Source organism: Pogona vitticeps, chromosome 1 (genome assembly GCF_051106095.1).
Source record: "Pogona vitticeps strain Pit_001003342236 chromosome 1, PviZW2.1, whole genome shotgun sequence".
Taxonomy (NCBI): Eukaryota; Metazoa; Chordata; class Lepidosauria; order Squamata; family Agamidae; genus Pogona; species Pogona vitticeps.
In genome coordinates, this window is record NC_135783.1 from 151,651,705 (window position 1) to 151,940,062 (window position 288,358).

Genomic DNA, 288,358 nt, shown 5'->3' on the forward strand with positions numbered 1-288,358 from the left:
TTGGAGTCTGAGCCCGGTGTTGAGGAAGTGGCAATTGCTAAGATGGATAAGAGGAGAATGGACTTTGTGTTTCAGGCTGGCAACTTTCCCATTCCAAGACCTCCTCCCCCAAAGGAACTAAGATTATTTTTTTATAATTGTTCTTGAGACATGAGGATGCAACTAGATAATTTCAGAATTCTATCTAATCCATTACTTTTTAAAAGTAACACTCCTAGCTCTACCTAATGGTAGGCCCTGCCTTGCATATGTGTTCCATGGGTCATGTTGGGCAGGCCTTCTCAACAAATAATTGAGAGGAAATGGGAGGGCTCCCCTGGTGGCTGGCGGAATCAGAGAAAGAGACCACAAAAAAGCAGCTTCTCCCCACTCCTCTTGGCCCTGAATCTTCCAATTTCTTAGGCACCTCCCACTCTGAATTTGGGTCATCTGTCTCTAGTCAGAAGAAGTGGGTGTACTTAATAGGATGGATCCTGACATCTCCTTGGAAGATGCTGTCTACTGACAGGGCTTTTTTGCATAGAATATTCTTGGCTGATTTCCACTGAAGTCCAATGAAGTTCACCTTCTTCTCCAATGTTTCTGGAGACAGGGCCCTGGTTCTCAACAACATACAATTCAACAGACACACCAGCCCCCTCCTTTTATTGTTATGAAGTTACTGGGAAAGGAAAATTGAACTCCCTTCTCTCTTCCTTTCCCCTTCTTCCATTTGTTCAGACAAATAGGCCCATTTTTAATCAGACATCCACAATGAAACATTCTCTGTTTTCTCCCCATTGTGGCAGACACGTTGCCATGGAGATCTGAGCACTTTCTTCTCCAAATATATAGGTGCAATCTTGTTTTTAAAAAGGAAAAGTAGAGAAAAGCCACTTCTGTTTCTTGTTGTCTATATAAGTGAGAAGAAAATAACCCAGGATTGAAAGGAAAGGTCCATAACGTTCGGGGGGGGGCGGGGGGAAGAGAGACAGTTTATGCTCATGAGCTGCATGGATTTTCCTAGCTGTTGCTGCCCCAGATTTCACATTTCACACTCAGGAAGATTATTTGTGAACTGGGCAAGGGACTCAGTTGAAGGTTGTGGTGTGTGAGCATTTTGTCTACACAGCTGAGGGGTGCAGAAAGAAATTTCGGGCCACACATTGGCAGCATTAAGAATGTTTCTCCCCCTTGGTGGCTTGCATTGGAAAATGTTGATGACTGGAGTCAATGGAGACAGAAATGTGTGACCAAATGAGAGATGTTATGATGTGTGAACATTTCTAACCAGTGTAACTGATGACACAGTTTCTTGATAAGCAGCTGACTAATGTAAAACAGGTGGCCTTGATGGCTGATCAGATCTGGAATAATAGAACCTATGAGAAGCACAAGATACCTGAAGGAGCTCAGAAATTTGGGGGCAGTGGGAGATCACAGTAGCTGGGAAAGATACAGTGAAGGGTGGCAATAAAGCCATCCATCCATCCTGTTTCCACATCCCCATGTCCAGAGTTAAGTGTGAGAGTTACACCTAAGCATCTTGCTGAGTCAAGCCCCCTACAGTGCTTAAAGTGTGGGATGCCAGGACATCTCAGAAGAAAATGTCCAAAGTTGGCAGCAAAAACACCCAAGAGGTTTGGTTGGTTGTTCAGCCAAAGCTTAAAATGATCAGAGAGCTTATTCAGGTTGTGGACCTGTAAGAGGCTGGAGTAGAGCCCCCAGAAATTGCTCCAGAGGACTGGGAAGCAGAGTGTAGTGAGGAGTACGCCTCTAGTTTAGAAATGTATTTTACCTGCCCAACAGTGGAGGAAGCCAGGGAACAAAGAGTTACGTGAGCTGGGGCAAAGAGAAATCACCAGCCACTTACCACCCCTGCAAAGAAAGAAGCTGCAAGAGCAAAAGGTCTTCTCTTTATACCAGCCATCATCAAGGGAACAGGAGTGGTGAGAATAGCAACAGCTTATGGAAATTTTCATGTGGTGGACCTGGATTCCATAATTTCATGGGAAAAGTCAAAGTGGACATGCAGGGGGGGAAATGTACGTTGGTGAAAATTGATGCAAAAGGGGATACTTTGGAAATCAAAGCTCTTTGGGATTTGGGAGCAGATCTTAGTTCAGTTGATTGCTCCCTAATTGATGAGAGCCAGATTGTGCCTCATGCTTTTCCCAGTGCAGCCAGATGACTCAGAGGGGGCCATCAGTCATTATGCCCCATTAGCATTGTTTATTTATTTATTTTATATTTATATTTATGGATATATATATATGGGAACTGGAGGGGCAGAAATAGGTTTGGAGAACCCCCAAGGCTCCTTGGCAATATCCTGCATTTGAGAAAGGAACAGGCATGCAAGGGGCAAGTTTAAAAAATCACTTGTCACAGTCAGGCTGCAGCTACCTCTGTGTCTGAGAGAAGGCAGAGACCCAGCCAAGCAAGAACATCATATGGCCTCCGACCTGCATGTTTACCCACTTTTGACTTAATGGATCTTAAGGTTGTAGCCAGAGGTGGCTCATGCACCAAGCAGAGAGACATCTCACCAGACATTTGGGGGTAAGGCATCCCTTGCTACATCCCAGAACTGCTCCTGACTCCAGTAAACACAACAAAAATAAGTCCCACAAGGCTAAAACCAGCTCATTGCTGTCGCGTTATGGACTTTTCCTGAAGGAACAGGGAGAAGACAAGGATGTTCCAACAGAGCGCTCAACATTTGCTTCACATCTGAAGGGTGTTATTTCCATCACTTTGACAGGTAAACTGGGTCACAGGATGTAGCTTATTTAGAAGAATTTTCTTTCAGTGTATGGGTCCACACAATGACCGGTATTAATCTTTAGCTGGGCGTTTCCTAATTGTAATCTTTAGCCCAAAACTGTTTGTTACTGTTTAAGCCTTTCTTCTGTCCTAAAAATAATAGGCCTATTTGTGTTTTATTTAATTTTATTCTTTTTTATTTTATTTTATTGCTGTAAAGAGATTTTAAAAAAGACAGATTGAGAGGGGGGATCCTTTTCATATGATTATGATAAAACCAAATGCATTTATTTTGTTGACGCAAAAATAATCCTCTTGCCAAGGGCTCAAAACAAATGATGTCTCTGCCTGCCTCAGTTATTTGCAAAAATCTGTTACTCTTACTCCCTAAAATATCTTTTTTTTTTTTTTTTTTTTTTGAGGCCTAGTAATTACCACCTATTTTACTGCTGTCCTTCTCCTGGGAAGTTGCTTGTTTTTGTCAAATGTTCTCTTGACGGAAATGTCCGAGTTATTTATTTTTGCCAGCATAAGATGCCACTGGTGGATGAAAAACGGCCTGTCTTTTACAGGCTTGCTACTTCAGAGGACAAATGAAAATTTGGCTTCTAAGCAAGTTTGAACATCTGTTTTTCAGTTCTGTCACCATTTTAACCACCACCACAGCTTCTGTACAGGAACAGAACTTCCCAAATTGTAATGTACAAAGAGAGGCCTAATCTTGTATTCTTGATATTTCGGAAAGCACCACGTATTTGAATGAATGGCATGAGTGGCAATCTAGAGCAGCAGTTCTTCACCTTTTCTTTACCACCACCACCCCTTTAACTATCTTTTGTTGCCGTAGACCACCAAGACATGACTCAAGATTTAAAATCTAAAGTGCATCAAATATTTATTTAAAGTTTCTCATGAAGGATCTCATCGACAGATATTTGTTGCTATAATGGTGACACTTTTTAAGATGATTGGAAGAAGCTTCATTTTGCTTTGAACAGGATGCACCCTCATCGACAGCATCAGTTCTTCTATCTTTCAAATTCAGCCAGTGTTCTATTCTGAGGCTCAGCCAAAATATATTGTTACAGAATTCACTATGATAATACCAAAAAATCAATTTACCCAACACTAACCAAATGGTTTCATTAAAAGAAATGGAAGGAGAAACACAATCACAAAGTCCATCCGAACACTCAAACTGACACGGACTCTGACTCTCTCTCTTCCCATGGCTTCTGACTGACGGTGCAGTAGCAAGAAATGTCACGTGCTGTCTTCCAGCCACTCAGCGTCATTCCCATTCATGTTCTCACTGTGTGCAGAAATATCAACCACTTATTTGCTATCAAACAGTTATTTTCGATTTTTACTTTTAATGGAGGCGATAGGTTAGAAAAACCAAGTTTTACATAAACAAGCAAAGGAAATCAAGATTTTTTTTCCTATGGTGCCTTTCCTTTCCTTTCCTTTCCTTTCCTTTCCTTTCCTTTCCTTTCCTTTCCTTCTTTCTATTTACATTTCTTCAAGCTTTTGAAGATCCCCTGTGAGGACACTGTGGCCGTCCAGGGGACCACCTAGGATCTAGAGGCTTACAAATATCACATGAAGAGTTTCGTAAGGGTACTCCAGTTTGGGAAGGTGTGATTTGGGCCTATGGTCCCCAAAAGGAGAAAACCTCCTTTTGTTTAATGGAGCTTACTTGCATGTAAAGCTGTTTATGATTGCAACCCCTGGGTATTGAACGACAGCGTTGGAAGGCACCTTATGGATCATCAAGCCCAACTCCTTTCAAGGAGGCCCAGTGGGGAACTGAACTCCCAGCCTCTGGCCCCACAAAGTCACTGAACTATCCAGGTACATTTCCCAACAGTACTACAGGCATTCCTAGTTCATCATTGTGGATTCTGAATTATTTCTGAGTGAAAAGGAAACAACAGAGTCCTGTTTTCAATTGTGCGGAAACCCAAAGGCTGAGAGTTCAGTTCTCCACTGGGTCTCCTGTGAGAAGACAGCCTATCTAGCCATGGGCAAGCTGAATAGTTCAGGCCACCCCCATAAAAGAAAACAATTTCTCTACCTTGAAAACCTTGCCATAAATCACAATTGACTTTATGGTGTGCAACTGTTATTATAAAAGTGAGGGTTAGGATTAGGGTTAGGGTTAGCGTTAGGGGATGGCCATGGGACAGCTGCAAGCAGTTTGCCTTTAGCTAAATGCCAACAGGCAATCTAGAGTGAAATCAAATTTCCTTGGGGGAAAAAAAAAGAATGTGTAGTATATTAATTAACCTGTTGGACTGAGATCGGAGAGACCTGAAGTCAAACCCTTGCTTGGCCATTAAACTTACTGGGTGAGCCCTCTCAGCCTAACATACCTCACAACATTATTCTGAGGATAAAAACAGGAAGGAGGACTATGAACACTTAGAGGAAATTTGGAATATAAATTAAGCTAACAAATTAAATAAGAATGACCCCAGTTCAAAGACCCTCACATGTCCCAGACAGCCAAATAATTCTTGCAGTATAGTTAGACTTTCTGTATGAGTAGATGTTTGGTGGGTTTTCTTGTGCTGAATCAGGGCAGAAACAGAGAAATAGGCTCCTTGCAATGGCATCTATGAAGATGCAGGTCTAGAAGGATTGGTCTGTTACCATGTCCAGTTGCCAAGCTGCCCATTTGTCTGCTTAGGCCTATGGAACTGGAAAACATCTTGTAGGTCATCTAGCCCAGTGGTCCCCAACAGGTTTGACACCATGGACCGGTTGGGGGGGATGGGGTCCATGCCTGGGGGAGGCAGGTCACCCCTGTGCTCGTGCACATGTGCAAAGAGGTGGAGGCACTTGCATGGCACGCGTGCAGACTCATGCACATGCTCAAAGGAGCTGTGTGCTTGCGCGGCATGCACACACACTCGTACACATGCGCAAAGGGGTGGGAGCATGCATGTGCAAAGAGGTGGGGGCACGGCATGCACAGACACTAGCGCGTCTGCATGAAGGGATGGGGAGCATGCGCGGGGGCATGCACACACTTGCACACATGCACAAAGGAGCTGTGCAGGTGGGCATGTGAGGGAGGAGTGCATGCAGGGGGGCAGAAGATCTGTGTCTGTGGCCCTGTCCGGCCAAGGCCCATCACCAGGTCACGGACCAGGGGTTGGGGACCCCGATCTAGTCCTTACCCGTGGCCTTGGCTTTGGCAAGCAATCAGAAGCTGCAGGTTTCCAACATATGGCTGCCCGGCTCAGCTTGAAGTGGAGTGGTCCTATGTCCTCCTTTAAGAAGGATGATCCTCCATTTGAAGCGCTGTCCTCCTTTGTGGTAATGAGTAAGTGGCCACCCCATGAGTTTCCCTGGCCAGGCAGGGATTTGAATCCGAGTCTCCTGATTCTGTATCTGATGCTGTATGCAATGCACCACACTGGCTATCATCAGGTGATACTTTTATTACAACACTGAAATCTCCAAAACAGGTTACCTTCATCAGAACCCTTCATCAGGCTCCACTTTGTAGATCTGGGGTGGTGGGGTGAGGGGAGAAAAAAAAAACTCCCTAAAATCATTTCATCAGAAGATTTAACTGATATTATACTGATATAACTACTGGTGGATGGCAGGAAGGCTATTTATTTTATTTAATTAGTTTATTTTATTTCATACCATCTGACAGCCAAGGCTGCTCTGGGTGGTTTACAACAGCTAAACAGTAACAATAATAGAATCACGAAACATAACAACATCAATAAATTATAAAAGTGCAAAACAAAAATACCATAAATTACAACAGGAGACATAATAAAATACAATAAAATAAATAACATGAAAACATGGCAGTAAATTAGATATTACGTTATCGGAAGCACTATTGCATCAGAATGTTCTTTGATCTGGAAAGACTACCAGGTTTTTAGTAGTTTTTAAAAAGTGCCTCGTGAGGGGGCCAGGCGGACTTTGGGCAGGAGGGTATTCCACAGCTGCAGAGCTATTGCCAAGAAGGCCTGATTTCTGGTGGTCATTTTCCGGGCTTCTCACAGGGTCAGAACTCTCAGCCAACCTGCTTGGGATGATCTTACTGGACAGACAGACCTAAGAGGAAGGAGGCGCTTGGCTAGATATCGAGGTCCCAAACCATTTAAGGCCTTATAGGTTAATACCATCACCTTGAAGCTGGACTGGAAGTCAACAGATAACCAGTGTAAGGCGGCCAATGTGGGAGAGATATGTTGGTATTTTCTAACCCTACTCAGTAGTCTGGCCCTGTTGCAGTCTCCATAGCAATCCGAAGGGCAGCCCCATGCAGAGGGCATTACAGTAGTCTAATCTCGAGACTACCAACACATGGACGAGCGTGGTGAGGGACCCAGTGTCAAGGTAGAGATGCAGTTATGGCATGGCATGTTAATTCTGTATGAAGTTCAGGTGTGAGGTCAGTCCCAGGAGTGGACATTCTGCAATCACTGTCTGGACCATTCCTCGAACATAGCTGATTGTTATCTAACTAGGTATTTCAACAAAAATATTGTGACCTCTGATAATCTTCTATCAGTCCATGCCCATTTTTAGTAAGTTGCTGAAAGTACAAGACATAGAGCATTTCAGAAATTTATTAAAAAATGCCTTATCTATCTATCTATCTATCTATCTATCTATCTATCTATCTATCTATCTATCTATCTATCTATCTATCTATCTATCTATCTATCTATCTATCTATCTATCTATCTATCTATCTATCTATCTATACTGTGTCCCAAGGTGGTCACCTAGTCATCATCTTCTGCAGTGTTGTAAACAGCAGTATATTTACACATAAATTATAGTAACAAATGTGAATTTAATGCAAAACATTTCTCCTTTTTGGTGTTCCTTGTCCTCCTTTTTGCTGATTACTTTTTGTACTGGACCTATGACCACCCAAGCTTGAAGACCTCTATTGGTATCTACATTGCTACTGCATCTTGTTCCTCATCCCTAGGGCAGAACCAGAACTTTATCAACAAGAGTGGGAACAGATGTGTGTTCACATTGTACATTTCTGAGGCCACAAATGAAGAAGCAAGCATGATGCATCAGGTGGAAAACAATGCAGAACTCCTATTGGTGACTCTAAGGTTCAGTTCTCAAACTTTCAGGATCATGGTACAGTTTGGGGAATCTCCCATGCCTCAGTCTCGTTCCTTATGGCTTACGTTCATTCTCAAATGGCTAATGTAGTAATGAATGAGAGACTGTCTTACATCCTTACTCTTGTGTAGAAGTTCTGCAAAGTTTCAAATGAATGGGTAGAAAGAGGATAAGGCTCCTACTTGTTGGCTCAGTTCTTGAACTCAATAAGACAGGAGACTTTTTGTGTATATGATGACATGTACATAGGCTTTCTATATGTCAGGACTAAGTAGAGCTCTGCATGTTCCCACCCCAGCCCTTCTATATGTGACCTACAGTATAAGTCAAAATCCTGTTGCTTTGTGTAGTAAATTACACTAGAGTAAATCCACTAATTCAGTGAGGATTTGGTGAGTCAACTCTTCTGTAAGATCCATTGATTCAAATGACTCTATTCTATGATTTACTTTAGTGTAGTAAGTTAAGGTGCGATTAGTTTAGTGTGATTTACTAAACTAAGCAACAGGATTTGGGCCACCAAGTCTACATCTGCAGGATACAGATTGCACTTAGGGTATAAAGCCAGCTGAGCAAGAGGTTATGATGAGGGGCTGTGGCCCAAGCCCTGCCATCCCTCACCAGGGATAGTAGTTGCAGGCCAAAAACAGTTGGAGCACCATAGTTGCCCACTCCTGACATAGGGAGATGACCACTGTGTGGCTGGATAGCTTATACATAGGGCGTGGTGATGCTGTCATGTGAGCTTAGTCCTGGTACCTCCTCCCTATTGTGCTTTCCATATCTGATGACTGCCTTGGAAGTTTTCTTTCTTGTCCACATGACAAGCAGAAGGGTGTCCAGACAGTTGACTAGAACAGTAAAGGTAAAGGTTCCCCTTGACATTTTTAGTCCAGTCGTGTCCGATTCTAGGGGGTGGTGCTCATCCCATTTTCAAGTTGTAGAGCCAGCGCTTGTCCGAAGACAGTTTCCATTGCCACGTGGCCAGTGTGACTAGGGAACGCTGTTTTACCTTCCCACCGAGGTGGTACCTATTTATCTACTCGCATTTACATGCTTTCAAACTGCTAGGCTGGCGAGGAGCTGGGACAAAGTGACGGGAGCTCACTCCGTGGTCTTCTGACCTTGCAGCACAGGCTTCTGCGGTTCAGCCCACAGCACCACCACGTCCCCTTGACTAGAACAGTACCCAATGTCTAACAAATGCTAAGAATGTACACCTCCTGTTGGTCAGAAAGGCAGTATAGAAACTGAGTAAATAAATAAATAGATCTCTAACATCTAAACTGGATGTTGCAAACCTCACATGCGCCACCATAGCATATCATTCCCTCAAAACAATGAAATCTTTATAGTCAAGGGCTTGGTTTTCTCAAAGGACAAAGAAGCAGACCAGGGTTAAACACAAGCACCAGACAACATTGCTTTGTATATCAGTTTGTTTTTGACCACTTCTGACTCATGTTTGGCGAGTACAATTTCAGACGGTGTGCATATGGGCATCCTCCTGTGATAAAAAAAGCTCAGAGTACTCAAATACAAATATACGAAGAAATATATTCATAAAGAAATTTCAGTGACACCGAATCACCCTGACTACATGGAGTGTTTTGCTTTTTGTTTTATTTTAAAGAAAGAGTTCTGTGGATTATCTGCTATAGTCTGGAGTGGTACAAATGCAGGGAAATCAGCTTAGTCAGAATGAGGCCTCTGTGACCAACAAAAAATGGAGGCTTTCTTTATATAGAAATGGAGGTAACTGAATGTCCCCTTCAGTAGGTAATATGTACCAGTTGGACGAGCCCCAATGCCATTGAAAGGCATTTGCCTTTGGTTACTACTAGGTTTTGGCACTTTCTTACTGAAGGAGAATGTTTACTAAATAGTAACAGGAAGCATGTAATAAGGTGGCCACATGTCTTTCCAGAGAGCGCACCACTCTCTACAGTGGGGTCTTGACTTGAGAACTTGCATGTATACCGGAGGACTGGGGACTTGCTATCATCATTCCAATTTATAAAAAAGGGAAAAGAGCTGAGCCTGCAAATTATAGGCCGATCAGTTTGCTAAGTGTTATTAGTAAACTGTATGCTCACCATCTTCTTGAGAAACTACATACTTGGATGGAAGAGGAAAATCTTCTAGATGATGAGCAAGCAGGATTTAGACCAGGACGCTCTACAGGAGATCATGGTATAGTTTTACAACATCTAGTGGATAAATATTCCTTGAAGACCAAAGGAGCATTATATACAGCATTTATTGATTTCAAATCTGCATTTGATATGATTCCACGACACAGGCTTTGGCAGAAGTTGGAGACAACCAATATTGATAGGCGGCTCCTGCTCCTGATCCGCTGCCTCTATGAAAAAAACAGGTTGAAGGTGAGATGTAACAGAGCAGGTCACCTCACCAAGGCCATCCCCACATATGCTGGCGTCAAACAAGGCTGTGTATTGGCTCCCACTTTGTTCAACATCTATATTAACTCCTTGGTCAAGAATTTATCTGGAACCAACTTTCATCCCCCTAAACTAGCAGATAGACCCCTATCTACTCTTTTATATGCAGATGATGTTGTACTTCTCTCATTAACCTGTGTTGGTTTACGGCGGTTATTAAGAGCCCTGGGCAATTATTGTAAAACTGAGGAATTAGTAATTAATTATGATAAATCAAAAGTCTTAGTGTTTACTAGGAAACGGATCACACACAAATGGCAAATAAATGACCATCCAATTGAGCAAGTTAAATCTTATAAATATCTGGGTGTGATCTTCCAGTCCTCAGGATCTTGGAAGGCTCAAATATCCAACACTATAGCAAATGCTCAGAGAAGTATTAAGTCACTCATACGCTTTTTCTTTACAAAAGGAGGTCAGCATATACCATCAGCCATACAGGTCTTCAATGCGAAGGTGCTAGCACAGATGTTATATGGTGCACAATGGTGTAGTTACAGAAATTATATTGCAATGGAGTCCACTCAAATGAAATTTCTGAGAACTATCCTTGGACTCCCAAGTTGTGTGCCAAATGCACTTTTGCGACTAGAAACAGGCCAGATGTTGATAGAGTCTCGGGCATGGATACTTAAGCTGAATTTTTGGCTAAAAATGTTTTTCTCCCCTGTGGGGTTGGCTCCCCTAGTACTAACTGATAAGTTTCAGTCCAGATGGCAAAGATCTATGAATGAGAAATTAAATAATTTGGGCTTCTCGAGAAGTGCTATTTTGTTAATGGGCTATACAAAAGCAAAACAGGAACTACACCAGCGAATCACAGACAATGAGCTACAACACCATGTCAGTATAGCTACGACCCATCCTGGCTTTAGAGATTATGGTCAGGCATTTTTACCTGCTAGCTATTTGAATATTCTGACCCTTCCAAAATATAGAAAAGCTTTTACATTGGCAAAGTTTAATGTACTTCCTTCAGTCCTGCTGGAAGGCAGATACAAGAACATTCCCTATGAAGAGCGCCTATGTCCTTGTAAGGCTGGAGTGGTGGAGACGGTTGGCCATGTTCTGTTGTATTGCTCCTTCTATACTGGTATCCGTAATACTTTTATTGGTCCAATTTTGCAATGCATCCCCGGTAGAGATGATGAGTACTATACATGCTATCTGCTGGCAGACCAATGTCCATCAGTAACGATTAAAGTGGCCAGCTTCTGTGCAGCGGCACTAGTCTGCAGGCGAGAAATGGTGTCTTAATCCTGTAGATATATACATGTATGTACCCATATATGAATATGTATGAACTGGGGGTAGGGGTATACTCCTAAGATTTATTTACGGATTTTGTTCCCCTAAGAGTCTTCTGCAGATAATGTATATTATAATTATATTGATTCTGTTTATACTTGTGCGGTTATTCTGTGTTACTCACATCTGATCTGTTGATCGTAATAAAGTATTCAAATACTAGGTTTTGGCACTTTCTTACTGAAGGAGAATGTTTACTAAATAGTAACAGGAAGCATGTAATAAGGTGGCCACATGTCTTTCCAGAGAGCGCACCACTCTCTACAGTGGGGTCTTGACTTGAGAACTTCATCCATATTGGAAGGCGGTTCTCAAGTCAAAAAGTCTGTAAGTCAAGTCTCCATTGACCTACAGTGCATTGAAAACCGATTAATCCCGTAACAGGCCGTTTTTGTTCCATTTTGGTTTTTTTCTGGTCTGTAAGTCAATTCTCAGGCTGCAAGTCAAACCTAAATTTTGCGGCCAGAGAAGTCTGTAACTCAAAAAGTCTGTAAGTCAAGCCGTCTGTAAGTCAAGGGTCCACTGTATTTGAAGGTGTCCTCTGTTTAAAACTGCCCTCTGTTTGAAGGAGATCCTGACAGAAAAAGGAGTTCAAGATGGGTGGGAGTTTCTTAATATGAAAATTCTAAAAGCACAACTACAAACACTTCCCAGAAGGGGAACAAAAGGTGGGAGATAGGTAATTTTTTTTTCTTTTTCTCTTTTTCTATGTGCCTTCACAAAAAACTCAAGAGAGGACCTCATAATAAAAAAGGACACATATAAGTCGAAAGAAGACCAGGCACAAGGAACGAGTACAGGCAATTAGCAAAGAGATGAAAGGAAGACAAAAGCTGTGAGTGGGCTGAGGTTAGCAAGAGCGACAAAAATGCATTCATCAGGTATATGCATAGCAAAAAAACAAGGAAACAGTGGCTCAGCTACTCCGTGGGGATGGGAACAAAGGAAAGGCAGAAATGCTCAATTCCGACTTTAGCTCTGTCTTTTCCCAAAAGGCAAATGTGAAGTAGAGAATGGAGGGGACAGGATGACAACTTGAGATTGATAGGCAGATAGTCATGGAATATCTTATGACTCTGAAGGAGTTCAAATCTCCAGGGCTGGATGAAGTGCATCCAGGAACATTGAAGGAACTGGCTGAAGAACATTCAGAACTACTGTCCATTATTTTCTTCAAACCATCGAGCAGTGTTCCCCAAACTGGGGATCGGGACCCCCAAGGGGGTCTCAAAGTGTTTTATGGGAGGCTGTGGATACCCTTATAGGTGTTGTAGCCTTTGTTAAATAATTTCTTCTTTGACCTTTTGGAGCAGGATATGAAAGTTTGAGTGTATGAGAAACAGGCCCTTTGGGAGAGAAAGAAGCCTCTACTTTCTTAGAAGGGATGACCGGGACTATTTTTTACAGAAAAAGAAATGCCAGAAGAAAGATATGCATAACAGCTGCTGCTTCTGCAAAGAAGGGATTTTAACAAAGATGTGTCACTTTGGGAAAGGCTAAAGAAGGGGAGAAAGAGAAAAAACACTCTCCCCAACAAACCTCCAGGATGGGACACCAAAACAAATGGCCGACTTCTTCTGCTGTGGGTACAAGGAACGCTTGGTGGCAGATTCCAAGGAGGATCCTCTCTGTGCCAAGGTTTAGCCCCCTCCCTGGATACCACCATGTCCTTCCAACTCCTGGGCCATCTTTGAATCCTTTGCCTTCTGTTCTCCTTACTTTTAAGCTCTCCCAGCCTGTTCCCTCCCCAGTTTTGAAGTGATGATGATGTCATTGGCAGCAGAAATAGGAGGGTGAGCAACAGCATCATTGATGGTACTGCCATGTTGTCGAACAGCGACTATGGCCTTTTAATGCAAATGTGGCAGAGGGTCAAAGATTAGTTGGCTATAATAAAAGGAGGTTGCAGCTCAAAAAATATTGGGAACCACTGCCATAGAGAATGGGTGAAATTCCAGATGACTTGTCCCTATCTTCAAAGAATGGGGAAAGGAAGAATCTGGGAAATAAAGACCTGTCAGAATAACCTCAATTCCAGGGAAAATTCTGGAGCAGTTTATAATAGTCACTTCACAAGTATCTTGAAAACAATACAATAATAACTAGAAGCCAACACAGATTTGTCCGGAACAAATCCTGCCAGACTAATATTAGATCATTTTTGATCAGGTAACTTCCCTGGTAGATGATGAGAATGTTGTAGACATAATTACGCTAACTAGGTGTGGGCTGGATAGAGCAACTATCAGGTGGATAAACGGTTACAGAATCATACTCAAAGAGAATGTGTCCTTCTCAAACTGGAGGAGGTAACAACTGGGGCACCACAAGACTCAAGACTGAGTCATATGGTACCCCACTTGTCTGGATAAGGGGATCCAGGGAATGCTTATCAAATTTGTAGATGACACAAAATTGAGTGGAATAGCTAATATTCTCAAAGACGGAAACAAAGTTCAAAATGATCTTGATAGGCTACAGCAGTGGGCTGAAAATAACAGAATGAAATTTAAAAGGGATAAAATAGGGATTTAACAAATGCAAAGTTCTACACCAAAAAGGAAAAAAAATTAAATGCAGTTAGAAGATGGGGATACTTAATGTAGTAATACTGGGAGCGAGAAGGCTCTTAAGAGTTATAGTACCTCACATGCTGAATATGAGCCAACAGTGTAATGTAACTGCAAAAAGGGCAAACACTATTTTTGTCTACATTGACAGAAGCATAGTCTCCAAATCCCATGAAGTAGTAGTTCCCTTCTGTTCAGCACTGGTTAGGCTTCATTTTGACTACTGTATCCAGTTCTGGATGCTGCACTTTAAGAAAGATGCAGACAAATTGGAACAAGTTCAGAGGAGGGCAGCAAGGAAGATCAGGGGACAAGAAACCAAGCCCTATCATGGAAGACTGAAAGAACTACGCATGTTTAGCCTTGAGAAAAGAAGACTGAGAGGAGATATAATTACACTCTTCAAATATCTGAAAGGTCGTCATACAGAGGATGGACAGGATCTGTTCTCAATCATCCCATAACGCAGGACACACAATAATGGGTTTAAGCTGCAGGAAGCCTGTTTTAAACTGAGTATCAGGAAAAATGTATTAACTGTTAGAGCAGTATGACAATGGAATCAATTACTCCAAGAAGTGGTGAGTGTTCCAACACTGGAGGCAGGCAAGAGAAAGTTAGACAACCATCTGGCAGATATCCTTTCATTTGGATTCCTGCCTTGAGCCGGGGGTTGGACTCAATGGCCTTATAGACCCCTTCCAACTCCATTATTCTATGATTCTGTGACTTTAGGCAGGCAGAGGGAAAGGAACAGTGGTCATTTACAGTTCAGTGCCATGTTGCATAATAAGATTATAAGCTGCGTCTGTATTTAGCATCTGTGGGGGTGGCAGGCATCTACTACTGGAAGCCATTTCGTGTAGCACATTATTCATGCATCAAGTAGAACTTGGAGGCAGTGAGCCTTGTTGCCCTACATACTGGGTTTTCTGAAGACAAAGGGGACCAGAGAGTGTCTTCCAAGTCACTTGGTGGCTTTATGAGGAGGAGTGATTCCTCCTCCATCCTCCCCCCCACTTTCAGGCAGGAGATGGATGCTTTCTCAGCAATAAAAATGGAGAGGAGAAAGACAGAGAGTATGGGCTTTCCAGAAGACGTTAACCAGAGCCGAAATCATACACTCAGTAGATATTAAGCAATTCCTAACATGTCATAATGGTAGTAGGATATTAATTTTTAAAATAATAATAATAATAATCTCCTTGAGGGCAAGCACAGTTTTCTAAACGCCAAAAGGCAGGAGTGACATCTGCTGTTTACCAAGAGCATCTGAACCATACTTTTGATTTTTTAAAAATCCTCCCTCTGCCGAACCCTACATTTAGTAGCCTTTTAAAAAATTAAACAGATGGCCACAGAACTCCCTTAACCTTCCCTGTGACAGAGTGACTCTTTTGCACGAGTGATGGGAAAGAATTCTGTGCCGGTAGTGGGGTTCGGTCTTGCACATGTAGCCAGACAAATTGTATCTTGATAGAATTATCAGTAACCACCTATATACTACCACCTACTGCTATTTAAAATAAGTCAAAATGTAAGAGCTGTGGGAGATGACTAAATTTCATTTGTTTAATTAGCACCAGAAAAAGAGAAGGTTAGCAAATACAGTTCTTGGTGGAACACAAGCTGGATGTTAAGCTTCCATGTATTAGAAATGGTTGAGAGTTCAGTTCCCCATTGTGTCTCTTTGACAGAGCTGGACTCGATGGTCCATAAAATGCCTTGCAGTTCTGAGACGATGATCATGGCGATCTTTTCACACTCTGTACCATCCCCACCATAAGGGAGACTGAGATGGCTAATTTTCCCTGCAAGAACAGGGAAGAGTTTGTGATTTTCTCTTCCTGTATAAAGCAAAATAACTTTGTTAGCTTTAGGTACAGTGCGCCTTGATTTGGGTAAATGGAGAGGCCATTTGTTGCTCAGCCTCAGGTAGCAGTGATACGGCAAACAAATTCCAGACCAAAATCTTACTGAATCCTAGTCTAATTTCACCTTGTGAAAAATAACATGGCTTCATCTCATGAGATTGAACGGGATGACCCCCTGCTCCCACATTGGCAAGGATGGGACAACCTGGTCACTCATCTACAAGGGATTAGATTAATGCACAGAGGATAGAGCCCTCAGTGATTATGGTTGTTGTGGGTTTTTCGGGCTCTTTGGCCATGTTCTGAAGGTTGTTCTTCCTGACGTTTCGCCAGTCTCTGTGGCCGGCATCTTCAGAGGACAGCACTCTGTGCTCTCTCTGTCCTCTGAAGATGCCGGCCACAGAGACTGGCGAAACTTCAGGAAGAACAACCTTCAGAACACGGACAAAGAGCCCAAAAAACCCACAACAACCATTAGATCCCGGCTGTGAAAGCCTTCGCGAACCCTCAGTTATTATTTGCTAGGGAAGCTGCATCTGTATCAGCCTCAGAACAAGAGGCAAGAGGCCTCCAGATGGAGGGCACAGTTGCAATTTGGGGCTTCTTGTGTTGGTCACTGTGCGACCAGAATGCTGGATTAGATATGCCTTCAGTCCATAAGGCTTCTGCTTATATCTATTTTCTCTTGATTCTATTTCCAAAGCCATCTCATTATCCATACAGTGTAATAGAGTAATATAATTTGTGTAATAGAACTAAAGCAGTATATTTGCTTTTTTGTTGTATCAGCCTCTGTACTGCCATTATTCTTGGCCCACAACAATATTGTTTGGTAGCATGCTTGTTATTGAAGTATTTACATCCTGTGGGTTGGGCCTAGGTCCTATAAGATGGCCAACGCAACTACCGTAAAACATAATAAAAGCACTGAAAGCCAAACTGGTTCATGAGCAAAACAACAAATAATGACATAGCACATCTCAGAGAATCCCCCCCCCCCAAAACTCTCTGCCAGAAGAGCTTTCAGACCAGTGCCACTCTCATCCGTATTTTCCCCCAGTGATTGAATTCTTGCATTCCCTTCACACAAAAGGAAAACAAAATGGAGAAGTTGCTTACTTGCTCACAGCTACTAAAACTGCTGGGTCAAGGGGAGGGGAAGGGAGAGAAGAGGCGGGCTGGGAAGATCAGTATTTAATTATATGTTTCAATCTGAATTACACAGGAAGGCATCTTACAGTTGCATCCTTTGTACAAATTGAAAGATGCATGAGACACAAAGATTGCCGGGATGAGTTATTCAGACCTCGTTTATGATAAAGACTGCTGAATACAACATGTCCCACGTGGGCAGAAAATTGAGCAAACTGGAGAGAGAGAGAAGGGGGCCTTAACAAGCAAGCACTCTTTGATCCTGCTTGGCAGTCGGAAAGAAAAATATTCCTGCCACTCTGTCGACATCCTCATTGTATGATCAAGCCATGCAGCGTAGCTGAGTCCTCTGCTTCATTTCTTAAAGAGACACAGATATTCAAAGGATAAACTCTATAAGTAGGACAGCCATAAGCAGCTGGGCCAGTCCTACCTCTAGACAGAATGACGCAACCACTGTAGGCAGTGACTTGGGGGGGGGGTTCTCACCAAAAAAAAAGGCAGCTTACTACTTAATGTATTATTATTGGATTATCGTGATGTGTTTACTGCAGGAAAAGTTGGTAGGCATCTGTCATATATGCCAAAATAACTTCGGGTGCTGTCAACGGCCAAAGTCCCAAAGGATATGGAAACAAACTTGGAGTGTAGCAACAGTCCTGGACGCTCGGCTGCCATCACTCCCTCGGCCCAATTCAGCCTTGGTTGGAAGACTCTCAGATTTCCAAGGAAGGGGGGCAACTTACCCAGAACCAGGGGTTACATAAACTCACTGCTGGACCTTAGATGGCTGCTTTCATGGCTCCGCCCACTTTCTTTTGCACTCATAAGTTCCCCCCCCCTTGAATGGAAAGAGTCTCCTGGTATCCTTGAGTAACCAGTGTTTTTTTTTTTTTTTTTTAATGGAGTGGGGTAGCCCTGAGAGTATTGGGGATCCTCAAAGCACAGAAAGTTGCCTTCCCTGTCCTACGAAGACCACAAGGGGCATTTTGAAGCCAAACTTTAAAAACAACAACAACAAAAGCTTTGGGGGTGGGGTTGAAGGTGCTAGGGAAGCCGCACGAAAGACTGCCCATGTCCTTCTGTTCCTGCCTGCCACCAGTGCTCTGCGTGTCAGTACAAAGACAGCCACACACAGGTACTCCCTGCACACTCCTGACACACCAAAAAACTGAGAGAGAGAGAGAGAGAGGAAGAGGCCCGAGAGAAAATGGGTGGGTGCCTTGCAGGACATGGAGCAATGCTGGGAGTGAAGCGCCAGTGTCACCACCGCTCATGAGCCTTCTTGTTACACCAGTTCGGACAGCAGTGAACAAAAATACGCTGTGGGTTGGGAGTGGGCACGCCACAATCCTTAGCTAGGAAACACTCTTGTACATAAGGCTCTGCAGGATGGCCTGATAAGAGAAGCTGGGGGCTGACTCACCTCAGGCTCAGACTCCTCCAGCCCCTGTCTTTCTATCAGACATCAAAGTCAGCTCCCACCCACCCCCACCCCACCCTGTGCCCCTTTGCTGCTGAACTCCAAACGTCCTCTTCTATGTGAATGTGTATAGATGTGTTTGCAGGGACAGGAAAGAGAAAATGGTAAGAGCAGCAGCAGCAGATAAGAGTAATTCTCATTTGGGGCCAGGTGTGTTTTTCTCCACCTCATTTGGGAAGTGAATTAATAAGGTAGGGAGAGACAGTGTTCAAGTGAATCCCAGGCTGCCTGTCTCTAACACGTAGGTATGCTTGCTTGCCTGCCCACCCATATGAATGTGAATGCAGTTGGACCCACCGCCCAGCCTGTGGAATCTACCACTTCAGTTTATCTGCTGCCTGAAAATACTGTATATGTATTTCCAGGGTGTCATTATCAGAACTAGCCACCAAAGGGAGCCAGAGGCCATGCAATGTATGGCATTTGACGCTTCCACATTTTTCAGCATCCACGGAGGGGGACTTGGAACCAATTCCCCATGGACACCACAGTCCTACTGTACAGACTTTTGCATTAAGGCCCCAACGTTTATTGTGCCTTCCTGCCTACTAATCACAATGGCTACCCAGCTACCTATTATAGAAAGACTTGAAAAACTCTCCCAAGATTTATTATTAGTAGTAGCCATTACTCTCAGTGGAAACCTGCCGGTTTTGGCACCATTCTTTTGCCTTACTCACCACTGCAATGTGGTCCCCAAGAACACATGTGGAACCAAATTTGGCTCTAAGGTGGCAAGAAATTCCCATTAGTGATTAAATGCCCTTGTGGTGACAAGTTTTAGGAGAATGTTAAACTTGATAGGGAGATGGAAGAGATGATGAATACACTTCTTCCTTGAATTGAAGGAATCTTAGCAGGACAGTTTGGGTTATAAATTCATAAAATGCTATTCGTGTCCAGGAAGTGGCCTGAGAAAGGCAGGTCTCAAGCTTCCCTAGGGCCCTCTTCTTGGCAGTATGGTGGCCTGTGGTCTGATGGTGGAAGCCTGGCCAGCCTCTTCCATTGGAGCTCCATGTGGCAGTCAGGAAAAGTGCTGGGGCATGCAGGAGACTGATGCCGGTCAGGGTGTGTGACGTGTATTAGGATATTGTTTAATGTCAATATTCTCTTTTCAAAAGTTGCAGATCAAAAACAGAGCTGTTTTAAGTTACCTTGTCTTACATACACCAAGACTTAAAAATAAAGATGCGAGTGTTAGGAATGGACACTTTCTATGTCTTGGCTTCAACGGGAATTTATTTTTAAAAAGCAAAAGCATTATCACGCTGCTACCAGATGGTATTGGCTTGCCTTCCAAGGTGACCAAAAGAATATTTATTTCAAAGCTCCGAAATACCATTTTGCAAATAACATCTCGCCCCCTCCTCTCCCTAAAATAGAGATGACACTTCGAAACAAGACTTGTGATAATTTAATATTTTGCTCTAGAAAACAGCAAATTAATTAAATTCTAAAACACAATGATCTAACTGAAAACGGCAGCAAGCTCACTTAAGGACTTGGTCATTTTTTGACTTGGGATTTTTGACTTTCAAAACTGTGATTGTTATGTGGCATAAGGAATCGTTATTTAAGCAACATAATGCCTCATTCCTCTTGGGTTTGCAGTGAGTTGTGCCTGGATCTTAGCTGTGGGAGTACGATTAATTTATGTGTTGTCGTTTCCAACTTTTGATAATCTGAATAAGGCTTTCAGGGGAAGTGAGATGTGCAAGGGAGGGTTTTAGCATTGCCACTTCCCAGTCAGTTTCCATGGCCAAATGGGGATTTCAACTCAGGTTTCCCGAGTACTCGTATGACACTCTATCCACTATATCAGTGGTTCTTAACGTGGGCAATAATGCCCCCCAGGGGGCGATTTCATTTTTCAGGGGGGCGGTAGAACGAAAAGGGGCGGCGTGGGAGCGCTGGAGCAGAAGGGGGGGGCGGTAGGGGGGCGCTGGAGCAAACCAAACCTGTGAAGATGGCTGCAGCCTTTTTACAGTGTGCATGAATATATATTTTCCTCCAATTTTAATTTAGTTTCAGACTTTTTGTCTTGAAATTTTTAGTTCATGCATTTGTTTTTATGCCCTTTTTATATTTCTTTTTGCGTCTTAAAATTCACTTGCAACTAAATCATTAAGTGCTACTTTTTGGGGGGGCATTTCATTTTCTTGGAATTTAATTTTGTTTTAAGGGGTCATTGGATTTAAGTGTCTTAAATAAATAAATAAATAAATAAATAAATAAATAAATAAATAAATAAATAAATAAATAAATAAATAAATAAATAAATAAATAAATAAATAAGATATCATCACCGCGGGGAGGGGGGCGATGATAACTTCCTCAATGGCTCAAGGGGGCGTTTCTTTCAAAAAGGTTAAGTATATATGTGTCCATGTATGTATGTAAAGAATACATTGCAAGGAGGCACTACAGTAGGACCCCTTTATCCATGTGATCAGTATACCCTGATTCACTTATCCATGGTTTGAAAATATTAAAAGAAAAAAAATCCAGAGAAAACTATTTTCACATGCATTATCAGAACTGGCCACTAATGGGTGCCAGAGGACATGCTATAAATACTTATTAGTGAAGTACATGGCATCATCTTTGGTGCCCTCTAGTGGCCAGTTCTGGTAATGCATGTAATTATTTTTCCTTTTACCATGCTATCTATCTATCTATCTATCTATCTATCTATCTATCTATCTATCTATCTATCTATCTATCTATCTATCTATCTATCTATCTATCTATCTATCTATCTATCTATCTATCTATCTATCTATCTAACCTACCTACCTACCTACCTACCTACCTACCGTGGTGCCTTGCTTAATGAGCGCACTGCTTAACGACGAATCCGCATAGCGACACATTTTTTTGCTTACCAGGTGGCGAAAACGGCGGCCGGATGGAGGATTCCCCACACAGCGGTGTTTTTCCCCAATAGGAACGCATTAGACAGCGTTTAATGCGTTCCTATGGGGTCCCCCCCCGCATAGCGACGAATCCGAATAGCGACGTTAATCCTGCAACGGATTAACATTGCTATGCGGGTCACCACTCTATCTATCTATCTATCTATCTATCTATCTATCTATCTATCTATCTATCTATCTATCTATCTATCTATCTATCTATCTATCTATCTATCTATCTATCTATCTATCCTGCATTGACTGAATTCTTCCAGTCACAGAAAATTTGTCCTGTATCCTAGGAGCCTCATTTTATTTGATTATTTTTTGATCTTCCTACATTGCCTCAAAGTCTATCATGTGGCCCAGATGGTCCAGCTGGAGTCTTGTCCTAGTAGGAGACACTCTTTGGCATTAATGTACTCAGCAAAGTGTGTAGTTTTTGTTCTCCATAGGTTTAGCCTACCTTCTCCTGCTGTAATATTTAGAGCTTGAGAGGTGTGAAAAAAAGATGGATATCGTCCATGACAATGTGATTGTATGTAGCCTTCCATGACCGCACTGCAGCATTCTAAATTATCAATTGATAAGCCTTTCCAATCACAATTCTTGGCAAAGTTTTATTAAAGGATTAAACGTACGGAACACAGTTAGAGTAGGCAGACTGTAGAACTAATTGCGGTCTTCAATTACGTACGACAGATCTATCAGTAGATGGGCTGTCTCGACTCCAACTTGCAAAGCATTCTTTTTTGCAGCAAAACAGTCCAGAATGGGATTATCAATAGAAGACACAGAAGACTCGTGGACACTTTTGGGCAGGAAAGGACTCCAGGGACACTGTAACATTTGCCAGCTGAGGCCTGGCATCTCCTTCTGGCAAAGGCCACACCCACACTTTGAAAGGAAGGCAGACCAATCAGACCTGCTGGGAGTGCCAGGCAGGAGAGACCAGGAATGACCCCAATTTGTATCAAGGAGCATGCTGCCTTGATCATGCTCTAGGCAGCAAGCGACAGACGCCAGGGAGCAGCAGAAGGAATCCGCCACTTGCTGGAACTCTGCCTGCGAACAGCCTAGCAATTCCAAAGTGCCCTCGGTCGGAGCAGAACTCTGAAACAAGACAAGAGAAAAAAACCTGTACAACTGTCATTAAGTATGAGAATCAAAATCTAAAACAAATATTCCGCCATGCAGCCCAAACTTAAGGCCCCTGTACTTTTAACAAGTTTTATTCAGTGAGATATATCCCAGTCAAATGTCACTACACAACTTCACACACACACCCAACCTGGACGCCAGGCCTCTTTGCTATCTCTGCCCACAATTACTAATACTAACTCTGTGCTGTCAAGTCAATCCTGATAGGGCAACCCTTTTCAGAGTTTTCTAGGTAGAGTGCACTCAGAAGTGGTTTCGCTTTCAAGTCTTCTAAGGCATCCTGGGGCTGTGCAGTTCCCAGGCTCACTCCCTGCCCTCAATGCTTGGTCCCCAGAGGTAACCTGGGGATATGAAGAGGGCAGCTGGGACTTGGCCCTGCAGTGCCTTTCTGGCCCAGGCACAACACACACACACACACACACACACACACACACACACACACACACACACACACACACACACACTTCAAAGCCAAAACGGAAGGGGTGGTTTCACAGACACCAAGGGTCGCTTGCAACCCTAGGGCTACTCCGTGGGGAGGACCTAATATGGGGAAGGCAACTGGAAGATGTGCAAAACGTAAAACTCCACACAAAAATTAAACTCTGCACACTCTTCCTTTGCTATCTCAGCCCTCTGCATAACAAACACAGCACCTTCCGGTAAAGTATCTCACCTCTGTTCATAATCCCCTCTAAACTGTGGGAACTTAAGTGCATTAAGCAGCTTTAAATACCCACACAAAGCTCTGCATACCGTGTGCCTTATGTATGAGGACAAGTGGGTTTCCGTACAGCCACCGCCTAGCAATACCCAGGGATCACGGATGGTTAATTGCAAAGCATGTTCTGCAGTTTGACAAGCAAGCTGAGAAAGAAACACATCGTTACATAAACTGGAGAAACAGAGCACCAGGAAAATACAAGACTATTCGGGAGCCTATTATTAAAGTTTAGTTCTCCTCCCGTTTCACCTCTCCCACCCCAAATCCAATAATTCCTTCAAGGAGCTCTGGGGATTGTATACAGGGCTTATCCTCTTTATTTGCCCAACAACCATTTGAGCAGATTTAGCCTGCCAAACCTTGGTTGGCCCAAGGCCACCCAAGTCCATTAACATCCTGGCCAAATGGGGCCTTGAGCCCAGGTTCAAAGTGTAGACACACTATCACATATGCAAAAACTAACGTGAGAAGTTTAAAAGGCATATTCAGCCCAGTATCACATTAATAACACCACCTTACTATAACCACTACACGGCACTGTTTATTTGATGCAGCCTTCCCCACTCATTCATCAGGATTCACTCAGCTTGAGTTAGTAACAGGAAGCAGCTCGTGTGATATCTGGACATGGGAAACCCCAATTCAAATCTCCATTCAGTGATTAAGGAGACTGTGAGCCCATGCAATCCTGAGGGGCTTTGCTAACTTTTTCCTGCTCCCTCCTGGTTAGCCCTCAGCTGGGAGGCAGGGGAGGGCCAGGGAATGGTTTGATGCTTCTTTCCTGCTAACTGCAGCAGGCAGGCAGAGATTTCTGCGCTGGGGTTATTGACAAGGGAGAAAAGGGAAACCTTCTCACCACCACCTTGATCTCCAGTCACAGCTAGGCATAGTTGTGCATCAATCCTGCTGTGGAGGGGGGGTGATCCCAAAGGCAGTGAGGGAATTGCCTTTCAGGGGTTAATCTTAGAATAATCTTAGAACTGGAGAGCTGGAAGGGACCTTATGGATCCTTGAGCACAGCCCTGGACTCAAACTCCCAGCCCCTGGCTGTGCAGCCAGATCCCTTAACCACTGAGGGACAAGGACATTATAGATATAAATAATATTGTTCATAAGAGCATGATACTGAGCAGTCAAGTAGATCACAAATTGGGAAGGGAGCTTTAAACTCCCACCCTCATGATTCCATCTCATGAGGTAGGGAAAGATGCATTGAAATGTGTCTGTCTACACACAAGTAAGTAGGAATGTGTGTATGCGCACACGCCCATGCAGCCCTCAGGGCTAATAATCTTAGTCTAAGTTACTTGACTGCCTCCCTTCTGTTACTGAAAGCAAGGGTGGGTTAGCAGAGAGTTGACCAAAATGACTACCCTTTTCATCATATTCTCCCTTCAGTGCTGCTTCTGTGAGAGTAGGCATTACAGGAGATATTTATAGAGATTCCTCCTACCTTCAGCTCATCCCATGCTGTTTCGTTCCTGTTACATAGCACCAAACTGCAGACAATTGGGTCACTGGGAATTAGATGAAAAAAGCACTTCGTAGCAAAACACCGAGTTTGCAAGTCCTTTAAATGACCATAACAAGCAGGGGACAGAAGCTGTAGAGAAGAGATCGGCTGAGAACCTGTTCAGTGGTGAGGAAGAATAATAACGTACATTATCTTATAAACAGAAAGGCCACACACTCTATAATTAAGTACAGAACTCTAATCTGTTTGTCTGATTTCAAATGGGAACAGTTCATTTCTTAAAGACTGGATGCTAAACAGGGGAGATGCAGGGAACTGTACCCTAAGAGGTAATCTATTCCAGGCTCTGCCAAAGTCTCATTTCAGAATCCAAAGCACTGCTTTGCAAAAGGCATACTCAACCCATGGAACTCACTGCCACAAACATCAGGGGCTCAAAAATTCATGGACATTGAGTTCTTCATTAAATGTTTCTGTTTTAACAACATGGAAAGAAAACAAGGCATGTAGATGTATATATTTGCTGCTAAGTCTTGATAACACTGGAATAATTGAAAGCATGAGAAGACAGCTATAGTAGGAAGAGAAGAAAAGGAAATGGAATTGGAACACAGATACAAAGGCTAGTACAGAATCTTAAACGGAAGGCAATGGATTCTTCTTCAAGGGTTCAATCCAATGTTGGGTACTCGGAAGGGAGTTCACAGAATTGGATCTCTGCATTCCCTCCAGCAGATCCCAGAACATCTCCCCACTTCTACAGAGGGGTAATGGGAGCCCCATAAATAGGGATGGGTATACTATTTATTTATTTATCTATCAGATTTATATACCACCCATTTCAAAATGTCTCCTCTGGGCGGTTCATGACTATGGCACAGGGATTGGAAACAGGAGAGGTCCCTGAATGCCGGGATGGAGGTTTCTGTGAATGGGAGCTCCACCTCCTACTGCAATGATGCTTGCTGGCTACACAAGAATGGCTGACGAACATGTTTGTAAAGCTTTCAAAATGTGCTCTGTGGTCAGGGGTAGTGTTGTACAGGGTCACAACCTGTGTCTGCGTACAGGTCAACCTCTTTGCAGCCTTGGTCTTTTGGCCTCAAATCCAGATGAATCTCATTAGAAGGATGGTCAGAGCCAGGACTTACGTTTATGATTTCCAACCCTGCTCTTCCGTGAGAGTCCTTATCATGAAACGGTCAGTCAAAAGTGCATCCTTTACCTGTCATTTGCTGCAGGGGCTCCATCAATGCTATCCCAACTCGCTCGACTGCCACAACACAGTTCTCCTTCAGGTACTGTTGTAAAGCTGGGTGGATAACCTTCTGGCAGACGACAAGGCCTACACCGTCTCTTACCATCTGCTTGCCTAAATTAAGCAACTGATGTAAGACCATTGCTTCTAAAGAAATTCCTTGATGGACAGTAAGGACTCCTTCTCCACTGTTAGCAAGATCTCCAGATAGAGAGGCACAGAAAAGTGCCATCTTGATTGCACCCAAAGGGCCTCTTTTGATGGGAGGCACATTTGTCACATGCAATTCTGAGATTTCAATAAGAAGTCCAGAATAGACAGCAGAATCCATAACCCTCTTATTTTTCACAGGGACGTAGAGACATTTTCCTAGCACCGCACCAGTGCGGACTTCTTGTGGGATTGTAAACAGAAAGGCTTCTAGTAGCAAAATACTGATATGATCTGCTTCCTTTCTGCTAAGCATGCAGGTAGGTTTGCTGGTTAATATACTCCGCACCAGACCAAGAAGAATCTTAGAACTGCTAAAATCTACTGGTATTCTACAACCACATGCTTCAGAAGTAAGATAGTCAATGCACTGACTCAAAAGGTGTTGGCTGATTTTAATGAAAGTACATGGAGCAACCTGCGTGTCTTGAAATTTTTCAAGCAGGTTGCAGCAAACAATGGTTGTAAACAAGCCACAGTCACTGAAGCGTGCCAGATGATTCTGCACAGAAGCCGTCAGGAGCTTTAACACCGGATGACTGCCTGAAAGGCCACTAAGCAAAACAGAAGACTGAGATGATGTGCGGACACATCCACCCAACCCATTGTGAAGCTGCTTGAGCCTACCTGTGGGGCCATAGCAGGATCTTACTATTTTACTGAATACAGACAGAGCATGACTAAGGCTCTCCTTAGCTAAAGGTTCACTTGTACATAAGGAAGGTTTTTTAATGTCAACAGAAGCCATTGTTCCAGATGAAATACCAGTCAACATTTAGACTGAGCCTATTTGTGCAAAAGACCTTTTTAATGAATGATACACACATCCGGGCGAAGGGCCGTTGTTTCCTTTTGTGGTACTGATACAGCACAGTTTACAGTACATTTAAGTTAGATGCTGCATTAATAATCAAAGTGATGAGGGCAGACATGGCTTCACTTAGCGAGTCCCTTTGATTTAGCTGCCAAGCTTGTTTCAGCAGAGTGTATCCCAAGACAGATAGCAACAAACCACAGTCTGGCCATCAGTCAACCAGTTCTTCCTAATCCAGCTGTTCTTCTACATTGTTTGTTCAAGTGAAACATGCCTGTAATTGAACAAGAAAACACTCTGTAAAGCTACAATTCCAGACAGAGCTTATTCTTTCATTAACACTGATTAATTCAGTGAAAACTGTGGCAAATGACTGTCTGCTCCTGCAAAATACACAATTAGTGCATTGATGCACACCTAGCAAGATGAATAAAGATCTACTTTTTTAAAAAATCAAACTGATTTAAAACATGATTTAACTTTTTAAAAAATCATTTTTAAAATTTAAATAATCAAAAATGCAATTTTAATTTTTTTAAATTGTGACTGAAATTGATTTGATTTAAAACAAATCCATCCTGATACCACGTAAGGGTTCAAAATATTCAGGCAATTCATCCAATCAACACTATTCCATAAACATACTGCTGAGCGAATATAATACAGAAGTCCACATTTTTAGTGTTTTCAAAATGTAGAAAAAAGAACGTCAACCAAGGCAGGCACTTTGGGATTTCTAATATGAAAATATTATAATTTTGAATCACAGGGTTACATTTCACTTGGATTCTGATGTCTGTAGCAATAATGTAATTGAACATTTTACCCCTTTTCTTACTAATGTAATTTACCAATAATAGATTACAGAATTGTTATTCCAATAATTATGAAAATCATATCTCTTTGACAGAAGACATGCACTGTGATTTTGTACCCAGTAATTCGGTCTATATGTGAAGAGATGCACGAAAATGCAACAAACTTTAAATTTTTAATTATTATGGAATGTCTATGACACATTTGTGCATCTTTATACATAGGCTAAAGGGGATATGTACTTATTTTAGTATTATTGTTATTATTAGTTTTATTTATATGCCACATTTCTCCCAACAAGGGACCCAAAGCAGTTCACAATATTAAAATCCACACAGTTAAAAACACAGTAAGTTAAATATTAAAAGACAAATTAAAATTAAATTAAAATATTAAAATACTAAAACATGGAAAAGATTAAAATTATCTGCTAAAATGGGGTTCATTTTAGTTGCAGCAAATGCAGATGAACCTTACTGAATTTCAAGGCATTGACATTTTCTTTTATTTTAGGTAAAACAAAACCGCTAGAAGTCATGATGTTGAAGAAAAAAACCATATGATTTCTGAAAAATCCACAGAAATCCAAGGGGAAATCTGGAAAGGTGGGATTTTTTTGTGCTGAATGTTTTGGTCTTGATGAATTTCTGTATCCCTGGCCAGGTCCCAGATAAACTGTTCTCTACCACGTGGCCATGGGGTTGTAGCACCGAATTGTGAATTATTTGCAGGGGCAGAGAAATAATGTAAAAATTTGCTAATGAAATAAAGGAAACAGATAGCATAAAGCCACAGAACCAACATACAGCTGAAGCAATGTGCTACGTAGTAAGGAAAGGGTACATGTGCCATGTATAGATATTGCTGTTCACATCATCCTTATCACTTGAAAGTACCGGCTGGAGCTGGTGGGATGGCAGCAGCCGTTCTACAACAATGAGAAGGTCACACATTACCCACCAGTTTTTTTTTTTTTTACAGGCAATGCTACTAGACATCAGCCTAGTCATCAAGAGCACTAATCTGTTCTCAAAAGCTAGAGACATGATGCAGCTGTATCCCATTCCAGCCACAGGTTATCCAAATACTGAGTTACACAGCTATTCAGGAAGGGTCACATCTACGGATGTCAGATGATGAGCTTCACATTACTTACATGGTGATGGACACTAAGACCACAGTTACTGCAGCTGGATCACCATGTATATACGAAAGGTATCTGGGCTACTTGACAGCTATAAATTACCATGAGTGCCAGGTGTGTGTGTGGAGGGGGGGTGAGCAGGGAAGAGAGTGACAATAAGACAATAGGCTGTATGGTTGTCATACAAACATTATATTTTTTGGCATGTTGACACATGTGACCATTGTGTTTGGCCAGCTTCAAGTGGTCTAATTGGACATTTATACAGCTGTGGATTTGCCTTGACTACCTAGGATACATACCATACAAGTTAATGCTGCCTATGTGAGGATGGGGGCCGAGTTGTTTTCTAGGTTTGTTGTAGAGACGGTCATGGATCCTTTCCTTTGGGATTCTATCCCAGTAGACTATTTTGCACTTTGGCTTGGGGATTTGTGTGGGTTTGGGAGACTACATTTACTCAGATACTGGCTGCACGATTTATATGTCAGCAACTGAAAGAGCTGCAAAGAAATGGCCCCTTGGATTTGAAATGCATGAATAAAAACGCATTTTACACTCACAGAAATAGATGAAGAGAAAATCCCTATCTTCACTGAAGCCTACGGACAGTTGAGTTAAAAAAGAAACTATTTTGAGAAAGGAGTAGATACGAGTCCTTCTTTAATAGCTTCAGTATGTGCTGCTATGAATTATGCAGGAAGACTGTGTTTACAGCCATTTTGTGAAGGCAGGTGACAAATCACAGCTGCCCTACATCTTTTATAGATGTGCAGTTGTGTCTCAATCCCATTTGCTCACCACTATGGAAACAAAAACTGATGGAAAGTGTTAAGGTCTATGAATTGAAGCAGCCAGGAAAATACACTGCAATCCTATTAGTAGGTGATGAAAATTGGTACTACTTTAAAACAGACTTCAATGTTTCGGCAAGAAGAAAGTTCATTTTTCTCATGAAAAGTATTAGCATTCTCTGCATAACAATTCCTAATCCCAACATACTATCGTGCACCATGGAGTCATCCAGTTTTCATAATTAAGAAAATTTAAATTGGCATTGCTATTCTAGTCTGAAATTATGCTATTATTTTGGACACAATGCTGCAAATAAAAACAATGCCACAACATTCATGGACTGTGTTTGAGCTTCTAAAGCACTTTAAATTTTATTCAATACAACCATTCTGCAATAGATACATTTAATGTACTACTGATTAGGGACCAAATAAGACTTAACAGAATGGCTTGAGTAAAGGTTCTCTAATGCAGTGGTTACCAACCTTGGGCTTGGACTAAAATTCCCAGAAGCTTTCACCACTATCTGTGCTGGTCAGGATTTCTCTAAGCTATAGTCCAAGAACATCTGGAGATCTACAATTGGGAACAACTGCTTTAATGAGTTAATGACAGAGGTGAGATCTGAACCACAGACTTCCTGATTTGTATCTAATCAATTAGCTGCACCATCTCTCTCCACTTGCTAATTCAACTCCGTAATATCCCCTCTTGTTATTGATTTATTCTACAAGGAGATAATGGATAGAAAAGCACACCAGATCCCTGGAACTCACTACGGGCCAGCCAGATAGCTGGGGGCGTATTCAGCCATCCATGTTGCCCACCCTGATTTACTCTCAAAAACTGTAAGGGTAAATCTGTCTATGTAAGAGAGGCAGACCACTGTTATGATCTGATGCAAAAGGCTGGCTACTACTGTGCTATGGATGGAGGGCAGCTTCCCTAATGCTGGTAGGGAACCAACTTAATTATAAGGAACAGGGAGATTAAAAGAAAGATCAACTTTGTGTCGAGCTATATAACAGGATTCTTTTTTCATTTACATTGTGCCTCTTACAATGGGGACTTACCTTTTAATTATTCTGCAGAACTATTTGGCTGGTTCTCATTATTTTGTTTTTCCTGTTTCAACATGTGACACAACATCAGGCTCTGGATCAAAGGGGCTTGCAATACTTGGATTGAAAATAGGATTGTCCTTGATTTTATACCAGGTGAAATGCATCATCAGAACAATTGGTATCGTAACAACTACAACCTGGTAGTTCTTCCATATGGTTTTAAAGTTCATACTGTGCACTGGTTGCTACCTAGATAAAAAAAGCAGACAATTTAAACACACACAACTTAGTGTAATTTAAGTGCACTAATTTCTGAAGGAAATCAACCCTGTGTGCTCACTGGAAGGACAGATCCTAAAGCTAAGGCTTCAGTACTTTGGCCATCTCATGAGAAGAGAAGACTCCCTGGAAAAGACCCTGATGTTGGGAAAGTGTGAAGACAGGAGGAGAAGGGGACGACACAGGACGAGATGGTTGAGCAGTGTCACCGAAGCTACCAACATGAATTTGACCCAACTCTGGGAGGGAGTGGAAAACAGGAGGTCTGGCATGCTCTGGTCGATGGGGTCACGAAGAGTCAGACACGACTTAACAACTAAACAACAACAACAACAAATTTCTAATACTAACTATAGCAGCTTCATTACCACAGATAAGCAAAATGTAAGGTTCCTATTTCAGTAAGTTGATCCTAGCATAACTGCCGTTGTTGTTTAGAATTGACTTACAGTGATGCTAAGAGGGCTTTCAAGGTAACAGAGTTATTTAAGGAATGGTGTTATTAGTTGCATACCGCCAATGAGCTTCCATGGCTGAGGAAGTCTGCACCACTACTGTGTAGCACCTATCTGGAAACTGGGACGTAATGTGCTACCAGCCTGTGGTATAATCAGAGAATTATATCATGGCCACTTTCTGTAAAATCTCACCGAGTATGTCAAGGAGAAATCTCATTCCAAATTCTGCTTAGGATGCATTTCTTAACTTGCAGATCCTCTTCTGCAGTACTCTGTGAGGTTGCCAGGTAGGCAGCTTCCCCTTTCCTAAGATTTCAAGGCAAAAATCTGAGACTGGAGGTTGGGCCTTTATTAAGTCACTGGAAATAACCCCTGTATACTCGTAATCACCACAAAATAATGTGTGTGCATTGAGATTAACCACAGATTTCCTGCATCACCTCCTACAGTTGTATTAGGTTTGCAACACACAAAGATCTATATGCTAAGGCAGTGAGTTTTGCCACATTTCAAGCAGGAAGAAGATGGGTGTCCAGGCTTTAAAGCCACCATATACTATGCACAACAAAATCTGTCTTTCTCCATTTTCAGAAGCTACTTACCCCGAGATTTGTCTCTCTACAAAGAAACTCAAGGAAGCACAGCAATCCTTGAGGCTTCAGCAGACACACTGAGACCTAGCAACAGCACCTACATGGATTAAGTCTTGACTGAACTACATTTTGGGCTTTCTGAAGATTGAACAAGATCCAATAAATTAGGAAAAAAATGACTTTCAGGTTTTTGTTTTTATACTCAGGTATATTAAGACTGCAATCCTATACTCATACATGTGAGAATAAGTGTTATCAACAGACATGCATATATGTATTAGTGGCTTTTCTAAAACTGACCTGTTTTTAAGACAAACCCCTTTGTGAAAACTGCAATAAGTCAGTCCATGGGCTTATCAAATACACTGAGTTGTTCTACTTTTTATGCAGAAGAAATAGAGTGAAGACAAACTTCACCTTCCAGGGCAAACATTATTATGACAAATGTGTCATTCCTGAAGCATGGACACTGAGGACTTCAAAGGAAGAAATTTAGGCTCATGCGCCCTGCCCTTGGCTATCCAAAAGCGCCATGACTTGTCAACCAATGTGTTACTTGTGCTTCAGCAAGCAATTAATATACGACCTCTTGTTCAAGAAATATATGAATCACAAAATAGGAAAACAGATTTGATTTGGTCAATCATTTTTGTTGCCTGTTTTAATAAATACATCCTGGTTGCATATGAAAATTGGGCTATTTACAGATTTTACCAGAGTAAAGCTAAAGCTCACTGATTCCCATCCTCCTGCAGATGCCTAAATACCTGCTTGGGAGGTAGGAATATCCTTCAGAACAGGGATGGGGACTCCAGGCATGGGACTCGCTGTTGGCCTTATGTTGCACCGGCAACTTAACTCAGGTTTTTTTCCCCATGACTTGGGCTCGACTTACAACTTGGAAGCCACTGAACCACCCCCTCCCTTTTTTCCTGGAGAAAAAGCTTGTTTTAAACTTGGGGCTTGGGACTCAATACCAAAGACCCAGACTCCGACTCGGTACCAAAGACTCGGACCTAAAGACTTGCCAACATCTCTGCCTTCAAAACAGTCATTGGCAGGATCTCATGTGGCCCTTGGCCTATTGGCAAGAGCTCGCCGTGGAGCATCTGTTTAGAGCACTGTCGTTCTGTCCTAGAGCCCACCAGGCAGTGGGGGGGGGAAGAGGAGAAAAAGATGTGGCAACAGTACATCAAGCGTGGTGTTTTTTTGTTTTTGTTTTTGCAGGAGGATGGGGATGTTGTAATGAGGTATCCTGCAAGAAAGCATGTCTGTCTAGGCAATGTTACATAACAATGTTGCAGGTCCTACTCTACAACTGTGTAATACCTGAAGTCAAATAAAACAAACATAAAACACCAGTTTTTGTAATACATGGAAGGGCAGTATAGTCATGCAGTTCTGTTAAAAGAGATATAGCACAGAACAAATGTAAACAGGTTGGGAACAAGTTACATATAAGGCTGAAGAATCTACAATTAGCATCTGAATGCTTGCTCCCTGATTCACTGGCAAGAGTTCTGAAACTAGCACGGAACAGGGACGGGCCTTTTCTGTGGTGGCCCCACCCAGACTTTGGCAATCCTGAAGGGGGGATTCTAAGAGCCTAGAAACAATTTTATTTTGAATGCTCTCTTTTGGGTTAGTTTCTAGATGGACTAAAAAGACCTACCATGTTCCAATGTGTGTTGGTTACTTTAGATTTTATATGATGTGGTCATATTAATGTTATTTAAATGATTTATGAAATGAACATTGTTCATTGCTCTTATGGATTTATATTGATTTTGTATCTGAAAACATGCTGTACTGCAGTTAAAGATTGCAAATCTACAAAACAAAGAGATATGCTCCCAGTTAAATATAAGCCTTACAAGGTAGGTAAAGGGGAGAGGACTGTCAATCTTTCAATGCATAGTTATGAGTCATGTCCGACATTAAGACGTTATCTGTTTCTGTAATGTAGTACAGCCAATGTAGTATGATAGTTAATGTGGTGGGCTAGGAGCATTAAAACCTGAGATCAAATCTTGGCTCAGCTAGGAAGCTCACTGGGTAAATTTTGGCCACTCTCTCACATATACGTATATCATTCTTGTTAGTATAACATGCATGGTGGAGGTGTGACTTATCCTAAGCTCCTCTGAGGAACAGTGGTATAAAAACACCACACATTATAAAATTAACAAGATGCCTTCATGCCTATGAATACAGAGCCAGGTGAAGGGAGATTTAAAATAAAAGAAGTCTAACATGCAATATACAAATACCCTGTTTCCCCGAAAATAAGCGAAAACCCCACCCTCCAACATTGTGCAACAGCAGAAGATGACATGACTGTATTTGAATGAATGTAGATTGTTGTACATGAAAAATAAAATTAAAAAATCCCCTGAAAATCAGCCCTAATGCGTTTTTGGAGCAAAAAAATTAATATAAGACCCTGTCTTATTTTGGGGGAAACACAATAATTTTTGCACAGGCCTGTAGTTTACATTACAGGTAACATACACTACATAATTTTTGCAGAGATGTTCCACACAGCATAGTCACTATCCTCAAATACAGGTTCTACTGGCTGAATATTTGTTATATTTCCCTTCTCCCTTTTCCCATGAGCTCCAGGCAGAATTTTCTCTTCCTTCGAAGTCTGCAAAGTAGGCCAGGCTGAAGCAGAATAACCTTGCCCAAGGTCACCCAGTCTGCCTATGGGCGAAAGGCAACCAGCATGGCAGCCCTGCTGAGCTGCCAAGCACTAGAACCAGTGTGGTGTAGTGGTTATGAGTCCTCCTGGACTGGAACGGGGGTAATCTGAACTGTGGCCCTCACTGGGTGACCTTGGGGCAATCTCTCTCAACCTGGTCTACCTCACAGGATAGGAGGTTAACGTGGGGAGGAACAAAAGCCACGTGTGCCAACCTACAAGTCCCCGAAAAATAATAAAAAAAACAGACACCCAGCAATTTCGATTTGCCATCCAGGTTTCTGTCACGTTTTGAAGATACCTTGTGTTTTCAATGTTTCTTGGTTCTCTCTTTATGTCTTTGTGGGTGGTCTGTTTTTTATTTTTCAGGGACTTGTAAGTTGGCACACGTGGCTTTTGTTCCTCCCCACGTTAACCTCCTATCCTGTGAGGTAGACCAGGTTGAGAGAGATTGCCCCGAGGTCACCCAGTGAGGGTACTGGGTGGTGGTATTTTAATTGTTGTTGGCCGCCCAGAATAGCGTCCCAGCACTAGATGGGCAGGATACCAACCAACCTCCCAGTTAAGTACCACCCTATTATGCAAGGGAAGGATGCCACGACGATTATCCAGATCCCGTTTCAGAAATCTCTGATGCAAAATGTCAATAGGTGATCACAAAGAGGCGGTAAAAAAGCAATTATCTGTTACTCTATTTTTAAATGCCGTGTGTCCTCCCCCCCTTGCTCTTCTCCAGCGCTTATGGTTCAATTCCTGGTGATCCGGGGAAAGAGCAAGCGGGGGGGGGGCTCCTGTTTGCCTCCCTCCCTCCCTTATACAAAAAAACAAAACTTCTCCCCTCTCGACCCCTGGTGATAATCTGCTTTATTGCAATCTAAGTACCTGTCGAAAAAACACCAGCAGCTTCTGCTTCGCGGACGCAGCGGCCCACTCTCTCTCTCCAAGCCTTCCCACCGGAAACGAAATCAAGACGCGTAGACCACAAATCCCATAAGGCAGTGCGGAAAGAAGCCCTACGATTCCCTCAGCCGAGCGCTTCCCGATGCATGCCGGGAAGTGTATGCTACAGCTGAAGCCAGAGGAGGGACGGCCACAAAATAGGGGAACGTCATTTTATACTGAAGCTGCCAAAACGTTCTCCTCTCTGATTGGCTATTCCGTCCAGCCAAGGCGGCTGCAGGGGGAAGGTCGCCACATATAAGTTCTGGCACGCATGTTTTGCCATTACATAAAGCAAGAGCAGCTGTGTCCTGCTGTAGGGAGGGGGGGGGGAAGAGCAAAATTAGTATTAATATAATAACGGGACTTGTTACCAAAGTCCATTACCAAATAAGCATTGGGACATGTTGAACACACCTTCATAGGTGTGTCTGATGGAGACACAAGAGAGGGCCTTCTCTGTTAGTGCTCTCAGCCTTTGGAACTCCCTCCCACAGGAGACCAGGCTGGCCCCATCTTTGCTGTCCTTCCACAGGCAGGCAAAGACCTTTCTCTAAAGGCAGGCTTAGTGATTGGTGGTCTGAGAGGCGTTTTTTAATGGATTGTTGCTCTCTTGTTTTAAAGGTGCTTTAGTACTGATTTTATTTATCATTTTAATATAATACTAGTTTAATTATTTTTAAATATTTGTATTCTCCTTTAGCTTTAAAATACTGTCATTTTAATTGTGTAAACTGCTCTGGGCCTTTTTAAGGATAAAGATGGGATAAAAATATTTTTAAATAAATAAAAATAAAATGATGGAACAAACTAGCAAACTTTCACAGAATTCACAAACCAATATCTGTCCTGGGGGAAAGTAAGCATTCTGGCAAACAGTCTGGAACAGCAACTTCCAAGTAGGCCAGATCAACCAAATTCTTCAATGACAGATGACTGGAAATTGGTGTGTGTGTGATGAAACAAGCCATAAAATTTCCACTGTGTTCCTATCCTTCATCTGTTCTGCATAAAATGTCCATATTCAGGAAGCAAGCCCAGAATAGCAACTTCTCAGTAGGCCATGTCAAACAGATTTGTTGGTCACATATAACTAGGTGGAAGTGATATAACAAGTCTCAAAATGTCCAAAAACCCCAGATTGTTATAACCATGCTAAGCAAAAACATACAAAAGTTGTATTCTGGAAAGTTTGAAACAACAGCTTGTGAATAGTACAGTAAAGAAATTCACCAGTCTCATGTATTTAGATGGAAGCAATGGAATAGTCACAAAACTCTACCTTCCAGATACAAAGATGTGATAGTTACTTTTTGCTGAGTAAATAGGAAAGATGGATTATGTGGAAATTATGAATCTTTTCCCATCATTCCTATCTAGCCTCAGGTGAACAATCTGATCTACTTGGAAGTTGTTGGTCCAGGGTGCTTTCCAGAATATTAAATTTCTGCATGTACAGTACCTATGTAACAGGTATCAATGTAGTTTTCGTACAAGTTTTTCATCACTCCTTTCCTGAAGCAACTGGTGAATTTGATCCATTTTCCTTAAGTGGAAGTTGCCATTCAAGGTTATTTTCTGCATATGGACTGGAATGTGAATCCTGGAGAAGTTTTGTACAGTATCTTGTTTCATTGCTCCAAGTCTAGTCATATGTGATCATTGAATTTGATTGATTTGGCCTATTCAAAATTGCTACTCTAGTCCATTCTGGTGTGGTCCAAACGGTTTTGCGACATTAAGAAGTTAATGAAATAATTCAATTTGAATTGAACCTCAGATGCATTCAACCACTCACAATGCTTTGGGCACACATTTTTTCTTACAGGTGGCCCATTTGGTCTTCCAGACAGCCCCTCTAAAGACTTTAACAGGCCAAAACTCTCGAAAACACATAAGGACGTTTGAGATCATCAGAACTCAGGCAAAATGGCATACAAATTAAGAGAGAGCAAGGAAACTGGACTTGACATGAAAGTGACATCGTCTGCATGGTCTCTTAGGATGAAATGGAGGAGAAAGGGTTTGAAAGAATTTTTAATTGCAGTATTGTTGTTATTTAAATAGCTTCCAAAGAAATAGCAGTTACTCTATTCTCATGAGATGGCAAAAGTATTGGAGCCTCAGCTTCAGGATCTGTCCTTCCAGTGAGCACTCAGGGTTGATTTCCTTCAGAATGTTACAGGATGGTAATATCCTGGAGAGTGAAGTCAAGTGAGCCTTAGAAAGTATGGCTAACAACAAGGCCAGTAGAGGTGATGGCATTCCAGTTGAACTATTTAAAATCTTAAAAGATGATGCTGTTAAGGTGCTACACTCAACATGCCAGCAAGTTTGGAAAACCCAACAGTGGCCAGAGGACTGGAAAAGATCAGTTTACATCCCAATCCCTAAGAAGGGCAGTGCCAAAGAATGCTCCAGCTACCATACAATTGCACTCATTTCACACGCTAGCAAGGTTATGCTCAAAATCCTCCAAAGCAGGCTTCAGAGTACAGTACGTGGACCGAGAATTCCCAGAAGTATCACTTGACCTAGTCAGGAGGTGCGGCTGAGGAGCCTACCACTGAGGGAGGTCCGGAAGAAAAAAACAAGAAACCGGGCCTTCTCGGCAGTGGCTGCTCGTCTTTGGAATAACCTCCCCTTAGAGATCTGCATGGCCCCTTCGCTGGGTATTTTTTAAAAGCCAACTGAAAACCTGGCTATTTAGGCAGGCCTTCCCTCCAAGCACCACTTGATCTAGCTTTTCTTTTTTCCTTCCATCTTGAATGATTGTTTATTTGCTGTAAACTGTTGTTAAATTGTAACTGTTTTATTTTACAGTACTACTTGTTGTAAGCTCAACATAAAAACAAAACAAAAAAAACCTAAGATCATGGCCACTGGTCCCATCACCTCCTGGCAAATAGAAGGGGAAAATATGGAGGCAGTGACAGATTTTACTTTCCTGGGCTCCATGATCACTGCAGATGGTGACAGCAGCCACGAAATTAAAATATGCCTGCTTCTTGGGAGGAAAGCAATGACAAACCTAGACAGCACCTTAAAGAGCAGAGACATCACCTTGCTGACAAAAGTCCGAATAGTCAAAGCTATGGTTTTTCCTGTCGTGATGTATGGAAGCGAGAGCTGGACTGTAAAGAAGGCTGTCAGCCGAAGAATTGATGCCTTTGAATTGTGGTGCTGGACTGCAAGGAGAACAAACCTATCCATTCTAAAGGAAATCAACCCTGAGTGTTCACTGGAAGGGCAGATCCTGAAGCTGAGGCTCCAGTACTTTGGCTATCTCATGAGAAGAGAAGACTCCTTGGAAAAGACCTTGATGTTGGGAAAGTGTGAAGGCAAGAGGAGAAGGGGACGACCGAGGATGAGATGGTTGGACAGTGTCATTGAAGCAATCAACATAAATTTGACCAAACTCCGGGAGGCAGTGGAAGACAGGAGGGTCTGGCATGCTCTGGTCCATGGGGGTCACAAAGAGTAGGACAGGACTAAACAACAACAACCTCCACCTTATGGTGACCTTATCTCCAAAATGTCCTGTCTTCAACAGCCCTGCCCAGCTCTTGCAAACTCAAGCCTGTGTCTTCCTTTAGAGCAGTGGTGCCCAACCTTGGGCCTCCAGATGTTCTTGGACTACAACTCCCAGAAGCCTTCACCACCAGCTCTGCTGGCCGGGATTTCTGGGAGTTGAAGTCCAAGAACACCTGGAGGCCCAAGGTTGGAGACCACTGCTTTAGAGAGTCCATCCATCTCCTATTTGGTCTTCCTCTTTTCCCGCTGCCTTCCACCTTCCCAAGTCTTATTGTCTGTTCTAGAGAATCCTGCCTTCTCATGAAGTGCTCAAAGGAGGCCCACCTCAGTTTCATCATTTCTCCCCTCTACGTATATGGCATTGTATCTGACTGCTCTATTAATTGCATAGGACTGTACTTTCCCACACGTATTATATTTCCGCCCCTCAATATAGCCCTTCGTGACACATGAATGCCTGTCGGTTTACAATACCCGGATGTCCTTTATGTAAACGGGGCGCCACGGGCCGACATCTTTGAATTGGGTCGCAAAGAACCCCCGTTTCCCCATTTATACTCCCCGCCACCTTGAAGTGGGCAAACGATGTGACAAAGGGCGAGTTTCGTCCGTGGAGAGATTTCCTAGTTGTTTTTGAAACCTCCGCGCTCTTCCGTAAAGTGATAAAAGAAGCAGAAGCTCCTAGGAAACAAGGGTTTTTCATCTGGCTTCCTTCCCTCCCGGCAGCAAAGATAGCCGTTTGTGCTTTGTGAAATATCGGACCCTTTTAATACAGGAAAATAGGATTTTATTCGAGACCCGCTCGGATCACTGATGCCTGCGTCAGATAAGCGTAACAAAGCGACATTTTGCCACCTCTGTATCCCATCTGGCAGGATGTATGTGGCGTGTGTAACTTAAGATGCCCGTAGGGTAGAGCTTGGCTTTTTGGGGGGAGAGAAAATTAAAAAAGGCGCCCGAAGCCTTTTCGGAGAGAGTAGCCCAACTTTGCTTGTGAAGGGCAGGCAGCCGACAAGCAAGACGTACAACAACCCCGCCATGCAGGTCGACCCGTGGTCGCAACTTCCGTGTCGGAAGCGTGACTTTGAAAGGCGGCTGATTTATACCAACCCTATAACGTCCTAGAGAGGTTGGCTCGTTCAGACGTTCCCTCCCCTCCGGCTCTTTGTACGCAAAGAGCAACCGAAGGGGAGCCTCAACAGCGCCGGAAAGGAGTTTCCCCGGAAGACGCGCTGCTATCGCCTTCCTTTCGCTTTCAGACGATCATGTTCTTGGGGTGAGTTAATGGAGGGAATAGGGGCTGCCAGTGGATATCCTGCTCCCGCCGCTGGTTTGGGTCTCCCCAGTGGAGTCCTCCCTCGCCGGTGCACTAACGGACGGCCCCGGGTGCTGGTTCCTCTCGGCCTCCTTTGCTTTCACGTGTACCTGGTCGGGCACAAGCCAGGATCGTGAGGACGGGGCAGCTTCGACTCAGCCCCCACCGTTGCGGGGATCTGCTGGCCCCGCTCCTGAAAATCCACCCGGCCTGGAGGAAGGGAAGCCTCCCGGCCTCGACTCCTACAGAAGGCGGGAAAATCCTATTTTGAAAAGACTAGCCTGGGAGCGTGCATAGCCGCCTCCGCCTCTGTTGCAGCCAATTAAGTGACAGTAAATATGGTTGCTCCTTTAAAAAAAATCACTTCGCTTCCTGGTTGCAAAACTTACTGTAGTCTGCAGATGTCCGACTTCAACTTCCAGAAACCCCAGCCATTACAGTTCGTCGCGAGGCATCCTGGGAGCTGAAGTCTCTCTCTCTCTCTCTCTCTCTCTCTCTCTCTCTCTCTCTCTCTCTCTCACCTGCTCCTGCATTTGTGAATGTTGCCATTCACTCAAGCCCAGTATTTTGCTTGTTCGGTTTGGGTGGTGCTCTTGGGTGTCTAAGGGATTCTCAGTTGCAATTGTGTAAGAATGAGTTCAGTATTCCTACATACAGGAATACATTTGGATCCTACTTTTGCTCTAATACAGTGTTTCCCTTTCTTGGCTCATTTGTTGGACTGCAGCTCCCAGAAACCCCAGTGAGTACGTGTGGTGGCGAAGGCTTCTAGGAATTACAGTAAAAAAAAAACTGTTTTGCCCAAGGTTGGGAACACCTGCTCTAAGAGCCCAGGTTATAGTGCAGTGGTCAGAGAACAGGGGTAAATTACCCCAAATGGGGTAAAAATGAAAATCCTGGGTGTAATGAGGATGAGCAGAGCCCCAATATTGATGCTCTCATATCCAAGATGAAGCAACATCATTTCTCCAAAACCTGAAGTTTTCAAGCAAGTTGAAGCTTTCAAAGTAATTCTGAATAGATTCAATAAGATTTTGAATTCAAATAATGTATGATTTCCTTCCTTTCAAATCAAGGGGGTAATGTTGAGGTATATAAATTTTTTGGGGGGTTAAAAGGTAAAAAAGTTCCTTAACCCCTGTTATGGTGTCTCTCATTCCCAGTCTTGGGTACCAAACAGTCTGTCTTATGAAGCCCATTGGTTCTTATTTTACCCATTAGCCTCCCATTGTTTTAAACTTCAAAAATTAAACTTTCAAGAAAATCTTACGGTCTGTCTCCTAGTATGGCCTCCTTTACAAACTTGAACAGGACAAACTATTGAAGAGTAAATGAGTACAGTATCTTAACAGAAACGAAAAGAAGTAAATCAGGATCTAATGGTAGGTGCATAGATGATTTACACTTAATCCACTAAAGGTTCCTGAGTCAAAGGCTCAACTGAATAGAAAACACTTCTTCCTCTTAAATTAGGCTACTGAAATCAAGAGTGCCTCCAGTTCTGGTCTTGAACTACAAAGTACTGTAATCCTTGGCTGAGATACTTGGAGGCATCTTGCTTTGTGTGTCTGCCTTCTTAAGTCATTCTTTTGCACCTGGCTCTGGTTGGGAACTTCAGGGTTCTTCTGAAAAACAGAGGAGGTCCTTTAAGCTTAGGCATCCTTTAAGCAATATGCATTGTGCAGGGAACTTTCAGCTGAGTGTAAAAGACAAGATAGGCCTAGAGAGTAGTTGTTGATGATGATGAGAGCATAGGTGTGTTAAATTTGAGGGAGAGAAGGGCTGCTCCTTGGAGGATAAGGCAGCTTGATGCTGTACAGCAGTGGTTCCCAACCTTGGGTAACTTGGGTGGCTTTGTATTACAGTTCTCAGAAGCCTTTGCCTCCAGCTGTGCTGCCCGGAGTTTCTGGGATCTGCAGTCCGAGAGCATCTGAGTTACCCAAGATTTGGGACCCCTGCTATAGAGGGCAAGAATTGCAAGAATTGAACAGGAGAAATTTCCTAAGAGTAAGGGCTAGAGATGGTCATGAACCTCAGTTTGGAGGTTTGTGCTGGTTCATACATGTGACACCACAAGTGCTATGCATTCCCTTCCTCTGCCTCTGGGGCTGGATCCCCCATTCATCAGTCACCACGTGTTTCTCTTGTCCTCCTCCTCCTCTTCAGCTGTTCAGCCAGTCTCTGGCAGGAGCACTGGCTGCCCTGCTTGGCCGCCTTTGCGGATCGCCCACTCAGGCAAGGGGGCAGGACAGGCAACCCCGTGCTCCTGCCAGGGATTAGTCAAACGGTCAAAAAGGAGGAGGAGGAGGAGAGGAGGGTGCTCTGACTGGTGAGTGGGTCATTGGCCGGGGAGGCGAGGGAAAGTTGGTGCCCATCTCTAGTAAGGGCTATTGACAGTGAAATAGACTGCCTTGGTCAGTGTTGGGCTCTCCTTTCTTGGAAGTATTTAAGTATCTTTAATGGCAGCCGAGGATGCTGTCATTGGACCCTACTTAGAGCAGAGGGCAGCCAGAGCAGATGCTGACCTCCATCCCTCCTCCTAGCTCTGGAATATGCAGGTTTCCTGTTTTTCACCTGTAAAATATGTCATTGGTATTACATTTCTATAGTTGGCTTGCAAGCAGCTAATTAATAATGAAGTCGCTAAGGTTTGTCCTGCCGTACAGTGGTGACGGCTGCTTCCTTTGCATAATTTTTCCGTATTCAGAAAGGCGTTAAAGGCCCTGCTGGGAAGAGAAGAAACCAGTTAAACGTGTTAATTGACTTGATGATTTGATTCAAACTTAAATGAGACTTTACCTCTTTTAAAAGTTTAAAAATATGGTTTAGGTATCTGGTTGTGGAGCCAGAGGTTGGGAGTTCGGTTCCCCCACTGGGCCTCCCACGAGTAGAGCCAGCCTGTGTGGCCTTGGGCAGGCTGCACAGTCCCAGCTGGGCTGCTCCAGAAGAAGGGAATGGCAAACCACCTCCGAGTATTCTCTACCTGGAAAACCCTGCAGAGGGTTGCCATAAGTCAGAACTGAACTGATGGTGTATAATTACTGTTAAATAATAGCAGATGTATTGGTGTTGCATAAAAACAAATGCAGAGGCTTTAGTGCTAAGATGGTTTGGGCAGGGAAAGGGACTTTCTTCCTCAGTCCTCTTTCATTGCTCAAGTAAAGAAGTAGCAAAAGATGGAACGGGCTTTAATTTTGAATTGGAGGAGCCTTTCAGACTGAAAGTGAGCCTTTACTCCCTTAAAGCTGAGTAATGTGGCGAAGTGACCAGGGTGGACATATGCTTCCGTGCTTACCCACAATCCCATCAACTCTGCGGTAAATTCACTAGGAAGACCTAAGCAAGATGGTGTCTAATCCTGCATCTGGAGGGTGTTATTTAATGCCAACTCTTTTTATGGCGAGTAACTGTAAGGCGATAACTGCAAAACTCAATGTATGCAAAAGGGGTGTGGATGCTTCAAATCACTCTGTAAATCATGTAAGGCTCAGTCAGTGTAGCCAATTATTAGGACTGACATATTCCAGCTGCCTCGGAAAAAGCTGTGAAAAGTTCTGTAATGCATTTGAAGACTAATGTATTTTTCGTAATTGGAAATTGGGTTTCTGTTTATTCATTCGATGAGCTGATTGCACTTGCAGCCTCTTTTTGACTGAGCTTGTCTTTTGATTTATGCATAGTTAAAATTGAGCCACTGCAGTGTATGTACACGTTTTTGACTGACAACTCAGATACGTTCCCCCAAACTCTGCCGTTTGGCACATGAAATTTTCACATGGCTGATGGGCTGGCAAATGGAGCCAAATAGCTGGGACATCTGCCTGCATTTTATTTGGCCTGAGCTTTCATGGATTTGCATCCCATTTCGTCAGAGTATGGGATGCTTTACTTGGTTGATTATTGTAGGCAGGCTTGGATAGGAAAAGTCTGTCATTGATGGGACAGAGGGAACTGAAAGGGAAACCATTCCAACAGTGATCACCTCTGCTAGAAATGCCAAGCATTGTAGTTTAGGGAAACTGAGAACTGATGAGAGGGGAGAATGTGAAAGCAAATACTTTCACCAGAATGGAGGGAAGGACTCCTGTCGAAATCTCCAGACACAGGTCAGCAAAGAGCAAGTAGAGCAGAAACTTTAAGCTTCCAATTGCAGGATCCTGGTAACTCTCCCTGCTGTGATAATTCTGTTGAACACTAGATGTCACTGTTGCATTATAAACTCAGGCACATTTTATACTGTTAATTAAGAGCTAAATTGAATTCTCAATAGAAAAGTAGAAGGGAAAAGTATTTATGCTGCTTCCAGATGTGAGTTTTCTTTCACAGTATGTCATTATCCTCTCCCCTCCCCCTTTTTGGTTGTTAACGGTGGAATGGCAATATAGATTCATTCCTGCAGCATGTTTCATTACAAAGAAACCTGCGGTATGCTTTCTATGACAGTGGGTCTCTGATGGAAGGATATACAGTACCTGAATGTCAACATGCTCACCCCATCCACCTCAGCCTGCCTTCGTTCCCACTTCTCTCTGTTTATTTCCTTCAGCATACTGCTAGCTTGCATGGAGAGGTTTTGTGCTATTCTTGCTATGTTTTAATCACACTGGGATTTTGAAGTTTCAAAATGCCCTTTGGTGTCCATCAGAGTGTTCTGTTACGCACATGATGTCCATCTTCACTGTGTAAATACTGAATGAATTTGATCAGTTGCCCTTATTGAGGCCTGGATCAGAGAACAACCCTCCTGAACACAAGGAGTCTAATGAGAAAAATGCTTCTTGTGTTCTTGAAGGCTTTCACGGCCAGGATCCGATGGTTGTTGTGGGTCAAGCAGAATGTTAGGCAGAACGTTAGGAAGAAAAACCTCCAGAACATGACCAAACAGCCCGAAAAACCCACAACAACCAAAAGATGCTTTTTCTTATGCATTTCCCATTGTACTTTGCTATGGGTAAGATCAGAGTGAATAAAAACCAACAATAAAAATAATATAAATAATTAAGTTAAAATAATTTTTATTATAAATCATCAAAAAAATCTGCTTTCAAAAATTTAAGTCATGATTTAAATTGATTTGATTTAAATCAAATCCACCCTTGGTACGATGCAGTATTCTCTTTTCCTCTGTTTCCCAGTAAATTCCCCTATAATCTTCTTTTAATATCCATCCTTCTGAACAAAAAAGAAGCTGGGAGAAATGATGGTAATTCAAAGGTTTAAGGCAACTTATGGCTGTTCTGATATTGTTGGTACCCATTACCATTGATCATGCTGGCTAGGGCTGATGAGTGCGGCAGTCCATCAGCATTGGGAGAGCTGGTTGTGTGTCCACTCTGAGCAGAGACATCAGACTCTAAAGTTCAGCATCGCCTGCTGAGTTATCATGTCATACTATCTATTCTTGTGTTTGGCAAGAAGGAATGAACTTCTTAGCTGGAGCAAAACTTTAATAACAGGACTCATGAGATTAAGTAATGAAGATTAATGTCTAAAGAAGTTTCCCTATTTTTAAGGTGAAATTCAAAGAAGTTAAAGTGGCTCCACAATGTAAGGCATTAAAAACATGGAGAGGATGTTCAGCAGCCCTTGTTGTGCATTTCTATATATATTTGCAGGTTTTGCGGGAATAAACAAAAGCACTCTACACAGTAACATTTTATTTCAGCTTCTGCATATTACTCCCTTAAATTGCTCTGTCCTTTCTCCCCAGTCTTCAATATACAGCAATGCCTTGTGTTTTTCAGAATGCAAGCCTGAAATAAAGGCGGGCTTATCATTTATCTAGCTGTATCTCTGTGAAATGCTTAATGGGTTATAATTGCTCAACAAAAATGAAAGATACTGATTATGATGGTATGGTGAAAGCTGTTCCACCCTGCTCCTAAAAAGGTGATATTCTGGTAGAGCCAACATTGACTGCAGTTAAGCAATTCAAAGCTCAGTTTAGTAAACTAAATCAACTAGCTATATCACTTCTCTACAAAAACGATGACACATATACCCTGTTTCCCGGAAAATAAGACCTAACCTGAAAATAAGCCCTAGTATGATTTTTCAGGATGCTCGTAATGTAAGCCCTACCCCAAAAATAAGCCCTAGTTAAATGAAACCCCGCCTTCCACCATTGTGCAGCAACCAGAAGAAGATGGCATGACTATACAGTATTTGAATAAATTTAGATTGTTGTACATGGAAAAAAAATAAAACATTCCTCGAAAATAAGCCCTACAGCGTTTTTTTGGAGCAAAAATTAATATAAGACACTGTCTTATTTCCAGGGAAACATGGTAGGAAGTTGAAATTACCTATAGATACTCATTTGCATCTGGCCTGGGAGACTTTCACCATCTTACTGCAGAGCTGGAAGGGACCCTATGGATCATCAGGTCCATGCCCGCCAGGAGAATCGAACTTGCAGCCTCTGGCTCCGCAGCCAGAGACCTAAACCACTGAACTATGGGCTAATGTCTTCCAAATAAGCCAAAATATGAGTGTTTAATGAGTGTTTAATGTTGGTACCTGAATCCTGCTTCATTTAGAAGCCATAGGCTGTTACTTGGGAATGAGTTCCTCTAGAATCCATCGATTTAAACTCCCAAATTGGATTCAGCAGAAAGCTATGGAGTCTTCCTCGCTTATTATTCATCCACAGAAGGTGAGAAGCAAAAGAAAGTGCCTGGAGGTATCTGATTTTACTGAATTCAATTTAATCATCAACACACAGCTGTTAAAAGTTTTTTAATGTGCAGTGGCCAAATGTCACAATTTCACGTGCATCAAAAACCATCGTAATTTCACAAGGTATCTATCTGATAACCCATATCACATCACCAATTCTAAGGAACAGAAACAGGTGTGTGATGTGGCTGCCAACCCTCTAGCAGATAATGTTGAAGCAGTGCTCTCTAGGGACAGTTTAATTAATCTGCCTCATGGATTGTTTTAATCAACGGTTGTCTTGCAAGAAAAAACTTTGTTCATTCCCTTTAACAGTCAGTCAGTGTCCCATGGTCACTGAGCATCCTTATACTTTATCGGATGCTTACAGGGTTTGTTCACTTGTTTTCTGGTACAGTGGTACCTCAAGTTACGAACTTAGTCCGTTTTGGAACGACGTTCGTACGTCGAAAAGTTCATAATGCGAAGTACCATTTTCCATTGAAATGCATGGGAACGGAATTAATCTGTTCCAGCATTTCAAAAGGCAAAAAGGCAGGGGGAAAGGGCTGGAAATTTTGCCTTTGGAGCTCTCAAAGGGCTTTCCGCCCGACATTGGAGGAAGCCCTTTGAGAGCTCCAAAGGCACCGATTGTAGCGGCAGGGACCCCCAGGGAGGTCCCCCACGGTGGCGGGCAAGCCCTGGGAGACCTCCCTGGGGGTCCCCACAGCCGCGATCAGCACCTTCGGAGGTCTCTAAAGGCTTTCCCCCCGACATCGGAGGAAGCCGTTTGAGACCTCCAAAGGCAAAAAGGCAGGGAGAAAGGGCTGGAAATTTGAATTTCCCGCCCTTTCTCCCTGCCTTTTTGGCTTCAGAGGTCTCAAAGTGCTTTCCCCCCGACATCAGAGAAATCCCTTTGAGACCTGCCTTTTTGCAGGGAGCCATTTACGAATGGCTCTGTTGGCAAAAAATTGCATTGACTTGCGAACGGAGCCTCGATACATTGGGTGATGTCATTTTGATTACGCAAGTCCTCATGTTCAGAAGGAGGTCATAGGTAGAACATGGGTATGAATCTGCATGCTAAGTTATGGGTACTGTGCACTTCTGTCATTAATTGGAGATATTGGGCCAGACCATAGCTAGTCCAGAGCCCTATTCAGGTGTTTTTCAGCTAGGTGCTGGCGACACACTCAGGGGATGAGTCCTTCCTCCTCCCTCATCTCATTTTTCATGGTTACAAGGGTGGGTTAGAAGGGGAGAGCTGCCTGCTTTATGTAAATTCTACACCGAAGCAAGAACCCAAGTTTTCCTGAGTTCTTGCTCATGGCTAGTGCCTATGTGACAGCAAAACTGTTCTTTCTCATCTGACCCAGTACTGTAACCATGAAGAATATGATAACAGAGGGGATGTGCCTGGGCACTCCTTTCTGAGTATGTCTACAGCACTGGGTAGTAATACATTTGAGTAGGGCTCTAGTGTCTGCAAAATGTTCAACTTATATTTAAGTTGTATTGCATGAACTGCATATGTAGGGCTTCATGTAAATTATTTCTCCTTTCAGACATAGAAAATAAGCATCCCAGGAGAAAGAATTTACTTTCTTTAGTTGTTAACATGAAGAGATTTCCCATGATTTATTTACCGTATTTTTTGCTCCATAAGACACACTTTCCCCCCCAAAAAAGTGGTGGGGGGAAGTCTGTGTGTCTTATGGAGTGAAGGTGGCGATTTCGCCCCCACTGGCCCCATGGGGGGAAGCGTCGCAAGGGTCCAAGTGAGCCTTCCAGGACCCTTGCGATGCTCCCCCCACGGGGCCAGCGCAGGCAAAATCGCCACCTTCTGGGACTCTTTTGAGACTTGGGAAGCTTCAGAAGAGTCCCAGAAGGTGGTGATTTCGCCCCCTCTGGCCTCATGGGGGTCAGGGTGAGCCTCCAAAGGGTCCTGGAACACACCCTAGGACCCTTTGGAGGCTCCCCCACCCGCCCACGGGGCCAGAGGGGGCTAGGGTGTGTTCCATAAGACGGACTTCTCCATAAGGCTCACCAAATTTTTTGGAGAAGAAAACAGATTAATTTTTCCCTGTTTTCTTCTCCTAAAAATTTGGTGCGTCTTATGGAGAGGTGTGTCTTATGGAGTGAAAAATACGGTACTTTGATATAGAGAAATATTTTGCAATGTGAGACCTATCTTGTTTTAGCCTTAGCCATTTGGACTGTTTATGTATTCTCTCGGTGTGGTTCATAAAGCTGTGCTGACTAGCTGTGGATATGCAACGAGATGGCCAGAAACCACTTTTACACCAGCATAAGTGTAATGGCATGAATTATCTTAGCAAATTATGACTAATTAATGAATTGCTGCTTGCATTTCTAGTCAGTTGTCAGTCACACAGTTTGGCACACAACTGGAAATGCTAGTGGCATTACACTTACATTGGCATAAATCCAGAAGACAACTCTGGGCAATCTGTGCTTTGTCTCTGTATTCTGTACACTTAGTTGCTTCTTGATCACAAAGCAGTTTTATGATATTCCTCTTTCCCCTGTGTCTTTGTAAGTGACTTTTAAACATTTTACATGGGATAAATAACACGGTTTTGTACAGGTGTTTTCAAAAGCTACTTGCTACCACATTTGATATCTATCTGTCAGCTCTCCTGGCATTTGTACCACTTCCCCTTCAAGATAGAACATTATAGAACTTCTGAATACGTAACTCAATGGCTTAGGCATCTGGCTATGGTGGCAGAGGTTGCGAGTTGATTTCTACCACTGTACCTCCTTGACAGGCTGGACTCAATGATCCATAGGTTCCTTTCCAGCTCTCCTGTTCTAAGGTTATTATCATTACTGTATATATCTGTGTGTCACTATTATTGGGAGTGTCCCATTCTTGGAAGTGACGTGTCCTGGGTTTCAAGGATATGCTATGATTTGCTATTCCATCTTGGGAAGAAGAAAGTGCCACATGTTCCAAGGAGGTAGGCTTCGGGCTAACATTAAGAATAAAACTTGTTTTTGAAACTCTTTCTAATGTGGTGAATTATGATGATATTATTCTCAGAATAGGGCTTTAATTTAAAGTTTCATTCTGTTTTTAATATTAACTTGCAGTTCTACTTGATTCTTTGAAGCCCTCAGATCTGTTTGTTTTCAAATCTAGTCTTAAGTAATCTAAGTGCAGTTACTTAAAAGTATCTTGTAATCTGTGAATATAATTACTCTAGATCTTTGATGGCATAGCATACAGAAATATATCTTTGTCTTTCCATATCTTTCCTTAGGTAGCCCAAAATTTTAGGCACGCAGTCTTTTTCTAACACTGGCACAAATGTTCTGATTAAATGGGTTCATGAATTACAGCTGTATTCTTACATGGGAGCAGTTTGTATCATTTATAAATTAAAGAGATTCGGAAATGTCTATGGCAGGCATATAGTGCCTGTGAGTTTTTTTCGGCTCTACCTGGAAAAAAAGGCTGTAGTAATACTACAGAAGTTGGAAATTAGTGTTACAACCAGAACTTGGAAACTGTTCAACATTCTCAAATATAAGATGGAATATTGATCAGACCGTTCTTACAATTTTAAATTGGGAGGGGGAAAGGGGAATAAGCAGGATCACGATGTTTTAATTTTTCATTTTTTGCAGCCTGATGATGTGGACAGGACCTGTGGAGAGTTGAAGGCTACCACATGTCTGTTGAGCCCTTGCCTTTCCTGGCTTATAGAAGATGCCAGAGAGGGATAGTTGAGTGGATAGGAGGAGTTGTGAATGCCTTCTTCCAGCAGGGCGGGATCCCAGCATGATTAAAGGAGGCAGTAGTAAGTCCATTGTGGAAAAAGCCTCTCTCTCTTTTTTTTAAACTTTTTTTTTATTATATAAATCCATCCATATTGGTTTAACATCGTGTCACCAGGGTACGGCTTATAATCATTTGTAATATAACTACTACACACATTACACTCCTAATCTATACAACATCCTTCTAACCATTGATAGAATAAGTCCCATGTTTGATAATATTTTGCATCTTCTTTTCCTTTGATTTTCAGTGTTAGTCTGTCCATTTCGGCGCAGTCCAATATCTTTTTAATTATTTCTTGATCCGTAGGTGTTCCTTCATTTTTCCAGTACTGTGCATAAATAATCCTCGCCGCTGTTAGAATATGCAGTATTAAATATACATTTTGTCTATCAACACTTTCTGGTATTATACCTAACAGAAAGAGCTCTGGCCTAAAATCTACATGTTTTTTGATTATTTTAACAAGCCATGTATGTATTTTGTACCAAATTTATTTTGCTTTATCACAAGTCCACCAGAGGTGATAATAGGTTCCAGTTTTTTTATGACATTTCCAACATTTACTTGACCTGTTAGAGTACATCTTAGCTAATCTATCAGAAGGTAAATGCCATCTATAAAACATTTTATATAGATTCTCTTTATAAGATGTTGCCATTGTCATCTTATAGTTTCTAGACCACAGCCCTTGCCATTTTTCTAAGTCAATATTGTACCCAAAATTTTTTGCCCATTGAACCATCGTTTCTTTGACCTGTTCATCCTCCATTTTCCAATTTAAAAGGTATTTATATTCCTAATTAATTTGTCATCTGATGTTAACATTATTTGGTCAAAAGTTGTCTGTTCTTTATAAAAATCGTACATTTTTAGGTCCCGTTCATATCTTGATTGTATTTGCATTATAGACCACCACGATGCATCTAACCCCTGGTCTATAAGGTCTTGTTTTGGCTTTAATCGCCTATCTTTGTCTAAAATATCTGTATAAGTCAAAATTTTTCTAACATTCAAAAGGTTGGGATGAACAAATGAAAAAGCCTCTCTGGAATTCTATGGTATCGGATAATTATCGGCCAGTCTCTAATGTCCCATTCTCGGTTAAGGTGTTGGAGCAGGTTGTGGGTTTGCAGCTACAGAGGGTATAAAAGTAGAAAGAGAGAGAGAGAGAGAATCTCAAAGATTGCATCTCCCTTTATGAGCCTGTCCATCAGGGAGGCATTGATCTAGATCAGCAGTCCCTAACTTTTTTGGGGCCGTGGACTGGCTGGGGGGAGCGAGCTCCACGCATGGGGGGGCATCCCTGTGCTCGCGCGGTGGGTGTGTCGCGCTCATAGTGGGCATGTTGCAGGTACCGATCTCCACCCCTGTATGCCCCCCGTGGGCACGACATGCCCCCTGCGAGCATGACATGCCCACCGTGCATGTGTGCGGGGGGGGGGTTTGAAGATCCATATCCACGGCCCAATTCTGGCAAGCCCACAGACTTGCACCGGGCCGCGGATGGGGGGGTAGATGAACCCTGCTCTAGATCATCAGGAGAGGTCTTTCTCTGTGTTTGGGACACGGGAGAGGAGGGCCTTCTCTGTTGCTGCTCCCAGACTCTGGAACTCCCTCTCTCAGGAAGCCAGGCTGGCTCCATCTTTGATGTCTTTCCACAAGACAGCAAAGACCTTCCTCTTCAGGCAAGCTTTCCCTGAGTGAGTGGCTGGCTAAGCGAGTTCTAGTTTTAAATAAGATTGTTTGTACTTTTGTTGCTTTTAAATGTGTTTTTAATTATAGTTATTATTTACTATTTTTAATATATTTATTTAATTCTTTTTAAATAATTGTAATAATTGTTTTTAGCTTTTAATGTTATTTTTTTATTGATGTAAGCTGCCATGGGTCTGTTTTAGGAAAGAGGTGGGGTAAAAAAAATACATAAATAAACAAATATATAAATTAGCAGCCAGTTTCCAGGAACATTTGAGAAAGGAAAGCAGAATAAAAAAATACAGCTGTAAATACTCAAGAAGTTATTTAGCCAAACATTTGGGACAGAAATCTTACCAAGCCAGATTATACATTCTAGTGAGCATGGCTTCTTTAAGGGTCCCTGGCCTTTTTGAACCAGTGAGCACATCAGGAATTTTGAAAGAGTGTCATGGATGCTGTCACAAAATGACTGTCATGGGTGCAATGAGTCATAAAACACTGACTTCACACAAGGCAAGGTAGCTGAAAAAAAGAGTATAGTTTCCCCAACAATCTTGAGTACAAGGAAGAAGACAAAGCTGAGCTCTGAAACACAGAAGTGGTGTTTTGAACCGACAGTTTTCTTTTCCAATAGCTATCACAAAGAAGACAAACTGATGAGACTCTGACACTTAGCCAGGAAACTGTACAAAGAGAATGGATGATTGTCTGATAAACTGACAGAGGTAACACATCTAATGATATTGCTCACATGTCCCTCCACCACACACCCTACTCAGAAATGGGCAAAACAAGGTACAACTTATTGTGTTGAGATGCTACATCAAAATGTTGACAGCACTGAAACCCAGATACTGTATGAATAAGGCTGAACTTCAAGGAAAGCTTTCTTGACACCTGTTTTTTTTAAATATATATATTTTAAAAATAATGACTTATACACTCTTATTTTACAAGCTGGAAGGATGTCATCTTCTAAAACAGCATTCCCTAACTTCCTGATTTCTGTACAGTCATTCCACTCTGTCTTTGTTTATCAAGTTTAAGAAAGAGATGACTTGTTTTTTTACAGCACAATTCAAAGCATGTGTTCTCAGAAGTGAACTCCACTGAGTTCAATGAGACTGCCATGTAAATGTACATAGGACTGCGGCCTTACTTAGTTAATTGCCTCATCAGAAAGGAAAGAAACAGAAATCAGTGTAGGTAAAAGCATAATAGAAATAAAAAGTAAAAAGATAAAAATGTGGCACCTTAAATACTAACTTCTATTTTTTTTAGTGTAAGCTTTCATGGATAAGTCCACTTCATCAGATGTAAGACCTCTTATGTAGTTAGTCTTTAAGATGCCACTGAGTTTTTGTCTTTTTTTAAACTTTTTATTTCTATGTTACTTTTACTTATAATACTTGTACAGACTAACATGGCTGCCCCTTAGAACTACAGAAATCAATGTGGGTACAAGTGAAGCTTAGATATACAAATGCAGGTTTGTTTGTTTTTTTGCAGTTTGATGTGGCAGATAGTGGTGAAATGCTGGTATGAGCATCGATTCACACAAATTAATAGCTAGCCATATCTCAGAAATGAAGGCAGAACAGTCACAAAACAACTATCTTGAGGTTTAAAGTAAGCCATGCTCTGTAGCATTTCTGGTCTTTTGGAGAAGAATGTGTTTCAGTTGTGAAAAAATTATTTTGGCAATAATTTGGACTTTGATCAAAACCTGAACTTTTCACCATATTCTGATTTGGTGAGCAGTTCTCTCCACATCAGATTAAATTGTGATGCTGTAGTTTAGAGGTGGGGAGACCTTTCCTTTTGGCACAGTGGGTGGCTTGGCTCACTTGCATGAGTGATGTAAGATTTATGCCACTGAAGCATCTTAGATTACAGTATAGCATGGACAAACCTGCCATGCTAACAGGATATAACAGCCCTTTAAAAAAACCCTTTACTATGATACTATCTTAGGATGGTGTGGTGTGTTATGGGAACATGGAAGAGGTCCATGGTAAGCAATTTTAAATATTGGCCAAGGGCCCAAATGTAGATTGGCTGAAATCCTGTTTTGTAACTTACAGTGCATAAGGCTAATGATATCATCAGCCACAGTGATTCTATGAAAATAAAAAAAAAACTCTGATCCCCTCTCCAAAGGTCCCAAGGTTCCTTTGGGATGTCTTTCATCATGAGGAAGCTCCTTGGGGCTGCAGGACAGAGGAGAAGGTTCCCAGTGGCTTCCCCATGATGAAGGGGATTCCGAGGGGCTTTGGGACAATAACGTTCACCCTGCTCATGAATTCTCCTGGAGAAAGAAGGTTGTTTAGCTGAGAGTTAACAATATTGACTGGACTTTTATCACTTGTAACAATAAACAATTTCTACTTGGTTCCTAAATGATATGTTGCCTGGACCGCTGTCATTAATAGTGAACAGAATTTATTGTAATCAACTGGTGGCAGCTGAACAACATGTAGCATGCGCTTTTGCTTGGTGAAATGACCAAAGACAAATTAGCGGCTTAGCAGTCAGATCCAAAACAATCCAGTGTGAAACTGAATTTTCTTGAGTCTGGAGGAAAATGGGGTAAGGATCTGTGGCATAAGAAATGGTTACCCATTAGAGTCTGGTGGAAGACTTGGTTCCGGGGCTTCTGAGCCAGGTCTGGGGAATCCCAAGAAGAGGTCCTTTTGGCTCTTGTGAGGGAAAAGAACCAGTCAAATTCATTAAGAAATTGTATTGTTTATGCCACCCAAACAAAGTAAAAAATTGGTTATGGAGGCACAAGTTGAGCTCCAGGGTGCTGAGGAAAATGGGAACCCTCAAATTCAAAGTGAAGAAGAAACTGAGGGACCAGTAATAATTGCCTCAGAAGGAGGAAGATATCCAAAGCTCCCAAGATTTTGAAAAATGGAAGCTGGAACAGGAATTTAAACTGAAGGAGTTAGCTATGAAAAATCAATTAAAATTGGAAAAAGAAAAAAAATCGGGGAACTTGAAAGACAAAGAGAAATGCAGTTCCAGATTGAGATGAAGAAATTGGAAATAGCTGCCCATCATCATCAACATCATCATCATCATCATCATCATCATCATCATCATCATCATCATCATCATCATCATCCCGGTGTGGGAAATCCTCAAATATTGATCTAAATAAATTTCCACAATATTAGAAAGGAGATTATCCTGAATCTTTCCTGATTTCCTTTGAGAGAGCTTGTTGGGACTTTGGGGTTAAAGATCATGAGAGGATGATAATTTTAAGGTCACGTATAGGGGAAGTTTTATCTGAGATCTATCCACAGATGCCTCTTGAACAAGCTAGAGATTTTGAGGTTTACAGAAAGATGGTGTATTCCCAATTTGGGATTAATTCAGAGCATTACAGGAGAAAATTTCGATCTATTTCAAAGAAACCTGAGGAGTCTTTTCCTCAACTTGGAGCAAGGTTAACTCAGTATCTTAATAAATAGCTAGAACAAGAACATGTCACCTCCTTAGACCAAAAGAGAAATGTGTTTTGATTAGAACAATTTTATTGAATTTTACCCGGGGAGTTGCGTTACCTTGTCAAGGGCAAGGATCCTAAAAATGTGCAACAGGCATCTGAACATGCTGTTTTTATTAGTGGGATCAGAGATCCTCGATTCTCTGAGATATAACTTGGCAGAAAAGTTTGGGACAACAGGAGGAAAGTGTTCCCTTCCAATAGAAATTACGTCAATCATACTCAAGCGAAGAAAAACCATTTTAAAGCCAGACCTTCATTCTCATAGCAAAGCCTACTGAGATCCAATAACTCTGAGGGAAAAGCTAATAAATCCCTTTACTCTGAATATAGGACAAATAAGCAATGTTATGCTTGTGATAAAGAAGGACATTTTTGGTCCCAGTGTGAAACTCATAAAAATAGAAATTTCAGTCAGCCTAGACAGGTATTTTGCCTTCAGCCATCGGCAGTTGAAGCCTCTAATGGCTGCATTGTTGCTAGGGGAATGGAATTGGCAGAGAGCCCAGAGCTTCCCGAGGGCAGAGTGATACATTATTTTATTTTTTTAAAATAAATTTTATTGAATTTTTTAATATACCACAAGATACCAAAAAAGAAAAAGAAAACCAAAACGAAGAGACGAAAAGAAAAGAAAAAAAGAAGACCACATAGCAAAAATAAAAAAAAAAACTAAACTAACCCCTCTATCTGAAGTACCCCATCCTGGAGTCAAAGATTCCAGCCTCGTTAGTCCTCTATTCTCCCTATATCTGTTTACAGCATATACTAATACATTTCTACATGTATCCTAAATTTCACCCTAAACTTCAGTCTTCTTCTGGGCCCAGAGATATATTAGTCCCCAGCTTTGTTTTACATAATCTCTTGGCTGTTCCCGCAATGTTTCTGATAGAGTGTCCAACTTTGCCATGTCCCATAGTTTCTTTAACAGCTCTTCCATCGTCGGAACCTCTTCTGTTTTCCATTTCTGGGCCCAGAGTAATCTAGCTGCTGTGAGTATATACATAAGACAATGCTTCAATTTATTGTCATTTACACCTGAAATGACATTCAGTAATGCCATTTCAGGTTTCAGCTCTAATCTCTGCTGTATAATTTCTTTTACTAAGTCCCATACCTGTGTCCAATAGATTTTGACCTTTTCACATGTCCACCACATATGGTAGTAAGTTCCAACCTTTTTCCTGCATTTCCAACATATGTTACTGTTATCCTCTGACATTTTTGCTAATCTTATGGGTGTATAGTGCCATCAGTAAAACATTTTGAGTACATTGTCTCTTAAATTTGTTGGTTTCAAAATCTTATTGCTTTCTTTCCACATCATTGTCCAGTTATCAAGATCTACATTATACCCAAAATTTTTTGCCCATTTTATCATTGTTTCTTTCACCCTTTCATATTCTAGTTCATATTCTAATAGATAGGTATACATTTTCTTAATTATTGCTTCATCCGCATATAACCACAGTCTGTCTACCTGAACTTTGCCCTTAAAAAAACCCACAGCCCTGTCAGAGTGATACATTATTTAATCAAGTGTTATAAAGGCTTACTGGAAAGCTCTGGAGAAATAATTTTTATCAATAGTAAAAAGTATCTAGATATTAGGGACTCATGTTCCCAAGTGACTATTTGTCACTGGGACATAATTCCTAAAGAAAACATGTTGGAGCAAGAAAAGGTCACCCTCAAAGGGATAAGTTCTGATTCTGTAGTATTGCAATGGCTAGAGTAGCACTGAATTACCATGGGTGATCTGGTATATTGGTCTGATATATGGAAAGTAGCTCTGTTGGATCAAATCCCAGCTCCTTGTCTGATTGGTTTGGATCTCTCAAAGCATGTGCAGAGTGTTTGCATGGTAACCTGCTCTCAGAGGAAGCAGACTGTAGCTGCTGAGGAAAGCATGGGAATCCCAACCACTGAAACTCTAATTGAAAGACCTGGTTTAGGGGAACATCCTGAAATAAAGGAGGCTGCTGATTTGATCCTGATGAAAAATCCTAATAGTTCCTCCTTTATTAAGGAAGAAAAGGAAGATAGCACCTTAAATAATTGCTTTGAAAAAGTTAAAGAGAATCCCATTCCACTGTCCCCTGAACATTCAGAGAGGTATTGTGTGGACCAAGACCTATGTATAGGGAGGTTTTAATGGCACCTGGTAGGGGTGGAGAAGAGCCCCACAAACAGCTAATTGTTCCTGTTAAATACCAAGAAAAGATTCTGGAAAAAACAAAGATGTATTTGGAGCACATATAGGCATCTCTTGCACTAAGCAAAGAGTTACACAGAATTTTTATTGGCCAGGAATGGGGCAGTAAATTAAGCAATATTGCCGAACCTGTGATATTTGCCAGAAGCAAGGTACTGGAATTGACAAAACTAGAGCTAAACTATGCCCATTGCCTGTTATCTTGACCCCTTCCCAATGTTCAGGTCTGGACCTGGTGGGACGCCTATCCAGGGCTACTAGATGAGGAAATAAGTATATTTTATTCATTATTGATTTTGCCACCAGATACCCAGAAGCAGTCCCCCTAAGAAACAGAGAAGAAAACTGTGGCGAATGCGTTAATTAGTTATATGTGCCGAATGGGTTTTGCATCAGAAATAATAACAGATTTAGGAACTTCCTTTACTTCCAAACTAACAATGAGGCTATGGCAGTTCTGTGGAATTTCCCATGTGACGTTGTCTCCTTACCACCCCCAAATGAATGAGTTAGTGGAAAAATTTAACGGAACATTAATGAGAATAATATGTGTTTATGTGGCAGAGAACCCAAATGATTAGGATAATAAATTACAACCACTGCTATATGCTTATCGAGATATTCCCAAAGAAAACACAGATTTTAGTCCTTTTGAACTTTTGTTTGGTCGTGAAGTAAGAGGGCCTTTAGATTTGTTATGACAGAACTGGGAAGTTTATAAAGAAAGGGACCGTAGTCGATTGTAGAATACATGGATTATTTAAGGAACACCTTACAAAGATCTCTAGAGATAGATGGGGAAAACTTAAAGGGGGCCCAATGTAGATAGAAAAGTTGGTACGACAAAAAAAGCCAGAGAAAGAACATTTGATCCCGGAGAAGAAGTATTAATGTTGAGACCCTTAAAAGGAAATAAGTTGCAGTTAGCGTGGATTAGACCGTACACAGTGGTCTCCAAAAGGAATGATGTAAATTATATTCTACAAAGGGAAGACGAAGGCTGTAAAGTAGTTCATGTCAACATATCAAAACCCTATTATAGAAAAGAAAACTATATACTGTCAAGGAAGACCCAGAAGAGAAGCAAAAATTGCTATGTAAAGGCCACACGGGAACATGACAGGGACATAGCTAATGATGTCATCTGTCTTACATGGTGTAACTTCTGGCAACAGGATTCTAGCTGCTGTCTTTCACATTAAAAATGGGAGTAGTTGGCTGAATAAAAAATGGTATATAGTTGTAACATGTGGCAGGTACATGGCCCTACTTAAAACTAGGGATTCACTAGACTAAATGTGAGCTCACATTCAATAACATTAGCACAAATAGAAAACAGAACTCGTGTGTGTGTTTGTGTGTGTGTGTGTGTGTGTTCGTGCACGTGTATGTGTGCCTACAGGGCAATTCTTGCCTTCGTATGCTGGCTTTCCCTATGTAGGAGTTTATTTCTTTTTCTTCTGGAGAGACAATCTAATCTTAGGACCCTGACTTTGAAGTCTGAGATGGTACAGTCCAGACCTAAGTTGAGAAAATGAGGCCTGGAACGCACAGCAGATGAGCTACAGTCCACCCAGTCTCCTCAAGCTGGATTGTCTCAAACTTGTAATCACCATTTGACCCTCTAGCTCCCATTTTTACTACATTCTAATAGGATGCTGTGTTCGGTTCACTCTTTGTTTTTCTAAAACCCTAAATTCTGTCTGCATAGTTTGTTACAGTTGAGCCTCATTCTGACACTGAACTGCTCTTCCTCCTCCTCCTTATTTTTGTGCTCTGTTCAACAAGCTTTTATCTGCCCTGTTTTATTTTGTATTCGGAAAACATTTGCTTTTAATTACCCACCATTCACCCTTCTGTCAGACTGTTAAGTGTTGAAGTGCAAAGATAAGTAATAAAAGAATCTCCTGTATTTTTCCCATGGCTTGAGGAATGTAGAAAGCATTTTGGACTGTCTGATGAATGGCCTGTGTTTTTCCTCCCCCCCCCCCCGCCCCCATCCGAAAGCATGGACCCAGGGCAGTGTCTGGAGAGCCTAAAGGGAAACTTAATTCATGAGTGTGTGTTCCATGACAGTGTATTTGCCAGCCGTTCAATCTGCAATTTTCGTTGCTAGTTAGAGTAAAAATAATATGCTACTTATTCCATTACAGCGCAAACAAAGGTCCTGTTCAGGCATTTTTCTCTCCACATAACTAACTTCTTGTCAGAACCCTTGTGCTATTGTGATTACAGCACTGGACTACAACGGGGGAGACTCACATTCAGACACTGACCTAATCATGATGTTCATTGTGCGACTTTGTACCAGTTGCTAATCTCACTGTGTTGATGTTGGATAAAAATGGGGAAGAAGACCTTATGCGTACAGTGGGACCTCGACTTATGAACTTAATTGGTTCAGGAAGATGGGCATAAGTAGAAATGGCCGTAATTGGAAGCAACATTTCCCATTGAAATGCATTGAAATGCAATTAATCCATTTCGACCAAAGAAAAAAAATCACACACACACCCAAAAAATCACTGCAAGACTCATTGGAAATGTGATTAATCCCTTCCAGCTGAAGGGGGGGGGAGAGAAAAGAAAAGCAATCAAGCGTGCAAGATCCATTGGAAATGCACAGAAAACAAAGGGACCAGGTCGGAAATTCACAGAGAACAAAGGATACAGTTTGGAAATGCACAGAAAACAAAAGGACCACGTCCGAAATGCAAGGAGAACAAATGAAAAAGCAAGGGAAGCATGCAAGACCCATTAGAAATGGGGGAAAAAACCCAAAAGCAACCAAACCCCCCAAGACCCATCGGAAATGGGGGGAAACCAAAAAACAAACCCCCCAAGGCCCATCAGAAATGGGGAAAAACTCTCCAAAAAGCAACCAAAGCCCCCAAGACAGATCGGAAATGGGAAAAAACACTCCAGAAAGCAACCAACCCCCCCAAGACCCATCACAGCACAGAAACATAACCCCCAGCCCAAAACCACGGTGCAAAAACACCCAGAACAGGTTTTTAAATGCAGAAAACAGCACCTTACCTTACCAGCCAGCCTTCTCTGATCGCACCTTCTCTAATTGCTGGGGTGAAAGAGTTAGAAAGAAGCAGCCTCATCACCACCTACAGTTAGAACTTTGAATTTCCCGCCTTTCCCCCCTGCCTTTTTCTGTTTGTAAGTGGAAGCTCCGATTGCAAGTTGAAGCAAAATTTTGTGGCTGGAGCTGGTTTTAACTTGAAATGGTTGTAAGAAGGGACATTTGTAAGTCGAGGCACCACTGTAATCTTGATTTCCTTAAAAGAAAGGCAGGATATAAACATAACACATTAATGTTTGCATGGAGTGTTGGACGGAGAGTGGAGTCATGTCCCATGTTCGGCTTTCTTTTGCATGGTGGAACAACACTGTACCCATAGACTGCTCATGAGAAATGCAGCCATAATTGTGGAGAGAAAATCACATAAACAGGACTAGACAGGTGTACAAGTCTCAAAGCACTGGATTTTTCTTTCTCTTGGAACTTGAAGTTAGGACTTCAGTTTTACTAATATATTTACAGGGATTTTGTCAAGCATACTAAGCACTGTGTCTCCCTATATTCAGCAGGCAAGCTGTCCCCCTCTTTTTAAATAACATCATATGCCCATTCTGATTTTGTCTCACTGCTGCTCATTTATTTGACTGGTTCAGAACCATGAAACTACATCGTCATCACTGGGAGATGAGGAAGCTGATTAGAGGTTTGTAGTAAGGTTCTGTATTTTGAATGCTAAGGAAGAACTGAATACATTTAACATTTAACAATAGGTAAGGTCCCATGGCAGGAGATCCTAACAAGAAAAGGAATCCAAGGTGAGTGGTAGTTTCTTAAAAAGGAAATTCTAAAGGCACAACTACAGGCAATTCCAATAACAACAAAAAGGTGAAAGACAGCAAAGAAGACCTGTGTGGTATTGTCATTTTAAAATGTAAAATTTAGTTTAAAAGCTGTTTGTTTGGGGTTAGTGCTTGGGTGAAAAGGTGCTCTGTTTGAGTTGAAACCTGCTTGTGTGGAAACGTGCATGCTTGCTTTAAAAGCTGCTTGTTTTGGGTTAAACCGTGCTTGGGTGAAAAGGTGCTCCCTTTGAGTTGAAACCTGCTTGTGTAGAAACGTGCATACCGGTACTTGCTAGTTTAAAAGCTGCCTGGGAAGCCTTTCAGACCAACGTCAATCAGCTGTTAGGTGGGGAGAGGGGAGGGGGCAGGAGCAGAGAAGAGCACAAAATGGCTGCCGGCTGCCTACCGGCTTTTAGCTGTTTGGTGCTCTTTTTCGGTTGTTTGGGGGGCTACCAAGGCACTGTAAAGAGCCAGGCTCAGTCTACAGTAAGTGACTTTCTTTTAATTTTTTTTTTAAGTTTCTGACCCCCCCCCCCGTAAAAATGTGTTAATTAATTTTCAATGCATTTCTATGGGAAATTTGGATTTGACTTGCAAACTTTTCAACTAGTTCTGGGCATCTAATAGAGAATGTATTTCCAAAGGGTGTTGCAGCAAGGAAACTAACTGTGTTAACAGCTGTTAAATAGTTTAATTCCACTATTTATCCTCCACACAACTAAAAGGGACCTCTCAATGCAGTGCCAAATCAGACAAACAATTTCTAACTTAAAATAGGCTTGAGCTGTAGCTGGGCAGAGTTGCACAACAATCTCATCTGTTGTTGAGACATTTCTATAAGCATGGGGAGGAGGTGGATGAAAGGAAATGTAAAATATAGGTAGAGTGGTATAGGTCTTATCACTGGCTGATAATGGTCTATATGTACTTGACTAAAATTTATGGTACACAAATTTATGGTACATAAACTAGAGTACACAAACCTTTAAGTCTCTCCATTTGTTAATGACAGTGGTAATGGTTCTTAATGCCACTGTTGACTGCTGTTCACTTTACATGGTTCAAATGTTATTCTGTTATAGTTTATTAAATATTTTATTACACTATTTGGTTCAGAATATATTTTCCCTGCTTTCCTCCTCTAAAAATTAGGTGCATCTTAAGGTCAGGTGTGTCTTATGGAGCAAAAAATACGGTAATTCCAGTCACATAATACATAGTGGCTAAAATCCTGCTGCTTAGTGTAGCAAAGAGCACTGGAGCAGGCCCACTGAATCAATTTGGAGTTAGTGAGTCAACTTCTCAGTTTCATTGATTCAAGTAAGCCAACTTTAACTGCAGCTTATCATGCAAAACTAAATTGCAATTAGAGTAGGCCTGTTTCAATCAATGGAACTTATTGAGGATTTCTTGCCTGATTTTAGGAATGTTGAAAATTTTGGGGGGCCAAGGTCCAGGTCTCAAGTCATTTGGCACCGCCACTGCCCCCCCGGCTTGGGACTTGAACCAGACTTTGATTGTGCATGTGCTGCTCAGCTGATAGGCTGGCACATGCGCAGAGATAGAAGGCCTGGAAGGGAAGCCAAGTGGGCACATGTGCGTGCATAGAGACAGTGAGCCAGCACCTGCATCTGTGCATGCAGTGGCAGCAGGTATGAGAACAGAGGCAGCAGCCAGCTCCTGGAAGGGAAGCTAGGCTTGATGCTTCTGAGGATGATGGCAGTAGTAGCGGTGGCAGGAGCGGGTAGGAGGGACCATCCCTAATAGGGATTCGACAATGGGACTTGGGCAAATGGATCCAAATCACAAGTCAAGTCCGAATCTTAAAAAAAACAACAACACTTGAGTCAAGTCCGAGTTGCCGGTGTGAGTCAGAGTCAACAGTGAGTCACAAGTCTCCATCCAGGCCAGATTCTCATTGATTCAGTGGGCCTGCTCTAGTGCAATTTATTAAACTGAACAACAGGATTTTGGCCATTGCCGTTTCCAATACTTTTTACTTGTACAGTGGTGCCTCGCTTAACGAGTGCACCGTTTAACGAAAAATCCGTATAGCGATCCCTTTTTGGGGATCGCTATACGGATCAGCCCCAATCACCGCGCTCGCTTTGCGACGATTGGGGCTCCAGCGGCCATTTTGGAGCCGCCGAACAGGTGATCGGCGGCTCCAAAATGGCCGCCGCATGACCCGAAATGGCCCCTATCAGCGTTTTCGCGCCCTCCCCTTGCTTAGGGAGGTCGCGAAAACGCTGTGGGGGGGGCATTTCGGGCAATCTGCGGCCATTTTGGAGCCGCCGATCAGCTGATTGGCGGCTCCAAAATGGCCACCAGAGCGAAAACATCGCTGGAGGGGGTAAGTTTACACACTTATTGGAACGCATTAAACTAAGTTTAATGCGTTCCAATAGGTTTTCCTGCCCCGCACAGCGATGTTTTCGTATAGTGAAGGTTAATCCGGAACGGATTAACCTCGCTATACGGGGCACCACTGTATTTTTAATCTGTTTTCATATATTTGGCTAAATTGTTTTCATTCTTAATAGATTTTGCTACTTTTAGCCATCCTGAGTACCGTTTGTTGACAGAAAGGTGGGATACACATTAAATGAATGAGCACTTTTGTGTGTTTCTAAGGTGGGTCAGCTGATGGTTTCAGTCTGCCTGACATTTCCATTTTGGAGAACAATGCAAGAAAAACGGGAACAAGCAGTGCTTGGAAACATTAGCACTAGCAACAACTTGTTGATGTTAAATTGTCCAGGCAAGCCACTTCCTTCATCTCAAAACCTTCATGTCAAAAATTCAAATAAATTGAATTTATGGCTTATTTCTTTGTTAAATCATTACACCGTTAAATCTGAATATTATTTAGAATGACTGAAAATTATTATTATTATTATTATTATTATTATTATTATTATTATTATTATTATTATTATTATTATTATTATTATTATTATTATTATTATTATTATTATTATTAATAATAATAATAATAATAATAATAATAATAATAATAATAATAATAATAATAATAATAATAATAATAATAATAATAATAATAATAATAATAATAATAATAATAATAATAATAATAATTTGATTTATACCCTGCCTATCTGGAATACCAGACCACTCTAGGCGGCTATGACACAATGCCTTAAGAAAATGATAAGTGTTAGTGTTGTGTCAGTTGTTGTTTTGACAACTAAAATTGCAGTCTTTTTTCTTTTCTTTTCCTGTGAGTTTCTCTCTTTGGGATCCTAGTCTGTAAATTAACTTTTGCAACCTGTTTCCTTTTGTGGGAATGGTTCAGTTCGTCACAGCAGCAAACAGATCAACATCATTGATGAAATTCCAACATTCTTTTATTTAAATAGTTTGAAAAAATGTCTCAATGGATGGATAGATGATTTTCCTTTAAAGACATGATGGACCCTACCGGAGTAGAAAACGATGGGGTTTGTTTAATACTCGCCAGATATGCAAATAAAATCAGAAATGCTAGTATGAAAAAAAATTCATGTCCTAAGTTTTGGTCACACATACTTGCATATGGTATTTGCTTCATATGTTGTGATGTGTCTGAGTGACTACAAATAATGTTTTCATATTGCCTTCAAGACAGTGCTTTTCATTAAAATGCTTTTTCTCATTACTTCTGTTTGTATTCTGCTTTTCTGCTTAAATGTGTCCAAAGCAGACTTGGGAAGATCACAGTTTTGCACTGCAGCTCAGTCATGCCGATTGTGCGAATTGTAGTTTTAAGAAAGCAACTTTCTCCCTCTCTGCCAGAATGTTTCACAATACAAGGATGATAATGTACATTAACACAGCGTTATTCAAACACTGGGAACCAAGCCAGCTGCAAAACAGGAAACACATGAAATATCTACTGATGCTTTATTTTTTATTTTATTGTAGCAGCAGGGAGACTGCAAATTTGATCATCACATGTGGTAGTAGAGGGACATATATTATTTAAACTTTGCCTTCCTTTAATCTAGTTTTCTATCCAGCAAATAGGAAAGTCGTACTTTGGGGTGGGGAGAGATTTTCATCAGAAACTCAGTCCGTAGAGAAAAAGTTTAAAAGCACCCTTCTGTTTATTTAAAATATTCCTAGATTGCCTTTCAAAACAAAACCTTCCAAAGGCTGCATACATAAAACATACAATTATAATACACTGTTACAAATAAAATATAGTAATCTACTACACCTGTTTAAAACACATCATAGTTCAGTCCAATATTCATATAAAACTAATGCAGACATAGGAGTACAATTAAAACAGCAGCAAACAATTAAATGCTCTATTTAAGCCATGAAACAGTGTTTTCTGCAGCACTGATGGACTCAACTGTGTGTCCGTTGGGGAGGAGTTCGTCTTAGTTGGTTAGTCGTGTCCGACTCTTCGTGACCCCATGGACCAGAGCACGCCAGGCCCTCCTATCTTCCACTGCCTCCCAGAGTTGGGTCAAATTCATGTTGGTTGCTTCGATGACACTGTCCAACCATCTCATCCTCTGTTGTCCCCTTCTCTTGCCTTCACATTTTCCCAACATCAAGGTCTTTTCCAAGGAGTCTTCTCTTCTCATGAGATGGCCAAAGTATTGCAGCCTCAGCTTTAGGATCTGTCCTTCCAGTGAGCACTCAGGGTTGATTTCCTTTAGAATGGATCGGTTTGTTTTCCTTGCAGTCCAGGGGACTCTCAAGAGCCTCCTCCAGCACCACAATTCAAAGGCATCAATTCTTTGGCGGTCAGCTTTCTTTATGGTCCAGCTCTCACTTCCATACATCACTACAGGAAAAACCATAGCTTTGACTATTCGGACTTTTGTTGGCAATGTGATGTCTGCTTTTTAAGATGCTGTCAAGGGGAAGAGTTACACAGATATAGGACTGTTAGGAAGAAGGGCCCATCCTAGTTTCTGTTACTCTTCCAATCAAATTAATAGCCACCTGTAGTTGTAGCAGAATAAAAAGTATGCATGTGCACACACACATGTACACAGAGAGCAGTGGGGAGACACTTTACGGATCTCCCTTGCCATGTCTAGTTGGACTCTCAACAGTTATCAAGGAAAGAGAAAGTAAACATGGCTCTCAACTGAATCATTCAACGAAAACATATGAAATGGTTTGTGATACACACATGTTCACAGGATGTTTCTCTGCCAGTTCTCTAACATACTACATTTTAGTTTCAGTTTCTCTTTCATAGTAGCAGTATTGCTTATGATAGCTTTCCAGGTTGACTGGTTAAGATTTCTCCTCTTGGTTTGGTCTCTGCCGAGACCCTCTTTTTCAAGTAGAGACTGAGAGGAAGATTACTCTTATGAAGCATCATTTTACATTCAGTTTGTGCCCAAACAAGAGTAGTAATTGCTTCAGTTCAAGGATTATTCTAATGTACAGTGGTGCCTCGCAAGACGATTGCCTCGCCAGACAAAAAACTCGCTAGATGAATGGGTCCAGCAAGGTTTTTGGTGCCTCGCAAGACGATTCTTCCTATGGCTGTATTTCGCACGAAGAATGTGCTTGCAGAGGCTTGTCCAGCACCATTTTTGAAGATCTCACCCTTTCCCCCTGCCTTCGGTAAGACTCCGAATGGAAAAAGAAAAAAGAAAGCCTTTTTTCCATTTGGAACCTTACCAAAGGCAGGGAGAAAGGGCACGATCTTCAAAAATGGTGCTGGACAAGCCTCTGTAAGCAGCACTCGCCCCTCAGAGGGACCCCCACCAGTCTTCCAATGGTGCAAGGGAAGTGTCGGGGGACCACCTAAGGCGGCGATCCAGGCAAGGGCCCCCCCCGCCAGTCCTCTGATGGTGCTTCCCCAGCTCCCTAACTGGGAAGTGACTTTTTTTAAAAAAAAAATTCCCATAGGAACGCATTAATTAAATTTCAGTGCATTCCTATGGGAAACCGTAGCTCGCAAGATGAAAATATCGCAAGGCGACATTAACCCCGGAACGGATTAATTTCGTCTTGCGAGGCACCACTGTATAGTACAGTGTACAGTACTATATTGTACAGTGCCAACAATAGTGCAATGTGAAATGAGCTTTTGTGCAGATAGAAGTATGATATTTAATGAAGAACCATGTTGTTTCTTAAAAGAAAATTAGCGAGAAAAATATACAAGATGGAGCATGGTGTACATCGTCTAGCAAAGCCTCTGCTGGTGGTTTAGGAGCCAAGCACTTCTCTCCCTCTGGTAACTGGTAGTTGGATGTTTTTCTGCCCCTTCTCTGCCTCTCATCCCTTCTCCTGGTATTCTTGTAGTCCCAAGGAGAGTTGCTCCGGTCTAAGCCTATAGGTTTCAGTGGACTTACACTGGAGTAAATCTCTTTAGGATTGAGCTGTGAGGTGCTAATATCTTGAGGGTGAATCAAGGAAGTTGGTAGGTACTAACCAGCGTTGCAGAAATTGCTCCTCTGTGGAGTGGCCATCACAGAAAGTGTAAGACCTTTATCCCAGGGGGGAAAAATTGTAAGTTATTATTTGTTTTTGTCCGAATCTTTGAAACTTCCAGATTTTGTTCAAAAACGATCTCTTTTATGGTAGATTTTATTTTATATCATGGGCAGGCAGACATTAATAAAGAATTCAGATGAATTCAGACATGCCTTGCTTTCAACAGCGATGTCAGATTCTGGGTGAAATGTGTGGAATACAAATTTAGGGGCACAGTTTTAACTTGGACTAGAATCTTATAATCTTGTCTTTTACTGAACAGCTGAAAGATGCTTAACTTTCTGGTGCTTTACCTTCTTATTGTTATGTAGAAAAATAAAAGCACTTTGGTACTTAATTCTGAAATGTCTACTCTCATGCAGTTCCTCTCATTGCATCTCCTCGGCATCATGTTATAGTGGGTGGTGGATGGGTTGTGTTGCCCCTAGTAAGCAATCTACAACCAGGTTAACAATACATAATAATAAATCCTGTGCTATCAAGTCAGTTTTGACTTATGGCGACTCTTTCCAGGGTTCTCTAGGTAGAAATACACAGAAGTGGCTTACCATTCCCTTCTTCTGGGGGGTGTCTCAGGACTATGCAGCCTGCCCAAGGCCACACAGGCTGGCTCTACCCACAGTGAGGAATCTAACTCCCAAGCATACCTAAACCACTGAGCTATCCATAGGTAACGTCAATAGACTTTGTCCCCAAACCCTCAAATTATGCCCTCATGAGCTTTTCAAAATTTGGATTCCAGTGTCAGCACTTGTTGTCTCTTCCTTGAAATGTCTCTTATTTATTTTCCAGGCACCATCTGAAATTGAAAAGACTGTCATGACATCATACAAATTGGTTATTAAGGTAAGCTGCTCTTCAGAACATGAATAGTAACTGATTACTTCTTTCGTTGAAACACACAGCCGTAAGATGATAGCATAGTCCAGTTTGCTGGAAGAGTAGCATGGCAAAATGTCATATCAGTCCAGTCATCTGTTCTTGAGGACAATACGAGCAAAAGGTGCGCCTTCTTGGAGATGGTACATTTGAGTAAAAGGTATTAATGGGTTGAATCCTGAGAAATGTGAACAGAAGAAAAATAACCACTCCATCCATCCTCAGATTATGCATAGAAATTGTTATGTCATTTATAGTCAGCTTCGTAATGATTTTATTTGTTTAGGTGGAAAAATTAGGATTTAATTTTACTGCATAAGGTACAGAACAGCCTCCATGAGTTGAAGACTCTTTCAAGATACAGTTAGGCACTTTTGAGTCCAATCCAATGATTTACTATAGTCATGTACCTACCTACCTACCTACCTACCTACCTACCTACCTACCTACCTACCTACCTACCTACATACATACATACATACATACATACATACATACATACATACATACATATTTATGGCTGGTAATCATAAGTTTGCTTCTGAATTCCAAGTCTGTTTTCCAGTTTGCTTTTCTCAGTCAGCTGTGTAAATCATGTATCAGATCACACATGATGCTGCTGTCTTGGGAGTCATTGCGGTCTTGGGCGGTCAGTTTGTCTTATTTTACTATTGGCTATTACATTGCTTTATACTTCTTTTTGCAGTTTGTACAGCAATAGCAGACATTTCCTTAACTCACGCTGAACTACCAGAACTTATGCACTTCACAGACAGTATGGTTCTGTTGTCTCAAGAAGCATGCTGCTTTGTGTATATGAACAGCTCTCTCTGCTGTGTAACTTCACACCATGCTAGGGGTTCACAGAACCTTCCACCCTCAACTCAAAATGATATGCAGATTGGGTCTGATGCACCTGTACCCATAGGAGACATTCAGACCCGTTTTATCTCTGAGCCCAGGGTATTTTTCTATTTATTTATATTCTATTTTATTTTTCTTTATTTTATTTTATTTCTTTATTTTATTTATTTTCTGTATATTTCTGGGTTTACAGATTAAAAAGAAAAGAAAAGAAACTATGAATAGCAGGGATGCACAAACTGCTATGACCTGGCAGGGGTACACAGCACCCTCATGATGTTATCTGTCCCATACAATAGTCACTCTTCAACAATCACACATTCACAGGGAATCCTACTAGGGAAGCGGTTCCCAACCTTGGGTCCCCAGATGTTCTTGGACTAAAACTCCCCCACTAACTGTGTTGGCCAGGCTTTCTGGGAGTTGTAGTCCAAGAACATCTAGGAACCCAAACTTTGTCTGGGAGAAAGCTCTGAAAAAATGCCTTGATGGGGTGAGAGGTCTCTTCTTACCCCTCACGCTGTTGGCAGCTTTATAACAAACACCTGCCACCACAACCGCAGACACCCACATGTGGGTATTTGTGTGTATCTGCATATTAATAGATTTAAACATCTTTCAAGTGCAGAATCTTGAAAGTATGTTTCATTTTAATGTGTAAAAGGGATTTACAGCAGCCCTGGTTGATGAGAGGTGTTCGCGTCACTGCTTAGAGCGAGCAGTGCCTGTCCGCAGTGCCTGCTTCTGGCAGTGGTCCCAAGGAAAGGCATGGCAGCCTGTGATTTTGTCAATATTGAGGGTGGTTCATGGTCTGTTGCATCTGATTTCCACCAAGGAAGGCATCATGTGAGCATAGGCAGTGTTTGCGGTTTTAGACCCCCTTTTAGAGCACAGCAAAGTTTACTATGGACATCCAAGTCCCCAGTGTGGTCTGTAGACCCCTAACATGTAAGCAGTAAATGAACTCCGTTGAGGAGAGGAACAGTGCGGAGGGGCTGTGAGCTTGATGAAGTGACTCTTCTCCTGGTCTCCTAGGGATATAGTCAGTTGCCAAAATAAATAAGTCGGTCAAGTTTCCACATTTATTGGGAGTCCAGAAATTGTTATGATTGCTGATCAGCAATCATGTGGGGACTCTTGGTACAATGTAGAAATTCAGACAAGTCATAGTCTATCTCCATTTATTTTGGCAGCCAGCTTTGCCAGTTGACATCAGGATAGGTTAACAAAATACTAGCTTCCTCTAGAGGACTGATTATAACCGCACAAGTGAAGTACACTCTCAGCGTGGCTTTTTAAGAACGACAGATAGTCATTTTAAAATTTGTACTTCTGTATCTTATCAAAACAAATGCATAGAGTATTGCTGAGTGGGGTGAAGCGGGGTTTTTTTAGATGAAGAAGGAACTGGTTTGACCAGTATGTTACTCATTTATTATATTTCTTTACTGTATGGTATCCAAAGCTATCTGTGAAATCTTTGAATACCTTGGGCTAATTGATATAGTCCTTTTACTGTGCCTGCAAATCTATGCTCCCTTATACAAGAATAAACCCAAATGACTGTAATGGGACTTATTCCTTCGTTTAAGATCTTAAGATACACTTTGTATCAAAAATATTTCACTTCAGTCATAAAAACTGAATGGTTAGCTGCTAATTTTGCATGTATACAGTTCTGAATTTTTAAAATGTGGCTTTTCAGCTGATGAAATCCTACTTTTTTTGTTGTTCTGTTCTCCTTCTGAAAAGGATATATTTCTCTTTCAAAAATGTTTACCAAGAACTCCCAAGTACTTTATGGTTGCCAAAACAGTGGATGGAATGTGGGTATATAAAACTATTCATTGCAATACATTTGAGATTATAAACTGGTGCAAATGTGCATGGTGATGTATTTGGTATCAGACTTAATATAGGTTTTTGTCCTCTGAGCAAAATGCATCACAGTCTCTTGCTCTGATGATATCCCAAGTGTTTCCACTAAGAACGATTTGTGAGACTGGGAGATTCGTCTGCTCATCCGTTTATGTCTCAGTGGTTTCAATTTAGGGAGAAAAGAACACCTACAGTCTTAACAGTTTTATTTTGATGGGGCACATGGATCTCATTAGGTATATCTCCTTGAGGATTTCAGAATATTTCGTAGATGTAGTCATGCACTTTTTTCTGTAGAGGGCACCGTTTATCTATATTTAAGCTACGAATCTTTGGTTCAAAGTTAGCACCACATTTAGTCAAGATTGTCCTGCTGATATTACGATGTGTTATGGAAAACTGTTCCATTGTAAAATCACACATTTGTGTTGCTCTTTGGATAGAATGCTGTAATATAATGTGATCATGTACACTAAAATGTGAAACAAGTACTTTGTGCTGTAAAGCAGCCCTCAGCTTTCCGAGTTGGGTGTGAATCGCATTGATTGGGGGGGAAACCCACTTAATTTAAAAGATGGCTTTGGAGCAATGTTGTTTTCAGCACACTGCCCATGGCAGTCCTTTTACAAATGTCTACTATTAAAATGTTATAGCAAATCAATATAAATTAGTTACGATTGGTTGTTGTGTGTGTTTAGAAGAAGTTGATACACCATCAATTTGTGCCATGCAACATCTGGCATTTGTGTTAAAATGGAAAAAAGAAAGAAATATTGGAGATTGAGGATGTTATCACTTAGAGGATACTCTTTGGAACCCAGTGTGTCTTACTTCTGAGTACATATCCATTGGCTTAATCTTAAAAACAGTATTTTATTAGGAGCAATAAGATTGCCAAGTCCACTAAATCTTCCAGAGTCTCACAAATAGTTCGTAGTAATAATATTTTGGAATAATATACCACAGAGCAAGAGACTGTGATCCATTCTGCTCAGAAGACCAAAACAAACTACAGTAGTACCTTGGTTTATTAAATTAATACGTTCTCCGGAATGTTACATAATGCGAAAATTTCATAAACCGAAACACGGATTGCCATAGCAACAGCAGCGGTGCTACAGACCTCCAGGAAACCGAAGGAAACTGGGGGGGAAAAACCCATAAACCGAGGCATTATTTCAAATGGATTTCCATTTGTAAACTGGAAATTATGTAAACCGAAGCATACGTAAACCGAGGTAACTACTGTATGTTATCTTTGATACCAAATACATTGCCATGCAAATTGGCACCAGTTTATAATCTCAAATGTATTGTAATAAATGGTTTTATATACCCACCTTCTATCCACTGCTTTGGCAAGCATAAAATAACATTTCCAACAATAACTGCATCTTGATTTCCTTCTTATCGTATTAGCTGCAACTTTGCATACTGTGTTGCCTTGTATGGTTTATTAGGCTAATAATGTATTCTCTTCAGGACCGAGATTTTGAAAGGACTCAGTGCACAGCCATCATGCTGAATGATCAAAATAATTTAGTTTCTCCTTCCTCTGTTTAAACTTCTTAGCTTGTAGGTATTACCAGCTTATTTTGTTCTCAGTGCTATTTTTCAAAATAGCACTGTGCAGCTGATAAGGTATTTTGCTGCTGGGCCCCTTGAGGGAATGTTCCCCCATAAACAAAGACACTGTTGCTTAACAGATGAATGTGCTCTTGCGCTCTCTGATGAAAATGATAGCTGTGATTAAAATATGAAATATTAAATGCTCTCCCACATAAACAAGTTTTGATTTCTTCGCACTTCCTGAGGGCACTCTCTCGAAGGCTTTAAAGTAGACTCCTAATAAAACTGGAATTATCTGCTTATTCTCTCACTTCCCTCCTCATTCCCCTGAGAAACTGTTTGCTTGCCAGACGGCATGCCCTTCTACCTTTTGGATTCATATCAGTGAACTGTATGTCCTTGGCCAAAGAGCAGGCCTGGATGCAGGCAACGTTCTGTGTGAGAAGAGCTTTGAGGTTTGAAGTTTGGCTCCTTCGAGTACAAGGCTAAGCACATCCTTTGGCTGCAAGCCTGTTAGAATTTCCCCTTCTTTTAAGTTTGGTTGCATTAGTTGTTCTTTTCTATGTGTTCTAGTTGCTGAAATTCCTTTTTTTTTTTTACTCACCATTGGAAATGTGGGTTGACTTACTGCATGACACTTGTTACAGCAGAGGACTAATATAATATTGGGGTTAAAATCCCAATCCTGTGGCAACAGGGAGCCGCCTTAACACTGGTCTTGATCTGATTTGCCTGCAACAAACTCATGGTTATGTTTTCCAAAGCATGAAGTAAGCCCCTTTTTTCTGTCATAGGATCTTCAGTTGATCTGAGTTTCCTTTAAAACCTGAGAGAAGGTACAGTTGGCATCATGTTACTCAAAGGCATCTTTGATTGTTTCCATCTCTGTCTGGTTTTCAATTAGCATGATTTTTGAGGGGACAGGTAGAAAGACTGGCACAGCACAGTAGCAAGAGGAAAGCCAATGCCTCCTCAGAAAATCTCTGGCATCTAGTGTGTGCATGTTAACCTTGGGGTGTGGGCGAGTGATAGTGCCTGTAACCTTGACACAGGAGAAATGGGTTTGAGTGTTTCCTTGGAGAACATTTTAAAGACTCTTTGGAAGTTCTCCCCACTTTCTGTAATGGGGAAAGAAAAAAAGGAACTATCCCTGGAAGGTCTTGTAGCAGCCAAAATGGCTCCTGGAACCTGTAGAGAAGATAAAGAGGAGACAGTCATCCACCTCTGCTGCTCAACTCAGCAGTGCCTTGTGGTTTGACCAAGGGAGTCTGAGTATTACACTAGCTATGTGAAGCTGTTATTTCCCTCCCCCTTCATTTTTCTAAATGGCTCTGACAAGGCTTGAGAAATGTTTTTAAAAATATAGCCATGTGAATGGTTGGGAACCAGTTGCTCAGACTGTTGAATCTTCAGGAGGTGGGGTCTGAGTCCATGGGAAAGACTTATGCCTTCATCTCCTGCCATGTGATTGGGTTATGCCAATGTTATTCAAACTGGGATTTCAAGAAGGGTATGAAATTGAGGTTTTCGTCATTCTTCAGGTTAAATTCATTTTGGATCTACTATTTCTTGAAGCAAACACCAATTTTAGTAATTTTGGGTGACACAAAAGGCTGTTTAGTGGTAGGAAATAAGCATTACGTCTCTTTTCACCAAAAAAGTTCCATTTTTAATTTAAATTATTTTCCTCTTGTGTTCGTTTTAATGGACGGCATTTGCCACGGCTGATGACGTAATTCCAGCTGCTCAGGCAGAGCTGCACAACAGGATTTCGGCTGTTAAGTGGCTAATTCTTACACTTCTCCTTCCCTGTCCCAAAGGAAAATGAGAAAGGAGAGGTATGACGATAAGCAGTCCAGATGTGACTAGTGGATGCTGGTTTCCTAATGGGTATCAGTCCCCTGAAATTTCACTGCTTGTGTTTGAGGACATTCTTAGCTGTTTTGAGAACTAGTCATTTTAATTCTTCATAGTCCAAGATTGCCTAGTCTGTCTTACCTTTAGCGTCTTGGATCATACTGATAATGATATGTCGCTGGACTCTGACTGTATGCTCAGGTAGCGATGCTGCTTTAGAACACAATTGAAGTAGTGTGGTTAAACTTTGTAGTCCTCATGTACAGCAAGGGCATAAAATATGAGCAAGCAAGAAAAGCTTTAAATATTACATATTTCTGGAATCTCTGATGGCTGGGATTGTCTAGAAGGATTCCAGTTGAGCTCCAAATGTTGCTGCACCGACAGTAAGAAGGTGAGAAAATAAATTGAACTTTGCATGCTTTAAAAATAATGAGCCGTGGAAATGACAATGCATGGAGTTCATATAGATTTTATGGCAAACCAGTTTCATGTCTTTCAGTAAGTGGCATCTTTAAAATGGTTTATAGAAGTGAAACAGGCATTGATTACTAGAATGGATTAATATTGGTCCAGCTTTCATATAACACCAAGCCATAGTCTAGTGTTACATGCTTGAATCTCAGCCTCATGAATTTCTCCCCTCTCATTTCACTAGTGTGGGTGTAAGAAAAATAAAAGCATTCACGCCCATTTTCAACTAACTGGCTTGCCATGATATCTGAACCCATATAAACTTTAGTTAGTTTTATTGAAGCAAGTTAATGGGAAACCAGTTAACTTCATGATATGTTTAATGTTACCAGTTTGTTATGATAAAACAGATTTAACAGTTTTATCCTTCATAAACGATGACTGAAGTCATGCCCTTCTGCTATACCTGCAAAATAATGTCAACAGCAGAGGGAGATTTTTAGTAATGAAAACCTTCTCTCCTGTGGCTTTTCTGACCTGCAAATAATCCATTATATTACATGAGAGATGTGGGAGCTGGGGCACAGGAGGATGAAGTCTTTCATGACTCAGAAGCTCTCTCTGTCAGTAAAATAATCTGCTGGGGGTGATTTTTAGTCATGAAAGACTTCCTCATGCCATCCCCCAGCTCCCATGGTTCCCATGAGATGAAAGAGATTGTCTGCAAGTCAGAAAACTAAATGAAAGAAGAAGGAAGTCCTTCATTACCAATAATCTTCCCCTGCTATTATTATCACCACCCTTCAGCACATGCAGCAGCATCAAGAGTATTTTAGACATTGTTTAATAGTGCATAATAACAAGCTTTGTTTAGTTGAAAGAAGAAGGGGATATTTTCAGTCTTTTTGTGATCATGCTGGAGAAGAACGGGGAAGGGAGGATTTATAAACTTAAAGCTTGTGCAGTCATCACCAGATGGTGTCTTGATATTGTGTCTGAACTAGGGATATTGTGATGATAGTGTTCTGTCCCATTGTCGAATTCTCAGCAGTAAGTGGTCCAGAGGTGACAGGATAAAAGATGGTAATAATGGACAGAAGGTGAAATCAATGGGGGAAATTCAAATTTCCAACTTTTTCAGATTAACTTCCTTTTTGCTGTTTTCCTCTTTTTGCTGACTGATCTTCCACTTCCTACGAACAAAGTACATTCATTCATTGTGTGGTGAGGGTGTGGACTTAGTTTCACTTCTCTAATGATCATGATGTTCCCGAGATCACACACAAGCTATAATTTTAGCACAGTACAATGACACTGCAAAACATTTCAGACCTTGCTTCAGCAACCTGTTTTAGATTTATTTTCCTTTGGTCAGTTGAGTGAATAAGCATTCTGAATCATGACTACAGAAGAAGCCCCTTCCAGTGCTGACTAATGGTCATTTGATGCCAATGATGCGTGTTCACACAGTGTGTTCACTCAGTGAACATTTACTTAGTTTCAGCTGGCCTACTCAAAAGGTTTGTGCATTTAATCTTTACTATGGAATAATAAGTGTGCAAGTTGCTTCATTGCTGTAAATTAGAGTGATAAGAGTGGACAACCGCTATAAATTTCCTTTGCTGAAAAGGAAACTGGGAAATCGAAGCTCTCTCTAGAAAGGGAAGAATTTGCACTTATGCTATGAAAATACAGTGGAACTGTGTTCCGCTTAAAGCTTCCGCCATGAATGATATGAATAATATAGGGCTGACTGGTGCTGCTTATCGTGGTAATCTCACAGTAAACAAAATTTCTGAGAATTTTAGTTTACTGTGAACAAGCAAATAGTTAGTTAGGCATCCTTCAGTCTCGAAAGACTACGGTAACGTGCTCTGTATGGAGGACTTGGAACAGCGTCTAGTGTGGCTAAGGAGGCCGATTTGAAAGTGACATTCCCTTCCACACTGAAAACAAATCCAATCTGTCCCCTGTCCAGCTCCCTTATGTTGCTGCTTTTGTGACTTCTTCTTTGCCTCGGCCTGCTGGACAAGGGTCTCTTCAAATTGGGAGAGCCCCTGATGCAACGCCTGCCTCCAGGCTGAACGGTCAGATGTCAAGGTTTCCCATCGGTTGAGGCCCCTTCCTAAGGCCTTCAGATCCTGCTTGAAGATATGCCAGTGTGATCACTTCTCCTTGCTGTCTCCTGCTGGCTTTAGCTCTATCCACAGTTTGTTTAGCACTTTGAGGATCCCTGGCTTTTGCTGTCCCAACCAGTGAGAGTGCTAAGTGAAAAACATGCTGATATGATTCTGACTTCTTACGGGACAGCAAGGCAAGAATTCTGGTTTAGACAATATGCTATACAACTTGCAGACTGAGGTTGCTTGGTTTGTTTTTAGATCACCCAGACTGTTGAATAGTATATACCAACAGTGTGCATGAAGAAGAAAAGGATAAAATAACTATATAGTGTGTTTGATTAATGGTAGAGATGGGCAAAAATTAAAAAATGAATCAGCAAATTTGTTCAAAAATCACTAATTTATCAATTTGTATCTGCACAAATCAGTGCCCCTGATCAATACGAATAAATGAATGTTAATGATTTTTTGATTTGTTCATTCATTTGGCTATAAAACGCCCCCCCCCCCCGGCAACTAGAGACATCAAGATTGTAGAGAAGCTTCCTCTGACTCTCCGCTACAATCCCTCCAAGTTTGGTGAAAGCCAACTGCTAAAGGGTACTTTCCTGGGGGGGAATCTTCCTTGTGGGTGTATAACTCAGAGGTCTGAAACCCAAACTTGTGTAGGACAGCCAGGGGAAGTGTCCCTGAAAAATTGGTATCTCTAGCTCCTTGTGGGAGTGTTCTATAGGGTTTTAAATTCAAAAACGAATTGACAGATCGATTCATCAGAAAAAAATGTAAATTCATGATTTCGTAGAATAATAGAATAGTGAAGTTGGAAGGGGCCTAGAAGGCCATCAAGTCCAACCCCGTGCTCAAATGCACGAATGCAAATCCAAGGATATCTGCCAGATGGTTGTCTAAGTTTCTCTTGAATGTCTCCAGTGTTGGAGCACTCACCAACTCCCGAGGTAATTGGTTCCACTGTCTTACTGCTCCTACAGTTAAGAAGTTTTTCCTGATATTTAGTTGAAATGTGGCTTCCTGTAACTTGAGCCCATTGTTGCACGTCCTGCACTCTGGGATAATCGAGAACACATCCTGCCCCTCCTCTGTATGACAGCCTTTCAAGTATTCAAAAAGCGTTATCATATCACCGTTTTCCTTCTTTTCTCAAGGCTAAGCATGCCTAATTCTTTCAGACCTTCCTCATAGGGCTTTCCAGCCCTCTGATCATCCTTGTCTCCTTCCTCTGAATTTATCCCAATTCGTCAGTATCCTTCTTGAAGCTTTGCTGTCCAGAACTGGACACAGTACTCAAGGTGAGGCCTAACCAGTGCCGAACAGAGAACTAGCACCTTGTGGGATTTGGAGACTATACTTCTGATAATGCAGCCTAAAACAGCATTTGTTGACCTTAATGAATCACAAATCAAAATGAACCACGGTTTTTCTGATTTGTGCCTATCTCTGATATCTTTAGCAGCCATCTGACTGGAAGCAGTCTAAATTTTCCAAGCTGAAGTGAACCAGCCAATTAATATTGTGCCTTTGTAGGAGAATCACGCGTAGTTCTCTCCCCCTGGCCTCATGTTGTATTTCTCATTGCTGTTATGAGGAAGAATTCATTTCAAGCTAGACACATAAAATGTTGTGTTCATGGCTGTCTGTAGTAATGGATGTATAATGTTGCATCCCCTGTTCATTGATCAATTGGGTACTGTTAGTTGACTACCTATTGTGCCTCTGATCAGATATTCAGTGCAACTGAGAAGACCCACTTTTCAAAATTCATCATGGCACCACCTTATAGCAAAGGTAGTACAAGTGGGATTCTGAGGATTAGAAGTGGCTGGTGGTCAGGTGCGGCTACAAACAGAGGAAGCATTGCTTATGGGGCAGGAGGTTATGTTGGGCAGCACACTTTCTTCCTTAGGTCTTAATATATCGGGAGGAGTAGCAAAGGCGGGGAATGGCTAAATGGGATGCGAACAAAGCAAGCTTTCTGCTCAGCCAACCCCCAAGATTGATAGTCTGTATGAGTCAGCCTGTCATTTGATAATGCAAGCTCAACAGTTTGGAACGGTGTTGAAAAACAGGTAGCAAATAATGCAGATCCTTGCGGCCTCTCTGCTAGATATTTGTTTGAAAGCTATTTTAATCAGTTATTTATAACGAATGACGTTTTGCACATGAAAACTGAAATTTAGCGGTATAGGTGCAGGAAATGCAGTTAAAATATTTGTTTTCTGCTTTTTAAATGAAATATAATTTTATTTTATATTTTAACGGTGGGCTGGACCTAGCCTCCTTGTTTGTTTGTTTGTTTGTTTTGTGGTGGTGATGGGAATATCCTTCCTGTAGAACATTCTTCCTCTCTCAGTATCACTAGCTGGCAGTCCTCCCCCCCCCCACAACCTTCCAGAGCAAATTTGGATGACAGAGGGGACTGTGGGGAGAGGAGAATCAATCAAGACGGGTCCTCTCCTCCATTTCGCCTGGAAGCTTCTTCCACTTGATTAGAAGCCTCCAGCAGATAGAAGGATCTTTTAAATCTATAAGGTGAGAAATCCAACCCGTGCTTTTTCCACCCATCCCATTGCTTTTCCCTTGTATGCATATTGATGGCCAACCAAAATATATTTTAATAAAGTAAAGCATTTGCTCTTGTTCAGCCTGTATTGATTGCATGCGCAATACAGTTGCTCTTTTTCCCCCCCTTCAGAATGGAATTATCCCTATGCTACAGACATTTGAATGTGCTATTTCTTTAGCGTAGCCCAGAGGACACCCTTTTGTGACATTGTGAAATTTACCTTATTAGTTAAATCAGGATGTCATGAGCTGAAGTTTCTCTACATTTGAGAAATTGTTCCTCTGAAAAGTACTGTTTTCATTGGGCAAGTGAGGGTTGCAATTACAGTGGTGCCTCGCATAACGTTTTTAATTGGTTCCAAAAAAAAAAACCTTATGCGAAAAAAACTTTATGCGAAACACCATTTCCCATAGAGATGCATTGGAAACTGGTTAATCCGTTCCAATAGGCACGGATTGCCGTCCTTAAGCGAAAAAACCCATAGGAAACATCGTTAAACGATACAATGTATCCTCCATTGGAATGTATTGTAGCTGACTCAATAGGTTTCAATGGCTTTGCGAAGTCAATTTTTGCAAAATTAAGTGTGTCATAAAAGGGTCAAAAATGGTTTTAAATGCTTGGATTAGCTTCTGCACCCTCTAAAACGGATGCAAAAGTTAATTTGGCTTTGATCTGACTTTTCGTTAATTAATGGTGAATTTTTTTCCCCCAACTTTTGACAGCTGTCAAAATCTGACAGCTCCATTATTTCCTATGGGGGAAGAAAAAATTCACAAAAAATTAATGAAGACTCAGCAACTGTTCTAAATTCTTAGGTTCGTTAGAGGACCCCCTAAGTTGTGTGCAAACCTGATTTGGCTTTGATCTGAACTTTCGTTAATTTTTTGTAAATTGTTTTCTCCCCCATAGGAAAGCATGGAGCTGTCAGATTTTGACAGGTCCATTGGTTCCTATGGGCCAAAAAACAAAAATTCACAAAAAATTAACGAAACGTCAGATCAAAGCCAAATCAGGTTTGCACATGACTTAAGGGGTCCTCTAACGAATCCAAGCATTTAGAACCGTTTTGGACCCTTCTAAGACACTTTTTAAATTGAAAACAAAAAAAACGTTAAGCGAAGCAGGGGACCTAAAACCAAAAACGTTAAGCGAAGCATGGTCCCAAAAACGCTATGCGAAAATCGCCCATAGGGAAAAACGTTATACGAAGCACAATCTGCCTCTGAAAAAATAAACGTTAAGCGAAAAAAACGTTAAACGAAGCAAACGTTAAGCGAGGCACCACTGTACTTTTTTTTTCCAATTACATGGTCTGGGAGACGAGTCTTTGTAGCCCACAAGAACAGCTCTTTAAGAAGCTTGGGAAACTCCGGCTTCTATCGCTATAGCAACTGGAACATGATCCTGGTTCACATGGATGGTTCTTTACAGCAGAGCTGTACAGGGTTGTGTGCAGCCAAAAAAATGCCATCCTTCATTCTTCCATATATTGAATCATTTGAAGATTGTATTACCTTTGTCTTGGTTGTGACACAGGAAATATTATCTCATGCCGCAACATGAAACTTTTACTATGAAATGGTTTTCAACTGAAATCTCTTGTGACAACCGGCTACTCACAACTAGATCAGGAGAAGTTTGCTAAGTGGGCTAATATAAATTATTCCTTTAGAAAGCCGCCAAGTCCCTATGCAAAAGTAAACCGGTGATCAAAAATCTCTTTTGTTTGTTTGCTTGCAGAATGAATGAAAAATAGTAGAGATGGACCTCAGTTTGCCTGTGGGATGATTTCTGAAGTGATTCCATGAAGCCATATATAACCAAAGATGGGAAGGGCAAATTGTGGCCATCTGTAATTTGTGGGACTGGTATTCCCATTAATGAAGAGACGGGTTGGGGTGTTGCTCTTTTGGCTACAACTCCCAGCCAATGGTGGCTGTAGAATACTGGGAAATGCGAAAAAGAAAAAGAAAAGAAAATCAAGTTGTTTCTCATTTCTGTTTCGTCCCCTAACCCAGAATAGCCAGTCGTGAAGAATCATAGCAGCTGGCATCCGATATCATGTTGTTATGTGTGATCAAGTCACCTCCAACCATATGAATGAGAGATTTCCAACATGTCTTATTCTCAACAGTCGTGCTCAGCCCTTCTAGACTCAAGCCTGTGGCTTTCCTTCAGGGAGTCAGTCCACCTCATAGTTGGTCTTCCTCTTTTCCTGCTGCTGTCCACCTTTCCCAGCATTGCTGTATTTTCCAGAGAAAGATGCCTTTTCATGATGTGCCTAAAGTATGAAAGCCTTTGTCTCATCTTGTTTGCTTCCAGAAGATAGTTCAGGTTTGATTTATTCTAGAACCCAGTTGTTTGTCATTCTGGCAGTCCATGGTATCTGCAAAGCTCTCCCCCAGCAGTGTATTTCAAACAAATCTTTTTTTCCCTGTCAGCTTTTTTTACTGTCCAGCTTTCACATCTGTACATGGTGACTGGGAATACAACAGTATGGATGATCTTGGCCTTGGTCTCCAGAGAGACATCCTTCATTGCTGCCCTTCCAAGCCTCAGTCTTCTGATTTCTTGACTTGATTTCTCCCTTTGGATGGATGCTTGAACCAAAGTATACAAAGTCTCTGGCCATTTCAATTGTCCATCCTAAAGTCTGTTTGTTTGTTTGTTTGTTTGTTTGATTTTTACCCCGCCCCTCTAGACTATGTCTAGTTCTTCTCTAGTAATGATCTTGGACTTCTTAATGTTCAACTGTAGTCTTTCTTTGGCTCTTTTTTTCCTTTTACTTCCACTAAAAGTCGTTTCAAGTCATTGCTGCTTTCTGCCAGTAAGATTGCCAGGTCAGAGAGTTTGAGTCCTGAACAATTCCACAAGAACCCTACAGAACTTTATAGACCTCTAGCGAAAAATCAGAAGCCTGTGTTACTCACTGCTGGCATTAATCCCATTTAGGTTTCATTCCAGAATGAAATCAGACAGTTATTTCCAATCATTAAAAAATTCATCTGGGTGTCAAGGTGTGCGTTTTTTCATTGCTGAAATGATTCCAGGAAATTATTTATCTATACTGTTTCTATCTTCCGTATACACAAAAATATTTAAAAATTGAAGTTATAGGCACATATACAGTAGTACCTTGGTTTGCGAATTTAATGTGTTCTGTGGGACGTTACGTAATGTGAAAAATTCGTGAACCAAAACACGGTTTGCCATAGGTTTGGGGATGGTGCTATGAACCTCCAGGCACAATGCATCCTGGGGAAACTTCCTTCATACTGAGGGAAAAAACCCGTAAACTGAGGCATAATTTTCTATGGATTTTTGTTCGTAAACCGAAAGTTACATTAAACTAGGCATTCATAAACCAAGGTACTACTGTGCTTGAAAATATATGAAAACGAGGCTTAGATTGCAGGCACATACTTCAGTGAGAATTCAGTCCAAAATATAGAAACATAAAAGGTGCAATAAAATACCAAAAATTACATTGTAAAAATGCATGAGCATATATCTTAAAAGGATACATTGAAAAAGCAGATAATCCATCTCTAAAATCCTTTATTAAACAACAAAAACAATTATACTTTAAGTAATCTTTAACCTTTAAGCATATTATAACACCCAAAATTTATTCTAAACGCTCACCATTGTCCCTCATTCTTTCTCCCTCCTTTCTCCTCCCCTCACCCAAAGTATCCTACAGTAGGATGAAGCACTTACTTCCAGTTTCTCTGGTGTCCGCGCATGATGGAGAGAAGGAACTCTAGCCCAGTCTTGCCAAAGTACAAATGGGAGACTGAGTCTCAAGATATATAAAAAATGGCAATGGAGATTTTAGTATCTAAAAAGCTCAAGCTTGACATATTTCGGCTGTGGCCTTCTTCAGGAACAAGCTTTTAGATCGCTTGCTTCTTGTTTGATCGATATCAGCTCCAACATTGATTTAGTCTTGCACAAGGACTGGTTTTCCTGCCCTCCTGTTCATAAGGGAGCCTTCCCCCTGCCCTGCCCCATGTACAGTAACTTCCTCATTTCATGACATCAGGCCACGGCATGCCTTTCCATTAAGCCACCTGTATATAGCATAGTCTCTGGTTCCATCTGGTGGTCAGTACTGGTAATACACATTGGGAATGTGGATTTCTGGGTTTTTGTTTTTATTTTTCAGGCAGTGGGCTAGTGAAACCGCAGCTACTGATCCCGTGGATGCAGTGGTCCTACTATATTGGGGACCCACGGTCAATTGGCAGTAAATCAAGGAAGCCGTGAGTCGAAAAAGTTTGGGAACCACTGGTACAGAGTGTTGACTCATTTTCCTTTTTGATTGAATTTGCTTCTGGTTTGTCTTCAGAATTTCAACTTGAATTTGCTTCTGCTTAAAAAAAAAAGAATGGAAGGAAATAAAAAGGGGAAGACACAATGGCACGACAACCGTGACCTATGATATGGCAGCTCTTTTTCTAATCCAGTGTGGAAGTCCCCAAGAATTTGTGATCTTGGGTGCATTTTGGAGTTTTGAGGAAGTATCATGGGCACCGTCTCAAAGTGAATGTCATGGTAGCCCAAAAACAAGAAGCAAAACAAACAAACAAAAAAATGTTTCCAGAAGGCAAGCAGGTGAAGCTAAGGAAAAGTAACATGGCTGGGGACATGGATATAATTCAGAAAGGGGAGTCTGAGCCTCAACAACAAACATATTGCCCCTTTGAACTTTTAGTTTTGAGCTCTTATATCGATTGCACAGAAGAACAACGGATGAGACTTACTGGCAGATCACCTCGTCAACTGAATCCCGAATGTCGGAACACTTGTTTGGCCTCCATAGCACACAACAAAACTGTATTTTTCTCTGAAAGCAAAATGAGTGATGCTCATATGCAGACATACACCCTACAGGTACCATATCTGAACAACAACAAAAAGCAAAGGCGAAATAACTCTCCAGGATCCTGCTCTTACTTTTTTCTCTTTTTTCCCTCTCACATTTCGTAAGTTCTCAGCTACAGCAGCTTTCCATTTTGGTTCTCCCATATGGTATTAAGATGGAAACAGGAGGGGCTGGAGTATTGCCGTTCTAACCCCAACCGTTGGCCATTTATGTCAGCTCTGACTGGCAGCATTCTTTCTTTAGCCCTATGTGGAGATGGTGAAGATTGAACCTGAGACGTTCTGTATGTGAAGCCTCCAGTGTCCCACAGAGCTGCCGCCTGGTTCCAGTATGACCGTCAGCATCCCCTCCTGCTCTCCCCAGCCAAGTGCTAGCCAAGTTTGGCCCTGCTTAGCTTTGTGAAGTCAGATATGACAAGGCATCGAGGTATCAATGGTGTCATTCCCGTGGCAGGGTGGAGCATGTTTGGGGTTTAGCAGTAGAATTGGAAACCAGTCTACCTGATAATTTGGGGGGTTTAGACCAATGTATTTTATCACAGCTTGATGGCAACGTAACTCTACAGCTCTTTAACAAGGTAATTCACATCGCCTAGCTTTGAGTTAGGAATAGCATGCTTCATTTGCCACCTGATATATATGCACATCACTTATAAAAGTGGTATAAAATGCTCAACCATTTTTATACCACCCACAGTTTACACCCAGCTGAGTGATCCAGTCAGACAAAACTTTTCTGTAAGATTTATTATCTTAGCAACTGATGCTATAATGGCGATAACTGTTTCAAGTAAGTGAAGTTAAAATGGAAAACTCTGCCTCTTATCCGTTGTTCTGTGCAGAGTTAAGAGCATCTTAGTTTAACTTCTGTCTTCAGTAAACCCTAAAATCACTTGTTAGATTTCCTGTCTGTAGTCTATCTTCTGTTGAATCATTTTTATTCTCTCTCTGTGTGTGTTTGGAACATGCTTTAAGTTGTGTCTTGAGAATTTGAGTAACCAAGCTGTGGCCTCTCTTGCAAGTAAAATTATTTCCATGCTGCTCTTCTTTATACTTGAGGTTGTAATACTTAACAACAGACCACACACAGACAGCCAAGTCTCTAGCCACTTAAGCATGTAAACAGTCTGGCTTCTTACGAAGTGGAAAAATTTCTTGTGCAGTGTTCTTAATATGATCAGCATGTCAAAGTCCTGTGTGCAGCTATGTCAACCTTGCTTGGCACAGCCCTCCATTCACTAGCTTCCTGATAATGTAGAACTGCATTGTTTATTTGTGAAGGTTTTATGTAAAAACAAAACAAAACACAAAAGTGCTTGTAGAAAGTTCAAGTATTTTCAAAAGATTCATAATTTTGTGCCTGCTATCTTTAAATCAAAGGGAAACTTCTTAATCTTCGTGGATGTCATACAACCCAAACCATGTGTGACCTGAACCCAATTATGAGTAGTTGTAACTCTTCATTTGGTCACCAAAAATATACTTGACAAGCCTTGGTAGTCTCTGAACTAAATCTAACTCTCTTCCACTTCTAGTGGTTTTGACATACATGCCTGTCTTGTGTTGCAAATTGCCCCGCGTTATGTTGGAAAGAGCGAGTCGGGGCTCAAAGGTGAGACTCTGCTCTTTCCCACTCTGGATACACAATTCCTCATTCCTGTTCGGATCTCAGAACTTCAGGACTTATTGGGAGCTTGCTGTGAACTAGTGATGATAACATTTTTATTCTCCTCTTGACTTCAGTCCAAGCTCTGAAGATACTTTATTAGTTTTAATATACTTAGTGCAATATAAAGAAAGACTTTCAAAGATTGTTTTTATGAGGTTCATATGGGACTAATTTAAATGAGGGTCTAATGGTTTTTTGAATGGTAAAGGCTGTGTCACTGGGGAAATAAAGATGACAATTCATTAGGTTCAGAGCAGAGCTTGGAAAAAAACTAGTTTTTTTGTACCACACCTCCCAGAATGCAGGAAGATTCAGGAGATACAGTCTGCAAAGTTCACTTTCCCAGACTCCGGTTCAGTGGCAATATTTCCCAGAATACCAATGGCAGGGGTTACAGGAGAGGGAGTCACAGGAGATAACCATTGTCCTCCTGATTTGTCGTAATTTTCTGCAGCAGCGTCTAGTGGTTTTTGTTTCTGGATGTTATTGACGCGTGTTCAGTACGACTCTTCCTTTGTATGCTGTCATAAATCAGGAGTCCACTTCTGCAAGAAGGGCACCCCTGATACAGGCTCACGATAGCATGCAAATTGGTGCTCATACTTCCCCAACCCAGGCGGCTCCAGGTATTTTGGCCTACAGCTCTCTCCAGCCCCAGTTACCTGTACTATGCTGAGCCAGATGTTATGAGAATTGCAACCAAAACATCTGCAGGAATCTAGGTTGGGGAAGACTGTCTTAAATGATAGCTTTGTGGCTTCCTACAGGTCTGGAAATGGGGCAAATATCTACCTAGTTTTCCTAATGAAGGGCACCTTTAAGCAGGATTTCAACGTTTTGAATTGGTGAAAATCAAAGTGAGGCCAAACAAAATTGTCTGTTTTTGGTAACAACATTTTCAACCTAATTTTCTGCAGAACAGAACTGCAGGAGGTGTTTTGTACAAGATCTGTTGAACTCTGTCACCAGAATTCAGTGCCAGCTGCTGCCTGTTGCTGCTGCTGTGCATGGAGACTCATGTAAAATGTGTGCAGTAGAAGGTCATCTAATAAATCACATAATACCATTGATGGGGTGGGGAAGGGATTCCAATTCATGTATCTTAGTCTTTCAGGTCCCTGTCTTATTGCCATGAACAGTTCGTGACTGATGGGTGCTCTGTTCTTCTTGGTTGTACCTCTTTCTGACATCAGTTGGGTCCAGAGGCTACAAAGCAGTGGTGCACTTTTTGGCACTGCTATTGTAAAAACAAATGTTGCAACCCATGGGATCCCTTTGTTTGGCAGAAGGTGGTGGCAATTATTCCTGCAGCTCCTTTTTTGGGAAGGAAGAAAGCCTCTGCATCCTATCCTCCTGCAATCCTTTCCAGATACACCAAAGGATTTATTTGAACTGTGCCCATAAAGTAGGGCAGGGACACCCGTAACCCTCCAGATATCATTGGACTGCAGTACCTAAGCAGTCACTGAAGCTACCAGCATGAATTTGACCAAACTCCGGGAGGCAGTGGAAGACAGGAGGGCCTGGCATGCTGTGGTCCATGGGGTCGCGAAGAGTCAGACACGACTTAGCGACTAAACAACAAGACCTAATCAGTGGTGATAAATGAGGGGAATCATCGTCCAGCAACATCTGGAAGACCTCATGTTCCCCATTTCCCCTCTTTGCCATCAAGGTTAACTGATTAGTATAGCTATGTTTTTATTCACTTCTAAATTACATTGCTGGCCCATCTTTCCACTACTACATAGTGCTCAAGGTGGCTTCACAAGATTCACCTGGATCAAGTTATATAGAATGATCATACATTGCTGAACACAGTTTAAAATTAATTTGAGTATCAATTATGATGGTATATTTTTCAGGACAACCATTTGGATTTTTACAATCACTTTTAATTTTATTGAATTCTACTAAATTTGAGTATAGTACAATGAAAAGTGAAATACTGTTTGGGACTTTTGTATCAAAATGCATTTTTAAGGGTAAATAAGTATAATAATAGAATAAGAAATATTCCCAAATATTAATAATACCTATCAGGAGCAGACTGTTTGCTGTTTCTACTTCTGAAAAATACTATCTGGAAAAACTATAATTTTATAACTCTGTGTGACTGAGAATTTTTATAAGCATTTATATTTAATTAGAACTCTTTGCTTTATGTGTTAAGATTTTGAAAAAATGTTCTCCCAATTTCAGAGCTGGATGAACAGCATTAATATGGAAAACAGAAGTGTTCAAAAGTGTTCATGATTCATTAAACAGAAGATTAAATGTTTAATAAAATGTAAATTTCAAGATGTTAGATTTCTTACAGTGTGTACTGGGATGATGGCTCTGTTTTTTTTTTCTGCGATCTCGGGGTATCTGATGAAAATGCTGAAAGGAGATTAAATTATGAGCAATAGCCATGAATTTTACTATAGCTTGCTTTGCTTCAAAAAAGGGGGGGGGCTTTTGACAATAGAAATCTCAAAAGAGATTAGTAAAAGTTTAGGGGCACTTGGGACCTAGGCTGATGTAGACCAGAGCTATATTTCGGCAAGTATGAGGGAGAAAAATGATCATCAATTTTTAATGTGCCAGCAATTATTCATGGATTACGGTATGTAAACCACAATCTATTTCTTTTTCTTTTTAAAATTTCTAATCTTGCTGTGATGATAGATAAAAATGAACAGAGAGCTAAACATTATTGCTTTTGTTGGCACATAAAGCTCATGGGGGTGGTGGAATTTGCTTCCCTACTGAAACCTCTTTTTAAAATATATTTGTTCGTTCGTTTAGTCGTTTAGTTGTGTCCGACTCTTCGTGACCCCATGGACCAGAGCACGCCAGGCCCTCCTGTCTTCCACTGCCTCCCGGAGTTGGGTCAGATTCATGTTGGTTGTTTCAGTGACACTGTCCAACCATCTCGTCCTCTGTCATCCCCTTCTCCTCTTGCCTTCACACTTTCCTAACACCTCCTGAGGTGGCCAAAGTATTGGAGCCTCAGCTTCACGATCTGTCCTTCCAGAGAGCACTCAGGGTTGATTTCCTTTAGAATTGATAGGTTTGTTCTCCTTGCAGTCCAGGGGACTCTCCAGAGCCTCCTCCAGCACCACGATTCAAAGGCATCAATTCTTCGGCGGTCTGCTTTCTTTATGGTCCAGCTCTCATATCCATACATCACTACAGGAAAAACCATAGCTTTGACTATTCGGACTTTTGTTAAAATATATATTGTCAAAATATATATTTTGTTAAAATATATACTGTATAACAAATGAGGTTTCATATATATGATCAGTGTAAAAGGCCTTACTTTCTCTGAAGAGCATTTATTAATCCTGAGAATATTTCTCACCCACAAAGGTTCTGCCCGCTGGAGTCCCTCCATTAAGAGAAAGTACGTATTTTGATCTTGCCCGAGTGAGCAAGGTGATTTCTAGGGATCTCCCACTCCCTCCCATCATGCCACCTCCTGCACAGTTCTCCACCACCAGGAGCCGATTTGATAAGCGGACTGCAGGACAGAACATAGCTGAAAATCAACTCTGTCCTCATTTTACGGATGGCCTGGAAGACTTCTTGGATCAAACACTTTTCTCAGAAGAGGGACACAGGTTGCTGGACTCTGTGCTCCCACACTGTTTGGAAGTCTCTTCTGAGGTTTTTGTGATGCCCCACATGGCAGATCTACAGAAGGTGCTATTGTGCATAATATAACAGTAGCCAAGTCTTGTGGGCACCTTTAGAACGTTGACAAGAAATATAAAGAAAAACTGGCACCGATGAATAAAATTGATCAGCCTGTTTTGGGGAAGGTGTTAATTCTTTTTAATGGAAGACTGCAATATAGCCTTACTTATTTCATAAGTTATGGCAGAGATATAATGATAGTACTTGGCTTTATACAGGATAATGCTGAAAAAAGTGTCTGTGGAGTATAAATATTATCCTATGTGTTGCTGTTCCCAAACATTGCAGCTAAAGCCCATTTTCTCATAACCAGGTTTTCCGTTTGTCTTCCTTCCTCATTGCTTTGTTTTGTATTGCAGACATGTTTTGTCAGTTTGATTATGGAGATTCTGTCACATAGTATAGGCAATCAGTCAGTGAGGACAAATGTGCTGTTTTCTACTGTTGTGCAACTACTATCTGTGTTGCTATCAGTAAATGAGCAGTCGCTTGGAAGCCTTCCAACATCACGAAAGCCAAAATTCCTCTCTAACTGTTGGCTTTGGTCCAAAGATGTCTTGCGCAAGTGGGAAGAAACTTCCTCTTGTGTAAGGCAGGCCTGTTGAATTTTCCTAATTTCTTCATCCTACTGCGTTGTTGCAGAGTCTGGAATTTCTGGTAAAATACCCTTTTGCTATACAGCAGTACAGAGATATACAGAGGATAATAACTTCAAGTTCCCCAAAGTCCACTCCTTTCTCATTAACTTAAAAGTTTCAGTAACTCCTTCTGAGATGTTTGTAGGAGAAAGAATACCTTATTGCACACATACTAGCAACCAACTGAACAGATCAACAGCAACAAACTGCCACCAACTAATGGAAGGGAAAGATAGGTCAGTTAAAAGGAATGGTTAGTTAGTGCTGGATAGATAGACAATCACTCCACCCCAGAAGAAAGTCCCTTCTAGAACCTCAAACTACAGACAGCATGCAAGTTTGGAAATAAAACTCCAACATGCACCCTCATATGCTATTCCACAGTGTCTCTTGACTATCAGAAATGTTTTTGAGGAGCACAGGTGACATTAATGGTGGGAGAAACTAGGAAATCTGCAGCCGTAATCCTGTTGGTGATTTACACATACAATTTTACTCATGCACTTGTAGATCACCAACAGGATTCTGGCCTCCATTGTATGAGTAGGTTTCCACTAGTCTGTCTCTGGTTTCAACCCGTTCTTTTTATTAAACAGAATTAAATGGAATGTCATGAGAATAGAGATCGAAAATCTGTTGGAAAAAGCATGTATCAGGGCAATCATGCAGCATTGTTTTCCCCCCCCCATACTTGACATCCATTCACTTGCTTGAAAGCATGCATGGAGGCCTGCAACTACTGGATAGCTCAGTGTTTTAGGTATCTGCTTGGGAGTTCGATTCCCCACTGGGCTTTCTTGACAAGGGGCTGGACCTGATGATCCATAGGGTCCCCTCCAGCTCTCCAGTTCTAAGTTAAGATATCTTCCCTGACCCAAGAAAGAAGAAAAATAGTTCAGTGCAGGTGAGCTTGCTTGCACGATTGCCTACTTACACTGCACCGATTCAGTGGGATTCTGATCAAACAGAGTTTCTGTTCGGCTGTTAATCCAGGAAATGGATCCAGAAAGTATTACATTTAAATTGTAGGATTTGAACTGGAGGTAGGAAATGTTGGCCTCCAGGTCCTGTAGGGCTGCAATTTCCATAATCCTTAACCAACATAGCGTGAGGATGATGAGAGTTGCACTCAGGGGGCTGCATGTTTTCCAACCTGATTTGAACAGAAATCACAGTGAGGATACTTTAATTTATGTACATAATTGAACTGGATGATGCTCTCTGGTTTTGGAATATAGCGGGGATGATCCATTTTTCATAGCTGTAATTTTGGTTAGGCATGTTTACGATAACTAGAGTAAACACTGTATTTTTTTTTCTGATGAAAATGCAAAAAAGCAAGCTCAATGTGATTTTTTTCCTTCATGGTTCTGTTACATTTCCAAGAAACCATTGAAACTAAAAAGTTAAGAAGAAGCTCAATGCAGCTTTGACAAAAGAGCAACAACAACACTGTGAAGGCTGGTACTGTATTTTAATCAATGCAGGGTTACCCAAACATATGTGTGCTTGTCTGTGTCTTAGGTCTGCCCATTACCGCATCCACTTGACTTTATAATCACTAACTGTGGGAAATATTTTCCACTTAGGAACACAATCAAGTGGAAATTAAGAATACGGCTTTGAAGTATTAAACTTGTAAGGGCAAGTCTGAAAATTTGCTTCTCAAAGACTGCTCGTATGTTGCTTTGACAAGTATATTTGGAAGTAGTAGCCTTTGGTCAGTATTATTTCTATAAATGGAACATGTGGATGTTTGAGAACACCTCAGAAGGCTGTAGAAATTTTGGCAAATGATATTGTTTTCTCCATAAGTTCACAAGTTAGCCCTGAGTTCACTTGTCCATACTTCTGCCCCTCTGACTATCCTGATGTGATTGCTGAAGGCATCCCTGGTGAAACATGTTCATTCTGATGTGAAATGCTTGTGTTTTGCCTTGTTATTGAGGACCAACACATATGTATTTGCACCATTTTCTCTTTTAACAGCAGGAGAGCCATTAAATTTTGGTTCGTCTACCTCAGCAAGCGGTGTGTTACACTGGTAATGGCTGGCAATCACTCATCAGAATCTTAGATTACAGTATTTCACAGTCTTGCTTGGAGGTGTGAGGGGTTAGACCTTTTGGGGCAGTACCTTTTTTCATTGCTCTTTCTAAATATTTGAATCCAAATAAGTGAAACATCTGTATAGGAAGTGATCTTAATGGATTTGCTGAAGGTCTGTTATCTCCAAATAAAGTTTATTAAAATTTGGTATTCCATCCTTCACCAAATGCACCAAGGCAGCTGACAGCCCATTAATTAAGCAGGAGGATAATGTGTTCATAATGTAACTACTTGAAACTATTCAGTATAATATGGTTTTCCTTTTTCACTTCTTATTATTATTTTGTTATTAAAAAAAATTCCTCGGCTGCCTTACAGCTTCCTTCAGACAAATGCGTACTGTAACTGGGTATAGAAGCTGGTTAATGCATCCTTGCTAGGAGGACTAATCCCACTGTCATTTCAGGCTGACATGTCCCGGCTTTGGAATTGAAATTGCTGGAATTTAGATAGGGAGGAATGTGACCTGGCTAATTTCCTTAGGTCTCTCGGCGGGGGAGGGGGGATTTGGCACTATTGACCATACTGTCTTTCTGGACTAGTTGACAAGAATGGTCGTCCAGAAACATTATGCTCCAAATAGTATCAGCTCTGTTTGTCTGGCCATTTCTAGAGTTGGTGCTAGGAGACTGATGCTCATACTCACTGGTACTTGCCCGGTGATGTTCTGGTGACTCTATTTGGCCTGCAGTGGTATTTGGCGCTGCCATGGAATGTCTGGTAGTTTGAAATCAGACTTGGGTGAGCTAGTATGAATTATGGGGTGGAAAGTGAAGTTTAGTCCAGAAAAACTGGAATCCTGGTAATAGGTGAATCCCCCCCCCAAAAAAAATAGGTTGTCCATGTTGATCATAGAAACAAAGTACAAAATTCAGAGATGGGCAATTCAACTACAGTATTAGAATCAACTGTAAGCTCACACAACATGCAGACTTTCAAGTTCCTCAGAATTCAGATGTGATGGTAATTCCGGGGAAGGAAATTACCATCACACACATGGAGTTCCAGAAATTTGACTAGGTAGAGATAATGGAACGAAACCTAGCTCTGAAGTGGGAAATGGGACTTGAGATACCTCATGACATTCTGCAAAGTCAATATATGGATTCCCCTCTTCAAAATGGTGGGTGGTTCATCCCAACATCGGAAATGGTGATCAACCTGTTCTGGAACAGGGTTACATTTTAGAGGTTGAATCTGTGGTTTCCTATTAGGCACTGCTGTTAAAGCCAGCTTTCTCAGCTTTTATGTGCTGTTGGTATTGCTGCTGATTCAGTCCTTCACTTTGTTGTCATTTTTAGATTGGCATCATGTTTAGCTCTCTGTTGAAAGCTTTTTGTTTTTGTTTCTTTTGGCACAATGGTTTCTCATTTTATTTCACAGTTCTAAGCATTCTTTAAACCGTTCAGACAGCTCTTAATTGAAATGAAGGGCAGGTACTATTTTATAAGTAAAAACAACAACCTTTTAATGCCATATCCTTTGTATCTCAAATATGAATATAAAATTATGTATAGAGCCCTGAATGCCTTGGTGGAAGGGTGGGACAAAAGTGTGATAAACAGAAAAAACATGGACTACCCTGCAAGGAATAATATTAATAAAATACGTAAGTTGAAACTCTGTAATATTACAAGTTCATGCCTGTATAATCAACACATCTTTTAATGCACTGCAGTATTGGCATAGAAATTTAACATCTGCAAGTGTTTTATGCTAGAATATGGTGTTCATATGATGATTTAATGAGTTGATTGCTGCGGTAGGTAACTTTTTAAAATAATGGGAAAATGAAGGGAGCAAAAACACATGGGATGCTCCCTTCCCTTTTGTCAGTCCAGCTGGGAAACTGACTTTTTGTGGGAATAAATGAGTACAGGGTCCAAAGAAGCTGTTCCAAGATAATCCTTTAATGGCAAGCGTGAAAAGGGAACTTCACTTGCTGCCCCATTTTTTTATGAATTTCTCAAAGAATATAAATAAGGCTACCTTATGGGATTTGAATCTTTCCGACTTTACCTGAGGCATATAAATCCCTTGCTTTACTCTTCTATTTCATGTTAACCTTACCTGAAATTAGCCTTCCTCGGGCTGTGTCTGACAGACACCAGTTTCTTATTAATTATGCAGATCAAAAGCTGCAAAGATGATAATCTCAAAAATCATGTGTTTTATTGATAGTTGAATATGTTGTTGTGCCCCATTGAAAAAGTTGGTAGCAGACTCTGTGCTCCTGTTGTTTTATATTTTATATTGCTGCTTGCTTGTTTTAGTCCTGTACGTTGCAGTCGGGAGCACCAGAGCGTTGATGATCTTGGCCTTGGTTTCCAGCAACAAGTCCTTCCCCTTAATGATCTTTTCTGGTTCCTTCATAGATTTCCTTCCAAGTCTCTTGATGTTGTGGCTGAGGTCTCAATGTTGACTGATGATTGAGCCAGAATACAGAAAATAATCTTTGAACTGCAGAGCAGGAAGGGACCCTAAGGATCCTCGGGTCCTGCTTCTGCCAAGGAGGCACAGTAAGGTATCAAACTCACAACTTTTGGCTCTGCAGCCAGATACCTTAAACAAGTGGTCCCCAACCTTTTCCCAACCGCAAGCCATTTGGGGGGGGTGTGGCATGCTCGTGCGGGGGCAGGGACCGTGCGTGCAGGGGTGTGGCACATTCGCACAGGGGTGTGGCGTGCTCACACACATGCGCGGGGTGCACGCTCGTGGGGGGGAGGAGAGCTGTGTCCGCGGCCCGCTCCTGCCTAGTCCACAGACCAGTGGCAGGTCACGGACCAGAGGTTGGGGACCCCTGCCTTAAACTACTCAGCTATCCAGCAGTTCAGCCTACAACATAGTTTTTCATTGTCAACAAGAAGTTCTATAAATGTTCTGTAATCATTTTTAGTGGCCGTAATCCTGTTGGGGAGTTTTGTTGGTATAATTGTGATTGCATAAATTGCAGTGATGATCAAACAGTTTAACAAGTTGCTACTCTGATTCCTGGTCAGGTGCCAATTATGCAATTTGGCATGCAGCCAGGAGAACAAGAGCAATTTGTTAATCAGCAGCAATTTGCTGGCACGAATTACGCAATACACATAGAGTATGCTACCATAAATCCTCAGTGGGATTCTGTCTTTGTTTTCTTAATGTGCAATTGTAATTAATTTGGACTTTTTCTGTTTAATCTTCTGCAGTAGTTGTTTCTAATTATTGCTGTTTTCTGCTAGTCTGCTACCTTTTTCAATGGGAAACCATTCCGTTTTCCTATACTGTATTCTGTCCAGAGAACAGCTTGTGCATCAGGACAATCAAATGTCGTGGTACACTCATTTCCTTTGAAATGATCCATATCTTTTCACGATCTGCATAGTCAAAGGCATTACTGTGGTCCGTAAAGCAGAAACTGATGTTCTTCTGAAATTCTTTGGTATCTTCCTGGATGGTGTAGATGCATATTTCCAAAATTTTGTGATTTTGGCTAAAGGAGTTTGCTGAGCAGCATGCTTTTACTTACAATCTAAAGTTGACCCTCAGGCTGCAATGAGATTCAAAGCATTGAGTCATTGTTTATTATTTCGTTATCTATCACATTATTCTCAAACCACTGATCACAGAACAATGTATGAACAACTTCCTGTAGTAGAACAACAATAAATTGAAACCAATGGACAGTGTACAACATCTAAACCTAATAAAATTCACATCAAGAGCTAGGATGAGTCTGAGCAAACAAGTGTGTTTTCAGGAGATGTCTAGGAAACATAGCAGAGGATACTTCTGTGTTATGGCGGAGAGTGTGTTCCAAAATATAGACAGCTCACTTCGGGATCATTGCCAGATGATGATCAACTGGTCATGATATCATGGACACAGTCTTCCCAAGATGATCATCATGCACTTGTGGTTGTATAGAACAGTAAATGCTCCAGATATGGAAGGGCTTTTTCTATGGCCATATTCAATTATTTGCCATGTACCATCATAGAAGCCAGAATAAAAGGCTTACTCTGACCTTGTGAGAGCCCGCCTGCATGAAAATAACAGAAACCCTCCTCCATTATCCATCAACATCACTATTTCCTTTTTAAAATATAAATTTATTAAATAAACATCCGACCTAAACAATATAAACCTAACACCACAATAAAATACAATTACATAATAAACCAGTGCCGCCATCATCCTCAGGGCTAGCATTTATAATATTTAAAATTTCATTCGATCCATTTTCTCTCCAAAACTTCATTGTTTCTTCCCTCGGTGTATACCCCTTCCTTCTCCGAAATACATATTCCAAGAATACACTCAATATTTTTGATAGGCCTCTTCTTATTTTCATATCACATGTCAGTTTATCATTAATTGCCATATCCCATAGTTCTCTATACCATTCCTCTAAATTGAGTTTGTTATCATTTTTCCAGTTTCTTGCAAAAATTAACCGTGCTGCCGTAATCATTATTACTATTAAGTCCTTATTTTCTTTCAACAATTGATCCTTCTTAACCAAATTCAATAAAGCCATTGATGGGGACATTTGAATATTTAATCCAGTTATTTTCCCTATTTGCTTCTATTCGTGCTTTCTTAGTTCACATGACGACCACATATGTATATACGTCCCCTTCTCTTTTTTACACCTCCAGCATAGTGATAATACAGTGGGGTCTTGACTTAAGAACGACTTGAGTTAAGAACATTTTGACTTAAGAACCGCTCTCATAGGAAAATATTGACTTGACTTAAGTACTTAGATTTGAGTTATGAACTGAAAAAAAAACCACATGGGAGGCAGGGAAAGTGCAAAATGTGAACTTTCAGTTAACTGTTGGCCAGTGAAAAGGGTGCCTGTCTGCTTCCTCACTCCTCCCAGTGTTTAGAGAGTGGATTGGGAGACAGTCTTTGGACTGCCTGGTACTGTACTGCCTGGACTGTATTTTCCCTGCCTTCCCTGAACCTTTCTTGACCTAAGAAAAAAAAAAGAAACAAAATATCCCCCTCTAGTGGTCGAAGGCGGAATAGCAGCTTCCCATTAGTTTCTATGGATGGAAAAGAGCAGATACGGATTAAATGGTTTTCAATGCATTCCTATGGGAAATGCAGATTTGACTTGAGAACTTTTTGACTTGAGAACCGCCTTCCAATACGGATTAAGTTCTCAAGTCAAGACCCCACTGTACATTTTTATTTATTATATTTGGTTTTACCAGCGTTAAATACCACCTCCATATTACCTTATAACAATTTTCTTTTATCCCTACAGACATGTTCTTCATAATTCTTTGATCCCACATTTTATCCCATTCTTCTCCTATTACTTCTTTATCCAAAACATATTGCCACTGTGTTTTTAATCCTTGTGTATCCTGTTTGGTCTGAATTAATAATTTATATATTTGACTTACAATTCCCTTTTATTCTGTCTTTTCCTCTAATTTCATTTTTTTCCCAATAATCTCTTCAAATTTTGTCATTTTTCTACTTTTCCCTTCCTTACTATTCCAGGCGCGGGACCCTGAGGAAGGGAAGGGAAGGGAAGGGGTGCCATCAGTCAGGGCATTCATTACCTCAGGTCCCGGTGGTGGCCCACAGGTCCCGGCGGTGGCGGCGGCCTTGGCAGGAGGAGAAGGGGAGGTACCGGAGAGCATCCGCCCTCGCACGGGGAAGCCGAGCCTCTCCCGCTCCCGTGGCCCTCGCCAGCCCCGAAGGAAAGCGGGCAGGGGGCGGGTTGGCGGGCAGCCTGGACCTCGGCGCAAGGGCAGGTTGTGCATGGCGTGGAGCCTGCCGGTGCTCTCCCGGGCCCGGGCCCTGCGCCCCGGACGCTCCTCGGCCGCCCCAGCCAGGACTCCCGCCTCCTTGCTCCCCCGCCAGAACAGAGCTCGGCCAGCGGAGGCACCGGAAGCCAGAAGCCCCTGGGGGCTGGGCGGATGCTGCACGGATCCTTCCTCGCCGCTCCTGGGAGGGCAAGGGCCGGCTCCTCCAGGCACCCTTTTGCCAGGCAGGATCGCCGCCCTTCCTCGCATGGGCTGAGCGGCGACCTGCCTCACTCCTGGCTGCTCCCCAGCGACCGTCCGTCCGTCCAGCAGGGTGGCCCTCGGAAGAAGGCGGCGGCGGGGAGCAGGAGCGGCGGTGGTAAGCGCAGCCCCCGGGGGCTTCGGGCGCCTCCGCCAGCTGAGCTCTGTTCCGGCGTGGGAGCAAGGAGGCGGGAGCCCCGGCTGGGGCTGCCGAGGAGCTTCTGGGCTGCCCACCAACCAGTGGGGTCTTGACTTGAGAATTTCCCGGGTTTTTTTTTTTTCTAAACTTTTTGGTATGTACCTCAAGTCTCCGTCCGCAAGTCAAAATGGATTTTTGCGGACGGAGAGGTACGCAACTCAAAAAGTTCGCAAGTCAAGCCGTTCGCAAGTCAAGACCCCACTGTAAATTAAATAAAATAAATAAATAAATAAATTTAAGTTGAGCATTTTTAAATGGGTGAATATATCTGACAAATATCCCAATTTGACTAACCTCAAAAAGTCTTATCAAATAATTGCTGAGGTGAAATTGCTTCTCCATGTGGAATAATCTTATCTCATTTCTCAAATACCAAAAACAAAACAAAGTTTTATCTTATGATAGCCAACACACTTCAAAGTGTAGCAAAAGTTGGTGGCGTTCTCTGTCCATATGTTTGCAAAGCTGTTCAAAAATTCTTGAATTCAGTTATTTGCTTTTTATAAAATTGACCATTTTGACTCATTCATTTAAAGTCTGCTTTAGTTTTTCTGGTATATTCTTAGCAACTAAAACTTCCCTATGTGTGCAGCAATGGTACCAAGTCACTGAGGATGTGATTTCCTTCATCCATGCTACAAATTCAGTAAGCCTTCAAGACATTGCTTGTGCCCCATCTGTGCTAATTCCAACACATTTCAACCAATCCATGTTATGAGATGTTATAAACTAATTTAAGCTGTTAAATACTTTTTTAGCTCTAGTGTGTACCAATGAGGAGATGGACAGTAGGTTTTCAAAAACATTTATCTCTTGTTCATATCTAACGTAGCACAGTAAGGCCACTTTGTTATGTCTGTGCTTTCATCCAACTGCAGTGCAAAGTAGGGGGATAAGCAGATTCCTTCTAATAATTGTTCTTTGATAATCTTCTAATAATTCTTCTTTGATATTGGCTGACAAACTATCAGTTCGCTTCTTAGCTGTGTCATTTCACAGAGGTATTAAGGAAAGGTCTTTGGCAGCTTTTTCATTGATCAAGTACAGAAACCATGATTTTTGCAGGAGGTAATATAAATTTTTCAGCTACTGTGTGCAGTTTTCTGTTTTTTTTTTCCCTATTAGCTGAGAAACTTCAAATGAGACCCTGTGAGGGTCCTGCTTCTGGCTCCTGTTTTTGCTCAAATAAATCAGCACATTTGTGTGGTTTTGAAACAAGTGTAAGGTTTATTAGTGTCTTTAACAAATAACCAGTGTCTGCAACATTAGTCCAACGTTTATCTCCTTCCTCCCTTCCCTCCCTCCCTCCCTCCCTCCCTCCCTTCCTTCCTTAGTCCAACGTTTATCTCCTTCCTCCCTTCCCTCCCTCCCTCCCTCCCTTCCTTCCTTCCTTAGTCCAACGTTTATCTCCTTCCTCCCTCCCTCCCTCCCTCCCTCCCTTCCTCCCTCCCTCCCTCCCTCCTTCCTTCCTTCCTTCCTTCCTTCCTTCCTTCCTTCCTTCCTTCCTTCCTTCCTTCCTTCCTTCCTTCCTTCCTTCCCTCCCTCCCTCCCTCCCTCCCTTCCTTCCTTCCTTCCTTCCTTCCTTCCTTCCTTCCTTCCTTCCTTCCTTCCTTCCTTCCTTCCTTCCTTCCTTCCTTCCTTCCTTCCTTCCTTCCTTCCTTCCTTCCTTCCTTCCTTCCTTCCTTCCTTCCTTCCTTCCTTCCATTTTAACTGCAAAAGGTCATAACATTTCCTTAAGTTTCACAGACACCCCGTGAGGCCATTACAGCCCCCCCCACACACCCGGGTGTCCACAGACCACAAGCTAAGAACCTAGGATCTAAGGTGTCCAAGCAGTCCTTTGCTCAGTGTGGACTGCCTCTTTTCACAGGAGAAAAGTGTGTCTAGCATAATTTTACTGTGATTTCAGATGAAATTGCTATAAATTGTGAGGAGTTAGAAGGGAAGACCGGGAGAGCAGTTTGCATATGCTCTCTTCAGAGAAGTACTAAATGTTCTTTCTTCAGTACAGTAGTTGGTCTCTCTCTCTGTTTCTCTGTGTGAAAACGCCATGTTGGCAAGCACAAGCTAGATAAGTGAATCAGCATTGTTAGCACTGGTTTTGGTATATACAGTATCTACTTGGGAGTTAAGTTTCACTGTGTTTATTGGGGCTTACTCCCAAGGAATCATTTTTAGGCTTGCAGCTCAAGTGTTGCGTTTGCAGCTTCTCAAGAAGATTGTTTTAAAAGCTGATGTGGTTTCTGTGATTCTCACATTCTGTAATTCTCACACGGAAAGATTTTTCTTTTAATGTATGACAAGATTTTGTAAATATTTATATTTATTTATTTAAAATATTTTACCCCGCCTTTCGCCTTGAAAGTCTTATGGGACCCAGGACGGCTTATAACAATGAACAACAATATTTAAAGTTGAAAACAATGAGTATATAATGGTGATTAACATCTTTAAAAAGTGATGCCACGTTTCCCCGAAAATAAGACAGGGTCTTATATTAATTTTTGCTCCAAAAAACCCATTGGGGCTTATTTTCAGGGGATGTGTCAATTTTTTTCATGTACAACAATCTACATTTATTCAAATACAGTCATGTCATCTTCTTCTGGTTGCTGCGCAATGGTGGAGGGCAGGGTTTCACTTAACTAGGGCTTATTCTTGGGGTAGGGCTTAAAAGCATCCTGAAGAATCATACTAGGGCTTATTTTCAGGGAAACAGGGTATTTAAAAATTATGAACAATGAATGAGGCATCTTATATCAATTAACAGGCAATATTAAGGCAAAGATCAATAAGTGTACAAAAATTTCCTAACTGTTAGAGCAGTATGACAGTGGGACCTGTTAACTTGCTGGGGTGAGCACTCCGTTGCTGGAGGCAGTCAAGAGAAAATTGGACAACCATCTGTCAGATCTGCTTTCATTTGGATTCCTGCGTTGATCAGGGGGCTGGATTCGAGGACCTTATAGGCCTTTCCTAACTCCATTATTCTATGATCCTATGAACCTTTTAGGTATCCATGAACTTCAACAGCTAGGAAACAATCAGACATGTAATGAGCTTCCAGTGTGAGATGATATGGCCAGTTATACCTTGCTCCTGCTGGAGTAAGCTTGCATTTCATCATCCCTGGGCATTATGAAGAAGAAAAAGTGCTCTGACAGGATCAAAGTGGCTAACATTTTCCAACAATTAAAAATAATGACATGACTCCAGTTGTGAAACATAGCAGCACAAATTTTGGGGATTTTCTGCCTTAGTTGCAAATAGCAGTGAGCTGAAGCAGGGCAAGAGAGGAGGGCAGTGACATAGTGAAATGGGAACAAGGGTGGAAGTGTAGTTTTAGTAGCAGTTTCCCAGCAGAAGTGGTAACATGAACTGGATTGGTAGATGTCTTGGAGAGCAGGAATGCCCTGATCACTTGATGAATGGCATGGCTGAACAGGGATGTGAACTCAGGTCTCCCATCTATGTATGCATGTGTGCATGAACATCAGTTTAAGCTCAATTGTTAGCTTCCAAGTACAGTGGACCCTCTACTTAAGGAATTAATCCGTATTGGAACGGTGGCTGCAAGTCGAAAAGTCTGTAGGTCGAATCTCCATTGACCTACAATGCATTGAAAACCGATTAATCCCATAACCAGCGGTTTTTATTCTATTTTTGTTCCATTTTGGTTTTTTTCTGGTCTGTAAGTCAATTCTCTGGCTGCAAGTCGAATCTAAATTTTGCAGCAAGAGAAGTCTGTAACTCGAAAAGTCTGTAAGTCGAGCCGTCTGTAAGTCGAGGGTCCACTGTAGGTCACTGAGGGTGCAATGATATTGGGTTTTGTCCCACGGTTTTGTCCCACGGTCCATCAAGTCCAGCTTCCTGTATCTCACTGTGGCCCCACCAGATGCCTCTGGGAGACCACTCGATCCCTGTCTCCTGATCCCCCTCCCCTGCATCTGGCATTTGAAGGCACCTTCCTTAAAAGCCTGGAGATTATACATCCCCATCATGGCTTGTAACCTGTGATGGACTTGGTTCACTTTGAGAATTTTATGGTTCATTCCTTTGTCCATCAGCCACATTATATATGGTCAGTTGCTAATCTACTTATCCCTTGTCCATGCTTCCCTGCACATTTTGGGTCTCTAGTAGGGGCTCCTTTTTTAGTGCAGGTAAAATCTCTCCATTTTGGTTCAGTACCCGCATGTGTGATTGCTGGAATCAAACCAAAGTGGACGGCTTAGCTATCATAGTGCTTAAGTGACTTTAGGATCTATTATGTTCTTAGAAAATTGAAAGCTTCCTCGTGGCCCTTTTCAATTTAAAATGCACTGATTTTTTAAATGTTTCTCAAACTGGAGATCTGGGTTCAGGTCCATGCTGAACCATGGAAATTCACTGAAGGGGCAATGCTAAAACATGCCTTGAACATCTTACATACCTAAAAACACACACCCTTTTAGAATCACCAGGTATCTAACAATTGTGTGCAAGAACTAGCATTGCTATGATCAATCATTGCCCTTTCCCCAGTTTTATTTCCAGTATGCTTTGGAAACTGATTGACAGAACTTGATTCCTATACACACCCCTTCTTGCCTTTTCCCCTCTGTTAATAACTAACCAGATTGAGAAGCGGGAAACAGTTGGTTGCTAAGGAAACAACGGTTTCACTTATGCTCTAATTTGTGGCCCGTTGTCAATGATTTCACAGTTCATCAGAGCAGAACTTTAGAAGGAAAAGGTGAATGTAGCTTATTGATTTCTTATTGGAAACTCTCCAGAACTGACTAAAAAGGGAGGGAGGGAGAATGAACCATATTGGATATATTTAGAAAATATCCAAATGGTAATATCAATGTAATGCTTCTCTTAGGGGCGGCTGAAAGTCAAAAAGAAGCTAGCTAGTTTTCAGATTTCACAGGACTCTCCATGTCAGACAGCAAACAAATCTTGTAGCATGCTACCTGCCAGTCTAAAGATTAAAGAAATTCAATATGTTATATTGGTTAAAACAATGTGCAGGTGTAAACCCTACTGTGTCCAGTGATACAGTAAACACTATGTGTGTTTAGAATTCATCCCTTAAACAATCCATATTTTTACTCAGTCTTAAGTGATGGTATGCAAATTAATGGTTTGTTTTATTGTTACTACAGTCAACTGGTGTGTAAGTAATTATCCATAAGGGAGGAAGTCAGGAAATTAATTTTACTAGTAGGAAGCCCATTTCTCCAAGACGATAGGATGGACACAACAAAGGCTAGGATTGCCTATTTGAATACGCAGATATTTCAGACCAAAGAGAGAGGTGGAGTTCATCAACATGTTGTATGTGCATGTGCTGCTTATTTCCTAAAATCAGGAATATTTAGACACTCCAAGAGATGGAAAAAGTGAAAACTCCATGGTAAGTGAGAGAACGCCTACATCCTTGAATAGAACTATTGTGCATAATCCATTATAGAAGAAGTAAATTTCAGGAATGCTTGATTGGGATTGGTCTCACATTCAGTGGAGAGAGAGAGACAAGCATAGAAACCCACTTTGGTGCAAAGCTTTATCTGTCTCTTTATCTGTCAGTTTATCAGGAAAACTGCCAATATCAGTTACCTCATTTTGTATTCCTGACTTGAGTTACAATGCGCCATTTTATTGTAGCATCTAACAAGAGTCTAATACTGTATGGATTAGAAGGCATATATTATTGTTCATGGAAAGGTGCTAAAGGGCTTTGTTGCAAATCCAAGTAGCAGCATCATTTAGTATCCATTTTAGCAATTGCACGTACTGGTGCTTGGGGATAAAAACACTCTACAAGCAGAACCCTGCAACAGTAGGTTGTAGAGTGCGGTGCGTGTCTGTGCCCTGTGCTTACATAACTGTAAGGACTGAAGAAGCAAAAGTTCAAATCCATGCTCTAATTTGGATTTTATTCATGTGCAGTTTGTCCTGGTTGCTGGACACTTAAAAGTATGCTGGCAATAGAGCATGAGATTTCGGCATGAAACCCAGGGTTTGATTTGGCCTAAGAAGACACCTGAGTGGTCAGTTTAAGTAGCTTGACTTTTTCTTGCTACCTGAGATTTTTTAGGGGGTGGTGGTGGTTTTCCTTTTTTGTTTTTATGTTTGGAATCTAAACCAGGCTCATCCACATCTCTGTGATGAAATATTAAGATAGATTACATTGCAGGGCTTATGTATACTGTAGTAAGCCTTCTCAGCACAGCCATTTAACCTGCAATGGGTATCTAACTGGGAATTAGACGGCATTCAGCTCTCTCAGCCTGATCTTCACTGTGAGCATCAAAGCAATCAACAGCAACACAGAGACATTATACTCCCTTAGCTGACCAGTTTCCCCAACCTGCAGTAGATTATGCAGCCAAGAAACATTACAAACTATCATAAAACATCTGTCTCCAGTCATAATCCCTGCTCACCTGCAATATGGAGAATTTACTCCAGTTGTGCTGGAATTTGCACTGACAGAATTTTTTGGTTTGGTAAAAGCTCACTGATCTGCAGAACCAGAGCTTAAGAGAGCTCCACAGTACCTCCCAGAAGAACCAGCCTGTGTGGCTTTGGGCAAACTGCACAGCCCAGGGCATCTCCAGAAGAATGGAATGGTAAACCACTTCTAAGTAATGCTCTACTTGGAAAACTCTGGAAAACGGTTGCTATAACTCTGAACTGACTTGATGGCACACAATTATTATTAATATAAATAATGTTTCCTACTAAGTAAGTACTGAATTAGAAAGATCAAGGTTTGTCTTTGCTGTTACTTCTGATGGTGTAGTGATAGTGGCAGCAATAGTCATGAGGCTCTGGTATACAATTCTAGCTGCCTTAAAATCTTGGATTCCTGCATTGGTTTCTATTGATTTTCACTTGAGATTGCCGAGATCAAGACAATTGGGAGTAGTAATGGGTCAGGATGTTAAAAGTACAGTGGTGCCTCGCATAGCGAGGTTAATCCGTTCCGGATTAACCTTCGCTATAGCGAAACATCGCTGAACGGGACAGGGAAAGCCATTGGAACGCATTAAACATCGTTTAATGCGTTCCAAAAGGCTCCTTTACTCACCGTTCAGCGAAGTTTCCTATGGCTGGCAGCCATTTTCGCGCCCTCGTTAAGCGAGGGGAGGGCGCGAAAACGCTGCGCGTGGCCATTTTGGGGCTTCCAGCGGCCATTTTGTCCGCCGAACAGCTGATCGTCGGAGCTTCGTTTTGCGAAGATCGGTAAGCGAAACGCTTACCGATCTTCGCAAAGCGAATTTCGCCCTATCTAAAGCTCATTGAGCGATCGCATTAGCGATCCCAAAAAAGGGATCGCTATGCGATTTCGTCGTTGTACGGTGCGCTCGTTAAGCGAGCCACCACTGTACACCCCTGGGCTGATCCTGTACTTGGAGCCACCTTGAGTACTATTTTACGCTAGGCTGGTGTATATCAACATTCTAGTGAAAAATGAAAGTGGTTCTGATCTGAACATTTCCCGTTTCTGTCCTAGGAAAAAGGACCCTTCAAACTTCCACACACACAGTTGTTGCTTGTAGGGCCACTTCAAGATATCCTTAGGTACGGTCAGCAGTACTGAAAATAGTGGTGGTAGTGGTGGCAAACCTGTGGGGAGCAGCTTGGGGTGAAAAAGATTGAAGCTTTGAGCATTAGAGGTGAATAGTGGTCATTCCTTCCTCAACTGGCATTTGGGAGATCCTGTTTACAGCAGCTGTTGCATTTTCTGTACTAAGCTGGACATTCAGTGTCCCAGGTCGTCGTTGTCATTTAGTCGTTTAGTCGTGTCCGACTCTTCGTGACCCCATGGACCAGAGCACACCAGGCCCTCCTATCTTCCACTGCCTCCCAGACTTGTGTCAAATTCATGTTGGTTGCTTCGATGACACTGTCCAACCATCTCATCCTCTGTCGTCCCCTTCTCCTCTTGCCTTCACACTTTCCCAACATCAAGGTCTTTTCCAAGGAGTCTTCTCTTCTCATGAGATGGCCAAAGTACTGGAGCCTCAGCTTCAGGATCTGTCCTTCCAGAGAGCCCTCAGGGTTGATTTCCTTCAAAATGGATAGGATTGTTCTCCTTGCAGTCCAGGGGATTCTCAAGAGTCTCCTCCAGCACCACAATTCAAAGGCATCAATTCTTCGGTGGTCTGCTTTCTTTATGGTCCAACTCTCACTTCCATACATCACGACAGGAAAACCATAGCTTTGACTATTCGGACTTTTGTTGGCAAGGTGATGTCTCTGCTTTTTAAGATGCTGTCTAGGTTTAGTACTCTTCAAATGACTTTGTTTAGTTCAACTTAGGCTGAGCAGTTCATCCCTGCTGAATGAACAGTGCAGAATTATTTAGGACAATTTAAAGTTGTTTTGAGTTCTAGAAATATTGTCTCAGTAGTTGGAATGCAACTCTACAACTGAGTCATTGTGAAATTAGTTTGGAAAGCCTCCGTGTTACAGGTATCACTCACTGAAAGAACAGAATGCTTTGATCTGTTTATCAAAAGCTTTCCTTCTGGTTTCTTCCGGAGAATAAAGAATTAACAGATGGCTGCTGAATCACAACATTTCTCTCTCTTTTTTTTTTATTTGAAGAGATAAAGACTTCAAGAAAAATCTATAGTGAATCATGACCACTGAATTGATCTGACCATCACCGAATATTCAGTGATAGTTTCAAGATACAGTATACTACCATTCATACCTGTGCTTCTCTAGAAAGCTTGGCTTATTGTGTTTGAAGAGTGTGACCTCCAACAAAGTGTTGCAGTGCCGCGTGCTCTCGTTCAGGATGCTCCCTGTATTTCACTATCCCTTCTTTTCCATTTTCAGTCCCACTACAGCCAGACAGTACTGTGCCTGTTGTACAAACTCAGTCTTCACTGGGTCTCATAGGTTTGTTTTCTTCCCATTAGTATTTTTATAAAGATACATTGTTCTACTGCAAACCTTGAGATTCACTCAAGGCTGTTGATAATCTCCCTCTTGTGTATGGATGAGACCATTCTCTTAACATTTGAGACCTGCACTTTACTGCTACTTTGTATGATGTAGGTCCTATACATATGACTCCTAGTGTATATGATACAGGGAAGAGGTTAAGAATAATTTTTAGATAAGTAGATATTTTCTTTGCTATTGCATGAATAAACGGGCATTAACATGGATGGTTAGTTATTAAGAGTTACCAAAATATTATTTGTTTACGGTTGCATCCTGAACCTACTTGTTAGGGAGGGAGTAATTACACAAGGTTGTACATAGCTGGATGTGCAGCAGGGGTTTTTCTCTGATGGGGCAGCATGTTTGAGCTATACTATTATATAGTTCTTCCAGCCGGTAATGCTCAGGTGTGCTGTACCTGTGTATATATGCATACTGCTTGTCAGAAAGGAAGACAATCCTTCAGTTCTGCATTGGTTTGTAACTCCTGTGCAAAAGTTCAAAACCAACCTGCAAAATGTTACAACTTGACTTCTGATTTTTAGGTTTGATGCTGAAATGTTGAAAAATAAGAAGGTAAAAAATAATAACAGGGTTGGTGGTGTTGATGATTGTACAAAGGACTCCCAAACTAAATACAGGATCTTTGTTGTCATCTCATCTTAGACAGCTTGGACAGTGATTAAATAGAGGTCAGAACAAAGTGTGTGTGTGTGTGTGTGTGTATAGTCTTCCATGGATTATTTCTTTTAATTAAAGATTTAAAGAAGATTTAAAGCAGAAGGCAGGTAAACTGAGTGGTACCTGTATGTGTTTCAGCTGGAGACAAGCTATAAAGGAGAAGCTTGTCTGTCTCAGAGCTTGCTGAATACTGTATTTCTATCTTAAAGGAATGGAGTATGGAGCGGGGGAGGGAAGCAGTTTTATAAAGAGAGAGAGAGAATGAGAGAGAGGATTTATATGACAGGTTGTATATAAATAGTACTTACAAAAAGGCTTGTCACACAAACTTTCTCCTCTCTTTTGGCAAATGAATTTACAGGGCATACATAAATCTCCATTGTCCTGCATTGCAAAGGAAAACAGCAATCTGTGCCATTGTGAAATCAGCTGAATGTGTTTTGACACCTGTCTTTAGGAGATTTCCCACTTGTGTCATCACTGGCTGCCATAGCTCTCCCTGCAAATGAACAACTCCTGTGAACTTTTGAACCAGTGTAGTTTCATTCACTCATGGGCACAAAATTTAAATTCTCCCTGTAGGTACCTCTGCGAATTACTGAAGTGAGGTTTTTTTGTGGTGAAGCTGTGGGAATGAACGAGTGGCTTATAGTTTAAAATCAAATATTTTTATGTACCCTTTCCTCCCCAAGCCACTGCAGACCTACTGAAATGCAGATTTATAGTACGATGAAGGGGGGGGGTAAGAGTCTTTGCCTGGGCAGTTGCACCAGACTATTCCCTTACTATGTTGAAAGCTTCATTTAAACCAAATCGTGTATGGGCACTTTCCTGCTACTGACTCCCAAGTGTCTGAATGTGATTCAACATGGTTGACCCAAAAACTGAAATAACTGTCATTCTTCTTTTCTGATGCTGATGGAAACACAATTTAGGCGGTGGTATCTGGTAAAGGATTAATCAAGATGTATGGAGCCACTGCTTTTGAGTGGATGGGACTTTATTGGTGAACTTCCTGAGGCAGCTGAAGCTTAAAAGCTGCAAAGTCACCTCTTCATGGATGTATGATTTATGTCACGTCAGTCATGCTCAGGATGGATCAAGGATGACAAAAGTTTACCCCAAGCTTAAACAAGTGACTTCTTTGGACTCTTAACGCCCAGGATTACATAGCTAGCATTGACGTTGGCCACACCTGTGCTAAAACGTTGTTAATTGTACAACTGAACTGGACTGAACAATGGTTTCCTTTGTTCCCACAATCGAACGGCCTCCAGCAAGGATGTTAACATCCACCTGTCTCTTGGTTAATGTTCAGTGATAGCTATCTTCAACTAGCAAACCGTCCCATGAGCCTTTGCTGAAAGGGGATAATATCCAAAGGGGAAGTAATCAGTTTACTTCATCTATAGAAGGGTTACTTACAGACTTTCACCACAGAAAGGCCACTGAGTGCCCAGGGTTATATCTGGCACATATTTATATTGACACAGGTGATATCTACATATCTTCACCTTGCCAATTGCATTAAATACAAGGACTCAAAAAAGTGTATTGCCCATGCTGCTGCCTTGTTAATCTCTCTCTTTAGACCAGAGTATTTCCTAGGCTGGGAAAAAGGCAAGCCATATCTCTTAACTAATATAAATGCTTCAGTCAGTAATGAGAAATATTAGACAGTTGAAGTCTATCCAAGCAAGAATTCAACTAACTTAAAATTGCAAAGGGACAAAATATTTTATTGCTAACCCATGCACATTTCAGTTCATACACTGATGTTATATTGATTCAGTTCTTTAAAAAACCTCCAGTTGATGAATGTGGGATATTGTGCTTCTGTACCCCGATTCAAAAAACCAGGAAATATCCCACATTCATAAACCAGAGGCTTTTTGCAGAATTGACTTTCCTGGCTTTTTAAAACAGGAGTTAAACTATACACATGCTACACATAAGTTTAGTCAGAAATGTCCATCATATAGAATTACCCAGTGGTAGACGATTCCAGAAGATGAGCATCTGATCTGTTCTGTGGCTAGTGGGAGAAGATAGAAGAGAGAACTGCTTGGATGTGGCTGTAGTCCCTCTCTGCCAAAATGAGTAACCTGAGCCTATCCTACCATGAACATATAATGGAAATACAGAAGTGACCAAAATAGACTACATTTCGGGGGGGAAATGGAGTAGAACAGTAGACAAAGAGGAAGGTCTAACATGAGGTGGGTTTACTCAATAAAGGAAGCCACAGCTGTTAGTTTGCAAGATCTGAACAGAACTTCATGGAAAAGACAATATTGCTAGCAAGGAGGAGATACTGTTGGTTTTCAAGATCTGAGCAGAGCTCTTAATGACAGGTGATTTTGGAAGTCAGTAACTCTCTTAAAATGAGAAGGGCAGGAGGAAAGGATGGTTTTACCTCCCTTCTGTCTTCCTAACCTTCATTCCAGCATTCTTCCCTCATGCTGCAGTTGTCCTTGTTGCTGCTGTCTCCTTACGCATGAGTAAACTGGATAACACTTGCTTTGAGATTATCCCCAGCCACAAAGCAAAATAAATAGATAGATAGATAGATAGATAGATAGATAGATAGATAGATAGATAGATAGATAGATAGATAGATAGATAGATAGATAGATAGATAGATAGATAGATAGATAGATAGATAGATAGATAGATAGATAGATAGATAGATAGATAGATAGATAGATAGATAAAAATAAACCAGTAATTTCATAGTTTAAACGAGTGACCTACTGAATATTATTCTTCAGTTTTTAAAATATCTTCTTAAATATTTTCACAGAATGGAGTTAAAAATGTTTGGCCAGAAAGGAGTTAACTGCTTTCTTTCACAGTATGCCTCACAGCGGCAGAGTCAAAAGTTCAGTCTCACTTTGAATGTTGGGAACTTGTGTGACAATGCCAGTAAACTCAGTGTTCGTCTTCATGGTGTCCATGTATGCACAGAAAAGAGGTCTACACCTGCACAAACACAGTTTTGGAAAGTTTCAGAGCCTCAAAAACAAAAGTGCCACTCTGCCTATACCGTGCAAGTGTGGTCCAACTTTCCTCAGTCGGTTTTTGTCTCCCTCTGTGATAACACAGGAAGAACTGCTATGATGCTCCTGCTTACTCATCTGCTTTGTTTGTAAACAAGTCCTCTTCCTTTCCTTTTTACTTCTTTTCCCCTTATCCTTTCTTCTCAACAACAACTATAAGGGGAAAGATACAGTTTCTATAACCCTTCCTTCCTGGCCCCTTTTTTATCCCAACCCTGGCTTCTAGTAGTTCCCTTTTTCAATGATTAATGGCCTTGGCTTTGATGAAGAAATGTGCCATTAGTGGCTTAATGATGCTCCAGTGTGATGGTCATGATACCTGTCTTTTTTTTCTTTTTCTTTTTCTTTTTCTTCTTAGTAGAAGTCCACTTAGTGCAATTCTGTAAGATCTGTAAGAGCTTTAACCACCTTTACTTTCAATAATTGCCAGTCTCAACTCTGGATTGGGAACAATCCTTCCAGGCCACTAATCCCACTCCTAAGTCACATCAAAGCCCTCAAACTACTGTTTCCAAGTGGATGGATCAAATGGCTTTGTTGGGGACCACCCCAAACTTGGAACCAGACACCTTGAAACTGACCAAGAAACCAGAGCAGGGAATCAAAAAGGATCCAGTAACCTCCAATATTGAGGCGCCTAAGTGGAGGAAAAAGCAGCAGCCTTACGATGCTGACTGACATCACGAACGCCCAATATGCAGTCTCAGTTTCAGAGGATGATGCCTAAGCCTCTCTATGCAGAGTGTTGCAGCTTCCCCAAGAGTGACCTCTCCTCCAGTCTCTATCTGGGAGCAGTCCCAACCTCCTCCCATGTCAGAGGTCAGAAGGCAATCAAAATCTAGATCTCTCTCCCTGATACAGGGATCATCTCAGGTGAGACACCATAACAAGAGTAATCTTGGTTGATTAGATAGGCGGGATATAAATAAAATAAATAAAATAAATATAAAAATAAATAAATAACACAAATGACAGGCAACCAAGATCATGCTCAGCTTCATGGCCCCCAATGCACCAATATCACCCACGCTATTTGAGGTCTCCCTCCCTGGACTCTAAATATTGTGAGGATGTGCATTACACTCCCACCAATTCGTGTATGGCAATATGGGATGGCCATCCCCATTGTGCAGGAGCTGCTACTGTTCTCGGGACCGAACCAAATGGATGACAAACACACCTTTGCCATCAATCTCGAGAACACCACACTGCTTGGGACAATACCATGAGTTACACTGTGACCCTTTCTCTCATTGTGGGTCTTAAAACCACTCTCAATCTCAGACTTTGCTGAGACAAGAACACAAGCCCCAGCAGTCCATTGCACTATGTCTCCAACAGGAGCAGTGCCAGCCATCCACTCACATATTGGCTCTTTGCCCTGCCTCACTTGCAGAGCTTTTACCTCCACCCACCCACCCCAAATCTGGATATTCTACTTGCCTTGCAGACTTCTCAGGATCCTCATCACCTGCTGGGAACATCTGCAGATCTTGCAGGAAAAAGACAGCCTGAGGACACCTTGTCTGACTCCAAGCTGGAAGAGGAGAGGGATTCGGTTGCTGCCCTAGAGTCCTCACCTGGTTCTGATGTATACCTTTCTTTCTCCTTTGGAGGACCTCTCATGTTACCACAACCGGATGGAAAGTCATTACACCTTCCTTCCAATCTTCAAACTGCTACCACCAGCAAAAGACAGGATCCAAAAGAAAACCAATATCCCCACAGAAATAGCAATGCTTGAAACCCTCACTGACTCATTAGCCAATCGTGGCAGAGATCTTCCTCAGTCCTACCAACCTCTGGCAGTATTGAGAATTTTTACAGGGTCCAACAGGACAAAGCTAAATTCCTGTTCAAGCATCATACACCTAACTCTGTGGTTGTCCAGACAGCAAGGATGAGATCCAGGGGCTCCTCCCATGGTACTCCAAACAACAGAGAAAGCTGTAAGCTGGACCTCTTAGCCTGCAAGGTCTAATCCTCTGCAGCACTCCACATGAGCTTAGCTAAGTACCAGACTATGATGGGTGCATTACATCACTATCTGGGAAAAATTCCAGCCTATAATTGCGGCTCTACCAGCAGACAAGAAGTCACAAGCTATCCTCCTTTCAACAGGAGGCTTACACCCTGGCAGGACAGCAGATCCACTCTACCCAACATGTGACTGACTGTGTGGCAAAGAGCATAGCAGCGAGCATCACCCTGTGCCGGCATGTCTAGTAACGGTCAACAGGCCTCCTGGAAGTCCAACATCGAGGACCTCCCCTCTGATAGAGAGGGCCTTTTCAACACTAAAACAAATGCCAAGAAAATGGGCATACACACATACTGCTCAACACCTCACACTTCTACCCACACTAGAAGCGATCCCTCCCATACACTAATTACAAGTCCCCATTAGAGATGGGGGTGTTTGTATTCGTATACGAATATGAATACCCCTGCACAGGTGGACATAACGAGGGTCCAGCCCCCTGGGGCTGGACTGTCCATTCACCTTCCGTTGTTGCCACAGGCTCTGCGCTCCCTTCCTATCCCTCTGGAGCTCGTGGTCTGTGAGCCACTGTTCAACTTGACAGCGAGGCTTGTCCTCCCACCTCCTGCCAGGAGTGGCTCGCAGACCCCAAACTCCAGAGCGATAGGAAGGGAGCGTAGAGCCTGTGGCAACAGCAGAAGGTGAGCAGACAGTCTGGCCCCAGGGGGCTGGACCCTCGTTATGCCCACCTCTGCGGGGCTATTCATATTCATATACGAATACACCCATCCCTAGTCACCATCTCAAAGACCCAAAGAATCAGATCAGTCTGCACATCAGCATTTCAGCCCTACCTCCTCCTCCTCTCATAAGTGCAAACAGGTGACCTTCATGAAAAAAGCAGATAGGAAACCAAGTCAACAGTTTTGACATGCACCAGCCCGAGCTCTACATACACATCTCTCTACCTCCACCACCTCTTGGCCCTGCAGCTGCAGACATACACTTGACACTGTTTATCCATACTTGGGGCGCTGTCATGTCAAACACAAGGGTTCTCAACATCATCACCCATGGATACTCTATAGAGTTCTCCACTCTTCCACTCACAGGGTGTAGGCTAAAGGAGGTACTTGAGGAAATGATACACAAAGATCAAACAAGTTTCATCCCAAAAAGGAAACTATCATATAAGATCAATAATAAACATTTTGGAATATTATGAAATGCATCCGGAAAAGCAAATGATGTTAATCTTTTTAGATGCAGAAAAGGCAATGTCGATTGGGAGTTTCTGTTGCTGCAATTAAAGAGGATGGAAGCAAAAGGAATTTTTCTACCAACAATTAAAGCAATATACAGTGGTGCCTCGCTAGATGATGTTAATCCGTTCCATTGAAATCACTGTCTTGTGAAAACATCGTCTAGCGAAACCTGTTTAATGCATTCCAATGGGGAAAATAGTCATAGTCCAGCGAAAAACGCCCATAGGGAAGCCATTTTGCGAAGCCACCAATCAGCTGTAAAAATCGTCATCTTGCAAAAAAATAGTCTGCAAAGCACAGACCAAATCATCGTCCAGCGAAATCCCCCATTGGAAAAACCGATTTGCAAATCACTATAGCGATCGCAAAAAGTCAATGTCTAGCGAAAAAAACGTTTTGCGGGGTAATCGTCTTGCGAGGTACCACTGTACACTAAACAGAAGGCCAATATTAAAATCAGTGGTCAAGTAACTGAAAATATTCAAATTGAATAAGGCACAAGGCAGGGTTGCCCACTTTCTCCGTTATTATTTATTCTAACATTAGAGATTCTAAACAGATAAGTAAGAGGGAATGCTGGAATTAAGGATCTCATAATCAGGGGGGAATAATTTAAGCTGCAAGCATATGCTGATGGTTTAGCAATAATACTAGAAAACCCTCTGGACAGTTTGGAAGAATTAGTGAGAACTAGAGAAGAATTCGGAGCTGTTGCAGGTCTTAAAATAAACGATAAAAAACAAAATTCATTAATAAAAACATAAAGAAAGAAGATGTGGAAAGACTGGCAATGAAAACTGATTTCGAGGAGGTACAGAAAGTGAAATATCTAGGAGTTATCATTACAAAAAAAACCCAAGTAAGTTGATGAAATAAAATTATCTTACAACACAGAAGGAAATTCAGAAAGACCTGGAAGAATGGAATAAGCTACAAACCCCTGTGATGAGGAGAATCTCGACAATAAAAATGATGATATACCAAAATTATATATATACCAGTTTTATTAAATTATAAATACTTCAAGGACCTGGACAGCCTGACTTCGAAATTTGTATGGAAGGCCAAGAAACCAAGAATAAAACTTAGAATACTGCAAGACTTAAAAAAAATAAAGATGTGGTTCAGGACTACCAAATTGGCTATTATAATAAGGCATGTGCCATGGTCTGGATAAAAGAATGGATAACATTAAAAAATCAAAGATTATTGAAATTGGAGGGTCACGATCTAAAAATGGGTTGGCATGTATATGTGTGGTATGGGAAATACAAGGAACAATCACATTTTGCAGAGCATATTCTGAGGAAGGTGCTCTGCTTAGTATGGTAAAAATTTCAAACACAAACCTACAAGAAAATTCCAATATGGGTAGCACCAATACAGTGGGGTCTCTACTTAAGAACGTCCCTACTTAAGAACAATCCAACTTAAGAACAGCTCCATTTGCTAAATTGTGTTTCTACTTGAGAACAGAAATCCGAGATAAGAACAGGAAAAAAAAACTTTTCCTGCTCTTTTTTTAACCTTAGGTCATCTTAGGTTAAAAAAAATTCTCCCCCTAGTGGTAGAGTACGTATTAACCAGCTTTGCATTAGTTCCTATGGGAACTAATGCTTCAATGTACGAACGCACCTCTACATAACAAAAAAACAGCCAGAACGGATTAATTGGTTTTCAGTCCATTCCTATGGGAAATTTTGCTTCAACTTAAGAACGTTTCAACTTAAGAACACCATTCCAAAACGGATTAAGTTCTTAAATAGAAGTTCCACTGTAGTTTCTATGGACGGAAAAGAGCAGATATGGATTAAATGATTTTCAATGCATTCCTATGGGAAATGCAGATTCAACATAAGAACTTTTCAACTTGAGAACCACCTTCCAATACGGATTAAGTTCTTAAGTAGAGACCCCACTGTAGAAGCATTCACTTTGAAAGTCTGAATCAGAAGGGAGCGTTACTCACGTATAAAGACTTATTAACTAAAGATCAGAATATAAAAGATAAACAAGATCTAAAGAAACCGGGTCTAGCTGCAGATTGGTGGTCAATGTGGAAATTAGAATCGAGATATAAAAAGGACAAAACTATGGGCTATTTTGAGGGGAAAGTCCAGGTGGATGAATTATGGATTTACACTAATGAGAAAATATTTTTTTAAAAATGTATACATACCTATTGGAATACGACTTAGAGGATGAGAGGGTGAATGAGGTGATGGTAAAATGGGCACAAAATTTTGAGTACAATATTGATATTGACGAATGGACAAAGATGTGGAAAGAGAATCATAAAATGATTAGGCCAGTGAATCTTAGAGAAAATATCCTTAAAATGTTTCATAGATGGCATTTTACCCTGTAAGATTGGCAAAAATGTTAGAAGGTAACAGTAATGTTTGTTGGAAGTGTAAAAAAAAAATCCAGGAACTTAAAAAATTTTTTGGATATACAGGTTTGGGAAATGGTAAAAGGGATTGTTCAACAAAAATTAAGTTTTAAACCTTAAATGTTATTATTGAATATAATGCCAGAAATTATTGACAAGAAAATAAAATATAGTCTACTCTATATATTCACAGCAGCTAGGTTACTCTGGGCCCAAAAGTAGAAGAATGTAAAGACACTAACAATTGATGAGTTATTAAAGAAGCTATTGGGCACTGCAGAACTAGACATGCTTTCAGAGGCACTATGGGATCAACCAAGAGACTTTGTAAAGCAAAGCTGGAAGCTGATGTATAACTGGGCCTAGAAAAAGACAGAAACTTAGGGGGGAAATTAGTCTATAGCGAATCAGTGCTCACTGGAATCCCCTTGAAGATATTCCGATGACCAGAAATCTCTGATCCATAGGGGAAGGATGGATGCTTATCTGTGAGGTTTTTTTTGTCTGTCTATTTGTTTTGTTATCTGTTAGATTGTTAATGTTTTAAATTTTGTATGTTTAGATATGAATAAAATGGTTAAAAATAATAATTAGGTTTCAGTTTTAAAATGTTAGGTTCTTGTGGCATGTGATATCTTTAAGCTGAATATTATAAGTCTGCATAATATATCCTTGCCAAAATTAAAGGGAAAAAGTGTGTGTGTGTGGGGGGAAATGACAAAATATTGTGGCACATTAAAGACTGACAGATGTTGTGGATGGTTGTATTAATAAAATACAACATGAAAACTTTCCTATTTTCTCTTCTTCCTGTTTCCCTCCTTTCCCCCAAATATCCCCAAGTGTGGAAACTATGCAGTCCTGGTAGATCTCCACCTTATGGCACCAGACTCCAGTGAGGACAATGTGTGGCTTTCTGATCAAAAGAGAGAGGTAAGTATCTATCTATCTATCTATCTATCTATCTATCTATCTATCTATCTATCTATCTATCTATCTATCTATCTATCTATCTATCTATCTATCTATCTATCTATCTATCTATCTATCTATCTATCTATCTATCTTTTTTTTTTTTTTTTAATTTTTTAATTAACATATCCGTACATAACCATTTCTCTTATCTTTACATAGTCATCATTTTCCTATTTATTTCTACCCCCTTATCCCACCCCCCCAAAAAAAAAAGACCATTTAATTTTAAATCTGCAACCATGAGCACACCTTTTGGAGTTTAACCAATATATCATTATTGGCCCCCCCTTCTCTTACCCATCTTACATATCCCGACCATTTCTTTCTTATCTCTAATGTTTTTTCTTCCCATACCTTATCCTGTGTCAAAATCGCCAGTATGTCTGATTGAATCCATTCATATAAATACCAATTCCATCTTTCCAAAGTCCATTTTGATGCATCCTTCCACCCATAAGCTATTACTGCATGTGCTGCTATAATCATAGCTTTAAATAAATTCTGTTTAGGTTTTTTTACTTTATTATTCCCCAGAACTCCCATAAACAAGATTTTCCCAGTCAGCTGCAATTTAATATTACACACGGCGTTCACCTTTTCTAAAATCAGCTGCCAAAATTCAATAACCTTAGGGCATTCGCACCAAAGATGTGCATAATATCCCTTACTCCTCTTACAATGCCAGCAACTTGAATTCAAACCTTTTATCATATAAGACAACTGAGGGGGTGTCCTATACCATTTCAATATTAATTTCATCTCCAATTCTCTAAATTTATCCATTTTGATTTCCAATATGCCTTCCATTAACCCATCTATTTCGTATGCTGACAATGTCATTTCTCTTTCCCACTTCGTTTGTATTGTCCCAATCATATAATCTTTATCTGTATTTATCAAGTTGTACAACTTCCTTGCAATACCCTTCTTATTATCCTCTTTATTATTATATAGTTTTTCTAGCGGGGTATCCTCTTTATTTAGTATTCCAGAATACCTTCTCTGTTTCAAAATATTATATAAAGCCATAGTCTGTAACCAGTATTGTCTTCCAACTTGTCCTACTACATTTTGTGCCGGAATCTGTGTCCCCTGAGGGTTATATAAATCCTTCACTCTATAATAGCCAGTTTCTTTTAGTTTCTTCCAAAAAGTTTTCTCAATTTTCAAATCCTCACCTAGAGATTCTAGTGGGGTCCATTTGGAAAGACTTGGCATCCAATTAAGTTGCCTTTCCCCCCATATTGTTAGTGCTGTCTGTCTTGGGCCTATTGTATTTTTAATGTCGTTTTTAACCTTCTGTGTAAATATTCCAAATTTACCTACTCCTTTATTTAGGAGGATATAATGGAGGATATATCTATCTATCTATCTATCTATCTATCTATCTATCTATCTATCTATCTATCGGGAGAGAGAGAGCGCGCAAAGAACTCGATTGGTTTGCTCCATTTCTGAAAATATTGCACCCTTATATCTAACCGCCATTGATTTTTGGGTGCAGGGCTTTTCTGATTTCTTATCTCTCTTGATGCAATTAAGTTCTCATTCACCTGTCAGTTGAGGTGATAGGCAATCTAGAATTGATTAGCATTCAATTAACAATTTTAAATTAGTACTTGTAGGTGTACTGAAGTTCATGATCTTATCAGTAACTTGCAGCTGTGTGCATGCAGAAGTGGTGGGTGCTAGAGCAGCCAATGTGTATTGGATCACCTCCCTGCTGCTTGCGTCACTTCAGTTAAGTCCCATTAATTCTTCTGCATTGCAGAGACCCATAGAATGACACAAGGATGGAATAAGAAGGGAAACATTTCATTTTTGAATTGATTTATGGGAAGATAGGGGTATTTATTTATAAAAGCATTTGTATTCTTTTCCTTCAAAATGACTGCTAAATATTGCGCAATATCCTGTTCGTACCAGCATAATGAAAAATTACACTGCGGTCAATGTGGCAAGTGCTACAGCTGGCAACAAGGAAGCACACTAGTGAACTGCACAATCAGTCACAGATCCCCAATGCAAATTATTGCACTGTACACCGGCAGAAGTGTTTCGGGGATAGCACTTCCACTTCAGCTGTAGCGCAACTGCTGTGTATGCAATCTTGAGCTGCACAGTAAGATTTTGGCCAGTATTATCACTTTGTTCGCCTTCTACATTTCCATGTCTACTTTCTGTCTATTGTGTGTATAGTCACTTGACGTCTGCTATCTTTATTTTGTTCTACGGATCTAAAATACTGTATAGTATAAAATAAATGAGTAAATAGTTGATGGTCACTGCTGGCCTGAGATACAAGATTATTTTGGGATAGGTCTCCAAACAATTTTCTATTTTTCATTCTTTCCTCCACCCCTGTTCTTCCAAATATCCCGACTGTGGGAACTTTGCCATACCTACAGAAAATAGGTGATCTAGGAGTAATAATAGTGTTGTTAAAAACAAGTTCCACCTATATCAAGTGTGGGTTTCAAATCAAATATAGCATTGTAACCTATATCTTTTCCTTCTTTCCCAAAAGCTTGCAAAGAACACATTGTTCTGTAGAATAACTTTTGAGAATTCATAATTACTCAGATGTAGGACATATTTTAACTTGTTTGTTTATGTGCCATCAAGCACATACCTACTAGCACATACCTACACCAACTTATTGCAGCCCTAGTAGGTATTAGAGATCCTTAACGAGTGGTTTTACCAGCACTACCTCCTTAGCCAAGCAACGATTTGAGGCCAGGTCTCCTGAGTCCAAATCTGCCGCTTTATCCACTACACTGCACTGACACTATTTTGCCTTATTTGGAAACAATGTGTCTTGCAGGAGATCTGTATGCTTCTGAAGGACACTGTTGATTCAAGAGTGAAGCAGTACCTGAGAGCTCATAAACGACATGGTCAGGGGAAGCAAACGGAATCCGCCAAAGCAAATCCTTTGTTTATGCAAGGTAGGAACTCTTTATAAAATGAATACATCACTTTCATCACTAGTGGCTTTTACTTGAACTTTTGAGTGTTAACTTGTCTCACTACATATTTTGCTATCAAACAGGCAGAATACACATCTTGGAAACACACATAAGTGTATGGTATCTGTAGTTTGTTGTTGTTAATATATGTTGTCAGGGATGGAATCCTATTGAGGTAACTATATGGGCATAAACAGCAATGATAACATGCTGCAGTTTTCCTCTTTATTTTAATTTAATTTAAAGCTTCCTATTCACCCCTTTTCAGGTTCTGAGGATCCCTTTGGACCTGGGGAATACCTTATGAAACATAAGGCAAGGGTGGGGAGTCTTTAATATCAAAAAATAGCCACTGGATCATCATCATTAGTCTTGTTTCCTGCAGTGGCAATTTGACAATGATTCTTGCTATTAAAGGCTTCCATCCCGTCCTTAGGTTCTCAATGGTTTCCCAAGTCAAAATGGATCCCTAGGGAACCTCAGAACAGAAACAGGGTGAGGAGGAGGAAGAATTTAATTTAATTTAATTTAAAATTCACGGGTTGAGGCCATTATTGCCATTTACACCTGCATAAGTTATACAAGAGGATTTCAGCCAGTGAGTCAGTGCAACACTGCACTTGTCAACTTAGAGAGCAAGATTTGATTTCAGTCAAATCAATTTAAATTTTAAAAATCAGATCTTTTTGAAGATTTAAATTTTAAAATAATTTTTTAATTTAAATCAACTTGATTTTTTTAAAAAAATTGAAAACTGTTGTTGTCACTGAAGAATAGCTGGTGGTTGATGCAGCTCAGATAATCAGAATACAAAGGACCAATCTGATTTCTTTTTTCCTTGGATGTCCTGTTAGGGGGTGTAGCGTTCATCCTTTGTTAGGTATAAGTCATGTATTATTCATGTTCTATGCAAATGTGGTAGAAAGGCGGAGCCAAGAGAGAGGTTAAAAGGAAGAGTCAGTCAGGAGTGAGTCAGTGAGTTAGTTAGAGTTAGAGGTAGAAGAGATAGAGATTGAGTTAGAGACTGGTTAAGATAAATAGATAGTGAAGGTGGAAATTATATGGCAAGAGAATAGTATGTACATCTGAAGAATTTCTGTGATTATTAAATTGACTTCACTTTAATAAATAAGTTTTGTTTGCATTCACAATACAAGTGTCTGATCAAACGACATTATTTTGTGGATTGAGGTAATCCACTGGTGGCAGTGAAAGGAAAACATGACTGGAGCCTTTGTGAGGGCACAAAACGTAGATGCTTCAAGGAGGTGAACATCACAATGGGTGTCCAGCAGCAGAGTATGAAAAAATCCAGTCAAACCAGAGTTAAAAGTGAATTTTCTTTGAGTCAGAGGTACCTTTTAGTCAGAGGTCTGTGGTAAAGAAGTGGGTTACCTGCTAGAGCTTTAGTGGTAAAGCTTAGTGGCAGGGCTTCTGATCCCAGATCTGAGGGGAGACTAAAGACGGAATGACTCTGAAGGAAAAAATTATTTTCAGGTTACCTCAGGGTTTGAACAGACCCAGTGGGCTAGCTTAAAATCCAAGGCTCTGCGAGTTAAGGGCATGCTTGTGGATAAAAAACAGAAGCCAGAGTCAGAACAGGTATGGGGTGAGAGGAACATAAAAAGCAGAGGCTTGAAAACAGAAATTGTTTTGTGTCTGGAGGCAAGAAGGTTGTCTCAGACCAAGAAACATTGTGGCTGGCATGGTGCCAGAAAAAAGTGTAGCCATCTTTAGCTGCTAAGTGAGAGCTACATAGTACACCAGAAAAACATTGGGAAAAGAAAACAACAGTAAAAAGTGTTCTAAAAAGAGGCCTGACTAACTCTGCAATATAAACCAGCTCTTATCAAAGAAGTATACATACTTATGCCACCCAAAAGAATTAGAAAGCTAGTAATGGAGGTAATTGATCCTCAAGAGGCACAAAGTTTACCTCAGGAAGTGGAAGGAAATGGAGACCCTCTAGCTAGGGAACAGGAGGAAACTCACGAGGGTGCCTCAGGGAGAGAAGGTGTTCTAAGCTCCCCAGATTTTGAAAAACAGAAGCTGGAACTGAAATTTAAATTGAAGGAGCTAGCTGTGCAAAACCAATTAGAATTGGAAAAAGCCAGAGCTGAGCAAGAGGCCAGACAAATGGCATTCGAGCAGGAAATAAAGACTACTAGAGATGAGAGGAAAAGCTGAGCAAAAAAACATGGAGTTGGAGTTAAAACAAATGGAATTTCAAATGGAAATGAAAAGATTAGAATTGGCTGCTCAAAACAATAATAGTAATAATAAATACTCTAGTGAGGGAAATCTCTCAAAATTCGACTTAAAGAAATTCCCCCAATATAGAAAAAGAGACTGTCCTGAATCTTTCCTCATATAATTTGAACGGGCTTGCTGGGACTTTAATGTTAAGGATGATGGTTTTGAGATCCCAGATAAGTGGAGATTTAGCTGAGCTGTATTCTCAGATACCTCTGGAGCAGGCTAGAGATTTTTAAGCATATAGAAAAATGGTATTTTCTAGATTTGGTATTAATGCAGAACAGCTGAGGCAAAAATTTCGTTCCCTGACTAAAAAGCCTGAGGAATCTTATTCTCAGCTAGGGGATAAACTGCTGCAATGTTTGGAGAAATGGATGGAACATGAAAATGTCACTTCTCTTGAGCAGATGGAAAATGATTGGGTTGGAACAATTTTATTCTATTTTGCCTGGGGAATTACGTTATTTAGTTAAGGACAAAAATCATAAAAATCTATTAGAAACAGGTGAAACAGCTGATTACATTGGGGAGATTCGAAACCACAGGTTCTCTGAGGTAAATTTTAACAGGCAAAACTGGGACAACCATAAGAAACCCTTTAATACAAATTTCCTCGGCAAAACAGCAGGAAAAGAAGGCCAGAGTGGTACCTCATCTAAATTAGGCATGGCCTAGTTCTCAGACCCAAATGAACTCTGAGGAAAAGTTTAACAGATCTCCACAGAATGAGAGAAGGTCTTACAAATGTTGTAACTATGGAGGGTTTGGGCACTTACAATTCAATTGTATGAAGAACAAAAATAAGAGTAAAAATTGAAATGATGGTCAGACCAAGAAAGTATACTGCTTGAAAATTGCAGAAGCTACTGAATGTTGTAACAATGGTAGTTCTTGTGACAAACCCAGACCTACTGGGATCTATCACACAGTTACTAAGCTGCCACCAACCATTCCCTATAATAAGTCACACAGACCAGGGATGGATTTTTAAACAATAAAAGAATAAGGTTTATTTTAAATACAAACAGGGTAAATAAAACAATCAGGTGAATAAAATAAAGTAACGTGGCTTATTCTCACACACACAAGCATACAGTTTGGTTCACCTAGAACCTTTAACTTAAAGCACAGACCCTGAACCCATCAGTTCTGGCTAACCCACAGACACCTGAACTTATCAGGTTGGTACTCTGACACACAGTAGTACCCTGTCAGACACCCAGACTCCCACAACAGCTTCTTCTTCCCCAGCTGCTGCTTCGTCCCAACCCAGTGTCTCACAGTCTGTCTCAGCATCTCCTCTTCACCACACAGGCATCACATATTTATACAGTACAGCCCCTCCTCCTGATGTCCCGCCTTCCACTCCCCATAGGATGGAACTTTCCCTCCAAACCCATGACAGACAGGTAACATCAGTGCTGTTATGTAACACCTCCCCTCTTTATAAGTTGTTTTGTAGGGGGAAAGCTAAGGTGCTTTTCACCAAAAAAACAACCTGTATAAAACACACAACAACAGTTATACATACCCTATAATACTTACATATACTTACACTCCAAGTTAAACATAGCAAATAGGCATTTCAAACATTTACCATATGCATTACATCAATTTTACCTTTATTAATACAAACCAATTTAAAACCAGGTACATTTTAACTTTTTGTTTTCATTATATACATATAGTCCATGTTCTTTCGCCGTCTTCAGTCTTCAGGTCTTCTTGATAAGGCGTCAGCAACACAGTTCACTGACCCTCTGACCACCTTCACTTCAAAGTCATAGTCCTGTAAGTTCAAAGCCCACCTCATAAGTTTGCTATTGTGGGTTTTCATTGTCTTTAACCATTGCAATGGTGAATGGTCAGTACACAGAATAAAATGTCTTCCCCAGATGTAAGGCTTGGCCTTCTGGATCGCGTAGACTATGGCCAAACACTCCTTCTCCACGGTTGCCAAATGTCTCTCACCTTTTTGAAGTTTCCTACTCAGGTAGGACACCGGATGTTGGTCACCATTCTCATCCTCCTGGCACAGAACTGCTCCTACCCCGCTGTTAGACGCATCGGTGTAGATGATGAACTCCCGGTCGAAGTCTGGAGCACGCAGGACAGGATAGTTGATTAACGCCTCCTTCAACCTCTGGAACGCCGCCTCACAGTCGCTGGTCCACGGGATGCGGTCATCAGCCTTCTTCCTCGTCAGATCGGTCAGCGGAGCCGCAATCTCGCTAAACCTCGGGATGAACTTCCTGTAGTAGCCCACCAACCCAAGAAATGATTTGACCTTTTTCTTGGTGTTGGGTCTAGGCCAATCACGAACAGCTTCTATTTTGGCCTCCAGGGGTTTTATCATTCCTCCCCCTACCATGTGACCCAAGTATTTTATTTCTGGGCTACCCAGCTGACACTTGCTGGCCTTTACTGTTAGCCCTGCTGCACTTAACCTCTGCAGCACTAACTCCAGGTGTATCAGGTGATCTTCCCAGGTATTACTGAAGATCCCTATGTCATCAATGTAGGCCACTGTAAAGTCACTGAGCCCTGCCAAGGTCTGGTCCATCAGCCTTTGGAATGTGGCTGGTGCATTTCTGAGACCAAAGCTCAGGACTCGAAACTCATAGAGACCAAAAGGGCTGCAAAAGGCAGTTTTTTCTTGATCCCTGGGATCAATTCTTAATTGCCAATATCCCTTTACCAGGTTCAATGATGAGATGAACCGACAACCCCCTATGGTTTCAATCAGGTTGTCTAGCCTGGGCATTGGGTAGGCATCAGGAGTGGTTACACGGTTTAATTTCCTGTAATCAACACAAAACCTAATGCTCCCATCAGGCTTGTCCACAAGGACTATCGGAGAGGACCAAGGACTAGAAGAGGGGACGATTATGTTCTCCCTCAGCATTTCGTCCAGCTCCTTCCGCACCTTGTCCCTATAGGGTCCCGTTACTCGGTATGGGGATACTGCCTGCGGGGGTGCATCCCCTGTGTGGATCCGATGCATCACTCCCTTCACTATCCCCGGCTTGTTGGAAAACACCTGTTGATATTTACTAAGCAGCATTTTCAGTTCTTGCTGCTGGTCTTGGGTGAGTGCAGGACTGATCTTGACCTCCTCTGGGTTGTATTTTACTTCCCCTCTACCCTCCCAGAAGGGTAATTCAGCTTCCTCACTCTCAGCTGCTTTTATAGCAAATAGAACCCTCTGTTCCCCTCTGTAGTAGGGTTTTAGGGCATTCACATGAACCACCCTCCTCGCTTGGTTCTCCTCCTGCTCTATTAGGTAGTTCAGATCTGACATCTTGGAAATGACCCTATATGGTCCTGCCCATTTGAGCTGCAGCTTATTCTCTCTGCAGGGCCTAAGCCAAAGCACTTCCTCCCCTGGGTCAAAGTGCCTCTCTCTAGCTTTGCGGTCATACCATGTTTTCTGTCTGACCTTCTGCGCTTGCAGGTTTTCTGCTGCCAGCTCTAGATTTCGCCTTAGGTCATTCATCAAGGTGTCTATGTAAGTCACAACGTCTTGTGGGTCATCCTGGGTGATCTGCTCCCAATTTTGTTTTATCAAATCAAGGGGCCCTTTCACCCTTCTCCCAAATAGAAGTTCAAATGGACTAAACCCGGTACTGGCTTGTGGCACTGATCGATAAGCAAACAAAAGGGATTGCAGCTTCTGGTCCCAACTGTTTGGATTCTCTGCCAAGTAAGCCCTAATCATGCGCATTAGAGTCCCATTGAACTTCTCAGTTAACCCATTGCTTTCAGGATGATAAGCAGTGGTTTCCCTGTGCTCAATTCCACAGATCTGCCATAAGCGTTTCATGAGCTTTGATGTGAACGATGCGCCCAAATCTGTGATTATCTCTGAGGCAAATCCCATCCTGGACATATACCCCACCAAAGCATCGGCCACTGTGTTAGTTTCAATGTTAGTCAGGGGTATGGCTTCAGGATACCTTGTGGCATGGTCCACAATTGTTAGGATGAACCTGTTCCCCCTCTTTGTGGCCTTGGGCAAAGGTCCCACAATATCCACCCCTATGCATTTAAACGGAGTGTCAATCACAGGCAAAGGGCACAACTTTGCTTTGGTCCTATCGCGGCCATTCCCCTGCCTTCGACACACATCACATCGTTCACAGAACTCCCCGATCTGCTTCCCTATGTCAGGCCAGCAGAAATTCTGTGTGATTCTCTGCCGTGTCTTGTTGACCCCTAAGTGTGCAGCAAACATGTCAGAGTGACCCCTTTGTAAGATCATAGGGCGATACTTTTCAGGTACCACCAGCTGACTTCTGATCCCATCTCCCCCTTTTGAGATATTCCTCAGGGTTTCTCTATATAAAATCCCCTTTTTCTCCAGAAATCTCACTGGGGTTTCAGGTGTTAGCTGGGCGTCAGTCACCTGTTCAAAACACTTTTGGAGAGTGGCGTCTGCCTTTTGCTCCTGTCCAAATCTGCTGTCTGTGGTTAAGGTTTCCACCACAGCTTCTGAACTTCCCCCACCTGCTTCCGTCTCTGGCTCACCATTACCCCCCTGAACTGTCCCTGTGGTGGCCTGTGAGCGTGTAATCACTAGCACCCGTTTCACATGTTCAGCCAGGTCATTTCCCACGAGCACGGCTGCTGGCAGAGTCGATGAAATCGCTATCCGCCAATCTCCCCTCCAGCCTTGAAAGTTGACAGGTACCTCTGCTACTGGCAGAGAGATTATCTGCCCCTCAATCCCTGCTACCTTTATGCTCTCATTTGGGATTATAAACTCCCTAGGGATGATATCTGGATGGCATAGGGTTACTTGGGAACAAGTGTCCCGCAGCCCCCTATACTGACGGTCAAGTATTCCTACGTCCACCCCGGCTGTCTCAAACAACTGAGAATCTGTTTTTACCAGCAAGCAGCGCTTTACCTCCCCAAGAGGACCATTTTCCTCAGCCTGATCAGCAGAGGTAGCTGTTCCAGACTGAGTAGTCATGGCAACAGGCTCCCTCTGTGACAATGAGCTTTGCTCTTTCTGGACACAGAACACAGCTTTTGGCTTGGTCCCACTAGAATTCTGAGTCACCATTCCTTTTAGCTGCTTTAATTTCTCACACTCTGAGATTAGATGACCCTTTCCCTGACAGAAATAGCATTTTCTGGTATATTTTGATTCTCTCTCATCTTGTTTTGGTTTTCCCTCCAAAATCTGAGGTCTTGGTTTCATGTCTGAGGGCTTCCCTTCACCATGGGCCCCTCCCCCTTGCTGGCTTTTCCCTGGTCCCTGAGAGTACTTGCTGTAGGTTTCTTTGGGTTTACCTACAGATTTCCCCTCACCCAAGGGCTTTCTTATTTGGGAGATAAAATCTGCGATCTCTGCGGCTGCTGCCACAGATTTCGGTTTCCTTTCCCTCACCTGGAATTTCAATTCCCCCTGCAGGACTGAATAGAACTGTTCCAGGGCTATCAAGTCTTTAAGCTGCTCATAGGTCTCTATTCCCTCCTGCGATAGCCATTTCTCAAGCAGCCTCACCAATTGGGCCCCCACTTGGGTAAAAGTCTGTTCTGGTTTTTTTGTGAGGGACCTGAATCTTTGTCTCAGCTGCTCTGCATTTATCCCATGTCTTGCAAACACCAGTTTTTTAAACTCTGCAAAATCTTTCATCAATTCCTCAGGCATCTCGGCATAAACCTCAGCCAGGCTACCACTGATTAAAGACCGCATGATGGTCATCTTCTCAGTTTCCCTCACTGAGAAGTCCACAAACGCTCTTTCCACTAAGGAAAAGAACACCTCAGGACAATCTCCCTTGTGGTACACAGGGAATTTCTTCAGGTCAGCCTTAGACAGTTGGCCTCCCTCAGAATCCCTATTATTATTATTGTTCTGGTTCATCATTTCCAGTTTTCTTAACTCATACGCCATCCTTTCTTTTTCCAGAGCAATTTTCTCTCTCTCCATTCTTTCTTCCCTCTCCATTCTCTCTCTCTCTCGCTCTAATTCAAATGCCATTTTCTCTCTCTCTAATCTTTCCTCCATTTCCCTCACCCTCAGTTCATGCTGTTGGGCTAGGATCAATTTTCTAAGTTCTGGGTTCTGCTCTCCTGTGCTGTCACCTTGCACTGAGCCAAATTCATCCTCAGAACCTTGGTCAATCTGGGGGTCTTTCACTTCACTCATGTCTGCTACTTGGCTTCGAGTCAAGGGCATACCCCCCCTCAGAACAGGCTGCTTTAAAAAGTCAAGCCTCAAAATAAAACGACCACTTTTTTTCCTTCTTGCCTCAGAACTGCTGTTCTTCAGCACTACTTGCAACAGTATCGAGTCAGAGCCTACCCCCCTCTGCTGGGCCTCTCAGCTGGCAAGCTAGCTCGCTGTTGCTACGCAGTTTTGCCTCAGCGTTTCCCGCCAAAATCAGGCTGCCTCAGAGCACCTTAATCTAAGTCTCCCCAGTTGGCACGTTCTTCTACTAGCGCACCTCCCCGTGAGGTACACCTAGAAGATTACCTACGCGCCTCAGACTGTCCCTGACTAGACCCCCCTTGCTCTGGGCACACTTGCCAAGGCTTTGCTGGACCGCTGGACAACTGGACCAGTCGTATCCCACACGCTGGACACCAATCAATGTGACAAACCCAGACCTACTGGGATCTATCACACAGTTACTAAGCTGCCACCAACCATTCCCTATAATAAGTCACACAGACCAGGGATGGATTTTTAAACAATAAAAGAATAAGGTTTATTTTAAATACAAACAGGGTAAATAAAACAATCAGGTGAATAAAATAAAGTAACGTGGCTTATTCTCACACACACAAGCATACAGTTTGGTTCACCTAGAACCTTTAACTTAAAGCACAGACCCTGAACCCATCAGTTCTGGCTAACCCACAGACACCTGAACTTATCAGGTTGGTACTCTGACACACAGTAGTACCCTGTCAGACACCCAGACTCCCACAACAGCTTCTTCTTCCCCAGCTGCTGCTTCGTCCCAACCCAGTGTCTCACAGTCTGTCTCAGCATCTCCTCTTCACCACACAGGCATCACATATTTATACAGTACAGCCCCTCCTCCTGATGTCCCGCCTTCCACTCCCCATAGGATGGAACTTTCCCTCCAAACCCATGACAGACAGGTAACATCAGTGCTGTTATGTAACAGTTCTGTCTCCATGGAAACCAGTATGACAGAAAATTCTGATCTGCCACTAGCCCAGGTCGTTCATTGTTTTCTAGTAAAGGCAGAAGATATTTTAATACATAACTCTGGGGAAAGGATTCTTATTAATGAAAAGTCTTATGTTGGAGTGGTTGATACTTGTTCTAACATAACCCTGTGTCATCCTGATGTGATTCCGAAAGAACAAATTCTCCCAAACCAGACTGTTACCATCAAGGGAATAAATTCTACTCCAGTGATTTTACCCATGGCTAAAGTGAAAATAAACTATAGAGACTGGATAAGAAATTGGGACATGGCAATTTCTGATCAAATTCCTGCACCTTGCTCAATTGGGCTAGATCTCACTAAGCATGTACACAGTGCTTGTGAAGTAGCAGGTTCCCTGACAGAGCAGTTAACAATCCCTGAAGGAAAAATGGATTCCCTAACCTCTGAATCTATCCAGTGATGCCCCAAGTTAGAAAAAGAACCATTAGGTAACCAAAATGACTGATGAGGTTATTTTGAAAACCCGTAATGATACTTCCTATATTGAGGAACAGATGGAAGATAGTACTTTGAATGATTGTAGTGCAAAAGTTAGAGAATCCCATTCCACTGACCCCTGAACACCCAGAGAGGGCTATGACATTATTTAGTTAAGGACAAAAATCGTAAAAATCTATTAGAAGCAGGTGAAACAACTGATTACATCGGGGCGATTCGAAACCATAGGTTCTCAGGCAAATTTTAACAGGCAAAACTGGGACAACCGTAAGAAACCCTTTAATAAAGACCTGACATATAGAGAGGGCTTACATTTGATAGAGCATATTAAGAGTGCTTTTGTACTTACATGCTCACAAGGGGGCCAGGAACAACCCACTGCAGCAGAAATGGATACAGTAGCAGAGGGAAGCCTGGAGGGAAAAAGTCTCTTGGGAAATCAGCCTAATTATCGTCCAAAAGCTGATCTTATTCTTCTAAAGAATCCAAAGAAAAATAGTTTGGCTCAGGAGCAGAAGGAGGAAATTAGTTTGGTAGGTAGCTTTGAAGCAGCCACTAGTACACCCACTTTATTATCTCCTGAATGCCCTGAAGGTCTTGCCTGGATAAGGAGCTTTTATATAGGAAAAAGTCCTTAGAAGTGGCAGAGCCAAGCTTGGGAAGTACCCCTGAAAAGGGGAAAGGCTTGTATGAGGCCCAGGAAAGAGTATTCTGTCCTGAGGACCAAGTAGCAGAACTGAGAACTATAGAGGGGAGAAAATTGCTTTTGGCAAGGGCGGAACAAGTAGACCTTAAATTCTTGCAAGGCAACCCCCTATCTAGCGTATCACTGAATAAAGAAATAGAATCAACTAACATACTCAGTGCATCTAAAACAAACCAATCATTGATTGCACTTAATAGAAACTTGCATGAGAATATTAAAGTGACCCATGATAGTCGTCCCCCACATAGGGAAAACATTGCAAAGAAAAAGTACCTGTGAGTTAATGTGTGAGTGAGGAGGAAGTCATAAGCCCTGACTTCCTAAAGAGGGACATATCCAGAGATGTTTGGGAGGAGGAGAGGGAACGGTCTACCCTTTCCCCAGCTGAGAAAGTGAAGCCCTGAGCCAGACTTAAAGCAGACGTCACTAACAAACGACAAGCAGAGGACGTCCAGTGGACAACCCAGTGGCCGATGACCTCCAGTTGATGGAAGAGAATGTGGAAGAAGGAGCCAGTGATCATCAGAGGGACCCCTGAATGCCAGCAGTTGTGTGTCCAGCTGAAGGAGGCAGTAACAACCAGACCAGTCCACGGCGCATCTTACTACAGGAAGGTGAAAGACTTGGACTTTGTAAACCACGGAGTAAAAGAGACTCAGATCATGCCTCAAAAGCCAAATGACCGCTTGTGGGGGTGGGATAAGCCAAGCTGATAATGTTATAAGAAATGTTCTGTTTGTGTATAGTGTGGAAAAACTGAATATTGATGAACTGGAATGTTGAGAATGATTCAAGGACTTCTAAAATGAACTGGAATGGACTATTGATTTACTGGTTAATTATCTATGTAAAAGTTTTCTGATTGTGTTATATTTCTGGAAGATTGAAAATTTAATGTCGTAAGTGTCCGTCAAAAGGTAAAGTATATTATTGAATTATATTGGCATGTGTAAAGTGAGAAGATGTGTTATATATGATGTTGCATTGTTTGGAAAATTGTGCCAGAGGTTAAGTAATTTTTATGCAATGATACATGTTTCTTTGGGATGAAAAACGTGTTTCCCCTCCCAAACAAACATATTTAAGGGGGGAGGTCTATAGTGTTCATCCTTTGTTAGGTATAAGTCATGTATTATTCATGTTCTTTGCAAATGTGGTTGAGAGGCAGAGCCGAGAGAGAGGTTAAAAGGAAGAGTCAGTTAGAAGTGAGTCAGTGAGTTAGAGGCAGAGGCAGAAGAGATAGAGATTGAGTTAGAGACTGGTTAAGATAAATAGACAGCGAACGTGGAAATTATATGGCAAGAGAATAGTATGTACATCTGAAGAATTTCTATGATTATTAAATTGACTTCACTTTAATAAATACGTTTTGTTTGCATTCACAATACGAGTGTCTGATCAAACAACATTATTTTGTGGATTGAGGTAATCCACTGGTGGCAGTGAAAGGAAAACACGACTGGAGCCTTTGTGAGGGCACAAAACGTAGATGCTTCAAGGAGGTGAACGTCACAGGGGGTTACCCTAGCCTTATAACCTCCTGTGGAAGCAGAGTACAATTCTTCCTAAAATAGGAAAAATTAATTGTGTTTTGCTGTACTTCTAGTGATACCTTCTCCTGTAGATTTCCCACGCCCAAATGCATATCATCATATCTTCATTTTTCAAAGCGGCTATCCCTTTCGCCTTCCCACAAGACTATGATTTTGCAGAGGACTAGCTTCACCCAACACCTCTGCCCTGCACTGGGTTCTTCCATCTAGGAGGACGGTATTGCCTACTACATCCTCTGTGGGCCTGTCTAAGCATTAAGATGGGTTTCATAATCTTGTATGCTTGCCAGGAAAGAAGAGAATTTAAGCTGACAGGAAGAAGAGACTTTCTTGTCTATGGTTGGCCTCTGTGTACAGAACTCGCTTGTCTTGGGAAATATGATTAGCTCTCCTCCTGTTATTTTTTAGATTAGGCCTAAAAATGTTGCTGTTTTGTTTCAGACTACATTTAACCAAGAGAGGGTCTGATTTATTCTTCTGGGCTTAGAATTGAATGGCTGACTGAATTAAAATGGAATTCAGTTTTAAAAACACCTCCAGTTTTTGAATGTGGAAGATTGTGCTTCTGTATCCATGATTCAAAATTCTAGGAAATGGCCTGATATTGCTGCACAATATTATACCCACATTGCCAGCAGGAAAAAGGATGCCAAGCTTTACATAGCAAATGGCATTCTGAATCTGAATGTTGACAGCACCAAGCCGCAGTCAAGATGGTCTACAGGATGCCCTCTTGTGCTCACTACCATTCACAAAGTGACACTGTGGAGGTGAAAATTCCAGAAGCGGACTCCTTTTTTCACCCAATAACTACGTCTCACCCAAACATAAAGCAATTGTCAGGGCTGTTTTTCAACAAGTGTGAATGGTAGTGCTGTTTTGGAAGAATACTGTAATACATATAAATACTTTAATAAATATTACATCTAACAAACTTGTAAGTGTATGCTGCAAAGGGTAACATAAGAACTGGGGGATGTTTTGGTTTCATTGTGTGAAAAAGCACTTAGGAGCTGTGACAGAAAAGCTCTTTTGGATTTCTGTAGCATGAACAGACATGAGAGATGTACCAAGCTTGGGAGAACTGCAGGGAACAGGCATGCTGCCACTTCCTGCTCCTTTCATCATGGGTGAAAGAAAGAGACATGTACTTCTTGCAAGGACATTGGTATGGGTAGAGAAGCAGTAGCCCATTTAACATCTGGGAGGACTAAAATACATTTCCAACTTTTAACAGATGCACGTAACTTTAAAAGCTAGTTTTCAGCTGGGTTGAATGATGTAACAATAAATGCAAGCATCTGGAAGAACACACACTCACAAAATCTTGTATACATTTGGGAAGTTAGGGGAGCACATAAACCCTGCCTTCAGCTCTTTCCCCTCCCAAAGTCTGACTGAGTAACACTGAAGGTGGGGACTGTAGGTTCACTCAGAAAGTATTAGACTGGCAGTGTTTATACCCAGAGCTTATACGCAATTACACAGTTCACTGGGGTTTTGCTCTCAAGTAAATACAGTACACGCAGGATTGTGGCCTGGAATTTGTTCATATGTGAATCCTTGCTTTTGGCAACATGCACTCTTCCAGATACTTACTATTACATTTAGCCCAGATGAAAGCTAGCTTTTAAGATTGTGTGCAGCTGTTAGAAATCAGGAATGTATTCTAGTCATTGTGTAATGGTCTTCTCTTACATTGCAATCACGTACAGTTTGTGAAATAAAGAGATTTTTGCTTCTTTCACAAAGATGTTAAAACTTTACAGCCTTTTAAAATGATGTATATGTGTTTTCCAGCATTAGAATTGAAATAGCAAAAAAATGGCCTGACATACTTCTAAGAGAGAGGAAGTCTTTTTCTCTCTCTCCCCTCTGTGAAAAAGGAAAAGAACTATAAAACCACTAGAATTGGAAAAGAGGATTGAAAAGGAAGTGTAACGTGCTTTCCTCTAAACTTTTGATTTGGAGTATTGTAGCAAGAAACTCTTATATTTCCACAAATAACTTCTAAAAAGGGGGCACAGGTGGAATTAATAAGATTTCTTCTCAAAATCATATATGATACAGTGGTGCCTCGCTTGACAATGTTAATTCATTCCAGCGAAATTGCTGTAGAGTGAAAACATCGTCAAACAAAACAAAAAAATCCCATTGAAACACATTGAAAACCCATTCAATGCGTTCCAGTGGGCTGAATATCTGCTCGTCCAGCGAAGATCCTCCATATGGCAGCCATTTTCAGTGCCTGTATAGCGAGGAATCCGTCTTAGAAAACAGCGGGGGGCCATTTTGAAAGCCAGCGGCCATTTTGAAAGCCGACGATCAGCTGTAAAGCAAAAAATTGGTTCCCGAAACAGGGGACCGATCAACGTGAAGCGAAATTCCCCCATTTAAAACACGTTGACATAATGCGGATTCGTCATAGAGCGGGGTAATCATCCAGCGGAGCACGACTGTAATATATTGACAATTGGGTAATCCCACACTGCTAGATTTTGGAGAATCAGGTTGGATGAAGAGTGACATTTTGTGGGAGGAAGGCTACTTTGTGGCTCAGTGGTTCAACTGCAGTACTTCAGTGAAGACTCTGCTCACAGCCTGAGTTTGGTCCCAGACTCAGCCAGCCAGCTCGAGGTTGATTCAGACTTCCATCCTTCAGAGGTCATTAAATTGAGTACCCAGCTCATTGGGTGAGGGAGGGCAATGTGTAGCCTGCATGCCTGAAAATTGTAAATTGCCCAGAGGGTACTTTAAGGACTATGAGGCACTTGTATGAGCAACACACTAAGCAGTGCACTTTACCCGCTCTTCCTTCTTGCTGGCCTGCTGGTCCTTGCCTCCAGTATGTTTGCTCCACTCCACTCGATATAGGGGAAGCCAACTACTACCCACAAGCTTAAGGCCAGGAAAGTAGCTATCAGGAATTTGAAATATTTTAAAATTTTAAATCTTCTCCTGGTCCTGATGATATGTGAGAAATGCATTATTTCTCTTTTTTTTAAGTACAATTTTATTTAAAATAGAACACTACAAACAGACAAAATAAGAGACAACAGCCGACAAATCATTACAAAACAACAACAGATAAAAAGAACAGGCAAAAGAGAAAAAGTACCCCACTACTAACTAAGATAACCCCCCCCCCTTGGAGTCAGAGACTCCAACATGGTTTGGCTCTCGGGCCTTTCCAGTTGGTTCCCAGTGAGAACTGAGTACAAATGATCAAGTTCGCCCTAAACTCTTGTCTTTTCCTGGGCCCAAAAATATATTAATTTCCAGCTTTGTTTTACATAGTCTCTTGGTTGCATTATTTCTGAGTACATTTCAGTCATATTAACAGTGAAAGAATTTGAAACAGTCCCATAGTTCTCATTCCAAACTGAAGTTAGTCTTAAGGTCTTATAAATGCATTTGTATATGTAGTCATCTCTTTTTATCTTTCTGCTTTCTGCCCTGCTCTTGAAATTAACAACATTCAATTTCTCTGGTCTTCCTTTTTTGCTTTTACATTACTCAGTAAAAAATTGTGCACATCGATGAACCTATAGGAATAAGTAATAAGAAATGTCTGTGCTGGAGAGAGTGGACATGGTACAGTGGTGCCTCGCTTAACGAGCACACCGTTTAACGACAAATCCGCATAGCGACACGTTTTTTGCGATCACTAATGCGATCGCATTGCAATGTTTTAGATAGGGAAAACATCACATTGCGATGATTGGTAAGCGTTTCGCTTACCGATCTTCACATTGCGATGTTTTACAAACAGCTGATCGGTGGTTCCAAAATGGCCACCGGGTCAAGAAAATGGCTGCCCGCAGCATTTTCGCGTCCTGCCCTTGCTTACTGGGCGGCAAAAATGGCGGCCGGATGGAGGATTCCCCGCATAGCGGTGAGTTTTTCCCCAATAGGAACGCATTAAACAGAGTTTAATGCATTCCTATGGGTTCCCCCCCCCCCCCGCATAGTGACGAATCCAGATAGCGACGTTAATCCTGGAACGGATTAACGTCGCTATGCGGGGCACCACTGTATCAGTTTTAGCTATATAATATTTAAACAGCACTTCTTCAAAATAAAAGCAATTGACTTTCTTGCCTTATCTGCAAACAAAGAGCAGTGGAGATAGTCAATTGATCTAGACTTTACCACTTCAGACTGTAGGCAAGCACTCATATGAATGGATGCAAATCGTTATCGTCATGGATGTTATGAGGAATTATCACATTGTTGACATTGTATTTTCCAGAGAAATTGATACTGATTAATTCATCCATTCATTCGATTTTTATACCGCCCACCTAGCAAATTGCTACTCTGGGCTGTGTACAACAGAAATAAAAGCACAGTTTATATAAGACAGCTATAAGAAGTTAAACACACTCTCCAAATAAGAAACAAGACAGGTGGGAAAAACCTATTGATTGACATACCAAAAGCATCCTTTAAAAGCTCTTTTTTTAACTGCTTTTTAAAAGCATGGAAAGAGAATGCCTGACATACCGTATTTTTTGCACCATAAGACGCACTTTCCCCCCTCCAAAATGTGGGTGGGGAAGTCAGTGCGTCTAATGGTGTGAATGCAGCAATTTCGTCGCTGCTGGCCCCGTGGGGGGGAGCGTCGCAAGGGTCCGGGTGAGCCTTCCAGGACCCTTGCGAGGCTCCTCCACCCCCCCAGGGGGCCAGCACCGGCGAAATCGCCAGCTTTCAGGTGGGGGGAACGTCGCAAGGGTCCTGGAAGCTCACTCAGATCCTTGCGACGCTCCTCCCACCCACACACCGGCCAGCACTGGCAAAATCGCCAGGTTCTGGGAGTGTTTTGAGGCTTCCCAAGCCTCAAAACACTCCCAGAACCTGGCGATTTTACCCCCCCTGGTCCCATGGGGGGGTGGAGGGTGGCAAGGGTCCAAGGGAGCCTCCCAGGACCCTTGCCACCCTCCCCCCACCCTCCACGGGGCCAGCCCTGGCGAAATCGCCAGGTTCTGGGAGTGTTTGGAAGCTTGATAAGCCTCCAAACACACTCAGAAGCTGGCGATTTTAAACACCCCCCCGCTCCGTGGGGGGTGGGTGGACGGTGGCAAGGGTCCAAGGGACCCTCCCTTGGACCCATGCCACCCTCCCCCCACCCACCCCCACGTGGCTAGGGGGGGTAAAATCGCCAGCTTCTGGGAGTGTTTGGAGGCTTGGGGAGCCTCCAAACACTCCCAGAACCTGGCGATTTTACCCCCCCTGGTCCCATGGGGGGGTGGGTGGAGGGTGGCAAGGGTCCAAGGGAGCCTCCCAGGACCCTTGCCACCCTCCCCCCACCCCCCACGGGGCCAGCCCTGGCGAAATCACCAGGTTCTGGGAGTGTTTGGAAGCTTGATAAGCCTCCAAACACACTCAGAAGCTGGCGATTTTAAACACCCCCCCCGCTCCGTGGGGGGTGAGTGGACGGTGGCAAGGGTCCAAGGGACCCTCCCTTGGACCCATGCCACCCTCCACCCACCCACCCCCACGTGGCTAGGGGGGGTAAAATCGCCAGCTTCTGGGAGTGTTTGGAGGCTTGGGGAGCCTCCAAACACTCCCAGAAGCTGGCGATTTTACCCCCCCTGGTCCCATGGGGGGGGTGGAGGGTGGCAAGGGTCCAAGAGAGCCTCCCAGGACCCTTGCCAGGCTCCCACCCACCCACCCCCATGGGGCCAGGGAGGTTAAAATCGCCAGCTTCTGGGAGTGTTTGGAGGCTTGGGGAGCCTCCAAACACTCCCAGAACCTGGCAATTTTACCCCCCCGGGTCCCATGGGGGGGTGGGTGGAGGGTGGCAAGGGTCCAAGGGACCCTCCCTTGGACCCATGCCACCCTCCCCCCACCCACCCCCACGTGGCCAGGGGGGGTAAAATCGGGAGCTGGCGATTTTACCCCCCCTGGTCCCATGGGGGGGTGGGAGGCTCCCTTGGACCCTTGCCAGGCTCCCACCCACCCCCACGGGGACAGCGGGGGCAAAATCGGGAGCTTCCAGGACCTTTTCTGAGCCTGGAAAGGCTCAGAAAAGATCCTGGAAGCTGCCTATTTTGCCCCCTCTGTCGCCCGGGGGAGGCAGGGTGAGTCTCCAAAGGGTCCTAGGGTGTGTTCTAGGACTCTTTGGAGACTGACCCTGCCTCCCCTGGGGGCCAGAGGGGATGAAATCACCACCTTTGGGGGCTCTTCTGAGGCTTGGGAAACTTCAGAAGAGCCCCAGAAGGTGGCGATTTCACCCCCTCTCGCCCCCGAGGGAGGCAGGGGGAGGCTCCAAAGGGTCCTGGAACACACCCTAGGACCCTAGGGTGTGTTCCATAAGATGGACCTCTCCATAAGGCTCACCAAATTTTAGGAGAAGAAAGCAGATAATTTTTTCCTGTTTTCTTCTCCTAAAAATTTGGTGCGTCTTATGGAAAGGTGCGTCTTATGGAGCGAAAAATACGGTAACTCCTTTGGCAGTGCATTTCATAGAGAAGGCGCTGTAGCTGAGAGGGCCCAGCTTCTGGTTGATGTTTTCTGGGCCTCTGGACTTGTCAGTGTCTGCAGGCATGAGGTCTTTGAGGACTTGGCCAGACTGGCAGTCAACCTTTGAAGAAGATGTTCAGACAAATAATGAGGTCCCAAACCATTTAGGGCTTTACTTGTTAAAACCCAAACCTTGAACCTGGCACAGAAGCGAATGTATGGCCAAATTTCTTCAGCCCAATAATCAGTTTGGCTGCTGCATTTTGGACTTCGTGAAACTTTCCTACCATCCTCAAGGGAAACCCCACATTACAGTAGTCAATTTTTGGGTGATCTGTAATATTAGATTAAAAGAGATCAAATGTTTTTCAGATGTTTAAAATTGTTCTAATTGTTGTAGATTCTTTAAATGTGAGTATAATTAAATGCACCCCACTCTTAATAAAGTCACATTCAAAGAATCTACAGTTAAAATAATTTTAATTAAATGTACCCTGCCTTTAGATACCCAGAGTGGTGTCATTGATAGAATGTCAGAGTAGAACTCAGAGGGCCTGAGTTCGAATTTCCACTGAACTGTGGAAACTCACTGCGGTGTGTGGAACTGGTAAAATCACTCCTTAATCTCACTTACCTTGAAAGCCCTATTAGGGTTGTTACAAATTGGTTCTGACTTGATGACACATAACAACCCAGCCCTTAGATCTATTGACTCAGGGCAAGCTAGAAACACTTTAATAAGTAAGTGAAATAAAGGATAATTCAGAATTATGAATGCACCTGTCTTAGTTGACCGAAATAATGCCTTTCCTAGACAGTTATTGTTGGATCTTGTGGATCCTCTTTAAATCCTTTATAGTAGAGAAATTCTGGATCCCTCTGGTCCATCCAACTGTATTTGCAGCAAAAAGTAGTAATAGACACATGGAGGAAACATGGAGGAGAAATTGTCTGGTGAAGTTGGTATAGTAATTAGTTTACCCAGTTCTGCAACCACCTCTAATGTATAAGGTGTAAAGTTATTCGTAATTGTTTTAAATTGCTCCAATCACATTGCATCTCTTATCTGTACATAGCATAATTCTGAATGGGATGTTGTGATCTGGTATTTTTACAAATACCAGTGTGTAGAGGTAAAATTGGACATCATTGGACATCAACCTGTGACGTCCAGTGAGGTAGACAGGGTGCATGCGCGCTGTCATGCCACCACCTCCTCTTTAGACCCTTGCCCGGTCTGGCTTATTAAAGCAGCCAAGTCGGTAACAACAGAATGGGCCACAGCAATAATTAATGAGTCTCTCCAGGAGGGCATGGTTCCCCCTGCCCTCAAGGAGACACTCATTAGGCCTAATTTGGTGGCGGACAAAATTAGGCCTAATGAGTGTTTCTTTCATGAGTAAAGTGCTTGAGAGAGTGGTGGCCGATCAGCTCTAGCCCCTCCTGGAGGAGACTGATGCCCTTGATCCATTCCAGTTGGGCTTCAGGCTGCGGCATGTTACAGAAACAGCACTGGTCGCCCTGCAGGATGACCTCCTGAGGGAGGCCGATAGGGGCAGTATGTTCTTCTTGGTCCTTCTTGATATCTCAGCAGCCTTTGATACCGTCAACCATGGTATCCTCCTGGAGCGGTTCTCCATGTTGGGAATTGGTGGTCTTCTTTGGCATGGCTCCGTTCCTTCTTGGAGGACTGTCCCCAGAGAGTTCAGCTTGGTGAGATGACTTCCACCCTGTGGATCTCCAATTGTGGGGTTCCACAGGGGTCGATCATCTTCCAATGCTATTAAATATCTATATGAAGCCGTTGGGTGAGGTCATCCGGAGTTGCTGAGCTCGGTGTCATCAGTACGCTGATGAAACCCAGCTCTACATCTCCTTTTCTCCAACTACAGTGGATGCTGTTCCATCCCTTGAACACTGCTTGGGGACCATCCTGGGGTGGATGAGGGCAAATGGACTGAGGTTGAATCTGGACAAGACAGAAATCTTGCGCGTGGGCAGCCACAGCGTCAATGGGTTGGGAAACTCCCTCTCCTTTTGGGGAGGTGATTCTTCCCACGAAGAGTGAGGTTTGCAGCGTAGGCATCTGCCTGGACCCAGATCTTACCATGGAAACCCAGATGACATCTGTGGTCCTCGCAGCCCATTTCCATCTTCGGAGGATTGCCCAGCTGCATCCCTGTCTAGATGTGGGGGCACTCACAATGCTGATTCATGCCCTCATAATCTCAAGAATAGTCTACTGCAGTGCTCTCTATGTGGGGCTACCCTTGAGGCTGATGTGGAGACTTCAACTGGTCCTGAATTCGGCGGCCAGATTAATAACTGGGGTGAAGAAATTCCAGCACATGTCCCCCACTTTGGCCGCCCCTCATTGGTTAGCAATTCATTTCCACATCGACTTCAAGGTTATGATGATAACATCCAAAGCCCTAAACAGTTTAGGACCTAGGTACCTATCAGAATGCATTCTCCCAGCCGGATCTGTCTGTAATATACCCGTTCTTCACAGGTTGAGGTCCTTGACCCCAAGGAGGCCCAGAGGGAAAGAACAAGAAACCAACCTTCTCAGTGGTTGCCCCCCCCCCCCCGCTTATGGAGCAACCTCCCAACTGAGATCCTCCTGGCACCATCACTGGATGGGTTCAAAAGAGCACCGAAGACCTGGCTCTTCCGCCCTCCCTTTTTACCATTCTTTTTGCCATTCTCTCCATCACCCTTTTTACCACCTTTACTGCCATCTCTTAATTTCCCTATTTGTTATTTATTAATTTATTTTTATCATGTTTTTAATTTTTTCCCCCTTATATTGTTGTTAGCCACTCAGAGCGGCCTGGTTGCCAGATGATGCGGGATATAAATTCAAATAATAAATAAATAAATAATAAAATTAAAGCTCTTATCTGTAGCTTCAAGCTTAATGTTGAAATATAGAGCAAAGAAAGATAATTAAGGGATTAAATATAATTAAAAGCTCTGAAAATGTTGAGTACTACATACAAGTAATCCTCAATACTCGCATACCTAAGTGGGTGAATAAATTTTATCTACAGAAAGAGCCAGACTACACAGTCAATTATACCATTTAAACTCTTGCCAATATTTCCCATGAAAAAAACAAAATCAGTCTTATCTATTTTTCCAAATATGAGAGGTTTTCAAACTCCTGCAAAATAGGGGAAAAAACCACTATTACTTCATAACAAAGAACAGGGTATTTGAAATCTAATATTGTTGGGGGGTTAAACGAATAAATACAGAATTTGGAAATAAGCATTAAAAAAAATTCAGGATCTTAAACTTGGGAGTGTCGGGTAGAAAAATTATTTTTGTGAAGAACAGTGTGGGCCTCCTTAGGCCTGTCTTGTGGTTTTGGAGGAGACTGCTGAATTCAGTCACACAGTTATTCAGGTGCCAGATTTTGCTGAGAAACGAACACCTGCCAGGCTACTCCAGATAATTCAGCTGGCTCAAAGGCATTTTCCCAGGCTCCCAGGTGAATGGTCTTTAATAGCCGTGGGAGACAGCTTTCCACTGTTACACACTTATACCACAGAGTTTTACTGGCAGCCTTATAGATGGTCAAGTCAACTTGAGAGTTGTTTCTTTGGTAAACATGTGTTTCTAGGTGCCTTAACAGAAGTGGCTGACATGATGATACCTCCTCTGAGACCCAGGACTTTGAAGGCCCATTGCACAGGTTAAATCACTGTTCCCTTCACTATACTTACTCTGCCACTTAAAATATTGAGCTTAATCTTTCTCAGATTATTCTGTAACATTGTGTGTATGTGTGGTTCATTTTGGGGGGCTATGGAGTATTTTAGTTAATTTTAACATTTTGAAGAGGTTGCTCCTTTGACCTCAGTTTATTTATTGTGAGCAGGACAATATTTTAAGTGGCACAGAAAGAGAGATTCCTTTCTAGTATGTGTTTGCACCAATTATTGACGTTCCACAGGAGCTTTGTGTCTTGAGGGTCTCAATGCAGCCTTGGATAGAGAGTGCGCTCTGGGTTGCCGGCTCTTTTGAGATGCCTGGCATATCAATCAGTTTAGGGTGGCCTATGTTTTGGGGTGGGCTTAGTCATTAAGGTGCTCAAGTCTCTTTGTGTTCGTTGCTATAGACGAATATGTCTAACCCCCCTCCCTCTGAACCCGGTTTCTCCAGCTAAAATGTCTTCTGTTGTTGGTCTGCAGAGGCAGGGTGAGATTATTGATCAGCCACTGTCTTATTCTGCTCATCTCTAACCCTAAGGGTGTGTACGATCCAGAGTGAGGAGGCCCTTTGTCTTTGGTTGTCATTTTTGAGGCACTTTTCCAAGTCGAATTTGTATCATTTGAATCAGCTCCAATTCTCTAGGAAACCTTTCTTTTTCCATCATGCAGATCATATGCTTCCCTCTCAAACTTACATGCAATGAAGTATGAGGAAGTATTTCTGTGGCTATTTTTAAACCTAAAGACAAAAAAAAATAAAATAATTTTTTTGTGCTAGCAGTTCCATAAAAATGGATGGTAGTGATAGAATTTAACACCGTCTGTTAAATTGTGCCAGTTCAGTGCAATGATTCCTAAGAGCCAGACAGAACTAATTGACAAATTTGTGTAGAAAAGTATTTCTGATTAAAGTATGAGTCTTTTGAATGAACTGCTTGATACTCCACAAACAGACTTGAAAGCGAAGGCTAAGAGACTGTTTACTATGCATACTCAGGACACGTTTCTCGACACGCATGTCAACAAGCTTCCTATGTTCAGGGAATAAGCTTCTCTAAAGCACAGATGGCTGGACGAGATCAATTTAAATCAAATGTGTTAGGACAAACTATGTTCCTTCTGGGAAGCTGACTCTATTCTTCTAGGCAGCCATTCTCAGTCTTTGGCCACGGCTTTTTGAGGAACTCCACTCAGGTTCCAAGGCTCTCTTGTCAAACAAGGATATTTATTTATTTATTGCTATCCTGCCTTTCTGCCCAAAACAGTTTACATAATTAAAAAGACAATATTCAGAAGCTTAAAAAAATTACAAATATTTAAAAATAATTAAACACATTTTATATTTAAAAACAATAAATAAAATCAATATCAAAACACATTTTAAACAAAAAAGAACAGCAATCCATTTAAAAAAAACCTCTCCAGCTGCCAGTCACTAAGGAGAAGCCTGCTTGAAGAGAAACGTCTTTGCTGCCTTGTGGAAGGACAGCAAAGATGGGGCCAGTCTGGCTTCCTGTGAGAGGGAGTTCCAGAGTCTGGGAGCAGCGACAGAGAAGGCTCTCTCCCATACCTTTGAGGATAGTGGGACCGAGAAATGATCCCTTGATGATCTTAACACTTGGTCAGGCTCATAGCAGGAGATGTGATCTTTTTACAACACGGACAGATATATTTGAGAAACCTCCGATATTTTTCAGTCGGTGGTCCACTTCAAAGGTGCTAGGCGCCCACCTCCTATTGAGAATAGCTATGCTAGAATCTGATCAATAAAGCTGAACTAGGATTGTGTAGTCAAGGTGGCAGAATGCTTTTGTACGTGAAGACAGAGAATCTGACGTTTTTTGAAGGTGGAGCTTTATTGAGAAAGCAAATAAAATGGCAGTATAGCAGTTAACTCTGACTAATGATACTAACTTTGTGAAGGCTGTTATGGCTAAAGAAAAGGAGTCATGAATGGGTTACCAGCTGTGGAAATGCCACAGTGGCTGAAATCCTGTTACTTACTAAAGCAAGTTGCAGCTAGAGTAGGCCTACTGTTTAAATCAGCGGAACCTTTAGAGGATCTGACTCACCAAATCCTGACTGGTTCTACAGGCCTAGTTTTATTATGCTAAAAAAACCAGACAGTGTGTTTTTGTTTTGATAAAGAGAATTTTAATTAAAGTTGAAAAGGAGGTGAGAATGAGTGACAGTATACAGTGCTTTTCCTTCTTTATCCTTTGTCTGAACACAGGTGTCAGGATCCTTAGCAACAGGTGTAAACCAGTATATAGTATATCTGAAAAGAGACATTCCTCGATGAATCAAGTGGGATACTAGAAAGCAATATTCAAAGCCTATTTCCAGGATAACACCTACATCAGTCTATGTTTTCTAGGCACAACAGGGATTCACTGTTGCAAGAACAAGAATTCAAAAAAAAAAAAAAAAAAAAAAAGTAGGCAGAATGTTAGCCAGCCGCCAAATTAACGAAATTCGCATTTGAAGGCCTATAGGAAGATTCCTGGAGGATTTAGGAGATTCGCTGAGCCAAAGAAATTTGAGGTAGTTGTAGCTGTTAATTACAAAGACCCACAAAAGAGCTGAACGGCCGCAAAAGGGTGACTTCCAAATGTTCCAGATAAATAATATCGTTTTCATGCTTAACAAAGAAGGGTGTTGAATAGTTGTTATGTTGATAATGTGCATTCAAGTCAGAACTGGCTTATAGCAACCCTTATGGGGGGTTTCAAAGGAAGTGAGATGTTTAAGGAGTGATTTTACCAGTTCCACACTCCCAGTGAGTTTTCATGACTGAGCAGGGCTTCGAATCCAGACCTCCTGAATGCTCGTCTCTCTATCCACTATATCACACTGGGTATCATATTGAACATTTAGTGAGTATTAATGGTGTAGGGAGATTTCATATTAATTGTAGAACTAGGATAACCAACTGTGGTGTTCCAATATTTTTGGTCTTAATTTCCTTCAGTTCTAACCAGAATGTTCAATAGTAAGGAATTCTGAGGGCTGTAGGCCCAGAGTCTCTGGAGGTCCACAGTGCCTACTCCTCGTGTAGAGATGCTTTCTTTTGATCATTTCAATAGGAGGCTTTGGCAGGAAATTTTCAAGTGTATTTTGTCTGAGTTTATTAGACTCTGCCTGAAATCCAGTAGTAAGTTACAACTAGAGTGGGCACACAGTATCAGTAGGGTTTGGTGAGTCAATTCCTCTGCAAATTTCATTGATTCAATGGGTTCACTGTCATTGCGGCTTACTCATACAGCCACTGCGACCTTCCGGTTAAAACTGACTTTCAGAGCCAAGGTGTTCATGAAGGGGTACACAAAATGGCAATGAAATGGTGACTTCTTGTCCTGATTCCCAGTGTGGTGTAGTGGATAGAGTGGCGGACTAGGATGCTGGAGAACAAAGTTCAAATTCCCACTTGGCCATGGAAACTCACAGAGCGAGTGGAACTGGTGAAACCATTCTTTAAAGATCTCACTTACCTTGAAAGCCTTATTGTTGTCATTATGTGCCATCAAGTTGCCTGCAACTCATGGCAACCCTATGAATGAGCACTCTCCGAAATGTCCTGTCCTCAGTCGCCCTGCAGATGTGCAGATTCAAGCCTGTAATCTCTTTTAGGAAGTCAGCCCATCTCATATTTGGTCTTCCTCTTTTCCTGCTGCCTTCCACTTTTCCCAGCATTATTGTCTTTTCCGGGGAATCCTGTTTTCTCATTATGTACTCAAAGTACAGGAAACATTTTGCCTACATTTGCCATTTATTTGTCACAGATACAGGGTATCTGTGACTCTCTCCTCAAGCATCACATTTCAATCAATTTTTTTTCTGTCAGTTTTCTTTACTGTCTAGCTGTCACAGCCATAGATGGTTATTGGAAATACAGTGGTGCGTCGCTAGACGATTGCCTTGCGGGACGAAAAACCCACAGGATGATTGGTTTTTGCGATCACTTTGGTGCCTTGCAAGACGTTTTTTTCTATGACCGTGCTTCGCAAGACTTTTTTTTTTTGAGACCGATGCTTCGCAAGACTTTTTTTAGACCAATGCTTTGCAATACTTTTTTTTGAAACCGATGCATAGGGAACCTCGCAAGACTATTTTTTCACAAGACGATGATTTTCGCAGAATGAATTTAAATCGTCTTGCGAGGCACCACTGTACAAGAGTGTGGGTGATCTTGGCCTTAGTCTCCAGTGACATAGCCTTACACTTGGTTATCTTTTCTAGTTCCTTCATTGCTGCCCCTCCTAGTCCCAGTCTTCTGATTTCTTGGCTGCAATCTCTATTTGGATTGACGATTGAACCAAGGTATATAAAATCTGACTATTTCAATTTCTTCGTTGTCAGAGTTAAAATTGTGTAGCTCTCCTGTAGTAATGATGTTTGTCTTCTCGACATTCAGTTGCAGTCCTGCTTTGGCACTTTCTTCTTTCACATTCCTTGACCGTCATTTTAAGTCATTGCTGCTTTCTGCCAGTAAGATGGTGTCATAGGGCTATCTTAAATTGTTGATGGTTTTTCCACCAACTTTCACCCTTCCTTCATCTGAAGGAGCTCTATTAGGGTTGTTATAAGTCGGTTTCATCTTGACACCACAGAACACGCACATATACACACACTGTCCTGGAAACTTACCTTTTCAAGCAGGTTATTGGCTTCTGAGTAAAGGTTTTCATAAGACCACATGCACACACAGTTGTGCTGTGGATAGTGCTATCTTACAAAAAGACAACTGGCGAAATCGTTTCATGGAAGAAATTGCTAGAGATCTCCTGCATATCTTTAATTACTACTTGAATGTGATGGAAGATAAATCATGAATTAAAAATGCTCCATCTGAGGGACCACAACAACAGGAAAACTTTGTGTAATTGGATTCTGTTCTTTGAAAGTTGTGCAGACTGAAGCTCTGTGCAGTTTCACATCCATGTGATTGGAGACAGTATTTCAAGAAACACCAGGGTTTTTTATTTACAAGGGCTGATAGGAGATGAGCTACGACCTTTTGAATGATGTTTAATTAAGGCGATGCTGAACTATTAAATGCAAATTACCTACTTTAAATACATATGAAAAATATAAATAACATAGTTCAAAGGCCCATTCAGGACACATGAACTCTATGTCATTCAGTTTGCTCACAAAGAAAAAGAATATGGAAGTGGCCAGTGGAGTGAGTGAGTGATAGAACACTTATTTTGGTTTGTAATAACCGTCTGAAATAAATTCTTGACATGAGTTATTCATCTAATGACAACAGATGGGGCATTGTAGAAAATGTCAGCCATGATTTTCTATATTTGCATAGTTATAGAAATGATGTTTCTTTTTTCATTAAGATGCTCTCATATTTTCACTTACTATTCATAGGGTGTTACAGAATAATCTTCAGTAGAGAAGGTTTTTGTAAATTGCTTAGAAATTGTTTACACCAACAGCTCTACTGGAAAACGGCAGAATGTCATAGAGGTGGTGGTAGTGTAAGATATGGATGAAAGAATGTAGCATTATTTCCACGTTCTCACAACTATAGTTTCTTTGAAACTCAAAGTTTAAGTCCCCCCAAGTCAAGAGAGAAAATGTCCAAGCTAAATGAGGAGAGAAAAGAGTGCAGAGAAGTAGCCATCCATTTAACTCACAGCATTATCAGGTGCCACCAGGGTAGTTCTCTAGCCTCCTGAGACACCGATGGTTGCATAAAGGGGAGGAAAATGTACACTGCTTTCTAGCCCCAAATGAGTGACTGATAGAACACCTAACAACTAGAGAAAAGGACTACAGTGGGACCTCCCTATCTGTGAGATCAGTATCCGCTGATTCATTTATCCACTGGCTGAAAATACAGTGGTGCCTCGCTTAACGATTTTAATTGGTGCAAAAAAACATCGCTATGGGAAAACATCACTAAGCGAAACGCATTTTCCCATAGAAATGCATTGAAAACTGGATAATCCATTCCAATGGGAATGGATTGCCGTCCTTAAGCGAAAATCGCCATAGGAAACATCACTAAGTGAAACGCAGTTCCTCAACTGAAATGCATTGAAACCTATTCAATGCATTTCAATGGGGGGGGGGAATTACAACAAATTTAAAAAGAGTCAGAACAAAGTCAGATTAGTTTAACAAAGGGTGCACTTATGATTTCAAGCATTCTAAACATTTTTTAAACATTCTTAAACATTTAAAAACAGCTAACACAAGGCTGTCAAAATCATCGTTAAGCAAAACAGGGGGACCCAAACTGTCATCGTTATGCGAAGCAAGGTCCCAAACATCGCTATGCGAAAATCACTCATAGGAAACATAGTTAAATGGAGCGCAAGATCACTCTGAAAAAAATCGCTAAGCAATTACATCATTAAACAAAGCAATCGCTAAGCGAGGCACCACTGTACTAAATAAAAATGCCCAGAAATGCCTATTTATATTTATTTCCAGGGTGTATTTATTAGAAGAGGCAACTAGAGGGAGCCAAAGGCTGTGCAGTGTATAGTATTTAATGATTCCTCATTTTTCAGCATACATGGGGGAGGGGCTTGGAACCAATTCCCCACAGATACCATGATCCTACTGTATTTCCTTCTCCTGGTAGTTAACCCTGTATTTCCACAATATGGATTTTGGAATTCCCTTCATTTTTTGTGTGTTGTTTCTTTAAATTTTTGCTTTCATTCAAGATAACTTTGGTGGTAAGCTTTGGGCACAAATGTTTTATGTGCGTGTGCATGTGCGTATGCGTCTCTCTCTCTCTCTCTCTCTCTCTCTCTCTCTGTGTGTGTGTGTGTGTGTGTGTCAGAGAGAGAGAGAAAGAGAGAGAGAGAGACCTACCAAGTGTATTTGAATTATCTAGGCTCTTGTATATGTCTTTTAACATCCTGTTTAACCTTTGTTGCTTGTGTGAAAATAGGTGGACTAAGTAACCCTGTCTTTTATGTTGTAGGGAATGACTTTCACATTTCAGCTTATTTTGTCAAAAGATGGGTGAACTTGCGATGTATTGGGAGACAGCAGGACAGTGGTAAGAAACCTTTTAGCTTTTGTTTAGCATTGTAAAGAAATCAGAAGAAGGCAAGACAAGTTGTTTCTATTATAGCTCTGGTCCCTTGGTCTCATTGGACAGAAAATATGTGACACAGAAAGACCTCCCTGTCCTATTACAACTTTTCCCCTAGTGGTGATGCCTTCTCTAGTGTCCCTAACATTTATTTATGTATCTAATAATCTTGTGGATGTATATCACACATTTCAACTATAGTGCCCTGGCATGTCCAGATACCTGAGTGGGGAAAAAAGTCAACTGCTGTGGGATTTTTGTTTGTTTCTACACAAGAGCAAAAAGACCATTTTGAAAAACGTTTTTAAAAACAGCAGTGGTGTTAGCAAGAGGTATTTAGTTTCTGTGTTTTAAAAAAAACTTGGTATTTCATGCAAAACCATTTTATTTTGCATTTTAAAAACTTTTGTGTGAAATACAAGAGTTTTAAGGAAATACTAAAATTTTGTCACAAAATACAAGACATTGGTGTAAACAAAATTCTATGAAAAAATGCTGGAATACAGGATCATAGATCACACAGAGAAAAACTGAAAATTTTCGTTTTCACCTGCAAGAATAGTATAAGCAATGATTGATATCCCTGCTTGGGCCCTACCTTCAATCAGGGGATTAAGGGCTGTTGATCGTGTGGGCTTGGAATTTGTCTCTCTCTGTGTTTGTTAAAACTTATTGTAAGCTACCTTGAGAATCATCCAACAGAAGGATAGGATATAAATCTTCTAAATAGATAGATATCCTTATTATGTATAGGAAGGAATGAAAATCTCATGAAGAGCAATTGGTGTATAGTCCTTCCTTCCTTCCTTCCTTCCTTCCTTCCTTCCTTCCACGAAAATCCCAAGATTGAAGAACATAGCTTAATACTTATAACTAGAGATGGTATATCCATATCTGTTAATGAATATGAATATCCCTGGCTCAGGTGTCCTGGATCCTCAGGTCTGCCTCCCAGAACAGACCCATCCTACTCAGCGTGCCAATCTGCAATGAAGCCCAGCTGCCACTGCTCCGCCTTACTGCCCTTCTGGCCACTCCAGCCAGGGGAGGGAGCTGCGACCCATAAGTGGACAGCTCTGTTCTAGGAGGTGGGCCTGGGGACCCAGGACACCTGGGTCAGGGATATTTGTATTCGTTAACCAGTGTGAATATCCCATCTCTACTCAAAACAATTTATTCCACCTCCTCAGCGCTTTCTTCTGTGTTGAGGATCCAGCTAGACACTAGAGGCCAAACTAGATATGATGTTTATCCTCTGCCTGCTGTTCACCATTAAAATCAGCAGCAGAGTGCACAATAAACATTAGAATCCTACTGAAGCCTGCTCAAATCAAACTGGCACTAGAGGGGCCAGCCATACTTACCTTTGGGGATGGTTTCAAATCCTGGAAGCCACAGTGAACACCCAGAAATGTACAAGGGAAGTCTGCATTCTGGACCGGACCAAATATTGTTGTTATGATCTTGTCATGGTTGTTTTATTGCTCAGTAGTTGCTAAGGTGTTGATTATTAAGGTTTTTAAAAAAATCTGTGGTTAGAATAACTGGCTGTTGTGCTCCATGCCACATTCCTACAGTAATGAGACTCAGCATTTTATCAAGCCTCTGGAGTTTGAAATGGCAATGTTGCTCTGTGAGTCAGCCCACTTGTCAAAGGGTGGGAAACCTGTATGCAAAAAAACCCACAAAAAACAAAAAAACTGCTTCTCTTTAGTTTTCTGCCATAAAGCAGCTTCTAGATGATGTCATTGGATCCGATCTTGTTTCGTGTTTCCCCAAGCGGAGCTGCTCTAGGAAGATGTGACATCAAATCTCAGGTTGCCAGAAATAACAAACCACTTTTTTAAGTCTTAGGTTGAAAATCTGCCAGAATCATGCTCATCTGTAGTTCAGTGGCATATTCTTTTTAGACCATTTGATAAATTAACCTGCTTTGCATTTGATAGCAGTTCTTGGTAGTTATATGGTTAGACTGTATTGCCTTTTCACTCTACCTTTTTAAATGCACATTTTACATTTTTGTCCCTCTGTCTGGCTATGGATAGTCATGGTATCGTCACGTCCAGATTAGGTTACATTAGTCACCCTTGAAGACAGTCAGGAGACTACAAGTGGTCCAGAATGTGGCTGCAGGGGATCTGAAAAAAAAAGTTGTGCATTCAAATCATATAAATTCTGTATCAACTTCGTCAGTTACCAGATTGTTTTCAGGTATGATTCAAGATCTTGGTGCTGATCTTCTATGTGCTGGTTTTGGACTTAAGAAAGTTTCCTAGTGCTGCTGGAGAATAGGCACACCAGGTGCTGAGAGAGGATGCTTTCACTGTGGCTTCCAGGATTTGAAACCATCCCCAGAGATAAGTATGGCTGGCCCCTTTAGTGCCAGTTTGATTTGAGCAGGATTCAGTAGGATTCTAATATTTATTGTCCACTCTCCTGCTGGTTTTAATGGTGAATAGCAGGCACAGGGTAAACATCACATGTAGTTTGGCCTCTTGTGTCTAGTATTAATGTTACATGTTATCAAACAAAACACAATGCTGCAGGATTTTCTTCTTGCACTCTAGGAAACGTAGGCCGGTCTGCTTCATGCCTGTGTGTGGCAAAACCCTAGTGTTGTGCCAGTTCCAGACCTTGACTTCAGGAATTTTTTTGTTGGGCCAGAATGATCCTGTCTGTCAAGGGAGGAGTGAATGAAGAAGAAAGACTGGATGTAGCTTAGGGGAAAACCAAAATGTGTTGTATGATAAAATATAATTGATGGTTCAAGTTGGTTGGTTTACAACATAACTCTGAACTTGTCACAACACAAGGGGGAAAGGGTGCAACAATAAGTCGAAAGATGATAACTTTGTGCTTTCTTTTCTTGCAGATTTGCGTGTATTTCCAGAGCGCTTTGTGATTTGTGTCACAAAACTTGAATCCAGTCCACCTCCTTGGGTCAGTGAAAGTGTGGCACCAGTATGTATGAAAGACTATTAACAACTGTCATATTTTTCTGTGCAGTGGTTAAAAACGTGGGTGGCTTTATTGAGGCATTTGCCATTCATAGATTCTTGGCATGTGCTCTGGGTGGAAAATGTTACATAAATACTTGGACCAAAATGTTTAAAACTTGGAGTTAAAAATTCTTTTCTTGAGTTCACAAGCTCCACACCCGAGCAGGGAAGATTATGAGACCCTTCAGAAAGCTGGCCATTTCTGAAAATCAGATTGTTCCTGAAGATGCACAACAAGACAATTTTGTCCTTTTATTCTTGAATTTCAGTTATGCAAACTGACTTTAGGTAGAGGTACCAACTATATTTTGACTAAATTAAATATTGGTCAGTTGTTCAAAATTCAGAAATATAAGCAGGCATTGATTCAGAATGTCTACTTTTTCCTGTAGTGTTTAACCTTTTAATGCAATTCTTCATAGATTTGTTAGGAGTGAGCATATTACAGGTGAGGCTTAATAGGGTTTAACTAGCCTATCTCATGACCATAAACTCTTTTAACGGGCCAAGCAGTTTACATTATAACGTGGGTTGTCCCTTGCGCTGCTGTTTGTGCTCCTCGCAGTGCAGTCAGACATAGATCTTGAAAACATTTTTGTTGGGTTTTTAAAAACAATCCTGGCCATGCTATCTTGAGGATTCTGGAAGCTATAGTTTAGGAAAAGCACTTCTCAAAGATCTGGTCAGGTGCCAGAGAAAATAAATATGCAAATAAATACATTTAGTCTAACGATGTTCATTGGAATCCATTAAAATCTGGTTTAGAACCATGGAAGGAGAATATTCTCCCCCCCCCGTCCCCATTCCCACCCAGAGGAGTTCTTAAAAAAACTCATGTGGTGACCCACTTCCAAATCAAACCAAAGTGACTTCAGTAATCACTACTTTTATTAAATGAATTGTTTAAAGTGAGAGTCTGTAGGTTCTGTCACTTTTTCCCACTGGAGAAGATGTTGCCTTCAGAGAGCACAAATACGTTCCCAGCATTCCTACCCGCTTCTTTTAAATGGGAGCAGTGGAGTATCCTCTGCACCCCTATCAGCCTAGTTACAGGAAGGGTAACTAACAGGAACCAAGCAACATGCAAACTTTGGCACTGCAGATTGTAACTGCTGAAAGAAGAATTGCAAGTTCCATGTTAGTGCAGTGTCTGGCTTCGTATTGAACAAGCCAACATCAGATCAAGTAAAAGTCTCCCACCTACTAGTATTTTCTAAGCACATTTCTGAATACTGCTTAGGCCAAGTGATTATTTTCATTCATCAATGAAACAAATGGAAATCAAAGCCCCGGATTGTAGGGGAGCATAAAGATGTTCTCTCATGTTCAGCTGGAAAGCCTCAGGAGGCTGTGGCTGAGGAAAGGGCACGCAACATGTTCCCACTTTCTGTGCTTACTTAGTCAGTGTGCTGATGCTGTTCAGTATTTACATGTATGGAACACCAACGGTGGAAGCTGCCTTGACAGTATAATGAAGTGTCGGTTGTGTGCCTAGTGCATTTATTTATGAGTTTATTTCTACCCTTGCTGGAACCTCTTGGTTGTACATGAGCAGCACCTCATCAGATTTCTGCAGCAGTTTATGCAGTTTGTGCTCCAAATGTATGTAATATTGAACAGGATGCTGGCCCTTGCCTCCAGTTATCTGGGCTTCGCGAGCCTTAGAGCGCGATCCCTACCCTACAATTCACAGATTGCATTTTTCTCCTCTTAATATTTTCAACATATGCCTGGTGACCCAGTTCTTCCAATACAACAGTCTGCATTTCTGCTTTTATCCTGAAGATTTAGGAACTTGCTTTGTACAGAGCAAATCAACGTTCTTGTGCGCCCGTCCGGGAATTTAGGTACCGAAGTGTGAAGATCATTTAGCCAAATTTTTAAATACATACAGTATTTGAGCACTTTTCCTGTAATGCTGTTAAGGGAAGGGGCCATAGCCTGTTGGCTGAGTGTATGCTCTGCGTGCACGAAGACTACCAGGCTGAATTCCTGCTGTATGTAATGAAAAAAAAAGTAATGGAAGGGCTGAAAGAGATACCAGAGAGAGGTTTTGCCAGCTAAATGCGGTATTAAACTAGATAGTCCAAAGTTCTGACTCGCTATTAGTTAGCTTCATACTTCATATACAAGATTGACTTCTGCTTTGCATGTATTGGATACAAGCATATAGTATATTATCTTACTAATGTTTGAGTCTAGAATAACTGCTTTCATATGCCTCATAAAAAATAGTCTTCCAACAAGGGAAAGACCCAGCATTCTGTGCCTGGGCTCTTTAACTGACACTGAAGAGGATAGATCTAGAGGGAAATTCCTTAGACCTGGGCTGAAATTTGTCTGTCTTTTCTTGTGAATTTGCAAAAGACACATCATGTGGGTTTCAAACCCTCCGCCTCCCATTTTTCTGTTGAAAGATGCACGTGTGTGCTGCCAGATTGTGGAGTAACAAAATTTCCCCAAGGTATTTTCTAAGGAGGTATGTAGGTGATGTCATAATCCTGTGGTTGAGGCTTGAATCCCCTGGGTTGGTTTTTCGGATAAGGTTCTGCCAGATTTGGTGGCTGCAACAGAATGGAATCGCAGGTCCCTTATGGTTTTTAAGAGCAGCAGTATTCTCTGCTCATTGCACTGGGAGGAAACTTATATTTAGATTCTCACAATCATGCACACCCCTGGAACATCTTTTGGCATTCATTTTATCTACTCATATTTGAAATGCTGTTCTACAAACACACATACGCATAAATACAAAACACCGATCTAGGCTTTATGGGCTGTAGAGATCTCCTGAATAATGAGATGGAAGGATAATACTAATACATCCCCTGCCACTGCTCCCAAATTCCCATCACTTAGCTTTCACAGGGGTGGGAGGATACATCTCTCCCAGTATTGTTGGACTGCACCTGCTATCAGCCCAAGTCAGTGGTGCCAGGCTTCCAACCGACATCTGGGCACAGGGCTGTGCTTTATCCACCTATGTCTGAAGTAGTCCCTCGTACATTATCTAGGCCAGAAATTATATATTTGATGTATTTGAAATGATATTTAATTCTTATAGAGCTAATTCTTAAACAGCTAAGAGCCTATTTTCTGCTAGTAACACACAATTCAGCCAAAATTGGCATAACAGATTTTGGATAAATCTTCATGTCCAGTCTTTTGAAACAGACTCCTCTCTTTTTTAAATGTCCCTGATTATTTTCTTAGCTTTATTTCAAAATCAAGGAAATGGAAATCAGCTTGCTCTCATGGAAAGCAGGTCTTACAGTGTACAGACAGAGTATATGAGGGGATTTTTCCCCCTAGTAGAAAACAAAATTAAACCCTAGAATTTTTGTGTAGATCTTCCCATCATTCAATCATAGTTCTGGGCCCTCGTCGTTTAGTCGTTTAGTTGTATCCGACTCTTCATGACCCCATGGACCAGAGCACGCCAGGCCCTCCTATCTTCTACTGCCTCCCGGAGTTGTGTCAAAAGTTTGGGGCCCTAGAGCCTCTTATTATTTTGTCTCTGGTTAGCAAACACCATGTAGAGGGGAAAAATGGAGTGGTCCAGTCCAATAATTATTCTTTCTCTTCTGTAAAAATAAGAATGATAGATGAGCAACAGTATCAAGATCATTATCTGTTCACAGATAAAGTCCACATTATCTGAAATAAACAGTATTTATTCTATTATTTTGTATATTAAGGATGCTTACTCCCTTATGGAGCTTTTACTTTGTTCTTGTGTGCAGGGGTATTTGATTATGATGGTTGCTCTTTGTTGAACAGCAGTATATAACAATGTACTGAACCCATACCCAATATGAGTGGGCTGGAATCCCCACTCAGCCGTGGAAACTCACTGGGGAAGAGGAATTGGTAAAACCACTCCTTAAATATCTCACTTACCTTGAAAGCCCTATTAAGGTCGCTATAACTCATTTCCAGCTTGATGGCACAGAACACACACATGAAAGGGAGAGGGGTTCTAATTGGCAATTTCCTTGTATGATAGTTGTCACAGTTCAGAACATTTTATCATACATAACAAGATGGAGCTCATATTAATATATTCTTCTTATGTGGTGGTAAAATGTAGGAAGACCTTACAACTAAATGATTAAATTAACTGTTAAAATATCAGTAAATAGGTGAAATGGAAACTGAGCATGCATACAATCAATTAATATAAAATTAAGATGAGTAAAGAAAAATCACAAGTATGTAAGAATTGGACACAAAATAGAGCTCAGATGTCCTTTCCTTCTGATGTATAAAAATTACTCAATAAATGCTTTCAGTGTTTCCGAGAAGTCTCTTTTGTACACTGTTAAAATAACAGCAGTAAAGTTGACGAACAAGGAAGCTTGGATGGTTTCTGAATAAAACAATGTTATTTGTACTGATTGGAAACATATAGATTTAGGTTAGGGCAGAACGTCTGAGAAAGTAATGATAATTTCACTATCTATAACAATGGTTGATGTTTGTCAGTACATGAGGATGGGACTGAGAGACCTCTTGAAGGCTGGGACACCAGAAAGAAAAATATTTCTTTTTGTCACATGAATTAGCGGTAGTGTACATCTCACATGAAGTGGAGTTCATTTAAATTAACACCCCTTCTGTTTTTAATAAATGCCAAGACTGTGAGGAGTACAGAACAGTGACCCATGGAATGAGCTGGTATTGCTTATTTGTACTTCTGCTTCAGTATTAACTCCTCTTGATAGTGCGAACATTATGTTGTAATATTTCCCCTGCCTCAGTTCTTTTACTGGCCCACTTTACAGGCTCTTTCTGTAAAATTTGGTTTCTCTTACTTTTCATTAATATACATCACAGTTTTGTGAAAACACTGGTGTGTAAGTAGAATATTTAACACATTTATTCCTCCTTTCTAAACCGTAAAAATAAACTTGGTTTAAATAGTCTTATGCCAAGCACAATCTGATAAAAAGATGAAGGAAGATGAGGTCTGTTCTGTGTTAGAATCAAATCAACTTTATCAAGTTTCACTATGTGTCTGCAGTCTGCTCTTACTTTTTGGAAGTCAGTAACACAATTTCTAATACACACCAGAATAAAATAGAATAGAAGAAGAGTCCTCTTGGATTAGAATGCTAGCATTCTGTTTTCCTAGTGGCCAGATTGAAATCACAAGAAGACCAATGTAGATATCAAACCAATGATCTAATCAGAATGTGGAAAGGCTCTGTTCTGTACAAAAAAACAAGACCTAGAGCTAGCTGTGGTACAGACCATGAACTGCTAATGTTGAATACTTAGAATAAACCCGAAGAAGAACACTAGAACGGTCATCATGGCAAAGATAATATTCTTTAGGAATTTGAAAACCATTTTCATTACTGAACTCAATTAACCATGAACCAGAAGAACTGTGGAATTAAATAAAAGTTATTACCAAGGGAGAATATAAAACTATTATTCCTGTAGTCACAAGGAAAGAAAAGCATTGATGAATGAGTGAGGAAACTCTTAGTTGTTTTAATGATAAACAAGAAGCAGAAGTAAAAGATGAGAGAAATAGAGTCAGAATCCTAATTGGAGCTTTTGACTGACATGGTTGGACAAAGAGAACTGCTACAATATCATTGTAAGAGAAGAACACAATGGAACAAAACCAAGAGATGTGTTCCATGAGATTAAAAAAAAACACAGAAATTTAAACTAAGGTTAATAATAATAATTTTGTGCTATCTGATCAATTCAGACTTACGGCAGCCTTAGAAGGCTCAATGTTTTCTAAATAGTGAGTTCTTACAAGTGGTTTACAACTCCTTCTTCCGGGGGTATCCTGGGATGTGAGCTTGCCCAAAATTAGACAGATTATCTGTACTCCCAGGGAGCACAGTGGGTGATTGAACTATCAACCACTGGCTACTCAGCCAGATACCTAAACTCCTGAGCCATCCTGTCAGCTAAAGTAAGGGATAAAATATTGAGAAGATTAAATAAAAGCTGAAGAACTATACAGAATAGTTGCACAATTTTTGATTCCTTCAAAAAAAAAATTATTTATTTATTTATTTTTAAAAAGAAGAAGAAAGAGAAGTGAAGACGTCTCTTAAAGTGCTTGGGAAAAAATAAATCACAAGAGCAGTGGGATAATAATGGAGTTATCTCAAGGTGCAGAGACTGAATTTGTCAAACTCTGAACAAGAATTAGATCTAAAAATATGGAAAACAAAGCAATGGCTCACATGCTAATTCTAAGAGAGATGTAAAATATTGTAGTTACTGTAGGACTATGGCATTAATTTTTCATGCGAGCAAAATAAAGCTGAAGGGTTTAGAACAAAGAATTTTACCATGTGCATAACAAGAAAAGCTACTCCAGAGAGGAAGAGGAAGAAGAAAACTTCCAGGGGAACAGAATATTTTTAATTTTTTTTAAAAAAAGTGTTTCAAACAATCATTTTTCTTAGGGACAAACATATACAAATATAGTAAAACTGTAGAGCAAACATAGCACCATAAAACATAAAAATCCATAGAACCTCATGTTAGAAGGCTGTTATTAAAATAAATATAAAGGTCAGACAAGTCTTCCTTTCCTTTCCAGTTATCATGAAACATCTTTGAAACCAACATTTTAATTATTTTTGTCAACAGAGCAGTAGAGGATGTCCAAATTAGGCGTCATTTTCCAATACCAATATATTTCAAGTACCAATGGGATCTTTGAATAACGTATATACTACAAATATTAAGGTCAAAAAAACCCACACCTTGTCTTAGCCAAGTAAATGGATTCTGAAACTGGGGCAAAGAACCACCCACAAGAGTGCTTAGTATTGGAACTAAAGTGCAGTATATTGCTATATACAAGCACTTCTTGTAAATGGCACATCTTCAAGTATACATCAGAATGTAAAGCCTTCAGCATTTACTTAGAATTTATAGAACTATAAAGACAGAACTAACCTCATGAACAACAGTTTTCCATCGGCTGTCTACTGCAGTTGTGCTTCTGCGGTAAGCAGTAAGGATGATTGTTTGTGTCATGTCACCTGGGATAAAAATCTAAAAGATGGGATTTAGCTTCAGAAATTGTTCCCTACTTTAACCTCACTGCTTATCTAAAGCTATTTGATACTATAATCTGGCACAAGCAATCTAACTATAAATGGCAAGATCAAGGAGAAGTACTATTGACCTTTGAAGTCATCAACAGTTATTGTTCATGCTACCATAATTAGATCCTCAAACGGTTCTTTTTAATGCTGTTTGAGAAGTTGGCCTTGTGAAATAATGGTGTGTATTTTCCCCCTCTTCAATACATGAAATTCTTCCCCCACCCCCAAGAGAAGATGGAAGAGAGTGGCCATTCTATTTAGCATGAAATAGTGTGTGGCCGTACAAGATGGTTTATGGTTTCCATGTAAAGCGGTACAGTGAAACAGAGGGCATACAGAAGTCAAAGACATGAAAGACATGACTACTGTATTTGCAATGAATTTCAAGTTTTGAACCCAATATCATTTTAGCTCATGGATGTTTGCTGATTAGTGGCAACATAGGAGGCATTTGCAAGGGACAGCAGGAATAAAGCCTAATGCCTCTCTAAACCACCACCCTGAAATCTAGTTTTCTTACAGTCTCTTACTTAAGAGAAATGGAGGGTGGATCGGAGCAGGAAGACATGCAGTACAGTGGTGCCTCGACTTACGAACATCCCGACTTACAACCATTTCGAGTTGTGACCAAGTCCGGCCGCAAATTTTTGCTTCGACTTGCAGCCAGAGCTTAGAGTTGCAACTGGAAAAAGGCAGGGAAAAAAGGCGGGGAATTCAAATTTGCTAACTGTTGGTAGGCGAAGAGGCTGCTTCTTTGTAGCTCTTTCGCCCCGATGGTTAGAGAGTGTGCCTCAGAGGAGGCTTCGGACTGCCTGGTGCTGCTTTCTGCTCCTGAATAAGTACATTTACTTTGTTTTGCAGGGTGGGTTTGGGGGTGTATTTCCCCCCCCCCAGCCCCATCACACATTCGGATGGGGCTGGCTGTGTGTGGGGGTGTGTGATAATTTTTTTGGCGGGAGCAGATTAATGGGTTTCAATGCATTCCTATGGGAAATGGTGCTTCGACTTACGACCATTTTGAGTTACGCCCATCTTCTGGAACGGATTATGGTCTTAAGTCAAGGCACCACTGTACTGCAGGAAGTGGCAAGGAGAAGCAAAATTAAACACCCTTCTCCTGACCGCTTGTTCTCCACTGCAAATGCTTTGGTCTATTAACATGACAGAGGTCTGGGTGACCCTCTTTCTGTCTTACGTGTAGTTCTGCAGTGGTAATGGTGTTCATATTGGCACTTTAACCAAACAGTAGGAGATGCTTTAAAAATTAATAAACCAGAAATAGCAAAATTTGATCTTCATCACTTCCTAACCATCATCTCTCCATATCTGGTTCAATAAAACGTTTCTATTAAGGGGATATTCTGACAAATAAAAGAGCATAACAGCCCACCAGAAAGAAAGAATACACCTACCATGGCAGTGGTTTCTTCTTTTATGCAGAAAAGACTGCTGTGCTGGCTTTTTAAAAAAATTCTGACCTTTGCCCTCTTTTGTATTGTTAATGAACAGTAGATCTATTATCTGGAAATATTCCCTCTGAATCCCAACCTATATTCATGTGACATCATCTTGCAATCAGAAGTAATCACAATTAACATCTTAACCTTGGAATCATAATCTAAAGTGTGTATTGTAAATGCCTCTGAGCATACACAAATGCAGCATTTGTTTACATGTAGTCATAGCTCCTTTTCTAGGGTTGCCACCAATTCCTTTTCTGTGGTGAAACTGAGGTGTATAATACGGTTTATTGGAGCATTAAAATATTTTGAAGAGGCTAGCTTTTAAGGTCTGCAGGATTCTTCATCAAGTGGCCATTGCAGAATGTGGGCAGGAGGAGATGTAAAGAACTGCTGGAATAATGTAAGTGACAGAGCGCTAGAGACACTTTGTGTTGTTATGTGCCAACAAGTCACATCTAACTTGTAACAAATCTAATAGGGCTTTCAGGTGTTTTGATCTAACTGCTGAATGCGTTTTTATATAACTTGTCTTAGTTATTGTTTTATCCCTGTTGTAAGCCGCCTAGAGTGGTCTATTGATTAGATAGGTGGGATATAAATATAAATAAATAAATAAATAAATAAATAAATAAATAAATAAATAAATAAATAAATAAATAAATAAATAAATAAATAAATAAATAAATAAATAAATAATAAGGTTTATGAGATATTTAAGGAGCCTCTCATAGATACGCCCTTCTGAGTTTCTATGGCTAAGTGGGGATTTCAGCCCAGTCTCCTGTGTCCTTGTCTTATGCTCTGTCTGTTACATACACCACATCGGGTCTCAGAGATACTTTGGATGGAATCCTGGTGGCACCACTCCCCATGTGAAAAGCTGGAGACAATATCAGCCATGGCCTTTTATTTTTAATTAAATGTTTCCCTCTCCCCCTGCCCCCCAGCCAGGGATCTGAGGCTCCCGAAAGATCCCTTTCAACCTGGGGAAGCCTTTGGGGACCTAAGGATGGGAGGGAAGACTTTAAATGTCTGAAAATTGTCAGGTCTGGAACCAACAGCAGGTGTTTTGTTTTTGTTTCTACATTAGAAGCTCCCCTACCACCATTCTCCTCAGGATCCCAAATCCTCCCCTGGGTTGAAAGGGAATCTTAGGAAACCTTAGAATTGAGGAGTGGAGGGAATTTTTAATTAAAAACAAAAGGCCACAGCTGATGACATCAATCTTGCTGTGCCAACAGGATTCTGGCTACTGTAGTCTTTAGCAGTCAAAGCAAATAAATTAATATGGAACTGTTAAAAGTAACTTATGGCTACTTTGAATTAGTAACTTTCAGAAGAACTTTTCATTAACAGCCCTGATCTGATCTTGCAAACTCAAGGCTTCTAATGAGAATTCAGGCTTGATTTGATCCAGTACCTGCTTATTTGCCTTTCTGGCTATCCATGGTATCTATAAAACATTCCTCCAACACCACATTCTGAATGAATTGATCTAGTATGGAGGGTCTTGTTCTCCAGTGGCTCATCCTTGTTTATTCTTGGCCACCTTGGAAGATTTATTCTCTGCCCAGCAATTGCTGGCAAAATGTATAAAGTATGTACTAGGTTTCGTAATACAGTGGTGCCTCACTTGACAAGGATAATCCATTCCAGCAAAATCGCTGTAGAACGAAATCCTCATCAAGCGAAAATAAAAAACCCATTGAAATGCATTTAAAACCGGTTCAATGCGTTCCAGTGGGCTAAATACCTAATAGTCCAGCGAAGATCTTCCATAGGGCAGCCATTTTCCAGTGCCTTTAAAGTGAAAAATGCCTCCTGAAAACAGCGGGGAGCCATTTTGCACAGTGGGCAGACATTTTGAAACCCAACAATCAACTGTTTTCAGATCAGCGTAATGCGAAGAATTGGTTCCTGAAGCAGGGAACCGATTGTCGTAAAGCAATTTTGGGCCATTGAAACATCGTTTTGCGATCGCAAAAGCAATTGCAAAAACCTCACCGTCAAGCGGATTCGTCGTTTAACGAGGTAATCGTTAAGCAAGGCACCACTGTATTGTGCAGTAATCTGTGTTTTGCATGATATAAATAGAACAATTAGCTGTTCCCATTCTATAATCCATTGTCCATATATTCAATACCATGAAGGGTCCAAGTTATGACAATTTAAGTAATAGTTCTATATATTGCAGCAAGCTCTATCTCTTGCTTGTTATGCCATAGACCTACATGTTCAACAAGGTTCCTTTTTTGTAACAAATTCTCCTGCACCTTAAAGTGCTGCTGCTGCTTCATCTTCATCACACCCAGTTCTTTTTTTGCTGCTTTTCCCCATCTGCATGTTAGCCTCACAAACTTGGTCATGGAGTACATCTCCCGTACCTCTGTAGCACTTTAGCTGTTAGCACTAAAACTAAAACTCCCATTCAACTCTCTCTATCTCTCTCTCTCTCTTCAAAAGCAACAATCATTTGGACATACTTTCCCTGAAACGTTTCTGGCCTAATGTATGCTAACTTGGCTACCCATGAAAAATGTTCTGTACAATTATGGTAGGAATTTAAGCTTCAGTTTAAAATAGCCTACCTCTATCCAGTGTTCTCTAGATATGTTGGACTATATTTTCCCATGAGTCTTTGGGCTATGATAGGGGAATTGTGGGAATTATAGCCCAATATATCTGGAAGGTACCAGGTTTAAGGAAATAACTAGGAAACATGTGAGAGGAGCATAAGTCATGCTGTTCTTTTCCTCATCGCCACCACTGCCCCCTCTTTCTGAATTCAAGCTGTAGGTGAATTTGGCAGGCTTATAATGTCAAGAGGATTCTCCAGGTCTTGAAACTCATAATTTTCAACTCTTTTCTTTGAAGACCAAGTTGCTTGTATTAGAAACAAAGCATTAGAAACAAAGTAATCATAAATAGTCATTGGTGTGCTGTGGATACTTTTTGGCAGGTGCGCATGACATTTTTGTAGTTGCGTTCTGGAGACCACTTCTAGTCAAGGAATATATCCTACAAGCTGTGAGGGAAAATGCATCTTTCCAGCAGAAATGTGGTTGCTGCAGTTTGAAGGCTGACAAATGAAATGCATTTGAAACAGAAATATTTCCTTGAAGAAAGATCTAGGGATTCAGCAGAGCATTTCTTGCTTGTTACCTTGATAATCTGGGAGTGCTTCTCCACCCTTGATGTCTCATTTCAGCTGTGATCATAGCCGGGCTGGAAAGGAAGAGGCATAAGCACCTAAATGTTGGAACATACATTTCCATACTTGACATTTGAGGGGCAAGGAAGTGACTGTCTACTTGACCCAATCTCAAGCACATGTGAATACTGTATGTCCTTTATAACAATTTGCCAAGCGATTGTTACATACAGCACTGATGTTACCTGTCTGTCATGGGTTTGGAGGGAAAGTTCCATCCTATGGGGAGTGGAAGGCGGGACATCAGGAGGAGGGGCTGTACTGTATATATATGTGGAGCGTGTGTGAAGAAGCTGGAGAAGCTGGAGGAAAAGCTGAGAGAAGAAGCTTGAGTGGGAGTCTGTGTGTCAGACAGGGTACTACTGTGTGTCAGTCAGTACCAACCTGATAGGTTCAGGTGTCTGTATGGGTAGCCAGAACTGATAGGTTCAGGGTCTGTGCTTCAAGTTAAGTGTTCTGTGTGAACCAAACTGTGTGTATGTATGATTGAGACTAAGCCACGTTACTGTATCTTATTCACTTGATCCTTTTATTTTTCCTGTGTGTTATTTAATAAACCTTGTTCTTTTATTTGTTAAAAATCCATCCCTGGTCTGTGTGACTTCTTATAGGGAATGGTTGGTGGCAGCTTAGTTAACGTGTGGCATATCCCAGTAGGTCTGGGTTTGTCACATTGATTGGTGTCCAGCGTGTGGGATACGACTGGTCCAGTTGTCCAGTGGTCCAGCAAAGCCTTGGCAAGTGTGCCCAGAGCAAGGGGGGTCTAGTCAGGGACAATCTGAGAGCGCGTAGGTAATCTTCTAGGTGTGCCTCACGGGGAGGTGCGCTAGTAGAAGAACGTGTAACCTCAGATTGGGGACTAGATTAGGGAGCTCTGAGGCATCCTGTTTTGGCGGAAAAAAAGCTGAGGCAAAACTGTGTAGTAGCAGTGATCTAGCCTGCCTGCTGCGAGGCCTAGCAGAGGGGGGTAGACTCTGGCTCGCAACTGTTGCAAGTTAGTGCTGAAGAACAGCAGTAATCTATAGAAAGCTGGTTCTGAGGCAAAAGAAAAAAAAAAGTGGTCGCTTTATTTTGAGGCTTGACTTTTGAAAGCAGCCTGTTCTGGGGGGGGGGGATTATGCCCTTGACTCGAAGCCAAATGGCAGAAATGGGTGAAGTGAAAGACCCCCAGGTAGACCAAGGTTCTGAGGATGAATTTGGCTCAGTACAGGGTGACAGCACGGGAGAACAGAACCCAGAACTCAGGAAAATGCTCATAGCCCAACAGCATGAACTGAGGATGAGGCAATTTGAAATGGAGGAAAGATTAGAGAGAGGAAAAATGGAGGAAAGGGAAAGAGAGAAACAAAGGCAATTTGAAATAGAGAAAATGGAAAGAGAAGAAAGAATGGAGAGGGAGAGAGAGAAAATTGCTCTGGAAAAAGAAAGAATGGCGTTTGAGTTAAGAAAATTGGAAATGATGAATCAGAACAATAATAACAATAGGGATTCTGAGGGAGGCCAATTGTCTAAAGCTGACCTGAAGAAATTCCCTGTGTACCACAAGGGAGATTGTCCTGAGGTGTTCTTTTCCCTAGTGGAAAGAGCGTTTGTGGACTTCTCAGTAAGGGACACTGAGAAGATGACCATCATGCGATCTTTAATCAGTGGCAGCCTTGCAGAAGTCTATGCAGAGATGCCAGAGGAACTGATGAAAGATTTTGCAGAGTTTAAAAAACTGGTGTTTGCCAGACATGGGATAAATGCGGAACAGCTGAGGCAAAGATTCAGGTCAATCAGCAAGAAACCAGAGCAGACTTTTACCCAAGTGGGGGCCCAATTGGTGAGGCTGCTAGAGAAATGGCTATCTCAGGAGGGGACAGAGACCTTTCAGCAGCTCAAAGACTTGATAGCGCTGGAACAGTTCTATTCAGTCCTGCATGGGGAACTGAAATTCCAGGTGAGGGAAAGGAAACCGAAATCTGTGGCAGAAGCAGCCGAGATCGCAGATTTTATTTCCCAAATAAGAAAGCCCTTGGGTGAGGGGAAATCTGTAGGTAAACCCAAAGAAACCTACAGCAAGTACTCTCAGGGACCAGGGAAAAGCCAGCAAGGGGGAGGGGCCCATGGTGAAGGGAAGCCCTCAGACATGAAACCAAGACCTCAGATTTTGGAGGGAAAACCAAAACAAGATGAGAAAGACTCAAAATACACCAGAAAATGTTATTTCTGTCAGGGAAAGGGCCATCTAATCTCAGAGTGTGAGAAATTAAAGCAGCTAAAAGGAATTGTGCCTCAGGATTCGAGTGGAACCAAGCCAAAAGCTGTGTTCCGTGTCCAGAAAGAGCAAAGCTCCTTGTCACTGAGGGAGCCTGTTGCCATGGCTACTCAATCTGGAACAGTTACATCTGCTGATCAGGCTGAGGAAAATGGTCCTCTTGTGGAGGTCAAGCGCTGCTTGCTCGTGAGAACAGATTCTCAGTTGTTTGAAACCGCAGGGGTGGACGTAGGAATACTTGACCATCAGTATAGGGGGCTGAGGGACACTTGTTCCCAGGTGACCCTGTGCCATCCAGATATTATTCCTAGGGAATATATAATCCCAAATGAGAGCATGAAGGTGGCAGGGATTGAGGGGCAGGTGATCTCACTGCCAGTAGCGGAGGTACCTGTGAACTTTCAAGGCTGGAGGGGAGTTTGGCGGCTAGCGATTTCATCGACTCTGCCAGCAGCCGTGCTCGTGGGAAATGACCTGGCTGAACATGTGAAACGGGTGCTAGTGATTACACGTTCACAAGCCACCACGGGGACAGTTCAGGGGGGTACTGATGAGCCAGAGACGGAAGCAGAGGGGAGTTCAGAAGCTGTGGTGGAAACCTTAACCACAGACAGCCGATTTGGCCAAGAGCAAAAGGCAGACGCCACTCTCCAAAAGTGTTTTGAACAGGTGACTGACGCCCAGCTAACACCTGAAACCCCAGTGAGATTTCTAGAGAAAAAGGGGATTTTGTATAGAGAGACCCTGAGGAATATCTCAAAAGGGGGAGATGGGATCCGAAGTCAGCTAGTGGTACCTGAAAAGTATCGCCCCATGATCTTACAAAGGGGGCACTCTGACATGTTTGCTGCGCACTTAGGGGTGAACAAAACACAGCAGAGAATCACACAGAATTTTTACTGGCCTGACATAGGGAAGCAGATCAGGGAGTTCTGTAAACAATGTGATGTGTGTCAAAGGCAGGGGAATAGCCGCGACAGGACCAAAGCAAAGTTGTGCCCTTTGCCTGTGATTGACACTCCGTTCAAATGTAGAGGGGTGGATATTGTGGGACCTTTGCCCAAGGCCACAAAGAGGGGGAACAGGTTCATTCTCACCATTGTGGACCATGCCACGAGGTACCCTGAAGCCATACCCTTGACTAACATTGAAACCAACACAGTGGCAGATGCCTTGGTGGGGTACATGTCCAGGATGGGATTTGCCTCAGAAATAATCACAGATTTGGGCGCATCGTTCACATCGAAGCTCATGAAACGCTTATGGCAAATCTGTGGAATTAAGCACAAGGAAACCACTGCCTATCACCCTGAAAGTAATGGGTTAACTGAGAAGTTCAATGGGACTCTAATGCGCATGATTAGGGCTTACTTGGCAGAGAATCCAAACAATTGGGACCAGAAGCTGCAATCCCTTTTGTTTGCTTATCGATCAGTGCCACAAGCCAGTACCGGGTTCAGTCCGTTTGAACTTTTATTTGGGAGAAGGGTGAAAGGGCCCCTTGATTTGATCAAACAAAATTGGGAGCAGATCACCCAGGATGACCCACAAGACGTTGTGACATACATAGACTCTTTGAGGAATGACCTAAAGAGAAACCTAGAGCTAGCAGCAGAGACCCTGCAAGCTCAAAAGGTCAGAAAGAAAACATGGTATAACCACAAAGCCAGAGAGAGGCACTTTGACCCAGGGGAGGAAGTGCTTTGGCCTAGGCTCTGTAAAGAGAGCAAGTGTCAGCTGGGTAGCCCAGAAATAAAATACTTGGGTCACATGGTAGGGGGAGGAGTGATAAAACCCCTAGAGGCCAAAATAGAAGCCGTTCGTGATTGGCCTAGACCCAACACCAAGAAAAAAGTCAAATCATTTCTTGGGTTGGTGGGCTACTACAGAAAGTTCATTCCGAGGTTTAGCGAGATTGCGGCTCCGCTGACCGATCTGACGAGGAAGAAGACTGATGACCGCATCCCGTGGACCAGCGACTGTGGGGAGGCGTTCCGGAGGTTGAAGGAGGCCCTCATCAACTATCCAGTGCTGCGTGCTCCAGACTTCGACCGGGAGTTCATCATCTACACCGATGCATCTAACAGCGGGGTAGGAGCAGTTCTTTGCCAGGAGGATGAGAATGGTGACCAGCATCCAGTGTCCTACCTGAGTAGGAAACTCCAGAAAGGTGAGAGACATTTGGCAACCGTGGAAAAGGAGTGCCTGGCCATAGTCTACGCGATCCAGAAGGCCAAGCCTTACATCTGGGGAAGACATTTTATTCTGTGCACTGACCATTCACCACTGCAATGGTTAAAGACAATGAAAACCCACAATAGTAAACTTATGAGGTGGGCTTTAAATCTGCAAGACTATGACTTTGAAGTGAAGGTGGTCAGAGGGTCAGTGAACTGTGTTGCTGACGCCTTGTCAAGAAGACCTGAAGAATGAAGACGGCGAAAGAAACATGGACTATGTATATATTTTGATGACAAAAAGTCAAATGTGTCTGTTTATCAAACATGTTGGTTTGTATGAATAAAGGTAACTTGATGTATTGTTAATGATAAATGTTTAAATGCCTAATAGAGTGTAAGTATAAGTAAGTATGGTATTGTATGTTATTATATGACTGTTTTTGTTTGTTTTGGGTCCAGGTTGTTTTTTGGTGAAAAGCACCTTAGCTTTCCCCCTACAAAACAACTTATAAAGAGGGGAGGTGTTACATACAGCACTGATGTTACCTGTCTGTCATGGGTTTGGAGGGAAAGTTCCATCCTATGGGGAGTGGAAGGCGGGACATCAGGAGGAGGGGCTGTACTGTATATATATGTGGAGCGTGTGTGAAGAAGCTGGAGAAGCTGGAGGAAAAGCTGAGAGAAGAAGCTTGAGTGGGAGTCTGTGTGTCAGACAGGGTACTACTGTGTGTCAGTCAGTACCAACCTGATAGGTTCAGGTGTCTGTATGGGTAGCCAGAACTGATAGGTTCAGGGTCTGTGCTTCAAGTTAAGTGTTCTGTGTGAACCAAACTGTGTGTATGTATGATTGAGACTAAGCCACGTTACTGTATCTTATTCACTTGATCCTTTTATTTTTCCTGTGTGTTATTTAATAAACCTTGTTCTTTTATTTGTTAAAAATCCATCCCTGGTCTGTGTGACTTCTTATAGGGAATGGTTGGTGGCAGCTTAGTTAACGTGTGGCATATCCCAGTAGGTCTGGGTTCGTCACAGCGATGTCTTCTCAATTAATTGCTCTTAAATCTCCATGCTTTCCTTGTCACTCTTTTTAAAGAGGAATACCTGTTGGGTGATAGATTCTGACATTTTATTTGTACCAATAGACCTGTTAGAACAGGCCTGACATCAGTAATACAGCATCTTGCTTACAACAGGGCTCGGCCAAATATTTATGGAACACCCTCAAGACTGGCAGTGTGACAATAGCCTTCCTCTGTTGCTGCCCCCCCCCCCGCAGCTCTTCTCGACAGAGAAAGAATGTAAGACGGAGATAGAGACACTGCCTCTGAACAGGGAAGTTCCATTTAATCAATATAGCTTACTACTGTTGATAAATTTCTTGTGTATTTTTCCAACCCAGAGGTGGCCAAAGTGATGTCCTCTGGGTGACCACATTTCGACCCATATTTTTAGCATTCCACACTATTGGCTATGCTGCCAATGGCTGATAGAATTGGCCATGCAATACGACCCACCCCAGGCCTATCTCAAGCCAGGAAAAGTTACCTTTATGGATTATGACTCCCAGATGCTCCGGCTGCGTTGGCTGGGAGAATGTGGGAATGGTATGCCAAAAGGATAACTTTTCCCAGGCTGTTTAAGTCGCCTCTTAAAAATAACTAAACTAGGGGGCATTACTGCCCCAAGTTAGGGGATTAGTGATGTGGTGTGGGATGAAGCATTTTTATTTGTTTGTTTGTTTATGCATGCCCTGCCTTTCTCTTTAAAAGGACCCAAGACGGCTGACAACAATTGAAAGACAATATTTAAAAACTAAACACTGAGTATACAAATATTTAAAAAGAATTAAACAAGTATCATATTAAAATGGTCATTAAAAACACATTCAAAACAACAGAGCACAAAAAGCCATTTTAAAAAACCCTCTCAGGCTGCCAGTCACTAAGGAAAAGCCTGCTTGAAGAGAAAGGTCTCTGCCTGCTTGTGGAGGGACAGCAAAGTTGGGGCCAGTCTGGCCTCCAGTGGGAGGGAGTTCCGAAGTCTGGGAGCAGCAACAGAGGAGGCTCTCTCCCGTGTCCCCAACAAACACACCAGTGAGGGTGGTAAAACCAAGAAAAAAGCTTGGTGATTTTAATGCCCAATCAGGCTCATAATGGGAGACAGCATACTTGAGGTAGCTTTCTAGGTTATAACCAGCACTTTGAATTGTGCCCAGAAACGGATTGGGAGCCAGTGGAGCTGCTGTAACGTGGGGGTTATATGCTCCCTTTTGTCTGTCGTGGATATCTTGCCAGTCACCCAGTGGCCCAAAGTTCTAGCATTTTGCGGAAGGGAGAGGAAAAATAACACATACTGCCTTCTTTCATGCTGTGCATATTTTTTTAAAAAGAAACTTTCCCTCCTATCCTTCCTCCATCTATGATCCCAGTCATCATTTTTACTAGAAAGAAAGTCCACCCCCTGACTCCCTGGCTTTTCCTTGTGCAGAATATATTTCACCCTCTGGCTCATCCGAGCCATGCTTTTCTCTTTCTTTTCCTGCCATGGCTCATACAATGTCTATCTCTGCAGTCGGTTTTTTATGCCTGTAGTCGGTTCCTTTATTTTACTGACTAAAAGGAATTTGGGATTACTGCACAGGATGAGAACAGATTTAATCTTTTCTTTTTCTTCCACAAGACTTGGCATTCCCACAGGAAATCAACAAGAGTATTCTCAAAACAAGCTTCCCCCTTTCCCTCCCCTCTCACTGTCTCCTAATTAACAAATTGTTAAAGCAAGAGCAAGTATCATTGTAGATTCTGCAGCGACCTTATGGTATATGAAGTGTCCATTTCCCTCCCTCCTCTTCTGTTGTGGAGTTATTCTAGCCTCAAGCCAGTTACATCCCTTCTAAAAGCAGAGGCTCTCTGGTTCCCACAGAGTGGTTCAAAGAATGACTCATATTCCTTATGTTAATTGTTCAGTTCTCAAAATATAGCACTTACGGGGTGTGGCTGCAAGGGGAGAATCTACTGTACTTATTGGGCATGTTGAGATGTGTTTCGCATATACCTCATTCTCTCCTTTTGTCTTTTTCAAAGCTTTAACCCTTTTCAGTCCCTTCTTGAAGGGACAGACATTTTAAAGGAGAAGAAACACCCAGATGTGCATTAACTTTAACACACTAACACTTGGAGTGTTAAGGGCTGGCTTCAAAACAGGTTGGTTACCAGCTCAGCAAAGTGTGTCTTTCACAAATTGGTGTCTTCTAGTTCTGATGGACTACAACTCTCACCATCCATTCATGTCACCTAGTGGTTATGGGAATTGTAGTCCAACACGTCTAAAAGGCTGATGCAGTCCTTCAAGATTTTTATACATGGGAACACCAGATATGATGTTAAGTGTTTTCCACTCTTAACACAGGTGTGAGGGAGATCACCTCCATATTGTTATTGGAACAAAGGTAGAGGGGTGGTGCTTAATCTCTTTCCTGCAAGTTTTGTTTCCAAACTCTTTTTTCCTTTACAGAGGGGAAAGGATAAGTTGGTGGAACATCTTGTCCTTCCTTGGGCAGAAAGGTAGTTTGGGCACAAAAGGGATTTACTTAAAAACAAACCAACCTGAAAGGGTCTAGCATTTCCACCTCCCCACTGTTGCAATCAAATCCAAAGCCCTCTGTGCCCCCGTATTAAAATATGTTTAAAAATAATAACTGGCCGATAATTGGGTGTTTCTGCTCTATCGTGTCTAAATTTAGTCTGTATCAGAAGTAGCCCTTGGATTGAATAGGAGACTCCCTTGCTGTATCAAGCTGCTTTTGAACAGCCTGTTTCTAGATGGAGAGGGCATGGATGTGCCTTACTAGTCTGTGGGGTGTGTGTGTGACTGGTCTTACTGAACGCTCCTCCATATAGAAAACTATACAGCAGTCAGAAAATGAGACAGAGTCCTTCTCCCTGACATCCTGATTTTCTGTTCCCAAGTGAGTGGTTTTCCTGTATAAAGTGCCATTCAGACATGTGAGCTGCCTTTCCCCAGCAACCCCGAAGTAGGGTGATCTTGAAGCAGGTTGGCCACCTGAAGGAAAACCAGGCCAACATCCCATCAGTTTCAAGAGCAGTTTGCCATGTGGCACAGCTGCTGTTTCATAAATGTGCCCACCCTCCTCTTCCTGACAGGTATGCGGACCTAATTGCGTAGTTACTTGCATTCCAGGAACTGATTTTCATGTATTGGCAAACTTCAGGAGCAGACCCTTGACGTGAAACCTTTACTCTTTCTAAATCTGTTGATGTGTGTGTTGCCTTGGGCTTTTGTATTTGTTAATGCCTTGAGATAGCAAAATATGTCTTACAGCATTGGTCTACTCAGTCCTGCTCAGCAGTGGTGGAGGCATGAATGAAACAGTTACCTGGTATTTCAGATTGTTCTGTGTCAAGCTGGAGTGTTCAGAGGTGGGAAAAGAGATTGGAAAGTTATTTTAAAGAAGATGGATACAATGACATGCAGGGACTCCGTAACTGTACAGTGGTAGGTTAATGCACAAGTCTCTAGAGCATCATACTACAGCTGTTGTTCAATTATGGATGGCCTCAACGCATCATCTTAGATTCAGTCTTCTTAAAAATAACACTGCAGACTCTGGATACAGGAGAACAGCACAGAGCCAAGAATATATAATTAGTGGGGACGAGGGCAATATTTACAGCTGCATTTAGATAGGATATGGATGTGCCTTAACAGTCTTACCAGCATTATATTCTGCAACCATTGTAGTGTGGGTGTATTTCACATAAAGGTGTCTTATTGCGTCTCTAACAGTAAATATGGACAATCGTGAGCATTCTTCAGAGAAATGGGATGGGGACCACGGTGTCATTAAATCTTTTTAACAGTAACTGACAAAGCACACTGCTGTCCGCTGCACAGATTCTTGCCATTTGTCACAGTTTGAGCCACAGAGACATGGCGTATTTGCCAACAGTTTCTTCATATGGCTTGGGATCCAGTCTATTGTCTTTGTTTGCTTGTGGTTCTGTTTAATGACTGAAAAATGTACAGCAGAAGATGATTCCAGGAGAGGCCCCCTCTAGGTTTTACACAAATGAATACTTTTCTGATGTGTTCCCCTTTATCTGAGAAAGCAGAAGTCGTATTAAAGAACACCTATATTTTGCAAAACTGGGAAAACTGCATTATTGATGGATCATGCTTTTAAAATGTATGTTATCTTTTGGGATAGAAAGAGAACCTACCTGCTGGGACATCAACATACTTTGGAGAATCAGCTGAGGATGAAAAGTGCAAAACTTCTCTCACCCAACAGAAAAAGCAAGACATCCTGAAAAAGATGTAAGCATTCCCACCATGCATGCACCCATACAAATATACACAGAATTGTATTTTTATAACTGGGAATACAAATCTTCATAACATCATGGTTCCAGCAGAGCACTAAAAGGCAGTGTTGCCTCTTAGTTCCCACCATGAGATGTGTACATGAGTGCTTGGGGTGAAGTTAACATTTCATAACATCAACTGTCTTGAAATAAGAAAAGATCAGTTGGAGTCTGCTGGAGGGAGGAATAAGAGGAGCGTTCTAAAAATCTTATAGTTAAATGACTGGAGAGAGAGAGAGAGAGAACTGTTTTCCAAGGAGAAAAGCCTATCCTTAAGCATTTTCTATTCGTCTAGTTCTCTTGGCTAGAAGAAGGTGGGGTAGCAAGAGCTGAGCAGAACAATTGCTGGGAGAAGTGGAGAACTGCCAGAGCAATCATGGGGACAGAGAGACTCCATTTCGGATGGCCAAACCTGCTTCAGATACTGTATAGCAGATGGCCAGTTCATCTCCATACCTGAAATAATTATCTCAGGTGGTGGCGGCGGTGAGTTTGCCTTTCTAAAACTGGTGAAAGGCAGTATCCCACTTCCCTTTCCTTCCTTCTCATGATTCCTTACGTCTCCGTGGCAACCTGTGATACACCAGTTCTTAAAAATTCCATTATTTTTCGCCAGTATTCACTAGTGGTGAGGGATGATGGGATATCCAGTTCAATAACATCTGTGGGAGAATATGTTGTCCACCCACCCCTGAACTAATGGCAAGATGAGCTAGAGAGGAAGGAATCATTTAAAATGTGAGTTTTCTTTCTTCTTTCTGAACACTAAGAGGTCTTCATTTAATTGTAAGTAATCAGTTTCATTAAATGTTGACCTTGCCCAGACCTTCATGTACTTGTCAAAGGAGGGGTGGAGTGGGATGAGCAGAGATAGTTCATCAATATGGAAGGAGAGTATCAAGAATCAAGAAGGAAATCTAGCAGCATTTTTCTATAGCTGGAGGTTTACTTTTTTTCAGCTGTACCTAAATGGAAGGTCACAAAGACAGCATTTGCAGTTCATGCCACCGAACCAGTGGCTTATGCTGGTTCGTTTCTCAGTCAGATAGCTGTTCGGGGGGTTCCTATTCCAGCTTCCTTTGCCAGGTGCCCACACAGAGGCAGTGCCCAGAGGAGGTGGGGCAGGGAAGCCGGGGTGCTACCGCTGAGTGGTCATCCACCAGAGGAGGTGGCTCAAACTACTGGCTCAGTGATTCATTCCCATCTCTGTGTGATCCATCTTAGTTCTTGTTCCAAAGGCTTGTGCCCAAACCAAATCAAACAGTCCATTGCCACTGAAAATGCAGAGTATAGCCACCTGAGAGCAAACACATAGGGGTGTGTATGCTGTCCTGGGTCCACTTCAGGTTTTGAGCTATAGTGAAAATTAATCTGACTCCTTGCTGGGTTTTGTTCTGGGAATCTACCATTGGCCCTTCCAGCCCTTCAAGGGTCTCAGTTTGTGCCCTGTGGGGTGCCTACGATTTGCTTAATATCCGTAGCTGCTTTTAAACCTGTTGATACAGTTCTGATAAGATTTGGATCACCCTCCTCTTGATTAAAACTGTGCTTAGCTATCTTAGATTCTTTAAAGTTCAGCTGTATGATTGAGTGAGTGATTGAGTGAGTGAGTGAGTGAGTGAGTGAGTGAGTGAGTGAGTGAGTGAGTGAGTGAGTGAGTGAGTGAGTGAGTGAGTGAGTGAGTGAGTGAACATTTCACCTTTTACACAATTAGGGATGCTCAAGGCAACTTATAATATTGTAGAGGAATTAATAGAGATGCCAAATATTAAAGATTATGTGAGACACATCACTCTGTTAAAGATACTATTAAAACAATTGAAAAGCAAAACCAGCAAAAAGTACATGCACAAATAAAAAAGAGATTTAAAGGAGAAAAGAGCAGCATCCCCTGTTAAAACTCTGTCTACAGCATGAGCCAAAAGCTTGACTGCAAAGAAAGGTCTTCGTCTGCTGGTGGTGGAAGGAGCAGGACAAGGGACTTATCCTGGCCTCATGTAGGTCACCAGGGAGCAGCCACTGAAAAGATCCTGTCTCTAGTATAGACCAAACATGCCCGTGAACACAGTGGGATTGTGTTCACGGGACTCCTTCAAAGGGACTCCTTCAAAGATTCTAAAATGGAGGAAGGCTTATACTCAGAGATGCAGTCCTTCAAATAGCCCGAACCCAGGTTCTATAGGTCATAAGCAGCGTTTTGAATTGGGCCCAACAGCAGATTGGCAGCTAGTGGAACTGATGTAACAGGGGAGGTATATGTTTTCTGTAACCAGCTCCAATAAACAGACTGAATGGTATTGCTGAAAGAGAGCTGAGGCTACATTACCTTTCCTTTTCTACTAGTGCCGACTGCAAGATAATTCGACTCATTCGACTATGTGCCTCCTTACCTATATAAGTGAATAACTCTGATATCAGTCTTGGCTTAAAATGATAAACAAAATATCCTTGCGGCTAATTTGAGCATACTATAGTCTACAGCACTGGTTCTTAACCTTGGGTTACTCAGGAGTTTTGGACTGCAACTCCCAGAAGCCTTCACCACCAACTGTGCTGGCTGGGGTTTCTGGGAGTTGCAGTTCAAAAACATCCGAGTAACAAAGGTTAAGAACCACTTGCCTACAGCAGCCTTCCCCATCCTACTGCCCTCCAGATGTGATCAACTCTTCTATCACCCAATTCTTGAGCCATGCTGATTAGGAATAATGGAAGCCCTGGTAGGTGACATCCCAAGGTGGGCTACTTTATTGAACAAAACGGGGTCACAGTAAGTCACATACCCAGTAGTTCACTTTGGGCCACCTTCTGGAACCTTGCTTAGCATTGCATAAACATCACATTTGTACCCTTCACTACATGAAGGATACATATAAAGTAAGACCTGAATATACGGAATAGAAATAAAGTAGAAGGAAATGCACATTGTTTCCTAGTCCTCCCTGGTTTTCAAGCTTGCTTGTTTCTCAGAGGTCAGGCAGAGTATCCTTATGTGAGAATGCAATGTGCATCCAGCATGCACTTGGACTGCCTCTGCCCATTCAGTAGGAGGGCAGCTGATCGGTTGACCAGTCTGTGCACATGGATGCTTGTATAGATCCATCCCCATTATTGTACAGGAAAAGAAACCGTAGTATGTATATCAAAGCAATTGAATTTCTGTACCCTGATAATAAATAAATGGGGACTGAGCTGTACGGGGATTCACGTACACAGATCAATCAGTCATCTCACTCCCATTGAATAGACAGAGGTAGCTCCAGCTCATGCAGAGCACACACCACATTTTCAAGTGTATGTATCAAAGGAACTGAGTGCCAGTGTGGTGTAATGGATAGAATGATGCACGGGGACCCAGAGGCCTGGTTTCAAATCCCTGCTCAGCCATAGAAACTCACTCAGGGAGGGGTGGCAGTGGTAAAATCACAGGTTAAGTATCTCACATACTTAAAACACCAATTAAAGCCACCATAAGCAGGAAGAGATTTGATGGCATGTAACGACAAAGTCCAAACAACTATATATTTAATACAAATATGTTTTTGCCAAAAGGTTTGCACTGTGCTTTTCAGTCCAGAAATCAACAAATTCACTAAAGATCAAGTAATATGTAGGTCAAACTGAAAGAAAAAACAATGAGTAAATTGTGAAAACGACCATCACAGACCCATATACATGGAGGAAAATATAACCAAAATTGCAGATTATATCCCATGGTGACAGAAAATAAAATTTTAAGAAAATAAGCAGCCAGGTAATTAGTGAAAAATCTTTCTGAAAGAGAAACATTCTGTTCTAATGACAATAGCAGTGGGGAGAAATTAATAATGCTTGATAGAAACTAATAAGCTGACTGTGAAAAATTTGGATCCTGGAACCAGTATTATAGATAATCTTGAGATGAGCCAAATGTCTCATTTAGTGCCTTAATTTTATAGATCCTTAAAGTATATTGTAAGCCAGGTGAAGCTTCCTGTAGTTAACTCCTTCATAATTAAGTTTAGGTATCTGGAGGCAGAGAATGGGAGTTCCAATTCCCCATTGTGCCTCCTGAAGAGAAAAACCAGCCTGTGTGGCCTTGGGCAAGCTGCACAGTCCCAGGACACCCCCAGAGGAAGGGAAGGATACACCACTTCTGAGTACTCTCTACCCAGAAAACTATGGAAAGGGTTGCCATTAAGTCAGAATCAACTGAATGACAAGCAAAAAAGAAAGAAAGAAAGCCTTTCGACCTAGAGATCAAGTTTGTAGTTGTAGTGTGACATGTCTTCACCAAACTGGTGTCCTTCATCTGCATTGGACTTCTGTGTGCCCAAATGTAGGTACAAATTTATTTTGGTTAGGAATGATAGAGCTTGTAGTCAAACACATTGGCAGAGAACTGGAATGGGGAAGCTGGTTGTGTTCATGACCAGGCATGCAATACAAACAAGCTAAGTATAATCAAGTGTCTCAGTTCTGAGTAAAAATTGCCCACCCCACTAGACTGGAAAGAGTCTAACTCTCTGTGCACATCTGTATTTATCTTCAGTATACAGAAGCATTTAAAAAACAATATATATATTGTGGATTATAGCATATTTTATGGACATAATCTCATTCTGCCATGTTTGTTCAAATTTGAATCCTGGGACGACCCAGTCAATAAGTAATCACACACAGAAAACGATGATGGTTAATGTTCTGTAGAGTAAAAGTATTGTCTCTTGCTGAGATAATAAGCAGGTTTATCTCTTGCAGAAGTTGAGACTTCTGGTGCCTTCTCAGAGTTCATAGAAAGGAAGAAATGGAGCTGTCCTGAGATCTACACTATGAAAGGAAACCTTTCAAAATAATGTCTCTGTCTGTCTGTCTGTCTGTCTGTCTGTCTATCAGAGTGAAGAGGACAACAATCAAAAAGTCTAATGAGATCAAAGCCCAGCCCAGCAAGGACACCATTGATGTATATCTTGGCTTACTGGGCTCAGACAGCGAGTAGGAAGAATGCGTTCCAGGCTCCTTCTGATGCTTCGTCTGAAGCAAATCGTAGGCATCTGGCACAGCCAACAGACTGCGTAAATACAGCTGAGAGCAGCTTGAGGCTTCCTGTTTCAGAACAGGGACTGCAATACGAACTGGAGACAGACAAACCCTACTAGCAGCCAGCACAAACTTCATTTTGCGGCATGGTTAGACATGACTTCGACGCAGGAACCCTGGTGGTGCTGTGAGTCAGCACGACCACATCCAAACCAGAGTCAAAGGGTGACTGCAAATGCATGGAGTGCTGTTCTACGCATGCAAGAACAGGAGGAGTTAGAGAGCCTCTGAGGCAGGATCGCTCATTTCCCAGACAAGCAGCCGGGCTCATTGTTTGGAGCCATCTTTTGGAGATGTCCCCCCCACACACACACCAAATCCCACATTGTTTTTAAGTGAGGCTTGGCAGGATCCATGTCTGATGGAAGAGTTGCGTACATGAAGAAAAACCTCCTCCTGGGACATGTATTTATGAGAAACATGGCAGCTGTTGTGCAGACAAACCCAAAACAGCCGCAGCCACCAAAGAGTAACCCTTAATGTTTCTTTCCCCCTTTAAGCTAAGCAGAGAGAGAGAGAGAGAGAGAGAGAGAGAGAGAGAGAGAGAGCAATTCAAAATGTGGGGGAAAGGAAGGAAAGAAAATAGGGGAAGAGGCAGCAAAAAAAAAAAAAAAAAAAAAACAGCCACAAGAAATGGTTGCCAAGATTTAAAGCTATCAGAAGAAATGTATCCTTTATATACAGGCAGGTCCTGAAATTGCTTGCTCTAGAGTTGTACCTGTGATGTCTGATACCTCTGTTCAGCAGGTGACTGGGGAATGGCAGATGCAAAAGTGTTTCTTCATCGTACTGAAAATCTATTCCATGCTTTTATTTGTTTACCTCACTACAGCCCAGTATATCGTAATGCGGAAGGAAGCGGTGGGGGGGGGGTGTTTAATATTATTTTTTTAATTGTACACTTTTTCTTGGGAGAAATAAATTTAGAAGAAATAAGAGTGGGTACAATAGGATATATAGCTATAAACAGCAGACTGAGAAGCAAAACAGTGAAACAAAGAGAATGAATTCAAACTGCATTTGTGCCTCAGATCTACTCAAATTGACTTGCAGATGTATGTACATTATGGGATTATTATAACCATTGTCATTTACTTGACTCATTTTTCTCTTCCTACTCTGCTGCAATAAATGTTTATGAGGAAATAAAACTTCATCAAAATTGCTTTAACGAGGCTTAGCATCAAAATGGTCACAACAACTAGTCAGTGCAATTGATTGTGGAAATACTATACCTCTTTTTTTCCTTTTTACATACACATTTAACTCCTACCCTTCTCCGAAGCAGATCAGTGCAGTGACTTTTTTTCCATTTTATCCTCACAACAAATCTATGTCCTCTAAAAGTATGTTGGGCCATAGGTAGGGCTGCCAGATACATGGGTACCAAAAGTAAGACATAGAAAGACAAAAAAGAGGGCAGAGGAGGACGTATTGAATGTTTCATTTGATTTGTTCCGGATTAAACCCGCAATCAATACAATGTTATTACAGTAGCTGCCAATAAATGTCTCTTAGTGAACTGACCAAGAAACAGTCATGTTAAAAAATAAAAATAAATTCAATGGAGGCTTTTTTTCAAAATACCAAAAAGCATTATTTAAACAGCCAATTGTGCCTAAACCCACCCCGGCTCGGCTGTGGGATCCCCTGGCCGCTCACACTCTGAACAGGCTCAGAGGCAACCTTGCTAATCTGGACACCCAAACAAGGCTCCGGCACAGGCAGGGGGGAAAGTGGCGCCGGGCAAAACCTTCCCTCCCCCGAGGGTCATAAGTTCAAGGCTGGGGAGTGTGGGAGTTGGAGTTCCCGAAAGGGACTTTGAACCCACACAGTCCGGGCGCTCGCCTTCCCATCGGTGCGCTTGGGTGCTGCTTGCTCCTGCCTGGCTCGGCAGGCAGAACTCTGCTCACGCTTCCTTTCTGGGCTCCACACGGGCTGGGCGGGTATGGTGGATCCCCTAGCAGCCGCGGCGGTGGCGGGAGGGGACAAGGGCTGCGCTCCAGTGCCGGCGGCAGGTAATAAGGGGCGGGGGGCAGGGAAAGATGGGAAGGGGGGGGTCCTTCCACCTCTCCCCTTCCCATACAAAATTATAACACAAAATGTACAAAAGCCTGACATTTTAAAGGTTTTTATCTTTGCCTGATGGAGGACATTAGGCTAAAAAGGAGGGCACGTCCTCCTTTTGCCTGATGTCTGGCAACCCTAGCCATAGGTCACCCAGTGAGTTTTGTGGCAAGTAGAAATTCAAATCCACATCTTCAAAGTCCAATATTCTTACAGTACCATTCTACCATCCTAGGTATGTCACCTGATCTACCCAAGGGTTCTAATCTTTTAATTACTATTATTAAGGGATTGTTTTAATTGGTTTTAACATGGTGTTTCAACATAATTTTGTGGTCTTGGTTTTGAGATTGTCTTCAATGTTTTCTGCAAAAGGCAACATAATAATAAAAAAGTGGGTAAGAGTGAGATTTGTGGGATGACAGATACCATAATTCTCCATTCTGGGAGTTCTGCCTAACTTACAGACACCTGACAAAATCTAAATGTGATGCATTTGGGGAGAAAGGCTTAAACTGAAGGCTTAGCTAGGCCAAGCTCTGTCCATACTTCCTACTCAGAAAAAAAAATCTCCCAGCTTAGCATTGGGGCAGGAACTGGAAGCTATTCATGTCTTGAAGAAGCGGTTTGTAATCCACAAAAGTTCAGACTGACTAAAATCCTTTATTTTGTCGTCAAAATAAGTTTGATGACATTATTAGCAGCAGTCATTTTCTGGAAATTAAAGACTTCAGAGTTCTGTCACAAAGGTCCTGAAGTTCCCATGCAAAGGTCCAGGACTTCCCAAAGGTCCTGAAGCACTTTTCACAATTGAGAAGCCATGGGGATGAAGGGTGGAATCGAAGGGAGATGTCTTTATCCAAAATTACAACCACCAGGGGCAACTTTACAGTAGCCTTGGGACGTTTAGGACAAAAGTCGGAAGTGTTTAATTTCTAGAACACTGCTGCTACTGATGCCGACAGCCTTGCCCAGCGTAAGTTACACCAACAGGATTTCAGTCAGTGAAATACATGTGTTAGTCTTGAAGGTGCCACAGCACTGTTTCTGTTTTGTTTTGTTGCTGGAACAAAAATCAGCATGGCAACTTCTAAAAAGTAGCTATTGTTAAATGTGGTTGTTCCTTCAGTAAAGGAATTCAATGGTGCAGCTACTATTTGTTGAATTGATGGTTCCCAGCCTTGGCGCCCCGAGTGTTATACAACCACAGCTCCCATCACCTTTGATTGTGGACCACAAAAGCTAAGAATGATAAGGAGTGGAGAGTCAACATCTGGGGAACCAAGACCGGAAACATTTGTCCTCCATGGCAATTTCTGATCTACTTTTAAAAGGAGTCGTTTTGTTTTTATTTTATTTACAATTGGTGGTTAATTTATAATTGTTAATACATCCTACCAGGTTTCAGCTGTATAGATTAACAAAGGCTGAAGCAACTCAAATAAGCTTGAATGTAGAAGCTGTGTTGACAGTTGTTTCATTGTAATTAACTTTAAATCTGCACCAACCTCTTCTTTTCCATGTGCATATCTGCATGCTTCCCCCCATGTGGCAAACAGCTCCTTTGGAAACTGATTTCAACGTGAGAAGAGACGATGCTCCCCCCCATCACAGTCCTGGTCAAAACCAAGAATTGGTAGGGTGTCCATACTCCATTTTTAAAATTCAAGAAAGAACCAGTCATGGTTTGGCCAGCTTCTTGTCTGGATTGACTCTATATTCCAACAAAGAATTTCCTTTATTGCAAAGTTAAATCAGCATGTGTTGACTTGAGGATGAGAAATTCCCCTACTCCTTCTTTTAAATTCCTTTTTGTCTGGCAAAAGATTCTCTGGGAATCAATTTGCCCAGTTTGTCAAGACTCAATGACAAGATTGTTTTATGACCTCCAGCATGTTTGAGCAAGCAGGGCTCAAACAACCCAGCATTTGACTGTTATATACTTCAAGTCCTTTTCTGGCGTAGGATGAGAGGGAACCTGCTCAGCTGATACAGAAGGGAAATATATGCCCATATATGTCACAGGTTCATAGAACTCTTGAGCTGAAGGACCCTAAGAGTATTTTAGTCCAGTCACCTATCATTGTAGGAATACACAGTTAAAGTATCATTCTAGATAGATTTCTAGCCTGGATCTACGATTCAGAGGTATAATTAAATATTTTTCCTGAGGGCAAAACATCCCTTCAATCATGCTTCACCTTAATTGAACAGGATGAACTGCATGCAGCAAATCTTTTTCATCATAACTTATCTATAAATAAGCAGTGTGGGCCTGTATCCTTCTTCGACTTCTCACTGTGTTCAGTGTTTTCAGCTTATATCCAGGTAAGTGTGGATAGGATCCCAACATTCATCATTAGCATTGTCTCTAAAAGCATTTTGTATTGCACCATACCTGTTTTTCTATATATCTTAATAATTCTAACAATAATGTATTATTCAGCCAGGGCAAAACACCGGCATCCTAGAATTTAAACACTGGCCCTTCTAGAAGGCAGTAACTGGCCTACAATTGCCCCTTTGAACATAGGGAATGGGACTCTGAGTGTCTCGGGTCAGTTATTCTACATGACACTGGAAGAAATGAAAAAGTCAGTTCCTCTTTGGGGGTATGTTTGGAAAATCCAGTTATAATTTGGGGAAAATAATCTGATTTTTGGTTAGCAAAACGTTAGGTAACAAAGGATTTCATTTTCACCTCCCACACCTTGTTTTAGAGATGTGTGATGCAATGCTGAGATTCATGGAGATAACTCCTTCTTTCTCCCTACAGGAACAGACTGAAAGTTACAGGATTTCAGCAGGATTTCAGCCATTATGTAAAACATGTGGAATCCTCCTTACATTGTGTTTTACAAAGTAAGGATAGCAGATCTAGCTTTACTATTCAATGAAAAGTTTCAGCAATCCTGAATATTCCATGTAGGTACCTCCTTGGTTCCTCCAGTCAAAATTCATTTTCAGATTCTGAGGTCTGATCTCTACATTTTCCAAAATCTAATTGGTCCTAGGAATTTCTGTCACTAATAGAGGTTTCTCTCCTCCTGCTCTCATTTCCAGTTATATTCACAATTTAGACCAAGGGTCTCCAAATTTTTTACATGGAGGTCCACACAATATATTTTTGATATATTCAAGAGCTGAAGAAATGTATGCAGTCCCTCCCACTCACTCCCACCTGCACCCACTCCCACCTGTACGTGTGCAACTTCCAAATGCACAGACGGGCCAGATAAAAAGGCCAGGTGGGCTGGATGTGACCCGTGGACCGTACCTTAGAGTCCCATGATTGAGACAAATGATTTTACATAACATTATTCAAGAAGTTAAACTAAGGGTGGGAACCTCCAGTTGTGTATCTCCCATCATCTTTCACCAACAGCCATGCTGGTTATCTATGTTGGGAATATCAGCTGGAAGGCCACATTGCCCAGTCCCATTATAAATCATCACTCATGCTTCACCATGTCAGTTCTTATTATTTTCTGAAGCTGTTACCTTGCTATGAACCCTGAGGTGGCAAAATAAAAACAAGCATACACGTTACTTTAGATCAGCAGCCAATCTAGTACATTTAAAATAAATAGCAAACATTTATTTTCAACATAATAAAGGGACAAACAGGCACAAGTATTAATTAAGGATTGGAAATGAAGTGGAGATTCTTGGGATTGAGACAGGAATGAAATGCCCTCTCTGCCCTTTGCAGAATGATTTAGAAATGGCCTCCAGACCACAAAATATGCTTTGAATTTGTCCCATTTTTCATGAATAACCTTCCCCTCATTGCCACATTGCAGCTGCACACGCTGTGTCTGGACTGAGTCTGTTCTTTTGTTTTTCTTCTCACAGTAGGTTCTAGCTATTGCTCGAGGCCTTAGGATTCATGCTGCTGGAATTGGAGTGTGGGTGTGTGCAGGGGGTTTCTTGAATAGATGTACCTGACCACAGGAATGTCAAAGCCTATTGCTATGACCAAATACAGGGAAGCTCTCTGAGCTGAGGCTCAGCTATGAGCTTGGGGGTGAGGATGCTGATTCTTGGAAGTCCTGAAATTCTCTCACTCAGATTAAAAATATGGTCTGCAAAAATATTCCCAGTTCCCTCACACCACTGGGGAGGATAAAAAGGAAAAGAGCAGAAGTGGATTATATAGTGGGACAGGGTGACGGTGAGGAAAGAAAAAGAAAGCATTAGAAGAATGGAGGGGCAAAGTTTTTTTTTTTTGTCAACTTTGTTTTGTGCTTTGATTGTTTCAGTCTGTTTGTTTTATCAACCGTAAGGCCTATACTTGGAGGCAGTATAAAAAAATTGCCATGCAGATATTTTAAGTGAATAAAATGAAAGAGAAAGATCCCGTCCACACTGGGAAATTTGGTGTGGTTCAGTCCATGCTGAAAAGGTTCTTACCTTAAGTACAATTTATTTTAACTTGATTGAGCGATCCTTCTGCTCACACTGGAGATTGTGCTACGGCTGCTCTTCTCCCATACTTCAGGTCCATAAGATAGCAGGTTTCTCAGCCTTCACTTTTAGTGTCACGACCCACTTAATACGTCACAGGGTTGCCACCCCAGTTAATGCCACTCACAGTTCCAGTTTGGTGCTAATCATCTGCACAGGCTGAACAAATAGCTATTTAGGATTGTATTGAATTGTACCAAAAAAGAATATATGCCTAAGTGACGTGCCAGAAAGGTGTGTGATAGCTCTTAAAGGAGAAGGATGGATTGATTCAAGCAGAGTTAGTGTGGACCCCATCATTTGGCTTGATCCAAATCATCAGTGATCCATACACTGATCTATACACCACTCTAGACAGGCTGAGGGAGGGGAGAAAGAGATGCATTATTTCCCACTGCTATTCCTGCAGGCTTCAGCAATGGTAATCTCCTCTGCCTCACAAAACCATCCTGGCACTAAGCAATGGCATCAGGCATTTGAGATCCTGTGTCTCTGTGCTTATGCAGTGGGAGCAAAGAAGCAGGGGGAGCTAGAACTAAGTGTTGGCTGGGAGAGAAGGCAGTGAGAAGTAGAAAATAAGTGAGGGTCTCTCTTCTCTGATGGGAAACGGCAGTGGGTGGGCCTGCTTTGAAGGAAATCAGGAAAAGACATGAAATGTTGGCCAGAATCCTATTGGTGATGTATGTGTTTGTAAGTCAAATTGCTTAACACATGGCAACAAACTGCTGTTAAGTAACAAGGCATTGCATTACTAGACCCATGTCTGCTATGTAGTTGAATGTGTGCCTCATAACGTGATCAGTCAAAGCTGTTGCCAGAGCCAGTAACATAAGCATGCACAGAGACACTGACAGGATTCTGACTGTTATTTTCACAGTAGCACAGGTAAAAACTGAGAACAGAGAAAACAGTAAGAGGGGATTCTTACAGTAGGAAGTGAATGCAAAAGCAAGGAGTGGGATGTGTGGGGGGGGACCCTGTTAGTTTGGGATAGGTTACAAGGTTAGTGTGAAGAGAGAAAGGGACCAGCACAAAAGTATGATGTTGGGGCCGGGGATAGCTGCAAGATCCTTATTCTGAACTCCTTTTCCCAACTGAGAGCATACCACACAATTCCAGTTCATTTCATTGGTGGTGTCTTGCAGGGACCTTTCTAGATTCATTATCCCTTACCCTTTATAACGTCAAAACTATGAAACAGCATTGGTTTAGCTTGTGATAACACTGTACAGTATATCTGAACTGCTAAGGAAGATTCTGGCTGTGATTACATGGTCAAATACTGTAGGATTTGCTCCACTTATAAAAAACAGATACATTCAAAGTATTTTTTTTACTGACCACATGCTGCAAAGGCTGATTCAAATCAGTCCAGCCCTTTTTGCTCCCAAAGTGGCTCCCCCCCCCCACTGCTGGGTTTTTTCTACTTTTCCAAGTCAGAATGATTCAAGGTGTCTTTTCTCCATGCATTTAGTTGTGATATGTTCTTTTAAAGACAGGGTGAGGAGCATATATGTAGGTAGTGTTTCAGTTATATAGGCAGTTGGGATGTGATTTCAGGAGTGGGGGGGGATATGCCCCTACATTCTTTCCTCTCACCTGATTGTCCTCCAAATATTTTATTTAAAAAAAAATCTTGGATATATGTGATTAGCACTAAATCAGCCTATCACCTTATGGCTCGATCACTGTTAGTATTGTTTCCCATATTTACACACACACACACACACACACACACACAGAGAGAGAGAGAGAGAGAGAGAGTAAGTTCCCTGTCAAATTGGCAGAGGCGTGAACAGGAAGAGAGGGAGGGAGTGTTACATACAGCACTGATGTTACCTGTCTGTCATGGGTTTGGAGGGAAAGTTCCATCCTATGGGGAGTGGAAGGCGGGACATCAGGAGGAGGGGCTGTACTGTATAAATATGTGAAGCGTGTGTGGAGAGTTTGGGAGATGCTGAGACACTGTGTGAGACACTGGGTGGTGACGAAGCAGCAGCTGGGAAGAAGAAGCTGTTGTGGGAGTCTGTGTGTCAGACAGGGTACTTCTGTGTGTCAGAGTACCAACCTGATAGGTTCAGGTGTCTGTTGGTTAGCCAGAACTGATAGGTTCAGGGTCTGTGCTTCAAGTTAAGGGTTCTGGGTGAACCAAACTGTATGCTTGTATGAGTGAGAGTAAGCCACGTTACTTTATCTTATTTACCTGATTGTTTATTTTTCCCTGTGTGTATTTAAAATAAACCTTATTCTTTTTATTGGTTAAAAATCCATCCCTGGTCTGTGTGACTTCTTAAAGGGAATGGTTGGTGGCAGCTTAATGAAAGTGTGGCAGATCCCAGTAGGTCTGGGTTTGTCACATTGATTGGTGTCCAGCGTGTGGGATACGACTGGTCCAGTTGTCCAGCGGTCCAGCAAAGCCTTGGCAAGTGTGCCCAGAGCAAGGGGGGTCTAGTCAGGGACAGTCTGAGGCGCGTAGGTAATCTTCTAGGTGTACCTCACGGGGAGGTGCGCTAGTAGAAGAACGTGCCAACTGGGGAGACTTAGATTAAGGTGCTCTGAGGCAGCCTAGTTTTGGCGGGAAAAAGCTGAGGCAAAACTGCGTAGTAACAGTGAGCTAGCTTGCCAGCTGAGAGGCCCAGCAGAGGGGGGTAGGCTCTGACTCGATACTGTTGCAAGTTAGTGCTGAAGAACAGCAGCAATCTCTAGGGAGAGCTGGTTCTGAGGCAAGAAGAAAAAAAAAAAAAGTGGTCGTTTTATTTTGAGGCTTGACTTTTTAAAGCAGCCTGTTCTGGGGGGGGGGGATTATGCCCTTGACTCGAAGCCAAGTAGCAGACATGAGTGAAGTGAAAGACCCCCAGATTGACCAAGGTTCTGAGGATGAATTTGGCTCAGTGCAAGGTGACAGCACAGGAGAGCAGAACCCAGAACTTAGAAAAATACTCCTAGCCCAACAGCATGAACTGAGGGTGAGGGAAATGGAGGAAAGATTAGAGAGAGAGAAAATGGCGTTTGAATTAGAGAGAGAGAGAGAGAGAATGGAGAGGGAAGAAAGAATGGAGAGAGAGAAAATTGCTCTGGAAAAAGAAAGGATGGCGTATGAGTTAAGAAAATTGGAACTGATGAACCAGAACAATAATAACAATAGGGATTCTGAGGGAGGCCAACTGTCTAAAGCTGACCTGAAGAAATTCCCTGTGTACCACAAGGGAGATTCTCCTGAGGTGTTCTTTTCCTTAGTGGAAAGAGCGTTTGTGGACTTCTCAGTGAGGGAAACTGAGAAGATGACCATCATGCGATCTTTAATCAGTGGTAGCCTGGCTGAGGTCTATGCCGAGATGCCTGAGGAACTGATGAAAGATTTTGCAGAGTTTAAAAAACTGGTGTTTGCCAGACATGGGATAAATGCAGAGCAGCTGAGACAAAGATTCAGGTCCCTCACCAAGAAACCAGAACAAACTTTTACCCAAGTGGGGGCCCAATTGGTGAGGCTGCTTGAGAAATGGCTATCGCAGGAGGGGACAGAGACCTATGAGCAGCTTAAAGATTTGATAGCACTGGAACAGTTCTATTCAGTCCTGCAGGGGGAATTGAAATTCCAGGTGAGGGAAAGGAAACCGAAATCTGTGGCAGCAGCCGCAGAGATCGCAGATTTTATTTCCCAAATAAGAAAGCCCTTGGGTGAGGGGAAATCTGTAGGTAAACCCAAAGAAACCTACAGCAAGTACTCTCAGGGACCAGGGAAAAGCCAGCAAGGGGGAGGGGCCCATGGTGAAGGGAAGCCCTCAGACATGAAACAAAGACCTCAGATTTTGGAGGGAAAACCAAAACAAGATGAGAGAGAATCAAAATACACCAGAAAATGTTATTTCTGTCAGGGAAAGGGTCATCTAATCTCAGAATGTGAGAAATTAAAGCAGCTAAAAGGAATGGTGCCTCAGGAGTCTAGTAGGACCAAGCCAAAAGCTGTGTTCTGTGTCCAGAAAGAGCAAGGCTCAGTGTCACAGAGGGAGCCTGTTGCCATGGCTACTCAGTCTGGAACAGCTACCTCTGCTGATCAGGCTGAGGAAAATGGTCCTCTTATAGAGGTAAAGCGCTGCTTGCTGGTGAAAACAGATTCTCAGTTGTTTGAGACAGCAGGGGTGGACGTAGGAATACTTGACCGTCAGTATAGGGGGCTGCGGGACACTTGTTCCCAGGTAACCCTGTGCCATCCAGATATCATTCCTAGGGAGTTTATAATCCCAAATGAGAGCATGAAGGTGGCAGGGATTGAGGGGCAGGTAATCTCTCTGCCAGTAGCAGAGGTACCTGTCAACTTTCAAGGCTGGAGGGGGGTTTGGCGGCTAGCGATTTCATCGACTCTGCCAGCAGCCGTGCTCGTGGGAAATGACCTGGCTGAACATGTGAAACGGGTGCTAGTGATTACACGCTCACAAGCCACCACAGGGACAGTTCAGGGGGGTAATGATGAGCCAGAGACGGAAGCAGAGGGGAGTTCAGAAGCTGTGGTGGAAACCTTAACCACAGACAGCAGATTTGGACAGGAGCAAAAGGCAGACGCCACTCTCCAAAAGTGTTTTGAACAGGTGACTGGCGCCCAGCTAACACCTGAAACCCCAGTGAGATTTCTGGAGAAAAAGGGGATTTTATATAGAGAGACCCTGAGGAATATCTCAAAAGGGGGAGATGGGATCAGACGTCAGCTAGTGGTGCCTGAAAAGTATCGCCCCATGATCTTAAAAAGGGGGCACTCTGACATGTTTGCTGCACACTTAGGGGTGAAAGGGCCCCTTGATTTGATCAAACAAAATTGGGAGCAGATCACCCAGGATGACCCACAAGACGTTGTGACATACATAGACACCTTGATGAATGACCTAAGGAGAAATCTAGAGCTGGCAGCAGAAAACCTGCAAGCTCAGAAGGTCAGACAGAAAGCATGGTATGACCACAAAGCTAGAGAGAGGCACTTTGACCCAGGGGAGGAAGTGCTTTGGCTTAGGCCCTGCAGAGAGAATAAACTGCAGCTCAAATGGGCAGGACCATATAGGGTCATTTCCAAGATGTCAGACCTGAACTACCTAATAGAGCAGGAGGAGAACCAAGCAAGGAGGGTGGTTCATGTGAATGCCCTAAAACCCTACTACAGAGGGGAACAGAGGGTTTTATTCGCGATAAAAGCAGCTGAGAGTGAGGAAGCTGAATTACCCTTCTGGGAGGGTAGAGGGGAAGTAAAATACAACCCAGAGGAGGTAAAGATCAGTCCTGCACTCACCCAAGACCAGCAGCAAGAACTAAAAATGCTGCTTAGTAAATATCAACAGGTGTTTTCCAACAAGCCGGGGATAGTGAAGGGAGTGATGCATCGGATCCACACAGGGGATGCACCCCCGCAGGCAGTATCCCCATACCGAGTAACGGGACCCTATAGGGACAAGGTGCGGAAGGAGCTGGACGAGATGCTGAGGGAGAACATAATCGTCCCCTCTTCTAGTCCTTGGTCCTCTCCGATAGTCCTTGTGGACAAGCCTGATGGGAGCATTAGGTTTTGTGTTGATTACAGGAAATTAAACCGTGTAACCACTCCTGATGCCTACCCAATGCCCAGGCTAGACAACCTGATTGAAACCATAGGGGGTTGTCGGTTCATCTCATCATTGGACCTGGTAAAGGGATATTGGCAATTAAGAATTGATCCCAGGGATCAAGAAAAGACTGCCTTTTGCAGCCCTTTTGGTCTCTATGAGTTTCGAGTCCTGAGCTTTGGTCTCAGAAATGCACCAGCCACATTCCAAAGGCTGATGGACCAGACCTTAGCAGGGCTCAGTGACTTTACAGTGGCCTACATTGACGACATAGGGATCTTCAGTAATACCTGGGAAGATCACCTGATACACCTGGAGTTAGTGCTGCAGAGGTTAAGTGCAGCAGGGCTAACAGTAAAGGCCAGCAAGTGTCAGCTGGGTAGCCCAGAAATAAAATACTTGGGTCACATGGTAGGGGGAGGAATGATAAAACCCCTGGAGGCCAAAATAGAAGCTGTTCGTGATTGGCCCAGACCCAACACCAAGAAAAAAGTCAAATCATTTCTTGGGTTGGTGGGCTACTACAGAAAGTTCATCCCGAGGTTTAGCGAGATTGCGGCTCCGCTGACCGATCTGACGAGGAAGAAGGCTGATGACCGCATCCCGTGGACCAGCGACTGTGAGGCGGCGTTCCAGAGGTTGAAGGAGGCGTTAATCAACTATCCAGTCCTGCGTGCTCCAGACTTCGACCGGGAGTTCATCATCTACACCGATGCGTCTAACAGCGGGGTAGGAGCAGTTCTGTGCCAGGAGGATGAGAATGGTGACCAGCATCCAGTGTCCTACCTGAGTAGGAAACTTCAAAAAGGTGAGAGACATTTGGCAACCGTGGAGAAGGAGTGTTTGGCCATAGTCTACGCGATCCAGAAGGCCAAGCCTTACATCTGGGGAAGACATTTTATTCTGTGTACTGACCATTCACCATTGCAATGGTTAAAGACAATGAAAACCCACAATAGTAAACTTATGAGGTGGGCTTTAAACCTACAGGACTATGACTTTGAAGTGAAGGTGGTCAGAGGGTCAGTGAACTGTGTTGCTGACGCCTTATCAAGAAGACCTGAAGAATGAAGACGGCGAAAGAACATGGACTATGTGTATATAATGATGACAAAAAGTTAAATGTACCTGTTTTTTTTGAATTTGGTTTGTATGAATAAAGGTAAATTGATGTAATGTATATGGTAAATGTTTAAATGCCTATTTGCTATGGTTAACTTAGAATGGAAGTATGAGTAAGTATAATATGGTATGTATAACTGTTGTTGTGTATTTTACCCAGGTTGTTTTTTGGTGAAAAGCACCTTAGCTTTCTCCCTACAAAACAACTTATAAAGAGGGGAGGTGTTACATACAGCACTGATGTTACCTGTCTGTCATGGGTTTGGAGGGAAAGTTCCATCCTATGGGGAGTGGAAGGCGGGACATCAGGAGGAGGGGCTGTACTGTATAAATATGTGAAGCGTGTGTGGAGAGTTTGGGAGATGCTGAGACACTGTGTGAGACACTGGGTGGTGACGAAGCAGCAGCTGGGAAGAAGAAGCTGTTGTGGGAGTCTGTGTGTCAGACAGGGTACTTCTGTGTGTCAGAGTACCAACCTGATAGGTTCAGGTGTCTGTTGGTTAGCCAGAACTGATAGGTTCAGGGTCTGTGCTTCAAGTTAAGGGTTCTGGGTGAACCAAACTGTATGCTTGTATGAGTGAGAGTAAGCCACGTTACTTTATCTTATTTACCTGATTGTTTATTTTTCCCTGTGTGTATTTAAAATAAACCTTATTCTTTTTATTGGTTAAAAATCCATCCCTGGTCTGTGTGACTTCTTAAAGGGAATGGTTGGTGGCAGCTTAATGAAAGTGTGGCAGATCCCAGTAGGTCTGGGTTTGTCACAGGGAGGAACAGGGGGGGACGCGCTGTGGGCTGCAATGCGACTCACATCACAACAAGTTTGAATGGTGAACTCTCAAATCAATCCACAGTCCCTGTGTGAGCACTGGCTGCAAATCTTGATTGCTCCGATTCGGCTTTCCACTATAGTCACACCCTGAGTTTGGGAGAAGAAGATTCCTGGATTCCATAACATGGGGACACTTTAAATAGCAATTGGAGAAGTTTAGTGTGAAGCTTGCCTTCTATACATACTAGAGATAAAATGACTAAGCTCCATTTCCATTCATTCCATCAGTGAAGTGGATTACAGTCTCTTCTCCATTATTTAAATATCATTTGAAAAGACTTTCACCATCCTGGCTGAAGCCAATTTGAATTTCTTCATGTATAATCTGCTGTGTTGAACTCACTCTTTCTTTGCTCGGGATCCAGATAGGAATTTGCTTTTGGTTACACTGCTATACCAGTCTTCCGAAGCATTCATCTCAAGCCCTCAGAAATCTTCCTTCAACAGTCAGAAATCTTCAGAATTAAAGAAAAACACTTCAGAATGTGCATGTAAAATTCAGAAATCTTCAGAATTAAGGAAAAACACTTTGGAATGTATATATGTATAGTAGTGGTGAAGAAGTGGATTTTTAGTAAGATTTAGTGGGCTACTCTTGGCTATAATCTCGAATAAATGAAAAAATAGCTACAATGGAAGTATTATATTTTGCAACTGCTTGCTAATCAACACAGCTTATTGCATGCACATACAAACATGTACACACCCCTTTTTGTTGTTGCTCAAATGTTTATCTTCAGTGTGTTGACTTTATTTTGTATACAAAACCTATTTAAATTACATGTTACCTCTGTTGTTGTTAAGTGCCATTAAGTTGCTTCCAACCCATGAGCCAAAGACCTCCAGAAAATTGTTTCATTAAAAGTGTTGCTTGGGTCTTCCAAACTCAAGGCTGTGGTTTCCTTTAATGAATTAATCCATGTCATTTCATTTCATTCTGTGTTATTAATGTAAGCCACGGGTTCTTTTCTCCAAAAAAAGAACCTATGGCTTATAATATTAAAATAGAAAATATAAAAGCTAAAAATACAATAAATAAAGACAGGAAATAAAGACAGAAAAATAGAATATGATATATCCTTGCATGTCGTCTTTGTCTTTTGGAAACCATCCTGTTTCTTTATATTTTGTCCTAATAACCACCTCTTGTCCAGGATATAGGCACAAAATATTACGGTGTGCATCCAAAAGGGGGATGGGCAACAAAAATGATGTAAAGGCAAACGATCTACACGCCTTGGAATATTTATGACTTTTATAATTGACTTCATGTAAATATTACAGTATTGGAATTCTGACTGTATCTATGTGTAATAACAATGTAGAAGGTTGCATAACCTTTAATAGGTGCTGAAATGTGGCTAAGAATTTGAGTTCTGGTGTTTATTTTAGGCTGTGTCATGTCACATAGTTTGAAACTATTCACACAATACATTCTTAATGTCCACATTCTTAATGCCATCTTCACTCTTGTGTTTTTATCTCATACCTTCCCCAAATGGCTTTCCTTTCCTTTTTTCTTTTTAAAGAAGACACATGAGGAGCAGCAAACAGATGAGTTTTAAGGCATTCAGACAATTTAACATGTTGCAAAATTTGGGGAACTTCCGAGGTTGTTTTGAGACAATTACTCACATGGTCTCAGAGGGGAACCCGGTGTAGGGCAGAAGAGCGATGTGGATTCTCTTTCAGGGAGGGAGCACATCCTTCCTGCAGGTTGGTGGTCTGAAGAGGAAAAAAGACTCATCGTGAGCTTTCCTTTGGAAGTGAGTAGGAGAAAGGGTAATCCGAACCACCCGTGTTTTGTTTTCTCCTGCTTTGTTTATGTCTTTGGCAAATGCACAGAAGTTGAGATTGGGCAGGGGAAGGGAGTGAAGTGGGTGGGAGGCAGCTGTAGACTTTTGACCTAACAAATGTACACGTCTGGGTGGTGGTGATGTGATGTGAAACCTCTGTTCTTGAGGGTGGAGGCGGAAGGAGGGCCAGCCAGTGGGTAAAGCCGCAACTAATTAAAGTCGCCACAATCTCTCGGGAGGGAAGCTGCCAATCGTCTTTTCAGGATCACACAAACTACAGTCAACTAGAGGAGGTTATATCCGGTGTGAGAGTACTTAGCCATTTTTATTTTCTTCCCCCCAAAGCCACACTTCCCCATCTCCTAAAGCAGGGGCTCGCCTTCAGCGAGGGTGACTCCCTCAAGGCCAGGAAGTGTGCAGTGGCGGCATCAAAGCAGGGGCAGGAAAGGAAGGGGAAAGTGGGGCTGGCAGAATGGAAGGTAAAAAGAGAAGGAGGGGCAAGTACGGGAAGCACAATCCTTTCTTTACTTCGACCGGCTGCGTCAGATTTCAGAGCCTATTAGAAATTGCTGAAAGAATCTGGTAACAAAAGTAGAACCTCTTTTGTGGGTCCCCCTCCATGAGTGTTAACCTGAGAATCCCATCCCTACTAATTAGACTTGTGGCTTAGCATGTCCCAGAATGCTGGTCCCACTCTGATACCCCCACCGCTGCACAACCCAATGTGCCTTGTGCAGCACAATTAAATTGCTCTCTGCCTTGAAGTCCAAAGGTGAATGAACTTGGCTCAAGGAAGGACAACATCGGAAAGGTCTGAATAGAATGCATGCTTCTCCTTCGATCCTTTTTCTGCTCCCCACCCAATGGTTTCTGACTTGGCAAGCAGCTCTGGTGGGAATCTAGCGGTCTTCTTTCAGTCTAGGCTAGAGACTGAAAGCATTAGCCTGTGTAAGGTATGGAATGAGCAACTTATACCTTCGGCTTCAGAAATAAATTGGTATCGAATCTGTTACCATCACAGCTCACACTTGCTCGCATCATGGGTGGAACTGATGGCCTGCTGAAAGAAAGAGGCTACCTCCTGCCCAAGCCCTCCCCAAAGTGCTGAGAGCATCTTGGACTGAAGGCAACGTCTTCATATTAATTTGGATTGTATTTGTTGAAAAAGCTTCAACCAAACGGAAAGGAAAGGAAAACAGAAACCCACAAAGAATGACATGCGTCTGGCTCCAATTTACTCAAGCTTGGTGGGACAGAGAGAACGTCTCAGAAAGAGAAATGCCTGGATTTGAACAAGCTTGTTGGAAAGTATACATACTGGGCATGTACATGGTGAAATGTATTTGTTCTCTTGGGGGGGGTGCTTCTTTTGTTGTTGAGTTTTCTATACACCAGTCTTTCTGTTTTTCACAAAAAGGGCCTTCAATTGCAGGCCATTTCATTTTAGGTTTCCCCATTTGGATTCACCAGCCCATCACTCTGGGTTTACTGGCTCCATAGCTCTACTGATTGGAAAGAGTCAGAACTCTAGTTCAGCATTTCTAGACTTCATCAAGTTTAGGAAAACCTGGTCCACCAGCACATCAGTTTAGCAGTTATGTTGTTACTGTTGATGGTGATGCTTACAACTATTGCAACAGTTGTTATGACTACGGCAAGCCACTACACTTGTGGCAGTTGTTCTTGTTCTTTCTGTCTTTTTTTTTCTGTTCATTCTCCCATTATTAGTGCAAATGTTCTTAGGCTAACTGGGAGCCCTGGTAAAGCTTGAGAATGAGATGTGTGATATTTGGCTTTAGTACAAATGATGTCTGTTTCACTAGGTAAGAGTGGATGGACTGGATTTCTCAAGAGCAAAGCTGACAGAAAACAAAAATGTTGATGAAGTAACTCTAGAAGCAAATGTTTTCCAGCTTTGGATGAATCATTATCCAAAGCACAAACATTCATTACTTTGTATGAGGCTGCCTCTGACATAAATATATATTTTTTAAAAAAGAAAAGAGGAAAGAAAAAGGCAACTTGGATGTCTTCCAGATTAGTATACTGTGAAATGGCAATATGCAATTTCCATTCAAATAAACACATCTCTGTGTCTTGTTTCTTAATCTGAACCATTCTTTTCCTCCCCTGTTGTTTCTCCAGCAGTGGAAACTACTAACCACAATAGCAGTGTTGTATTTCAGAATCCTGTTTGTTTTGAATCCATTCCTTTGGCAGTGGTGGAGCAGCTGAGTATCCTGTCAGTCCTTCTGACATGACGGCATGCTGCGGTAGCCTTGTAAGAGTGCAACCCCCTATATCTCGTTTGAATTCGGAGGGATGCTGCATGAAGCAGCAAGGCCCCAGCCATTGTGCAGATGAGGGGCTAGTGGCTGAATTCCTTGACCTGTTGCACCGCAATGAAACGGCAGTGAAACGTCCTGTGTGACTCACAAAAGCCTGCCTCAAAGGAGAGGCAAGCTTTACAAGCCTCAATGTTCTTCCATGGCTCACATTTTAATCAAAGCAGGAGAATCTCCAGGTTCCTCCTCTGCATCTTCGTTTGGTGTTTGTTAGCACACTCACCTGTCCTCCCAAACACACTTTCCACTGAGGCAGGGGAAAGACATTTCTGCCAGCCTTGACTTCTCTGTTTCTGTTGCCCCAACAAGCTGATGAAGAGTGCGGTGGGAACAAAAACCCAGGACATGCCAGGAGAAATAATTATGTCCAGGTAGTTGTTGAGAGAGTTGACTTCCCACTGGCCCTAGGCTTTGATTATTCAAGATGCTCCTCTTGCATGGAGGATATGTTTGAAGGATAAGCTCTTGAGTGGCATGGTTCTCCCCCCCCCCCTCCAGATGGCTAGGGGGTGGGATCCCAGCTCTTTCCATTCCGGGGGAAGATTTTAAAGGAAATCTTGGATATTTCATGTATTTCTACTGTGTCTCAATCCCCAGTCACCTTTGTTCCGGAAGGGTGCTTGCCATCCAAGATCAGGCATAGGTCATTGGTCCCTGTCCTTCTCTGTAGAGCAGTCGTCCCCAACTTTTTCTGAACTGCAGACTGGTTGGGTGGGGTCCATGTGTGGGGGCGGGGCAACCCCACGCTCACGGGGACCCCTGCTGTAGAGGATGCCTTACTAAGAATGGCTTCTGATCTTCCATGCCTGATGAAGAGAACTTACAGCCCTGCCAATGTTGGGCTATAGTATTGATTGATTGATTGATTGATTGATTGATTGATTGATTGATTGATTGATTGATTGATTGATTTTATTTCTATTCTGCCCATCTGGCTACAAGGCCACTCTGGGTGGTTTACACTAAAAAAAAAAAAGGCACAAAAATATAAGACATCATCAATTTACAACTATCAGTAGTGGATATAAAACTCAATTATGCAAAATCAGACACAAACTCAACAATACTGTATAACATGCACCATAAATAAAATCAACATAGATATAAACAGCTTAAGAGGCAAGATGGCAAAACAGAAAAAAGGGGGGAAAAACTGAAGAGTGCAACATGTTATTCAGATGTAAATTCTGGGAAAGCCTGCCTAAAAAGCTGTGTCTTCAAAAATTGTTTAAAAATTCCCAGTGAAGAGGCCTGGGCAGATTTCAGGTGGGAGATCATTCCAGAGATTAGGGGTGACCACCAAGTAGGCCCGGTTTCCAGTCTTCTCTTTCTGGGCTTTTCTTGAAGTAAATGGCCTCAACCTCCCCCACCTGGGAAGATTGAATAGTTCAGGGAAATCTTCAGGAGGAGGCATTCTGTCAGATATCAAGGCCCCAAACCACTTAGGGTCTTATATGTCAAAGTGATCACTTTGAAGCTGGCATGGAAACAGACAGGTAACCAGTGCAAGGCGGCCAGTGTAGGGGAGATACTGTACATTGGTATTTCTTCGTCCCACCCAGCAATCTGGCCCCCACGTTCTAGACCTGCTGAATTTCTGTAGCAGCCTCAGGGGCCGCCCCATGTAAAGAGCATTAGGGTAGTCTAATCTCAAGACTACCAGTGCATGAACCGGTGTAGTGAGGGCCTCAGTGTCAAGGCAGGGGCACAGTTGGGCAATCCGCCTCAGATGGAAAAAGGCCATCTAGACCACCAATGCTCCCTGTGAGTCTATTGATAGCGCAGAGTCCAGGAGTACACTCATCCTTCACAGAAAGACTAGTCCCGCCAAATGAAAGGGAGGCCCTCAACCCGCAGACAGTAGGGGTGCCCACTTGCAGGATCTCTGTCTAGTCTGGGCTCAGCCTCAGTCTGTTCTCCCTCATCTCTCAGTACCCATAATCTCTGACCAATAGCCGTGATTATTAGGGGCTGATGGGAGCTAGAGCCCAGCAACCTCTGAAAGTAGGCCACACCTTTGCGAACAGAGAGAAAACCTGAGTCAAAGATGCCTCTCTTGTACAGGCTTAGCTTCACACACTTCGAAGGAGCCATCCTTACCTCCTCCTCCTCCTCCTCCTCCTCCACTCCCCAAAGAAATGCAGAGAATTTCAAGTTGGTGTCAGGACATACCTCGTTCCCCTAGGAGAAAATGAACAGCAGGTCCAAGCTTTTGATGGTCCAAGCTGAGGGTGGGAGACAGAGCACTGGACAATCGAGTTTTCTCCTCCCCCCCCCCCGCTTGTGTGAAAGCACTAATCAATCCAATGCCCCAGAGCAGTGGGGTCTTGTTTTAAAGGTCCACTTTGGCCTGCAGTTGCTTCTGTGCAAACCCAGTTTTTATGGGGAAATGGGATGGTGTAAAACTGAGCCTGCAGTTTACCGTGAACCTTGGAGGAACTCCACACAGCACATGTCTAGCCTTAATCAGGGCTGCATCCTGAATTAAGTGCCAAGATGCCTTCCCCTCCCCTCCCACCTGGCTGCCCTTTATTTTCATGTACAGGCATTGACTAGACTGCAACAAAACATTACCTCAACTTCAGCAGATGGGGAGGTGTGCCCATGAAAGCTGAGGGTAGCAGGGTTGTTTGGTGTGCATCTGTGCAAGATAGGCTGCAGGGCATACAGAGGCCCCATCTGTTGGTAAGATTAGGGGGTGGGAAGAAAAGAAAAACAGAGAAAAAGGGAAAAAAATTTGTAATTTAAAGAATAACAGATTTATTTTAGAGGAATATGCTCAGGAGGCTCAGGAATATTGATAGGAGGAGCTACTACTCCCACCTTCCCACGTCCTGAGTCTTGGTGGAGAAAAGAACTGATTAATGCAGGGGTGGGCAACTGACCCTCTGGGCATTTTGCCCTACCAGTCCCATCAGCGCTACCCAGCTTGACCGAGGGTGAGGAATTAAGAGAACTGCACTCTCCAAACATCTGGAGAGCTTTGCAAGGAGATTGGCTAATGTGGCCATCCAGATGTTAAGCTGCAACTCCCGGTTTTTCTTACTATTGGCTGGAAGTGTTTTCTCATTGTTGGGAGCTGCAGCCCTGCACACATCTGGCGGAGTGTTCTGGGTCGAAGGAACTGGTGGAAACAGCTCAGAACACCTTGCACTGGACTGGGTGATGGCAGGCATCTTTCGAAACAAGCAAAAGGCAATGTTTACCTTCTGCTCAGCCTAAATCTCCACCTAGTTCACACTGTGTAAGCTGTACTTGTCCTCCTGTGAGAGCTCATTATCTCTAATTGTTTGTTTGAACCTGTAGCGGGAGGAAGCCCAGCCATCAAATGAGCAAGCCTTGTGACTCCTGACAGATACAATCTGATGGGAAAAATCAAGCTGAGGCTGCTGGAACAGGGGAAGTGAAGCCAAAGCAATGGTGCTGAATGTCAAAAACATTTCCTTAGGTAAAGTGGGAGGGCTTTTCTGAGGAAGGTTTGGGTGAGAAGGAAATGCCACCCTCATTAAAAGGCTAGGATTTTATTTTTTTAGCAAGAAAATGCTAGGTCTCTAATTGGAAGCTAGCAGGACTCTGTCCAGAGCCCTCCGATGGACGAAAGCTCCAGCTTAGCCTGAAGGTTTAGTTCAATCCCTTGCATCCTCTAAATCTTGACCCCTGCTTTCATTGTACAGCTTGTGCCAGCACAGACCATTCTTTGTTCATTAGCTAGGTAAAACAGCTGCCCCAGTATCCAACTGGGCACTGAATTCACGACATATCCAATATAGCCCACTTCTAAGATCCATTAGAAAGTTCCCAAAAGGGAAAGATAATTTGAATGAAGGTGCCCAATGGAGTTTTTGTTATAAATAATTTGAATTATTTTCCGGGCATTTCAGATTAAATCCTCCCCCAGCAACATACATTATGGCAATCCAGTAGCACTGCATAGGGCCACAGTAAGAACTGATGGCTAAGACAGACAGAGTGGGTATTGCTATTCCTTATCCTGGGCGACCACCCATGGCTGTTCCACCATCTTTGACTCCCTGTTTGTGAATGTTAGTTGTGCATGCACATTCACACATGCATGCACGCACACCCTTCGGCTGATGTTCCTCTTCGGATAGCTTTGTTGGGGTAGTTTCATCTGCCATCCATACAACCCACTTCACTTTGATGTGAGATCTACTTCAATAATGTGAAACCAACTAGGCTGACACTCTTTGCCCACATTATGCTGGACGGTGTGAAATGAACTTGGCTGTACCATGATTCTGGCTGATTCAACAAGGCACTGGCACAGTGAAGTGTTTGCATCTTGAGAGCTTCATGGGCCTGTAACAAATCTGTTTGCTAGTTTGCCATCATTATGCTCTTAAGGTCAGGCAACTTGCAGGCCCAGCAGATAGGGCTGGACTCATCAACCTTAAGCAGAAGTGATGGATAATAGGAACTGGAGCCCACCATCTCTTGGCGGGCCATGGATGGATGACCCATCCTTGCACTACGATGGGCATTTCACAATTTCCTGGCTGCTGAAGAACTGGGGTGGGGACTGTGCCTTTTTTGTTACTCAGTTTTAATGTGTTGTTTTAATACTATTTGTGTGTTTTTTTTACCTGCATCTGAGCCTGTTGTGAGTCAACTCCAGTCCCAGTTTTAAAAGAAAAGTGGGATGTAAATCATATAAATGTTGCTCTGTGCCATCAATTCAGAACTGACTTGTAGCAACCCTAATAGGGCTTTCAAGGTAAGTGAGATAGTTAAGGAAGGGATTTACCGCTTCTGCAAACCTAGTTAGCTTCCATGGCTAAGCAGAGGATTCAAACCCAGGCCTCCTGAGTCCTAATCCACCACGCTATCCACTTACACCACACTGGGTATCCTAAATCAAATGATAAAAATCGACTTCCTCTCCCACTCAGCTAATTAACTATCATTTAGGGATTGAAAATGAAGTCCCACTGAGAATTTAAAAAAAGGATGGTACAGAAACAGTTCAACAGGTGTAGCTCTTCCTCTACCCCAACAAGGATGGGTCATCCATCCATGCAAAGGACTTGCAGGAGCCATCTGAATAGCCAAAAGAGGACATTTAACTACTACCAACATTAAAAAAAAACAAACGCTCAGTGAGTTTCAGTTGTAACTCACCCTGCAAGGCGTATCCAGAGCTGTAAGAAGGTCGAGGCAAGTGAGACCTCAGGTATACAAAGCTGAGGAGTGCATCGAGAATGATGCTTCTACTGCCTCAGGCCCTCCATATCATTAAGAAGATAATGATGAAAGATGATGGGGTCCATTCCATAATCCCTGTTCAGTCACTTCCCTCTGGGTTAAGCTCCCTAGAGAGTAGCTGATTTTCTAAGATGCAGAAAGCTCCAAATCTGTAGCGCAGCTGTCCCTACACAGGTGTAGGATGCACATGGAAGCATGCGTCCTGGGTTCCTTCTGCTCCTTTTTCATTGCTCACCTTTGAGACGAGGTGGTTGTTTGGGGATCACCATGAGAAGCTTGAAACAGACACTGTCTAAGATCGTTCAAGTCGTGTTTGGCAGGGGGCATTAGTATCCCTGGCTGTTTGACAGGCAGCAGACTTTCAAAATAAAAAAGGGGATTAATTTAGTTTGAAAAATATAAGTTTTGTTTAATGAATCACCCAATTAGAAAAGGGGGACTAGAAACAGCTGTTGAGAGGATATCCTTTCGAAGAAATGGAAAAGGAAGCCATGCACTAGTTATTTGAAAAGTGATGGCAAAACATACAAGCTTTCAATACACTGCAAGTTTTTTTAAGTACCCTAAATGCTCACTTATTTAAGCCTTAGTTGATTGTGCATGCAGATCTCATGGCTAAAACAAATGTGTCATTATTGTTTCATCTTAAAGTGTTTTCCTTTTTCAGCCAAATAACTTCTATGATAGTAAGAGAGAGTATAATTTTATACTCTTGCCTCGGGCACAAAATTAGGTATGGTTCTAAGTGTATCCAGTAGTTTCCATGGAGTCAGAACCAAACTGTGTTAACAAAAGGGGTAATTGGTTCCATTATCATACTGCTCCAACAGTACAGAATTTTTTTCCTTGATATTCAGTCAAAATCCAGCTCCCAGTTAACCTGATCCCATTATTACATGTTTTGCACTCTGGGATGGATCAAGAACTGTTTGCTTATTTCAGAAACTCTTGCAGGGATTTTAGTCCATTTTGGGCCATTTATAGAGGTTTCTCGATTTAAAAAAAATATTTAGAGAGTTGAATGGGTTGCACGCTTGGTTCTTCATTTACAGGTTAAGTCTTTAAAAATAAAAAAAACTAAGAAACAAAGACCCCTCCAACTGTTTGAGAGCAATTTGTTGCTTTCAGTAGTGATGCCAAGCTCCGGACTGTTAGAGGAGCAGCGCTGGAAGGGTAGATCATTTTCCATTCACTGTGTTTTGCTCAGAAATCCCAGATACAAATGCAGATATCCCATGAAGGTACAGATTCAGACAATTTTTAGAAGGGCAAGCTCAGGCACACTTGTAATGCCAGGGTACAGTGTTTCCCAGCATGATAATAAGCACTGGCTGCAGAAAAGGATTCTTGTTCAAAGGCAGGGTACATAACCTTAAGGCACATGATGCAGCAACCTTGTTAGGAGCTAAGCCAGCTGGCCAGCGCCTGGATATATCTTATGAACTTAAGAAAGGCAACATGTAAATTGACTCGAAGGAAAAAAGGAAATCAGGCCAAGATCCAAGACAAGAGAATTGGACTCTTCAGTCTGCTTCTCCCTTTGGTGTAAACTCACTGGGTAGAAAAACAACGAAGATCCCACAACACAAGTGGAATTGAGCCGCAACCCACCAGTTGTGCTTCTCTTCAGTATGTCTACAATGGAGTCTCCCAATGAACCTTAGACGAACACACTGACAGTCAATGACATTTGTAATTCTTAAGGCGTTCCCTTCTCAGAGCAGGGAAAGCAGCATGGATCCCACCATCGATAAATGGAGCCCCATCAAGGCTCATGGAAGTGGAAATACTGGCCTGCAGGCAAGTTACCTCATGAGAGGAGCTGCAGGTGGAGAAAAATAATAATTGGCTGGATGTGGCCCACAGACCTTCCTGCTTTATCACACTTCCACATTATAGTTATTTGTTGCCAAAAATGCCTTTGGGAGACAATCATGTTGGCAGTATCTCAATGAAGCTCAATCTTCACGCTGTTTTATACAAAAAAAATTTAATAAATATTTTTCAAGATTTATTGCCAGGAATAACACATCCGAGATGTATTTTCATGTTCATGTAACACTAATATTACCGTACAAGGTATCCTCATGATCTCAGTGACTGACCCACTGAGTACAATTTTTGAAGCCTTTTTTTTGTAAAAAAAAATTTGTTTTGATCTTCCAACTTTTGTAATAGCACTTTGATTTCCTCACTTTTTTTTAAGGCGGGCAGTGGAATCTATGGCAAATCTACATAGCGATCTTACTGGACATTCTACTGTTCAAGTATTCAGCAACTAGCTTATTAGAATACTTTCTACATACAGTAGATCACAAAGAAAAATCAAATCTACAAGAGGTTCAGTATTACCTATTCGTGGTGGGGTGGAAAAAAAATAAATCAAGAGTTTACAAAACAAGATTTCGGTGCTTCCAACTTCACACGCTAATTCGGTATTTTTAATTACATGCAACCACTCACATCTCTCACATTTTCAACTACAGAAGGTTATAGCTCCTTGGCATTCCTTTAACCTGCTCTGAAGCAGATCCCCTGCCTGCCATCCTTTCCTTCCCCACAACCTCATGTCTAAAGCAGCCAGGAAAAAAAAAAATCTAATCTAGTTCTAAACTGCCTCGGCTGGTACTTAAATAGTCTTAAAGTGATACTATGGAAGGTGTTTTCAAAGGAAAAAAAGACACCATACTTGACATTGTACAAAACAAAACAAAAAACCAGCATCAAAGGCCTGAAAGCCATTCCTACTGTTTAAAAAAAACCAAAAAAACAAAGCTGATTCTTTTTTCAGAACACCTTAAATTTTGGCATGTAGGCAACATGTAACAATGAAAAAAAAAAACCACACACACACACACAAGGAAAAAGAGAGTAAAGAAGCCATAAGCTTACAAAGCTATGAAAAAAAAACCTTCAACTCTAAACACATACATATAAATAAAAAAAAGAGGAATGATATTTAAGGCTCTTGATTATTAAGTTAATAAATCAAATATACATAGTGATTAATAAAAAAGAATTATTTACATAACTATACAAACTTCTACTTTTGACACATTTTGCTCTCAGTTCTTCATTTTTTACCAGCAACTGCTGACAAGAAACCCACTGTCCCCACCCCAGTCCCTCCCCAAACAAACAAACAAAAAATTACAATAAAAAAAATAAATAATAAACTTTTTTTTTTGATAGTTGCTGTGGTTCTGAGCTGCAAAGGCACTTTCAAATACAGAACTAGTTGTACGTCGCCATAAAACCAATATACAAAAGAACTCTAATTCAATAAATAAATAAAATGTATTTTCCTAAGACTACAAATCATGACATTGAGAGAGAGACAGGAGGAGGAGGAGGAGGAGGGGAAAGGAAGGGGGGGGAAGCTGTTGGTTCTGCTGCTACGGCGGCGGGGGGGGGAGAGGCGGCAGGGAAGCTAAATAAAAGGCTACACGACCCCTCATGAAACTTTCCCAGGATGCATCAGCTGCTGCTGAATTGACACAGGGTCACTTTTGACTAGTTTTGCATAGATGTGAAATGCAGCACTTGGTAATCCAGCCAAACCACAGCAACTATCACTGCCAGTGTAAGCCAGCTTGTCAAAACTTAAATTAACACAGGGATTCTAAGCAAATAATAGCCTTAGACTCAAAATATTACACAACCGTTTTTTAAGAACTACAAGCTCTGAGTTGCCTTGAACTGATAGGGGAAAGGCCCTGCCCAGCAGCAGCTGCCGTCTGCTATACAATGTACTCCATTCGGTTTAAGCTTTGTGCGCTTTCCAAGTCCCGGTTGTCTTGTTTGTTTGTCCAGTTTGGGTGTTTTGTGGGAGTGCCGTTGGGTGGCTTTTCGTCTCTGTCTACTAGCGTGTAGGTTGCCTGTTTGGCAAACCGGGTCTTTTGCTGGTGCTTGTCCATGTCGTCTTCCTCCACTTCAGAGTTGTGTGTCCTTATTTTGGCAATTTTTGAGTTCTTGTTTTCATAGTCTTTGATCGGGACGGCATTGGCGCCATGTTTCTCTATAGGGTTCTTGATCTGATTCAGCTGCTCCCGGACGTTGTTGGTGGTGTTGTCATCTGACGCCGTGTGGGTGTGGCTGCTCTGCTTTCGGCGTTTCCGGATGCACCAATAGAAGGCAGTCACGAGGCAACAGATCCAAGCCACGGTCAAAACGGAGCTGAGCAACGGAACCAGGAAGTCTGGAAGGCAAATGGGAATCTCATGAATATCTTAAAAGTCATCCAATGCAAGGAAAGAGCTGTGGTTCGATGGTAGACCCTGCGTTTTGCACAGAGAAGGTGCCAGGTTCCATCCCCGCCATGTCCCAGTAGGGCAAGAATTTTGGCTGAAAACCTGGAAAGTTGCCATTGCTAGTCAATGCCCATCTTGGGTTAGGTGAATCAAGGATCTGACTCAAGATAGGGAAATGTTTAATGTTTCTCTGTGTGCTTCCTTTTGAGAAAGAGACCCATTCAGAACAATCCACTTAAACCTTTTCAAGTAAGCAATTTAACAGAATGCCGTTAGGGGGTATTTACAGTGGTGCCTCACTAGACGAAGATAATCTGTTCCACTGAAATCGATGTTTAGCGAAATCATTGTCTAGCGAAAAGCATTTCCCCATTGGAATGCATTGAAAACTGTTTAATGCGTTCCAATGGGGAAGAATCATCGTTGTCTAGTGAAGATCGGCCATAGGAAGGCCACTTTGCGAACTGCCGATCAGCTGTTTAAATCGCTGTCTTGCGAAGCTTAGGTCCCGAAAACACCTGTTTTGCGAGCGTGGAGGGAGCTGTCAAAATCATCGTCTAGCGGAAATTGGTTTGCGAAGCAGGGACCAAACATTGTCCAGTGAAATTCCCCCATAGGAATTACTGTTTTGTGAATCACTATAGCAATTGCAAAAAGTCAATGTCTAGCTAAAAAACTGTCATGCGGGGTAACTGTCTAGTGAGGCACCACTGTATTTATCACACTTTTAGACTGCACAACCAATCATTCAGAAGTGTCTACATAGCTGAAACGGACGTTACCATTATCCCTACTGTTATTCCAGTTTTTGTCTTAAAATGGAAAGCAGCTAGGCCCAGAAATCAAAGAAAGCTTCCTTTCTCCCACTACTACACGCTCAGGGTCAGCAATCTGAACTCAAGGACTTGAAGGATCTTTCCTGGCTTAAGGGCAGTTGGTTCCACATCCCCAGTTTCTAATGTTGAGCTTTTTACTCGAGGGTTATTGACATAGCTTAAATGGCACTCAGAGAAAGATACAGGTCTTCTCAGAATATCCACTGACTAAGAAAACCAAAAACATCCAACGCCTTAATACCTTAGCCCTCATTCAACTAATATATAACTTGGAGAAGTTGAAGAATGAACCAGAATTTTAGCTTTTGGCCTCACAGATGGAACAAACTGGATCACTGCTCCACACAGTACCGTCTCTGCTTTAAGCTTCCTGCAAGAACCCTTTTTTATTACGCCAAAAACCAATAAAACCTTCAGCCTTCACAGCAAGCTGAGCAGGTTGGAAGCATAATAGAGTCATCTCAAGCTATTAATTAAAGCTGAAACAGACACCTTCCTACCGGCACCTTCCTACATTTGGCAGTACTTACATCAAGCAATGAATCAAATCACATTTTAAGGGCAAACTTAAGAGATGCATAGATCTCTCTTTTTAAACTGGAAGAAGAATACAGTCATTTAATACCCCTTTTGTAAAGATTTACCTGTTTTGCTTTTAACCGGTCGCCTTTGCACTCGGACCTCGGCAACTGCCGAAATAAGTGTACTATTCCCATCACGCTTGCTGACCAGATCAATAATTTTATCAGTTATTTCTTTTATTGGGTTTTCCTCCTCCTGGATATCTTCAGCAGACTAGGAGAAGAGGATGGCCAAGGTATTAGACAACTGCTTTGACAACATCTCATCAGCCATTGCTTGCAACAGGAGTAAAAATTGCCACAAGAATGGTAAACATCTTCCACAAAAGCACATAACAAAATGTAGCATTTCACTTAAAACTACAAACATGGGAGGCACTAGTTATAATATAACAAGATAATATCCAGTACCAACAGAAAGCTTGCTATTACTTAGTTTGACATTACAGCAGCGGTTCTCAACCCTGGGTCCCCAGATGTTCTTGGACTGCTACTCCCAGAAACCTTCACCACTAGCTGTGCTGGTCAGGATTTCTGGGAGTTCTAGTCCTAGAACATCTGGGGACCCATGGGAAGCATGGTATTACAGGATTTAAGGAATAATCTGTGGCAAGTTATTGCCTTCACCCAAACATTTCCCCCAATCACCTTAAAACACACATAAGATGTGAACAAGCAAGGAAAAATTGAAGTTGTGTAAAGAAAATGCAAGAAATCACAATTCCAGGAAGAAAAGTTTGGAAAAAATGAGAAATTGGGAGGGTCTGCTCATGTGCAGTTGCTCAAAGTGATAGCACAAAGCCATTCCAGCACAGAGGACCATGGGGAAGCCTTGGGTCCTACTGAGAGGCCACGAATTTTGACCTTTCGAGGCATATGTGGCATGAGTAAATAAATAGGAAGACAGACTTACAATTGCAACATGAATTTCATTGTTTGCTAAGTGTGATGGCTCGCAGGTGATGTAGATGGAGTACTGAACAGAAACATTCTTCAAAATACTCAGATTCCTCAGCTCATTACAAATATGCTCAGTAGTAAGACCCTACAGGAAATACAAAAACACACAAAGCCGTATGCTTAGACGGGAAGATTTAGCAAGAATATGAATCATCCGTATTTTTCCCATTACCAATTGTATCTGGCTGCAATTACCCAAGACACTGTGTCTGTACCATTATAACAGAAGCGGCAATATCCGTATTTGCCCTTCAGCAGGGAGGCTTGTTCCTCTGTAGCCAACCACCAAGTAAAACAGGTGCATACTCAACAGGGAGCTGAAACTCATCGCAGCTCCCTAATGATATGTGTTCGCAATTATATTAATAGTACAATGGTGCCTTGCATAGAGATGATAATCGGTGCAGCAAAAATCGCTGCAAAGCGATTTCGTCGCTATGTGATATTAAAAAGCCCATAGGAATGCACTGAAACCCCTTCAATGCGTTCCTATGGGCTTCAGACTCACCTTTAAGCGAAAATCCTCCATACGGCGGCCATTTTCGCTGCCCGGTAAGTGAGGAATCCATCCCAGAAAACAGTGAGCGGCCATTTTTTTTACCCGGTGGCCATTTTGGAACCGTCGATCAGCTGTTAAAAAATCATCGCTTTGCGATGATCGGTAAGCGAAACAGGGTACTGATCATCGCAAAGCTATTTTTCCCCATAGGGAACATCGCAAAGCGATCACAAAAAGTTAATCGCTATGCGATTTCATCGTTAAACGGGGCGCCCATTAAGCGAGGCACCACTGTATTCAGTCTTCTGTTTTTAGGTGGCTATTACAAAAATGTGTGAAGTGGCCCAGAGGCAGTCAGATGAAACTTTGGTCAAGGGAAAGCTGAAAGGTATACACCTTAGCTTGGTCAAGAAGTTTCTTGGAGAAGTCTTGCCTCTTTGCCTAACCCTCCTACATGAAAGAACTGGTGGAAAGAAATAGTGAGGCAGTCATTCATGTGTGCCACCCCAGGTGAGGTACACATCAAGAGATCCATGGTTTAGAGCAAACTCTTCTGGACCACTGACACACGGCTATGTTGGTAAGGGGAGTCTAGAAGTTCCTAATAAAGATTAATTTGCAGCCATCTGGAGTTCTTTAGTTCCTTCTCATAAACGGCGGAGAAGACTTACTTACCGGAGTCATCATTTCTTTGTTAAAGGTGAAAGTGATGTTAGCACAATTGTCCTGATAATAAGATTCAGAATTGCATGTTGTTTTCACTGGCTGTTGATTTGAAGGCCAACATTCACCTATGTTGTCACAGGGCCGGACAAAGCAATGGTCATCTCTAATAGGATGGCAGGTGTTTCCTGCAGGACATTCGCCGTGACCTTTTGCGTTGATCTGGCAAGGCTTCGGACCACACCAGACCTAGAAGATATTGAACACTTAGTTGACAACTAATACTTGAACAGAAAAGGAGGAAGAATGAGTTGAAAGAAAGCTGTGGGACAATTACCTTAGAACAAGTCACTTTTCCATTCATACATTGACAGCTATTACATTCATCATCCCACTTTGATCCATCTGGAATAATATGTCCACTGGCGACACAGGGCCTTCCTGAAACTAAGAGACGAACGAGTTAAGAGGGGATCTATGCAGATTTGCACAACTCAAGAAGATTTGATCGGAGCTTATGGTGTGTCTGGGTTGAGCAATATATGAGCCTGTGGACGTTGCTGGACTGTAGCTCCCTGGGTTCCATGATGCTGACTATGCCAGCCTAGGATGATGGGAGGTGCAGGCTAACAACATGAAGAGGATCGCATATTACTCACCATCGCTCTATGCCAAATATGGGGAGAGGGGCAAAGGACGCCTAAGACACATGTCCAATATGCCTTTAATCCCCTCCTTGTTGCAGAGAGGCCCATACAAGGCAGAGACATGAGGGGGGTGATGTTCTGGGGGGGCTTCTACCAGCACTGCTGACTCATCAGCTCCATGTAGGGCTTCTTCAAGGGCAACTCCCATAATATGACATCCAGAATTCCCCAGCCAGCATGGCTATTGACAAGGGGTTCTGGGAGATTTAGGGCCACCCCCCCCCCAATTTCACTTTTCAGAGCTCTGGCCTCCATACTTATTAGAAAGGCAGGAGAGCAGGCATTTTTATCCTGAGGCACCAGTACAAGGTTAGCAGATACACATTTTTGCAACTCGTGATGCAATACAATTTTGATTTCTGAAGAGTACCTTCTTGACATCTGGGACCACTGCGACCACTTGGACAGATACAACGGTATCCATTGATCTCATCTATACAGGTAGCTCCAAATGCACACGGTGAAGACTGACATTCATTGATATCTGGAGAGAGGGTGGGAAGAGAACAGGAAGATGGGGGACACACACACACACAGATATACCATTATTAACGGTAATAGAAATTTATCCCAAGCAGAGGTGTAAAGCTGAAAATCTTCCTCAAACTATAAAAGGTAAAGAAAAGCAGGTTCTGAGACCGCATCCCTTAAATTCAAGGCTATTAGGAACACAGGACGTTTCCTTATGTGTCAGACCTAGAGCTTAGGAGTCAATTATTTGGTGGGGGAACTACAACTCCCATAATCCCCTAGTTGGCAAAGCAAATGGCTATGTTGATAAGGAGACTCTAGGCATCTTATGCCAAAAAATTAAGGTTCTCAAACTCTGCTCAGGCCCTCTCTGCAGCTTCTTATATGGGATATTGGACCGAGAGTCTGGAGAGTGACTCTGATACCTTCTTTATATTGAACATTTTCTCTGTCACTCAAGAGTCTCAGACCTTCCTTTTAACACAGACTTCTTATACAGCACTCATCTCCAGCCATTATGTGTAGGGACACATTCTCTCTCTCCCTCTCTCTAGAAGTAGCGTAAATGTCCTCTGGTCTGTAATTTAATAGTAATAACAAGGAAGAAGGTACAGCCACCTCAAGATCTCAAGCCGAAAATAATGCTCATCCAAAAATGTTTCTTTCTCTGTCACAAGGACAACTCATCCTCCAGTGAAAGAGGCACTGAAATGGAATATCTCAAAACCCCTTGAAATGGCTACTCCTGAGAAAGCTAAAGCTCTTGAAATCAATGGGATGCGAAAGGCTAACATGCAACAAAGCAGAGAGTGGTCAAAAGAGCTTCTTTACAGTGCCTGGTTAGATATGGATTTCACAACAACATGAGATAAAAACTGATGGAACTGACACAAACAGCTTCAAAGGCAGACTAGACAAATTGATGGAGAAGAATGCCAGGGCTAGTCAGAATAGCCAGACTCCTAAGGATGATGTAAGTCATTCTGCTGCTATGACTGCATGATTTCCTACAAACAAGAACAAATTACCTGCAGGATTCTGGCCGCAGACTATGCATTACTTCCAGAATCAGAGGGAGGACACATCTCAATAACTTTGGCTGGAGAACACACACATAACCAAACTCATGTCCTGCTGGAGGACCTTGGATGGGCAGCTGGTTGGCCACTGAGTGAACAGAACACTGGACCAGTCTAGCTTTCCATCTGACTCAGCAGAACTCTTTGTACACACATGTAACTAACCTAACCCTTCTGATTCCAGAGAAACTTAAGAGTGACTAATTTTCTCTGTGCCTGAGGCAGAGATTTCCAAGTGAAACAACTTTGATTTAAGCCAGCCTCGCTAATGAGGTGACACAAGAGTTATACAAATATTTTTAAACATATATTGCATTCATTTCCCATCCAACGTAACATGAAGCCAGAAGTGAAGAATTAATTAGAAACACGTACTTATCCTGCAGTCCGGACCTGCAAAACCTGGTGCACACTCACAACGGTACCAATTGTCCCCATCTACACACAGTCCACTATTGTAGCTGTTTGGGGTAGAAAGGTGGAGAAAAGAAAGGGGAAGAAATAAAGCAAAAGTTAATCATCATCATCTCTTACTGCCACAGAATGCACAAATCTGAAGCACAGAAATGCAATTCTAAAACAACAACATGAGCCAGTTCCTGCTTTAGTTACTTTAACAGGAAGACATACCCATATATTATAGATTCCATGACAGGCATTAAACAGCAAAACTATTTTGAGATACTGCCTAGCAAAGTTAAATCGAAGACTGAGCAGCTGTCAATTAAGTAATTTCTTAGGACTTAAAGGTGAACTGAAAGGTAAATTGGAGGGAAGTTTGAGGCAGCTGGAGAAGAGACACTCAGTTTTACAGTCAAAGAATCAGAGAGCAAGAAGAATCTGATGCCTTGCCCTTTTATCTAACCAACCCACCCCTCCCCACCCTGAGTGAGAAAAGTAAAACAAATGCCCCTTAAAGATTCCACCAGACAAAAAGTACCCTTCCAAGAAACAATGTCCGAGGCGCAAGCAAAATAAAAGCCTAATCTGCTCCCAGATGCTGGTGCTTACCAAGGGTGGGGGCTGCAATCATTTGTATCTGCAAAAAAAATATATCAAAGAAATGCAAAATTAGGAAAGCTTCTTGACCATAAAATAGCAGAGCCTGTTATTGGGAAGGGTGGCAGGCTCTCATGTTGAGTTTCCTGCACTGAGCTAGACAACCTACAAGTTTGACTAGATGACCTACAAACCCTCTCTATGCCCCTATTAACGATTACGCTGAGTACCAAAAATGAATAGCAAACAGCCTTTCACACAGATGAAAGCTATACTGATCAGCACAAGCTGGACACAGAGGATACCTGAACCTGCTGGCATATCTATCTCTGGGTAGATCCACAATGATTTCTGAATCTGCTCTTCAGAAATAACAAAAACAAACAGGATTCCATCAGCACTATCTTAAACTACACTGCTGAAATAGAGCAGGTTTGCGGCAACCAGATACGTTTGTATACAGACAGACTTTGGCTCAGTTTTAGACTTCCCAATTAATTCCTGGGCTCAGACTTCTTTAAGTGTACACACTAGGCTCTGAGTGGTGGATCTCTATAGTTGAAAAACCCCAAAGTGGATCTTGCAAGCTTGAAGTCTGCCCGCTGCAAGCTTCACGTGCAGGGGTCAGAAGAATGAGGAGGATTTCTCTAGAGAATCCTCAACAGAAGGAAAAGTGGACGAGATTCCAAACTGGGTGACAGCTGTCAGCAAAAGAAGGGAGGAAACCCAAGGGTGGGAGGGAGGTTGGAGTGTGAACAAAATGACATCTGTCTCCACTTATCCCATTTGGAACTTTCTCATGCACAGGTCAGAGCTCCATCCTACAATGTCATTAAAGCCCAATGATTCAGGTGATGCTCATGCCCCACATCAAACAGCTTTCCCCTTCTGGTTTCAATCTCAAATCCCGGAGGGCAACTAGATGAGCCAGTTTTCTCACCAACCACCCCTCCACAAGTGTTTGGGTAGGAGAGAGAGAGAGAGAACTTACTCTGAGTGCATATTGGTCCTTCCCAGCCCTCTTTGCAGACACACGTAAAAGAATCACCGCTCACTACACACGTCCCTCCGTTATGACAGGGGTTTGGTAGGCAGCTGCTGTTTCTCGCTGTAACAGGAAGGGGGGGAAAAGACTTGCTGCTAAGTTTTCAAAAATGCTTTGCTGGAAATCTGATGGTCTGAGACGGCACACACATGGCAACTTACCTATATTGCAAGTGGCACCTTCCCACCCGGCAGGACACATGCACTTGAAGGCATCTCCCTCATCGTAACAGGTCCCTCCGTTGTTGCATGTGGCTTCATCACACTGGCTGTCCCCTGGAGGTGCAAATGAGACGAATCAGAAGTGGGATGGGTGGCAGGTGAGCCCGGCCCCATTTTGTTTGCCTCCACATAGGTTTAGGACCTGCAAAGTCTCCTAGTGGGTTATCCAGGAAAAGCTCCATCACTTTTCCCACGAGATACTACATTTTTGGTCCAACCTCCCGGCTTCTAATACAGTGGTGCCTCGCAAGACGATTGCCTCGCAAGACGATTAATCCGCAAGATGACTGTTTTTTGCGATCGCTGTTGTGCTTCTATGGACGATTTTCACAAGATAACGATTTTTCCCCATTGGAACGTATTAAACAGATTTCAATGCATTCCAATAGGGAACTGTGTTCCGCAAGTCGATGTTTTCTATGGACGATTTCCACAAGATGACGATTTTTCCCCATTGGAATACATTAAATAGATTTCAATGCATTCCAATGGGGAACCGTGTTCCGCAAGATGTTTTCGCAAGATAGTGTTTTTCGCTGAACAAATCAACATCGTCTTGCGAGGCACCACTGTACTAACAAACAGATACCTGCTATACCATGTGCATAGGAGCACTGTCCACCCCCAGGAGTTGCAGCTGTTGCAGATATGATTCAAGGTGCTGAGGTGAGCACTGCAGTGTTGTGGTCTGGATGTTCCCTCCACCCCCAAGTGTCTCTACCTCTGAACCCCTGGTCTGCAAAATGACAGGCCCACTTGAAGAGATTCATGTCAATCAGAGAAAGAAAGAGAGCCAAATAAAGAAGAATTTCTACCCTTTTGCCTGTAAATCAGCTAGATCTGGGATCTCATCTGATGAACATTCCAAGGGGAAGAGAGAGCAAATGTCTTTCTTCAGAAAACTGCTGAGCGTTCTGAGCTCGTCCAAGGCTGTACACTGAATGTGTTACTTCTAAATGCTGGGCGGGTACCAACTTGGGGACACGGGCTCATCTCAACTACTCACGCGAGTGGCAGGTTTTCCCTTTCCATCCATTTTTGCATTCACAGAAGAAATCGTTGACCAGGTCACGACACGTCCCTCCGTTGTGGCAAAGGTTTTTACTGCAGTCATTTATATCTGGAAGAAACAGGAGTGCTCAAAATGAGAGGAGCTGTTTGCAGAAACAATGACTTTCTGAGATTTGCTTTCTCCCCAGGCACATTCTCTTCCTCTTCCTGGCCTCTAGTCCCAGACCTGGATTAAGTCCCTGAAGACCTTAATGCCACCACTGACGTGATCGTGTTTATTCTGCGCGATACCCCACGGTTCTCTTTCAGCTCTTTTTGCCAAGGAACACCACTCCAGCTTCCTTGGAACAAATATACCAGTTAGGCTGAAGGCAAAGGAAGCCTTATTACATAATTACAGCATTTCCAGGCCAAAGGCAAGCTCTTCAAACCCTCCTCCGCTTTTTGTTAACGGCACAAACGTTCCGACCCTTCAGGAACTGCAAACTCGGCATCCCAATCGGAGCAATATTCAGAACTAACCTGAGGACAATACCGTATTCACCTTCCCCGAGTTCAATCTGTCTACTGAGTCAACTCCCTACACTGTATATCATATCAAAATGCACTTCTTTCATTTGATGCTCCTGAGAAAGGAATAAACCTTGAATTTTAATAGTTAAACATTTGTTCTTTGGCTATTGTTACTTCCTATCCTACAGCAGATCTGGCACAAAGATTCAAGCAGCCAGATCAAAGAGGAAGAAAATGGGCCAAATCGCCTTAAGATCATGGCAACCCAAGATGTTCTGCTTCCTGTGTGGCAAGCGCTGACTGGCAACTGATAAAACTCAGGGTCGCATCTAGCAGATGGTCTCCTTCCACCTACAGAAGAATCTTTCCTGCTCTCAGAGGGCCTGATTCACGTCTCTCACTAATGTACTTTTATTAGAAAAGTTACTGAGCATGTGCAGTTTTCTGGAGGCCTCCGAAAGCCACACAAAGGAATCTGGAACCTGGAGAAATGCCGTGTCCCGAGATTCCTGCTGCCTGGATTCCAAGATGACTTTTTTCACTTAGCCTAGTAACAAATAGGAAGGAGGCGTCTTCTAAAACCTGAGCTTAGACTAAATAGGTATTTTGATTTCAGTCAAATATTTTATTTATTTATTTATTTATTGGACTTATATACCGCCCCATAGCGCTACAAGCACTCTCCAGGCGGTTTACAATTTTAATTATACAGGCTACACATTGCATGTGAAATTTCAAGTCAGAGTGAAGGAGGAGGAGCCCTCCCACCCCCCTTTTTAGTTCACACAGCATACGAGTGTGACACTCAACTAGCTTCTTATGTTCCACAGTGAGTAAAGGTCAGCCAGCTGTTCTTCTGCCTCCTGGACCACGCCGAGGTTCAAAATGCTAGCTAAATGTGAAAGAGGCAGCCTCTTCTTTATGGAGAATGTCCATCAAAGGACTAGGTCCAGCCTCAGCCTCCCCGTCCCCGGTGACGAAGAGCAAGAGCTCTTTAGAACAATAGGACCCAATCCCTCCTTGTCAGAAGGGAGTCCCACAGCTTTCTCCTTTAGGTGGAGAGAAGGAGGACGTGCTTACTCGCTTCACAGAAGGTGCCCTCCCATCCGTCACTACAAATGCATTTGTAGGAGTTGATGCCATCAATGCATGTGCCACCGTTCTTGCATGGGTTGCTCTCACAGTCGTTGATGTCTGCAATGAATTTTTAAAAAAACACGACACTGGTAAATGAAAGGTGCGATTAAGACATGCCACTTCATGGACTGATGTTATTTTACTTATGACTTGGAGCAGGGGAACTTGCACCCAGGAACCTAGCCGCCTAGAGCGGTCTATCGACTAAATAAAATAAATAATAAATATTGCCCTTTCTAGCCTCCTATGGCTACTTCTGATTGGCAACGGTTTCCCATGGGGCTAAGCATAGGCTGCTTCCAGAGCTTGGAGAAAGTAAGTTTTTTGGGCTAACTAGCAGGCTAACCGGGGGGGGGGGGGGGGAGAAAGAGATTCTTGGAGTTGTCATCCCAAAATGTAACGTTTGTCGTGCTTTGTTTCTCCCCAGCCCTACAACACACAACCTTTAAACTAACAACATTAAGGACTGGACCTGGTTTATTCTGTATCCATTACCTGCAAGCTTTCTGCCACAATGCTTAGCCTTTTCCTAAATGATGTAAAGGGGCGGAGTGGGTGGGGGGGGGACCTAAGGTAATAAAAACCAGCTTCCTCTTTAATATCTGCATATATTTTAAACATTTTTAAAGGCAGATCGTAAACCTACAGTACGCTGTTGCTATAGATTACCCCAAGGCCTTTTGTACATAACACCATGTAAAAGTTACCATTTATAAAAGGTCAATATATCCAGGGCCAGGAGCCTCTGAACATGAACTCCCCTCAAGGCCAAGGGGAGGCTAGTCCCAGTTCACCAAAGGAGGAAGGAAAGGGCTCAGAGCAGATTGCAAAAGGCTCTCAGAGAGCCATGACTCTCGGCTCCCAAGGACAAGCAGGCCATTCTTTCCAAAATATTTACACAGAGTGCTATAAACTCAGGCTTAAATGAAATGGAGAAGAGGGTGGGATGGAGAAAAACCTCAAACCTTACTTTCATGACAGTAGGTGCCGGTAAAGCCTTTGTTGCATTCACAAGTAAACTTGCCCCCGGCTTGACTCTTGCACTTTCCGTGGGGGCCGCAAACATTGGAAGAGATGTAGCGGACCCCTTCCGGGGTGCTGTTGGAAGCCACTGCGACCGTACAGCTGTCAATGACTGCAAGAAGAAGGAGACGTGCATGCAGGGTGAGCCCTTGCTGCTCTCTTTGAGATACCAAGCCTCTTAAGATAGGGTCTTCCCATCCCTCTGTGAGTGGGTGCTCTCCTTTTCTGCTGTGGGGCAGCCTAAGCACCCACAGCCTTCAGCAGAAGAAGGGGCTTGTGCTCAGGTAACACAATACGCCCCGACTACAACTGTGCTGAAGATCAGGGGTGAGCAAAGTGCAGCCCACCAGATTTGGGGCATGCAGCTCCCAGCGGTTCCCACTGCTGACTACGCTGGCCAAGGCTGATGGGAATCGCAGTCCCATGATAGCTGGAGAGTTGCCCTGTGCTCAACCACATGGCAGTGCCACGCTGAACCCCACCTGTAGCTTTCGATCCCTTTGCATGCCTTGATGCCCTTGCCCTTAACCCAAAGCTGAAAACCAAGAGTGTCAACAAAGAGTTTTACTTTCTGTCTTACAGAGACAGGATATACTAAGCCTGACTCACTCCCTATTCAGCTCTATAGTTGTTGCATGGACTGGTGGCAGCCAGCCCTCACCAGAGATGATAGGTACTGAACCCAGAACCATCTGCCTGCAAAGCACAGGCATTCCCCACCTCACAGAATCATGGAGTAGGAAGGGGGCTTATAAAACCATCGAGCCCAATCTCCTGCTCAGTGCAAAAATCTAAATCAAAGTAGATCTGACAGATGGTTGTCCAATTTTCTCTTGAATGTCTCCAGCGTTGGAGCACTCACCACCTCCTGAGGTAATTACTTCCATTGTCATATTGCTCTAATAGGAAAATGTTCTTGATATTCAATTGAAATCTGGCTTCCTGCAATTTAAGTCCATTATTACATGTCCTGCACTCAGGGCAGACTGAGAACAGATCCTGCCCCTCCTCTGTATGACAACCTTTCCAGTATTTGAAAAGGTGCTGTCAAATCTCCCCTCAGTTTTCTTTTCTCAAGGCTACAAATGCCCAGTTCTTTCAGTCTTCATAGGGCTTCATTAGCCCTTGGTCATCCTTCTTGCCCTCCTCTGAACTTGTTCCAGTTTGTCTGCATCTTTCTTAAAGTGTGGTGTCCAAAACTGGACATATTACTCAAGACGATGCCTAAATAGTGCAGAACAGAGGGGTACCAGTGTACTTCATAGGATTTGGAGACTGTACTTCTGTTAATGCAGCCTAAAATAGCATAGGCCTGTTTTGCAGCAACAGTTCCAAGATCCGTCTTGCTCACAGACCAAGTATCCCCCACCTTGTCACAGTGTGTTTGCTTTTTTTAACTTCCTGTGTGTAGAATTTTGCACTCATACATGTTCATTTCATTCTCTTGTTGGCAGCACAGTGCTCAGGCCCATCAAGGTCCTTTTGAATTTTGTTTCTGTCTTTCATGATACTATTTCACTTGATGTTGTGTCATCTGCAAATCATTCCTTGCACCCCATCATCCAAGTTATCAATAAAAACACTGAAGACATTGAGTCCAGGACTGAGTCTCGTGGCACCCCCCCCCCTTGTTACCTGATCCCTGTTTGAGAAGGAGCCATTGATAAATACTCTCTGAGTATAATTCTGTATCCAGTTGTGTACTGACCCTGACTGTTGTTCTACCCAGCCCATAGCTAGTTAGCTTGCTAATCAGAATATCATGAGTCACTTTGTCAAAGGCTGCAGCGCGATGAAACTCTCCTGCAAAACGATGCAGCCCCACTGCAAGCCTACCTTCACAAGGAGTAGAACGGCAGTGATCCTTGAGGTGCGAACAATTCTTCCCTTCATAATCTTCTGGACAGTTGCTACAGAAATAATCGTTCTCGTAATTGAAGCATTGGGCTCCGTTCTGGCAGGGGTTGGGCTCACAATAATCTATGTCCAACTAGAAGATAGGGAGGAAAGAGGAGGGCAGGAGAGAGAGTTAGCCTGCGACAAAGGCTTTATTATTCCTGCTCCTGCAGCCGAAGGCAGGAAGCCTCAATGGATGGAATCTGACTTTTCTATCTGCTGCCTCGATTACTTGTGTACAACATAAACAATGCAACACTCGCCAGCCTTGCTAATACGGAAAGGCTATCAAGGAGCATGTGGAGCTTCAACTGGAAGCTCCAAGCAAGCAAACTCTTCACAAGTCACAGATTTCTCCCCATCCACCACCCCTACTGCTGCTTTCAAATGCAGGTATTAAGTATAGAAGCCCCCAAACCATGCGGCTGGTGGGGCTTATCTAGAACCTGCGCTTCAGCCAGCCTCACCTGACAGATATTTCCTGAGAATCCAGCAGGGCAGAGACATTGGAATCCATTGATTTCATCTTGGCAATGACCCCCATTCAGACAAGGGTTGCTTGTGCATTCATTGATGTCTCTCTCACAGTGATCCCCTGCATAGCCAGGTGGGCAGACACAGCGATAACCATTAACCAAGTCCTGAAAGGGAAACGGGGAAGGGGTGAAGATAATGAGTCCATGCTGGCCTAAGGGAAACCTTCACCAGCTTCAAAGCTTTTTAAAAAGATGCATACGATACTGGCTAAGAATGCTGACGGTCCAGGCAAAGATGGCTGCATTCAAAGACCCAATCGGGGCCAAACCTATTTACTTGCACACCTGTCCCATTCACATGTGCAGTAAGGGGATGGTTTTGAGACATGCACCAGAAGGGGAATAAAGGTGGAAAAAGCTAGAGTTCTCTTTCCTTCTCACTCTTACCAGCCCCACACCACCTGGCTCTGGGTACTTTTCCTTCCACGTCCAGTGCCAGGCCTGCATGGGGATGACACGGGTCCAGTACTGGACAAGCACAGATGGGTAAACCACTTTCTTGATACAGACTCACCCCTTCCCCCATATACACGCACACCACCACACATACACTCTGTGTGCAAACCCATGTCATTGTCTTCAGGGCACCAAATAAGAACATGTATCTTTTCCAAACGTGTTTAGGGTTTTAGCCATGTTAGGGCTCTTAAAGCAAAACAATAAAGCGTCTTGTGACACCTTGAAGATTACCATGTTTTGTTTTACATAAGGTTTTCTGGGCTGTAGCCCATTTGCATCTGACGAATTTCATAGCTACAGTTCACAACATCTCATATACGCATACAAGACTCATTCATCTTTGAAGGGTCACAATCATTCTCTTTTCGAGCAGAAACAATGAGGGGCAGATGCTGGTGTGCAAATACACACAAACATACACACATTTATGCAGATAATATTTTCAATTTCATTTTCTAAGGGGCAAAATCTTTTAGAAATCTTCCAAAGCCCCAGCATAGACGATCACTCTATCCTAGCTGGGCACTTAGAAGTATGCACTGAGCTGAGAGTGAAGTCATGATAATCATGTAGTCAAGTGTTGTGGGAATGGGAAGAGAGTAATTGTTCATTTTATCAAGTGATAAGGAAAAGAGGTAGCATGAGAGGTCAAGGGTGGGGGAAGGAGGAAAAGTAGTGGTGGACACAATCCAACAGAATAAGCTTCTGCAAAACGGCGGGGGAAGGGACAAGAAAAATGGAAGTCAGAAAACTGTTGAATACAGATTTGTATGGGATGTTTTGGGGTTTTGTCATAGAACAAAGAAAAAATCCCTACTCTGCTATAATAATAATAATAATAATAATAATAATAATAATAATAATAATAATAATAATAATAATAATAATGATGATGATGATGATGATGATGATGATGATGACGACGATGATGACGATGATAAATAAATAAATAAATAAATAAATAAATAAATAAATAAATAAATAAATAAATAAATGTGCTGACAAGTCAATTTTGATTTATGGCAATCCTTTCCAGGGTTTTCTAAGTAGACAGTACTCAAGAGGTGGATGGCAGCTCTCTTCTTCTGGGGTGCTCTGGGACTGTGCAGCTTGCCCATGGCTACACAGGCTGGCTCTTCTCCAGGGAGGCACAGGGGAGGGGATCAGACTCTACAGCCAGATACCTAAACTACTGAGTTATCCAGTTTGTTCTTCCTTTCTCTAGAGCATGGAAAAGTTTCTTTGGGACTATAATTCAGAGAATCCTCCATGCCCACTTCTCCAAACTTTCCCAGCCTCTGATATCTTCTGTTTAAAACTTGATATTAAAGCTCAATTATATATATATATATAAAGACAGAAAAAACTCAGAAAACCTAACTTACCCTGCAAGTCCCTCCATTCTGACATTGTCCAATACAGTCATCAGTATCTGCAGTTTAAAAAAAAAATCACAACACACTGCATGAGCAACCCTGCAGACAGCAACCCCGCACTGAAATCCGAGAGAAAGAATCCAAGTGTCTCTGTAGCATTAGCTAGATAAACCCTTTGTCAAGTTTCCTGCATGCTTTCCTCCAGATAAGGTTATTATAATGGGTGGGAACCTTCGGCAATTCTTCCAGCAGAGTTCAGCTGAAACTTCACATCATTGTTTCGAGTCACCTTATCTGAATATAGCCATGTTGTGGGACTAATGGGTTTGATAAAATTGCCTCTTATTCATGCCAGAGCGACTACTCCCTTTCTAAAAACATCGGCCGCTGGCCCCCTCCCTTGCTGGCCAATGCCAAAGGCTATGCTTCAATCTCAGTGTTCATTGTGTAACCCAGCGTGGTGTTCTTGCCTTCTGCAACCGAAAAATGACACGAATGACAAACGCACACCCTCGAGAGCAAGTGGCCCTCCCAGAGTTGTTAAACTACAACTCTCGTCATTCCAAACCACTGGCTGGGGGGGTTAATGAGATCTGGAGTCCCCCAAAATATCCCAAGGGCCCCGTGTTCTCTGCCCCTATTTCTACATACACGCACGCACGCACGCACCGACACACACAGAGAGAGAGTCACCTACATGCACTTACTTATATCACAGTTCTGGCCAGTCCAGCCAGCAATGCAGTCACAATAGTAGCCGCCAATTAGGTTCCTGCAGGAATTAGCATTGAGACATGGTTTACCTTCACATTCATTTGCATCTGAAAAGAGAAAGGGAATTTGTAAAGTTTAGCAGTGAGCACAGGAAGGAGGAGGAAAGCTCTCTCCACTGGTCTGCCCAGCAAACAGGGGATGTTCATTAAAGACGCATGCATTTCTGACACCTCCAGGAGTGCACTGGCAAAACTGATTCGATGCTGAAGGGCCTTCCGATTTCTCCCCCAGTTACAGCCTCAATAACCAAGAACAACTTTCTGAGGAAAGGGGAAAATAAAAGGGCGGGTGGGTGGAAGAGAAGGAAGCGGGTGATCTGGGAACTCCAGAGCAGTGGAACAACCTGAGTCACTGGAATTAAGACGCTGCATTAAGACGGTGGAGGACGGCTCATTTCTCCATGAGATCATCCCCGGCTTGGAATGCAGCTGTGGATTCTCTCCCTGGAAGGAGTTAACACAACTGGAGAGATGGAGCCACTTTCCCACAAGGCTGAAAGGGAGGGAAAAGAGGCGGGAGAAGCTGCAGAGGCCCAGGATGATTTAGGCAGCGAAGTCAGCGTCAGGCTGAGAGGAGTACTAAGCACAACAGATCCCATGAAGATAACCAAACTGGCTTCCAACTTCAAAAGCTGCCACTTCCCATGTTGACACACGTGGGACCCAAAGGCAGTGGCCAAACTTGCCCCAGATTGTGGGAAGCTTCCAGACTCTGTGTCTTTGCAGTTGACAGGAACACTCCCCAACGCTACCAAATCAGAGGTCCCCTCCGAGGAGAGTCAGTGGATATATGCAGAATGTTCCCTGCACCACATACCCCAACCATGTGGCTAATCTGTCACCCCATGGGCCTATAAGACACGAAAAGCAATATAAGCTCCTTTAAAATGTCTGTACTAGAGCAGGAGCTTCAGAGACAGAGGCGAACCAGCACTCACTGGCCCAGCAGAAGGAATTGGCTGTAGCTACCTATTTGATTCATGCACACATGTCCTTACAACAAAGCAGGCCGCTCTGGAACTGCACCTTCAATGCTAGATGTGGGCAAAGGATAGCCTGTAAGCTGTATCCACATCTGCAGAAACATTTTCCCTCCACCCCTAGAGCCATTGGGGTATAGCAGATTAAGTGACAGTCTAGGACTTGGGGGACTAGGGTTCAAATCTCCGCTTGTGGGGGGGGGGAAAGGGATGGAAAAACCACTCCTTAAATATCTGGCACATCTTGAAAACCCTATTAGGGTTGCTGTAAGTGGGATGTGACTCAACAGGATATAACAACATGCAAATAGTGCCATGCAGAAGCATCCAGAGCCATTATTTGCCCTGCAGGCCCAGTTTTATCCCTCTCAGAGGCTAATTTGGGCAGTTCCTGTTTATAAGAGTGGCCTTTCACAAAACAGGTTGCAGAAGGGGCATAACTCGCTGTGTATTGTACAAATAAGATTTATTTTTAAAGGTACTTTCGAGGGATGTGCGGGTATCTGGTGTCTAGGGTGCCTGCCATGAAACTGGAATTATAGTAACACTAATAGGGCTTTCAAGGTAATTGACATATTAAAGGAGTGGTTTTAGTATTATCCAACCCTCAACTCTCTCTCTCTCCGAGTTTCCACATCCAAGCAGGGATTTGAACTAAGGTCTCCTCAGTCCTAGTCTAACATTCTATCCACTACACCTCGTTGCGTATCCTATGGTTTGGGGCTAGTGGCGGCAAAAGCACTCTCTGCCACCCTTGTTTTATGCGTAACTTTTCCAATTGCTTACTTGCTGTCCCCATAAATTTGTACTCAACACTTACCTATCTGGCATGTTTTGCCAGTCCATTGAGGAGGGCAAACACATTTGAAGCCATCCACTAGATCCTGGCACGTCCCTCCATGGCCACAGGGGTTGGGAGAGCAGTCATCAATATCTACCAAGAAGAGATTTATCTTTAGGGCAGATAATCAACACTCAGCAGCCCTGAGGAGAGATTCAGCTTATAAATCAGTCACAGCACCCAATTTTTCACCCCCTCCTGAATCCTTTGCACCTGTTCTTGATCACATCGTCATCCTCAAACTCGTATGCTCACCTGGAATGGGAAATACAGTGGCGCCCTGCTTAACGATTACCCTGCTCCACGACGAATCCACTTAACGATTTTTTCACTTTACGACGATCAAAACAGCTGATCGTCGGGCTTTCAAAATGGCTCCTCGCTGTGTTTCCTCGCTTTACAGGCACCAGAAAATGACTGCCCTATGGAGGATCTTCGCTGGACAATGAGGTATTTTGCCCATTAAAATGCATGAACTGGTTTTTAATGCATTCTAATGGGCTTTTTACTTTCGCTTGACAACAATTTCATTCTACAGCGATTTTGCTGGAACGGATTATCGTCGCCAAGTGAGGCACCACTGTTCTTATGAGCACTGAGTCTTCCCAACTTTCATGGGAGTAGCCATAGGAGTATTTGGGGGGGGGGGGGAGCCGGTTGAGCAATTTCAGTGCCCCATGAAGTAACTCTGAAAACATTACTTTTTTTGGACTACCATTCCCAAAATCTCCCACAGCTACTGGAAGACTCTGGGAACTGCAGGTCCAAAACAGGAAAATTTTCTTGACACACTGCTAAGTCCATCAGAGGACACTACTGAAAAATGCCCATTAGTGAATATTTACAAGTACATTCATGCTCTGCTTGTTGTGTTGTGGATGAGGAATCAACCCAAGCTCAGTTCCAAATGGGCTTAAATGAACTCACTCACTAAGGCTTGGGTATCATTCAGAACTGGTCCCCGGCTTCATTAGTTGAAACCTTCACTATCCCAAAACTGATCAGGCTTGTCTGAAGGTGACTATAGTAACAACCCTGTCTGTTATACTGAAGGCCTCTCTATTGGGATGGGGGACAACTTCACCCAGGAGACTCTTAGGAGAGAGCCCATTCTGAAGCAGACTCCCATGCCATCACCGCTGAAGCCAGATTTAGAACATGTGCACAATTTTCTTTCCTGTGTCGCTCTAATTTCCACCCCTACCCCGAATCTCCTGAAGCTGTACAGGTGGCAACACCAGTCAGTATGAGGAACTCAAAATGGCCCCATCCTGAAAGCCTTAGAGGAATGTAGCTGGCACTGAACAGCTGTGAACAAATAGCAGATAATGCCATGGCCTAGGATACCTGAATGCAAGCCCGTCTCTCTCTCTCTCTCTCTCTTTCACCTCTGATTCAAAGAGCAACTTTACAGATATAGGAATTTTATGATCTCACACATAGTACACAGGGAGGATAAGTCACCACAAGATTGATGTGGGCTGGACATTTTCAAAAGAGAATCACACAGAATCACTGGTCCTACTGGTAAGGCATATAGCCCACTAGGATGATAAGCTGCCCAGACAATCCGTTTGCAAAGCAGAGATTGAAAGAGAGTAAACACTCATCCTGTATTTCTGCCAGTCAATCAGTTGCTCCTGGATCATCAGGCAAAAGCAACTATCAAAAGCCACTTGAAAACCTGCATAAAACTCAAGCACCTTGCAGGTTGTGTTAAGGTGGAAAGACTGGTGGGACTTACTAAGTGTGCATGTTGGTGCTGTCCAGCCTGGAGCACAGACACACTCAAATCCTGTAGAGGTTTCAAGGCAGCTTCCTCCATTGTGGCACGGATCCGAAAGACAGGCATGTTCCGCTGCAGCAAGAACAGAACTCCTTTCAGCTTAGCCAACACCAGGCAATACAGGCAACCCCATCACCTGCCCAAACTCCCTGCCTCCTTCAGGTCCTAGCTTCGGATCCTGGTCCAGATAGTGGATATACAACTTGCTTAATTCCTTAAACGAGCAGCTAGGTTTATATGGACCATTTGTACGGGTTTAAAGGAGGAGCTACTCCATCTCCTGTTACTCTATCCTTCATTCCCACTTTTAAGTGACAAAACTTTAAGGAGGATGCAACTGGTTGGAGAAAACAAATATTTATACAATCAAGTAAATTCTACACAAAGTCAGGGTTTGGCAAAGTTAATCTACTACACTACAATTTCCGGGACTCTCCAGGCAGCATAGCCTGTGGCCAAGCGGAGGGGCTGGAGAATCTGGCGGCTGTAGTTTGAAAAAAAGTGTTTCCCCCTGACCTGCACTATATATGGCGGGTACATTTCAAGACTGGAACACTGTTGTCTAAAGATGGGAGCTGTAGCTCCCAAAAGGTTGTGGGGCTCCAACCAGGGCCAGCATTAGCCTGCAGGACTGATGATGAAGGAGGATGGGAGCTGCAGTCCAGTAACCTCTGGATGGCTCCAACTTCCCAAGCCTTGCTTCAAAAGATGTTCCCACTTCCTCCCCTCTACCTGATATTGTACTTGGCACATCTTAGGACAGGGGTTTCCAACCTTGGGTAACCCAAGTGTTCTTTGACTGCAACTTCCTGAAACCCTGGACAGAACCGTTAGTGGCGAAGGCTTCTGAGAGTTGAAGGGCAAGAACACCAGGGTTGCCCAAGGTTGGCACCCACTACCCCCAGGGCATGCGACTGAGGAACACAAGGGTTGCCCCACAAAGGTAGACGTGCAGCGACTTAAATCCTTACCAATTTCACAATTCTGTCCTGAGTAGCCCTCTGGGCATGAGCACTGATATTTGTCCGGCCCCGTGTTGCTGCAGGTGCCCCCATTCAAACAAGGCGGGTGCGTCCCACAATAGTTTAGATCTGCAACGGAACAGCCAAAAAAAAAAAAAAAAAAACAGCATTCAAGAATGAGTAAGCAGAGTTGGCCTCGTGGCCTCCCAAACTCTCCACAGAGCAATGCCAGCAAACAAAGACACCGTCCGCCTGCAGATTTCCAGCCGAGACACGGAAACAAAGCCAGCATATGGGAGGGCAGGATTGTTTCCTGGGGTATCTTCCGCACACGGCCCCAAACGTCTCCATCACGGGCCCCCAACCCGACCCAGCTTGTCAAAGTTTCACACGTGGCTCCCCTGTGGGCTTCAAGCCTACCTTTATTGCAGAACTGGCCACCCCAGTTGGTTTCGCAGAGACACTGCCACGGTTCATTGCAAGTGCCATGGACACAGCCTGGGTGTGGAATGCATTTGTCGCAGTACTGGCCTTGCCATCCATACTGACACCTTCAAAAGAAACAGGGCCTGCCATTATTTTTTTTCTCCCAAAAAAGGAGGACTGCAAAGAGGGAAGGGGGGAAACAAAATTCTCTTACTTTTATTTTCTACGTAAGGAGAATTCTTTCAAGGACAAGCTGGTGGTTTCTTGTAAACAAACCATTTCTAACGGGGGGTGGTGGTGGGGTGTCTGTCAATTAGGCAGCCAACTCACAAAAGGGCAACTGTTCCGTGTGGTGCCACGGAAGACAATGCCGTGTTATTCTGAAACCTTACAGAAATGGAGGGTGAGGGAAGAATGGGTGGGTGGGTGGGGGCGCTCTATAGGTCCATCTCAGGGGTTTGACAAATGGATTTTTAAAAAAAGAGGAGAGGGGAAAAGAAAGTGACAGGAAGAAACAAAACTTCTCCAAGGGTCCTGATGAATACGAGGGCGGGGGGGGGGGGGGATGGACACTTTAGCAGGAAGGCAAGGTGCCCAAAGAGCAGCTCACTGGAGGTCTCCTTAAACAGCACCATGCTGTTTTATTGCTCTTTTTTCTGCATACTGTGTGTCACATGTAAAAAGCTAGTAGAAGAGAAAGCAGTTTCTTGGAGAGAGATATTAATCTGTGGCAGCAGTCACAGGATAGTTAAAAGTATATGGATGTTTCTGTTTTGATAATACTTAGCTGCATGGGCACTACAGAGCAAGTTACTTGCTTTTGTCAAAACTCAATTTAACTCGCATCTCCTCCTCCATTACAGAGTGGCTCCAGATTCAAGGCAATTTTATCTAAAGTTTGGCTCAAGTGCTTATGTGTTCCATCTACAGCCATTACTCTAGCTCATGAAGCCAGCTGGATGCAATAACACCAAAGGGAGCAAAAGCTATCTATTATCTTAAAAAACAAAACAAAACAAAACAAAAGCCCAGACATTGCCCACCTCCACACACAACAAAAATACAAGGCATTGGAGAGAAATCAGTGGGGTTGAATAGATTCCAAGAGGAGACTTTGCTTTACGATATAATCATACTGGAGGGGGAGGGGAAAAAAAAACAGAAGAAAAGGTTGAAGGCATGAAATCATGGGTTAACTCAAAGTGCATTTCATTACTAAGACCTGGGAAGAAGTGATCAGCAGCAATTACTCACTAAGCCGGCCCTAACTTATCAAAATAAACCTTTTCCCATCCAAGTCAGTGAGGGCTTTCGATTTTCAAGGGCTCCCCCTGGCCAGCAAATCCTTGTCATGGGAAAAAGCGATAGGGATCTTTCCAGGGGCTAATCAGGCACAGCAAGCCGTGAGGTTTAAACCCTCCTTCTCAAACCTTCGAGGATAAAAACCACTCCCCTAATTAATTTTTAAGGGCAGCTCAGAGGGAGAGAGGCCCATTTCAAAAAGCCGCTGGACGTCTTGGTGCCTCCGATAAAAACAGAAAGGAAGCCAAACGTTTCAACATCCAATTGTGTAGCCTCCTTCCCAAGCGACAGGCCGTGGGAGGAAACAGCAGCATGCCCACACACTCCCACATGCACACACAAACTTTTTTTCCCCTGAGATCGAAGCCACCAAAGCCCTAAAAGAACAGATTGCCTTCTTAGTCCTGCAAACTCTTGGCACAAGCATATCTGTGGTTGCCAAACAAGTGCTTACAGAACTGGCAAGCCGAGAGTCCACAGGCTCCGCGGCACATCCTGCCCAGAGACGAGGGAGCACACACCGTTGTCTTCTACTAAAAGCATGACTTAGGCTTTCGAGAGTGTCTCCAGAAACCTGCCTTGAATGCCGGTCCCAGCACAGCTCAACTTGTTAGATCATTTCTCAAAGCAGAGAGAAAGAGAGAGAGAAACACACACACACACACACACACACAGGGAGAGGGCCCTCTATGCACAATTGTTTCAGATCTTAGAGCTGCTTCGGCTGATGTTTTATTTTTGAACGGTTGCATTTAGGACATAGCAGACGATGACTCATCCCCCAACTTAATGGAAAAAGAATTACAATCTTGTTTCTCCAAGTCCAAAAAAGATAATTGAGGCTGGGGGTATTAGGAAGGACAGCTCAGCCGCTGGAAGGACTATGCAAAAGAACTGTGGGAAAGTTGCACCTTAAGTAAATAAGGGCACTAGTGCATGTCTGGGCAGTGAGTGGGAGGTGAGAGACACAGCAAGCCTTGAACTCTGGAAACAAAGCCTGTTGTTCTGGCTAGCAAAGAATGTGGGCAAACCCCGTCAGGCACTTTTAGCCGGGATGACAGCAGCACAAATCTTCTGCAGACCTGGCTCCTGCAACCGCTTGGTCTCCAGCCCAGCTGAAGCAGCAGGGGTGGGTGGGTGTGTATGCGGTGGTGGTGGTGGTGGGGGAGAGAATAGAAAGCCACACCAATGCACACCCCTCTTTTCCTCTGTTTTAGGGAGTGTCTGATTTTAACACTGCCAATGTTTAACAGCTGATTCATGTGTTATCAAGGGACTGGGAGTGGAGAGGTGGGCCGGGTGGGTGGGAGAAAGCTAATGCAGGTTTATGATCAAGTAAGAGGGGAGGGAGAGGGAGACCCAACTCCCCTAGAACACAAACTGGAACTGTTCCCTTTGGGGGGGGGGGGTTTACAGCCCTCCCTCCTCAAAGCCCCCCCCCAGCCAGAACCGGTTCTGGGAACTATGGTTCAAAGAAGTTACTTTCTCAGCTCTGAGCCTGAAACAGTTCAGGTGTGCATACAAACAGAGCATGGGACAAGGTGTCATTCAACACTGGTTCGCACGACACAAGCACCGTGCACATCAGCCACACAAGTCATATATACAGGACCCACCCCTCTTTCTGGCCTGAGAGGGTGTATATTTCGGAGCTCACAAAGGAGAGATTAGGCACACTTTGCCTCTTCTGGTGCTGCCATTTACTCATTTACAGCCTGGCTAACCAACGCTTTACACACGGCTGACCATTCTCTGCCTAGAACGGCAGTTCTAACCAGGAAATCCAGAGAGAGACAGAGACGCTCTGCTCCAGCGACTGGAAGTGCCCACACAAGAACACCCTCACACGAGAAAGCTCAAAATTGAGGAACACCTGATAAAATGAAGGGGTGCATGTCCTTCAGCCTCCAGATTTTTCATGTGTCGCTCCTGAAACTAGACCAGAGCCCTATCATTTTCTGCTGGATCGACTGGGCTGTGAGGTGGGGATGTGTGTGTGTGTGTGTGTGTGTGTGTGTAGTGGCCAATCGCCCTTCTCCACACAAGTCACTAAAGAAGTGGCCTGATAGTGTCCCAGGGTCCACAAATATAGCCACGCAGGATTTGGCTTCCACTGGCCTCTTGATGGGGTTGTGATGAGCACGACAGACAGCCTGGTGGCCCAGGGGTGAAGGGGTGGGAGGGCAATGGCCCATCCTTCCTCTGCTCACCCAGATTCTCCAAACCTGAACTGGAGAGGAAGGGAAGGCCTCTCAGAACACAAAAGTGGGATGGGCACTGCTTGCCAGAGGGAGTCAGCCAGCTGTTGCTATTTTGCTGGAGGGGAGGTTGGGAATGTCATTTAGACTTGGCATGAGATCCTGCTAGGCAGGGCTGAACTGCCAGGCAAGACAGAAGTGGGAGACGGATCACAGCCGTTGGTGTCTCAGGGACGAAACAGACTACGTCCAAGTATATCACCCTTCCGGGCGTGTGGGACCTCCGCTTGCTTTGGTTAACATCAGCTTGTACTCTGGACTAAAAAGTGGGTCTCCCTGCATGTAAAACATACGCTGCTCCACCTGTCAAAATGCCCTCTTGCAATCCCACTCTCCAAAAGGGTGGGTATTGGAAGTGGTGGGATAAGATAAATGCCACATGATGACCGAGCTGCACGGGCTGCTGCTGCGAGTCAGGTCCCAGAAGCTCCCTGGAATGGGAAGCATACAACAGTGCAAGTTCCTATTCACTGTTTCCCAACTTTGTGTCCATCCTGCAGTTGTACGCATATGCCTATGACTCTTTTCTTGCCCCAGAGAGAAAAATCCGATGCAGCACATTTTTAGAAGAGGTGCTCTCTTGAGTGATGAAAGATATTTCTTTGTCACCGTGTGTTGATTTTCCTCGCCAACTTATCCTGCATTTAGCATGACTTCTTTCTGATTGGAAGGTAAGCACTAACTTAATCCGCAAATGTCAAAACACTGTAGCCCTGAAGAAATCCTACTGTTGGAGGGAAAACAGGCTAATTGTAAGGAATGTGCCTGCCCCTTTAATGTGTGCTTTGAAATAAACAACCATACCAGTCTCAAAGGAAAAGACAAAAGACGTTGGGTCAGCTAACATCTTTTTTCTCAAACAAAAAGCAAAAACCAACTCCTAATATGAGAAATACTGAAGGAATATGCCACGATTCTCGGCTTTCCAAAGGAAACACTTCAAGCACTCGGCTCCACTGTGCAAACTGCTTCTTTCCCCCCCTTGTCTGCTTGCCAGAAGAGAAGAGAAACTTCAAAGAAGGAGAGCAATACTCTGCCTTCATCGGTATCTACGGACCAAGATTCCATCCCAGCTATTAACCTCTCATCACTCCGAAGTCTGGTTCCCAAGACCAGAGGGACCCAGAGGCTGCATTAATCCTATTCTAAAGAACGGCTGACTTTTGCCTATTGATGGGAAAAATTGACAGCAGGGGGAGGTGGAGTGGGGGGGGGAGAAGTAATGTAATTAAACTTACTTGGGGAAAACGCCTTCATCAGCAGATTACACACTAAAGTCACATGAAGAATTTAGCCACTGTTTATTACAAAATGATACCAATACACTTGTCCCCTTGCCTGGATGGTCACAATTTTTATATATATATATAGGCTTGCTTTGGAAAAGGAGGAGTGAGTGAGTGAGTGAGTGTGTGTGTGTGTGTGTGTGTGTGTGTGTGTGTGTGTGTGTGTGTGTGTGTGTGTGTGTGTGTGTGTGTGTGTGTGTGTGCGCGCGCACACACACACACACACACACACTCCTCAGTATATTCTCCTCAGTGTGTGTATACACACACACACACAGTTTTTAAATATATATATTAAAAAATATTCCTGCCTTTTCCAAAGCAAGCTTTCCAAAGGAAGGCTTCTGATTCATTTACACTTTATCTCAGCAACATTGGTATGAAAAACATGCACTTAACATTGAGAATGTACAGCAAGACAGAGAGCGAGAAAGGAGGAGGGGTATTTCCTCCCCCCCACCCTGCCCCACTGTTTAATTTGTAACAGTTACGATTGCTTAGCAAGAGGAAGGTTTGTTTGGTTTACCTGCACTCCCCAGGAATTTTGCAAGTACCGTGTTTGGGGCTGCACCCTTGACGACAGATGGCTGCAAAGAGAAGGGGGAGGGAGAAAGGAAGGGGGATTTTTTAAAGAGAAGAAAGGGGCTTTAAAAACACAACACAGACCCTTTGCTCTCGTGGGAATGTTTTAATCTCTGCCTAGTTCTGTAATCCGACAAAATCCATGGCTGAAACTGGTCCCTTGGACCCAGTCTGCTGGAAATGAAACTGAGGCACTTCCGTGCATCGTGACAGAAATTCCCAGCAAGCTACAAAGATGGGAATCACACAGTGATCTCTCTATGAAATGATTTCCTTACGAGTCTACATAAACCTACTTTGAAAAGTGTTAAAAACTGTTAGGGGACTACAACGCTCCCTCGTCTCAACAGTCATTCACAGTTTTGAAGGCAACCTGTATATACCCACCCCGACCCACATTGCTTACAAGCCATAACTGCAATGTCTAGTCTTCTTTAGGTAACTGACACCCTGTTTTTCTGCTCTCTTGTTTAAAATCTACAATTTATGTGAAAACACACTGGACTATTCCTACAAGGGAATACTATTGTAGTATTTTTACCCTGGGAGCCACCTTGACAGGGTCTATGGAGCCTCAAAGGCAGTCTAATTATATTATAAATTAAACAAATAAATAAATACAGAACAGACTCCCCAACTTTGTCCAGGGAGGCAGCAAAACAGTGCCTGCCAGCAGATGCTTAGTCAGTTGGCCTGTTTTGCTTTTAGGAGGCCTGAAACCATCATGGGGAACAGACGTCTTAGATCTCTCCAGTTTACACGGGTGAAATGGAAACAGAAACTGGGCATCACAAACCTTTGTTACAGTCGGGTCCCATCCAGCCTTCCAAACAGGTTTTGTTGCCGTTTTGATCGCAGGTGTAGTGTCCAAAGAAGTCATCTCTTGGCCGACAAAGCTTGTTGCAGCCAAAGCCATAATAATGCTCGTCGCAAGTCACCCGGATCTGGTATTCGAAATGAGCCACGCCTGCGTTTTGTTTCAAGACCTGCCACTGGCGGCCGGGGTTGATCATACCAGAGTGAGAAGCTTTTTCAATAATGCTATCTGCATCTTAGAAAAGAAGAAGAAGAAAGGGGGGAAGTCACTGAGAAGAACGTCTTCTAATAAGCTGACAGCCAAAGAAATGGTGAAGAAAAGCAGGCAGGCTTAGAAAAACAATTTTTTAGACCAAAACCACCAAAATCTCCTAGCCAGTAGGACTGGTCCCCAGGCTGTAGCTCAAAAGAGTAACTTTTCCAAGTTCTATTTATATACAAGAATATTCTCACTGGATGGGTGCTGTCCGTCCTAGGAACAGGAAAAAAAGGCCCTCCAGATGTTACTGGACTGCAACTCCCATCAATCTTGGCTACTATGGCCAGTGGTGAAGAATGATGGGAGATACAGTCTATATACTTGGGGGGGGGCACACCCTCCCTCCGCCATATCTAGTGGATAAGCCTATTGACAAAACAGACTTGGCCTCTTCAAAGCTCAGATGCGCTGAAAACTGGTTTCCTCCACAATTATCCCTCCTATGCATGGATTTCTATATATCACAAATACACAGTCCTGTGCAACAAGCACACAACTTTCACTCTATACAAACATTGCAGAAAGTTACTGCTGCCAGTTACCAACTGGTAAACACTTATGCAGATCTTACGCAAGGTAGGCAAGAGTTTAAATGCAGCTTCATTCATCCACACATCAAAACGGCCAAGTCATTAGCAGTGCCACTTACACAACATGAAGCTGACTGTGGGAACAGCTGATGATATTTATTACCATTTAAACTGTAGCTTAACAAGGGTCTTGAAATTTGGGCACAGAACAAAAATAAGGCTGCCCTTCCTTAACATCCAGAGGAAGAAAAGATACGGCACATAAAAAGTGACATCCAGCTGTGCCCAAACAACAAGTGAAAAGAACATGGATAACACAATGGATTCCCTTGTTTGTTTGTTTGCCTCTCCCCCCCCCCCCAAATCTGCCCCAAAGGATGGGGAACTTTCTGAAGTGGAGAGGTACACAGGAAGAATGGGAAGTCTGCTCCCATGACATTGGGCAATCCTCTTTGTTCTTGGCATGCTTTGATAGCATATCTCCTCTTTGCCAGCTCTGCCATTTGCCACCGTCCTGTGGACAAAAGCCATGGGGATGGGATGAATCAAGGAAGAACAGACATGTGGCTAAAACACAACCCCAAACTCTCTTGCCTAAACTTTCAGAGCAAGGAGCAACCTTAAAGCGGAGAGCAAGCGAGCAAGAGAGCGAGACTGACTAGCAATGAGGGCAAAAGGCCAGATCTGGATTTCCAACAATACAGGAGGAATCTCCACTTGTTATGCCTTGCACTCCATTCTGCCAACCCATCCAGTCAGGCATCCTTTCGCACAGTGCTTGGAAAGCCCTGGGGCCACATACAGTAGCACTGTTGCAACAGCTTATTTGTTCTTGACAGACAAGTGCCAAGAATTTCCAGACACACAGGGCGAAGCTAAAGACACTTTCTTTTCTGAGCAGAGGAGTGACATTTTGGTATTCTGCCTTGGTTTCATAAGCCGCCTCTCCTTTAATTGTTACCAAGCAAAATAAAAACACCATGTCGTTAATCAGCTTTCTTAAAAGGATGCAACCTTCATGCACCCATTCACATGGGAGAAATGTACAAGACTTAGATTTGAGTAGACATGCACTGAAAAGAGCAAAAACATCTGAAGAGGATTTGCCCATAATGGCTTCAAAGCAGAGGCTTTAGAAAAAGCAACTCTTCGCTAGCCTTTAAAGAAAGCCTTAAGCAGCAATGTAATAATACCTTCAAAATCCTAATATTTCACATTTGCTTGGAATATTGTGTAGATATCTGTGGTATGTGACTTTGTAGTCCAGCCTCACAACCTTAATGATCTGACACTGCCTTACGACTTGCAGGCTGGCAGCACTTGACTGAAGAGAGAAAGAAGGCTAATAGGCAATAATGTCTTGGTATACAGTATTTAAGGTGACAGTGGGACAATCTCTGAAATGTCAAATACTAGATGTTAGACAGGGTTTTGGGCTGATTTTTAAAAAAAACTAAAGAAAACTTTTGTTTTACTGAGTTTCAGAATTTCAATCAAAAATATGCATATGCATACTATGAGCCCATTTCCCCATTTGTCACTTTCTAATGTTTACAATTTCTGGATGAGTTAGTGTAAGCAACAAGTTAATTCAAGACACCTAACACAAGCACTCTATTTGCTGTGTTTCAAAACAAGCCACTTCTAAAGATTGAAAAGAAAAAAAAAAGATTTTGCTCCCTGCCTTCCTACCACGTAGTGGTCCGGATGCTTCAATTCTCCCACACTTTTACTGAAAAGTGCGAGGCCAGAAAGGGACGCTAGAGATAGCTATTAAGTAGAGTTGAAAGTACATTTAGAGGGCAGAAAGCTGATTGAGGCAATCCTGTGTTTATGAACTCTGATGTCAAAGGAATTCTAGGCTAAATTCTGAAGACCAACTACTGAACAAAGCAAGATCATCTGCATAATCCCCAAAGTGAGAGGATTCTCACATCAATAATCTCCCTCTTCTAGTTACCGGCTATTTCTAATGTCTGCTTCTGGCCTTGGAATGTGGAAAATGTATGGTTCTTTCCTTTATGAAACATAACTTTTGAACATGCATCCATGTATGAAGGTGTTTTACACTGGTGGGGCCCATCCAGCTAGTGGCCCTGCTAGCTAAGGATCAACTAGTTTACATAGACTTGATTTAAATCAATCCACGCTGAACAAGAGGATCTTCTGGAAAGAGAGAAAAGGCATGGGAGACGACAGGCTGGGTGAACTGCTCCCTTGTACTTGATATTACTGGCCGACTATTAGCTACCACACAGGAAAAAACAGACAGACACTCTCATGACCAGATGTGGTCAATACATTTTCCGCATCTCCTTTCCTCCCACACCCCCTCCTGCCTTGGCAGCACACCCTAACCAAAAGGAAATTAGTTCAGCACTCTGAAAACCTGCCATTAGTCCACCACAAAGATGGACAGCTAATGAGTAGAAATCCCATGGCGGCAGACAGGGTAAGGATAGTCAGCTGATGGCCTACATAAAAAAAAACAAAAACAATCTTTATGCTTCCATTCATCCCTTTGGGGATCCTAAACTTTGAATCAAATAGCAGATGAATGGGGCTTGAGAGAAAAGATCAGGTGCCCATATATTCAGGTACAGTCAAAAATAGTTTTGGTTAGGTTTCCCCATAAAACTCGTTCCTGTTGCTTCTACAATACAAAATTCACAGCAGTTGCAGTAAGATTTGATCGCATATTGCAATTACTGCATTACTGCCTTGGATACTGTGTACACATCCATCTACTAAATCAGTGGTTCCCAACCTCAAGTAAACCAGGTGTTCATGGATTGCAATTCCCAGAAATCCCAACCAGCACAGCTAGTGGTAAAGGCTTCTGGGAATTGCAGTCCAAGAACACCTGTGTTACCCAGGTTGGGAATCATTGATCCACCTAGCGGAATACTGTCTGGAACACAGGTTAATTTGGTCCAGTATTGTGTACTTTGGTTGGTAACAGGACTTCTAAGCCTCACATAGGACCCTCTTAAATGAGGCACCGAATAGGGATCATTTCTAGCCTGGCTGAAATCTTTTAACTGAGATGTTTTAAACTGCGATAGTAGGATTTGGACCTAGCTATTTGTCCATATCAAGGAGGTACTCTATAATAGTGAGCCAAGCATTTTCCCAAGGATACCACTCAAAAACCCACCAGTATCCCCTTTTAAGGAGAAATGAAGGAGCCCAAATTGCTTACAAGATTTCTGCTTGAGTGGTATCCTTGGGAAAATATATATATGAGAGCTAGCTGTCGTATCCCTAAGTTGAAAGGGGTATTCCAGATCCACCCAGTGGCTTTTGCCATCCTTATATAAAATTGGTCCCACTTTGTACCTTTAGTTGAAACACAACAATGAACAAACAATTCCTACTCAGACCTGATGAGGGAGACATTCCAGAAATTTGATTGCATCAAAAAGCAACAACAGCCCTGATTTCCCTCAAAAAGATTGACAATACATGGATTTGCAGCATACAAATTTCAAGGTTGCTGGAGCTCGCTGTGATGTCAACCCACTAGCACCTCACTTTCACCTTTTTTAGGAAGTACCAGATGGTTAGGGAACACACTTATCCAGACAATCGCATGGCTCCCTGAGCCTAATGTCTCAAGACCGCAACTGTGAGGAGGGACATGTCAAAAGTTCTATGTTCTCCAGAGGACAGCATCTCACTTAAACCTCTCACACCAAAAGCCAATCCATCTTCAGGATACGCTACCTCAACTTCATTTCTGGAGAAGCCCCAAATGGTTTTCATTTCAAGGTGTTTTGCTGCTATTGTCTCACTCTGAAGATCAGTATGGAAACTAGAGATGGGGGTATCTGTATACGAATATCCCCGCGTAGCTGGTTAATGAGGGGCTGGACCGTCCAACCCCTGGGGCTGGACCGTCCACTCAAGCATCAATTGCTGGCTCCGCTCATCCTTCCAATCGCTCTCAAGCGCCTTTCTTGTCCCAGTCTAGCCACTCCTGGCAGAGGGAGGGATGATGAGTCTTCCCTGCAAGGCTGCCAAGTGGCTAGCCGAGCAGTGCTCCAGAGCGATGGGAAGGAAGAGAGGGGCCGCCGCCACTGCTGGGTGTATGTATGCGAGTGGACGGTCCAGCCCCAGAAGCCAGACCCTCGTTAACTCCAGCTGTGCAGGGATCTTCATATACGAATACCCCTGTCTCTAATGAAAACCTATGTTCTGGGAAAACAGAAGAATTGCACCAGTGCCCAACTGTACATTCAGCTATACAGAGTGCTCCATCCTGCTTAGGAACCACACTGTGACAAATACCTAGATAAATGGCTAAATGAAAAAGCCCTTTTAACAGTCTCTGCAGAGGTAACCCTTCCAATTATGTGCAAAAATTAGTTCCAAACCAAAGAAACATCAGCACAATATCCAAATGTTAATTCCTCACAGAAGCCCTTGTAGGAGGGATGGGCCTTCCATGGCCCATGGGTCTTAAGTCAGCTCCCGCAGGTGTTTTTGTGGGGGGGGGGGCAGGCCATCCAAGTTTAAAATTTGCATTGCTTTCCTTGTTCCTGGAAGCCTCGGGAGCAGCAATTTCCATTTTGGAGGCCTTCGTAGGACCCCCTAAGATCTCCACCATTTCAGACAAACAAACCAACAATTAAAACAACAACAAAACCCTGGAAGTGTCCATTTGTGTGCTTTCTGTTCTGTATTTTTGCCTTCCAGAAATGGTTGTAGCTCAGGCTAGTGAAGCCTGCGGCAAAAGCTTGGGCCAACAATCTGGCCCTCCGGCTTCCTGGGATCTCCCACCCCCCCTGGCTCTACAGTTTTAGAGACTAAGGAGACAAGTAGGATAGATCAAAGGACCTCACGGTTTATTTTGCAGGGAATGCTCCACACTTAGGCTCAGAGAGAGTCTTTATTAGACAGGCCAGCAGCAAATTACATGATGGCTGAAGTCCTTCACACCATGCCCTTCAAGCACCCGGACCTTCTCAAGCCAGAGGCAGCAACAGAAGCAGGAAGTACGAACAGCAGAAAACTACAGCAAACAACCAGGCCAGAAAAAAAGGCAACACTGTGCCTCTCATCATGAACAAAACTAATGCTAGTGATATATACGCCTTCCAAAGCTGCATACGCTAATTATCAAATGTTCGAGAATCTGAGTGGGAAAGTATTGTTAGCTCTCATATTCTGCTTCTGGGGCTTCCCAAAAACATCTGGTTGGCCACTGTGGGAATATTGGATTAGACCAATCATTGGTCTAATCCAGCAGGGCTCTTCCTCATGTTCTTATGAACTCGGCCAATATTCAGCTTTCTAGTACGTCTGACAGTTGGCTCAGCTAAAGAAAGCAGTTAAAGGTCTTGGTTTTGTTCCATCTGCCTTCGGCCAAGAGACCAGCAACACACCTACATGAACACTATTCTTAACAGTTTATTCCACCCCTAACATCTAAACATTCTTAAGGAACAAGCAAGAATGGGTCACCTGTGTAGTGCCTGGACAGCACAGCAAAGGCATCAAAAGATAGGTGCTCACTGATGATACGGAAGTAACAAAACTTCCTTTCCTTTGATTCCCCCCCCCCCCCAGACTTGGACAAAAGATGGTGCTTCTAGTTAGGAAGAGATGTTGACTCTGTATCTGTTCACAGGCTTCCCAGAAGCATTTCTTTGGTCATTGGAGGTATTATGTTAAAACTAGGTAGACCCTCCCTAGCCTGGTCCCAACGGACACAGTTCTGGAAATAAATACTCGAGAGTAGGGTTGCCAGATACATGGGTACCAACAGGAGGACACAGAAAGAAAAAAAAAGAGGACAGAGGAGGATGTATTGAATGTTTCATTTGAATCATTCCAGATTAAACCCACAACCGATACAATTTCATTACAATAGCTGCCAATAAATGTGAACCGACCAAGAAACAGTCATGTTAAAAAATAAAAATAAATTCAATGGAGGCTTTTTTCAAAATACAAAAAAAAAAAACAAAAAAAAAAACATTATTTAAACAGCCAATTGTACCAGAACCCACCCCGGCCCGGCTGTGGGATCCCCCGGCCGCTCACACTCTGCATAGGCTCAGAGGCCACCTTGCTAATCTGGACGCCCAAAGGTGGCTCCAGCGCAGGCAGGGGGAAAGTGGCGCTGGGCAAAACCAAATGTGGCAGCCTCCCCTCCCCCAAGGGTCATAGTTCAAGGCTGGGGAGTGTGGGAGTTGGAGTCCCCGAAAGGGACTTTGAACCCACACAGTCCGGGCGCTTGCCTTCCCATCGGTGCGCTCGGGCACTGCTTGCTCCTGCCTGGCTTGGCGGGCGGTGCTCTGCTCGCACTGCCTTTCTGGGCTCCACGTGGGCTGGGCAGGCATGGCGGATCACCGAGCAGCCGCCGCCACAGCGGGAGGGGGCAAGGGCCGAGCTCCAGCGCCGGTGGCAGGTAATGGGGGGGCTGGCAGGTAGGTGGGGGCGGGGAAAGACAGGGGGAAGGGGGTCCTTCCCCCTCCCATCCAAAATTATAACATAAAATATACAAAAGCTTGACATTATAAAGGTTTTTATCTTTGCCTGCCTGACGGAGGACATTAGGTTAAAAAGGAGGACATGTCCTCCTTTTGCCTGATGTCTGGCAACCCTACTCGAGAGCCTTGCTCATATGCTAAACTGTTAATTCTTCAACTATCAAATTTGAGATTTGCTATTTAATCTGACGTCAAGTATAACTTTGGACGATGAGACAAAGTATGGATGCAATTTTAAACATACACATCACAACGGTGGTATAAACGAGGTTCTTGTTTCTATAAAAATGTTATTATAAAAATGTTATTGAGCCATGTTTTAAATAAACAAATAAAGAAACAATACTTAGAGAACTGTGTTCTACACTGCTCACCTCTAAACTTGACAATATACTATAACATTTGCCAAAAAGCAAACAGATAAATTTTAAAAAGGCATATTCTAAAGGAAGGAAGACGTCTGTCTGCATTGTATGCCTAGGCTCTGTGATCAAATAAAAACAAACAACACCGAATCTATTGCAAGTTTAATTATGAACATGTCAGATCCACATGCGAACTAGGTTTAAATGTTTTGTTCGGCAAAAACTCATTTTAACATTCTTGTTAGAGGGCAACTTCAATTCCAGAATGTTAGAACAAATAAAGGATTCATTGTGAAGCCTTGGAAATTCTGTTTCATGAAATAAAGATGAGATGCATTCAAAGGAGAGATAGTACAGCCTCCAAATAAAAAGAACTAGGATCCTCCAGCAAACAAGAGCTTCTTTTAAATGGAGTTCTTTCCCAACAGAGCCAACACAACAATACCTGTAAAAGATTTTCCCCTCTTTCACAGATGGTTCATGCAGAGGCCAGTACAGACATTTCTATATGTTTGTCATCAACAATCTAGTGCAATCATTGTACATAAGATACATATACTCTCAGTCTTCTTCCTCAAAGACTGATGAAAATCTTGTTGGTAAGATTTGGCAAAGAGAACCTTAAAGTGAAATCATCCTCTTAACAAGTAAATGTAAAGCAGTCTATTATAGATACATGTCAGCAAGACAGTGCCTCTTCCAGGAGAATCCTTGACCATAATAATGGGAAAACTAATACAGAAGGAACATCTGAAAGAGCATTCCAAACCATACCCAGTTGAACTTCTTGATGCTCCCTTACGTCCTTTATCTTTCATTTTATTCACTTATCAAGACTTAGAATAATATTTTCTCTGAAGACCCAAACACGGTGTCAGAAAAGGTTAACCAATGTGCAGGTGCAGTCAAGCAGCCTGAAGCAGGGGCCTGCCTACCTTTCCCCCAACCTGCTGCCACGAAGATGTGCTGCACTGCCATCCTCACCATTCTCATACTTGCTTTAAAATGATGGGAGTTGTACTTTGACACATCTGGAGGACAGCAGGCTGGAGAAGACAGAGCTGGAGACCTCTGATCCACCTTCCCTCACCTGCGTTATGAATTCACAAGGAAGCCTTGTGGATAGTGCTAGTACAATATGGAGCTAACAGCAATACTGGAATCTACAAAACTCTTCTAAGGTTGAAGAGGAGCACATGAGACATCCCATACACATTTGGACAACTGCTCTGTTCAGTGGAAGTATTTACGTAAGTTTGGCCACGCTTCTTGGAATTAATCCACCTTCTGCTATGAGCCTGTTGAAAACAGCTGCCTGAAAAAAAACTGAACACTTCTAGCTTTGAAAAGGAAGACCCTAAGAAGGTTCAACCCAACTTCATGTAAACAGATGTGATAGTCATTCCATTTAACATTTATGGTTTTAAAGCTGGATGTATGGCACTGTTTAGAAAGCCACTTACTTTCCCATCCAAGCCAAGCCTCAAAACTTATACTGTATAAGGCTTCAAACATGCCATAGAATTATCAACAGCAGAAACAAGAGCCTCTGTGTTTCCCTTCAAGTTGGATTCTTTACCTCTAAAAAGCAGTGGCAACTAATGCCTCTATGGCAAGGGGTGGGAAACACATGGCTCTCCAGATGTTCAGTCCAGATGTTGCTGGACTGAACTTCCCATAGGTCCTAGCCAGGATAACCAACAGTGAGGAGTGCTGGGACTTACAACCCAACAAGGTCTCGCCACAGCTGCACTCTGCTTATTGAAAAAAAAAGTCTTCTGTGTATCTCTTTCCATTAAACAGCAAGTTTTGAAAACCATCTGGCAAAACCTAACACAGTTTCATTTCTGCTCCCAGTATCTTCTCCCATACCAACCACTGCATGTCCTTCATGAATTGCATGTCCTTCATGACTTCAATAGCAGCAGGAGCAGGCTTGGGAGTAAATGCTGACATATTTAGAACACACTGTTTCCCAACTTGGCCAAAATACATAAAGAGTATTGTTGGGTGGTTCAGACACAGCAGTTTTTCCCAACCTGGTACTTTCCAGATGGGAATGTGTGAAGCCAACATACCTTTCAAGCATACACTAGTTTGGAGAAGGTTAAGAGCATGGAGGATAAGAGCAGAGGGAGACAATTATGTGAACCAGTATTTTATGTTTTACCAGGCAAAGATTAAAAGGATGTTTTGGGATCACTAACTCCTAAGTACAGCTGGGATGGAATGGCAGGACGTTTGGGACAAAGAAAAGGAAATAACATTAAACTATGAAATCTAACAGGAATAATGGTGCATCCTTGACAGAGCTGGATTTCATGATCTCATGATTTCATGAGTCCCTTCCAGATTATTATATAAATGCAAATTTTATACCTAGGGAAGAAACAAACAAACAAACCAACAAACAAACAAACAACCCATTCTCTATATCCTTTGCCCAGCTACTCTTTACATTCCTTTCCATCCCTTCGTCCTTCTTTCTTTCCTCCTTTCCTTGGAACACTGCTAAGACTTTCATGCCCTTCCAGAACCCCCAGACATTCCCTTCCTTGCTCAGCCACTGTGGGGGTGCCATTCCCAAGGTTGCTAAGCTGTTGGCCAATTCTTCAGCGTAAGAGCAAACTCTCCTGGATGACGTCACAACTGCTATTGGATGACGTCATAGCTGCGCCATAGCATGACTACCCACCATTCTTTCTTTCGCATAGGTGACAAAGAGCTTGCTTAATTGCCTTTCCTTAGGTCAATCATAATGACATGATCCTATCTGAACTCTGTCAACTATCTGTATACTGTCTACTATCTGTGAGCTTGTAAGGTTAATAAAAGCACAGTCCTCCTGGGGGCAGGGCAGTCGTCTTACTCGAGATCCTCTTCTACTAGCCGCCCATCAGGAGCACTGCTGGCACGGTCCATCTGTGTGTGGCTGACTTCTTTAACTTCTATCTCTAAGAGACTATTTGCTATCCTAATTACTTGTGATCACAACACCCATCAGCCTTCTCATTTCGTGACTCCAAATGGCCACAGCAAGGAGCCCCCTTTTCCTCCAGTGGGTGAGTCACCAGCAACCTCTGATCATAATCTAGCCATGCTGCTCATAGCCATATCACCTAACACCCACCCACAGCAGCCAGAAAGGAGCGGGGTGTGCCTGTAAGCCTTCATTGGACAGCTTCAGTGTGGGAAAGTTACTCTCTTTGGACTACAGCTTCCCAAATCCTCCAGTCCGAAAAATACCCTTCATCAATAACTGCACATTAATTTGCCACGCAACAGCCAACCCTAAGCTTCCCTCCCTAAACCCAGAGTTTATATGAAACATGGAGAAGGTGGGAAACCATCCTTTTTGGTGCCGCATATGACCTTCAGACATTCAGACTCCAAGCTGGCATGAGAGTCTGCTTGCCCTTTTTCCTCAGATCTTGGAAAAGTTACTTTTTTTCGATTCCAGAATCCTCACCAAACTCTTCTTTCACTGTATGATCAGACCATAAGCAGCTCTCCTCTTTTCCTGGGTTCTTCTCCAACTCATTTCTTTTCCTAGGAATGATTGTCTTCTGCATGGAATTAAGGCCAAGACAGAATTGTTCTACAGCCTCCCTGTCCCCATCAAGGGCTCTTGAGTGTTGTGCTCAAATCCAGAAATTCCATGGAAAGACAACTCCTATTACCATTTTTGCTTTTAAATATTTCCAGTGAAGAGGGAGGGTTTAAAAAAAAGAAAAGAAAAAGGAAATGAAGAACATACTTACTAGCACTGTCATTACTGTAATCCCAGGCCTCAACAAGCAATGTGTAGGACCTCTGCAAGAAACAAACAGGTAGCTATTAGTATTTATTTATTTATTTATTTTAAAATAAGAAAACTCACTTGGACAGAGCTGCTGTCTCACTTCTAAAATGAAGAGTTTTACGAAAACCTCTCCACATTTTCCTTAAGATTATGTGCTGTTTTTAAACATAAATAGGCAATAGATTATAGCCGAGACAAAGGTGATCCTCTTGCAGCTGCTTAAGCTACTTTATCCAGCCTGACTAAGCTACCTTATCCAGTCTGACTGGAGCAATTTAAGGTGAAAGGTCTCTTATCTTTGTCATCACTAATGCATCTTACATACTTAACCAGGAAGTTCAACATCCACTGTTTGATGCCAGACATAGCAATGTGTTTATGGCTTTATTTTGTTTTTCAAGCTAAGCATCATGCACAAGGAGAAAGCCGCCCAGGAAAAGAAATGTGAGTTTGTGTATGGTTTTTTTTTTTGATTCATTTAATTTTTTTTTTAACATTTCACACAAATGCCAACACAATTCCCATTCAGAAAGCTGAGCAAGGTTGCTAGGATTGCCCTGCCAAGGTTCAGAACCATAATCTCCAGAGTCTCAGCTTTTCAGCACCCCTTTGAACACTTTGTCTGCTCAAAGACATCGCAGCTCCCACAAGTATCAGGTAACAAAAGGAAAGAACTGATGAATTTAGTAAAGGAAGGAGGGAGGGAGAGAGGGGAGAGAAATGCATAAAGGAACCTTGGAAAGGAAAAACGAGAACATGGAACTCGCTCCCCCCCCCACCCCCCACCCCCCTCACCACTAACCCACCAAGCCTGCTTAGAGGAAGAGGGAATAAATGCAAGACTGAGTGGTCACTCTCCGTACTTACAAACTCATTAAGATGGCCAACAAGATATCTTAAAATCCACTAATCACTGCTATACACAACTCTAATGGATTCAAGGTGGAAAGGTGCCAGCTCTTCTAGCTAAACCACCTTCTTTCTAACCTTGAGATGAACAGGTGGTGGCAGTGGCCACGGGACTGACTGTGTATCAGTCTTGCCTTCACTTGCCTACCTCTCTCGCAATACTCCCCACAGCTATTCCAGAACACCAGAAAGGAGCTGTGTGTGAGTCAGAATACTTCATTTCGGCGAGAACAGTGGGAAGTACCCACACATCCACTCCCCACTATAATTCAGGAAATATAAATATAAAGTTCTTTCCGCTATGCCTTTCCACGAAGCAAGTACAATACTTCTCACTTCATGCTATCTCCTGAGCATGTAACCAAATGCCACAGGTCTGAAATGGTTTAGCCTACGAGAAAGAAAGTTACCACACAGCATTACAGCCTGTGACAGGGTAGAATGCCAAAGCAAGGTAATAATCGCTTTGTACCACCACGAGGGACGTGGTGGCGCTGTGGGCTAAACCGCAGAAGCCTGTGCTGCCAGGGTCAGAAGACCAGCAGTCGTAAGATCAAATCCACGTGACGGAGTGAGCTCCCGTCGCTTGTCCCAGCTCCCGCCAACCTAGCGGTTCGAAAGCATGCAAATGCAAGTAGATCAATAGGGACCACCTCGGTGGGAAGGTAACAGCGTTCTGTGTCTAAGTCGCACTGACCATGTGACCACGGAAGATTGTCTTCGGACAAAATGCTGGCTCTATGGCTTGGAAATGGGGATGAGCACCACCCCCTAGAGTCGAACACGACTGGACAAAAATTGTCAATGGGAACCTTTACCTTTACCTTTTACCACATATCTGGCAAGTTTTCTCAGTCAGTATCTTCTCTCTCCCTCATTCATCCACAGCAACAGCCTATCTTGTAAGTGGTCTTTGGGGGGCGGGCAAGACAAACATGCACAAAATCATTTCAAGCCCCCTCCCCCCAAGAAATCATGTAGAAGTTAAGACTTTGAGATTTGGAAAGTTGAGAATGTTCAGAATAACCATGAGGGACAGAAACTTGGGCAAACAAACAGGAGGACTAATCCCTGTGACATGCAATTGCCCAAGGCCGCGCATTAAAGAGAGTGCCAAATCTTACAGTGAAAAGGTGTAAGAGTTAGGTCACTGTTGCTCTGTGGGATGTGGGAGGAGTGAAATTACACTTAAGACTCTTAACTCGGGCAGCAAAAAAGAAAGTTGTGACTCATAAGGTTTAAATTTGCCTTACGCCTAGTGACATTGTTAGCACTAGTTATCAATCCATTCGGAAGGGTGGCAGAAGAGAATTAGCTATTACCAGAAACAAACAGCTTTCATGAAAGAAAAGTAAACAACTGCAAGGTGTAGGCATAAGGCTGACTTTTTTAAAAAAAAGTCAAAAGCAAACTCATTTCTCACGACTTAGCTCAGCATGTAGCCTATGAATGAGAAAAGAGTCTCCATTCTTTTCTTTTTTTCCTTTTTTTTAAACAGACAGTGTTGGACCATAGCCTAAATATGTTTCATATTGAAAGCAGACTAGGATTCCATTTCGTTCACTGATAACTGTGGGAAAATGCTTCGAAAAGTAAGCAAAGTTGGACATGTAGAGACTTGCCCCCCTCATCTTGCAATGAGTGGCCAAACCCCTTTTTTAGTATTATTATTGTTGCATTTGTATTTCATTACCACCACACTTCAGCCTTTCCCCATGAAACACAACTAAACTTGCACAACTAAATACAAAAATATCAAATACCTTCCATTCCTATCCTGCCCCTAGACGCACACATACATTTTCTAAAAGCACAGGATGCCAGATCCAAAACATAAATATACATTCTGGCTTCACTTGCAGGCAGTTCTACCTGTCAAGGCACCCTTCCGCCTTAGATTAATTGCAGCAACACTCAGCCTCTGTCAGTGCAAGAGAGCCACAACATGTTAGAGCAAGCTAGAAGCATACCGCACAAAAAACAAAGAGCCAATTATGGCCACTCATGCTACCTCCAGATCAGAGGATGTTTTCATTGCAGGCTTGCACAATCATTTTAGAAGGTGATATTCTGTTTTGGGGCATAGCAACAGTCCCTGCTCCTTCTGCCCACTTTTTGCAGGTATGCCCCCCACCCCAAGGGAAAAGGAGAAGCAAGGTACTCGACTACTATTACTTCTACATACCTGTGCGACTGTGTTCCAACAGTACTGAGACCTGTTCTCACAAGTCTAGTTTATTTGTTTAAACAAACAAATAGTTGTTAGCTCAAGACAAACCACTTTCTCTCAGAGAGTTATTTTAACTAATCACTGTTTCATCTCACAGTGTGAGAGCACCCTTCATCAGCAATTCCAGAGCAGGTTTGGCAAGTGGGAACTGTGGCCCAAATTAGGAGTTCTGTGCAGTGTCAACTGGGTCCACAGAAAGTTCTCTCCATTTACAGTTAAAATAGATGTCTAACCTCCAGTTCATTCCATGCAAATGTACTTGTCCTGTCCTGATCTACATTGCTGGGGAATGGAAGATCTCTCCTTGCACCTAAGGATGGTTTTTCTGCTATAAAACCCTTGCACCGTCGAGACATTAGAGGGTTAAGAGGTGTGCATCAATCCCCACTCTATAGATCAACCATTACGATAGCCAAGGAATGTGTGCTTACAGCGGCAGAGGCTTAATTTTTCCCATGCCATGCCTGACCTTTGCACATCTTTGAATAAATACACCAGTCAGACACAAGAATTCCACATCCTGAATCTTAGCCCATCAAACCAAGGACCTAGGCAACAAGTCAACAGCAAGCTATGATGGAGAGAGAAAGCGAGAGTCACACCCAATTAAGTGGGGCGGCTCTTAACCTTGACCAGAGGGCTAGCCACAGAGAGCTCAATACAATTAAAATTAAAACCATTCTGCCTGTCATTTAGGTTTGGGAACAGGCAGAGAAGGAAGCACTTTGCTGGGCCCAAAACCCACATGTTGCACACCAACAACACTGCAGCAAAGGGAAACCTTCATTACACAGAATATGAACAAACACAAATATTACGGTACTATAAAATGCTATCCAAATTGGACAGCTCTGCCTAAGTGTGAGCACAGAGAAGAACAGCCAACTCCAGACCAACGTCAGTTATTGTGTACCTCTCAATATTTAGTATGGAAAACTCGAAGTTAGTCACCCGAAATGCTTTTGATGTCACTTAGCACACAAAAAAACCCCAGATATATTTATTGGTTGCACTGTGGTGCTTCTGACATGAACAAAGAAAGAAAGTTCTCTCTGAGGTGTTCACTCTGTGTACGGGCAGCCTTGTTTCAAATGGAAGCTCCTAGTTTAAGACACAGACACCATCCACACAGAAAGCCAGACAGAAAAAAGACGGGGGTATTAGGAAGGAAATCTTCTCTCTGACAATTTGTGTGCTACGTAGAGTGAATATACGCAGACACATTCAATCATATGAGCCTCCACCTACAGATTGAGCTGGGACAACCCAGACACAGTGAGAACTAGATCTCTAAGTACCAAGGACAACGAACAAAACGGAATATCCATGAGGCCACCAAGGATTTATCAGACACTCTTCAGACCAAGAAGGGTGTGTTTCCACACGAGTCGACCCATCTAGGTGATCAAAGTAACAATGCTACAGCTGCAGTACTGCTTCCTCCCCTACCACCATCCCACACAGGAACTGACACTAGAGCAGCAAGCAGTCAAGATGGTCCTGCACTCTCAATTTTGGCAAGGGTCATGCTAGAGAAACAACATGCAACTGCTCTTCTGGCCAGATAAAGGATTATTTTTAAGGCCACAGAAGCCACAGGACAATGCTCCTGCAGAGGGGCCCTAGTGCATCCCACAGCTCAGCACAATATAACAAAGCCACCTTAGGAAGAGCAAAGGTAAGGCTGAAGCAGCAAAGGCATGGTGGAAATCTGGCAGCTTCAGAAATAGGGCAGAAGGAGTACAGTGCTGCAGGAAACTATTTAGAAGACCTCCTCTACTCAAACAGTGACTAGTAGAGCAGCAAGAGCTGCACGCGAGTGTTTTTGTAACTGGTGCAATCCTTTCCTGTCCTACACCCCTCAGCAAATGCTAACTGGGCATGGACTGATCCTCCCCTTCCCAGGTAACAAGACACACACACACACTCCCAAGCATGGGGAGAAACTAAAGATTATAGAACTGTAAGATCAGCTTGCCTAAGGCAGGGCAGGGCACCTTTTGATTGCTGTTATTGTTGGACTACAACTCCCATCATCCCTTGCTGTGTTGATCAGGGCTCATGGGAGTTGCAGTCTGGAGAGCTACACAAGGCCTAAGGTGTGAAGAGCTTGTATCAAAGGACACAGAAGCAGATATGTTTAAAGAAGCCTGGGAAACTGAGAAAGACACATTTTGGAAAAGGTGGTCCTGCCTCCCTTCCCAGGACAAAGCCAAACAGAATTATGTTGTTTCCCATTTTGGGTGGGGTGGGTGGAGGAAAGCATCCACAACTTCATTCAGAAATCTTTCAAAGGCATGAGAATTATTATAACCTGAAAGACTTTTACAATGTTTGGAGGAAACAAGTCTCAATGTGTGCTCCCCCCCTACCATATGTGAAACTAAACCTCCCTTTCAAGTCAAGTAATCTTATGGAAAGACTCCCACCATCACCGCTTCTATAATTGGTGCATACCTCTGCGGCCCTGACTGCATTCCACGAGCCTGGGAAAAGCAAGGAGTTGAATCCAACTATCGCTGACTGTGACTCTCATTCCCACGCACCTCACCCTTGTTTTCCTTTCCCCCCAAGAAAAGCCATAATGCTTCACTGTACTTTGTGACTCAGATTTTTATCTGGAGGTCCCAGGTTCAAGTCTGGCTCATGTTGAGTGATGCGGCTGAGCTCGATTTTCTAGCTCTCTGCAAGATAAGTTCACCAGGCGTTGGCAAGCCCAAGTTTTAAAAAAATTATCCTTAAATGCAGCACCTTGGAGGAATGCTGGCCTACCTTTTCCACCACTTGAGTTTACTAAAATGTCACAGAAATCCCATCTTTTGTATTTAAGGGCTTTCTGCTTGCGGGTCAGAGTGTCTCTTTTTAATCACCTCCCCACTTGTCAAAACATTTGCAAGCTAACAAAATTCCAGAGGAGGTTGGGACGCAGCAATCAAGATCCTGAAAACTGACAGTGGCAGGAGAACTCCACAGCCACTTACATATTATGACAACTGAAAATTAAGATTTGTTTCTCTGACAAGTACACATATGCATGTATATACACTGCATTTTGTATCCTTCCTGTCCTCCCCTGGGCTCAAGATAGTTCACACTTCACTCTCCCTAACTTTATCCTCAGACCAGCCCTGTCAAGTAGGTCTGCCTGAACGGATAATGAGTGGCCCATGTTCACTCACTGAACTTCATGGCTGAGCAGAGATTTGAATTCAGGTCTCCTTTATTCCAATCCAACATTCTAACAGCAAACCACAGTGGCCCACCAGAAAAGGAACAAAGGAATTTTTCTTCTCATTTTAGAAGAGCACTTTGAAGCCATATATGCTAAGGCAGTGGTCCTCAATCTTGGGCCTCCAAATGTTCTTGGACTACAGCTCCCAGAAGCCTTCACCGCCACCTCTGCTGGCCAGGATTTCTGGGAGTTGAAGTCCAAGAACATCTGGAGGCCCAAGGTTGGGGACTACTGTGCTAAGGTGTCTGCGCGTGGGGGGGGGGCACTTGTCTTGCAACCTATTCCACTCTAGTCTTCACCATCATTTATTTCTTTGCCTTCAGGTCAGTGTATCTGAGTGAAAAGCACAGAACTGCCTATGCTTCAGATATAGCATCTTGGAGAAGAGGATTTGCTATCTCAAATATCATAATGCCTTCAGTGCTAAAAAGCAAATGGGATGGATGCCAGGAGAAGAGGTTTTCCTTCAAGGGTCCCTTGAAGGAAGGATGTTCTGTATGGAGAGATAGCACTTGGTCACACGGTAAAGGGAAACAGTAATGCTAGGTACAGAAACCAATTACTTGTCAAGGAAACCAATTACTTGTCAAGTGTAATCCAAGGAGCCAGAGCTAATTTTGAACATGCCTCTGGCAAGGCAGAGGAAGCAAGAGTTAACCACAATCAGTCCACCCAGCCCTAAGGAGCCATGCAGGAGCGCCGTAAGGAGTTGGAGCGGAGCCCTTTTCTGTTCTCCCCGAATCTGCTGGCAGGGCTGCATGGAAAGAAATTAACTCCCTGCCTCATCCAGGGCCAGAACGTCTAAATCAATGAGCCAGAACTTGCTCCATCAAATTCACTGATCCTATAGAGAAAAGTGTACACGCTATTCTTCTCCTCGCTCCCCTCTCCTCCAACATCTACAAGGGTCAGAAGCAAAGCCGCTGCAAGCAGCACCTGGCTTCTGGACAGCATGAGGTGGTCTGGTTGCCATGGGAATCCAAGATCTTCCCGGGCCAGACCGAAGGCCGACCTCGTCCGGGACTCTGTTCCCACAGCGATAAACCATTAAACCAGAATGGTCTGTGTTGAACGTTTCTCTCCTTTAACCTGGAGGAGACAATCTGAAAAATCCCACCCCTCCCCAAAGGAAAAAGGGGGGAAGATATGGAAAACAATGGTTAAAATGTGGTACAGTTAGCAGTCTATCAGATTCTTCAGTTCTTGAGAACACGGACAAAAACAGACACATCGCACATATACCACTGACTAGGCATTTCATTCTACTTCAGGCTAGACCAAAAAAAGGAGAGCGTATACAGAACTTCAGGGTTGTGCACATGGGCAGCAATTCCACCAGCCACCACACCAAATGAGAGAAACGCTCAAGAGAAAGATCTTATAAGCTCCAGGCCACAACTGTTATTCCTTCAAGTCACTGTCTCTTAATGAGGGATATTCTCCCTCACATTCCGGACAAATCTCTTTTTCCTCTTCCTGCTAAAACAACTGTACACTGAAAACAGCCACCCATGCAGTTTCTCCTCCTCTTTCCCCCTGCCTCACCTTCAGCCCCCCCCCGGCCTCTTCCTCCCCAGGCAGACGGAGAGAGGACGCCACTGACCACTTATGGAGGGGGGCACGCCTGCCTCTTTGTAAACCAACCAAGCCATTTGCTATCCTGGCAAGCCTGCTGGAATAATGACTATCCTGTGAATACACGATGTGCTGAAGTTGTCATTGTGTGAGGCAAGGCCATGGTTTGTACCGGAGCCAAGCTATGCTGAGTCTACTGCTGCTTCCTGTTGCTTGCCCTGTATTAGCATTATTTTTGGATAGGCCCCATTATGTCGAGTAATCCTCCCTGCCGTCAGGATGGCCACGCCATTGTTATTGGTTAATATTAGCCACCACTGCCTCCGTCTGGGTGGCCTGACAAATTATTCTAGTGACCAAACTTGGTGTGCTTTAAACAAAAAAAGGGGGGAAGTGAGAATTTTTTTTCTTTTTAAGGAGAAAAGATGGCACCTCGATTTGATCAAACTTTGGTCTCTTTCCAAAGGGAGTTCACAGCCAACAAGGGGGGGCGTGTGCGCTCAGGACAGCCTTAAAACCAAACCAATCTGAAGTTCTTATCTGGTTACAGGATTGCCTTCTCCCATCCCCCTCATGACCAAGAGGAAACATGGAAAGCAGGCCAGGATGTCAATGGTCAGTTTTTAAACCCCTCAGTAACACCAAGAAGATTACCCGCTATTCTCAGCGTTCAGCTGATCTCTACCTGTTTAAAGCATTGCTTTGATGATTAAATGCACCAGTTACAACAGGGTGACAAGGTTAATAGACAGAATGCCTAGTAGTCAACCAAGCAAAAAGTCAGGTTTGCGCCCAGCAAGCCTGAAAAGAAACAAAATGAAAAGAGGTTTCCCCAATACCTATTTACCATAAGAGAAAAAAAAAACCCTCTCACCTATTTCCTTGAGCTCCTTTGAACCATTCCAGATGAGACTTTCCCCAGCCCATCTTACACTACCTATCAATTCCCTCACTTCCAGAAAGATTCATGACTTTCTCAGTCTCCTTATTCCACTGTCAACAAGAACTCACACCACCATCATGAAGTACTTAATTTGCAAAGTTCTAGTGTACTTTGTAATTTTATTGCAACAAATATTATATCAGTTATGGAACAAAGCAGCAAATAGGGGACTTTTGTTTTCTGTTACTCCAGATAATTACTTTAAATAAGAACAAACGTTGATGGCATTTTAGTGCTCAACAATTTTCCCCCCTGAATTAAGCATACAGCTTAGAACCACAGTTTTCACCTATTCTCTGAAAACAAATACAAGAGGATTAAGAAAAGAAATGGAAAGTTTGCCCACCCAAAACCCTACACAGAGTTAACCATCTTCTAAGAATAAACTGCAAGAGATTAATCTCCACTGAATACACCTTCTCATGACTCATTTGTAGGACTGGGCAGTCTCAGGCTTTTCATTGCATTGCACCAGGACTGGGGAAAATGAGGACCATCTTACAGATCCATACAGTTCAATTCTAGCTAACAGCAGTAGGTATGAAAATACCACCACCACATTACAAAGTATACGCACTTTGGATTACTAACTAGCCTCATCCAATCAGCTGAATCACTCCTTCACAGGGAGGGCTGATTACTTTTCAAACACTTAATGCAAACAATTACCTGCTCCATGGTAGTTTCTCTCTCATTAAAAATACCATTAGTGTGTTCACATTGCACAACCCTCCCCACAACTTTCTCTGCTCTTGCACTGAACACAGCTTTTCCTGACACTCATTAATTTTAGGTTTGGGGCCACAAATTTCACTTTCAGAAAGTTTATCTTAAGTTGGGCGACCAGTCTTGCAAAGGTCTGAATGGGAGACCATTCACAGGCTCAATGATAATCTGACAGCATTCTCCCGCTTCTTTGGGTCAAAGACCCTTTGGTAGATCAGACAAAAGGCTCTGGGAAGGGCTGTCGCCAAATAAAAGCCTAGCATAACTCAGCAAGATGTGGGTTTTCCTCAACAGCACATCTTAGAACAAAGTGAGACTTAGCAACAAATCTCTTTGGAGAATCTTCTGGAAAAGTATGATTAGTTAAGTAGCTGGCAGCTTCTAAGGCTTTTCCAGCCCAAGGGTGTAAACAAACATAGGAAATTCAAAACTTGTATTTTAACTATTTGCAGGGAAGCAGCTGAGGTATTTTAGCACCTCATTAGGTAACTGACAGGCTAACACAATTTAACCCCTCTAATAGTAAACTGCAAGGCTGTCTACTGTAACTTTTCGGGAAAACAATAGCTATTTAGTGCTGAGAAACACCTCAGACCTAAACTGTGCTAGCTAGCAAAGACCTCTATACAAGAAGCAGAATTTTAATGCAAAGCATCATTTAATACATAATGGAGCTTGACCTCTGTGAAACTAGGCAGGTCATAAACAAGAAAGCTTTTAGGAGTGTCAAAACACACCTCAAATAGATTCCTCTATATGCATGGTGTGGCAGTGGCCTTTAAATAACACAACATATGTGTGAACGTACAGATAAAGCAAAGGACTCCCATATACGGAGTAAGCCTCTGTACAGGATTTTACAATGATGTAGTACAGAACACCCATTGGATGAAGTGTTCTTCATGCTTTCTAAATAATATGCAATGGCATTTTTCTGTATCATTTTAGCCGTTGCTGCAGGTGCGGTCTTCTGGATGACTCCTTTATTTTCTTCACACTGGTTCGCTGCCCTGTCTCCTAGCAACCTATTCAAACCTCCAATCTCTTAAAAGGAAATTTACAACCCTCCATCTCCACAACTATTCCTTATAGGAGTTACATCAAAACCCAGGCCAGGCAATTGGAAGTTTTAAGAGCATAACTCCAATGCCAAAGTTAGTTCTGAATCCCACCTCTTCCCCATTCGGAAACGTAACAGCTTTATTTAACTTGATAAACTATTTTTTATTCTACATTCCTTGCCAGACAAAATGTTTTTTAAAAAAAGAAAAAAGAGGTGGCAGGAAAAGGGTCTCATCCAGAACCACAGAACGCTGCCTTCAAAACTACAGAAAGCAATGGCGACTGAGACTTCATGAACAACTGCCCAAATGGAAAGCAGGCACAAATATGCATGAAAAGCTAGCTTCTATGGACTTTTAAAGGGATTTCCAGCTTCAAGGAGACAAGTCCAAGTGGTATCTCCTCAAAAAGAAAAGAAAAAAAATCAGATTATTCTAGAAGTAAATGTGGTAGGAGTGGAGACTTGACCAAAACCTCAGTGACAATGACTTAGTCGATGAGTTCAGAGTTGTTCATATTGCACATATAAAAGGACATAGACAGATCACACACAGAGTGAGATATGCCTCACAGGATTTGGCCAATTGTAGCCTAGACTCCATAAGAGAAGCTCCCACCCAAAACACAAAAGGAAGCAACAACAGGAGTGTTGCTACCACCCAGTTTTCTTGTGAAAGCAGCTGCACTCAGCCAAGTCATCTTGGAGGTGGGAGGCAGGCAGCATACAGACAGAACTGGAGCACAGTAAAAGATGACACGGATCCACATTCTGAAATACTACTCTTGTGTGAATCTGTTTGAACCCTTGGAAATATGTTGTGCCAACCCCAGAAGCCACCTACTGTATCACTTCTGTTCACTTAGCCTATTACAATGGTTGGGAATTAAACTTCAGGTGAAAAAAAAAAGCTACTGAATGTAAGGCAACTTCAGAGTGAATCAGCATGCAGTGGAGCCTAAAACACATCAGGAAGCTTGCCATAGAATTAACACATGTGTAATTAACACAGAGGACACAAACCTTATCCTGTACGTCCCACTGTGATCATGGGGGAGGCTGCTTTTAGTAATTCCTGATGCTTCCTTTGTGCTTTCCATGGTCACCAAGGACAGGGAGTTTAGGTCTGCAACACCTGCCTTATGGAACACCCTGCCCACTAACAAGCACATTCATTAGCAAGCCCCAACTGTGTTGATTTTATACACACACACACACACTTAAGATTTATTTGTTTAGACAGGCCTTCCTCAAAGTATGACTCTAGTTATTCATTTATTTTCACCAATGCATATTTTATATTGGACTTGTATATTATTTTATGAACTGCGTTTTACAGCACACACCACTTTGTTATGTTAAGCAATACAAAAATCCAAAATAAATAAATAAATGGCAGAAGGCTGGGGAGAGGGTGGGGTTGCTGAGGGGTGAGGCGGGAGACAAGAGACGCAGACGGGGCACTGCAAAATAAAAGAGACTGGTGCAGTCCCCTTCCCTGCATACTTAGTCCTACACTCCTGCATCTTGCCACAAAAATTAAGGTTGTAATCTTTGACTCGCTTACCAGGGAGTAAGCTCCACTGAACTCATTTCTAAATCAACACGAACAGAACTGCTCTGTGAAATGAGCACGCATAGATTTCTAGCGATACCCAAGTAAATTTCAGGGTAACAGATTTCACTGCCACAGAAACACAAATCAGAGTTGGAATTATGCAGGCATTATCAGATTCAAGGCACACAAGACAGGCTGATATACCAGGCCAGTTGTTCTAGATGAACCTGCGCCTCAAAAGAAAAGAGAGATGGGGGGGGGAGTGGGGAGTCTGAAGCCTTAACAGAAGCCTGACAGCCTTTGGCAGCACTTCAAATACCACACTTCTTTTTTCTTTACAAAACATTTCTATTCCTTTGATGGCATATTTGATAACAGTTTTATCTCTCTTCCAACAAAACCCAACCACAAGGCTTAGACTGAGAGTACTGAACAGAGAATACTTTTGTGAAATCCTCTATTGAACTTTGTAATGCTATCTCCTGGAATAGGTGCACTTGCTTTTTTCACCCTTTTAAAAAATGGGATGGGGGGGGAGAGTAAAGAAAGAGGAGTGGATATTTGCAACAGAGGCAGATAGGAGGCAGTACATGGCTGGTGCTGCGGATTCTGCTTTAAATTGCTGGGGGTGGGGTGGGACAAGCAGGGAGGCGGGGACATGAGCATCCCTCCCACTGAAGAATCTTCTGCAGTCTGGATGCCAGTAACTTGAGCCAATAAGAACATGTAGTCTTGCGTTTTGAGACACAATAGTTGCATCGGGTCCAGGAGACAAATGAAGAATGTTTAAAAATCCCCTCGTGCAAAAAAAAAGGGACAGCCTCGTACTCGGCTATGAACGCCAAGTAGTCGAAAATGCTCCTTCAGTCTGATAGGACCAGCAAGGGCTCAGCACCTTTCCTAGAGGTATCTGATGGATTCCACATGTCTGGCCCAATTCGCCTCCAAAGAGAGACAGCATGTTTCAGATTTAGAGTGTACAATGCAGCCACTCCCTTCTCTGGTGTAAATAAACAACAGCCCGGAACCCAGGCAGTAAACAGATGCTTGCCCAGGCACGAACCGCTTGAAGACTGGATGGGGTGCCACCTACTCAACGTCAGCCACACGGATGACCAAACCCGGCTATCGTTTTTTCAGCCAAGGGTCCATGAACTGCTACCCTAGCCTAGAAAATATAGCTCTCTGGATCCCTTCCTTAGTTTTCCAGCAAGCTCTGACACTCACCAGAGCAGGGAAAGAGCTGGTAATGTGGAAAAGGGGGCAGTTAAGAAGGTGGAGAGGAAAAGCTGCCTCTGCCTCCTCTTTCCCTCTGGTCTCTTGTCGGCGTTCCCAGAGACTCTCCAGTGCCCCCATAGGGTGTTAACAAGATTCTCTGAGAAGCTGGCAGCAGCACCAGTGGCTCTCATTAGCCGGGAGAGAGAGCACGGAGATCCCATCAGGCAGGGCAGGGCAGGCTCCCCCCCAAGCATTCTCTTTTCTGCCAAGCAACCATTCCAGAAGAACTCTCAAGGGGCTCACCTCCTCCTTTCTCTTTTCTGCCCGGGCATCAGAACTAATTGGGAAGGGGAAAGACTTTTTAAAAAATAAAAATGAAAAACCAAGGACTGTGAACTTGTGACCTCTCAATTCTCAAGGGAGTGGGGTTCACATCTGCTTTAAAGGCAAAACACACACACACACACAGGTATGCCCAAACCACTACAGGTTTCTGTCTCGCTACCTTGCTGCTCTGCCTGAGCTCAATGTGTCCTAAGCAGTAAGTTTCCAGCCTGTAGAAAGTCAATGCAATCACTGCTCTCACTAAATCCTTGCTTGTTGGAGCTGGATAGAGGAGGAAAAGAGAAGTTAAGAACTCCACCAATAACCTTCCAAGGCAGCCAGCTCTCTTGTACAGACCCAGGAAACAGAAATAGACAGACACACATGCATAAGGAGAGCAGGATGCCTTAACTTATTCACTCACCGGCCAAGCAAAGCTGAAAGGGAGGACAATCCGGTTCTTTTCGTTATTCCGACTGTATTTCAAGTTGAAGGTATTCCCGCCGATGACTGGGGTAGATCCCGATCCAAAGCTGCACGGGCCCCCAACGGAAACCCGGGACTGATACTCCTTCAGGCAAACTTTAAAATAAGTATCACACTCATCTCTGGTGCATTTTCTATCAGTCGGGTTGCGGGTCCCATCACAGCAATTCCCATTTTGCAACTCCCCGTTTACATTTTGCATGGACAGGATTTCAAACTCAAATTGGCCTGACGTTAGAGTAACCTGTTCAAAAATGTGACATCCCCCCCCAAAAAAAAACAAAAGAGAGAGAGAAGGGAACATAGTATTAGGATATGGCTTGTAAAGGGGGGGGGGTCAGTAACAAATCAACACAACTTATGGAAGGGAAGACTTCTATTACTTCCTACTTCAACAGGTAAAGAAGAGAAAGAAGTAAAAGGAAGAATCTCCAAATCCCTCCCCATAAAGAAATTATTCCCAAGAGTCCAACAAGGGAGGGAATTATTGGCATTTTGAGGTCTTGAAGGAAAATAAAGTTAGAGAACGGCCGTTTTAAGAGAAAACGGAATAGAGAAACTGCACAGCTCAGACCCACACCCATAATTAATGCAGCTGCAAACCATCAGTTACTGAAACCAATTTACAATCAGCCCTTAAAAAAGCAAAACACTCCTATTGGAAAAAGTGAAATGCAGCCATCCTTAAGAGTTTTGTTATTGAAAAAATAAATTCGCAAACCGGGGGGGTGGGCGTTCCTGCAGCGATTAAATCAGCAGCAATTCTGCCTTAGGAGCAACTTTTTTAAAAAAAATCTTAAAAGGGTATATTTTTCCCCCAAAGCAGTCACTACGGCCGCTCGCCCCCGCGCCACGCTCCTGGGGACGGATTCCTCGAGCGTACAATAGAAGCAAAATTGAAAGTTCCGCGACTTGATTCCGTCTTCTGCAAGGAAGCAGCAGCCTGAAGAGTGAATGAAGGGAGGAGAAGGTGGTGGTGGTGACGAGTGGGAGCTGCGGTGCAAAATAAAAATAATAATAAAAAATAGCAGCAGCAGCAGCAGCGGGCAATAAAAAGACCGCGAGGCGCGCAACGTACCTTGATTCGCAAACATAGGAGAGCGAGAAGAAGACTTAAGGAAAACTCCGTGAGCTGCGGTCTCCTTGATAAAAGCATGCCTCTGCCCTGCACAGTCCGCCTTGCTCCGAGAGGCTTCCAAGCTTGCCGCCGCTTCTGCTTCTGCTTCTGCTGGTACTGCTGCTCTCGCAGCCCACTGTCCGGCTCTAATATACTCCCCCGATGGAAGCACGCACGGGTGGAAGACAACACCACTTTTCAATAGCGCCCCGATCTTCAATGCAAAGCTGTGCCCAGCCTCCTTTTATTCTCCTTGGCCTCCCGCTCCCCCTCTTTTCTTCCTCTCTCTCTCTCTTTTATTATTATTATTATTATTAACGAGGATGATTATTCTGGTCCCTTTCTGCCCCCTCCTCCTCCTCTTCCCTGGCGGCGGGCTTTCTTTTCTCTGCAGATCACTTGCCACCTCGCGATCCAGGCCACACAATAACCCGGGCGAAGAGGCCCCCCCTTCCCCGCCACCCCCCGCGACACGCACATAGACGACACCCGACAACAACAGGAGAGGGGGGAGGAAATTTACACACGCGCAAAAAAAAAAAGAAAGAAAAGAAAGGGAAGGGGGGTGGAAATAAAGGAACGAAAGAAAAGCCCCGAGAGAAGAAGGGAGAGCCGATCGCCTGTTCTGCGAGCCCCACGGAACTGACTGCTTCATCTAGCTAGCCCATGGCCAGAGGAGGGAGGGAAGGAGGGCGGGAGGCGAGAGGGGGGGGGGAAAGAAACGGCAGGCGGCGCATGCGTTATCATTAATATGCATCAAGGAGGAGGGTGGAAAGGAAGCGCCAGCACCGCCTCGGGTCCCTGGAGAGGCTTGGCTTTTCTTTGGACGGGTGACAAGAGGAGGGGTTTCGGGAGGCAGCGGCAGCCGCCCTTGGGCAGGAGGAGGCGGGGGGGGGGGCGGCGGCGATCGCCGCAGAAAGGTGCGCGGAGCGGAGCAGGTGGGTTCTCAGGGGAGGCGCCGGAGCGCAGTCCACTCATCCCGTTGTTGTGGTGGTGGTGGTTAAATGACCGCAGCAGCAGCAATCTTTAGATTGGTGAGGGCATCGCGGTTGCTCCCTGGCCCTCTCCTAGAGGGATCGGCGCTTTTAGTCTTTTTGCTGACCCCGGTCCAGACTTCGGAAGGAGGAAGAAGGGTCGTTTTGATCCCCGAAAGGACCGATGGCAACACGGGAAGGGGATGGGTGGGAGCGGCCTCAGGTGTGGACGGTGCGGATTGGGAAGTTGCGGTCGAGCGCCCTCTTTCCCCCCCCCGCCACGCGTGGGAGGAAGCTTGGCGGGGGGGGAGAGAGAGATCCCGCCACCTCCGGGCGCTTCCCGTCTGAATTGCCTGGCAGTTTGCATTGTTCCGGTGTGGGGGTAGGTGTGTCCACTGGCGCGTACTTGCACCCCCCCCACCCACACACACACACACACACGGCGTGGCAAGGCAGCCTTCGATGCGTCCTCGGACCTTCTGCCCCAATAAATCTTTACGGTCCCCCCCCCCGCCAGGGCGCCGGCTTGCCTCCCCCTTGCAGCCAAGCGCAAGCGCGCCCTTCGGAGCCCCTCGGGGCGAGCGGGAGGGCGCACGAGCTGAGCCCTTTTCCCAGGGCAAGAAGGAAGGAAGGTCGCCTCGGGTGGGAGTTGTGGTGATCGGCAATACGGGGCACACCCGGACTGCTGGGGCTACGATTCGAGGGGAAGACCTCCCCTCCCCTCCCCTCTCGGCTGTCTGTCCTCCGAGAAACCGGCTCGAAGAGGAAAGAGCGCTGCCTGGCCAGGAAACGGGAAGCCCGCCTTCGATCCCGCAGGCGTGGACGCCGCCTGAATCAGACCGTCTGGAGGGAACGGCAGCTCTGGCAGGCAGGAGCGTGTCCGCCCATGTTCCCCTTCGGAAAGCGGATCGGAGGCCAACCGGTGCAGGTTGACCTACGGGTGAGCTCCTGGCAACCCGGTGGAAAGCCTTCAACGCCTCGGCGGTGGTCAGCTCGTGTCGGGGCTCCGCACCTTCAGACACTGGGAGGAGGGCCAGGGTGGCTGGAGGCGCCCCTCCAATAAAGATGAAAGCCATACATTTGGTGTTGTCCAGGACAGCAGTTGGGGCAGAGGTTTGAGGGAGAGGGAGGTGCTGTCAGCCAAATAAACAGTACTGCAACATATTTTGAAGTAAGTGAAATAATGCACAATATCATCTACAGTAAGAGCATTCAGCCCCATATAATTTGCCTTGATCCAACATCACCACTGGCTCCCACACAGGGAAACGGTGTATATCCATGACACATCTAAGCTACAATCCTTTTTTTCTTATTAACTAGTTTCCCAGAGGGAGGAGTTGCCTTTCAGTCATGGAACAGAAGTATCCACTCATGTGCATCCCTGCTCCCTTCTGCTCGAAATAAAACCACCCAGACACATTGGAGCAAACCAAGGACCGCTTGAGTCACTCAGAAAAGGATGCTTTGGCTATTTAAAAAGAAATGGTTTATTCTCCCTGCACCTTTACCCCACCTGCCTTTATATTAGCCACCCTGTAGTCTTTCCAGAGGCATGCTCCTCTTTCAAAAAGGGGTAAGGGAGGCAATGGTGTTGACCCAGACTAGAGTTATTTTATTCACTGTCATTTTGACTGAGGAGCATCCAACTGAAAATGAGAAAGACAGAAGGAAGTGTGTCAGCAGGGGTGGAAACAAGTGTTCACATAATACAGTTTCCTCACCACTTGCACGTGTATGCATATTATGAGAAATGTTTATTTGGTAGAGCTTGTGTATGTCGGAAAATTTAACGGGGAGGGTGTGTGAAAGTGATAAGAAGAGACTGAAATCTGACACAATTCTGTTCTATGATCCATTCATAACAAAAGAAGTTCCTCTGAGCATGAGAAAGGAGCTTTTCTTTCATACCTGAATACTTGGAAACATTTTCTATATATGCCCATATAGAAGAGAGAGCAGTTTTAAATTGTTTATTATCATCATGTACTTTCAAGTCAATTTCAGCTTGCGACCCTAACTGGGTTTTCAAGGTATTTGAGATATTTAAGGGGGTGATTTTACTATTGCCATGCTACTCTTCAGTGAGTTTCTGTGGCCAAGTGGGGATTTGAACCCTGGTTTCAAGTCGTAGGCCAACATGCTCTCCATTATACTACACCACGTCTCTTTAAACTGGTTACAGCCCCTCTCCATCTCTTTTTGTTAATAACCAGAAAGAGTGAGGATAATAATTTTAATTATGTAACACTTGGGAGGTGGCGGAATCTGACAAAGACAGGAGCAGAATAGGCTGGAACAGCCTGTAATCCTCTGCATCTTTACTTGAGAGTAAAGCCCATTGACCAGAGTGTGGTGGAATTCATTTCGAAGTAAACAGGCACAGAATTGGCATGGTCTAGAAACTGCTGGGGGGAAAGGGTGTGTGAGAGGGAGAGAAGAGATAATGATGCTGGGAAAAGGAGGTGTGTGCTGGAAATGATTGTCTCAAGACAAATCATCACCCTGAGGAGAAAAGGGCGTGTGTCTGTCTGTGTGTTTAAGGGCTGCTTTCTCTGCTGCCATGAAGTTCCCTTTCCTGAAATTTTACAAAGTGAGTGACATGTATGTGTGTGTGAGAGAGATGAGAGGTTGTGGATGAGAGGCAGGGAAAACCCTTTTTGGCAAGCAGAGAGATTTCTCAAGGGTTTTTTGAACCAAGGAGGAAATAGACCAGAAGCATTTAATCACCTGCATCAACTTTGTGTGCTGAAAAGAGAGAGAGAGAGATCATGGCAGGCAAGTGGTTGCTTCCGAGTTGCTCTTCTCCCTTACCTGGGCTTCTCACCCTTCCTGACCTTAAAGTTCAGTTACTCTAGAACGTGCACCTGCAAGTGGGGGGGTCCTGGAGGGTCTTTGCAGTCCTGTGCGAGAATCAATGGCACAATCAGATGACTGTCACCTGTAAACTTTCCATCTGAAATGTACTTCTTAGGAAGCAAGTCAGATTTGACTCCAGTTGATCAGAGAAAACCATCCCCTGTGCTGGATCATCCTTTAGTAAAAAAAAAAAACCCATGTAGCAGAAAACCAGATTATTTTACATCGGGTCAGCTCAGGCCTAGGCATGCTCTTATGTCCAAAGTGTGAATATTAGTAGCAGTTATTACTCATATATCATTTAAGTGCTCAGTGAACACTAATCTTTACAGCAAGCATGAGGAAAGGCAGGTTTAAGGCCTCAGAAATCATTCAGCCCTTGATTGGAAAGGACTGGGTTCAGATTCCTTATAGCAGAATAATATGTAAGGGAGAACATAAAACACACAATGTGAATGTCTGGAATGTGGCCTAAACAAATATTATGTATGCGACATATGGAGAAACACCTTTGCCAGGGTGTCCACACTCAATAAAATCAGGTATTTTTCTGCCACTCCTGCCACTTATCCTAAGATTTGTCTTCCAGCCTGGAGACATACAGCAGTTCCCTCAGACTTGGCAACCCTACTCTACAGTGTATTTATCCACAGCCTTAAGGGATGAATGCTGTACAAGTAGCCCTTCTCTGCTGCTCCTTTGTCTGTACATACAAGTACATCCATACTTGTATGTACATATATAGAAATTGTACATTCGTTCGCTCTGTCCTTGGCCAGCTCAGGACATTTTGCCACCTGAGGCAAAAGAACAAAATGCTGCCTGGTACATTCTTTTTTCATGAACCAAACAAAATGGCAGTTGGATTTTCCTTCCTGACTGTTTTTATCCCACCCGAAGGCCATATTCTAGCTCAGAACAGACGGTCTGGTAAACATACAGTTCTAATAACTTCTTGCCCGATATAATCTACAAGCCACCTTGTTCTGCCTAATGCAGGCCAGCCCTGCACTCACCTCAATTGCATGAAACAGGTTCCATTCTACTTTAATTTGCCAGGACTACTCCTACTGGTCACCATACAACAGATTACTGCCATTTTGTTTTTGTAGAAACTTGTGTTTTAAAAAATGCAATGGAAAAAACAAGGATAATTAGAGATAACATAATGCCTTACCATCAAAATCATGTCACAGTAATGATTGGCTTTCAGGGAGGGCTTTATTACAAGTTAACCTTTCAAATGTAGGTTTACAGGCTCTATTTATATGGATTTATATTTCTCTTTGTTTTATTTATCTCAGTTTGATTTCAAGAAGCATAGAAGATTCCACTAGACTAGGCAACCATAAAATCCAGTAGGATCTGGCCAAACATCTGTCTAGTCCAACAGAGATGAGGCAGAAGCTTCTGGGAGGCAACAAACAGATTATAATATCACACTAGTATTTTTATTACGATTACCAGCGATTAGATCACTGCTAATAGTTTACCTATGCAGTCATCTTGTTTGTCCTGATCTTCAGCAATGCCAGGAATGCTTTACATGTTCTTTAGTTTGCCTGGGGAAGTGAATTGCTTTAGTTCAGTTCTGGAGCACCTGCATTGTCTGAGCTTGGCCGGTTGTAACTGTCATTCTTTGTCAGCAATGCCAGATGCCATGTGAATGTATACATTAGGTTAAAATTAAAGGGGACAAGCATTTTGACCAGCTTGATTTTCTATCGATCCTTTCCTATCAGTTTGGCTCCTTTAATTGCTTCATAGTGATATGGAGCATCTGGTTGAGGAGCCAGGAATTGAGAGTTCGATTCATCAGTGTACCTCTTGGGAGTAAAGTCAGCCTGCGTAGCCTTGGGCAAGTAGGACACCCAAGAAAAAAATACTTCTGAGTACTCTGTCTGCAGTAAACCCTGGAGTCACCATAAGTTGGAATCAACTTGATGAAACCTAACTATTATTATTAGGATAACAAGCTAAAACAAGACACTAGAATTGCCTTGGTGGCTTGTCTCTATTAAAAGGTACAATACATGGGTTCCATAGCAATTTCTGAGCCTGACATGTGAGGTAGCATCGCATGTCCCTTAAAGCATGATGCCAGTGCAACTCACAATGAGAGGTCTTGCATCTGAACAGCTATAGGAGAGATGAGGATCCTTTGGCATTACACATACTGTTGAACTGCAGCTCCCATCAATCCTAGCCACCACAGCTAATGGCAACATACATTGGTAGTTGTAGTTCAACAGCTTCTGGAGAGCCACATATTCCCTAGCCATATGCTACAGCTTTTTGAGGATTGATGCTCTCAGATGGATAGTGTTGACAATATAGCCACAAATAGGAAGGAGAACCTGTGTCCCTCCATAGTTTGTTCGATAACTGCTTCCATCATTCCTGAATATTTTCCATACTGGCTGGGATGGGAGATGGAATCCAACTATATTTGAGGTCTCAAAATTTCACACCTCCTCTACAAATAGCCAAGATGTGTGTGGAGCATGTTAGTAGTTAGGATGATATGGTGGGTGTGTTTTAATTCCTTCTAGAAATCTATATTTGTTGTGTTTCTTCCTGCCCCATTCTTCAACTCATTCAACACTGTTTGCTATTTTTCCAGTTCTTTTAAGATTTTTTCCTACCTCCACTCTCTCCCTGCCTCCCTCCCCCCCCCTTGCAATTCTAGTGGTCATTGACATGGTGAACCTTTTTTCTAGGTTGAATACTTGTTATACAGAAAAAATACTCAGCACAGAAAGTTAGCATGTTAGAAGAATGCTGGAACAGGACTTTTTCTTTGATATATTTGGTTTCCATGTCAGAGGATTCTTTTTTACCTGAGACACGTGCACATCTACCTGAGTAGTACAGCCCAAGCACAGATCTATCATCTCACTCACTGTCAGTCATCCCAGTCAACCTAGATTCAAAAGGCATTTTTGCTGCTTTTCCAGTGTAAAGGTTATGTGGTGTATGTGTGAATTCTACCTTTTGAAAATACTGCTTTCTGTGGGCTAAATCCAACTGCTAGTCCCAGCTATAATAGATCCCTTGAATCATTTACGGCTGTTTTCCCCAACCTTGGGCCTCCAGATGTTCTTGGACTACAACTCCCAGAAGCCTTCACCACCACCTCTGCTGGCCAGGATTTCTGGGAGTTGAAGTCCAAGAACATCTGGAGGCCCACGGTACACAAATGTCAACTGAAGAAATTCCACTGATTCACAGGTTCTACTTTGTTTGGGACTAACAACTGAATTTAACCCATGGCATCATGAACTTTAGCATGATTACTCCCACAGTTCACTAAATGCAATGGGTTTACTTTTAAGTCAACATGCAATGGAGCATACTGTCAAGATCATCTGAGGCAGGTAAATTTCTTCTCAATGCTTCTAAAGCTGTTCACTATTATAACTGCAGTCACAGCCTAAAGGCATTGTGCCTAGCAAGCTAAGGGTGTTACAGACAACTTGGCTACCTTCTCAAAAGGTAGAAGGAATCGCTGCTAGCTTGTGTAAAATGTCCATGGGTGTGATTCCCAATCTGTTGCTGTAACCACTGGAGCTAAGAAATAACACAGCATACTCTTAGTATAATCAGCAGAGCTGTTCCATAAAGACACTAGTTGAGGTGTTACAATAGGTTTGAGAAGACATCTAGTGATGCTTTAAAAACATGGGGTTGTGATGATAATGGTGGTCAGTTGAAATTTAGGATGGGCAGAAGTTGCTCTTATTTCAGCTACAGCAACTGCCATTTCATGTGTCTATGTAAATGAATTACAGTTCTGTCCTATGCAGACCTACATGTATAACTCATTAGGCAAAATCTTGTTGCTTAGCATAAGCCAAATTATAGCTTTTGGTTTGTTCTTCCCAGGTAAACAAACCATCCCTGATGTTATTCTTGAGAATGTTGGTGAGAATGCTTTATTTGCCAGGGAGGAACAGACTGAGAAGTTATAATTTGGATTTTGCTAAGCAACAGGATTTCAACTCTATGCCTTATGCTTCCAGGTAGGTAAATACAGGACTACAGCTTCAACAGTTCTAAATGACCAACCATCACATTTATTTATCTCTTCTCCTGTTCATATGAGTAATGTTCTAAGTAGAAGCATATTTATAATCACTTCAAAGTCTTATTTCTGAGTAAACCTGAGTAGACTTGCGGTAATTCAGTGGCTGAAATCCAGTAATAAGTCACAACTAAAGTAGACCCATTGAATCAGTGGGGATCTAGTGAATCAACTCCTCTGTAAATTCTATTGATTCAAATGGGCCTGCTCTAATTGTAAGTGACTACTGGATTCTAGCCACTCAGGCTGTGTGTATTACTTGCTGATACACTCACAAGCACAACCATGACACTCGTTCTAATGCAAATCATGTAGCACTATTCGTAGACCAATCTGTAACATCCATCCCACTCTCTCAAGATTTCATCATATGATAGTGTGATCAGGATACTGAACACCAGGCAGAGCTATGGAGATAGGAATCAGCTGTAAGAGAGCTGATTGACAAAAAGAAGACTAACCTCCTGGCCCTTTAACTGTTGCCTGGAAGAGGGGAATGGCGACAGTTGTAAAGTATTGGGCAGCCTACAGCTGCTGAAATTCCTTCTCCCACACAACAGTTAAAGACCTAGGAGGCTTGTAAGTGTTTTTCATTCAACCACCCCAGATCATAAGAACGTAAGAGGAGTCCTGCTAGATCAGGCCAACAGCCCATCTAGTGCAGCTTCTTGTATCTCACCGTCGCCCCACCAGATGCCTCTGGGAGCACACAAGACAACTCGATGTCTCCTGATCCCCCCTCCCCTGCATCAAGCATTTGGAGGTACCTTCCGTCTAAGCCTGGAGATTATACATCCCCATCATGGTTTGTAACCTACGATGGACTTTTCCTCCAAGAATTTGTCCAATCCCTTTTTAAAGGCATCTAGACCAGATGCTATCATGACATCCTGTGGCAAGGAGTTCCACAGACTAACAACACTCTGGGTAAAAAAATATTTTCTTTTGTCTGTTCTCACTCTCCCAACACTCAATTGCAGTGGATGTCCCCTGGTTCTGGTATTGCATGAGAGGGAGAAGAGCTTCCCTCTATCCACTTTATCCACCCCATGCATAATTTTATGTGTCATATAAAATGTCTCAATCATGTCCCCCTCAGGCACCTTTTCTCTAGACTAAAAATCCCCTCTTTCAAAAGCGTCACTTTTCACGTGCTGTGAGATTACAACCCCAATGTGAACTAGACAACATAAGGTGAGGAATGCTGGAAATAGCAACCCATCAAGATCTGGAGGGCTTCAGTTGGCCAACCCCCGCTCTAACTGATTGCCATTGACTTTTATAGTGCAAAGTTGCAATTTAAGGTGCAACCAAGGACTGGGTCAGTTTCTTCCCATACATACATACTTAACCTGCATTCCTCCCACAAAATCCCACCATTTTTAGGTTGAGAGAAGAAGGAAACATATTTCTTTCTCTGGATCTAGAGGCTGTGTTTGTCTAGGGAGGGTAACTTCAGTGTTGGAAAGTTTGTTTGAGCCACCATGGCCATAGATACCTGCGGTGAGTGTGTCTAGCCAGTTTTTGTTCCCGTGACAGGTCTGAGTCAGAACTTCGTTTGGCTCTCACGGACCATATATCAGAAGGCAGTTGCTGTTGCTATTTCTGAAACAGTTGAGAAATCCTTTTACATATCTGGTAACATTACAAGGAGGGTCTGAGGACTTAATTGTTTTCTCTCAGCAGGTGTGCAATAAACCATCAGGGGATGGCTGATCAGACAGTAACTCCATGAGACTTCTGTTCTTCTTCTTATCTGGGAAGATTTGAATGGCAGCATCCCAGGTGCCTAGGACTGTGAGGTGTATAATGCTGCCCTGTGCTTGACTAATGGAAGGCAAGTTAAGCATGCTGGAAACAACATGTCCCAAGGCATCTTGCACCTGGGACAGTACAGAGCATGTCTGAGCACGAGAATTCCTGGGACTTTCCAGAGTACCTAAGGTCCCAACTTGATTACTCAGTAATGCTGGAAAACTGCACATTCCAGGACTGGTCGGTGCGTGGTCAGAAGCTCCATTTATATTCCAAGCCAAACAAAAAGGTTGCCACAGAAAGGATGTGTGATTCATAAGACAGCCACACATTATAGCTGGATAGATTTGTATTGTAAGCCAGATAAACATCAGCTCTGGGGGCATCACTAAATGGTGGAGAACTAGAAACATGCCCGCCCACCTCGCCTTGGGGCCAGTGTTTAGGGCTGATGGGAGTTGTGGCTCGAAAACATCTGGAGGGACATAGGGTCTGCATCTCAGGTCAAAAACAAGGACGGGACCATTTTCAGCCCAAATTCAGTTTAGGCATGGGACTTTGGCTTCTTTTGCATGGCAGTCCCCTGAATGTGCCAGGAATCCCCCTTCCCCCCCAAAGCAGAATCCTGAGCACTGCAACCCAGAGCCAGTAGTTTAAAGAAGAGCTTTTCTCACCTCCATGTGGCCTTCTCTTGCTATATTATACTGCCCTTTCTAGGAGGAAACTGCTCCTCGTAGTGCCTTCCTGGGTTGTACAGAAATACCACGTATCACAGGAATACATTTTATTTCATCTGGGTTATTTCTGTTTTGTTCATAACATATTTTTAAAAAATCATCTGGAACTAGATTTAGTGCTAAACTACTATATCAATACTAATGATAAGGTGATCTATTGCTAATTTCATATATGTAAAAAATTAAAAAAAAATGGAGGATGATTGGGGGGGGGGAAAGAATGCAGGGGTAGGTGTTCCTATGGTCCTGAGTATCACATCCATACTGGTTACGTCATTGAAATATCATCCACAGACATGCCTCCTATTTTTACAAGAATTAATCAACTGATTAACTGGTACGGGGCAGTTTCCAGGGCAGATGACATGATCACTCCTAAACACCCCCTCCATTCTCAACCCTGGCCAGCTGCCGGGTATAACCAACCACTGTATGGGTTGAAGCGTCATAGGAGGAGGCTAGAGGCATTTGGAGATGGGCCCCAATGGTAAATAAGCTACATGTTGCTAAAATCACGTCGAATATCTACTTAGCCAAGTTGAAGGCTGTAAGAAAATCCTACTTCGCTAACCAGATAAGCGAAGCTCAGGATGATCAAGCGGAACTATTCCATATTGGACACGATTTACCCAGAATTGGTCACAGTGGCAGGCCTCATAGTAGCATCTCCTGTGACCAATTTCCGGCCTTCTTTAAACAAAAAATGGAGACCATCCGCCAGGACCTAGATATCTCCTCTTGATCAGGGCATTGAGCCGAGATGTCCATAGCATCGCCTTGTCCGGTAATTTTAACACAATTTCAGCCTGTGACATCAGCTGATAGGGTCCTGGATTGCTGCAGGGCCACCACCCCCTCACGAGATCCTTGAGTCAGGACTGGGGCCATGCCGGAACCCTGCAACCTTAGTGCAGGCAGGCTCGGGCCCATCTCTCTAGGGAGAGCTGCTCTAAGGTTTGCAGGACTGGGCCTTTCCCCTGCAGCTGTTGCCCAGCTCCTCAGGAGTGCCACCTGGTGAAGCTGAGGACTGGGCTATATAAGAACAGGCCTTCCCCACAGACCTTTGCATCAACAGCTAAGGTTTCTGGCTGTGCTGTGGTTCCTGCCTTGCCTCTCCTTGCATCCCTGGACCCTGCTGCCTTGATACAGTTCCTCTTGGCTTTGACTCCTGGACTGTCTGACCGTGATTTGCATCATCCTTCTACTTGGCTACTTTTTGGACTCAAAGCCCCAGTTGGTTGGTGTCTGCTTGGGCTGTGGGGTTGGTTCCACCTTGTTCCTGTGGTCTTGCTCTGGACTGGGTCCTGATGCCTGGTCTACTGAACCCTGACACCTTGCCTGGCCTGGCTCTTGAAAGTAGCCAGGCTGTTAACAACTGAGTGGAAGGAGGCTGTTATTGATGGGTTTCTCCTTGAGGGCAGGATTCCCCTCACCCTCAATGAGACACTCACTCGGCTTATCCAGAAAAAAACCAATCTGGTGGCTGATGTTATTAACAACTATTGTCCACTTGCCAATATCCCTTTTACTGGCAAGCTGTTGGAGAGAGTGGTGGTCAACCATCTCCAGGCTCTCCTGGAGGAGACTGATGCCCTTGATCCATTCCAGTCCGGGTTCAAGCCACATCATGGCATGGAAATGGTATTGGCCGCCCTGAAAGATGACTTCCTGAGGGAAGCTGATGGGCGCAAAACATCCTTGTTGGTCCTTCTTGACCTCTCAGCGGCCTTTGATACTGTTGACCACAGTATCCTCCTGGGGAGGCTCTCAGGATTGGAGGTTGGTGGTCAGCCCTTGAGTTCAACTTGGGGAGATGTTGTCTGCTCTGTGGACTCTCAATTGTGGGGTCCCCAAGAGATCCATCATCTCCCCAATGCTATTTAATATCTATATGAGGCTGCTGGGGGAGGTCATCGGGAGTTTTGGACCTCTGTGTCACCAATATGTGGATGACACTCAGCTCTATCTCTCCTTCCACCCTTCTGCAGTGGATGCTATCCTGTCCCTTGAGCCCTGCCTGGATGCGGTGCTGGGATGGATGAGGGAAAACAGACTGAGGCTGAACCAGGACAAGATGGAAATCCTGTGGGTGTGGGCCCCTAGTGTCTGTAGTCTGGGTTCCTCCCTGTCTTTTTTGGGGGGGGGGGTGTTACTCTTTCCACAAAGGATGAGGTGTGTAGCTTGTGTGTACTTTTGGACCCAGCACTATCAATGGTATCACAGGTAGCATCCGTGGTCTATTCCACTTATTTCCACCTCAAGCAGGTCACTCAGCTGTGCCCCTACCTGGACACCGGGTCCCTCACCACGCTGGTTCATGCTCTGGTAGTCTTAAGATTAGACTACTGCAATGCCCTCTACGTGGGGCTGCCCTTGGGACTGCTGTGGAGATTGCACTGGGTCCAGAATGTGGCGGCCAGATTTCTGAGTGGGGTTAGCAAATCAACACATCTCCCCAACCCTGGCCACCTTACACTGGCTTCCTTTTCACTTCCGTACCAGTTTCAAGGTAATGGTATTAACCTACAAGGCCTTAAATGGTTTGGGTGGGACCTTGATATCTGGCTGAGTGCCTCCTTCCAGTTAGATTTGCCTGCCCTATGAGATCATCCCTGGCAGGGCAGTTGAGAGTTCTGACCCTGAGAGAGGCCTTGAAAACAACCACTAGAAATCAGGCCTTCTTGGCAGTAGCTCCAGGACTATGGAACTCTCTTCCATCTGAACTCTGCCTGGCCCCTTCAGTAGGCACATTTAGGAAGCTGTTAAAAACCTACAGGCCTCTCCTGAACAAACAGCTGCATAATACAACAATGTTTGCTAAAATGTCATCCATCACACCACCATGCTTCTTGTCTTTTATATTTCATACTTTTAACTGTAATTTATTGTGCTTGTTTTACTAGGACAGTGATGACAAAGCTAGACAGCATCTTAAAAAGCAGAGACATTACCTTGCCAACAAAGGTCTGCATAGTCAAAGCTATGGTTTTTCCTGTAGTGATGTATGGAAGTGAGAGCTGGACCATAAAGAAGGCTGACCACTGAAGAATTGATGCTTTTGAATTGTGGTGCTGAAGGAGGCTCTTGAGAGTCCCCTGGACTGCAAGGAGAACAAACCTATCAATTCTAAAGGAAATCAACCCTGAGTGCTCACTGGAAGGACAGATCCTGAAGCTGAGGCTCCAATACTTCGGCCATCTCAAGAGAAGAGAAGACTCCCTGGACAAGACCCTGATGTTGGGAAAGTGTGAAGGCAAGAGGAGAAGGGGACGACAGAGGATGAGATGGTTGGACAGTGTCATCGAAGCTACCGATATGAATTTGACCAAACTCTGGAAGGCCCGGAAAACAACCACTAGAAATCAAGCCTTCTCAGTGGTAGCTCCAGAACTATGGCACTCTCCTCCAGGAGGGCCTGGCGTGTTCTGGTCCATGGAGTCATGAAGAGTTAGACACGACTTAATGACTAAACAACAACAACAAACTTGTTTTTACTGCACTTTATGATATTTGATTTATGCCCCAATTGTATTATTAATTTGTATATGTATTATTTTGTTACTCTGTTGTTTTATCTGATGTAAACCACCCAGAGTGGTCCTGGCTGCCAGATGGGTATCATCATCATCATCATCATCATAGATGATGGCAAGTCTGTTCAATTTGTTCCAACTTTAGAAAAGTAGAAACCCTGAGGGAAAGGGGGGGAACCATATTGGGAGCAAAAAAGGCTGGACTGATTTGAATTGGCCTTTGCATCATGTGATTGGGAGGGGGAACTCCTTCAAACTGACCTGCATTATAACTGCAACAAATCTTGCAGTATTGGATCATGTCATTACATCCTCAGTTTCAGATATGCTGTCAGTAGTTACACTCTGATGGTGGGCCTGAAGGCAGAAAGTTCAGACCAAAAGTATGAGCATGGGCAGTATGCGCTTAAAGCTAACTAGACCTTAGGAGAGGCATTTCATTCTTTAAGAATGGAGGAAAACAAGTCCCAGGGGATGTATCCTAGGAAAAGGAATGTGTGACCATCTGGGAAATCCCAGAGAGCTGGGTCGAGACACCAGAAGGGCCAGATCTAGCATAAGATTCCCTACCCCACTAAAAAGGCCTGCAAAAGAACCCTGCTAAATGGTATATATTAGTTGAATGATGGACCACTATGAGTCACCAGAGTTTGGCTCATCACCTTCCAGTCTCTCCCTGCTCAGATTTTGCTTTTCTTCCTGGTGGGGTAGCCACATGAAAGAGAGAAGATGTATTGGAACAGTTGTGTAGAAGGGGAATTTCACCAGGTGAAGCTTACTTGTCAAGCTACATCTGTTGAAATCCTTTGTTCCACATAAGTGTTAATAGCAAAGGAACCCTGTCCTTTAAAAAAAAAAGCAGGGAGTGACTCAAATTTTTGTTTTTTAGAATTGACAACACTCACTTGAAAGTCAAGAGGATTTAAAGTATGTTTGTGGGCCTAAAGAGCATCATGCACTTAGTCTGATACCAAAGTTGTGTATACAGTAGTACCTCAGTTTACGAAATTAATGTGTTCTGTGGGACGTTATGTAAAGTGAAAAATTTGTAAACTGGAAGGTGGATTGCTATAGGAATGGGGGCGGTGCTATAAACCTCCAGGCACAATGCATCCTGGGGAAACTTTCTTTGTAAACCAAAACAAACAAAAAGTAAGTGGGGGCATTTTCAATGGATTTCCATTTGTAAAACGAATATTATGTTAACCGAGGCGTTTGTAAACCGAGGTACGGTACTACTGTATATCCTATGATTTCATATTGCAGGATCACAGGTAGTTTTGTAGGCTCTGGATCTGAAAGGAATTGAGTTCACCCGGTGAGATCCAGACTCAGTCATTCTTACAGTGGACCCACTGACATCACAGCAGTTAGGTTAACCATGAGCAATTAAAATCCCACTGATTTCACTAAGTCTGCTGCAAGAATGAGTTGCATCTGGATCCGAGTCAGATTTAGAAGAAAGACAAAAAGTCTTTATTGTGAAGACTAGGTGTTGTAAAATCCAGTGTGTGCTGGGGAAGTGTGTAATTTCCTGTTTGCAAGGCTGTCTGTGACTCACAGGGTTGCAGCCGAGACCTGGCTGTCGGGGTTTTTCTGCAAGGCAGGTATCCAGCTTTTCATATGGTACCTAGGTGACTCAGGATCCTGGAAGCACTGCTCTTTACTAGGAAGCTAAGGGAACTAGCAAATGGACAAAGTTGCCACCTCCCCTTCCCCCACCTAGCAAGACCCTTGTGATGTTCATGGGCCAAAATCCAACAAGTATAGTTTCACACTAGAAAATGCTTGTCGGATTTCTTTCTGTCAGGCAGAGATTCCTGCCTTTTCCTCTGCTTGGTAGGTAGCCACCCATATAGTTAATCCCTTTTATGAGGAGTTAAAGCTACTGTATGTCAAGGGTGTGCTTTCATGGGGAACAGGATGAGCAAGGCTTCCTTTGAGTTAAAAGAGGCCTCCATAAATGCCCCGGGGCCACTTTTATCTTGCTGTTGCACTGAAATGGATCCCCCTTCACTCGGATGAATGTGATGGTGTCAAATATAATGATAGTGCCTACCCAGCTTCATGGTTGACTGACATGTGTTTCAGAGCAGTGCATTCCACCCAAAGAGCCCATTTGCACAGCTGAGTGATCTAAACTTGAAAGCTAATTTCTGTAATTACCAAGTGTGATTGAACTAGGGCAAAACTTTTCATCACCAGCATGAGATGGGAATACTTGCCTCCATAAATATATAGCAGTTGTTGTGGGTGGGTGGACTAATTGGCAGGTATTTTACTGATACATCCCCTCCCCTTAATTGAATGATATTTAACAATTGGGAAAAATCAGTGTCTCTCAATTAGAGACCTGACAGAATTGCTACAAAACCTTCACAAGCTTGCTGTGTTAAACATAAAACTAGTCTGAAATGCATTTCCCCCCTTTTCTATGAGACTAGGACTCCCTTTGATACATTGGAAGATTTTTAAATTGTGCTGACAAAAATAACTTGAGACACTAGGACAGTGTTCCCAAACATGATGTCTTCTAGATGTATTGTACTACAACTCACGTTATCCCCAGGTATTATAGCTGGTCCATATTGGCTGGAGCGCAATGGGAGCTGTAGATCAACACATATGGAGGGCATAAAGTAGAGGAAGACTAGAATGGAAGATAAGAGATGTTTTCCTTCTCCCCCCCCCCCTCAGGAGAGCCAAATATGTTTGATTCCAGTTCTCATTAACTCCAGTTGCCTGTTTCACAGCGAGGACTGTTGGGCTCTGCAGTCCAAGATTATAAAGAAGGCCATAATTTTCCCACGCCACCCCAAAACATTCACCACAATTAGAATACCGAGAAAGTGAAGCAGAGAATATTGTAGGACCTGCTAGTTTGTACTTACTACAAGCATTAGTAGCCATGTAATTGCACTGTATTGACATCTGCACATAATCCCATTTCACACATGGTATTGATTGAAGGAAGAGTGGGCTTTTCAGGGGCTTGCAATACAGTCACAGTGCCTGTGGGACACCGAGGAACATATGATATGGTCCACATGCACTTGTGTATAGGTCCTGTCCTAGAGATGCTGCACAGATAATCTGAGTGCAGTCACTGGTCTTCATATGCACAGTATCCAGCTGGGATGTAGTCCTGATCATTATGTTCTGGTAACAAAGCGAGCAGCTGCAATGCTTTGTGTACATCAGTGCTGGGAAGTGAGGCTCTGCGAACCATGAGAACAAGAATGGGGATTGAAAAGAAATCCCGATTCTTTAAAGGAGCCAGTGTACGTTGAAAACCTGAAATTTCATCAGTCTCCTCTGCCAGCTATACCGTGTATAGTTTTTATAGTCAGTTTATCACCTGATATCCATCTATCCTTTTATTGATGAGCCTTTACTGCACTGGGCTGTGCCTGAAGTGGCAGACACAGGGATTAAATTCCACTGGCAAAGCCTTTGAGAGCCTAGGGTCCCCTTTACACCACGAAAAGGTGATGGAGCAACCAACCTACCAGATAAAAAATGGATGCAACTGACCCCCTGAGCATGTGCAACTGTGGCTGTGGATTTCATAGAATCATAGATATAGGGCTGGAAGGGATATCAAGAGTCATCAAGTCCAAAGGCTTGCCGATGCACAACATCCACAGCTCACACATCCCTGACAAAGGGCTAGCCCATCTGTGTTTAAAACCTACAATCTTCTGATGATTTGCACCCTCAATCCCCAAATGTCATCCACTGATCTTGAGAACTCCTGCTACAAAAATCCTAACACATGAAAATTAGGAGTATGTATATGTGCATAAATTAGGGGACATCCAAACCCATATAAGGTAGAGACTGGAAAAGTTATTTTGGGGGACTGAAACCCCCAGACTCCTAAGTCCATACAGCTAGTGGTCCTGCCAACTTGGGGTGGTGGTGGCATTCTTGGGGTTATAGTTTCATGCTTAATGCCGTTTGCCCACTAGGCAATGCCAGGGGTAGGGCCTTTCTGTTGCACAGAAGGGCACAAAATGAAGTTGCAAGGAAACATTGGGTCTTTGGAGTGTTTGTCAGTGTGTGAAGCATTCGATTAAAGCTTTTCCTCCCACAAACTTTGGGGGAAAGTTCCTCTGTGGTGTTGCTATTCCACAGGCAGTTCCCAACTGTTGAGGTTTGTTGCTAACGTTTGAAGAACAGCTGCCCTTCTTCAGCTGAAGGTGGACAGAGAAGATACCAGAAAAGGTTAGTCTCTTTCCCAGAGTATCAATGAATCTGGGGTGAGAGAAGGGAGGGTGTCTAAAAACATAATCAGGTGGGGGTTACATACCCTGCCACCGCCTGGTCCCTAAGTACCATAAGAAGGTGGGATTGGTACTTATATCTAAACAAACCTTGGAGAGTCACTATAAGGTGGAAACGACATTGCCTAATCAGTTAAGTCAGAAGTATAACTAAAGATATAGCCTTTTTGAAGCCACTGGGAACTGAGGAAGTTGAAGCTGAAGCATTAAGTGACATGGAACAAATCACGAATGTGCTATGCATTGTATTACTAAGCATCCAAATGAAGGGAACAATAGATACAAGGCTACATGAAATCCACATAAATAGAAAATTGCAGTCTTTTTCATGTCCCAGTAATTTTGAATTTTAATTAGTGCATAATTTCCATAACCTAAAATTTTATTCTTCCTGTCTAGAAAAGTTTTAACAGTCAAATCTTTGTTAAGAAAATGGCAAATAATAAAAAACACAGATTCCCCCCACACACACACACAAGAAAGCCATTTTAGGAAATAATAATTGCATTTAGTGGTATGATAGAGCATGCTGATTAAGATTAAGGAAGGGAACAGAATTTGGAAGCACACCCTGTTTTAGATGAATGGGAAAAATAGAGAATTGATGTTTATTTATATAGATTTTTTTAAAAATTGTGTGTAATATATATGACTCAAATCTTGGAAAACTGGGAATAACTTGTAATATGGTGTGAATTCTAGGGTTGAAGGAGTATACAGTAATAGGAGAGAGGAGAGTAAATATTGCCTTAGATTTTTAATTGATAGAAAGTATTAGTGAGTCCAACATTCTAGGGTTTCCCCCCAATTATTTCTAGAGAATTCAGCATTAATAGACATCTTGAAAGAATCCAGTTCAGTGCTTGCTCCACTTTCCGAAATATATTGTTGTCACGATCCCCACAGGGCCCCTGCCTGTTTCACCAAAATAAGAGCTCACACTATGTGCCCCTCAGCTGCCACCAGTCAATTACATCAACATTACCTATTATTAATGATTGAGGTCTAGGCCGTATGTCATTTTAAAAGAACCAAATAGAAATTGTTTATTGTTACAGATGTAGATATTTAAAGCATTGTTGTTAACTCTTAACAAACATCCTCCTTCATCCACTCTCAACCACTACTTTCCCACCCAAACTCCCAATACTCTCTTTCAAAACTCCTTATTTCTCTATCTCCCCCTGCTCCTGTTGTGTCTCTTATATCTCGTGATTCCGCCCCTCCAGCACTCCTATTGTTCTATGCAGATAGCATATAAATATTCATGACCCGGGCAGACACAACTGTACAATCGGTTTTTATTTTTTCTTATCACATATCAGATGTGGCAGATATGGATACAGCTAATGATTTAAAACCTAATCCTGGTTTGTGCTTTTAAACATATGATAGGAAAACCAAGGTTCTGATATATAGTCTGTTTCCATTTGTCTCCTACTATGGATCTCCAGTCTTTAGCTGTAGGTGTCTCTAGTGGCAGATAAGTAACATGGTATCTCTGTCAATATACCTAGCCATAGGCAGGACAATTCATAGTTTATAAATGCACTTGAAATCATGTTTCTAATTCTAATTTGCTAGCTTAATTGCATATCTTTTCAGCATCACGACAAATCCCATTTATACTTTTTAAAACTATAATTTAATGTGACATCACAGCGTTGAGCTTTTGTAAGGATGCCTGATGTATATACATCTTTTATCGCTTTAAACGCAACACTTGACACACCTTGGAGAAAGGTGTGCTCCTACAACCAATTTAGATTGTGAGATGTTGGTGTAGCTGAGGGTAGTTTCCAGCAGGATAACTGTTTTAGACTGCAGTAAGAAATGCAACAAATATTTTTGTGAAATCTGTACCCACCAACAAACATTACTTGCCCGGCACCATCAGATCCACAAAGGGTTGTCTTTAACCGAGAGGAATGGTAGAGGTGTGTGCAAATTTGAGTATTGAAATGCCAGTACATACAGTCAAAAATGACTTTATGGGTGAGCATTTACAAAACAATTGTTGAGTGGTAATATCCTTGATTAATGCTGCTCTGTGATTTAAAAAACTTTCAAAGGAAGGGAGATATAACAAATTCTTGTTCTGTTGTTTTGCATTTAAGGCAGTCATTGGACGTCTTTGTTCTAGCGTAGCACCTTGATGTTAATGACACACAGTTTCAGGTAGTTGAAATGTTTCTCAGTGCTTTCTAGGATGTTTCTATTTTTTTTAATAATAGGTTTGTAGTTTTGGTTTTTGTTTGTTTGCTTGTTGGTTTTTGCATTAAAAGCTGGCTTCCTTGCCTTGTGCAAGACATGTAAATAAGCCATAATAATGTGTGCCGTCAAGTCAACCCTTTCCAAGGTTTTCTAGGTAGAGTATACTCAGAAGTGGTTTACCGTTTCCTTCTTCCGGGGGGAAGCCTGGGACTGTGCAGCCTGCCCAGGGCCACACAGGCTGGCTCTTCTGCGATACACAGTTGGGAACTGAACTCCCAACCTTTGGCTCTGCGGCCAGATACCAAACTCACTGAGATATCCAGCCCATAAGCTTGGAATTTTACTAGTTGAGAAATATGAGAGGGTGTGTTCGTGCATGTCCATGGAAATTCCAGCAGAATGAAATTCTAAACACTGTTTTGGGAAACCCCAGGTATACATCTATGTATATTTGTACAGTATTAAGAACTGAAATAGAATTACTGCTAGTAGAACAGGCAATAATTTGTACTTCGGCAAGTACTGATGCAAAGTAGTTCATATACTGGAGGATATCCACGAATATGCTTATATGAGTCAGTTCAAAGCTTTTCAGAATGATTATCTGATTTTTTTTAAAAAGTGTTTCTTATAAGCTAATTACAGTGCATAGTTTCCTCTCACAGTTGTTTCATTCACCTGAGGCTTCAGTCCATCCATTTCTACTGTCTTGGAAATAAGGCTTCTTGTAAGGTCTACCTCTGAATAGGCAGTATAATCTAGTTACTTCTACCCTTAAAGGCTTATCCAGGTGGAACAATTTTTTTTCCAATAGCAAAAGGAACGACCTGGCCCATCACATATTGTTTTGGTATTTTTCCCACTATCGATATGACTTAATGCTTATCTTGATAAGAAGAGTGATTAAAGCCATACTTTCCCCAACGTTTTCCCTTTTTGCCTCTGTAGGCTTTGTGGCTTGTTTTGTTCTGGGGATATTGTTTTTTGTGGTGGAGTTTAGCACTATGTCATTTCCCATGGAGTTAATTTCCATGTCAGAGTCTCCAGACAATTTGGATCTGTCTGTCTGTCTGTCTGTCTGTCTGTCTGTCTGTCTGTCTGTCTGTCTGTCTGTCTGTCTGTCTGTCTGTCTATCTATCTATCTATCTATCTATCTATCTATCTATCTATCTATCTATCTATCTATCTATCTATCTATCTATCTATCTATCTATCTATCTAATGAATATATATATATATTTGGAGATGTGTTTTTGGAAGTTCAGTTTGGACACAAAACCCTGTATGCCCTGCTCTCCTTCAAGATGAGTGGCAACTAACGATGATTAATTGGGATGGGATGTTTGCCCCATCTGGACTGATGAGTACCAGACTATAATCTATTTTTTAAAAAAATGACTGTATGTGATATATTCATGCAGAGAGATTTATCTTTACCGACAAATACCACTACAGTGCTCTGGTACTGAAAGATAAAATGCCACTATGGATTGAAAAAAATGCTGAATTAATTATACAATATGTCTGGTTTCAGACAATCTCTGATGTCAGCCAATGGCTTTTCTTGTTTCGTTTGCTGCCTCACAACTGGCGTCACAATCTAACCTATTCTATTTGTGGATGTGAGGTAATCAAAAATATTCAATAAGTTCTGGTGATCCAGGTCAGAGAATGTGTGGAGGGGGTTTTCTCCTCTGTTTTCTGAAACATGATGCACACAGGTATACAAACACATTGCCTGCTAGTGCTAATACTAAGGTGGTCGTGTGCCGTTCTTTACAATCTTTTATTTGAAGGGCTACCAGAGGATAGTTGTATTTTCAGTGTTGTCATCCTCTCTCTGAAGGGACTGTAACCATAAAGAATGGAATCAAGGCCACTGAGACTGCCCATCCACAGGTAATCTGGCAGCGGACTCAAGAGGCACACAAATCACCCGGTTACAGTTTTCCCCATTCAAGTGAGATGTATTGCAATTCTGTGCAAATTATAACAGTCATCTCTCTATTTAGCATGTATACATCTATGCTTATTATTCTCTTCAGTGTCTATTTTGGTGTTGTGTAAGTGGCCACTCCAGCTGCTCTGACATGGTGATGATTCCAATGGTAGCTTGTGTTGTCCTCTTGTCACATAGTAAGATAAGGTAAAAGTTCCCCTTGACATTTAGCCCAGTCGTGTCTGATTCTAGGCCGTGGTACTCATCCCTGTTTCCAAGCCGTAGGGCCAGCGTTTGTCCATAGACAGTTTCCGTGGTCACGTGGCCAGCGTGACTAGACACGGAACGCCGTTACCTTCCCACCGAGGTGGTCCCTATTTATCTACTTGCATTTGCATGCTTTTGAACCACTAGGTTGGCGGGAGCTGGGACAAGTGATGGGAGCTCACTCCATCGCGTGGATTTGATCTTACGACTGCTGGTCTTCTGACCCTGCAGCACAGAGGCTTCTGCAGTTTAACCCACAGCGCCACCATGTCCCTTTTTTCACATAGTAGTAGACTGCAAATTAGATAATAGCTGTTGCATTTTATGTCATATGTTTTAAAGGGCTGGCTAGAAATGTTTCAGGCTTAGTTTTGATGTCTTTATGCTCCATATTTTAATGTACATTTGAACTGATCATGCAAAACATTGTTCAATAAGCAAGTCAATGTGGAAATGCAGATGCAACTGGATGCACATTTACCTTGGTATAAATCCTGTTGGATACAAATTACTCTTCAAATTATTCCTTTCAGATTCCCTTAAAAAACAGAGAGACTCTTTTAAAATGTATTTATTTATTTATTTATTGAGTTTGTACTGTGCCCATTTAGTCAACTGACTACTCTGGGCAGCTAACAACATATAAAATAAACAATTTAAAATATAGGAACAAGTAATACATCAATAAAATCTCAGACATGGCATAAACATTCAGAAAGCTACAGTGCCTGTAAGTTTTCATTTAAAATTCATAATTTAGGATGGTACCTCATTAGGATTTCTGTTCTGGTTTTTGTTTTCTGCTGATTTTATTCTTCTTTTAAGAGCCTCTTTAGCTTTGTGCAGTAAATCTAACTGATTGGGGGGTAGGTGTAGGTTCAGTTGCTTAATTTCTCTGCTTGAGACTATAGCTAAATGCACAGGAAGAATTGTGTACTCTCTCTTCTTCCCTCATACTGGCCTGTGTTTTCATTTGATATTTTGGAATTGCAGAACACAACTGCCATATGAGAAAGGGGAGGAGGAAATAAATTGATCTGCTTTAAAAGGTCAATGACAGAGGCTATTTTTCTTTTATTGCCCCTAGGGCTAAAATGTAGTAAAGGAGTGTAAATGTTCAGTCAACCTGGTAGTTGGATCCTTGTGTATCCAACACAATGTTGTGACTTCTTTCCTACCTCCCCCTTTCAAAAAATTTATTTGTGGCATGTGCTAAGGAATCTATTGGCCAAAGATGCTAATTTGCCCCAGGAGCAGGACTCAGATGCTGTTG

General features: G+C 42.7%; 4 protein-coding genes and 1 long non-coding RNA gene across 7 annotated transcripts; 1 reads left to right on the forward strand and 4 right to left on the reverse strand.

The window, feature by feature from the left end:
- Positions 1-22,245: 22,245 nt before the first annotated feature.
- MKKS (MKKS centrosomal shuttling protein) lies at positions 22,246-27,241 on the reverse strand. The gene is made up of 4 exons (XM_073003259.2): positions 26,224-27,241; positions 24,978-25,153; positions 23,557-23,667; positions 22,246-22,752 (listed from the first exon to the last, which is right to left on the reverse strand). The coding sequence occupies exons 1-4, from the start codon at positions 27,239-27,241 to the stop codon at positions 22,312-22,314; spliced, it is 1,746 nt and encodes a 581-aa protein (XP_072859360.2). The 3' UTR covers positions 22,246-22,311.
- A 14-nt stretch (positions 27,242-27,255) lies between these two features.
- LOC140708143 (uncharacterized) lies at positions 27,256-31,329 on the reverse strand. The gene is made up of 2 exons (XM_073003284.2): positions 31,109-31,329; positions 27,256-27,554 (listed from the first exon to the last, which is right to left on the reverse strand). The coding sequence occupies exon 1, from the start codon at positions 31,327-31,329 to the stop codon at positions 31,147-31,149; it is 183 nt and encodes a 60-aa protein (XP_072859385.2). The 3' UTR covers positions 27,256-27,554; positions 31,109-31,146.
- An 8,764-nt stretch (positions 31,330-40,093) lies between these two features.
- SLX4IP (SLX4 interacting protein) lies at positions 40,094-183,046 on the forward strand. 3 transcript variants are annotated; one of them, XM_073003264.2, is made up of 8 exons: positions 40,094-40,882; positions 69,962-70,015; positions 119,705-119,794; positions 122,664-122,787; positions 152,118-152,195; positions 155,104-155,192; positions 176,663-176,772; positions 181,692-183,046. In XM_073003264.2, the coding sequence occupies exons 2-8, from the start codon at positions 69,989-69,991 to the stop codon at positions 181,792-181,794; spliced, it is 621 nt and encodes a 206-aa protein (XP_072859365.2). In that variant the 5' UTR covers positions 40,094-40,882; positions 69,962-69,988; the 3' UTR covers positions 181,795-183,046. The 3 variants fall into 3 exon arrangements, with proteins under 3 accessions (XP_072859365.2, XP_072859375.2, XP_072859370.2); XM_073003269.2 differs by having other exon boundaries at positions 40,693-40,882; positions 155,104-155,171; XM_073003274.2 differs by lacking the exons at positions 176,663-176,772; positions 181,692-183,046 and adding an exon at positions 174,519-174,604.
- On the reverse strand, positions 157,916-167,009 carry LOC110086117 (uncharacterized). The gene is made up of 3 exons (XR_002301764.3): positions 166,947-167,009; positions 162,170-162,255; positions 157,916-158,814 (listed from the first exon to the last, which is right to left on the reverse strand). It is a non-coding gene; the product is annotated as an uncharacterized LOC110086117 (long non-coding RNA).
- Positions 183,047-207,305: 24,259 nt separating the features above from the next.
- Positions 207,306-265,131, reverse strand: JAG1 (jagged canonical Notch ligand 1). The gene is made up of 26 exons (XM_020806854.3): positions 264,399-265,131; positions 263,259-263,564; positions 249,019-249,070; positions 237,587-237,841; positions 236,735-236,795; positions 231,357-231,487; positions 230,946-231,065; positions 229,933-230,046; positions 228,168-228,281; positions 226,302-226,415; positions 225,604-225,650; positions 223,691-223,864; positions 223,164-223,317; positions 221,275-221,439; positions 220,248-220,361; positions 218,650-218,763; positions 217,584-217,697; positions 217,369-217,485; positions 216,390-216,417; positions 215,754-215,839; positions 214,199-214,312; positions 213,459-213,568; positions 213,134-213,370; positions 211,913-212,044; positions 211,063-211,213; positions 207,306-209,530 (listed from the first exon to the last, which is right to left on the reverse strand). The coding sequence occupies exons 1-26, from the start codon at positions 264,474-264,476 to the stop codon at positions 209,073-209,075; spliced, it is 3,660 nt and encodes a 1,219-aa protein (XP_020662513.3). The 5' UTR covers positions 264,477-265,131; the 3' UTR covers positions 207,306-209,072.
- Positions 265,132-288,358: the final 23,227 nt, after the last annotated feature.

Coding starts and splice junctions, on each gene's coding strand:
- JAG1 (XM_020806854.3), bottom strand. CDS start 264,476: ATGCTTTTATCAAGGAGACCGCAGCTCACGGAGTTTTCCTTAAGTCTT. Junction 218,764..220,247: donor GGGCACCTTCTGTGAAGCGA/GTAAGCACGTCC, acceptor TGTTTCTTCCAG/ATATAAATGACTGCAGTAAA. Junction 213,569..214,198: donor TGGTCCCAGATGTCAAGAAG/GTACTCTTCAGA, acceptor TTCGTCTCTTAG/TTTCAGGAAGGCCCTGTGTC.
- MKKS (XM_073003259.2), bottom strand. CDS start 27,241: ATGTTGACTGGTATTTCATCTGGAACAATGGCTTCTGTTGACATTAAA. Junction 25,154..26,223: donor GCCCCTGCAGCAAATGACAG/GTAAAGGATGCA, acceptor ACCACTGAACAG/GTTCTCAGCCGATCTCTTCT. Junction 22,753..23,556: donor CCTCATACATAAGGCACACG/GTATGCAGAGCT, acceptor GTCTTGTTTCAG/AGTTCTGCTCCGACCGAGGG.
- LOC140708143 (XM_073003284.2), bottom strand. CDS start 31,329: ATGAACTTTAAAACCATATGGAAGAACTACCAGGTTGTAGTTGTTACG.
- SLX4IP (XM_073003264.2), top strand. CDS start 69,989: ATGACATCATACAAATTGGTTATTAAG. Junction 70,016..119,704: donor CATACAAATTGGTTATTAAG/GTAAGCTGCTCT, acceptor AATATCCCCAAG/TGTGGAAACTATGCAGTCCT. Junction 122,788..152,117: donor AAATCCTTTGTTTATGCAAG/GTAGGAACTCTT, acceptor TTTATGTTGTAG/GGAATGACTTTCACATTTCA.